This window comes from Dermacentor variabilis, chromosome 5, assembly GCF_050947875.1.
Source record: "Dermacentor variabilis isolate Ectoservices chromosome 5, ASM5094787v1, whole genome shotgun sequence".
In the NCBI taxonomy this organism is placed as follows: Eukaryota; Metazoa; Arthropoda; class Arachnida; order Ixodida; family Ixodidae; genus Dermacentor; species Dermacentor variabilis.
The window spans coordinates 64,505,987-64,765,578 of NC_134572.1; the positions used below are offsets into that span (position 1 = coordinate 64,505,987).

At 45.5% G+C, this 259,592-nt stretch overlaps 5 protein-coding genes across 12 annotated transcripts; 1 reads left to right on the forward strand and 4 right to left on the reverse strand.

Moving 5' to 3' along the window:
* Window positions 1–15,839: 15,839 nt before the first annotated feature.
* Rab11 (RAS oncogene family member Rab11) lies at window positions 15,840–48,996 on the reverse strand. The gene is made up of 5 exons (XM_075692651.1): window positions 48,726–48,996; window positions 44,095–44,290; window positions 39,679–39,872; window positions 34,464–34,544; window positions 15,840–17,279 (listed from the first exon to the last, which is right to left on the reverse strand). Exons 1-5 carry the CDS (start codon window positions 48,763–48,765, stop codon window positions 17,137–17,139), a joined length of 654 nt encoding a protein of 217 aa, XP_075548766.1. The 5' UTR covers window positions 48,766–48,996; the 3' UTR covers window positions 15,840–17,136.
* Window positions 48,997–49,220: 224 nt separating this feature from the next.
* Window positions 49,221–91,918, reverse strand: LOC142582700 (centrosomal protein of 152 kDa-like). Of its 3 annotated transcripts, none has more exons than XM_075692653.1 (21): window positions 91,699–91,918; window positions 90,286–90,392; window positions 88,599–88,678; window positions 85,876–85,942; window positions 83,644–83,905; window positions 83,171–83,308; window positions 79,788–79,927; window positions 77,783–77,983; window positions 74,517–74,664; window positions 72,683–72,774; window positions 72,545–72,621; window positions 71,059–71,239; window positions 68,319–68,420; window positions 61,271–61,401; window positions 59,049–59,177; window positions 55,635–55,813; window positions 54,172–54,332; window positions 53,627–53,701; window positions 52,632–52,889; window positions 52,219–52,285; window positions 49,221–51,661 (listed from the first exon to the last, which is right to left on the reverse strand). In XM_075692653.1, coding segments are annotated over exons 1-21 (2,979 nt in total). In that variant the 5' UTR covers window positions 91,700–91,918; the 3' UTR covers window positions 49,221–51,278. The 3 variants fall into 3 exon arrangements, with proteins under 3 accessions (XP_075548768.1, XP_075548767.1, XP_075548769.1); XM_075692652.1 differs by having other exon boundaries at window positions 53,621–53,701; XM_075692654.1 differs by lacking the exon at window positions 53,627–53,701.
* A 6,783-nt stretch (window positions 91,919–98,701) lies between these two features.
* On the reverse strand, window positions 98,702–138,227 carry Grp170 (hypoxia up-regulated Grp170 co-chaperone protein). Of its 3 annotated transcripts, none has more exons than XM_075692655.1 (22): window positions 138,070–138,227; window positions 137,710–137,806; window positions 137,120–137,184; window positions 136,501–136,532; window positions 136,306–136,384; window positions 134,335–134,566; window positions 132,862–132,990; window positions 131,646–131,823; window positions 130,349–130,535; window positions 129,639–129,773; window positions 129,003–129,221; window positions 125,263–125,447; window positions 123,676–123,817; window positions 117,567–117,650; window positions 115,540–115,662; window positions 114,647–114,733; window positions 110,754–110,905; window positions 109,634–109,844; window positions 108,761–108,973; window positions 107,443–107,623; window positions 103,809–103,892; window positions 98,702–100,139 (listed from the first exon to the last, which is right to left on the reverse strand). In XM_075692655.1, the coding sequence occupies exons 2-22, from the start codon at window positions 137,783–137,785 to the stop codon at window positions 100,060–100,062; spliced, it is 2,874 nt and encodes a 957-aa protein (XP_075548770.1). In that variant the 5' UTR covers window positions 137,786–137,806; window positions 138,070–138,227; the 3' UTR covers window positions 98,702–100,059. The 3 variants fall into 3 exon arrangements, with proteins under 3 accessions (XP_075548770.1, XP_075548771.1, XP_075548772.1); XM_075692656.1 differs by lacking the exon at window positions 138,070–138,227 and adding an exon at window positions 137,939–138,050; XM_075692657.1 differs by lacking the exon at window positions 117,567–117,650.
* A 17,833-nt stretch (window positions 138,228–156,060) lies between these two features.
* On the forward strand, window positions 156,061–173,482 carry LOC142582703 (uncharacterized). Its single transcript, XM_075692663.1, has 4 exons — window positions 156,061–156,234; window positions 162,271–162,527; window positions 164,409–164,517; window positions 170,029–173,482. The coding sequence occupies exons 2-3, from the start codon at window positions 162,287–162,289 to the stop codon at window positions 164,495–164,497; spliced, it is 330 nt and encodes a 109-aa protein (XP_075548778.1). The 5' UTR covers window positions 156,061–156,234; window positions 162,271–162,286; the 3' UTR covers window positions 164,498–164,517; window positions 170,029–173,482.
* Window positions 170,792–196,911, reverse strand: Lfg (Glutamate NMDA receptor-associated protein 1 lifeguard). 4 transcript variants are annotated; one of them, XM_075692659.1, is made up of 12 exons: window positions 196,766–196,907; window positions 194,896–194,981; window positions 194,050–194,135; window positions 191,180–191,258; window positions 189,884–189,937; window positions 189,707–189,797; window positions 189,087–189,124; window positions 188,520–188,565; window positions 188,163–188,204; window positions 187,978–188,067; window positions 187,852–187,899; window positions 170,792–173,815 (listed from the first exon to the last, which is right to left on the reverse strand). In XM_075692659.1, exons 3-12 carry the CDS (start codon window positions 194,132–194,134, stop codon window positions 173,636–173,638), a joined length of 753 nt encoding a protein of 250 aa, XP_075548774.1. In that variant the 5' UTR covers window position 194,135; window positions 194,896–194,981; window positions 196,766–196,907; the 3' UTR covers window positions 170,792–173,635. The 4 variants fall into 4 exon arrangements, with proteins under 4 accessions (XP_075548774.1, XP_075548773.1, XP_075548776.1 ...); XM_075692662.1 differs by lacking the exon at window positions 194,896–194,981 and adding an exon at window positions 186,896–187,058 and having other exon boundaries at window positions 173,676–173,815; window positions 196,766–196,911; XM_075692658.1 differs by lacking the exon at window positions 194,896–194,981 and having other exon boundaries at window positions 196,766–196,911.
* Window positions 196,912–259,592: the final 62,681 nt, after the last annotated feature.

The following is a 259,592-nucleotide window of genomic DNA, read 5'->3' on the forward strand; positions in this document are numbered from 1 at the left end:
ATGGTTTTCTTAGAATAAGGCAGTGGGAGGCACGTGAAGACCGCCTGTGCAAATAAATTATGCTTCCAGGGGGACACAGAGCCAGATGATAATTACTGCTGTCTGCAGCCCAATTGACAAAAATTGAATAATTTAACTTTTTATTGACTGCAGTAAGTGGGTATGTTTGTATTCAAAAGTTAGAGGCAGTCGCGTTTCCGCACAGTTTCACTTGGAAGAATTCTTCTAGCATGTCTGTGCTCCGAGATATCCGACCCAAAACTTTAATCACCGTTCGCATGATTACCCATGCAAGAGGGTGAGGATCGGCGCAAAGCTACTCCCTGGTGTGACGCGGCTGTTGCGTGTGGCGCTTAGTCTGACAACAGGGCGGAGGCATAGGCAAAGATGATAACTGTTTCCCTTCCCCTCTCGGCTGGCGAAATCAAGATATGACGGTGCCATGTGACGTGCACTTGTTGCTCTTGATTTCAATAAAACTTACAGTACTTGGAAATCAGCAGCCACTTTGTTTGCGTAGCCCACGCAAGGACCACGCCCGCTCGTCTAGTCACCATTACGCATGCGCACTGCCTTCCGGCTTCTCCGCTCGCGCCATTATCTCAGCATGGCAGCTACCGCCATCGTTACAGGCTGCGCTGTCGCATGTTACGACAGCGGTTCCGGGTTCTTCGACTTTTTATTTCGCCAGCCCACAGGGGAAGGGGAACAGTTATCATCTTTGCCTATGCCTCCACCCTGTTGTCAAACTAAACGCCGCACGCAACAGCCGCGTCACATCAGGGACGAGCTATGCGCCGGTCCTCTCTTGCACGCATCATCATGCGAACGACAATTAAAATTTGGAGTCGGATATCTCGGAGCACAGACACGCTAGAAGAATTATCCCAACTGATAGTGCGTATGAACACGACTGCCTCTAACTTTTCGATACAAACATACCCACTTATTGCAGTCAATAAAAAGTTAATTATTCAATTTTAGTTAATTGGGCTGCTGACAGCGATGATTATCATCTCACTTTGTGTCCCCCTGGCCACATAACTTATTTGCACAGGTGGTCTTCGCGTGCCTCCCACTGCCTAGTTTTAAGAAGACCGTAAAGCTTAGTTTTGAACATTCTGTATATATAAAGCTGAGAACTTTCGGCCAGTAACAACGTGGACAATGATCCCCTGTATAGCGAGGGCAGTTTCGATTTTAGAGTATGATAAAAGTATACGAAAAGTGAGTGGTATGTCTAGCCCAGCTTGCTAATAACGGTTCCAATTAAAAACGAGATATCGCTTAGCATCCCTGCGTTGACGTGCGTCCTGCAGGACGTTTAATAAAGTTTATCCAATCCAATCGCTTAGAACAAAAACTTTTCTGTCATTTATAAGCGATAAAAAAGAAGTCGTTGTTGACCTGAAAAACAAGAGATCGGTTGGTAGAGCTTGTTTTTGGCCTTCTAGTTCTCACAAAGGTATAATGAAAAGGGAGAGGAAGATTACAGATGATAACCCAAAAATACGATGCAGCGTGTATCGTGTACGGCATGGTCCACTTTTAAAAAAAGAAAGCTAGATAGTAATAAAACGATAGAACTTGAAGACTTCTGCTTTGATGAGAGAGAAAAAGAGAGGCTGTCAAGAGGCACCAGACTGAAATCTATGCATTAGACATTAGCCTGCATGATTCAGCTGTAATTGGTAGCCGAACAGTAAACACAGACGAACTCGTACCCCAATCCTTGGCGTACGAGCCGTATGGACCCGGACTACAACGGACCATTCAATTGTGCACAGTGTAGTGGACATGTGAACTTGGGACACATGCCGTGGGGGTGCGCGACGCAGGCCTCCTATCTGGAGGACAAGAACAAGTGAGACGACGCTCTTAGAAGCAGCGAGATGTGCAAGACCAACTCTGGGCTGTCCAGAAGGTCCGCAAAGCGGCGAAGAACCTAGGGCTCCCCGTCCCGACATGAGAGGTGCCCTCCTACACCTTCACGATCAGCAAGGTGTCCTTCAGGACCCTTTTCGGAAATAAGGTTTCACCACCACCGCCACAGTAAATGAGCGTCCCCCTTAACAGTGAACCGCACTGCATGCATGCACAAAGTCCAATGTACGATGTGAAGCTTCATGTAAACGTGTGGGTGCACTACGTGCAAGAAGTATACAGCCACTCGCAAAAGTTTACGGGGCACGGTTTTCACGACAAATGCGAATTTCTGATCTGTTAAGGCTTTGAGCATCTAATTTACGGGATCACAGTGTAGTTCGCAAAAGCTACTACGGAACGAAGCTTTTTAATTCGAGGCTACGAGCACAGGCTTCGCGGAAATTCAGGCTGTTTCGCAAATCCCGTGACTCGTAAACTTTCGTGACCAACTGTACATCTGCTCGTAAAGCCCTTGTGCAACCGCATTTCGCACAGCCCCGCGCACACACGAACGTGCAGACGCTGTGCCCGCAACGCGAAGCCGCATTTACATCACAAAAAAACATGTTGGTCGCGTCAGTCAGGTTAATCAGTCAGAGTACGAACTGAACCAACTGCGGCCATGGGGCCTTCCGGCTACACCGATGAGCAAACCGAGATGTACAGGAGACTCTGCTCTAGCATCCACAATATTGGAGTCTATTTCAACTTACGAGGTTACCTACAAAGAAACTTTTTTTTTTTGCCCAGATAAACTTGGTTGCTACAAATAAAGTGCAAGGAACGTTCCTTGCGGAGTTGCAAAGTTCTGCAAGCTCAGTGACTAACTTTACTGCTCTCAACTTGCAGTCAGTTCAATACTCACTGACTCAAACACGTTCTAAAGTGTTCATCTAGTATTAATGTCATGGAAAAGAGAAAATAAAAATAGAGAGCTTTAGAATAGGGGTCTGCAAGCGTATACGTTGTGGCCCCAAGCGCAAGCGGACCCCAATGCTTGCGTCGTTTCATGCGATAAATGAAATGCGATAGAACACCCGCGTTGGGGAAGCTATTGCAGGCTTGAGGCCAATTAGAAAATAACAAATTAGTTATAAAACGCGCTATACGCTCCTATGATGGCGCAAAGCAGTTACGGCAAAATATACAGACGTCCCGAGACCGAGTATACATAGTGGGCATTTCATAGACATTTCGTAGCGCATTTCAGACAGCGCGTCAGGTGACGCACAACTGAATGCAATGCATGATCACCGCATTGTTTTTATTCACGAAGAAATACGGAGTCGGCCTTTCGTGTGGGCGAAACGACGTGCTGCATCGCTTCTGATTCCGCCTCTCATCGACCGGTTTGCAAAAGGCACTGTTCCAGAACACGGCCGACGAAGACCCTCCCATGTTTACAGCGGTCGCTGTAAAATAGAAGGTTACTGTGCACTAAGTACCCACGTAACAGCGGGTATAAGATGTAACGAACTTCAAGTTCACTATAAACCACCTTGCAGCCTTAAGGAGATTTGGAGCACCAAAAACACCCTTTTGACAAACAAATTTGCAAAAATGGTGGTGTTAGTGTGTTTTGATCACTAAAAATTGCTTTTTCGTTTCCGTACAGATGTGTTGTTCACCTAAAAGACCCTTTTGATGCTAAGGGGTGTTATAAGCTGTTAAAGCGACCTGTTCTTTGTACATGTCGCCACCGTGCTCATAATTTGAAGGCACTAGTCGAAAGGCATTCAATAGAGTGCGATTTTATACAACAGGTATTTGTAAATTTTAGGTGCCCATTAGCTGACTATATTAAAACAATCAGTCCATGGATATTCACTGTTTAATTACGAAGAATAAAGTTGCTCCCACTGGCACCACACTGCTCGTCGAAACACCATGTTTACATAAGCCCGTTAGAAGGTTCATTGGTGTAGGCAGCGCGAGCAGTGTTAGTATGCGGACATTCGCTGCGTATGCTTGTTCGGGCTGCTCTGATGTGTAAAGAGTGGGCTTCAATGTGTTGCAACTGTCGCCATATCATAATGTAGATCTGAGGACGAGATAAAAGAACTCCGCCATTTTTCTTTCATGCAGGTTTTAGTGGCTTCTATTGCTCCATGCAATAAGTATACTACGTTTTAGCGGTTCTCAGTGGTGCTGCCTAATGATTATTCAGTGGAATAGCAAGGCGCGACAATGAATATCGATTGCAAGCATGGCTCCTAAGAAATGAATGCAATGGCATGCTTTGCACCCTTTACAGAAAAGGGTGTGATGGGAACTCAAGGCCCCGATTGAGTGGGTTTTTTGGTTTGCGGAAATGTCTTCTTTTTTTTTTTTACTAGGGTGTAAGGTTGCTTTAGTTATAGACACAATAAAACACTTTAAAGGGGGTAAACTGGTTTAGAGTCCGCAATCAAGATAGCCTGTTAACGAGAGACATCACCTGCAGTTTATATTTCCGCTAATCATACCCGGGTATACTATGCTGGACATCCTCAATTTCCGCCATGTTGTCGAATTTGGTAATGGCGGCATTTCGGGCCAATCGGAGAGGCCCACAGCAACCTCCGACTGGCTCACAGCAGTCCAGGAACAGGCTCACAGCAGTCCCCGGTCACCTTCGTCTGCTGAAGTCGTGGAAAGGGAAATGCCTCTGTCTCGTCACCCACACGAGCCCCCCTAGCGCCGGTGACAGGTGAACTGAGCGGTACAGCAATAGTGCTGCGTCGCCGGGTTGGTGGCGCCACCTGGTGCCGTCGGTTTGGGAGGCAGCGTGAACCTCGACGGGCGTGGCGGCAGCGAGGGCGTGCTGTGCTCCGCGCGTCCCTGGCGCGTCGAGAAGATGGGCACGTTGTACTCATCGCCCGAGTGCACGTCCAGCATGCAGATGCCGTTCATGCCATTGGTGCGCGTGAACCGGATGCAAGTCAGCGTCGGACAGCACGGCTGCGTCAGGAAGTGGCACTGCACGTGCGCAGAGGCGGCGAAGGCAGGCAGGGCTCGTGTTACACAACCGCCGCCATCTTGCGCCGTTGCTATACAAAAACGTCGCTACCGCACCGCACTGTAGGAATCGTGTTACAACAAAATGATGTTATTTAGGATGTCCTAGGCTCCCTACAGATGAAAGAAAAGGGGGGGAAAGGAGAGTAGGTCGCCAATATGCGCGCCAAATGGGCATTTTGGGGGCGGGGGGGGGGGGGGTTATGCGCGCACTTGCACTTGCACTAACCTCCATTCACGCTCATTGCACTGATTTCAATACTCACTCGCATTCACACTCCCGTACTCTGAGTCAGTGGCGCTCACTCACTCAAAGCCGACATGGGCTTTAAGTATAATACAAGCTGACAACGTAGAAAAGACAAATTTTGCGCCGACTAAATTATGCCTAAATGTACACAAACGCGTTGTCGAATACGTTCACGAACGTGTTTGTGTACTCTCACAGAACAACACAGTTGTATGTACATGTATCAAATGTGCGTGAGAGTCAGTATCTTATGCATAAGCAGCGGAGAAATACGAGAAGAAGTATACCAGGAATAGATGGCACACGGTCCAAACTTGCGGCGAAATGCATGGTCATTCAACGTGCAGTTTTCTCAGTTCCTTCCGCAAACGGCCTTGTGGAACAGAATTACATGCAGTGTCAATGTAATCCGTGGCAGCCTTTCAGGGCAAACATGTGGAAATTGGTGCCACATTCCAAACGTTTCTGCCATATAGAAATGCTTTTGAGAAATCTCAGTGGCTTACATTTCGCAACTGCAACCAATAATCTCATTACAAATAGTTAATTAACTAATCAGGACGCTAAGAAAGTTATCTCGCAATTTCAGGTGACTCCCACAGAACACTGCGTCGCCGAAAAGAAAAATAAAGACACTCTGCCTTCACTGCACTGTGGTTAAGATTACACCCACGATCCCGCTCCAGTTCAAGTCATTGTTCAAACAGTCTCTCTACATCGTCGCAGCTATGCTGCATGCAGGAACAGCGTCGGCGGCGGTTTGACAGGAAATCCCACCGATGCGGCGTCTTCACCCACGGCATCGCAATACCGAAATGCTGAAGCTTCCTCATAGATCTCGTGTGTCATTTCCTTATGTCAGCGAAGCCGGCGTAGTCCACCGCAGACATACTGAAGACACCATGCACGCGCAAGTGTACACGCTTGTGTACATGCATGCGTGCGTGTTTTCGAGGTTACGGGAACTCTCAACCACACAGGTGTCGCGCGTAAAGTGGTGACATATAGCAAGTATAACCCTGTGAAACACTTATAATATATTTCAATTTAATATGAAGTTGGCCTCGAAATGCCAGACCTCGTGTCGACGTTATCGTAGCGCCATGAAACAGAAAGAACTTGTGGACGTTGTGTAGCAACAGAGCTAGTTACGATCGTGTTTCTAATAAAAAATATAATTATAATAAGCAAGATGGCTGCGCGCGTGTCTTCTGCTTGCACTCGCGTTAGGCAACCCCCGCAACCATCGCGGGAACGGAGCGAAGGAGTGTTTGATGGCGTAACTGGTTGGCAGAAGCAAGTTTTGTAGGAAATTATATTTGGCACTCCAGCTGATGCTTGCTTGTACTTCATCTAGGGTGTAGAAGTACTAGACACTCATATAATGCAAAAAAGTGACAAGTCGAAAATTTTGATTTTGATTTTGCAAGCGATTTCTTTTTAAAAAAACACACTATACGGGGTGATGTCTAAGTTACGTGCAAGTTATGTCCCCCTCTCTGAATAATCCAGCTCAAGGACTCGAAATATATTATCCGAAACAGCCGATTTTTAAAAGTTCCCTAATACTTAAAAATTATCACCCCGTATATAAACGCACACACGAACGTAACATTAATTAATTCAATTCTTCACTACTACAGTGCACCTACGATCTCGCCTTATAAGATATAGTCCACCTGGAGCTTTTGCACAAGCTACCAAAGCCCAGCCGACCGATTCTTTAGCAGCGCGAGCGTGGACTGGCCGGTAACTTGCCAAGTCAGCGACAAGATCAGCAAGAGCAAGATCGCGTTGCTTTGCGCCGTTAGGAGGCCCCTGCTTAAACACACACGCACACATGAGCAATTCATAAATGCATGGGAGTAATCTCCCCTGCTTCTCCTCCTGAGAGAGGCTTAAACACCTTGAGTGAGGGCATGGCAGTACAAGCGTATACCTCGTGTTTAAAGTGTGCTTTGCAAGCTTCTATTTCTTCAATCTTAAAACACTGCTTCCTTACTATGCTTCCTTCCGGCGTGCATTTGTCTTCCGTCCTGGCATGGCCGACCGCTGAGAGGATGACGACTGCCAGGCGCAGCTGCGTGTTCGAAAACGTAGGAGCGCGGTCGGTATCGTTACAGCGGTAATGAAAATGAAATAATAGTGAAGGTCGCCGTTAAATGGGAGAAGGTTAATGTTCCATTGGTCGAAAGCAGCAGGTAAACAATAAATAATAAGAACGAGGTACATTACGATATTCCCTAACGCTAAATTTGATCGCAGCTGTAAATGCATGTTTTCATTTCGCGATATATTGGTTGGCGCGGACAACCTGTTTCGCGCGGCATGTTGCATGCAGAGCGATGTCTGGCGCGACTTCCTCGCTAATTGGGAGATCGCGAGAGGCGGCGCATAGATGACGGGTGGGCGCGGTTCACAGCTCATGCAGCGCTTTGCTTCCATACAGACGACGGCGCGCTACTCTGGCGCCATCTCGTAGCGGTCATCGCCGCAAATCCTGTCTCGCGCGGCACTACGCTTTTCTTCTCACGCTTTCGCCCTACCCTCTTCCTCCGCTTTCCTCCTCGCGCTCTCTTCGCTATTGCGGTCTTTCATCTCCCGCTGCGCACCGCGTTCGCTCTCATCCTTCGCTCGGTTACGAAGGACGACGGCCACGCTCGCCGCGGGAACGGCCGCATAAGAGCTGCGCTTTAAAACGAAGTTCCATGATAGCAACAGGTACACAACGTGATAGTGATCAGCGATCGAATGTTCCGTTCTCTTAAGCTATATTCAAGAAGATCATTTTAGTATGTTACTGTAAGACGATTATGCACCGTGTCCCATAAAGAAGTTGTTAATATCTGCTTAAAGTCTGTAACATTCTCGTGAAAACATTCCCGAGTGCGACGGCGCATGCGCGACTTGCTGCTTGTCGGAAGTTAAAGTCACGTTTGTATACAACTGACAGACAGACAGACAACGGACTTTATTTGATCCTGAGGAGCTACTGTCAGGACCCCTTAACGAGAGGCCGTTGTAACCGCTGGCCGCGCCTAGGTAGAGCACAGAAATCATTTTCACTTGAAAGGCAGAGTAACCCTGTGAAGGGCTGCCTGCACCCGCAAGTTACTGAAGCGCGACCATCCGCAAAATCTTAATTAGCATATTTTAATTTTAATTTGCAGCGGCTTCCTTGGCCGTTATTTGACGCGCTGGATATTCCAGAATTATAAGGCCGCTTGTAGAAGAAAAGCGTGCAAGAATACGATTTTCCTGATACTGTAAATGAAGTTACATGCAACGTCTTACGTGTATATTATCGCACACAACTTTGAGAACCACAGATTCTCCGGTGAGTAATTACACAATTAGACCCTTATTTAACGAATTAGATGCACTTTAGGAAGAGGTATACTTACAAGAATACTCACTAAACAAGAACAGGGTCTCTTTATTTTTTTCGACGACACGATCACACCACCGTGAACGCATTACAGTGTCACAATTATCCCTGCCTTATTATCGCTCCATTAAAAGGATTAACAGCGCTACTTGCGCGCAGCTCACATCACATGACAACAAAGATCGAAAAAGCGAAAGTCGAAGCATAAGCGCATTTTACTTAACGAGAAATTATTTTGTAAAATAATGAGCACCGGCAGGACTCATCAATGATGCTATCAAAACGCGCCTACAACCTAACACGCTTGTAAGCCATAATATGTGAAAATAAAGCTTTATGTACGATCGAGTAATTTAATGGTGTATTACGGGTGTTTTTCCAATGGTTACACCCTGTGGTGAATAACTTAATGTAGACTGCTTAAACGCAAGCACTTTGGAGGACGATACGGTGCGCCTCCCTTCAGAACCTTTATTATAAGATACAGTAACCCAAACATAAAAGAAATCGGTACAGACATAACAGTCAAGCATTTTGGCTATCCCTCCTTGATATTTATCTGCATTAAAACATTTATCTACATATATTGCACAATTACCTATGCCTGTGACATATGTGGATTTATCAATTTATTCCTTGCTTTTTTTTACCGATATTCTTAACGTTTCTTGCTTATCTCGACTGCTGCCCATAATGCTCCCATCCGCTTTGAAACCCAGCGAATTCTGGAAGGCGGACGTTTCGTGCGGGTCTCGCCGAGTGAATATATCTTGAGATTCTATTACGATGTATCGAGTAGTTTCCGGACTTTTACTGTAGCACACACATGCCTCATCCTTTGGCGGATATTTGCTTGCATACGGTTTTGTCTGCAGGCCACCACGGGCCTCAATTAGCAAGCTACTGCCCTTCTAGTTATCATACAGACTTTCCCTCCCGATTCCTTTCTTGCCAGTCTTGTAACCCAGCGTTGTCGTTCATTATTTTTTTTTATTTTTCAGTCTTTTGCATCTAATTTACCGTCTGTTTCGCTCACTTTCATTTCGATGACTCCTGGTTGTTTGCTTAAGACTTTCAATTACCCTGTACTTTGTTTCAAACTTTCTTGACCTCCTCATCTACTCCGTGTCCATGCTTTTGAGGTACACATATGTTAGTGACATTTAGCCAGCCATTTCTTTTTATCCATCTTCCTGAATCTTTCTTCAAAAATTCAAGCATTCATACACACAGACGCTCGAGCGTTGGACATGCGTGCGTGTATGAGGACTCCCTACAGGCCAAAGACAGAGCGAGCGTCACCATAGGGACGTTTCGCACTGAAGTGGGGGCAACGGACGCCACGTTATTGTATGACGTTATTTGTTAGCGTACGTAAAGATTACGTACATAAATTAAAGCACTAAAACCACACAGTCCCAACTGCGTACGGATCATGTGCGATGTTCTTTCTGTACGCAATTTTGCTTGCGAACGCTATTCTAAACCTAATCAATGTCGAATGCGGTCTGCGCGATTTTACCATTGAGGGCGTAAAATCTTTACCGCAGTTGGTTGCGAAAATCGATGACCCAAGGACAGTGGAACTTACACAGAGGAAGCGAACTCGCCCGATAAGACCCCCGGCATTTCCGCTCCATAGCGTTCAATTTCCGACGAACAACACCTATACCGGAGAAGTCATTTCCGGTAATGTTGTGCAGAAAGCCTGGATAGAACCTCACAGACACACTTACCATCTCAACCGCAGCCTCGACGACAGTCGATCCAGAATGGCATAGCAGCACGGGTAACGGTTTAAATAGTAACTGAGCGGCCGTGAAACCAAAGCCTCGTGAAAGGCGATCGAGCGCAGCAATTTATCATTCACATCGGCGGCGCGTTTGATAGGCCGCTTCATCTCTATAGCGCCTGGCAAGTTAAAAAGCCGGCGCAAGAAGGAACTCGTAAACGGCGACCATAACAGTACCAGCACCAATATGCGCACGCAATAATTTTTCAGCCGCGGAACAGCCCGAAAGTTTTCTCTGGTGCGTGACACGGTTAAAAAAAAATGGGGGGGGGGGGGGGGGGGGTTGACGAAAACTATAGTTTTCGTCAGAAGGGCCTCTCCCCTCACGTGACCAGTAAGCAAAAGTGAAGCGGCAAATACTTTTCAACCTAGCCGAGAAAGAGAGAGAGAGAGTGGATATAAAGAAGGCGAGCACGCCATCGAAGTACATATCTGCAAATCGAAAATAACTGATCTTAAAGGTCGCTTCTATATCACGGTATAGTTACACGCACCGCAAAATGCGGGATGCGCGTTTATGACAGCGATTACAAATAGGGACAGTTTCTTTTCTCAAGTCCCGGGCGATTAGGTGCTTTACGTTGAGCAGGCAACTTTCTAGTGTAATGCGAATTCTGATCTTGGTAGGCACGGTGTACGATACGTTTTACAGGGCCGTGAAGATGCGGGATTCAGTAGTACTATTACATCTATAATTGCAATTTGATCTTGTATGGCTTACAGATGACGTAGCGCTAGCATCAGCACAGCTCCTTTCTTTTTTTTTTTTTTCTCATTCCGGGTATACGAAAAATCTTGCAAGTTATAACACAAGCAAGAAGCTAATGTTCACAGTCTAAAAACAATGATCTGACGACTAATCCAATTTGATCTTGGGATGTCAGCTTGACAAATGAAAATTAAAAATATATGTTTAGCCTAAAACTGCGACTAAAATGCCCTGCAAATTCAGGCCTCTCCTGCGCACGGTCCCGTTGAAATTATGTGCTCCTGCACGTCAATCACCGCTTCAAGCAACCGCGTTGATGAACTTGCAGTAGCGTACATTGGGGCACGTATGTTCAGAACCCCAGGCGGTCAAAGTTAATGAAACCGTGCAAAGAGAAGCACTAAATCATTTTACGCAGATAAAGTAATCTTTCAGAGCACAATTTTAATTACTTAATTTCGCGGTAATATGTTTACTGATAGAGATAATGAAGGTCGCCGTTCCATTTCTTGAATCTCGCACCAGAACCACAGGGCCAGTGCGTCACCAAACGCAGCCGATTTCATGTTTTTTCTTTCCCCCGTATTCTGGACCATTGTGGTTCAGTAAATGCCTCCGCAGCTAGCCAAGGTCAGTCCCTGGCTGCTTGCGAGCACAATGACGGCCATCCTTACCAATAAAGCATTTACCTATTACAGATCCTATTCAGACGGCATCAAAATCAATGGCGTCACTGACAGTTGGAGCGGGAACACCAAAGAGGCGTCGCCACGCATGTTTTCTTCTGGCGGCTGTTCTGGCGATACCTCGACTCACGGCAAGAGTTTAAAAAATGTTCAAAATTGAATTCCGGGGTTTTACGAGCCAGAAACACGATTTGATAATGAAGCATAATGAAGTTTTGACCGATTCTGTGTAACGCGCACCCACTGCATTGGTACACAAGCATGCTTGCATTCCTCCCCCTTCGAAATGCGGCCGCCGCGGCAGGGATCGAACCAGCGACCTCGAGCTTAGCAGCGCCACATCGTATATATATGTAGCTACTGGGCAGGCGTCGCCATTTTTTGTGTTTTAAGAAGGCGATCGATTTAGTAACAGAGCTCAAGTTTTTTTCTTTAGGTGCCTTTCAACAGAGCCAGACTACGCCCTTCGAGGCTGCGATGCGGTATTGTGGCACCATTTAGAGTACGAATCTTCGCCTCTTTATTTCTTTCTTTTTTTTTTTGCGTAGGCTTATGACGCACATGGGCCTTCAGACAGTAAGTATCAGGAATCAGTACGTTGAGCAAAATGAGATTGAGGGGGGTGAGGCGAAGGATCTTGAGATGCTACTAATCTGTTACCCACCTTCACTCTAAGTCTGCACCCTTTGGGGTTTATCTTGTCCAACAACGATAACTGCCTTCTATCTTGCGCGCCTTTCCTTTCTTTAAAGGGGCCTTGAACCACTTTTTATCGATGTGGAGAAAGGCATTTGAAGTGGAAATAGGCTATTTCAGAAATACTTTGTCACAAAAAGTACTTCAATGCGTTCAGTAGAAGCGGAGTTAATGGCAATCAAACTTGGCGTCTGCTGTGTTCCCGTTCCTACTTCAATGCCTTGAACTGCGAAGGCTACGGCGCAGTGGGGCGTGCCCTCATTTAGAAGGCGGGGCGCCTTCTAAATGTCACCAAGGCGCGCAGTTCAAATTTCCGCCTTTGGTGCCTACCACGCGCTAAACATAAGCCAAACGCGGATGTCCGCGGCCGCGGTATCTGCGCCATGTAGGAGACTGCAGCTTGATGTCAGCTATCGGCCAACAGCAGCCGTCTTAGGGAATGACAAAATGAAGCGTCCGATGACGAAATAAATTGTACTGAAGAGAGTGAGGACAGAGCCTTCTGTTGAAAAGAGCGTTTGAGAGAAAGGTGAAAGACACAGCCGCCATTGCTGCGGCTGCGTCTGCTGTGGCGGGAAAACATGGGTATGCGCGCCGCGGTAAGAACCGGATTGTGCATTGCAGAGGTATATCGTTGCAACACCAACAAATGTGGGAAAAGTGGCAGGACCATGCATCGCGCGCACGGCTGAATAAGCCGAGTACGAGGGGAGGCGTCGACAGCAGAGACGCGACTACAACCAACTACAAGGTGCCCGCGCGAAAGCGTAGAATGCGGCCAGTGACTTTGCCTCCGAAGAACGCCAGTGAGAGCAGATGCGAGTCAAATCGTCGGCGTCGAGCGCAAGCTACCGATAAAGATCGTGCAATGGAGGCCGCTCGTAAGCGTCAAGCTAAGTCGTTTGAGTACGCGTCCAAGCGGCAAAAGCGTGAGTTACCACCGCCAAGCTTCACCGGGGCGAATTCTAAATTCAATACCGTTTCTGGACGCGGAGTTTGTCCATAGTTGCTCGATCTGCGATCAAAAGCTTCGCCGGCTAATCCGCCACCATATGAAAGTTCGCCCGGAAAAAAAAATTTTTTTTTTTTTTAACGCTGGTCATATACGAGCGCGAGCACTCGCTGCCGCCAGAAAATAGAGGTTGTCCCCGTTGTCCCGTTGCCTAAGCAACTCGCACGCGTCGGGTTGGAAGGTACTGAATACAGACAGCAACCCACGGAAGAAACCTCAGTACGATCCTGACTCGGCCCACCGTGGAGCTAATGCAGCCGCTGGTCCACGCGATGCCACTTTAGATGGTGCGGTGAAACTGCGCTTGAGGGCGTAGTTCCGTTTTTGAAAGTTATTTGAAATCGCGAGCAACCCTTTGGCGCATAGTGGCGCAGATTTCGCATTTTGCTGAAATTCAGCAGGGTGTACCAGAGTTCGCCTCTAGGTGCAGTTGGCGCAGCGGCAGAGTCACTGCAAGCAAAATTAAGTCGTTCATAAGCCTTACCACTTCAACGTACTGCTGTTGACAAGCATGCGATAACTGCATGCATGAAACATGCGAATTTCCAGAATACATACGAAGTGTCTTCGTATGTATTCCCGGACGGACCAGTCCGGGTTCCAGCTTTGATGTCCCTGTTGCCGCTTCGGTGTCGTGGAGGCGCCGCCAATAATGCGAAATAATGACACGTTGTTCCAATTAGTAGAAAAGACGATTGAATAAATATGATTACGTCCAGCCGCCAACTTGCGACGCGAAGTTCGGCCCTACCGCGCTCCGCGACTTGTGCCGGCACGCCTAGGGGAAAACGCATGCACCACGGGCTAAGAAACGAAGTCCTCCGTAGTGCCTCGGCAGAATCGTATATTCAAGGAGCAAAGTCCCCACAATTCCTCTCTCGCACCCGCACTTACTCGCGCATGCGCGCAAACGTCCGTCGTCTGCGGAAGTGGCACGCCCCGCTGTACCTAGTAGCAATTGTAAATACCCCGCCCGCGCCATCACAATAGAGAGTTTTAGAATAGGGGCCCCAAACGTTTTGGGGTCCCAAAGAAATAGCGTCGAAGCCACTGCGCATGCGCGAGACGCGAACTGCGTTTGGGTTTTGCGTTGGGAACGCTATTTCACCGATTTAGCGGGAGCTCAAATAGCGTTCCCAAAAGCTTTGCGTCAACAAACATGGCGGCACCCATCGAAGCGACGGCTCTAACCTAGCACCAAACTGGGTTCGATTCGCGGTAACGCGTGAAGTTCGCAAGCTAGGAGAAGTGACTGCGGTTATCACTTTCTCTCAACTAGCGTGTTATGAAGATTGATTCATTAGACGCCGCTGATTCCGAATTCGAGTGTGGATTTTACGGCTCGTAGGCCTAACACGGCTAAGCTTGGCTGGTGAAGGCACGTAAAGTTGGTTTTGTTGCTCAAAACTAAGCACAACTAATTGTTTGCTGCTTGAAGAATAACCTCTATATTGTAATTAAACGCGAGTACACGCAAGTCAAAATTACTATTCACATCATAAAATGGTATATTTTATTTATTTTTAATCGTTTTTCTTAGACGCCGTAGTGGCGCTGTCAGCGCAAGACGCTATCCGCAAACGCAAAGCCCTATTCTAAAACTCTTCACTCCTGCGTGCCCCAACGCTAACACCTGCAAAGCTCTTTGGGGCCCCAAAATATTGGGGCCCCTATTCTAAAACTCTCTAATAATGCAATCGCAGCAGTGGATGCTGGCAGTGCAATGAGCTATTTCCCATTGAAGAATGCATACAGGCTTGTGCAGAGAAAAGCAAAACGCAAAAGGGGGGAGCAGGAAAGCAGATGCATGCTATAGATAGCGAAGCTGTGCAGAGGAAGCAACTTGGAAAGATTGTACAATACGGAGGTCAGCTTGGCTGCCAACTCACCCCAAATGCATTTGAGACTGGGAGGTGCCAAACCACGACAAATCAACTCAGCTGATAAGAAATTATCTGCAAATGCTCTTCAGCATTACAAACGCAGGCTGCTACAGTAGTACTCAGCTACTTAAGATTTTGCACTGCTATGCACAAGCTTTAATAAGCGAAATTACTATCAGGCCGCACAAGACAAATGATTGTGGCTGCATACATTTACACAATCATTAAACTCAGTCAAAAGAACAATGCCCACTTCAGTGAGAGATAAGATCAATATCCTTGCAGGAACAGGATTGTCCTATCTGAACCCTGTCCTATCCTAAGTGCTACCAATGTGCAAAAAGCAATCAAATCAACTACAGAACCCACAGAGCTACGAACACATCCCTACAAGCCATACAAGCAACAAAAATGCACAGCTGCATGGCCTGAGGCTGTCATGAGGCCCCCAGATGACACAGCATTCATTACAATGCCACAGAAGAAAAAAGCAGCAGCACTATAAGCGAAGACATTGGGGACTTTATTGGTAATTATATATATATACACGGGATGACAGGGCCTCCACGTACACCAGCGCTCACTGCCACAGCCCTTGCTTATGGGGCGACATGCGCAAAACAGAGGCTGTTGGCTGGGGCAGTTAGCGCTGGTGCAACGCAGATGCATAGCAGATTCCTCTCTCTCGCACACGCTCGTATGGCATCCAAGAAATCGTCCACGCAACCAACGTCGTCATCCATTGTACAGTCATTGAAATACAAATTGATCATTTCCACAAAACGTTTTCTCGCTCACTCAATCCGTCACAGCAACTGCTGAATACAGAACACCTATGACAACCGAGTAAAAAAATGGAAAAAAAAAGGACTACCCAAGCGAGGAGCCTCCAGCAAATTACTGCTGCAAGTACACACCCAATGGAAAGATTGCTTGGGCTAAGGCGCAGTTAGGGACCAATGACATCAGCACGCCTTCACAACAAAACACCTGGCACTTTGAATCATTTCGAGGCTAAATTAGGGGGAGAACAGCTTGACGTGCAGCTCTGAATCCAGAAACAATGCACTAGGGTTAAATTTGGAGCACATCACTGATGTCCCTCCTCAAAAGCCACTGAAAAGGTGAACTTCAGCCACTGAATTCTAGCCAATACACATGTAGTGTATCAGGACAACATTATCGCGACAGAAGTGCAGCTGTGTTAAACAAGTGTCCTCTTTATTCTCACAGCATACAGCAACATCAGGAATGGCAGAAAAAAAATCCCGACTGGTCTTCAAAAAAGAAAAAAAAAAGAGATATTAGCTTGCACCTTTCACTAGATGACCTGACATCTCCCTTCAGACAACTGAAGGGTCACACTGAGCAGGTGACTTGAATGCACCAGTACGCTCGGCCCGCTGTAGCACAGTTCACGAGCAATGCTGTTTCAGTTCAACACTGAGGATCTCTAAACGAGAGCAACGCTGGTGCTAAACATAGCAATGCTACAAAAATGAGCCATTCCTTGGTAAAAAAAAATATGGGTAAGGGGAGGGGCAGTAGCTGGGGGTCATCTGAACGAGAGAGAAAAAACTGAATCGAGAAATAGGGCACTGTTAAAAAAAAAAAGCAAGAGGGCAGAGGGCAACGTAGGGGCAGTTTTTTTTTTCGTTTGGAAAGAACAAAAGTGGAAAAAGAAAAAGGCCACAGTGCAGGAGTGCTCTTGTGCCCTCCTCGTTTCTTTTTTTCTCTTGTCCCTCCTACTTTACAGGGGCCCTGCGCAGCCGAGTGGTGTATCCAGCAGCCAACATGCTACTGCTGGCAGGCACACGACTTCTTGCGGTTGTCCGTCGGGTCCGTGGGAGCAATCGTGATGGGGATGTTGTCTCGAGACGGAGACGGATCATTGTCCCCTTCACTCCTTATCTGCTTTTGTGACACGATGTGGTAGATGTCTGCACAACAAAAGAAGCAACAGTGAGTGCTTTGAGAACTTCCATGCTTCAAACCAAAAGACCTGCACACGTCAAAAGTCTAAAGGCACATGGAAAGACAAAGAGACCTTCCATGCACTATGCATGTTGCGACATTTGAAAACCACGCGTAGCAAGTAAATCCTGGCCTCGTCAACTGCTGACATCACCCCACGAGTTTCAGGTTCACAAGTGCAGTGTGCTCAAAACCAACAAGCGACTAGAATCGATGACAGTGCACTTTGTGTGAACACTGGGTTCGGGAACAAAGATGGGCAATTGTCAATCTCGTCGTCACTGCCACTGCTGCCATTGCCTCCGTCGCACAACCCCGCTGTCTTTGGCGTAAGAGTTGCCTCGTCAGATATCTCTTCACAGAATGAGGCAGCACTATCAGAAACTCCTCCATCGAAGCACCACCTGCTTCAGTGTCAGTAGTGATGTGCTCCCAGAGCTCGGTAATGCCAGCTGCTCCCATCATGTTGGTTTCACTACAATGGTAGGTTTAGGCCCTGTGCACAAAGCTAGCCTTTTAAGAACAGTTGTTTATGATGGAAAAGGGTCCCCAACCCTTTTTCTGTTTATCAGCATGGCCACTGGTCCAGCTATCATGATAATGGTAATCCTGGTTTGCAGAATAATTGATATTGTCGACTGCGTGAGCACATACAGAATTGTAGTCTTGGTCTTGAAAACAAAATTCACAGCTTCATTTTAACTGAAACAGCTTTGCACTTAGTTGGCACTATCTTCTACAAACCGAGTTGCCCTTAGCTACAGGGCTGCTTCCATAGCACATATGCGCACTTGAGAGAGAGAGAGAGATTGTAGGAAGGGAGGGCATCACCATGCCACTTCATTTCAAACATTGCTTTTATCTTTCTTTTTTCTCTGTAGACTTATGGAGCATGATCATGGGTGTGGACAAAAAGCAGCTGGTGCCATCTTGTGGCCCACAATGCTCTGTGGCTTTAGCAATCAGCATGCAGCAATGGTAGCAAATATGAACTTGCATAGATTAACTTTTTGCCCCATCTTGGCATCGTTTGGTGCAAGGGGAGCTTAGCAACCCAAGTGTCATCTCAGTCTGCATAGAAAATGCCATCCAGAAGGCAAAATTTTGATTGTATCCAACATGCGGTCATAACATTGTTGTACAGTCGAAACCCATGATAACGAAATTCCAAAGCAATCAAATTCTCGCCACAACAAACTATTTTCAGGAACCTGGCGAACACTTGTAGGAGTCAATGCATTTCGTATAGCACAACAACAAAACTTTTTTTAAAAGTAAAATTTTGTTAATGAGGGATTGGTGTAAAGGTCAGTTTGCAAATAATCTACTCACATAACACTAACCGTGCCTAACTATTCAAATGCATTCGCTGCGCGCTTAAATTGCGTGAACTACTTCCACAGCGCACTTGCGTGCGCCCGCAATGATTATTTAGAAAAAAAAGAAGAAGGCTGTAGTGGAGCTACTAGCGGAGCAGTTGCACCTCACAACAGGTGACAGCGATGATGGTGGTGAAGGTTTACCATCGCAACGGGTGACTGCGCAGAGTCCAGACCAAAATGCAATATTAGTATTTAAATTACAAAGAAAGAGAAGGAGAACCGGAGGCCACCTCACAATCGGCACATTTTATTATAATCCTGTGTGCCATGCGCTAAGGCGGAACAGAACACCTGTGTGGTATGCTGACTCATGACTGCTGACTAGCCAAATCGACATCCACACATGAAGGCTCTGATAACCCCGATGACACTATGGTTGTGTGTGCGCAGTGTGGTCGCTGTGTTTGGTTGGTGCTATGGTACGTCGACTGTGTGGTACGGCGACTGTGTGGCCATCGGACTGTCTGCTTTGCCAGCCTGCTAAGATGCCACCTCTAGCCAAAAAGCAGAAATTTACGAGGCTGCAGGATAAAGGCTGTTTCACATGGCGCAAGTTACACTCAGCGACATAGTGAATTCTGTCGCTCAGCGATCGCCACGAGGTCGTCGGCACAACGCGACTGGATTCCAACAAGTTAGTTGCGCTGTCGCTGAGTTGCAGCGACTGGCGCTATGTGGGAGGAGCAACGTGTGACGGAAGAAAGCGGCATCAAAATAGGCACTTTCTTGTTTTACCATGCGTTGGTAGCTCTGTGGAGCAATGTCGCGGGCCAGTTTTAGTTACGTTTTAATTGGGCATAGCCACCAGCACCTGCAGCTGAGGAGCTTCATAAACCTTTTTCTTTTCTTCCGCTCACACAATTCGTGTTTAAAAGGAGAAGCTGCACGCTATCCACGTCTGGAGCAGACGCCGCCTTAAACAAGGCACGTACCCACTCGATCACCACCGTCATCAATCTCTTCATGGCTAGGAATTGTTCCAGCTGCTTGTACATGCACACTCAATAGTAGCTTGTTCTTCTGCAAAAGCAAACACTCCAGGAAAAAAGTTGTGGCTCCCAGAGTAACAGCGAAACTAGAGCGTACTAAACTGAACAACCCCACCGATGCCGCACAAGCCGCGCACTCATACTTGCGGCGTGTGCAATGTCTCGCTCACCACATCTACAAGCCATCGTAAAGGCTCAACACTTTTAAACATTGAAAAATTGTGTACTTATTCTACTATAGAATTATAATAGGAAAATCCTAATATCCGACTAGTTTCCATGCTGTTTCTATTTAAGGGGGGACATGGGTCTCTAGACCCAAAAAGTAAAAAAAAAAAACGATTTTTGGAAAATAGCATTTCTAGAATCTACATCCATTATTCTCCCTATCTGCCAAGTTTCCAATTTCGTAAGGTCATATTTCAGCAATACTATCAATTTAAAACAGATAGGGCACCTGACTTTTCGCGTGTGTTGACGCTAAAACGACACAGATTCAATGATGCCTAGCTCGCGTACAAGTGCCTTGAGGGCAGCCATCTTGGTCTCATTTGAAAGAACAGGGTTTTGGCTTCAAATATCATGCACTGCTGCTTCGTTAGGCTTGCTGGTTCAATACAAAAACTGGCGGCAAAAATAGATGAAACGCGCATTCTCATTCGCTGTTGCTGCACGTGACGAGGTAACGCCACGTGATTGGCTGGGCCCACTCCCGAGCTGTCTGCTAGCCACAGCGGAGGCGCAGGCGAGACGCCATGTTCGATACGATCATTGTGCGAGTACGCGCGACGATGCCTCCTCCGCTTCGAAAATTTGGCTCTAAGCACAAGTATGGAAAGAAAAGGAAGATGTCCATGCTCAATAACTTCAAAAAACGCCCCACCATGTCGCAAGTCATTGAAGACGAGCCACCAACGGCATCAAGCGACGGAACTGATGGAGCCGACCAAGTGTTAGGCCTAGGTGGTGCGATGAGTAGGTGCAACGAAAACGCCAGCTGCGTCTGTCGTGACACCGTTATGTTGACGCCTTCACATTTGGAGCAAATCGATAGGAGATCCGACGAGAAACTACAAGAGCTCGCATCAACCACAGCAGTGAGCCGCAAGTCAGAGATCTTGTCCGCTGGCAATGTCGCGGCCGCCCCGCTTGGCGATACTGTTTTCACCGTGGTGTGCCTGGAATCTGAACGCACTGCTGGAGCACATGAATTGCAATACATGCGGCGGTAGCGCGAAAATCAGCTGGAAGGAGCGCGAATATGGCCTTGCAGTAAGCCTGGTGCTCGCCGCGTGTGAATGGGACTCGGGTGAACCCGTTTGCCGTTAATATTCTGGCTGCGCATGTGATGCAAAGCACCGGCAATCGACAAACTGCGTTCAATGATATTTTTGCAGCAGTGAATATATCGCACCGCAAGCTGCATACGAAAACATCGCAGGGGTACCTTTTTCCAGAAACAAAGTTGACGCCTGCCACAACCCGGGTAGCTGAGACGCTTACAAGTGAATGTGCAAAGTCTGTCCGGCAGCTTTACAGCCAATTAAACTTCGGCAACCTGGGAAACGTTGCTGCATCGTACGACAGGTCTTGGATGACTCGCGGGCACAGTTCGCACATCAGTGTCGGTGCCGTCATTGAACTTTTTACGGGACTTGTCTTGGACTACGTTGTGCTGAGCAACTTTTGTGCCGGTTGTCAGCGTGGACTAAAAGGTGGTGACCCTTCATACGAAGAATAGAAAGCCAGTCATGAGTGTCAGAAAAATATGGATAAGAAGGCTGGTGAAATGGCGGTAAAGGCTGGCTTCATTTTATTCGAAAGATCGCTGGAGATGTACAGCTTAAGATACACAACTGTGCTGTCAGACGGTGACAGCCATACTTTCTTGTCCCTACAGCAGGCAAAAGTATATGGCTTCATAGAAGTTGACAAAGAGGATTGTGTCAACCATGTCCATAAGAGGATGGGGACAGCACTACGTAATGCCCTGTCAAAGCACAGAGGGCCTGGCTCAGAGCCACTTGGTGGAAGAGGAAGGTTGACTGGAGATTTGGTCAACAAATTGAGCTCATATTATGGATGGGCTCTGAAGTCCCACACTGGTGACATAGAAGCCATGGAGAAGGCCGTGATGGCAAGCTACTATCACGTAACATCAAATGATTTCATCTTAAATCGTAGCCTTTTTCAGAAGGTCCCGATTCCTGGTGCCGGCAAAATGCCGCAAAGGCCGAAGGCCAACCTGTGCCGAAGCACCACTACAATTTACCTACTCATGTAAGCAAGGCGTTACTGCCAATTTACCAACGGCTCTCTGACAAGATGCTGCTTGAACGTTGCCAGCAAGGCGAAACACAGAATAACAACGAAAGCCTGCACTCGCTAATAGGGGCGCTCACACCGAAGGAGCGGCACGCATCACTCTTCAGCGTTGAGGCTGCAGTGGCGGAAGCAGTGATGAAATTCAATGCTTGCTGCAGGAGGACCTCAGCAAGCATTTTGCAAGAACTCTCGATGAACTCTGGCTAAAAGTGTATGCAGCGCATGGAGGAAAAAGACCGGTGCCGATCATCAGCTGCATCTGAACCCAATCGTGCATCGGCAGAAAATGTGCAGTGCTTGTTCAAAAAGAGCCACAGAGGTGCTAATTCCCAAACTGACTACGCCCCAGGAGCCTACTAATGTTTTGGGAATGCGTATGTGTACACATTTGTGACTCTTCACAATTAAATGCGACTTTTGTTTTTTTGTTTTTTTTTCGCAAAATACTAATTTTGCACACCCAGCAAGACATTTACTGCGATATATCAGTAGCTGTCATGAATATCATTTTTTTTTATTGCAGCATGAAGCTAGATAATTGGAGCACCCTACATAGGAAGCAGTTTTTCAAGTTTCTTTGTTTAAAGTTGTTAAAATTTGTCTTTTGCGTGACTAATGCATGGCCATGTTCAAAACAATGGAGTTCAGTGCCCTATAAAGTAAGAAATATTGATCCAATAATAAAGGTGCTTCCTATGTTGGGAAGCTTGTGCTTTCTGCTATTGGTCCATATGTCATTTGTCTATTTTTGTGCAGCGGTTATTTGTCTATTGTAAGAACAAACAACATTGTTTTCTTAATTATGTAACGAAATGATGAACCTACAGAAGAAAACTGCAGTTTTAGAATCAGGAGAAGAAACTAAATAAGCAATGATAACTTTTGATCACCACGTCCCCCCTTAATGATGCAGGCATGGATAGTTCATGAGCAAGGGATACCCTTGTGCACGGCTGTCACGGAAATTTTGCCGCCGTAGAAGCATGTGAAAGCTGTCAGCGAAAATCGCTCTGCGACGTGCACGGCAGAATGATTTTTTTCGTCCCAATAGCGCCATGTGAAACAACCTTAAGGCTGCAGTTATTGCCCAGGTTGAAAAGGCCAGAAATAAAATGGAGATGGCTGACAAATTTTGAACTGCTTGTAGCTCGATGTCTACAATTTTGAAAAACAAGGCCTCCATTCTCAGCACATTCTGAACGGTATTGGTGCAAAGAACAACACGGTGACGGCTGCGGCGTTTCCAGTCATCGACAAGGGGGTGTTTACATGGTTTTGTGAACAGCATGCCAACAACGAGCCATTATCTGGCAGAGTGCTTCAGTAGAAGGAGCTGGACTTCGCGTGCATGCTCAGGCACAATAATGTTAAGGCAAACCCTGGCTGGTTGAGCCGTTTCACAGCCCGCCATGACACAGTGGCCAAATTCATTTCTGGGGAAGCAGCAGCTGTCGGTCTCTGTGGCAACGTCATCATGGCTACTGACCAACAAAGAAGTACAGGACCAGTACAAGCCCTCAGACATTTACAACATGGATGAGGCAGCCTTATTCTAAGAGATGCTTCCATCAAAGACCCTGGGCTTAAAAAGCCAGAAATACCACGGGGAAAAACGCAGCCAGCGGCGTGTAACAATTTTGTTATCCGCCAACATGGACCATACAAACAAATTACCACAGCTAGTAATCGGCAAAAGCAATAAGCCCTACTGCTTCTAGGAAAAGCGTAGGCTGCCCGTATAATACACCATGAACCTGAAGTCATGGATGACCCGGGCCATATTTGGCGGCTGGCTTGAGACCTTTGATGCCAACATGCAGAAGGCAGGCAGGTCCGTCTGCCTTTTTTTTTTTATAATGGCACTGTCCGTCGCGTTGATGACATGGAGCTCAGAAACATCCGCTTCTCCCCCCCCCCCCCCCCAACAACCTGCACTTCCATGATGCAGCCGTTCGATCAAGGTGTCATTTGCAGTGTCATGTGTGTTTACAGAGCAAGGCTGATTAAGCGTCTGCTGCTGAACCTCCAGCTTTATCCAGTCACGCACAAGATTCTCGTTCATCCAACCTTTCTCATGGCATCTCACTACCACATTTTTGGCAGCTCATCACCTTTAGGCACTGTCTTGCGCTTGTAGACGACATAAGGTGGGAGCTTGCGTCCGTCTGCCGTGCACGACAACATGACAGTAACTCGCATTTTCTTGTTGCCAGTGGACCGGACATAAAAGTTGTTTAGAGCCCTTTTCGTGCATGATGAGAGGAAATGGCATGTGCAGATAAACCGGCGTTTGGCCAGCATTGCCGACTTGCCCTAGCTGGAAGTTCTTGGACTTGTGTGGCGAAATAACATGGTGCTGGAAAGCCACAAGCATCTCTTCGAACGATTCGGGCAGCTTTTGCGAAATCGAAGTTCAGCACCGCACATGTAGCGATAAATCTAGTGCTTTCTCGCTTTGACGGCAGAGCTTGGTAGCCCTTTTTCTCTTGCAAGCTCCTTAGCGTTTGCCTGCATAAGCTCCACGCTCACAGCTAGATGCGTGGCTCACTGTTGGCGTACGAACTCCGTCAGGGAGAGTTCGATTTCCAAGAATGTCCCACTCTTTGGGCCGCAAAAGCTTCTTCGCATTCCACTGCATGCGAAATGTGCTTCCTTCTGTCGACGCCACCCGCGAATGCTTCCCTCGTTGATGCAAAACTGCCTCCATGCCGCGCTGTTGCCGATGTCCTGTGCAGCTAAAATAACCTTTCTCTTGAAAGCAGCCGAGTACTGTTTTCGTGGTCTGGACATCTTGGTCCTTCAATGCGGAATAAAAAAGATGCACTTCGCAAAGCGTGGTTTGCACATGTGCTGCCCAAGGTGCGCACTCAACAGTAAAGAAACGATGCTGTAGTCACGCAACAATAACAAAACCAAAGCTTCTAGCCCAAATTTCTGACCGAATTTTTTTTCAGCTCCACATATAGTACGAGGTGAAAATTTTGGACACTAATATTAGGAAGAAAACCTCGTATTACAGGCGGGTTTTTACAGTAGTTTGTTGTTCAGCGAGCACGACAACAACATGGCAATAGACCACTTTTTCCAGTGCAAATTCAGAACTGTCAAATTGCTGCAGGGCAAGGCTCGACAAAGTAAGCTACGGACTTTTGGCAATGTCTTTTGCAAGCCAATTCCCAGAATTTGTCGCAGAATTTGTTTCTGTTGCATTCTCGCGCTAACAAAATTCCTGCAAGAGCGAAATTGTTTGCTTTCAGTGGCAATTTCGTTATTGTGGGTTTCGACTGCATACAGCTTTTTTCTCATAGCCCTAATGCATAAGTTCATACTCTTAAGTCAATACATTGTTATATGTAGTATCGTGGTATATGTGATACTGTGCTTAACACAATAGTGCAAGGCGAATCGGCATCTACAGGCATTGGTCTTGGCAAGCAAGATATCACAAAAATGAGTTCTTTCGAAAGTGTTCTTTGAAGAACATGGCCCAAGTATGTCAACGCGTGTTTCTGCATGCATATACGCTTGCCCTTGGCCTAGACATTCTGTGACAGTGTATTTCTAGTGATGCCTTTTATGCTACTCTTTTTCACAGTTTTCGAGCTTTGTCGACAGCATCGTGAAATGGAGTACTCACATCATGCTTAACCTTGCATAAAAAGGACGCTGGGTGCTCAGCAGAGAAGAAAATTAGACATCGTTCATGCTATCAAACGTGACACGAAGTCGGCGCTGGCAGCAACAGGGATCTGCTGTTGACTACGGTGCATGGCATTTGGAATGCGAAGAAGTTGCTCGGCAGTGCTGTTGCAAATGCGAAGAGCTATTGGCTATGAGGATCGACTTAACGCCATCGTTGCCTCTGTTGTTGCCGAAGTGTCGACAAGCAACAGTGATGAGGACGACACGGGAAGCGACAGCACGGGCAATTCAGGCCCGACAGTGGCAGAAGCTGCACGTTACGTCAGCCTCATGAATGCAATCGTTGCAAGGAGAATAGCACCCCGCAATGAAAAAGGTGCCCCGCAACTTCTGCAGCGCTACCGCGTATGTGCACGGAGAATACGTAATGCCAGGCGCGTGTTTTCCGAGAAGAGGGGGCTGGCTAAAAAGCTGGCTCGCAGCTTCAGTAAGTTTTAGGCCGCTGTCGTCGCTGCTAGGCCGCTGCGGCATCAAACAAAAATAACACTTGTCGCGTGGAGTGAATAAATAACTGCAAGTTTTTCCCCTTCAATCGCACTCTCTCCAAGTTCCGTTTTTGACAGGTAAGTGGGCGATCTCAGGCTATTTCGGTTAAGCAGCACTACCATTTAGTAGTACATACTTTTTCCGAGCTTCGGCCGACTATTGTGTCCCCCCTTAACTCTTTCGGGACCGCCCAAAAGAAGGCAATTCTGATACTTGCTAGAAAATATTTTTTTATTCAATGAAATTTTTGCACTATCTTGTTGACATATGCATCAAAATGAAGCTAAGTGATTGGACTTTTATTGTAGAAAAATTGAAATAACTAAATAGTATACATAACAGAAAAAAAAATCTCAAAATGCAAATTTTTTCTTCACGTAAACAAAAGAAGTTGGAAATTGTTGCATATGAAAGTAAAAAGCAGCACTAAAAAAATTCCAGGATATACAAAATGTGCTAAAATACCTCTATGACAACTTTGAGGCAAAAAAACTTTGCAGGCTTATGTACATTCTTTTTGTGTGTGATTTCTCACACCACTGTTCACCCCTCACTTCTGTGCACCCTCTCTGTGCCACTCAAGGAAGCAGTTCCGCGAAGCATTGAAGCACAAATGTGCGTTGCAGTCACTGCAGAAAACAGTAGTCTTGACCTCATTCTTGGTTTGTCGATAGCAAAGTTTACAATTTTTGCGTCTCTCCACTTTTTGGGGCTTGTGAAGTGGAGGCTTTGCAGGTGGTGGTGGAGGAGCACGAGTTTGCTTGGCTCCTTCAAGATGAAGAAGCTGTTGCACCAGTTCCTCCCTGAAAGCTAAATGGTCAAAGGAAGCATTTCTGGCCAGCTCAGGGACGTCTGGATGTAATTTCCTATATTCTTGGAATAGTATGAAACTATTCACGCATGCTATGTCGATGCAGTGGAAGAAGAGAGTCTTCCACCAGCGGACACTGCGCATCAGTACATTGTAGTAGCCAATCATTTGATCTGATTTGTCTACTCCAATCATTCCAGAATTGTATTCGTGAATTAGCAAAGGCTTTGGGATAGAAATTTGGGTCCAGGTACTTCCACTTCTTTGTCTTCTTTTTGCAGTGACTGTCTCGTTGGCTGTGTGCATCGTGCTCATCATGTTCACTATGCGTCGGTCTTTCCATTGAAGATAGAGAATTTCTTGGTCACGCAACCATCTAATTTCACCTCGTTGAGCTTTCTTTTCCCAGTGCGTGTCTTTCAATTCAACAGGGAATCCGCGGCGGTCTTTTCGCGTAGTGCCGCAAGCCAATGTTTTCCGATCGAGGAGGTGACTGAACAGGTGTGTCGAGGTGTAAAAATTATCCATAAAAATTTTGTAGCCCTGATCAAAGTGTTCTGCACACAGCTGGCAAACTACATCGAAAGCCAACCCGTGGGGCCCTGGCTGCTCGCGCTTGCCTGTGTATACAGCAAACTGTACTGTATACCCGGTGACCGGGTCTGCAAGAACCCAAAGCTTATAGCCCCACTTGGTCACTTTATCCTTGATGTACTGCCGTATCCCTGATCTCCCTTTCGACTTCACCATACGCTCATCCACAGAGAGGTCTCGATGAGGCTGAAATAGCTTTGCCGACACTTTATTCATGTGCTGCAGAAGCCACCACATGAAGCGAAGCTTTCCTTTTGACATCTGAGTTACATCGTCCAAGTCGGCGACATGTAGCATCGCAAGCAGTGCTATGAAGCGACGCCGCGGCATAATTCGTGGTGGCAGCAGACCACTATAGATGCTTCCCACATTCCAGTAAAGCTTGATTCGCGGTGCTTTCAAGATGCCCATGTAGATTATGAGGCCAATGAACTTTCTCATTTCACTTGTAGTGACCTCTTCCCAAGACCCATCGGGACGGGCATGAGTGGGCTTCTCCAAGATCTTCGTGTAGGCATATTTATTGGTGTTCTCGCAAACAGTCTGGATAACATCGGCCGAGAAAAAAAGGAAAAAGAAGTCCAGGGCGGTGAGGAATCTCTTTGTGGTGCTTCGGAGTGCCACACCCACATCTTCGGTCAGATGCACACCAGGTTCCCGCTTGGGAGAAAACTGAATACGCTTCTGCCGCAGGGACAGGACGTCGTTCCCGTAGGTTGTGGAAACCCTACCAAACACAGAAAAAAATTGAGAACATATAGTGATCCCGCGTAAATACTCAAGATCGGGCGGAAAGCGAAACTAAATACTCACCTTCGGACACTAGTTGACGGTCCAGGTGATTGCAACGCTGAATCACTCTCTGAACTGAAATCGGAGCTCGAGAATTCATCTTCGGACTCTTCGCTACTCGTTGTATCAGAAAAATCCGCAGTTGAAGCAGCTGAATCGCGCGACAGACGCTTCTTTCTTCGCGCGGCCTGACGCGATGTCGACGCCATGCTTCTCAATCTCCGCCGCCGCCGCGCCCAAGATTAAAATCTCTCCTACGTCGCCGCCTGCCGCGAGAGAGGCGAATTGCACAAAAACAACAACTAGAGATGTGGAACAACCCCACTAGATGGCGACACGGGTTCCACCGCGAAAATTTCGCGTTTGAGAGCGCGCGCAATTCGATCGTGCATTTTTGCACGATATCCGGACCGCGGTCCCGAAAGAGTTAATGAGGTTTCACTGTACCTGTTATGCAGTCGCATCTGAATTGTACACACCTGTCCTACATGTCTTACGAAGGGGGATGTGCTGGTGGAGCGGATGTCTGGCCACATCATATAGGAGCTTATGTGCCAGAAATGCCGCATGTACTTGTTACATGCTCAGACGTCAGCACCGGAGAGGGCGCGTAAGGTCAGCACCCTCTAGAGAACTTAAGGCCTTCGGCTGTACTTACTCCCCTTGAGCTACGTCACGCAAAAGAGGCCCACATACAAGTTTTGTGCAGTCTGCTACAAAGCTACGAGCGGTGCACCTGTGTTGAAAATGAGACGCGGAAGACCAAGTGGGCGACGATGGCGATAATTCTATTAGTTCCGGGAACCCTACTGCTCCTTGGATAGCCTCTGGGTTAGAAAATTCCTGGTATGCTGCGACATGCTTCCGAGCACACTTCTCTGGACGTGAACCGTGCATGTAGCCTCTGCGCTTGTGCTGCGATTGCAGTTGTATGTCCGGCAAGCCTTCATTGCCGCGGAATATGAATTACATTCATGCCAGGAAATGCCTAATAAGTGCTGTGTGCCCAATCGCTGGAGCAATTACAAATCAGGGCCGAAAAATCATGCGTTCATGTTTCCACAATATCAATGACAGAATATTGGGTGCCAATGCTAAGGCAAAGAAGACAAAAGCTGGAATTCTGCGTAATAAGGCAGCTGTTTCTTTGTAAACAGTTGCACGGATGTTTTGTACAGTGAAAGCTCGTTAATTCGAACTTCAGTAATTTGAATGTATGGATAATTCGAACTGTAAGATTTGGTCCAGCCAAGCTCCATAGAAGTTTATGTATAAAAAAGCCCATTAATTCGAACGCGAGAAGGTCCCGCCACGGATAATTCGAACTACGTGCCACCGTGCCGGCAGCTTGGCGCCTGGCACACGGCCAGAGAAACACGTCCACTGCCTATACACAAGGCTGCGTCGCCTCCGGAACGGAGAGAACGGCGAGAGAAGGCAAAATCGGGAAAAATCTAACCGGCATGGGGTCGGCCAGAAGGCAGCGGCGGCTGCCTCCTCTCCATTCTAAGTGACCTCCGTGACTTCTTGCCCGTCGTGAATCTCTGAAGCTTTGCAACTCTTGTGTAGCTGCTAATGGTGTGGCAGGTGGCGTGGCAAGCACCAAAACACTGCAAATCAAGTGCATCGCAACTGCACTTGCAATCAACAACCGACGAATCGGGGCCTTCGCCACCTTCACATGTTCAGCGTCTTTGTCTTGGCAGTCTTCATCGGTTGTGCACGTCTGTTTTCAGCTGAGGAGATACCGGCCGTCGCGATTGTTTGTGATGGTGTTAAGCCTCGGCTAATGTTCGTTTCGGTGGACATCGGTGGTGTGGCACAGTCGGACCCAGCGCTGTGACTTGAAGATGGCATGTGGTCGCGGTACACGCCATCACTTTCTGACACGCCAAATTTCTGACATGCCCTACTGCTTCCAAATCGCAGTGTACTGTTATTGTCCTTCACTTTCGTTAATTCGAACTGAAGCGGTTTCCCCTTGCGGTTCGAATTAACGAGCTTTTACTGTATCTCCATTGCTAAACTCATTTGAGGTGGTGCAATTATGTGGAATGCAGTACTGTAAGTAATAATCCCTCGAAAGTGAAATTTAGACTGGAATAAATACATGTGTCCCGAATGTGAAGAAGGGCACACCAGTGAAGCTGTCATGAGATGTGTTATGGTGCAGTGCTAACATTTTGCTAACTTTTATGGTCGCATGAACGGCAAACTTTTTGATGCCGACAATAAATCAAGACAACAAAGAAGCAACTCTGAAGAAGGCAGCACTTAGACTTTTCAATATAAGCCATGCTCCCTGTCATTTACCGGAAATTCATTCTCAATCCTAAGGCTGAACCATTTCTTTTTTATGAACAGGCTTTTTAATAATGCAGTGCATAAATATTGTTGCATAAATAAAATATCTTGGAACACCTCTGTTCGCTGCGGGCCATCTGCTCAACTATGCCTAAAAAAAATAAAATAAATGCACTCTGGTTAATGTTGCCCATAAGGGCGCGATCCCTTCATTCAACCTGTATCTCCGAGCACGCCGCCAGCCTCTTCTCCACAACGTCACTCGCCGAGCACTCAGGCCTTCTCTTGTCTAGGTTTTGTTTATAAGGTGCACTTCCTTCTCGCCCTCTTATTGTGCCAGGGGAAATATGTTTGCTCGCTTAACCAAAGGAACAACAACGCCGAGGTGCGAGTGCCACTAAGAGACACTGAAGTCAAAGATTAGGGTTGCCTACCATTTCGTGTGGATACAAAAAAAAAATTTTTTTTCACTCCACAGTCTCTTTGTTTTAATTCCATGGCTTCCTCTCGCCGGCATGTTTATGACACCTTGCGCATCCACACACATGCGGCAGTTAATTTGGCTTCATCTCACAGGCTGTTTCTGTTTGTCGCACTCGTGAACCAATATCTGGTTTTTAATATCTCAAGAGTCCTTGCTAGATGGTCGCTCTTATTGCTTACACGAGTGTGATTGCATCTGTTCACAGGCGGGTGCTGGTACAGTTACACCTCGATATAACAAACTTCGTCACATAGTGAATTTCGTTCTTTGAAGTATTTAACTTTTCACAACCTCTTGTCCACAGAACACCATGTACTTAGAACCTCAACTTAACGAAGTGTGCGTGCGATTTATAACATGACAAAATTTCGCTTCCGCTGCAAAGGAATGCCGAGAATATAAATGGAAACTTCCGTGGATGAAGGTGGTCAAACAGTTGTATTAAAGTGGCTACTTGCAAACGCATCTCTCGAATTGCATGCGGTGCATTTAGAGTGACTAAGTGGAGCTGCATCACATTCTGCATAAAGTCCAAGGGCAATAAGACCTATCGCGCCCTGCGAACTTTGTGCTTTAGGTGCGAGTGAAAGTGTGCGAGGGTGACACAAGAAAGATGGTGGCCTCTCTTTCTCGAATGCTGCCTTCCCACGCGAGCAAAGGGAAAGAGGGGGAGGGGAACAAGCTCGTGATGAGATCAAGCGGCACGGGGGTGAAGGGTAAGTTGGCACGCATTGAGATTCCTGGCGCACATCTCGGCTGTGGTTGCACATGGCTTTAAGCGTGGCTGAGAGCATACGCATTTGCGCACCGTTTTAGAGGTAACCTGCCTTATGTGCAAAGAGTGGGTGTACAGAGACAACGTGGCATCATGCAAGCTGTTTACCGCAGGTATAGATATTAGAGATTGCGTGATCTCAAGTTTCGGCGACCCGTTGGAGCGCGAGGCAGACGAAGCATTTGCTCCCTGTTGCCTGCGCTTTTCATGATAACGTCTCAGTGCAGGCGACGCTATCAGCCACAGGGTTGGAGTGCACACGAAAGCGTGGCTGGCTTTGCTTAATTCGTACTGCCGATGTGAAGATATAGTTGTGGCACGAAACCGTATCATTCGCTGCCGGCTCCCAAATTCATCAAAATGAATTTTTTTCCGATTCAAATTTGCTGTATTCGATTGCCCGATAATTTGGAAAATTCTGCAGCCCGTTCCCATGTAAGAAAATCAATTGCCGACTGCATAAAGATAAAATTTCAATACAACATAATTTCTATATAACGAATCAAATTGCCGATTTAACCTACTTTTTACCTACTTCGCTATATCGAGGTTTAAGTGTATATACAAATAATGCTGCCATATATGAACGAGGCTGGCATGTATGCCTGCATTTCTATTCTTGAGACTCGCGAAAACGAATTGCTCCTCGTTGGCGATGGAACGAAAGATTAGTGCAAGCTTCCAACTCATGTCCAATGGGCGCAGAATTACAGAGCCTTCTTGCGTGCACTCACATGCACAGTTTGAGACGCTATGGATGCGAGGGCTGGTTGCTCTTCTGCAAGCGATTCAAGCCATGATTACTTCTCAAGTGCTGAATCGGAATAGTATATCTACAGTCTCCGACTGATTTTCCGGACTCCAAAAATTCGGCCATGCTCGATTATTCGGTCTGCTTCGTGGCACCACCATTCTCCCCATAGACCATCATGTATAGCAACTGCCGAAAGTTCGGACACCTTGCAACCTCTCGTCCGATTTTTCGGATACTCCTTGAGCCAACCAATTTTTTTCAGCCAACTCGATCGAGAGCACCATGCACCGACTGACCGGTGCATGGCTCTGCTTGCTGAACGCCATTTTTCTTTTGAACGGAGCTTCCTTGCAGCCCCATTAAGTGGCGCGACTGCAAATCCCCGCTCATCATCATTTCTGCCTGGTTCGATAGAGTGTTTCTACAGCAGTTCTGGTTTCAGCTTAGTAAGCCATGTCAAGACAATCCAGCAGTTGATTTGTTTCTTCGCGCACGACGCTGCGAGTAGGCCACGTTTTTGTTTGTGCGAGTGGTGTCGGCATGGTTGTGTTTGTTTTGTGTGCTGTGTCGAGGTTCTGGTGATCCAACGCAGCATACGGAAACATTGCGTCAAGTGCCTAAGGGCGCCGACAGTGCCCGCGCAGACTGCGCTGGGGAATGCCGGCAAGCGGGTGCCGGGAGGCCTAGGATTTGTCACCTTCCGATGTGCTCCCTACTGATGCGGAAAATGTTCTGCCGAGACCTGTGCAGTGGTTGCATTGCGATTCCGGACACAGCCTCCTTTGACAGTTTCACAGGTGCTGACACTGCTGTACTGACATGCGCAGAACTCGACGACGGCGAGATCATTCGTCAGGTTTCTGCTGCACCGCCGGACGATGACTGAGTCGGAAGATGACACCATGTGCTACGCTGCAGTCGCATGCGGAGCGTGTACAAGCAGTGACTGTACTTTCAGCTGACCGTACGACCCTCTCCGAGATTCAGGCTTACCTGATTGCGCATAAACAGAACAGCGTGCAACGGTGCATTCCCGATTTCTTCAAGCCTACTGCCGAGTCCAAACAAGTGCATGGAAATAAAGAAGTTTCTTTTTTTTTTCTTAATCTGCTTTTTCGGACACCTGTTTATTCGAATATTTCCGCAGTCCCTGTGAGGTCCGAATAAATGGTCGGCGACTGTATTCCAGTGTATCTATATTTTTCTTCTTATAACTACTAATGCAAGCCTATTTGTATTCATGAACAAACAATGCATGTCTACCTACAGAAAATATTTTGTAACTTTATGGTCACTAAGAAAATCACAGTAAATTTTTTTCAAAGTAGGTCACTCCAAAGATTTTAATCTGCAATAAGTTAACCCTAGGGGGGGGGGTTGCATTTGACAAAAAAGTTGACCCTCAAATGATTATTAATGAATTAAATAGGAAAATTAGAATACTGAAATTCACAATAAACATTCCTTAAACCCAAACACTACCACTTCCGCAGAAGGTGATCAAGCAATATACTGTGCTACATGCAATGAAGCATGCACTGCGTGCGTATCGTATGGCTGGTCAGCTTTCCCTTTGTCAGTGTATGGAGATGAAGTCGCGTAACTCGGCACTTAAGCACATTTCCTGTGGTTGGGCCTTCAGGGTTTGACTAACTTAGATCTTACTGCACAAATTATCAGACAGCACAAACATTTCGACGAAACAAAATGAAAGCCACCATGAACAGCATTAAAATAAAGCTGTTGCCTCACCTGTTAATATTTGATGGAACGCTGCTTCTACATTCGTGGAGTCTAACGCAGATGTTTCAATAAACGAGAGCTTGTTTTTCTCTGCACAAAAAAAGAACAAAACATCATATGTCAACAACAACAACAAGAAAAAAGATTCGGAGAAAGCTTTTCCTATTCAAATACATCTAAAACACAAGAATTCTTTTACAAGGCAACCACTGGACCAAGAATCCCACATCAACGAAATTTGCCAGAATGTAACCCCGCATATTACCCACTCGCACCAGGCTAGCTGGCTACAAAAAGAGCTCAAATGCAATTGCTCTGCACCAAGATTGTGTAAAATACCAGTGATCGTCCAGTACACATCCCTTGCTTCAAGGATGCTGGTTTTGGTGCCACCCCACAGGCATTGCGTGCGGATTTGGTGCCGGACGTAGATATGCACGAAAGGGCCGTAATCTTGATCAATTGCGTTTGGACATACCACGATATGACCACTTTCGCGTTCAGCGCCGGAAATGCCAGCGCCTACGGGCAACTGCATGTGGTGGACAAATGCTGCTACATGCGAGGAGTGCTGTTGCTCTGTTCAGAGTTACCAATATCTTGCAAGAGAGATCTTATCTCCGAAAGCAATCGACCGAGAGTACTGGTGTGCTGAATACTAGTGCTGCCACTGCTGATCAACGCATGCGACGTGCTTTGTATCATCGGCAATTCGGTTCTATATCCTCGAGCAAAGCTTACCAAAGCAGGCCAACGGAATTTTGACAGAAGAGTTTCGTTCTGCTACACATTACGTATCTGTGCCGCCTCATTTCGCAACTCCGACGAAAGCAAATTTTTTCGCATTCCCCACCAATTTCGTTATTGCGAGGTTCAGCAATTTACAGCTTACATGAAATTGTTAAAAGATTTAAGAGGGCGTTGCAGAAGTCCTACTCCCAAATTAACAATATATTTCAGAGGGGTGCAAAATATTACATCAATTTTGTCCACTTTAGAAGTACAATCAAATGAAACAACAGATATAACAAACTAAGTGAAATTCCCCTTGATAATCCTCAGGCGTTCATATTGCAGTATATGTAGTACAGTAAAACCTCGTTAATTCGAATTTCACAGAACCCAAAAAGCTGTCCAAACTAAGCAAATGTCGAATTATCGAGAGTATCAAGAAAAAGATGCCTGCTACGTCAACACGCTTTTATTTACTGAAAGAATCAGGAAATAGTGTTTCTATTTTGCACAAATGCGATGCGGAAGCTGCAATTCTCATCTCGTGACTGATTAGCGCTCGCAGTGGCGAAGGCCTCACGACTTACTTCGCGGCGCAGTGCATGTCTTCCCGATACACTTTTCACTACCACGCACACATCAAGATTATTTTTTAGCCAGTGAGCTGGCTGCTAACAGATCATCCATCAATCACGATGTAGCCGGTGCTCTTCAACCTCGATGGCTTTACACCGAGTTAGAACGAAACTACTGCTTGCCACAACCGCTGTGGACAAAACTGCGGGCGCTATCGACGCAATCATGGATTGCAACTATGTAGTTTTGAAGGCACGCGGCCGATGCGGTGTTATGTGTGGCAGTAAATGCAAGAATAAAGGCTGTACAGGCACAAATGGGGACGAAGCATTCCAGCATTGCCATCATTCACGTACGATTTCCGCTGGTGACTGTGGCGATGTGGACTCCGCCACTTCATTTCGGTTGGACGCTAGTGCAGTCTTTGCTCCTTCGCGTCACCCAAGTTGCAAGAGTAATCCGAAGTAACCAATGTGCGACCAAACACATCTGAATTAACGAGATTTATAGCACTAATGAATATACCTGCCGGGACCAGAGGACGAGCTCAAATTATCCGAATTAGCAAGGGACGATTTAACGAGGTTTTATTGTAATGGATATAAAGGATTCCAATTCCCCCTTCAACTATTATAACACGGTTTTACTGTATTAGGTGCAGTTTACAGAATTCTGATATTTTTTCATTGTCAATCTATAGAGTTGCAAACATGATGGACGAGTTTTTCAAAATTTTGCAATATACAAGATTTCTAAAAATTTTAAACCACAAGTAAAACTTTTCTTCCTATGGTCACTAGATTGCAATTTTTCTTTTTTTTTAATGCAGCAACCCTCATCAAAATTGGCACAGCGTCTTTTAAGGCGCACACACAGTCCGGAGTTTCCAGCATGCCTGGCTTTGGCCAGCAATGTCCGATATGTCACGCCGGTGACCCCAGTATAGGCAAAAATTGGTGCCCTGTGTTGTTCAGCGCATTGAACTTGGCCAGCAGCAGCGTGGTGATCAGCTACGGCCACAGCATGCCTTACGTCACCAGGCATGCTGGCTGCGCAGCGACTCTAGACTCAAGAGCATCAACTTTGTGCATAGTGAAATGCACCGTGCATGATACATGCCCGCATTATGCCAGACTACAACTGCACCTTTATGGCAGTGGTAGTGAAGTGTCAAAAACTGGTGATAAGGCAATAAGCCATAAGTCGATGTACATAGGTTGAAGTGAAATACTAGACCTGCAAAGTCCAAAAGCAAATATGCCACCAGTGACTTTATGACAAAACTGAAGATCAGCTGAAGATGGCAATAATTAGAATAATAGCCCTTATAACAGACTAAAAGGCTTAACACCAATAGAAAAGAATGGCCTGCATTTTTTCCAAGGATGTTCTAAGAAAATCCGAGAGAGCTTCTTGACAGTGTCCAAGCCAGTAATTCTTTGAAACAGCTCACTTCACATATCCTAAACAATGCACAACATTCAGCTGTAATTTGTCCTCTGAGGATGACTGCCCTTTGTCCTCTTTCACAACACAATGTTTCCTTCTTTCACATGCAAATTGTAGAACAGAAGGCAATAAAGATAAATGTATCCCACCGTACATGCTGTGTATTTATGTACGATTTGTTTTTATGTGTGGTTGAAGTTTACTTGCTTTTGAAGTCCATATTGTCATTTAAAACAATTTTTGCTATGCTGGCTACAAAATGCGGTGGTAGATATACAGAACATGATCACATTGACATTATCCCTCCCACTCTTGCAGCTTGTCTTCATTGACCTTGTCTTCACAATCACTGTTACAGCAAACTATGTTACAGGTAAGCTGAAACACAATGAAAGGGCTTAAGATATCTCAAGGACACCTTAAATAAAGATCATGTACAAACATGTTACAAACTGCAAGAAATAGGAAGGAAAGGAGGCTGTGGAGTTAAAGGCAATGCTCAACCAAGTAGAATGAGCAATGTAATAATCATTGTGTAACCCACTATTTGAAACAATCAGTTCTGACCTCTAAGATAGGCTAGAAAATGACAAGAGAATCTTACTTTCTGTTGAAGTCACAAAGCAATGTATTCTTCCCCTTTCAATTTGCAACAAATTATATTATCACTATCCTTGAAGTTAAGCATCCCTTTTTCTGAAGACCTACTTCCAGTTTGATTCCAAAAGGTGCAGTGTGTACTTTATACAGTACAGCATCCTGTTAAACTAAAGCAGAATTCATTGAAATTCACCGGTGCTGTTGCAGGGAAGGAACACCACGTACCAAAAACAAAAAATGCAGTGGCTAGATTTTCTTGGGCCTTAGTGATTAAAGAAAGAAAGCACACAAAAGACTATTCTACCCGAAAGAGTAAAACTTTAGTCAGCGTAGACTGCTGCCCAAGCACCACTCCTTCCTACCATTTAGTTTAGGGCATCATCCACAAGTTGGCAACACAGCGAGGAGGTAAATTATTATATGTCTGCTTACAAATTAAAACTACTTTTCGAGCACTGAAACCCTTCAAGGCCACTTCATGACAGAGGCGCAGCCAACACCGGCAGGCAAATTATAGTCTTCCACAAAACCCAAGCTTCAGCAATTATTACCCTAACATAATTGGGTTTCTGCAAGGGTTTCTTCAGCAAAATGGCTGACAAGCAAGCTAGCTGCAAAGCGGCTTCCTAGGAAAAACAACCTGCAGATGAGACCTTGAAGCAAGATGCACTAAGGTCTGGTTCAAGTGCAATATTGATGTGAGAGAACAATAACCAGGTCCTACAGAGTAATCCTCAATGTTCACATTGTATATTTAGTGTGAAAATTACAATCTCAGACTTTTCTAACAAGACCAATGTGCCACATGCTGTAGTGGCTGCTTGCCCCAAATGAACTTTGTAGATTTCAACAAAGCTTTTACAAACTCCAAGTAAAATCTTGTAAACGTTCATATAATCTGACATGCAAACTTCAGAACTTTTTTAAAGCCTCTTCAAAGGAAGTGTAGACCCACTACGTGCCATTTTCTTGGGCAGTCTTCAGCATAATGGTATGCACAATGTGAAGACACTATAATGTTCAACTACCGCTGGGACATAGGCAAGTTGTTGGATCACCTCCCGCAGTCGTTGCTCAGGTTTTTGTGTGTGTGTGTGTACGTGTCGAACATGTTTTAATGTGGGCACAGCAGGAAGCATGAACATGACACAGGCCAATCACTGTTTGCACAATCAGTGAATTCCAAGAACACCCTGCCTTTCTCTGCCAGTTCACGAAAAGTGGGTTTGTAGGCATGGCATGTTTTAGACAAGCACCAATGCTTACCATTCCCGTTAGACTAGTGCGTGCTGGGCAACTTTGAAAAGTGGGCATTTTGCAATGAATTCATCAAAGCTTGCTTGCATTAATCATAATGACATCGACAATTTTACGATTTCTTATTTGCATCTAGTTTAGGGTACGACCGATTTAAAAGAATACAAATAGTTGAGTACCAATTGCTCAGGCATTTTTTTCAGACATGCTCGATTTTCTATCCTACTTGATGCACCCGCTATTCCAGTGAAAAGAAAATCAATCATAACTGCAACCAAAATTTAGCCACAACATTTTCTTATGCATTTTGGCCAGAAGTAATGGTTTTCCTGCCTATTTTGAGTATTGCTATTGTAAATTTGTGTTTTATGAAGGCTGCTGTCAGCTACAGCTAATTTGATCCATTCCAATGACTAGATCGAATTCATGGTTCAGGCAGCGTAGATCATCTGTCTTGCTTTCACTTGCCCATTTCTTTGAACTTTGCCTCATGCAAACGTAGCCTGATGTGGATTATAGGCAATCCTACTGAGGCACAAACAATGAGCAAAACAGTTTTAAAGGCCTCAGTATTCTCATTTCAGTGGGTTGTAGAGCAAATCACACTAACCAGCAAAGGCCTTTGCTTCGTCGGTAGGTACAGCCCGAAGGTGTCTGAGGTCGTTCTTGTTGCCCACAAGCATGATGACTATGTTCTGGTCAGCGTGGTCCTTCAGCTCCTTCAGCCAACGCTCCACATTCTCGTAGGTCAGATGCTTCGCTATGTCGTACACCAACAGTGCACCCACAGCTCCCCTGTAGTACCTGCACATAGGCACAGCCCACATCCAACCATGATGCAATGCAGAAGCATTCTTATGCACAGGAATGATCAGTGGAACGAAGAGGCTGAACTTTATTTGAGTCGTTACACCTCCAGGCAAATTTCTGTGGCAAGCAAGGGAAAGCTACAAGGGTGGAGCGTTAGCACATGTATTACCATACGAAGTAGTCCAGCAGCATTTGACAGCACTTTTGGCCTCTTGGAACAGACGCAGCTTCCACGTGTAACGGTTTTGTGTTTGCCCAAACACGGAAGAGAAAAGCATAAAAATAGGTCAAATTTAGCACTCAGCGGTGTGTTCGGCCTTATAATGTTGAAAATAAGGTGTTTATGGTTTCTCTTTCCCAGCTTAAACTAATGTGGATGAAAATGTGACTTTTTCTGAAGCACTCTCACTTGTGCATGCTTTGCCTTCGTAGCTTTCTCTTCATTGCCACAAAAAGTTGTCTGCGAGTGTACAAAAAATACCTAGGATTATAAGAGTACTTTGATGCAAAGGTGAGGCAAGTGTAGGGAAATATATTTATAAGTTTTATGCGTAGCATTGCTGTGAAATCTTAAGATCAGTGTTACTCTTACGCAAGCACCCAAACAGCCGATGCCAAGACACCTAATGAGTGCACGACACAAGCAGGCATGTGCCTCATATTTTCATTGTGAAGCAACCAAGGACCCTCACACATTCTCATACTTTTATGAGCTATGTGCCTTGTGCCATCCTGAAATTTCAAAACTAATGTCAGTGATTGCTATAGTAATAATCTGTGCACCGTCTTAGAAGGTTCAGGATTTGCTTCATGGCAGAGTATACCTCATAATGCGTAGTAAGGTTCAATTCCCACTAGGGGTCAAAATATTTTAGTGTGTTGATATCATGCACATAGCCACACACGTAGCATGTTCCCATGTTTTAGAACGTTACCAGTGGGGTTAGTAGTCATTTACTGTAAAACAGCATACTGCCCCTTGAAGACAAACCTGAAACTTCTGCACAATACATGTGATGCTGTGATGAAATAAATATATATACTTGTGTAATGGCTGTACCCTTGATTTTTTAGAAGTTTGGTAGTGTTATCTGTTGTGGTGTGAGAGTTCCGAAACTGTTCTTTTTTAATTGGTGACAAAACAAGGCAGCCGTGCTGAGTTTCCAGCGCCTCCAGGTAGCAAAAGCACAGCCTCCAAAATTAAGCAGCTGCTGTAGCTGTAACTGTAGCTTTTACTCCACTGCACAGTTTGGCTCTGAAACAAATTTGGTTACACAGGCGGACAAACAATAAATCCATCTAGATTAAACTGTTCTTATACAAATTTCGTGACATTCTTTGTATGCCAAGTTTCTGAGAAAATTGCAAGCAGAGGCTCCACATTTTATTGCATTCAAATTGCCCATGATGAAGGAGGGCAATGTGATGATGCACGTCATTCCCCACTTTAACTAACCGCAATAAGTTAGCTCTCTATGGTGCCACAGTGATGGCACTACAGTGCTCATAGCAAAGGACGATGCCGCACTTTGGAGGATCAAACCAACAATGCATCGGTTGGCCCAGTAACTGAGCAGCAAGACTGCTAACTGTGCATGCACATCATGAAAAAGCTATTAAAAAGGCTTGTCACAATGTCCCTCAATGTTCCTGTGCCAAAAATCTTGAAGGTCGCGCCTTTCCAGGTGCTATTACATGCTTCGATTCACAGTGCACTGTTGTATTTGGCAGTTCCCATAGGAAATACACGAACGTGCATGCTGACGAACATCATCCCCTTTAATCTTCTGATGTCTTCACTCACTTGTGGGCTACTGTTCTGCCACATCTCTACTTCTATATATGACAGGCACACACAGAAAGGATGTTGCACACCATAAAAGCACCAACAGAGTAGCTTGAACGCTTAGCATAGTCAAATAATGTTTGGATAAAAAAAGTTTTTTCACCCTGAAGTGAAACAAACCTGCTTTTCATGTGACCAAAAATAAATGGGCATTAGTTGTAGTGGCAGGGCTGGTACAGTATTTTCACAGCGGTTACAAATCCTGTACTATGCTTAGACGAGTTTCTCACTTAGGAAATGTCCATTTCCAGTGAATCAGACACCTAAAACATTTTTAAGCACCGTCACTAATATTAGTTTAACATTACCCTTCAGAATTCCCTGAAAGTTGTACTTTAAGGTAGCCTTCCAGGAAAGACATGCGTTGCCGGCACCTAAGGGGCTTTACTGGTGCTGCTTTGAAAAATGCTAGCACAGTGCATATTCTTGCATTCTCAAGTTACTCCTGCTTGCTCAGCTGTAATACCCTGAGAGCAGGCAAAGCGAGCAACGAGATATCAGAAAAACAACACTGCTTCCCACTTTATGCTAACACTGCCTTCCCCTCGACTGCTGCACTGCGAGAAACTCCCTCCAGCCGCTGCTGCAATGAACATTATGGAAACCTATGTGGAATCCTTGAGCTCAGCACTACCACCACCTATGTTCTGGACACGTGAACTATTGAAATAATGAATGTTTGGAACAAAAGCGTCACGAGGGACAAACATCACCAACGAGGAAAAAAATTAGCTTGAACAGCGGTAAAGCAAGGAGGGATAATGTTGATAGCCGCTTACAGGCTAGGAAGCACGTGGTTTACATTCTTTAGCAGCCAGTGGTGATGCTTACTATCAGGATGAACAAAACTGGTATAAATACCAGTCTTGGTAAGGTCATTAAACACGTGAACGCTGGAATTATTAAAGACAGCAGAAAAAATTGTTGCAGGTGTGATTTTAACTTCATTTAGCCCATGCAATCGAATGCCAGCAGTACTTTGTGTGAAGACTTCGTTTTCTATGAACTTTGTGAATTCGCAACACCTGACACTACGTCCAAAAAATGTTGCACACATATTGCAAGAAAAAGAAATGAGTGAGGCCAGTTCCTGGCTTACTTGCACAAAACTTAACTTTGTGCTAAAATGACCGACATGACCTCTTCTGGTGACCTATGGCTCCTGAAAATACTGAAAATAGTTGGCACTTTTGTTCAGGCAGAGGTTCTCATTGAATTTTGCGCACGCAACGAACTGTATATGTCTTGTATGGTCAGCGTGTGCTATTGATGGCCAGCCAGTGTTCGGTGCTAACGCAGGCTGTAAGCTGCAGGTGTAGCCGGGGGGAGGAAGGTCACACCACACTAAATAAAGATTACACCCTTTGGGTTGTATTTTTCCCCCAAACAATAATAATGATCTGTCTTGCCAGCAGTTTTTTAACGCTGCGAGCCCTGTACTTCCTAGTCCCGAATGGCTTGCATGTTATCGGCTTGACACAGCATTCTCGACAGGAAAGCAGCGAGCGCCGAGTTTTCGAGAGAGGAAAAGCAAGCAAGACAGATGACGATTAATGTTTGAGGACAAGATAAGCCCAAGGGTGTTAACATTTTTTTTTACAGTAGACATTTACCCTCACGACCCAAATTTATTTCTGTGTAGCAGAAATACCTGGCACAAAATGTGCAAGAACACCGCTCTGCCCTGCACCACTGCCTCAGTCAAAATGTGCTCCTTGCAACAACAAAATGCTGCCCACTAGCTACCAGCCACCAACTTCGCAAAACTTCTCTCTCTTAAAACAGCTGTCACCACTTATATCATGCGGCAGAAGGCATATGTGAAGCCCCTTCTTACGATAAAAAAAATCCTAAATTGCATTCCCTCCTGAAAAACAAGGCCTTTCCTTGATGTCAGGGCAACTTATTGCTAAAGCCACTGAATGCCATAAATGCCGAATGTCACGAATACGCGACAAACTGTGGCCAGAGTAGCAACGCAAAAAAATTACCAATTTCAAGCTCACTACACAGCCGTCGTAATCTCTGATGTAAACAATACAGAAAAAATTCTTGAAGCATAAACTGATGTTCTTTATATTCTGTAAAAATTTAGATAATAGCTGATGTTTCACATGTGAGCTCCTCGTCGACCGCAAGCCCAAACAATGGTTGCCAGCCTCTCACTGTTGCTCCTAGATGGCACCACACGTCATCACTAGAAGACATTGTCACGAATGTGTGACAGCGGGCACTTGAGTCAGCATACATACTCCCAGGGCATAGGCTACACTTGTTTGGTAGGTCATGAATTCTCGACAACTGGCATTATAGGGTTAAGCTACTGCATATTATACATTTAACGAACATTTACTTGCAAGCAAGACTCACGCGCTAGTGATGGCACGGTAGCGTTCCTGGCCTGCTGTGTCCCAGATCTGAGCTTTGACTGTCTTGTTGTCCACCTGGATCGAGCGTGTGGCAAACTCCACCCCAATGGTGCTCTTGCTCTCCAAGTTGAACTCATTCCGTGTGAACCTCGAAAGAAGGTTGCTCTTGCCAACGCCAGAATCCCCTATCAGGACCACTGTAACGGAAGATTTGAAGAAGTCAAGGTCAAGTGCACAAACAAGTCAGCCAATAGTTTCATGAGTAAGTTTCTCTGAAACACATCTGCATAAGGGATTGATTTTGGGGAGGCCAGCTACAGCAAGCTGCTCTTGGAGTGGTTGAGGGGGCAATAATTGGCTGCTATTGCATTAGAAGCTAGCTGCAGTTAGGGAAAGCAGGAGTCTTACTCTGAATTGATCACTTTTGATACTACTTCGACTGCACAATGCAATGTTCTGTATTGTGCAGGACTAACAATGGGCATTCAAACATGTCAAAGCAATTCAGCCATCCACTCTGTAAACGTGCTCGGCAATTTTAAGACACAAAGTGACAGAAAGGGCACTAGAGTGCAAGTTTCTTTTGCATGTCTGCACTGGCTCCCTTAACTCAAGTGTTATGTCTCCAAAAGTGATAAACTCTGATCAGCTATGAATGCATTTGAACTGGGTGCACACATATAGTCAACATATTACCATGAAAAGATGCAGCCGGAAACAGCAGTGATTGTGGCAACATCTTGCGACGCGGTCCATCCAGAATCCATTAAAAACATTCTTGCATTGCACATTTTCTTGACAGAAAAGGGTTAAAACAGTCTCATTAAGATGTGAAACTGTTACGAAGCAGCCAATAAAGATATGTTTCATGTTGCGATAACAGTTCCACACACTTTGTTTCACCATAGCCACATCTGCGAGCAGATTCCTGGCTGCATCTTGGTACCAGAGCTATATGATAACGGCGATAAGAGAGCACATTAGGCTAGGTAAATTAGCCCAGGTTTCACAGAATGAGTGATAGCCACATTAATGCAGTTCACAGAATGCACGCATATTTTACACAGGCAGCAGAAAGCTGCCAGTCATTGCAGTCTTGCTTCCGAGCGAGAAGCAACCTTAGGTCAAGTGCAGAAGCTTGCAAGCTGCTGGCATACTTTGCTAATATTGCTCATGAATGTTTCTGGCCCCCATAGAATGGTACTTACGAAGACACTGAATATGATTACAATGCATGCCTTAGTGGGGGACTCCAGATTAATTTTAACCACCTGCTATTCTATAGGATGCACATAAATCAAAGTACATGAGCGTTATTGCATTTTGCCCCCATCAATATGGGTCTCTCGTGGCCAGGATTGATTGTGCAACTTCAAGCTTAGCAGTGCAACACAGTACACTGGCACCACAGCAAAATAATTCTGGCAATTGTCACTGCCTCACCCCATGCATTAATGTGCAACAACAGTGTGTGCAGTAATACAATTTGTGATGCTTCTTTCATTAGTGTTTTACCAGACATGCAAACTTGTTCTTTTCGTTCTCGCATAAAATTCATTACATGAGTATGCGAGAAATGGCGACAAGTCCGTTGCTAAACATGCCAGCCATACATTTGATATTTGCCGAAGTTGGCACAGTGTCCAGCTAAAACAATAACTGCTAGCAACCACATAGGTGGCTTTATGGCACTTTTTGCAAAATCATTATTGTAAGATGCTGAACCTAAGGTGCCCACTTGTCATGTAGACGAATCAAAAGCTCAAGTTCTAAAGTGTAAATTTTGACGGAAACGAAACTCAGTTCACCCTAGCCCTTACAGAACCGCTGTTCTGATGCTCTCATATTCTCGGGACACTTACTATTTCAGAATAAATACAAGGGGGGTCCAAAAATAAGCGAACTTTTTTGAAGTGAACAATTTGATTTTCTTTTAAGGAAAAAAAGAAAGTTGCCTTCAAAGTAGTCTCGCCGAGCTGCAATGCACTTAAATTTTTGCACTGTTCGATGAATCCTAGGAACTCTTCATTTGTGATCCTGTCAAGGGCCATCTGCAGAGCTGCTTTTACAGCCGATACACGATCCAAATGCTGCCCCTTCAAATTTTTGTTCGCCTCATCTGCAATAGCTGAGTCAAACTTTGTTGGCATGCACACTAATGCCTGTATTCTCTGATAACTCGTCGATTGTCATTCGGTGATCTTGGTTGATAGTTTCACAAATCATTTTCGTCTGTTTCACTGGTTGAAGGGAGACCCAAACAAGGCTCATCTTCCAATGCTCATTCTGCCAACATTGAATCAACAATAGCAGTCGTAGACTTTAGTAAGGCTCAAGGCTTGTTTCTCGAACGCTTCTTGAAGCATTCCATGAATTTCTGTGCATGTTTTCTTTTTTCAAAAAAGAAAAAACTTTATGCAGAGACAGCTCCGTATGATCACACATGATGGTTTCGCAGACGTGTCATGGTTAACACCCTTAAAAACAAGGCAATGCACAGAATGACTTGCTTCTATGATGGCTTTTGTCAAGGCACTGGTAGAAGAGGGCTACATACACTTAGTGGCATGGCACGGAAAACAAAATTTGCTTCTTTTGGGTCCCCCCTTGTATACAACCACCCACAGAACCACATCCCTGCTCTACATCCAACCATGCTGTAGCAAGCCCTGGGTACAAACATCCAAGTGACTAGAGTATTTGAAATTAGACACAAACAGTTCAATGCCACAAAATCGTGACTAAATTTCTTTTGGCGACATAAGCAATGACATCAACGATTAGTGCACTCATACAAAAACCCCAACATTTCAAGTGCACTCATTTTTGCAGTTAAACAAGCACACAAGTCTCCTTCTTATTTTAATATACCCCTCACCTGTACATGATCTCTTCTTGAGAACAGTACTAAGTTACATCTTTTCCAGAATTTTAATATTAAGACATTGTTAGCCTTCGTGTTGAAAAAGAAATGCCTCAATGTGCAAGGAGCAACAAACCGATCTATACAGCGCAAGCAACTGAACCATATTGGGCACAGCTCAAGGCTCTGACTGACCATTTGCAGTGTTGCAAAAGTGTTAAGTGCAGTGTTACAGTGTACAAGAGCTCCCTTTTGCTGGTGTTCATTTTCAGAGCCTTCATTCACATCACATTTCAGGGCCAGCATTACTTTGTGTGACTGCAGTATCAAAGCACAGGAGATAGCACGCTCTGGCTAGAAAAGCCTTCATGCATGCAGCAGACTGCATAGCATATACACATAGAGAGAGAAGCAGCTATGTTACCCTTGTAGAGAACCATTTTGTGCAAAATTTGTAATATTGCCTACGAATTGCTACTGTAATCTGAAAGGTTGGCGAGAACTTAATACTAAGCTTAGTAACAAAAAAAGCACGAATTCTTAAGACCATCGTGCATCAGCCAAGGAAGTGCAAGGCGAAATCAATGGAGTGTATTAATTATACCCCACCCAGTTACGTGTCTACTGAATCATATCTCCATATTTAACAGCAGGCTTTCGGGTCAGCCGGTTATCGGTCTATCCCGTGTCACGAACACCGGCTGATAAACACGTAATATGACAAAAGCTACGCTGGCGTTGAATTGCTGACATAGGACCTGTTATCAAGAGCGATACAGCTGGAATTCCGGCGCTGCTTTGTGGGTGTAAACCTCAAATCTTAAACCTCATCGGAAGCTCGGCAGAGTAGGGATTACACGAATAAAAATCTAGCGGCCAAAACGACAAGTCTCGTCATCTTGGTTTCACCTAGTACGCAGACACTGCATATGGCTCTCGCATAACGTGGTGGGCGGCAACGCCAAAAGATCTTCCTTCCGATATGAACCTTGCCATCGCGACGTACTACCGTCTAGACACCGAGCGAAACCGACAATCGTCCTCAATGTTTTCCTTGACGTCGCGTCCTTGAATGGGCACAGGGTACGGTGCGGTTTCCCGGTCAGCAGCACTGGAGCAATATTTCACGAGCGCGGTAGACAGAAGTCCAGAGAAAGGCTGCCCACGGCCGCGCACACGCACATAGCATAGTCATCTTCCGCTCAGGATGACATCAACTCGCAGAATCGCGACACGCACGCACACAGACAACGTCAAAGAGAGCCGACTGAACTAGGCTTATGGAAAAGTAGGCGTTGCGCATCGCAGTTAGACGACCAAGAAGCGCATTTGGAGAGCTCTTTGTTGAAAGGAACTCGAAACGAATGTTGCAACTGTGCTTCAGATGAAGAGGCAGGTGCTGCTGTAGCCGAAAGAAGCCGTGACACGGTCAAACAGACTGCCGACTACAAACGTCACTGCCTACTGTCCGCCCCCACTCAAACACCGGGAAACGGCTTAGTGAAATTAAATCTCCGGAGAAAAATCAGGCGGTGAAGTCGCGGATGCCTGGTCAATAAATCCGCTTACAAAAGCTCCTCGGAAGTTGAGGAAATAAAACTTGGGCAGCGAAATTAAGCCTATGGAAGCCTCACCCAGTTGAAACGGACTAGGCAACTCCGGCAAACAGGGACAGGTACGAAAGTAGGTGTTTGAGAGCGCCGAAGAAAGACACAAATTACGCGCCGCAGCTAACTAGCACCGGTAACCAGAGCATAAAATTGCCTTACCTTTGAAAAGATAATCGTATTCATCATCTTTATTGGCCATCCTAAGCCGCTGACTCCTGTGCCCCACTGGCGACGAGTGAACAACGAGGCTGAAATCAGCTGCAATAAATATCTCGCGACGAGGAGGGGCCTCTTAAATCATAAAATACACTCCGGACGAACGCACAGGGCTTCGGTGCCGGCCGATTATCACAGATATAATACCCTTCAACTACACCCAAAACACCAAGATGGCTGCGCGTTCGACGCCCCCAGATTCTGCGCACTCTCCGAACGGAACGGATGTACACGACCGGAAGTTGATTTCAAAATGCCCGTATGTAAATAGTCGCACGTGAGTTTCCGTCACCCAGCTGACGCCGACCTCGAGACTGCCATCAGCAGAACGCAACCGTCTATATTCCGTTCCAGTCAGCGAAAAAAAAAAAAAACGTGGACAATTTTCTCTCTGCGTTTCAGGCTGACAATGTGGCGCGGAAAAGAAGCGACGCTTGGTCAGGTTCGTAACAACAGTTTATTTAAATACGCCACGATGACCCGCCAACACACGCGAGAGAATTGGAAATGGCACCACAGAGTCAAATGTTTTTTTTTTTTTCCTTAGCGGTAAACTATAATGCAAACCAGAGACCATGACATCAAATGAGCAATCAAGAAATAACAAGATCCCCACAGAACGCCGTAATGACCGACCTTTTATTTAAAATAATAATAATAATAAAGAAGCGTTGCACTCGCGGCTTAACTTTATGAAATTTGGCACACAGGGCGATCCAAGCAGAATGTATGATGAGAAAAATAGCTGTCTTAATGCTGTAAATCTCCAGTTCTTTATATTAACAACTGAATGTATGCATTCTAGCTAATTGTTGTTGCTACCTCAAACCATGGATCGTACAAGCTAGTCTCATGAAGCCCACAATATTTAGGTTCTCCATATATTAGATAATGTAGCCTGAAACAATATTTCAAGTCTTAACTGTTTAACCTGTTATATGTCTTTATGTTCAATTTCTTTATTTCTTTTCTGTCTTTTACACAAATATAACCGAGTATGAGAAGGAAAAACAGAAAAGAGTGTATATTGAAAAGTAAAGGTTAAAGCTCAGACAGTAGACAAAACAAAGGCTTTTTCATGCTGGAACCCTCTAAAGTACTGATAGTGGAAGATGGTATGTGCAAAGACAGGTTCACATCTAAAGGTTCTGGATCAACAGAATTTCACTTGGAATCAAATCAGTAAATGCATTCAATGTTTTGCGTAAAATACGCGTGATAAATAAAAATTGAATAAAATACGCTTGATAAAAAAAAGGGTGAGCAAATATGCCTTGCACATAAAGCACACAGTATAACAAGGTCAGTCCGTCACCGAGATACATAAAACCAGAAAAAAGATCAATATATGTACACTGCAAAAATTAAGCCAAACACAGCCTTGTCAACATCCCCAAATGTGCTTGCTATGAAACCCCATGAGTATGTTTTATAAAATATGCACAAGCATATGAAGCAGGAGCGACTGAGTGAACATTCTTGGTGAGGATTACACGTACACAATACGAGTAAATGGCACAACAGTTGGTTTGCATAAAACTTGTAATACAGTGTCATAAGATGGTAAGACCATCTGGAAACAGAACTTCTGTTCTATGCCAAACAGTAAATGATGCCAGGTGTTTGAACATAAACATATTTACAACCACACGTGCAAGACAACTGGAACTTCACTACGCATAGTGGAGTGCTCAACTGGAAATAGGAACTGCTTCTATGAGAAACACACCAGGCTTATTCCTTTCATAAATAGTCATGAAAATACAGCCTACCTGTAGGCACAATGCTACGCTTGGCAACCAACACATAAATTATTGCGCAGAGGCTGTACAAACTTTTTACACACACTAGCCACATACAGCAACCAGGGCCACAATTTTGCAGCCATGTCTTCTGCTTGATTCTATGCCACTCTTATCATTCATTGTCCACAGCCAGCTGATCCCATTGATAATGCAGGGGACAGGGTGTTATTCAAGCTGCACTTGCAGTTTTTCTTCCCTGCCTCCCCCAACCTCTTGGAAATAGACAAATTCAGAGCACCACTCTGTCCACCAACGAAATTCAACAAGGAATGCCATCGAAAAAGGCATCACCGCAACATAGTGGCCCTGCACTCAAGGCACATTTGTACTTTTTATAGACATGACTTGCCAGATTGTGTGGCACTTTTCTTTGCTGGGTGTGATCACCTTCTACTCACACCATAATAAGCAATTGACATTCCAACTGAAATGGCTCTACATATGTTGTCAGAATTTCATATTTTCAGCTTTCGTTATATGCAAATCACATACAACTCCACGTTTGTAACCTTCTGTATAAATGTATTGATGAAAGACATGCAAAATTATGTGGATCTTTCAGTGCAGATATGCCTTTAAAAACATGCACAGAAAGGTGACAAAGTGAACTCAGCACTCCATGTTTCTTGCATACACACACACACACACTTGATGCATCTGCCGAAAGTTGTGCTCTTTCTCCGTAGCTGAACTACGATGTTTTCATGGGCGATGGTGGTGGCAGAAACACACTGCTGTCTGACACTCCGGAAAGGTTTAGGTCCAATGGCTTTGAGTGTGACTTCACCGTCGCCTCCTTGGCAGTCCTGGAGGCGAGACGAGACGGAAACATCTCGCGTGCATGCTCGGACTTCCTGGTGAAAAGTCTCTCCGGAGGCGTGGTCCTGGGTTGCGGTTGCAGGCGCTGCAACGGCGGTGTGGCTGCCACTCTCGGTGGAATGTTTTCATTGCTGTGCAATTGTCCTTGCTGAAATGGCGCTTGCGTGAGAAGGTACTCGTGGTAGCCGCGGAGAAGCTGGCGCATCTCGCAGCTTTTGGCTTTTTCCGCTTGCTCTGTGTAGCTGCAGATGTCCTCTGTAAGCAAAGAAAACAAGGTGTCGGATATTGCACGTCTTTTTTTCTTCACGAGCTGGAAATTACCAATTAAATTATTTGATTCATTGACTGATTGGGTTTAACATCGCAAGCAGCAGAGGCGCTATGAGAAATGCAATGGGAGAGCTCCAGATTAAATTTAACCACCTGCATTTCTGTAAAATGCCCTCAATCACTGGTACACAAGGAGTTTCTTTTCTTCTGGCATTATGTCCTCGTCAGAATACGGTCACAGTGGGCAGTCACAGTCGAACCTGCGACCTTTTGCTCAGCAGCACAATGCTTGGAAGATTACGTATGTGAGTTTTGGAAAAAAGCAATTCTTTTTTTACATCTGTCGCAACCTTGATGACTAAATCATGAGAGATGTTACAAATGAAAAACAACTTTACTTTTGGCAAACTCACTACTACTTGAAATGGTGCTTGTTGCCGAGAGCCAAAAAGAAAGAGAGAAAGAAGAAAAAAATGAGATGGGAAGTGCAGGGGAGAAAAAAGAAAGTGTGATGTTTTTCACAAAAAAATTTTCGAACTTACTGTACACCTTGTCCAGGCAGTCTATAAACCACCCACTCCATTTATCCATCAATTCCACCATGCTTTTCTGCAACACAGAAAGATAATGTTATCAATACTGTGCAGTAATTTCAATTACACTTAATCCATTTACATGTGAACAATGATTGATGACAACACATGGCACACCAACTAAGACACAAGAAAAAAAAAATAACTTGCTGAAACAATTTTTTCCCCGTGGAAATGGAAATTACGTGAAGGAACAACAATACAGGAAAGAGCCCTCTTTCCTGCCCTGTTGTTTTCGCATCTTTTCACAGTTCTTTGACACCATAATCGACAGAAACTGATCGACTCAATATTAGGCCCCTGTCCACTATTTCTGGTACCGTCAACCGGTCACCGTCGCTAGAAAGACTGTACAGGCGGACCTGAGTGCCGCTGGTGAGGCCATCGTGTGGCTGGATGTGCAGCTGTTGCAGCTGTGTGTTCAGCGTTGCCAGTTTGTCAGCATGCTGCCTCTCCTGAGCGAGCAGCTGCTCCTTGCCCTCGCGTTCCACCTGCTGCAGCTTCTTCTGGAACTTCAGCAGCTTTTGCTTCAGTCGCGACTCCTTCTCCACTGATGCAGACAGCGCTTGCTGCAGCTCGGCGTCCTTCTCTTCGATCTGCGTCTGCAGCTTGGACACCACCTGTTTTAAGCAGCAAGTTGAAAAAAGTAAACTACTGCTCTTTGTATGTGTGACAGTACCTATTGGAAAAAAAAAAATCACGAGCTCTCTCTACCTCAGGAACTGGAAGAACCATAAATAAACCGTATCCTTTAGAGGTTATGGGCAAGCTGTCTCGAAAACAAATGCATTTGGGTCTCATAGTAGAGAGAAAATAGACAGTGTGGAACCCATGTTCACAAGACTTCTCATGTGTAAGAGTGTTGTCCTACTGGCTGATGCTTGGCACCCACTACCGATAATAGCAATTGGCATGATAAAAATATGATCGCCACACCAAAGGCCTGCTACAGACGGCACTCATGAGAAAGAAGCTATGTGAATAACTGGCTTAATTTACTATTGTGATTTCTTTTGAGCAAGTTGTGCGTTGTTTCGTTTGAAGCCTGCCATCTGTCTCATCAATTTTTCTTGAGCGTACTACTTCAAGGTGGCCAATCATGAATGGCTCATCTAACGGGCACTCGCACAATAAACAGCAAAATGTGGAGTATGAATTCTCCAACAAAACTGTCTGCTGAGTCGGCCAATTGTCAGCATCAGCAATCTCTCACTTTCATCTGGAAGTGCATGTACGAGTTTTATGGATGCACTAGTATGTACATACTGAACGAGTTGTAGCTATCATAACGCTTCGCATTTACTGTGAGACTTTATTGTGATTGAAGGAAAGTGTAGTTGACAACACACACATGTACCTCTTCCCAGTGGTCAATCTGCTGGTCTGTCTTATGAATGAAGGCTTTCTTTTGCTTCTCTGCATCATTTTCAGCCTGGAAATGTGAACACCATTAAACAAGGATGTTGTGCAAACTGCATACTTCTTTAATGCGATCAGCTACAATCAACGTATGCTGCTGTTTTTAACATAGAAAAGTCGCTAGAACTAGAGTGCAGACGGAAGCAAAACGACATGACTCGACGTGACATGAAACGACATGACATGACAAAACGACATATGGTAAATGTCGTAAATGGCCTGCTTTGCGAGAACTTCCCAAACACATCTACCTTGCAAAGCTTTCGCCAAGTCAGATAAATGTCTCTCTGCACTGCTTTAGGACCTGTCAGCTGCAGAATGCTTTATTCTATCCTCAACAAATGTAAAAAGCACAAGATGGCCACACCAGCCACATTATGACCCTTCTATAGTACAGAAACATTTATTAACTGTCTAAAAAAAACTTGTTTGCAATTGAGGTGTGTACAAAGTGGAAAAAGAAAGAAGTCTAAGAGAGTGCACCTTTTGGGAGTGCCGTTGCTCGTACTCCCTGGCTAGCCGCTCGGTTAGTTCCGCCAACTCCGCCTGCTTTTCAGCGTCGAACTCTTTCCGCCACCTCTGTCTCTCCTGCTCAAGCTGCTGCTTGAAGTCCTTCATCATTTCTTCCTCCCACACGGGCCGGGCTAGGAGTGCGTGGCAAACACACAGCTGAATGCATGTTGCTTGGATCATCACAACAGTTCTGGATGCACGATTAACAAAAACTAGCTCATGAAGGACTCGCGAAGAAGCAGAGCCATGACATCATAGACATGCGTCTTTTGTATTGCATATAGTTAAACCTTACTATAATGAAGTCACATTCGACACAGAAGTACCTTGGTTATTTCGGATATCCACTTTGTACACCGAATATCAGAAGTGTGATCAGTTTTATGCAAAGGAAACACAAGCATAGTGCCTACAGCAGACTAGCAAAGGGTCTCCTATCCACTTTCATGGCCTGTTCGTGGCTCGTCATGCCGATGCATGGCACCTGAGAATGCTAAATAACAAAGCTACCTCGCACTGTCATTAATATGCAACAATTCAATTGGTATAATCACACGGTACTGACTTGCATGCTTGCCAGCTACAGACCAGCTAAGTTATGCCAACAACCAAAGTGCACACGCATGTCCAAAATGTGCCGTTTCTAACTGCTCTTGTCGAGTATTTGAAATTCTTGCTAAGGGAATTCATATGTCGAGCTGCTGAGCAAACAAATATTCATTGAAATGTGTCTGATACTCTCTCAGATCTTGCATTTTCGGTTTCATTGCAGCAGCAGGATACTCATTGAAGGAAATAGGCAAAACAAATTTTACATTTTCTTCGCCATATCCGATAACTCATTACATCAAGGTTTGACTGTATTTTAGAACACCTTGCAAACTGCTACTCATGAAAGCTTCCATAGCTTGTAATACCTGTGAAAAAGACTGCAGTCACAAAATCGTCACCCGTGATTCCACAAAAAAAAAATATATATATATACTGCTAATTGTCATATTACAGAAAAAGAAAACTGCAACAAAGACAGGTCGATAATGAGAAGAAAGGACCTCTGCTTTTAAGTAAAAGTGCCTAGTTAAATATTTCGTCATGCCTTTGCAGAATGGCAGAATACAGTTGAACCTTGTTATAGTGAATTCACCCATCCGACACAAAAATAACTTTCTTATATCCCATATTTCTTATAAGTACGTATTCGCCACATGCTGATAATTTGCTTTTGTTATTTTCAATAACTTGTTATATCAATGTTCACTATAATGAGGTTGAACAGTATAGTGAACTCTTGCTAGTTCAGCACAGATACTTCTATTGATGTGAACATATAATTTTAATTACAGATGGGCTGTGCACACTTCACTTCAAGAAGTGTCAACCAACTTCTGGTTCAGGTCAAGTTTGTCAGGCAAGGCCTGAGATTACATAATCACCTTTCTGCAGGACTTCTTTGAACTCCTTGTGAAGCCTCTGTTCAGTGTCCTGCTTTACATTTCTTTCTCTGTTAGTCAGCTCCTGGATCTGGGCTTCAAGCGAACGCTTTTCTTCACAAGACCGTATGTAGAGCTCTTTCACATCATTGATGGTCTGCTGCAAGGTACTGTAGTTTGAGCTGGAAGCGGGGAAAAAAAAGAAAGTTGTATATTAGGTTACCCATACGGTAATGTACAGTTGCAAGCATGTGCATGGCGACCAATGGTGGAAATTTTTTGCTTTTCAACTTGAGCATGCCGGCTGAAACGAAGTGGTACAGTCTATGTGCGCGTGTTCGACCAATGTAATGTATTGAAGCAATTCTGCATTGCCGAGCAGTGCTAGAAGAAATTTGAATTTTAATGGGATAGTGTTAAGGGCCCTGTGTCGCAGAAAATTTAATGTTGGCATCTGGTGGCGGCGCACACCATGAGCGAAAATTCCCGTATATATTTTGGTATACATATATGCCAGACCTTGCTATACGACATGCGGCATGTATGAGTTATATTGCCAAACCATTCTATCACTAAAGTTGTTCATACCTTGTCTTACATTCTTGACAAAGTTATTCCTCGAAATTTTGAGGAGGACAGCCCACAAGCAAACTTCTTGAAACAAAACACTGACAGCGCATGCATGCCTTTTATGTTAAATCTCCTCAGACTTACATATTAAAAGAGCGAACTTTCATTATTTCAATCCTAATATTGGTCTTCACTGCATAATTCGAACTTAACCAGTAAGCGTGCATGTGCCTGACCTCTTTAGTGGCAACGTCTGTCTTGGCAATGCATTAAACACACATCAACAAAGAAAGATTTCCCTTTGAAAGCGCCTATATTCTGCCTACCCTCGGGATATTATTATGGGGCAATAACAGTAGCTCACAATGTCCAATTACAGTATTTACCAAATTCCATCACACATCTTTTTTTTTTTTCATTAAGAAAATTAAACTAGAGACCATGTATTCCTCTAATGCCTGAATGGCCTTAAAAGTAAAATAAATTAATGAAACCGCGTTCAAGTCGTTCGTACGGTTTGCCGTATAATGCGGCTGTATTGCGGAAAAGCTGACTATATGAAAGCGGCCACCAGTGGGCAACACATATTAGATTTTTAACCATTTTTCTTGCTAAAAGATTGCGTGTTAGATTTCTACTTTGTTTAGGAGTTTTGGACATACACTTTGGACACACAGAAAGTGGGCATCCATTTGATCCCGGGGTCTTTCAGAATCGGGCAGATACTGCCAAATGAATCGGTGGCAGGTTTTGACGTTTTCACTGCATCTTGTTTAATTCAACCCACCAGATAATTCAGTAGATTTCGTCGGTCATATCACGGTTGAATTAACAGAAGTCGAATGTATATTGTTTTGAAAATTGCTTGCTTATAACGCTAAATCATTTATAATGACACCCACAACATAAATTCTATGGTCTCTCCTCCCCTTACATATAAAATCATCGTGACCATTGTTATATCATTCACTGCAAGGTTGTTACGACCAGACAGCAACACTGTCAGCTCCACAGGACAAATGACACCGAAACCGATACAAACTGCATGGGTCAATACTATTTTTTTCTTTGTTGCACTGAACAGCTAAAGTGGTATGGCTACCACAAAAACAGATTTATTTATTTATTTATTCATTTATTTATTTATTTATTTATTTATTTGTTTATTTGAGTACCCTAAGAGTCATTAGGGCATTACATAGGGCGGACAAAAAAGTTCAAGCGTAAGTGGAATGCGTACAATGCAAATATATAAATGCATTAGGAACCATAAAAAAAGATCATGATCTAGACATCTAGCAGCAACAAACAAAATAAGAAAGAAAGGAAGAAAGAAAAGAGAAACAGAGTTTATACAATATTTGGTAGAGTGCAAAAACGCATAAGAATCTAAAATGTGATGTAGACAATCAGTACCCATCAGAACACGAGTCTAAGGATACAATTGAATGATGATTTAGGTAAACAACCTACACAGATACATATCAGATGAAACAGAATGAATTTTATACAATGCCAAGCACATGAAAACAGTGTTTAAGTAAATATTCAAGCAAATGTGGATTCAGACAGGTTGATACACTCTAAAAAGATCAAAGTAGCAAAGAAAGAAAGCAGCCATAAAATTGTGAATATGTAGCATCTTTTAAGAATACCACTGAAAACCAACATTAAATCAGTTTAGACTGGTCATACTCTTTCAGAATTTTGCATTTGCTTGCCTGAAAAATGGTTGATTAACTGTTTCACCAGACCCAAGCCCATGCTGACAATGTCCAAGACATGATATGGGAATGGCAGACATGGGATTTGGTATGGGAACATCAACGTGGTATCACAAACTGTCTCGTTAGTGTACCATTTCTGACTTACCAAATCTCTGCATGTGGTTTGGATGACCTTCTTGTTATTCCAAAAGTATAGTTTAACAAAAAGAGAGATCGTGCTATTGTACACAATAGCTTAAGGCTGGCACTTTTTTTTTTTTTCACAATCTTGACGAGGTGCGGTCTTTACACGGGGGCAAGTAATTTCCATACAATTTTTCTGGTCATGTGTTATTCCCGCGATTCCTTTGTACAAAAAGAAGTCGTCTTTGCTTTCATAATGCACTTATTCGTTCATGCATGCTGTGAGTCTAGTGCTCACCACTTTCATTATCACAGTCGACAAGTCTCGGTTATAATCGACAAGTCTCGGTTATATACAATCGACATCTGTGCCATCCATGGTGTCATATGTGCCTGTGGCTCTCACAACAACGTCCAAATGCACTAAATGCCACGTACAGTGAATCCAAGAGTGCATACAAACATTATTTTTTCCCTGAGCGTGGAACTTAACTAATTAATTATGGGGTTTTATGCGCCAAAACCACGATTTGATTATGAGGCACACCGTAGTAGGGGGACTCTGGAAATTTGCACCACCTGGGGTTCTTTAACGGGCACCTAAATCTAAGTACATGGGTGTTTCTACATTTCGCCCCCATCGAAATGCGGCCGCCACAGCCGGGATTTGATCCCGCGACCTTGTGCTTAGCAGCTCAACACCATAGCCTCCGAGCATGGAGCTTCTCGGTTGAGCTTGCAGCTCTTGCTCAACTGTATACCGTAGTCGGTATTCCACAAGCAAACTTATTTAGCGCATAAAAGCCCCAGATCCCTTTCTCGTAGCATTTGTATTTGTCGTATCCCTTTTCTGTCTGTTGTCTTCATGTGCTACAAGAGTTTGGTTATTCCAGAAGCATAATTTACTGATCAAGCTTTACTTAATATTTTCCTTTAACATTGCCCTTAAGGATACTTGAAGTTAGGCGTCCATAAGTGCAGCCAAGACAAAACTTACTTCAGCTCCTGTATTTTTGCCTCATATTCATGAGCGACCTGCTCCTTTTCTCGTTCTGACAAGGACAGGAGCTCTTCTCTGAGCCTCTTCATGGCACTATGGTGCATTTCCAGGATCGAGTTCTTGCACCTGAAGAACATCAAAACATGTACAGCAGTACAGGAGCCACTCGACAGCTCTGTTTATTACAAGCAAGCCTAACTGGTAAACTTATTCATGAGAAAGTGCTAGGTTTCTTTTTTTTTTTTTTTTGCCTCATTCTCATCCTCGCAGTTTTGCTTTGCGGGAATGGAATGGAAAGCTCATGTATTTCTTTTAGCAATGTAGGTGTGCTGGATAGTGCAGACAGCTAAATTGCTAGTGCAGGCAAATGCAGGGCACACTTAATGATGTTGCAAATAGGTTACTTTTTTTTTCTTTCATATTTAGTAACCATTTTATTCTAACACTTCGTGATGATCTGTGCTCGCTATTTCACTAAAATGTCATTACTCTTACTTGAAATTAAACTTTGTGTAGCTATACAAAATTAAATAAAAAGTCATAATGCTTATGGAACCAGCTTTCTTTATCTTAACAGACAATTATTAAAAAAACAAGGCTGTTTCACCCTAAACGCAAAGTGACAATAGTTTTCATGACTCTGAAGATCCACTATCTTGAATCTCCTCTTCCTTGGTTTCAACAGTATTGAGAATAGCAGCAGGGTGATAAAGAATTTACTGCGTAACATATAACCCTCAAGAGCATAGAGTCTAATGACTAAACTGACTATGAAGGTTGTGTGATGTGGACTAATGATTCAAGTGGGAGTCAAAGCCTCTGTCTACAGTTGGAGCCTACTATGCATATCATGCATCCTAAGTCAAGTTTGTTGTCATTACACAAGTAGCACACAACCTTCAAGCACATGCTCTATGAGTCTAGGGTGAATGACTGCTTTTGAAACTTAAAGAACACAAAAGGATACATAGCTCACCAACAGTGGTGATAGTCCAGCAAGTAACGTACACCATTTTTTTATGTCTATGCAGAATATTTAAAAATTGCCTGTGGAAGGCAATGCAATTTTACTGCATGAGGTAGAGTGCTCAAAGAGGCAGACATTAATTCAGCAAATAATTAGCTAATGACCAAGTCCTTATTACACTTTACCTCTGACTTTGGACACAAGTTGGAATTGAAGCCAATAAGTTTGCAAGGCGCACCCCCTTGAAACTAAGTACGAAGCTAGTACCAGTTTTCGAGATAAGTGCTGTACAACTTGCAACAAAAAGGCACTCTTGTTCCACTTACAGTTTTCAACAAAACATTTTACAAAACATTACATTACATTAAATCTTACAAAGCAAGTTTATTCATGTTACTCCTATAGGCCCTCACGGGGAGGGTATTACATAAGGGGGGGGGGATACAATCATAAATAACGCTGCACATATTAGAAAAAGCAACAACAATACATTGAGCAATAATAAAAAGAAACAGCTATGTAAACATAAAGGCATAATACGAAAGGAAAGGATGAACAAAAGAACAATAATTAACAATATATTCTTACACATTCCCATCACAGCAAAGTAAATCTTGGAATTTTTATGTGTCAGTTTTTGTGGTGAGCTTAAATGCAATAGCAATGCATTTTGCTACACATTTTAATAAATGGGTATCTCTGAACTGCTCAGGCACAGGCAGGTCCTTCTAGTATGTAAATGCCATACAAACTCACCTGCTCAGTTGGGATATGGAATATGTGCCCTAAAATAATTAGCCAGAAAGTTAACAAACTTTCTTAATTACAGTCACACCTCGTTATAATGAATTTGTATCAGATGCAAAAATTGCTTCGTTACACCCAATATTCGTAATAAGCATATTTTTGTTGCAGCCTGATATCAGCTAGAATGCTTTAGACTTCGTTATATCCACATTAGTTATATCGAGGTTTGACTGTAGTCAATTATCCGTGTTGATTTCTCATGCCGAGTAATGTCCACATCTTTGAGAAACCCAGGTCATGCAGAAACATTGTGCTGTCTGTCCTGGCAATAAGTAAAAATTATGTTTACACACATACACAAAAAAAGTTTGTTACACTGGTGCTGACCTACATGTATTGAGCGTAATAAGATAGATGCCGCAGCCAACTACAAACACAGCCAAGCAAACCAGGAGCTCACAATAATAGCTGTAGCTGTAAAAAGGGTTAACGCTGGCTCACTCACATGTCAATCGCCTGAGCCTTGTCTTCTGCACAGGATCTTAGGAGAGCCTCTCTTTCAAAGAGCAGCTGACGTTCCTGCAGTCTCAGCTGCTCGCAGGCAGCCTCGGCCTGACAGAGCTTGGCTTCCAGGGTCTGCAAGGAAGAAACACAGTCCATCAACATGCTCCAGGCAATGGGATCAGCAACAAATTTCTTTAAAAAGCTCTACAATGGGCAGTCTCGAATGAGCGCACAGGGTCCATATGGCATTCATGACGTTTCAAGGGTTCATTAAGCCAACACTCTAGGTAAATCATCCTTCTGAAGCATCGGTGACAACGCTACATTCAGCCTTTTATTGTGTACGAGTCATGCTTTTACCAGTTTTTTCGAAATATCACTGCAATATGGCAAGAACTTTTTGACATGACACACACGTGTGCAATGATAATTTCAAAGAAACAAAATCATTCAGACTATCTTATAGTGTCCTTTTGCACACATTAGAAGAACAAATCTCTTTCATGGTGAGGTTTAAAGAACCCCTCACCAGGTCTCGTCATGTTGAGCTGACAAGCGCAGAGCATACAATGCGCGCTAACAATTGTGTTTGCAAAGTATTACATCGCTACGCCCCGCGGAAAGGTCTGAAATTTCAATCTGAATGCCGTTTTCTCTTTTCTTCGCGTTGACCGCGCTTCAAGCCGGATGGTGACATACACGTGTTCCTGCGCCTACGTACTCCTGTTCACAGTGTGACCTCAATCACCGAGACACGTGACTTCCAGAATTATTCAAGGCAACATCTGTTATTTGTGTCATCTGTTGCTTGAATTGACGAATTCAAGTTTAGGGAAATAATAAAACACACAAACAGAATGTCTGTGTGTTTTTTGTTTTACTTTGCACCAAAGCAAAAGATATGTACTTCCGCTTCCTCTGCTCATTCCCATGGTCATGCAGTCACGTGCGCAGGTACCGGAACTATGCCATTTTCTACCGTGTACCAGCACGCGATCATGCTCAGCGATCCACTTGTGTCTGCTTCAGTATTCGTGTAGCACTGAATTGTACCACTAGTCATGCGTCCTTGTGCACAGTGCACAAAATCGTGCACTGCGCGAATCACAACAGCTCGTACACGATGCAGCGCTGCAAAAAAAAAAAAATAGCAAGGAGAAAGAAAATTAGGGCGGGGCCCATGACGTATGCATGACGCGCTTCTCGAGGTCCAATATGGGAGAACGCAAGGAAGGAATTTCGCTTGCGGAGGCTAGACGAGCCGAGTGGAGAGAGTGTCTCGCTTGGAAGTGGAGCTCGCCTGCTGAAATCATGGGTTTGCAGCACTGATATATTTGTATCTCGACTATGAATGAGCCGATTTAAAAAATTTTTGCAGCAGAATGCTCCCTAGAGGTCACGTAACAACTTCCAGCATATAACTAAAATTTTCTATGGGGCCTGGTGAGAAGTCCTTTAATTAACATGTATATCTTCATGTGAGGGCAGCACAATTTTTTTCTTCTTTAATTTGGGTCTTAACTTTTTGGGTGCGACCCACACACAAGTAAAATGTTAAAAAAAATGCATTTCTGCTTTCCACAATATGTGATGACCCTGGGAAGCCTTTATATTATCTTTGTTTGCTTTCTCATACATTGTCACTGGCACGTGCACAACTGGAGCAGCTCAAACGTGGCTCACTGGACGTACACTGTGTTAAAAGGTGCAACCATCATCAAACACAGGCTCGGACATCGTGTCGCATGCAAGATAGCGCGATGAAAGAAGTAAGTACCTGGGTTTCCACGTGAAATGCGAAGGGAACGTTACTGTCAATAGCACCCACGTAGCGAAAGTTTCGGGCAGCACGTGAACTATGAAAGCTCACCGCGCAAATGTTCCGTACAAGTAAAGTGCAGTTTCTGTGAACACTGCACGTGCGCTTATTACAGCACAAAGCAGCAGGCCCTGCCTATGGAAAGTGGCAAAACAATTTATACGGATCGACACCACATACTGGAACCTATGTGAAGCAAAGATTTCATGATGCAGTTCATTAAACACCATAAAACTGTTCCATCTTCTGCACCACATCTTGCAACATAGCCATTGTGTGCCTGCCCAGCAAGAATGCAGAGACCCCCCACAGCATGACCCACGCAACCACAGATTACACTATCTCCAGGATCAGCCCAGTTTACTACTAATATAGCACTATCCTCAGGATTGGACCACTTTACTCGGTGAGAAACCGACTGAGCAGACGCACCAAACTCAGACAAGAAGGCATAGAAAGTGTTGTGTTCATAAAGGAATTATATGCTCTTGAAGACATTTGTTGCAGTCATGATACAGTCGCCAACCGATAAATCGGTCACCGATAATCCAGACATGCTCAGCAATTCGGACAGCTTTTCGGCACCACCAATGGCCCCATTGACTTAATGTGTAAAGACGACCGATGGAGAGCTGCCAGATTTACATTAGATTATCCGGACTCCATCCGGGGCTGTAGCGTGCGCCAACTATGCCACCATTATCTCCTCTGGCAACCTCGACGAGGATGATGTGCCGTGTGGGTCAGAGCCTTCCACTACGGATCTGACTCAAGCCTTTGCAGTCCTTGCAGCGGCGTACAACAAAACTCAAAACTGCCAGAAATACAGGCGGACTTGGTTGCACGTAAGCGGAAGTGCGTGCAGCAACGCATGGACCTCATGTTCCTTGGACAGGGGCCTTCCAATAAAATTATATTTTTTGGATACATTAGTTTCTTCCAGATATTTGATAGCCCAGACTTATTTCATTGCCCATAAAGTCTGAAGTATTGATCATCGACTGTATTTAGGTACCGTTTGTTGTTTCACTGCGCAATTCTGTAGAGTATAGAGAACAGAACTGGCCACCAGCACATCTGTGCAGGTTGCACAGTTGGTTGTACAGGCGCTGTCCAGTGTGTGAGCTATTCCATAAGACAGCAGCAGCAGCAACAGCTACAGAGCTACAGTTGGCAAAGTCCAGGAGGGCTTGCAAAGAAATCTTCACTTTAAAAACATGACGGTACAAGCCATGGCACACCAGGATACAAATGTCGTGACAACGCAATGATTAGTCAATGGGCTTCCCTCTAACAGACTACAAAACTATGTAAACAACATAACAGACCAATGTACCACTCTACCATCTATGCGGCCAACTGATACAGCATGGAGATAAGCACAGCATGTGCTGCATGGCCGAGGATACAGATTATATACCTAGGAAAGAGGGGTATGGCCCCGCGCACAGATAATTTCCAAATTCTTATTTCTTTTCTTCAGTATGTAATACCAAATTTAGCCGTGTAGCTTTTATAGGATGCAGCAGCCCTTACAGAAGAATACATCATATACTGTCCAGCTGCTTAACAACTGCTCTATTCACCACAACCCCAAAGCTAGATTTCTTGTCTGTCTATATTTATGTAGCGTGTTTGGCACTGTTGTGCCTGGCAGCCTTCTCGACAAAGAATGCTTCACCAGTAAACCTGCAGCTATGCAACACTGCTGTACATGTCGAGCCTTCTGGACAAAGGAAGCACACCGGCGAGTGTGCAGCTATAAAAGGCCATTCACAATGCATAGTCTTTTCGACACCAAAGAGCTGGCGACAAAACTTGCGTCACGTCAAGATGATTGACAAGTGATTACCGTATTTACTCCCATAATGATCGCACCCCTGAATTTTGCCGTCAAAATTAGCTTTCTTCTATTTCCCGTCTAATGATCGCACCCTGAACTTGCCGCAGCGATATGTTGTGTGCCAAGTCTAGCTAATAATGATCACGCTTACCATCTGTCGAATGCTATGCGAAAGACTCTTTAGGACAAACCAAGCGGTCTACACGCACCAAACATTCTTAAAGGGCCCCTGAAACGGTTCGGTCAAATTTTGTAGACGCGTAGGGTACAGCTTAAGTAGAACATTCGCACCACAATTTAAGTGAAGCGTTACGTATTAATGGAGCTACAAGCGATTAGAAGTTACCCTCCTCCCCAGCCACGCTTTTCCTCCTCAACTCGTTCGCCGAGCGAGCGGGGCTAAGCTCCGCCTTCACTGGTCCTGCGTCACGATGCGACGTCACATCGTCCACTTCCGGTTGTTTTGGAGCCCGCCCCCGCCTGCGCCAAACTTCTCCGCTAGCCGCTTGGCTGTCGACCCCAAGCGAGAGCTATCGAAGCAGCGTGCGTTGCGAGCATTCTCTCGTAGCGCCGAACGTGTCTGGTATTCCGTTAACCACAGACAAGCTGGTCATTTCGGCAAATGACTGGAGGCATAAACTCAAGCTGATGAAGGAACTTTGGCGTAGACGTACGTGAGCGGCCTGATCGGTCTGCACGGTCCAGACACTTGTTGGCGCAGCGCTTAACCAGCCAAACAAAGCGCTAATATTGCTCTAACCAAGTGTAAAACATTTTAAACATTTATAAAAACAACGTGTTGATGATTACACTCCTGCGAAATATACGCACCAGCAGCAAAGAAGAATACGCTTCGTTGCTGCTACTGTGTATGGTTGAGCTCTATGCCACCAGGTGGCTGCACCGTGCAGACCATTCACATTTGCCCTTCTGCTCATCTCGGCTCATCCCGTTACGGCACAGTCAAGCGGCCAGACCCTGTCCCCTTGTGCTTATGTTTGCCCTAATACGGGACTCGCGAAACGCTATTGCGTTAGTAATCTTCCGGTGTAAAGTGACGGCCACAAACGCGCAAATCCTGGCGCCGATCGTATAGCGGCAGTCCGATGCGCAGCAGCCAGTTCGCTCGTACGCTGCCTTGCAGAGGGACACGATTCGCAGCTTGACATATTGCCAGTCGCTACGTTTGCAGTCCACAAGTCAGCAAAGTCGAATCATAGTGCTCGCGAAAAGACTGAGACCAACTCTGACCGCGGAGCTCTCGTCAAAATGGAGTACGTTGTAACACAAGCAGACGGCACTTGCTGTGTGCCGGAAGTGCATAAGTGTACTGAAAAATTGTTCTTGTGCATTCTCCTTATGCTACTTTCTTTTTATAAAAACAAATTAACTAACATTCCAACTATTACGAAGATCATTTGTTTACCATAAAGTTGGAAAAATTATCGATCACGCGCCCTGGTCAGCCAATCGGATAGCTCGCCCCACTGACGTCATATGGGTGATTTTGGTCATATGGGTAGGGGCGGCTTAAAATTCCGCCGAGCAGTGCGCTGCGATCGGCAGCGATGTGCATTTTCAAAACCTGGTAACAAATTACACGCTTTACGCAGAGCACTTAGATGTGTCAATTAATGTTCAGAAGGACCTACTCTAACGACTCAGTACGTTTGTAGAAAATCGTCAAAAGCGTTTCAGGGTCCCTTTAAGCAGATGCCCCATTTTGTTCCTTTCATCACTTTCCGCACTTCCATGACAAAAAAAAAGCTACACCCAAACTTGCCTTTATTATGTGTAGGCTTTATAATGGTTGTGGTCAATAACAACAACAAAAAAGGCGCCTTTCGATTCTTCTCGTCTGCACTCATGGGCATGCAACAAAACGCGAGCGGCAACGATAGCAGCCACGTTTACACTGATACGTTAGAAGAGTACCCTGTTCATACGCCGACGCTTGTAACACAGCTAAGATATTCACCCACACTTAGCGGAAACGTGCCATATTGGGATAGTAGTGAAGACAAATGCTGTAGTTTCCGCAGCATGCCCGTCATGTGTTCCTACGTCACTGGCAGCTAAGCGCACCCATCTGTTTCTGTCCCCTCAAAGTGGGAATGGCTATGTTATTTCCGCAAACTTACCGATATTAATGATATTATTCATTACTGATACGGAAGAAACTGTTTCAATGCGTGTAATGTAGTCACAAGAAGCGAAAAAATCGCGTTCAGCACATTCGGCTTGCTCCGCCGGCCGCCATTTTTGTTTTGGTGTCTGCACTACATACAGCAGCAGCCGCCTATTTGTTCACCTGTTGTCATTCTGCAGCAAATGCAGGATGAAAAAAAATTGTTTTTCTTTTTGCGGGAAATTTAACCCGCGCAATGATCGCACCCCTGAATTTGTGTCAATTTTTTTGGACAAAGAAGTGCGATCATTATGCGAGTAAATGCGGTATGTGTTGCGTGTTCGTCTGGTCAAGGACCTGGAGCTGATGGACGAGACGAGTCTGAGACCCCAAACTGTGAAGGGGTCCTCGACCTTGTGCAACATGCTAATTGCTGCAAAAAGCCTACGCTGACAACTTCAACTTCGTGGGAACAGCGTCAGCCTAGGCTTCCCATAAAATTGCATCTGCTTTGCTTCAAGCATGGGTCAGAGCTTGGACACCAGAGGCGGAGCAAGATCCACCATGGGTGAAATTTTGCAGACTGTGAGACTGTTCCGATTGGCCAATATGATGGACATTGAATACCCTCTACGAGAGAAAGGGGAAATCAAAGTGCTTAAAAAGCAGAGCTTGAGTGCTGAAAAGTGTGCTTGTACTCGTGCTCATACATCTAAACCATCATCAGGTAAATTTATAAATAAACCAATTTTCCCATCATTTAAACGGTGCCCCTGACCTCTCAATCGCCCAGAACCTGGCACACCACCAGCCACGGAACCTTAATGGCCGATCCAACCCCGACATTGCAACACTACGCAAGAGCTCATCAAGGGATCTATGGCTGGGAACCGTTGTTATACAATAATAATCAGCCTTAATCAATCTACCTGTTGTTTCATTGCACTGAAAATCAGCTTGTACATATGTTGTTGTTGTCAAACAGTTCTATTACTCTATTGTTGTTACATAGGGAATTACCTCTTGTAGTACAGCACCCCTTTTCTGGTTTAAATTCTTTGTTGTGACTCATGAACAGCCTGTCCAGCCTTTCACTGCTTATTATTATTAGCCATTAAATAATCATTTTTGTATTGTAGTAGTATTAATTATATCTGTGCATACAGGGTTAACAGGGCTTCCACTATGAGCCTAAGCACTCTCTGTGCATTTCTTTTGCTGCACGATTTGTACACTCAGAATTGAACCGACGTCCTTACCTGGACCTGCCTTGTCAGTTCATCCTTCATGTCTTGAAACTGGGACTCTGTTTCCGAACCATCTCTGCCCTGAAGCTTATCCTGCAGCCTGGCCAATTCATTCTGAATAAGGAAAAACATTCTTTGGTGAGTTAAGCAGTAAATGCAAGAGAAAAATGCATTAGCATTACGTTGCATCTCTTTGAGTCCCGAATCCATGATTTGAACCGCATTCACCACATTGCAAAGCGTTATTCAGCAGCTCACTCGACGCAAGTCCTGTGTCTTTGAGGAGCGAAGTACGAGTGACGGTAGTCCGAGGCCAACCGTTGTCAGTTGCAATATATATATATATATATATATATATATATATATATATATATATATATATATATATATATATATATATATATATATAGTGGCTTCTCACACTTCACACAAATACTCTTTTTCCCACTTTGATGCTTCTAATAACGAAAAAGAAAGAATGGGAGTGAGCAGATACAAGTTAAAGAAATGAAGCACCTTGGCTTGTTTCTCCAGTAACTTATTTAACCTTTCCTCGGAGCTGGGGAATGTGTATCTCACAAATTTGCGCCTCAATAAATTTCCAGTTTCAATACTTCATGTCAACATGCATGCAAAAGTAACAGACCCCTCACAATTTATCAAACCACGTTTAGGCATCGCTTGAAGAAACAGTAACCTAAGTCATACACTTGAAAAACATCTCAAGTAGAAACACCGACGACAGCTCTGCTAGCTGATGCAAAAATGGAGGTCAAAACCAAAGGAGAAGGGTCGATTAATTTTGCACATGAGGGTGCATTTAGAGCTAAACTTGCCAATACAGTCGCCGCACGTTACGACGAACCGCAATAATTCGAACCATATCGGTGAATCTATAGCATAAAGTTTTAACATTTTTATTATTTATTTATTTATTTATTTATTTATTTATTTATTTATTTATTTATTCAAACAACGCTAGCTAAAATTGTTTAAGGCAAAATTAGAAGCAATACTTTTAAGTGCGCACATATGCCGAGCAGCGCCCAATGTGCCCCTGGCAACCTTTTTCTTAAACACTGGTTGCTTTGACCATACGAAATGAGATGACTCCCTTACAGTCGAGCTGCTTTAGGAAGTCTCATGCTCCATTATCTTCAGAAAGTTCAGAGGTGTCCATGTGAAGGAAGTCTTAAACTTGTTCATCTTCATTTCATTTATTGTTCTCTAAGAGCCTGCAGTGCATCACATAAAAGGGTATACAGTCGTGTAGTACAGTCGCCGATCGATAATTCGGACATCCTTGATCATTCGGACAGCTCCATGGCACCGCCAGTAGGCCCATATACTTAATATTTAAGGACGATCAAAATGTTGAACATCTTAAAGATGCCGTGCAATAATTTAAACTCCAACAGCATGATGGTGTGCTAATTTGGCCACCGAGTCAAGCAGAAAGAGCGATATTGTCATCTTGATGCGTCACTGGCATGGTCGTCAGCACCTCGCCGAAACCGATACTACCGAAGCTTATTCAATCCAGTAATCACTGATGAGAATTCGGTGCATGCATTGACTGTAATTTATCTATCTACAGCGACAATTAGTTTGCATATAACTTGTAATACAGGTCCATAAGGCGGCAAAACAATCTGGAAACAGAACTTCTGTTCCATGCCAAGCAGTAAATGATGCAGATGTCGGAACGTAAACATATTTGCAACCACACGTGCAAGACAATTGAACTTCACTACACGCAGTGCAGAAATATGAAACGCTCCTGTGAGAAACACACCAGGCTTATTCCTTTTAGAGACATGAAAATACACCCTGCCTGTACACACAATGGTATGCTTGGCAACCAACAGATAAATTATTGTGCTTGGGTTAAGTCACACAGTGCCTGTACTACAAACGTTTTACACACACTAGCCACACACAACAACCAGAGCGCCGATTTCGTAGCATTGTGTTCTGCTCGATTCTATGCCGCCCTTATCATCCACTATTCGTGGCCAGGTGGTCATGTTGGTAAATGTGTGTGGAGCGTCGCTCTGACCATTGACGAAGTGTCAAAAGCGCGAAAAGGAACAGCATAAGAGGCACCGCTACGTAATTGTGACCACGCAAAGGCAAGCGCATGTGTGCGCAGAAATATGTTGACAAACTAGGGTCATACTCTTGGATGATCACTTTTGAAGATACTTTCATTCTAGCACCAGATGCATCACCAGCAACATTCCTGCATTGTAATAAGTTAACATGCTTAGCACTTAACTGCTTAAGACTGAAAAAATGCCCTCGCTTATAGACGCCGATGCATCTTGCACTGATCGCATGAACATAGCCCGCTTGGTACTATGCCAGGAATGCTGTCACTTGTAACACTAATGCGTGTTGCATTAGAGACATGAAAGATAACGCGTTTGGCAAGAATGCCATCACTCATAGACACCTATGCGTTTTGCGTTAGTCACACGAAATTGAAGCTATATTTGAAAGTGGCGATCTCATAATTGGCACACCCTTTTTAGCCACTTGTGGAATAAAATCACTTATTTTTGGGCCAATCCTGTATTTCTAATTTTTGATTATTCGTACCTTTTGCCAGTCCTCGTCGAGTTCGAATTATCGGTCAGCGACTATGTACCAGCATTTCAGAAAGAAAAACAAACAACAAGAGCTGTTTACTTGATGGCCTGTGTTCATCTGTTCACCTGTTTTAACAGCAAAGACACGCAAAAAAACACACCTCTGCCATCTCAAGCTTTCTTCTGAGCTCATCAAGTTCTTGGTCGGCAAGGGAGAGCCCATCCCTTGCCCTAAGGACCTCGGAGCGAAGATGCCCAACCTCACGACAGCATAGGCGCACCTTCAACATCGCATCCTCGGAAGTTGGCCTGTTGAACGACCGTGCCGCTAGGCTGTCATCACTGCAAAAGGAGGTACAAAGGAATAATATGAGTGACTGATCCAACTGAAATGTCCTGAAGAAACAACTGGCCAGTGGACCACAGTGCTGTGCAACGCGCTTGGTCAACATCAGCTACTACACTATAATCGTTTCACTCCATTTGGCCACCTGCTATGATTTCAGAGCAGGCTGACCAGTCGTAAACTACTGAACCAGGGTGAAATCCTTCAGTGGCAAAAAAAGCACACACTGATGTCATGTTCACAGCTGTCCGACAACAAAATATCATGGTGTTGACATCTTTTGAAGGGAGTTGAACCGACTACTTTAAGGAAGCTGCACAGCTGTATTCACCTAGGAAGACTCTCACAGTGTCCACCAGTAAACTTGCAATTTAAGGTGTTAGCTCTGCTTCTCATATATTTCCCAGGAAGTTTTCCTCAAGTTTTTACACGAGTATGCATGTGTAGTCTGGGATCCATATACCAAAGTTAACATCAAAAAGCTTGAAAGAATACAGAGGAAAGCAGTTCGATTTATTTTTAAATAAATTTTTGCAGTATGATTCTCCCACAGAACTTATGGTAACAAATGGTATACAGTTACTAGCTTTACGAAGAAAAAAATTGCCCCTGGACTTTCTTTTGGCACTTATTAGTAATAAATTCATTATTGAACCATTAATTTATACTAAACCCCTAAGAACTAGACACACCCAGCACCACCAACCCGGCACTTTAACTCCATATTTTGCATGTACTGAAGTATTTTAGTATTCCTTTTTTCTACAAACTATTAATGGCTGGAACTCGATGCCATCCCCAATTTTACCTCCTACTGATTGATCTGTGCAACATTTTTTCTTGTGTCTATTCAAATGCTATTGAATACAGTCTGCTTGGAGCTGTACAAGGTCCGCAGTATTGAATAAATAAATAAATAAATAAATAAATAAAACACCAGCCCACTTCATAGCAGGTCTTGCAGGCAATAGATTGAAACATGTCTTTGCCTCCAGACCTCCAGTAAATGGACATACCTTAAGCACCGACTGAATTCAGTTCCACAACTGCAATGTGGCCTAAATTAAATAAATCAAAATGTGCATTATTAATTTTCAGTTAATCAAGGACTTAATAGTGATTACTACACAATTTCTGAGGTCCACTGGTGCAACTATAATGTCACAAATAAAACCAAAAAATAGACAATGACTTCTGCATCTCCACAGCACTATTTTGAAGAGTTACAGTGCTCGCTGGAATTCCCAGTATAGTACAATAAATACTTGTTAGTCAGATGAAAAGCCTGTTTTTTTCCTCACCTCTTCGATAGTTCTGGATTGCAGAGAGCCATGTTCGCCTTGGGAACAAGAAGCTGATAGAGGTCGTCAACTCCCTCCTGAAACATTCATGTGGCAGTTTCAGTGTCCAACTCCAGCTATACATGTTGGCAGACATACCTCTAGTCGTTTTAATCTCTGCCTCTCCTTGCCCCTTTCCTCTTGAAGGACCTGGAACTGTTCCAGGAGCTTTCTCGAGTCGTGGGGTGTGCCTTAAAGCAAAACAACTGATGATCACACACAAAGCAAAGCACATGAATAGAAAATATGCACTTACTGTTGGAGAAGAGGAAGCCAGGAAAGTAGAGATTTTTACTGCAGCCACCCCAGTTACCACATTTAGTCAATTCTAATGCGCACCCCGGTTTTCATACTTTAAGAAATTACGAACACAATGTCGCCAACTGTTCACTCACCAATTTTCCATAGTAAGAGAAAGAGAGAGAGAGAGAGAGTAATTGCAATTTGTTCTGACTTCGAAAAACAAAACTTACTCTATCCTTGCTACAGTATACCCAGTGATGCTCTTTAACACTGTTGGCGGCTTCCATATAACTATCAATCGCCCAATGCATCCAATCTTCAATGGCGTAGAAACGCCTATCATACCATGCCAGTCTATAGCATCTAGAATATACTAGATTGTAACAAATGTACAAATGAGCACGAAGCTACCACAGCTCCTACAGCTGCAGCTACGAGTGGACTTGAGTTGATTACGCAAACTATAAATGCCAATGACTACGGCTCGTCACTATTGCAGTTTTTGTTTTAAACCTGAAGATAGCATGCACACATGTCATTTTTTAGTAAATTGTTCCGGAAAAAGTGAAGGTGTGAACCAAGTAAATATGGTAATGCAGTCTTAGGTTCACAGTGTTTTAACTCTTAGTCATCGTGCTTGTGATACTTGTGGCCACTAAAGAGGAAGATTATTTAAGGCAATTCAGTTAGATTACATTTCTCAAATTGTAAAGGTGCAACACTGAGGAAACATCAAGGAGGATTGGTGATATGTGGCCGAGTAGTGTTCTCATGCCACCTGCTGGTAGTAATCTGAGCAATATTGTCGAATGATGTTGGTTGGTTGATTGGTTGTTCCTTGGTGAAATGGCGCGACCCACTCTGGGGGATTGGCCATGAATTGAGCGGTACAAGGGTACAAAAGAACAAATATATTGAGGAAAATAAACCAAAAAAATTTGTAACACAATACTGTGAAATTTAAATTTAACTGACACAGATATGAAGTGTTTAGTAAGTTGGTAAGTAAATATTTCAGTAAATAAATATGTGAATAAAAGAAGGCAAAAGGAAGATTTTAGCATGCAATTCCTTTTGTCTCGTACAGAAAATTAATTGCAGAGGACATCACAAACATTCCCGTGACCATCATATTATCTTTTCTTCTTCATTCACTCACTCACCCCACCCTTCTCTTCCTCCCATAGTTTCATGATAAAACTACACTCAATCAACTACACCAACAGCATGATTCATGACACTCTTGCAATAGCATGCAGCATCTGAAGGCTAAGGTTAATTTCGTGAAAAAATATTGAGTGCATTTCTGGCAAAACTACCACAACAGAAGCTGTTCTAGCTGACATGCTTTCCATTTCAGCGATACAAATGTGAAGCCTGCCAATCAACTAAAAAAAAGCTTCTAAAGCAAGTTGGCATGATACTGTTGAGTGTAACTGCTAAATGAAGTAGACAAATGCAAGAATGTATGCACCTATTAAAGCAATTCAGTACTTGTGTACCTTCTTGTCTTTGTCTACATTGTTTAGCACTCAAGTTTCTGTGTACCTTCTCACATTGATCTTTTTATGCTCAGGAAGATCTCAACAAACCTGCAATGCTGCCTGTTACATGGATCCACCTGGAATAGGAACTAGTCTAGCCAGACTGGCCCCATAGCACCACCCCCAACCCCAACTGTCATACTCACTGTTTTCCAAGAACTGCTGGCACTGCTTCTGGCTGCTGCTTAGAGATTGTGTGAGCTGGTTGATAGTGTCAGCTTTTTCCAAAAGCCTCGCTTCAAATTGCCTCTCACGCTCCTCAAAGCGAGCCTTGCATATCCGCAGCTCGTCACCCTGCACCCATGAGCAATGCCGGGACTCATTATAAAAAAAACAGAGTATCATACAACGTTCCCCAAATCATGCCACTTGGTTGACAGAGATATACAGGCACGGGCAAAATAATATGGGATATGCGATCTGCAAACTGCACTCTTGCGCCCTTTAATGGAGCAAGCACCTTCTTTCAAGAGATGGCAATGCGCACGCGTGCCCTTTAATGCTTGTGTGCCTGCCGCTACACCCATTTCTTGCCACTGTGCTGTCAGAATCACAACGAATGCAGAAGATTAGGCTAGGAGAGCGGTGGCTGTTTCGGCTGTTGTGACTTGTGACAATGCACTGCACACCCCCACAGCCGAAAAGGACACTGCTCTCCTAGTGCAATCTTCTGCAATCATCGCAATACCGACAGCATGCTGGTGTAAGCTTATGCCTCAGGAACGAAGAAAAAGACAGCTGACCCGAATCGACACCAGAATATAACTGCGAGCTTTGGCTTCATGTGACATGACCAGGCACCACCTTTATTTTCTTCTCATGCGGGTGCGCGCTATCCGGGTTCTAGGTGCCACCATGAGAGAACGCTACAGGGCCCCCCACCTGGACTGAAAGTCAAAACCGGACTGAAGGCCGGCTATGGCACTGCAGCACGAGGTCAGGCGGTGATGCGAGGCTTTCCATAGCGGACTCCACGTAAGCTGGCTCAAGGCGGTTTAAGCTCACTGTCTCTTCCCGGCCGTTCTGTAGGAAGGTGGCGGTTTTCAGGGTGCGGTGAAGGATGCGAAACGGTCCATAGTTGGGTGGGGTTAGTGGTGGTCAGACAGCGTCACGGCGCATGAAAACGCATGTTGAAGTGGCTAGGTTGGGGTGCACGAAGATTGTATTGTGGCGGGAACAACGGGGTGGATTGGGCCGGAGGTCTTTAACACAGTCCTGGAGGCATTGTAGGAATTATTGTGGCTTGGCTGGTGGATGCGGTGGTGTAAATAAGTCTCTGGGGAGACGCAGAGAACTACCATACACTAGCTCTGCTGCTGAGCACTGTAGGTTTGCGCAGAGAGGGCCTGTAAACCCAGGAGCACAAGGGACAAGGTGTCAACCCAGGTGGCGCAATTGAGGCGGGCAGACAGGGTGGCCTTCAGTTGTCAGTGAAGGCGTTCCACCATGCCGTTGGCACACGGATGATACGCAGTGGTAAGGCAGTATCTGGCGCCGAGAATGCAATTAAGGCAAGCAAACAGGACAAGCAAAGCAAGATACCCACGAAGAAATAAAAGCGCGGGAAACAGTCTCAGCGGTGATGTCATGAATGAGAACAGCCTCTGGCCAGCGTGTAAAACGGTTGACCATAGTGAGTATATAACGATAACTTTGAGACACTGGTAGAGGGCCCACAATGTCAAGATGAACATGGTCGAAACGATGGCCAGGTGGTAAGAAGGCTTGGGGAGGTGTCTTGGTATGATGGGAGACCTTTGTTGTTTGGCAGGGCAGACAAGAGTGCGTACAAGCGTGCACATTAATTCCAGGCCAGGCATAGCAGTGGGTGAGAAAGCGCTGAGAAGCCTGAATACTTGGGTGACATATGTTGTGCAGAAAGTGAAAAACAGTGCAACGTAGTGAAGCTGGAACAAAAGCACGGGGAATGTCTGTTGAGACATTGCACCACAAGGGCTCAGGTGAGCATGGATGGGGCACAAGCCGTAGTCGGAGAGAACGAGGGTTCAACACACGTGCTATGGCCAGGCGCCATTTTTATTTTCTTCTCATGCAGGCGCACGCTACCCGGGTTCTAGGCACCGCCCAAGGGAGGGCACTACACTGGCAAGAAATAGGCATAGTGGCAAGCACAGAAGCATTAAAGGGCACGTATGTACAATGCCTTGTCTGAAAAGAAGGCGCACGCTACGTTAAAGGGCACAAGAATGCAGTTTGGTGCACACTCGTAGATCTCATATTATTTTGTCCCTGCCTGTACATAAGCAACATAAGTACGCACATTTACAAGTGGATGTGAGGTGCAACTTTAGAAGACGAGGCATCTAGGCAACAATGTCAAGAATATGGCTCAAGTGGCGTTGGAGGTGTCCTTATCAAGAACACTTCATGGGCGAGGCATCCACTAGTTTGCGCGCTGCCGAGTGTGGTTTCATGAGCGCTGCCTTTTGACTTGTGCCATTTTTGTTACGCCCTGGTTGCTTTGTGCAGTGACACGGTGGTACATAATACAGCTGGGTGCATGTGCCCCATGTGCCGCATGTATCATTGGGCAGCCTCCTGTCATTCAACAATTGTGAGTAGCACTCATGCTTATCTGTTTTGTATTTGTGCCAGTTGCAGTTTGTTGCACTATTGTACCAATAGCTAGAATGTATGCACGAGACTTTCCAGTAGTGTAAGTACTACTATGTACATACAGCCTTTGTTGAAAGAAATAAAGCCATTAGGACCATGAATGCTGCTCAGTCCTGGCTGTGTCATGTCATGCCCGTGAAATTTCCAGGGTTAGAAAGCTCTAAAGGCCGAAAATGAAAGTTCATTTCCTTCTCCAGAACACTGAAATACTAAATACTGCAGATGCAATATAAGGCTGACTAGACATCCTGCAATCGGCTGTGGTCATGCATATGATGGCTTCAATTCTTTCGAAAAAAATTGTACAGTCAGTAATGAAGGAGGCACAGAACTAACACAGTATAGTAGTAGTGAGGTAGATGGTGCCTCAATGTCATGACACATACTCGTACCAACACAGAAAAGATAAGGGCAAGCACTGAGCTTTAGGTGAATCGTTTAAAACTAAACAGAAAGCTAGCAGAGCATCACACACATATACAGTAACTGTGCAACTTTCTGCATAACATGCAGACAAAGACGCCTCACTCCACGCACGCCACACACACATGCAAGCGACCTGACACATAATCTGTTGCAGGCAACTGTGCTGTTCACATGATAATGCCAGTAGATTGGATGGAGTGATGGCATCATGAAATTTGTAGGCATAGGGAGGGCTCAGATGACACAAGACAAGCATAATCAGAAATATCGAGGAAAGGCCCAAGTCTTGAAGCAAGTGAGCCAAAAGACCCACGTAAAGGACCCATGAAAAAGTGCTAAAAAATCTCACCTTTGCGGCCAAGTTTCGGTTCAGTTCGTCAATCTTTTGGTGCATGCTGTATAGTTCGTCCTGGTGCTTCTGTTTCTGTGTTTGTAGCAAGTTTTCATAGTCTCGCTTCAGCAGCACAAGGCCGTCTGAGCTGCTCAACTCCGAAACCTGCTCCTGCAGCATTTTGATCGTGGCTTCTGCCACTTTCATCTTCTCCATGAGCTTCAAATGAACACATGAGCAAATACAGTAAAAAAACTGGCAAACAAAGAAAAATATTGTAAAAGTGTAAACGCACTTTGCCTTATCACTGCAAGAAATCTTGATAGTTTGGCACAGCCGTCAGTACTGCTCGTTATTTTGACGTCCCAACATTAGTTAAAAATGGAATGGCTTGCTACAGCACATCTCAATTTGTTTCCTTCATTATTAGACTTGCACTAATCTGATTTAGTGATTGATTGATTCGCGGAGCTCAACTTCCAAAAGCAACACCAGGACTACAAAAGTCACTGTAGAGGAGTGCTCTGGATGAATTCGGACCCCTTGGGGTTCTTTGATGCACACCTAGATCTAAGCATGCGGGTGTTTCTGCAGTTTGCCCCGATCGAAATGTGGTCGTCACAGTAAGAAATCAAACCTACAACCTCTTTCTCAGCAGCACAACACCATGGCCACTGTGAAGGGGCTCAAATTATCTATACACAAAGTAGATTGCACTGTAAGATTACGCAAAATGCACACTTACAGGGCAATGTGGGCAAAAAGATCACTACGCTCAAACTTCACTGTCGCGCCCTTTTAATACACTCCTGCAGAACTAGAAGCACAAAAGCTCCAGGCAAGAGAACTAATTCCAAATGAGAATGCATATGCCAAGCATTATGGTACACTGCTGGCTCAAATCAGACACGTGTTCAGTGCTCAGCAATTGTTTTGAGTAGGGGTGTGCAAATATTCAAAAAAAATTCAAATAGACCTTGCTCTTCCATTCATATTCGATTTGGGATTATGTATTCAAAATTGTTGAATACTCATATATGTTTGGATATAAGGGATATAAGACCTACAGGACTCTCTTGAGAGAGATAAATGGAAATGGGTACTGTCCCATATAATTCTACAACAGGGAGAGCAGCAGTTGTTGCCCAGAGGCACCAGCTCCTGAGTGAACACACAGGGCAGATAAAAAATTGTTGTCTCAATTTACATGTAGCAATTTAATATTTACCCAACAACCATGCTTACGGAGAGACGCAACACTACTGACCACAGCACCTAAACCTCTGGATGCCGCAGAGCATCACTAAGCACAGCCTACCAACTGTAGCCTGTGTTTTTTCCCATTGACATGGTAGAATTGCAACCCAGTGAATATGGTTTCAAATGAATGACAGCACAGCTGCACGGGCTTCTTTTTCAGGCACGAATTTCTAGCTTCATTGCCAGCCAACAGACAGCTGACTAGCTAGCGAAGTGCTGGCTAGCGGTCGAATGAAACCCCACCGAGCCTATCAGACTAGACAAGACATCAACACGCCAAATTCCTGGAAGGTAAGCAAAGAAATATTTGCTTTAACAAACGAGATGGACTGAATGCATGATTCTGCAACTCATCTGAGACCCATCATTTGCAACCCATCATGCAAGCAGTGGAGAAACAAACCATCTGCATGTTCGTAGAAGCAAATGTGAAATTTACATGTTACTCTCTAACTATTGCAGCAACACTTGAATTTATGAGATAGGCTATATGCTCTCTCACTGTCCAATAGTTGCCATCAAATACTGCCAAATACTTTTCGAGAAATGCTGTAAAATAGTCATCACAGTACCATCACGTCTGGACTAAAGCTAGTCTTCTGTTGTGCCAACATCGTAAATAACTGCATTTTATTTTTTGTTCCAGAAAGGCACACTTGAAGATGACTTTCCACACAGCAAACAATTAGCTTTACCCTAACAAGTCCACTAGTATAATCAGAATCTACAGGTCAGGTGTTCAAACTTCACAAATGAAACCAACCTCATCTTTGGACTTGGCTTCAATTTCCAGCTGGTTCTGAACGGTGGAGAGCTTAACAGACAGTTCAGCATTCTCAGTGGTCTTGTTTGCTAGGGCTTGGTTAGCTTGATTCCAGTTTTCCATGTACATCTTGGCATTGGCTGCAGAAGCAATAGAAAAATGTGGCACATGACAAAATATTTTCTGATAACACTACTGTAAATATAGCTGTCAACTTTAGATATGCCTATAGAAGCATCAAAGAAAACAGAGAGAAAGCAGCAGACATAAAAAATCAACAAGTAGGCAAGCTGAGGCTGGATGTTAAACTAAAGGTAAAAATATGGCACCTATGCCGACAAACGTAATGCCTCTTCAAATTATGTCCTCTAGTAAATAAAATAAATATGGTTTCAATTTCCCATATCAGAAAAATGCGGACAAAATTAGAGGACTATTTTGGGCAGTGCCGGCACAGGTATGCTTTGCGTACCTGTACCATAGCTTTGCGTTCACAGCCTGAAGAGTCTTCAACAGAGGTAACCAGGAGACTATCAAATGGCAGTGTGAGGGCAAATTATTTAACAGCTCCAGCCCAGCAAGACCACTTAACCAGATAAAACCAGTAAGAGATTCACAAAAAAGGAAAGTTGCTATACACTTGAATTCACCATCACCTAGTGTTTTCATAAAATTCATTTTGTTAATCAGTTATGGAACACACAGTTAAGGCACATAGGTGCTGCTACAGTTTTAACCCTTTGAGGGTCGATTTTTTTTTCGCCATACACGACTGGCCAGGGTCGACTTTTTTTATTGCAGATTCCAATTTTTCTTAGGGACTTATTTCGAAAAAAATGTACCGTAATTTTTCTAGGGTGACCGTAAAGTGAGAAAAAATCATTTTGCGTTGGTATATATGCACTCTTCATTCATGAATAACAACAATAAAAAAGGAAATAAACTTATAAGAATTGAAAATTTGATGCATTGTTATAAACATAGTTTAAGGCTTTGAAAATTCAGACACAAGAACATTTTGCAAGGCTCAAACGTTCCTGCTCACACACTAATATCTACATCCACAGAGTAATCGAATTGCATAGGTGCACTCACTCAAGAAAACTGTGTGGTTGTGTGCCCGTCAAAAAAGCAAAACGTGTGACAAACTTCCGCTAATCTTCATCTTATCACCAACCAGAGGCAATTAATTTTCGCGAGTGTCCAAAAAAAAAAGCAACAGAAATGCATGCACGATGGCATTCTTCCCACGCACACCCTTGTGAGCACTAAACAGACAAGAAACAAGCGGTCGCCCTTTGAGCGATTAGTAACGAGATAGCCATCAATTTTGCAAGCGAAAGAAGCCAAAACCGCCCGCGAAACAAAACCCGAACCGCTACCGGCCAGCCAGCCCGCCCGCGCGGGAGCGCGGGCGGGCTGGCAAACTAGCTCTAAAACCATGCAACGAAAACTGAGAGAGGGAGGTGCGAGAAAAAATTCCCTGTATTCCCACATAGTGGCAGCACATGATAGAAAAGAAAAAGTTAGGAAATTGGCGCGCTTTTTAAATGCACAGACGGCGCCGTAAATACACGGCATCGACTATTTTTGGCCTTGTTCGCGGCGCCGTATATTTACATCATTGACCCTCAAAAGGTTAAGGCAATTGGCATTCTTTGCCTACTTCAGGCATCTTAAGCCTGCCTATCTGTCTGTCTGTCTGTCTGTCTGTCTGTCCATCCGTCCTCGTATGTCTGTCTGTCTACCCTGCCCTGGCTTGTCCTGCCCTGTCCTTCCTAATAATAAAGCAGACCAAGCAGTCTTTCCGCTAGGGCGACTGGGTACGTGATCATGGTGGCGATGCCGTTGCAGTCATTCCATCGTCTCCATTCCAGCTTCACCATGGGACTGTCGTCATGCTGTCATCGTCATGCCTCCTACGCGAACTAAGTGGCCTAGGTTGTCTAATAGCTTGGGCCACTAGGTCTATGCTTGCATTCATTACATCATCATCAATTCAGCTATGTCATCTGACTCTCGACCAATTCTACTCCGTGCTGCCACGCGTGCCTGCCCGGGCCGCTGTATCTTGAAAGCCATCTGCGACGGGGACAGAGTCCGGCTGTGCTGTGTGTTTTCACAGCATAGTTCGCGCCGTTGTGAGACACAGCACGAAACTCAGTTCGATCGCTGCTGCTGCTGTGCGTCCTCACGTCAGCGTTTTGATAGCAAGTTTCCGCGGTCATCGAGTGACATGTGTTCATGTTTGCTTGTGCGCACCATGCTTGTTAATTTAGTTAGCATACCTATGTTTACAAGTTTATACAGCCGATTAAACTACTATCCTTACTTTGTATAGCCAGCTGCTCACTAATTTGCTTTTGCAATCGATGCTTCATCTTTCTGCCGTAACTGCGACTTTTTTTTTTTTTTCATCGATGCCAAAGTCCCGCCTGGCTTGAATGTTTGACAATACCTCTGCGGCTAGAACAACTTTTCATTTGAAAGCAGCGCTATAGTGGCATCGCCTGTTTGATGACACTACAATGTTGCCACACCGCACGCTGATACCAACACAGGTCAAAATGGCGACGTCGCTCATGTAACTCAGTTGGCTACTGGCACAACTAGTAGCGGTTGCGATACTGACTTTTCTAGATGGCACTAGCTATGCACTATATTTATCAATTACAATTAAAAACTGGCACATTTTGTTAAGTCCTCGTATCTAAGCCGAGCCTGGAGTTTCGTATATGATTATTTTTAAAAAACTCTTGGCCTAGATTCAATAAGTACAGTAGTTGTTGCATTGTCGTCATTCTACATTAGTCATCTGGCGCTTGTCATGCCGTCATCATCACTCCAAATTCATCATGTGACTCTCATCATGCCGTCATTGTGGTGCCATGGTCATCACCAGTCGTCATCATGCATTCGTTTTCATACGTTCGTCGTGATACTGTCTTCGTAATCTATTGTCGTCATGGCGTTGTTGTAAGGCCGTAGTTTAAACACCCTACTTCATTCAGAAACGTCAGCCTATTGTCATTATGCCATCGTCATTATACTGCCTCCGCAGTACCATTGATGTAATTCAGTATTCGTCATTCTATCAAAATCATGTGTTTGTCATTTAATCGTGATTATGCCACAATTTTCATGCTGTCGTAGTCATTGCGTTGTTGTTGTACCATTATCGTCACGCTGCGCCATTGTACCAATTGTGCTTGGCAAAACATGAATGCTCGAACACACTGATGCAAGCAGGATACAAAGACAGGTCATGAAAATGCTTGTATGCATGTCACCTTTGCATCCTGCCTGCACTGTTATTGACTGCCATGTTCATTCATCGTCATACAATTTATTGAATGTAAGGGAATAAATAAGCTTCTACAAACCTTGCAAGGTAGTCACCTGGTCCTGCAATGAGGTAATCTCCGCCCTAGATGACTCTCGCAGATTTTCCAGCTCAAACTTTAGCCGTTCTACTTCCCTCGTTCGCGCTTTGTACATCACCTCGAGCTGAACATAGTCATCTGGAAAAGATGATCCCTTGCATTTTTCTACAATTCTCAATGCCTGATGGGCCTGTGGTAATACTGAGAAAACCACCAACTGTGTAACATAAAGGGACCACAAAGGCAAACATTAGTAAGGATAACAAGTTGGAATAATTGTTTCTCATTAGTATGCGTAATGCTAGGGTAAAACAAGTGGAAATCAAATGCTTTCAACTACTTATTTGCAAGTAGATAATAGCGCACAAACCCTCCAGCAGTGGTCGTGATCAATGGTTTGCATACCTTTGACAAGAGCTATACTTGTGCCCATAGATGTTGAGAAACATGCACATGACCTACACTATGCTCACCTGCTTCATTCGTCAAGGCAGTCCCGTGGGGATGAGTGGGATGTTGGCCATTCAGAGGCGCAGATGAATTTTGGTGGATTCCGTTGCTTCCACCATCCAAGCCATCGCCCATGCCATGGCCGTGCAGCATCGGACTCCCAAGATCCAGGCCATTGGCGTAGTTGTCAGAGTACATGTTGAGCTTGGGAACGTGAGCTCCAGGCGCATTCTGGTGGATGCCCATGGCATAGTGTGGTGTGGCAAAAGGCTGCTTCACAAAGTTCTGCGAAAAAGTTTATTGCAAGCAGCTGCATTGGCTATGATAACCAGCATAAAGGCATGCAATGAAGAAAGTAGCACATTGTGACAAGTGTGAGTATCATGCATTGCTGAGTAACAGAAATTCAGGCATGTTCAGGAACCCATTTGACCACGAAAGCTTTTGTTGGTGTCAGTATTGCTTGGCAGCAGTTTATAGCTGCTGAATTTGAGGGTTTTTGCTAATTGCGCTTTCACACATCTTAATGATGCCTTGCAAATTTGCATATAGTATTTCAATATGTTGCTGAGCTGATTGTTGTAAGGCGAATTTTGCTGCTTGTCAGACAGCTTTCATTTTGCCTTTTTTAATGGTCATGTTCCGTTTGTAAAGGTCATGTTGGACCTTATTAGTCTATTCATAACATACAGCAATCTCTCATTCGGCCTCCGAAAATTCGATGCCTCAAGAAATTGTCTGAAACCATCTCAGACTGACTGCCAACGTTAGTGTGATTAGCATTGAAGCAACATAGTGACACATCATATTTCCACCACCGAAATGCGTCATGCATGAGGCATGTACTGCAGCCGGACTCCAATCTCATGCTTCCCTCTGGATGTACCCAGTAATCCAAATTGGCGCCAAAGATGTTCAATGAATAGCAGGACATATTTAATGTCACATACTCAGTGACTCAAGTAGCCACGAAAGAGGTCAATTGAAGAGGTTATTATTACATCACTTTTTTATGCGTTCCTAATTATACATCCTTTCAGGGATACGCATGCACTATATTAATGGTGATTTACCTTTAGACGCAACATACAAGCAGCAGCAAGCTTGGAACAATGAAGACTGACAAACAATGCACTGTTTTTAGATAACAGCGACGTTTTTTTGCAACTCTGCCACTCCCAACAGTTTTGCCTGGTTCAGGAGCTTGTCTGTGCTAACTTGCTCGAAGCAAGTGCCTTCCTTGCCTTCTTACAGCATCAGAAAACTTCCAACAGAAGGTTCGGAGACTGACAAGCCTAACTGTCTCATGAACAGGATTTATTTTTCATAATACTTGGTGCAAAATTGGTGCAAAACAAGCCCAAGTTCATAAACTTTATGGAAACTGCGGGAGATTTGGCATGTATGCATAATGAAGACATCTTCAAACAAACAAAAAACTGAATTACAAAACAGATCACAACTTTGCCTTCAAGCTCCTTTATCTTTACGCATACCACTTCGCCAGCTATCAGTAGCATCTACCAAACAAAGCAATTTAAAGACTAATAACATCACTCAATAACAATTTAATATGCATTTTAATGTATAACAACTTTATTTTACATGCTGGTTTTTACACGATGGTAATTTAGAATGTTACTGTACTTACATAATTAAAATAAATTATGTGACATCCCTATAATTTTTTCTTTTCCTCGTTACCGCATAGTTCCTTTCCAATAAACATCTGTGTCTCATTCCTAGCCACTAAAGATGATGCCATCTGACCAAGTCAACACTCAATTTTAAACAGCTGCACTCAAAACTACACTCAGATTCTTTTGTAGTTGAACTGCTCTGCGCAATACACTTGGGAAACATTACTTGTCTTCCTACTTCAGCAAGCAGCGCAAGAACGGGACACAGAAAAGGAGCACACGACAAAGGCACCGACTTCCAACCTCGTGTGCTCCATTCTTGCGCTGTTTGCTGAAATAGTGCTCATACCAACAAGCCCAGCTAGCCACCATTTTGTCTTTTTGGATAGCTTACTAGCCTTATTAAGTATAAGCATTCCAAGCATGATTTTGTTATTCCTGTCCATTTTCTTGGGCACTTTTCATTAATGCTGGTACAATAAAGCTGCAACAGTACAATGTATGCCATCAGAAGCCGAAGAAGCAATTACCTGTCCTTTCATACTCTTTCCTATCCCACATCATTAGTTTGTGAAGGAGGCAGTACCTTTAAATATGCTGAGATTAAGAACTTACCTGCCCTTCTTGATTTGGAGTAGAAGTCGTCCCTCCATAGCCAATAACCCCTGGGGGCTTGAAGTACCTGAGAATACAGGTCTCTGGTAAGCAAACAGACGCGACTTTCAAATTGCAGCAATCAGATGTATATGTGGACAAAAAAAAATTATGAGTAACTTTGCAGTGAGGTCCTTGAAGAAGCCTTAGCTGCACAGTGATGGAGCCCACTACACATAACATAGCAGAAAACACTGAGCAGATGTGCAGCCACCCACTATACATAATCTGTCCACTCCAGTTCACAGTCTCGAGTTCTTTATTCTTTCAAATGTCATCGCCGGAAGCACTGTGGTGAAATCATTTCGTTAAACCGTGGCTTCTGTTTCTCCTGCTTTCCTGTCCCTTGTTTCACTTCTTACAACCACCATCACTGAATTTTTTCGCTTCCACTTCTTACAGCTACTATCACTTATTTTTCTTACCTCAGTACTGATTCATGACTGTCTCATGCACAGTAGCATAAGTTGCTTTAAGAACTTTTGTTTATTTGCATGTTGAATTTCTTCATCACATGTCACATTAAAAAATCTCAACAGAATGATGCGACTTGAAATTGTTGACCCAACTCAAAATAGTGCAATTTATCTCATAGTTACACCTTCAGCAGAAGAAAAGACGGTGTGTAATGAAGTCTATATTCAATACCAGTGTGCGAGGAAGAATGAGTAGATGGGCAAGGCCTGCAGCCTGTCCATTGTCTCTCTTAGACCCCTGCCCTCCTATTTATTTATTTATTTATTTATTTCCAATACCCTCAGGGTATAAATACATTACAGAGGGGAGGGGCATACAAAGTAATAGTGAGCAAGAAAAGTAACAATAACAGAAGAAGCGAAGTATTATACAGAATAATTATACAAAGCATTATACAGCATATACGAAGCATTATACAGAATAATTACATACTGCCATAGAGTAGACTACATGAGAAAGTCATGTATGGTACTACAATAAGTTTGATAAGGCATTTTTAAAAGCAACTGAAATCAGCTATATCTGGTTATGAAGTGATTCTATTCCCTTGTGGTTCTGGGGACAAATGATTGCAAGCCTGCAGTAGTTGTAAAATATGGTCTGTTAACCTTATGGGGATGATCAAGCCGGTGTGAGCGAAATGGTGCTGGTAGGATGAACAAGGATTGAAGAGTGGGGTTGTGGTAGTATGTGAAAAAGACAAATGCGTGACTGCTTTCTACGGTTGGCTAGGGAAGGAAGACCAAGAGTAGCTTTCACTTCTGTGATGCTGGCATTTCGATCATAGTTAGCTGAAGTAAAGCAAGCGGAGCGATTGTGCACTGCCTCAATGCACTGTATCAATGTAGAGTAACGAAGCGTATACACAGACAAAGCGTATTCTAGCTGGAGCCGAAAGTAGGCTGTACAAAGTAACAGGTTGAGTGACAGCGGGCCAAGGTAAAAGTTTCTTTTCAAGTAACCTAAAGTTTGGTTCGCTTTAGCTATTAAATAATCAATGTGATGTTTCCATGATAGGTCTCTGCATATTTAAACACCAAGATAGCGATAGGAAGCTGTGGTTTGCAGGGTGTTGTTGTTAAGAAGATAGGACAGAGAGATAACATCACGCCTAGTTGTGCGCATGCTTTTGCATTTAGCAACGTTCGTTCAATTCCGTGTGCCACGTGCGGCACCACTCTGTCACAGTGTTTAGATTATGCTGAAGTGATGTTATATCTGAATTGTTGGTTATTTTCCGGCAAATGATACAGTCGTCTGCGAATAAACAAGCTTGGGAAGAAACGTTAGCAGTTAAATCGTTGATATAAATGAGAAATAAAAGGGGGTCAAGGACTGACCCTTGAGGTATGCCGGAACCGACTGGAGCCAATGGAGAATCGCAGCTGTTAGCTGTAACATACTGGACACGACAGGAAAGAAATTCGCGAATCCAATCATGTACTTGCAGGTGAATATTTAACGCACTTAGTTTATGTAACTGTAAAGAGTGATTAACTTTATCAAAAGCCTTGGCGAAATCTAAAACATACAATATACAATAAAGCATTCAGTTGTTTGTGAAAGTAAGTTGGGTTTCACACAAGAAAAACTTTTGGAAGCCATGTTGCAAAGTAGGAAAAAAACTATTAGCCGCTAGGTAGTTGACAAGATGTGTAAAAATGCAAGACACACAGGTGATCATGTGCAATTACTGCCACTCATGCCTTCACATAAAGAACAAGTGCTATGCTCAGCTGGAAACACATCAATATGGCAGAAAACAGCAAAGTTTGTACAAGTTCTATTAATGATGGCTGCATCTGCCAGTTCACGCACAGTGGTGAATTCGTGGCTCTGATGGTCTGCTGCCGTGCTTTTGATGCCGCAATGTAATCGGAGTGAAATGTTACGTTCTTGTTAACTGTTTGTCGGGTGCACGTCAAAGAACCGTAGGCAGTCAAAATCAATCCAGAGCCCTCCACTACATCTCTCATAGCCCATGCGTAGCTTTGAGATGTTAAAACCCATCAATAAACCTACGCCTTATAGTTGGTCTACAAAAAAGAATGAAAGATAAAAATGCAACCACAATCAAAATAATGGCAATGTTGCCATCAACATTATCTAGTTCTTGTGTCTCTCCTGTGTATCAAACAAATGTGATTATGACCTTATTTCTTTACTTTTGGTAATGTTGGTCAAGAAGGAAAGCCAAAGAAACTCACTGGTCAGTAGAAAGGTCCTCATCATCATCATCCGACAGTCCCTCCAGGTCATCAAACCCATTTGCAACTGCTTGTTGCAGCTATAACAAGAATTAAATTCAGTTATCACTGTAGCACTGGTAGTGAACTACTGCACAACAATTTTAAATATTGTAGCAACACCTAATTTGCAGCTTTATCTTTTCTCTTCTTTAGCTGCAATTAACAGAAATATCTTATGCTAGACTTATAAAGTTGATACAGAGAATGACTGAATGTTTACTAAACATCAATTTCTTTGTGATATTCTTTTATCAAATAATATCTAGTTGCCTTTCTAGATGCCAGGTAGCTGATATAACATCACACTAAACTAAACAGAGCATGTGCAAATGTTGAAACAGCTATGGTGTTGAAGGGATGTGAAAGAGCATCACTAAACCAGTTTTTCAATGATAAAGAAATCTTTCAAAACAAAACAGTTGCTCTTTTGCTATTGCAGCCCAGTTTATTCACACTACTCAAGTTTTTGTTCTTCCTCGGTGACCTTTTAATAGGGCTCATGTTAAGTTCTGCAAGTAAGCCAACCTGCATACTTCCTTTTTATTAATCAAGTTGCTTAACCCTGCACTTCAAATGAAAGCAAAGCATGACCATGTGAGCTGGTGCCACTATCCACAGCTCACCACTCACTCAACACACATCCCTCTACATTAGCAGCACAAATAATCAACTTTCAAGTATGAGGAGGCTTGCGCATGCCCCCGAACCTGAGACCCACTCCTTCGAGAGCCTAAAGAATGCACCAAAAAAGGAACCAGGCGGTTGCTACAATAAGCGAAATCAAATGTGCCCTGTGTTGTGGGTGCTTACCAGTTTCACATTTGCAAAAAATTGGCTTTCTTGCATAGCATGGGCATCCCTAGGCTGATATTCATGCTGGCAAATTTGTATAAAATATTTCTTCTGCTGTCTAAGCAGAAATTTGGAGCTAGGAGGGAGGCACATACTTTGTATATTTCAGCTGTCTTTTTTTGCTCTCAGTACTTATTGTAAAAATTCATGCTGGCAAATTTGTATAAAATATTTCTTCTGCTGTCTAAGCAGAAATTTGGAGCTAGGAGGAAGGCACATACTTTGTATATTTCAGCTGTCTTTTTTTGCTCTCAGTACTTATTGTAAAAATTGCAAATTAATACTTTCATTCATGTTTCTTGGGGTGCTTCTTTGTCCTTGAAGTTTCACAAAATAATTCTCAAAACTCTCTGAGCAGTTATTTCTGCTTTACTTCCATTCAAAACATCAAAGATCAGGATTCTATTTCATGTACCATGGTATGCGTTGTGACTAACAAGTCTTGAAATAAAATGTTAAAACATAAAGACACCAAAAATGAATAAATTTCCAGTGGTAACTTGAAAGAAAAGAGTTAATGGTGAACAGTAACTACATAAACATTTAAAGAAATGAAATGGAGTCAATATATTGACGCCTCTACTCCTAAACTTACATTTGAACAAATTTGCAGGATGATGGCCTTGTAAGATGACTCCTATCCCACACAGCACTACAAGTTTTTGTGATTTGTGGTTAATACTCTTTACTAATGGGGTGTCAACTAAGCTCTGGATACTTATGACACAGCAGTTACCCCATTAACATTCTGTGCCTTACACTACACCAATAAGTAGGTGGTAAACAGACAGACCTCTTCAGCCTTTTTTCTAACTTCAGCTGAAGCCTCGTCCTCTTCATCATGGTTAATGTCGAACTTCAGTTCATCAGCAGCACCAAGCAAGCTCATGCCCGGCTCCACTAAAGGTGAAGAGCAAACAACAGGTCGTGCATAATAAATTCATTCTGACAAATGGCAAGGTTTAGAACATTAACAAAAACATTAGCAAAAGGGACTGTTTCTCGTCTAAATCACAGGCTCATTTATGCTCATTCTAGTGGAGTGCCACTTGGCAGCAGCTTGTTCCAATAACAAGACTGATGACAGTGGAGGCCTAGTACATACAAAAAGTAGATCATACTGTGCTGTTCTACTGCAATCCAATGCCAGTGCTTTATCAAAGCGACTGTCTTTGAAGCCACGAGGAACAATTACCAGAAAATATAAGGAAAGTGGCGTTTATTTGCAGGACGTCCATGATTTATTTTGCAATAATAAAGTGCTGAGATTTGTGTTTTGACTGCGCCACGCACTGGGGAATACACTCAATTTATTATGAACAATGCAGGAAAGCATATCACAAGAACAGCATACAGCACGAAACACACAGTTGAAGGCTACTTCCATGCGAAATTTCCCACCAAGCAAGAGAGTTGTTGGTTTACGTATATTGATTAATTATTTATTTTTTTATTCTGATAAACTTGTCCTGAGATTGTAGGAACCGATGGTGGAGCATCGATTACTTCCGTAGGTGCCTAGAGTTTCAAAGCGAGTTTCTGATGAGAAAAGACACATATCTACCCATGTATTTGTTCAACGCAGCGTTATGAAATGTAAACTAGGAACCGTTACTTGCATATGCAGGCGAAATATGAATGTCACGACATGAGGGTTTGTCCGTGAACATAAGGTGAGCTGCCGCTGCTGCTTACGATCAGTCCGCATCGTTCTAAGCTTCACCAATGTGCAGCCGATCATGTTTCGCATAGGCACTGCTGAAGAGTGCAGTCAGCTGCCAATGCCAGGGGCTTAAAAGCATCATCCGCTATATTTAAGTACGATTGCTCTATGCCCGCCAGTAACTGCAGCTGTCTTCTCTGCACAACAGCTGATTCGGATAACTTTCCCATATGTTTACAATGGTCGTTTAGTCAATTGACCCTTCACTCAGCAGAAAAACAGACCACAAAGATCGCAATAAACGAAAATCTTCTACAATGTAAAAAGAGCCAGGTATGAAGAGTTATTCACGCCTACGATGACACCAACGCTAGGTACACGCTAGCGTGTTTGGGATGAATTCGCGCAGATCAGTGCGTCTAGCAGCTTCGACATCGGTGTATAACGTAAGACATCTCATCGATCGTAAATAGCGCTAACTAAATACCTCCAAAGCACGGATACAGCTGCAAAACAATCGGTTACAACGCAATGCGTGCTCACTTGAGGCAGCCGGTCAGGGCAGAAAACGTTCGGAGCCCAGAGAGCAGGTTAGCGGTCTCGAGAAACTCGTGCCATCTGTGGCGAGCACAAACGAGGACAGCCGGGCAAGATAAAAAATGTAATAGCGTCGGCGAACTGGCTGCGCGGTAGCCGCATCTACTCAGTAAACAAAAATCTGAACCCGACAGCTCGCGCTCACACAAAACAAAACTGACGCCGCGATTAAGGTGAAGCCGCGGAGCCATCAGCACTTCTGCGAGCGTTGCGTAAACATATTTGTATCTTAAATTGCATTTTAAATTTCGGTCCTTGGGCTCACTAATATTATTGCTTAACAAAGTCTTAGTATATTAATATAAGATACATTTACTACTCAAATAAAAAAATACATCGTGTGCATGACAATCTCGGAGGCCCATGCATGACAGCGTAGATTTTCACACAATAATTACGCACGCATAGTGCCGGAAAAAATAGCAGACGAATGCACCGACACTCATTTTGTTCGCTAGAGTAACTTTTGAAAACTTGCCCTAAAACTTTAACCTTGTTGTTTGAGAAAATTAATGATATGACACGCGTTTGTATCACCCAAGTATCACCCGTGTAGTAGCGCCGTGCGCAGAAAAGCGAGGAATACGCAAATTTAAACAGCATGACAGAAAATTGTGGCATCCAATCACGCAACAGCATATTAGTCATGCGTAACCATAGATGACAGTAAAGTGGGACACTGTGTAGATCATGTACGGCACGTAAAATATAGACTCGTAGACCTTCCTCAGTTTCACCATGTGTGAAGGGAACACCAGCCTCTCACTAAAATAAGCATATGGCGCTTGATTATAAATAACTCTCCTTGATTCTTCTTGCAAGAAAAAGTTACTTCTGTAACACATATCCCCTCAACAGTAACTCTTTAGCTGATGAGGTGGATAGTTCCTAGATGTCAAGTTTTGGCAACGTCAAATGATTTCATGGCACCATAATTATTAATCATGCAAACATAAATTACCACCACTGATACGCACACAAAAAACGTAAGAGGTTTGTCACTTGAATCCTGAAAGGGGCAATATATATGTTCGTCCGCTTGAAGTGGCGATCGATTTGGCGGTAAATGAGGGAGAAAACCGTTAGCATATTACATCACCCTTCTTTGAGGTCCTAGATCCACAACTTATAAACCGCATTCACCACATTGCAAAGTGGCTCTGCTCAGCTGCTCACTCAACAAACTTCCTGCATAGGGTTGGCAATAGCGACGAACGATTAATCTATTAAAAGTATCCCGCAAAACGATTAATCTTCATCGATGCTTTCATTTAATCGTTTAGACATATTCGATTAATCGCCGAGTGGTTGCTTGCTGGGCTAGTGGGGCTACTTGGTTCACTGAAAAATTCTTATGCAACAGCGCAGACAGACAAAGAAACTTATTTACAAGGTCCTGGGAATCTTTGCCCCAGGGCACAGCTGCGGGCCACTCCCACGCGGGGATATGCAACGGCACGAAATATATATATATATATATATATATATATATATATATATATATAAGGGACGACGACAGCGCTCTTTTCACTCTGTCTCTCTATCATCGTCCCTTCCTTATATTTTATTTTATAGGGACACTCCAGGCGCATTTCTGTCGTCGGCGTCGCCGTGAGGTTACGTATGAGTGAAAGCGTGTGAGAGCCGGTGAACGCGGTTCAATCTCACCAGCGCGAGCGAGGAACACGGCCCGCATGCCGGATGCGTGCCCTCTCCTGTCGCGCGCGAGGCAGGGAGGTCAGTTGACAATAAGGCAAGGGAAGAGAATTGTTCTTCTCCGGCGGCTTGCTAGGGTGCCTCGATGTCCTCCTCGCCCGCCGCTCCGTACAGAGTGTAAGCCCCTTGATAATTTGAGTTTCTCCACTCTCCACTCCTCCTCGCCCCTTGCGCCCCCCTCTCCCCGCGGGAAGTGGTCTTGCGCCCGTTTTTCTGCGCGAAGATTGGCCACCCTACAGTTGCCCGTGGAAGCGCGCGGATCTTGCGTATTGCTTGTTTTTCTTTTTCGTCCGCGCCATTTTTCTCCTCAGCTCGGCTGGCCGGGCGCTTTAGCTCGGGGAAGTGAACGTTGTACGCTGCGCTTCCTCCTCTCCGAGCTAGCGCTACGCCGTGCTGCTGCGCATATAACTGCAGCCAGAAGCCTGAAGACGGGTATGCAGTTTTTATGATACCATGCGCAAGCAAAGCGTGAAGACTTGTGCAGGTAGAAGTGGCTGCATATAACATTGGCTGAAATAACTTTGTTCCAACAAAGAACAGTGTTGTTTGCAAGGTGAGACGTCTTTCTTATCGTTTGTAGCAATTGCACCCCCCTAACGCTGCGTTTTTAAACAAATTCTTCCGGCCTGATAACAGTGTTTTTGCTGCGGCAATTTGTGCCTTGGATAAAAATGAGGTTGTACTCAGTATGCTTAATATTCTGCTGGGACTCCATGACCTCGCACGTCACCTACTGTTGTTATTCACTCGGAAATGCAGCACTATAGATTCTGCTTTCCGCTGTGAACATTTATGTGCGAAGATACAGCCTCTCGATCACACTTTTTGCGATTGCTAGAATTCGTGGCCTGTTTTAGTGAAAACTGAAATAGCAGCTTGTAAAGGAGCTATTATATTCAGTGTACGTCATACTGCCTGCATTCAGTCATACAATGAATGCAGGCCCTGAAAAAATTAGTGGCAAGTATACCCGTGGTATTGCAGGTGATGAGTGCTAGCTACACTATATTGCGTTTAAGTCAATTCGTCTCAGTACAATCACTAACCAAGCGTTAACATTGCTAATCAGTAATCATCTCTAAATGCGCGGCTGGACATGCTTTGGTTCGATTCCGGCATTCCTAGAGTCATGTGATATTTTCTATACCTCACAATGCGACCTTAACACATAGATCTAAGGCTTTCGCTTAATAAGCCACACACGCAGGGATGTGCTATAAGCAATACTAGATCAGACGCACAAAGTAAAGCATCTCATCATGTGGGAGAAACATTGTCTGGAATATAGAACTTGCTTCAAAGCTCCTTTTACATCAGTACACCCCATTCATACGGCTTTAAGAAAAAAAACCAACCTCCTCATAAACGTTGCCTTCAGCATTATCGATGCTGTTATCTGCATTTCTCAAAATTTTCAGCACCACTTGGGCACGCAACTGGCCCAAAATAACGCACCTCCATAGAATGCTGCAGCCCGTCCGAAGCAGCACAGGAGAAAAAGCGTGCCATGCCCAGCGCTCGCAGCCAGCAGGCGAGGAGAATAGAGGAGGAAAGCACCGCAGGGAGGAGAGTGTCACTACTTTCAAATCATCAAGGGCTTTTAACAGAGTGGAGACAACCACGGTGCCTACTACGGTGTTGGCCATGTGAATCGTGAGGGCCGTAGTAGATGCCTTTAGCGGACACCGTAGGGATGCGTTGCCAGCGCTCGCGTGTTTTGAAAGCAATCTTCGACGTAGCCAAAGTACGCGCCCATGAGGGCATTTCAAAGCCATCTGCGATGTTTGCAGAGTGCACGTAGTGCCAGTAGCTTCGTATGTGCTGTGCTTTTGACGTTTCGTTCACATTGAAGCGAGAGATCCATGAAAGTTAATTCGCTTGCTGCTGCCTTCATTCCTCACTCCATAATTTCTACAGCAAGTTTCTGCGCTCATCGAGCAAGATGTGTTCATGTTTACCTGTGCATGCATGGCACCATGCTGGTTAATTCAGTTAAAACACATTGATGGTTTAGCTGGTTTAAATCCATGACAGAATGTGTAAGCATGACATAACAAGGACGTAGAAAGAAGCAGACACACAAAGACCTTTGTGTGTCTCTTTGTGTCTGTTTCTTTCTATGTCCTCATTCAGTCACGCTTCCACATTCTATCATTGTTAACACAGTTCGTAAGTGAATGTTTACAAGTTTATACGGCTGATAAAACTACTATCCTTACTTCATACAGCTATCTACTAATTTGCTATCGAAATTCTTTTGGGTGGAACTGCGATTTATTTTTCGCTGTTGCACAAGTTTTGATCAGTCATTTTCGATAGTTTGACAGGAGCGGCGCGAAAATTTTGAAACCGTTCTAGAATGGCTGTGCATGAGCAGTGACTGTGGCTGCGGTAAAGTGACTGTCGACTATTTTTCTGAATCCCGAGGTACAGACCTGAGGGATGCCAAGCGGAGCACTTCTCCTGTCTTCCCCCACACCGCACACGCCAGCACACTGACCGAAGCCGGAGGCTTCAAATGCCCTCGCAATTAAAGACACACTATGGCCACCCAGTCGTTGATTGTCGTGTCACTCTCAGCCAAGACGTGGCACAGCATTCGCGACGGTCTCGAGCATGTATTTGACATAGTAGTGTATATCGTGTCGATTCCAGCAAATCTATAGCTTCTATTCTACGAGAGGAAGTGAAAAAGTAAAGGGCTTTAGCAATTTCTTGCACTAGGGTTTGGTAACACAGCTAGTATCCAGCGCTGAATTAGTGTCGTCTGCAACACTTCTATGGAACGTGTCACTCTTATTCAAGCATTAGTTGTTAGAGTGTAGCAGACCGTTAAACATGGCAGCTCCATTGTCAATCTGCACCAAGGAGGAAATCAGCGCAGTGATTCGCTTTTTGTTTGCAGGAGATGTTAAACCTGAGGAACTTATTTGTCGAATGCAAGCGCAGTATGGTGACAGTTGTTTATTGTGAAGCAAGATCTACGAATGGATAGAGCGTTCAAACAGAGAAGGACTTCTTTATGTGATGAGGAAAGATCGGGCAGGCCATTGATGTCAAGGACCGAGGACAATCTGAAAGACGTTGAGGGTATGGTGATGGAAAACAGACGAATCACAGCAGACGAAATTGCCAATAGGTACTTTACATATCAGTCATGATTCAGGGTACTATTCCATCTTACATGACCGGCTAAATTTTCAGAAAGTGTGTGCAAGGTAGGTCCCAAAAGAATTGTCAGCGCAGCATAAGGCACAAAGGTTGGACATCTCTTGTAAACATTTGGCTTGTTATTGTCACGAGAAAGATTAATTTTTACAGCAAATTGTTGCCGTAGATCAAACTTGGGTACACCATCACGAACCAGAAAGTAAGGCTGTGAGCATGGTTTGGAAACACTCATCATCACCAGAAGTTGATAAATTTAAACGTCAACCATCAGCTGGTAAGATTATGGTAACACTACTCTGGGACATGGAAGGTGTGGTAGCCGTTCATTTCACCCCAAGAGGCGAAACTGTGAACAGTGAAAAATATTGTGATGTGTTGCGAGCTAAACTGAAACCTGCAATCAGATCCAAACGTCGTGGAAAACTGCGAAAAGGTGTCAACCTGCAGCAAAATAACGCTCAGCCACATTCTGCCAAACGGCCAGACGAAACAATAAAGGAGTCGGGATTAAAATTTCTGGAACACCTGCCATACAGTCCAGACATGGCTCCAAGCAATTTTCATGTTTGGACCATTGAAGGATGCGCTCAGGGTCAGAAGATTTGCAACTGATGCAGAAGTCATTGATGCGATGCAAAATTGGTTACAGGCGCAACACAAAAGCTTTCTTTCCGAAGGTATCAAAAAACGTGAAACGTTGGGCAAAGCGCCCAACGTTGTAGTGCAGAAAGGCTATGTAGGAAAATAATGTATGTTTTAGTTTTCTATCAATAGAATAAATGTACCTTTTCTAAAAGGTCCCTTTACTTTTTGACTTCCCCTCGTATAATCCATTCTCGCCGCATGCTGCAGTTGTGTGGCCATTCAGAGAAGCCATTGGTTTCACCCAAACATGCCAGCCAATTGACATTGCTTTGCTCTGTAGAAAAGGGCATGTGGTTCGAAATCCTAAACCAGTAACTTTCTTTTCATGTGCATATTGCAATTTCTTGCATATTTTAGTTTGGCTTCACCTTTCACTTTTGCCATCTTATTTCTTGTTTAACTGTACCATATAGGAATTCACTAGTGCCAGGTATCTTAATTCTGCTCAAAGTGCCATTTTATAACATACATATATTGTTTATCTTCTCAAAGGGCACTATTTCCAACTTTATTTAGTCTAATAGATTAAATATATTCTTTATCAAACCTTATACGCTTGTATTTCTAACTTTGTTGCACCTCTTAAACATTATAATAGGGTCCTACAAAAATGGATAACTTTGTTTCCACTTTTTAAAAGCGCCCGGCAAAAATTTCAATCAATCAAAAAATGTTGCGTCAAAAGTGATTAATCAATTAAAAGTAAAAATGATGAATGATTAATTGTTAATAAAATTACCCTATTCCTGCACACACACACACACACATACATAGGCGCTCTTCTAAGCTCTCATCTGCTCTCTACGTCATGACCAGCTTCCCACACTGCACACACACACACTTTATTCCAGTTTGACAATCCTAATGCTAATGCATTAAAAAATGGATGTCACATGACACATTCCATATAACAGATAATCCAGACAGAGTGAAGGAATGTTTAACTTAAGCATCATCACCCACCTATTTGATGTCCACTGCAGGACAAGTCTTTCTGCATGCAGAGTTTCTCCGTCACGTCACCCATCATCATCCCAAGCCTGCATTTTTCCTCATTACATCAACCAATACTCTACACTCTTTGCCTGCACTTTCCTTTGACACAAATCCGGTTTCTCAGCTCACTAGTCATATGCTCTATGCATTATAACATCAGCCCAATTCAACTGCTTCCCACTAACCTCAACAAGATTGCCATCTACCCTCATTTGCTTTTTTATCTATGTCGACTTCCAGTCTTGAATTATTACATAACGTTCATAAACGTTCCATCACTTGGTGTGCAGTCATCGGCTTTTCAAATGTATTTGTCTCCTACGTGTTTCAGAAGAAACATTGCGCCATTCAGAGGTTTAAAAAGGTGGCCAAATCACATTACGCCTGACACAAACAAAAGGAACACATCAAGATGCGAGCATACGACAAGACCACAACTTTTATTTGCAAACAGGACATTTATCTGTCAATATGTACAAGGTGTAGAGAACCATCACGCAAAAAATACATGGCATTCTGCATTTGGTCAGGGATCATTCACTCGGTCTTGCCCACTCTCCTTCTCACTTCACTCACTTGTGTGGCCACTGCAGTGTCGTACACAAATAAAATTTTCCAGTACTCACACATGTGGAAAGGAACACACTTCTAGGCCTGCTACACTGTGCCAATATCTCATACAAGAGGCACTGTGCAACCAAATATGCAAGTACATAAAAAAAAAGAAAGAGAAAAGGTAGACTGACATATCACTATTCGAGGCTGCCTGATCAAATACTTGCCTGTAAACAAGTTTTTTAAAGTTTGAGCAGCAGCTACCAACATGAGCACATAGCACAAAGAAAAAGAAGTGCGTACAAAACAATACAGACAGTTTCGTCTGTGCCCCTATACAAGGTTTGGTAAAGTAAGCCCAACGTAACAAGTGGTCCAATACACCTTAGATTAAATGAGCACGAGAAATGTGAATGTTCCTGCGAGAATTTCTAAAGCACCAATGAGTACTATTTCACCGACTTTTGCAAAATATGACACGAGGTCAACTTTGAGAGCTTGCTTCTGGCAGCCAATTATTGAGTATACTAGCTCACTAACATCTGCCAATCTAAGATTATCAGCAAACAACTGCACCAGGTTCTGCCAATTACACTTTCATCAAACAGTGCTAGTTCACCGGCTTCAATCAAGTCACAATCACCTATTCAAATGGAAGCCTAGAAACGTCAAAAACATGTTCTGCAGTTCTGTCTGCCAATTCGACTGTAACACCAAGCTGCAATGCTGCTCAATAACTTTGTGTAGCGTAACTCCTCATTTACAAGCTAGATGTAAGGTGATATGGGTGACCTCCAGCAAATCCATTTCTGCACAATGAAAAAATGAAGAAGTCATAAATATCCATTTGCTGGTGGCTTCTACAGCTAACACCATGAACGAAGAAAAGAAAATGAACTTCTCACTTTCATAGGGCACCCGTTCTTCTCTCACTTCCATGTGACGTTTCCAAGCACATTGAACAAATGGCATCAAAGATGCTTCTAAAGAAACTAGTGCCAAGACTGTTTCATGGAAACATTCTCCTGCTGCTGCACTCCCCAATGAGCACACTGCAGCCTTACTTTCCAGTCTCGTTAAATAATAACTCTGGCAATATATGTACAAAACCACAAATTAAACAATAATTAAGGAACCCTTCCCAACAGTTTCCTCCTGGCTGCCGATGTGCCGTAGACAGTGAGTGACGAGTCCATAAATTAGAGTGCAGTGTTTTGTGATCCTTCAAAGCTCGGTGTGTTGGCCATCCTCGGGTTGCTCAGGTGTTGGCTCCACAGGTTCCAAGGGAACAGCACCTTCCCCTTCTGTAAAAGTAGAGAGCAAGAGGCAATATCAGTGCACATTCCACGAAACAGTACGATTTGCTCTGTATCTGAGATGTTTCTTTACTCAACGACAATTTTCTATGCAATGGAAGGGAAAGTTACAGGACAAAGGTTGTGCACATGTAAATGTGCAACATATAGTAGAATCTCATTCATACATTTTAGAAATAACGCACAAAAAATGTACTAATTGGGAAAATGTAAGACCCAAAGGAACTACAAAAATTGACAAGTTCAGCTGTAGTTGTAACGTGTAACGTTACAACTACATCTATGTAACGTGAATCTACATCTATGAATCTATGTAATGTGAATCATTACTCTGTGCCACTGCGCATGGTGTGTAGTTGTGTAATCTTAAGTTTCCGAGATGTAGTGCAAAGCGTTCACTCGTGTTTCGACAGAGTGTTCGTGGTCATTGAGCGAGATCTGTTCATGTTTGCCTGAGCGCATGTGACACCAATAAATCTATGAATTTTATGTCGTGTAGTTGTCTCTTTCCTATCACCATCTATGCTATGCTTTTCTAGCAAAACTGGAACATTTTTTTTTCTGAGGACAAATATTCATATTTTTACACTTTTGCTTTTAAGGGGGGACATGGCGATTAGAGATATCATACTTATTTCTAGACCAAATTCAGTTAAAATATATAGACCTGTTCAGTTTGTCAAGCTGATTTCAAAAGTGCAATTATTTTTTTTTATAGGTCAAGTAATTATGGAGGTAAGTAAAAGTACACTACTATTATTTGTGGAGACAATAGGTAAAAAAAATCTGGACAGAAAGCTATAATTAATGCATGAGTGGACAGCTGAATGTTTAAGGAGTGAAATGGTGCAAGCAGTTTTCAAATCCAACAATAATTAGCAATTTAGCGGTTCATCAAAGTCCATTGTTTACACCATGGCTACTAGGTCACAAAAACAAAAGGGAAAAAAATGATAGGAAAACGAAAAACAAGAATCTGCTTGCAGCACTTCAAGCTTTATGCATTTAGCTTTATATACCAAAAAAATTACAGCTCTAGCTGTCCTATATCTTGAGATATTGTTGCCACAAACAAGCAGGGTGATTGAAAAGCTTGTTTTGAGAAAATTGCAAAGAACACACACAACATTTATTCAGGAATATCATGAAATACCAGCCATAACAGGCTAGTATGCCCCTGGCAGATAGTCAGCTTGGTAGCTGTTCCCTGTGTGGCACTTTTTCAAGGTTCGATTCATGTTTTCGACATATCCACGCTTTCGAGCTGAGGCCTTCATTCGCCGCTCGATCGGCTGCAGGTGCCAGCTTTCCCTTGACGTAGCTTTGCCATGCCTTCGTGTGGAGTCCGCAATGGCTTATGTTCATTATTGAGAACACATCATTCAGGGCTGTTTGGCGATTTCCAGTTGCCTGCATAGCGCGAGCGGCGAGAATGTTCACAGCAAACGGGTTCACTTTTTATGCACCGCGCACGTGCGGCGAGCTCCACTTCGATGACACCACACCGCAGTTCACGCACGTAAGAAGCACCTTGACAGCAAGTCCGTATTCATGCTCCTCTCTGACTATATTTAAGCCCCCACTACATATGTTGCGATTGGCCACCGCAAGCATAGTGTTCACGGCAATCTAAACTGACAACGGCAAACACAGACCCGTCAACAGGGCGCGCCGCGGTATCGGTGCTATCACCTAGTAAATCTCCCTTCCTCTCCATCGCGGGAGTTGAAAAAAAAAACTGCAGTGCCTCTCATCGTTTTCTTTTTGCCCTCTTCCAATTCTGCGGGTTGCAGAAATTTAGTGTCATGACGCATGCTACCTTCTGTACCTTAGGCCGGCCAAGAGGGCGAAGCGTTTGTTAGACCTAAGCCTACATCGAAGTTATTGGTTATCGGATCGGCGATAGCACTGGCGGGCGCCACGATTTCGATGCTTTGCTGGGTTGCGGAGCGCTTCTTGCAGTTCTCAATCAATGTACGTCGCACCTTTCTTCCACCAAACTTGTTCCTCGTGTGGAATTTTCTTCCCAAACGGGCCATCGCGCAGCAGACACTGATGCTAAGGCAATACGGCGGATGGCGCACGGCCGACTGAAGCGGGGAGCAGACGACAAGAAAGAATTCTGCCAATCAAATGGTACCCTCAAGTCATGTGCGCTAAACAACGAATAAGAGAACGCGCTGCGTCCCTTCTTTGGCGCGGTAAGTGAAGGAATCCGATGGCTGCATAGAGCCTGTGTTGGCGGGAAACTGAAGAAAAAAGACCGCTCTTTGAAATGAGACCAAGATGTCTGCGCTACGATGCGTGAAATGGCAGCTGCGTTTCGCAGCAGAAGTGCCGTTTTAGTATTAATTTCGGCTCAAATTTTGCTGGTATCAATGAAATAAAGCAGTGCTACGGCTAAAATACTGATAGTATAGTTTAGAAATTCGGTCTGGTTGAGTAAAAAGGGCTGTAGATTTCAAAAACACCATTTTCAAAAAGTCAGTTTTTTTCGCTATTTTTTTCGTCCCAAAGACCCGTGTCCCCCCTTAATTTGGGGGCGCCATCTATGAAAGCTGCAGGCACTAAGCCACAGCTTCCAGCGTGCAGGCACGCTGCCACAGCGTCCTAGATTTACAGCGCAACGTGACGCAACACACGAAAATCTCAGAAGCCGCGAGCCACGCCGATGCATTGCTCTTGGCACAATCTGCACCACATGCTCCGATGCTCGTTCAGAAGAGTATAGGCTTGGGCTGGTTGGTAAACCATAGTTACACTGGAAGTATAGCACGGAAAGGACGGTCCACCAAGACTAGATACGACAAGCGCTAAATGAAAAAAAATTCGCTTGTCCTGTCTAGTCTTTGTGGATCGTCCTCTGCGCACTATGCTTCCAGTGTCCGATGCCCATAACTGCACTATTATGACCCGACCTTCTTGCAATTTGTTTACAAGTGCTTACTGACAAGATACTAGTATCCACCGTGAGTGTCCTGGGAATTTGCGAAATTATTTTTACTACTGCTGAAATTAATGTAACACCTCGAATTAACAAAACATGTGATTTAACAATGTTTTCTTGCTGCAAGTACAACTCTGTTATATTGAGCTTCGGCTGTATATTATACAAGTACAAGATGTTGATATTTTCTTTTCCCCAGCTTAAATGTGAATGAGATTGTGGAACTATTTTCAGGAGCACTGTAGTGCACGTGCTTTGCCTCCATAGCATTCTCTTCATTGCCACAAGATTGTTCGCAAGTGTAAGCATCACTTGTTCTCAGTTCCTTCTTGCAATCACTTTTTCCATTGCCAGCCTATGACAGTGAAAACTGCAATTTAGACCCATGAAAATGTCACAACTAAGCCCTCATTGTGCTCACGCAGATCTCCTCAAGACATGGCTCAGACACACAAGGAAGACAGTACCAGCACATTAGCGTGGGCTCAATAAGTGACAAATTCAGAAAGGATGCACTTACACTTTGCTCACTCGCGAGTTTCTTTGTCAGGGTGAAGAGAGCTACTAGAAACTCGCAGTAGTCTTCTTTTTTCTTTTTGGCTCTACAACAGCTGTGTTGCACCTTCTTTTGCACTGTGTTTATTCCACTGTTTCTAAGTGCCTCAAGAAGTGTCAACTGGGCCAATCTTCCAGCCTTTAGCGGTTCTTACCTGTTGCCGGCTGTTCCACTGGCACTGGACCCTCGGGCATCTCAACGTCGGCCACAACCTCTTCCTCAGCCTCTTTTGCGGGTTCTAGAAGAGGCAAAATAGGCGAAACTTCTGAACAACATGCAAGATAAGCAGTAGTTATACTACAGCAACACCAAGTACAAGACCTCCCAAGTGTATGCAGCTTCTAGTGAAACTAGTAAAACTTGTATATCAAGGCTGATGCTGACCTCACACGGAGAACAGATCTTCCAGAAGGTGGTGCACTCATTCAATAGAATTCAACGTGTTCAGTAAGTCATGGTAAGTCTAGTTTTTTTTTCAGAAGTTCAGCTGCTCAAGCTGTTAATTATCTTTAATTTTAAAGATGATGACACTACATGGAAACTTCAAGAGCAAAATAAGGATGCTTTTTCACAAAGCTAACATTGCGATGAAACCCAATGTTGTTGTTTTCCACCAGTACAGCTGGGACATCTGAAAAGCTTCTGAAAAAGGTTTACTGAAATATCGGTAGTAAGCAATATTGTATTTTGCGTACAATATACAGTAGAACCTTGTTCATATGTTTTGGAAAAACACGAAATATAATGTACTAAGTGGGAAAACATGCGATCCAAAGTCACTAAATGATTTGGCAAACTCTACTACAGATGACATCTTCATAATGTGAAACGTTGCAAGGATCGTTAAAAGTGTGAGACGCTGATGCGCACCAAGCTGGCAAGGTTTGAGCAGCTCCAATGCAAGCTGTCATTTTTGCAGCTTTCACAAGTTTATGCATGCGCTCTTCGGATTCGGTCATGGGTCAGCAGCTTTTTCAGGCAGTACATTTTAGCAGGAAGTTTTGACATGCCCACTTGGCGAGAATCATTGTAGCAGAAGGTGCTGACATGCGTCAAGCTGGTGGGGTTTGAGCAACCCGAGATCCGCTGCGTTTCTTTCCTATCGATTAGTGTTTTGAGATGGTGATGGGAAAGAGAGATGAAATCGGGATCGTAGGCGATGCCGGAATACGATGCCGCCAAAGCAAAACATGACGCTCCCTTCACACCGCCTGCAGCAGGGAACAGCGATGCATCTTGGTTATCGTCTTTTAGATGCGTGCAGTACACTTTCTAGCACAATCCCACATGTGCTGTGAAAGAGATGATTATCACAGTAGGACTGGCAGCGACAGCTGTGAATACAAAATTTGACAACAGAGATTTGCTGGTATTCAAAAAGGAAACCGAGTGCATGGTGGCATTTTCATGTGATATGGGCCGAGGGGTACTGCGGGGAAGCTGTCATGGCGGGCCCCTAGTCGCACCTTTTAACATGGGCCCGTGCCGCAGAAAATCTGGCGTCGGCGTCCCGCCTCGAGCGTCGACCATCCTTTCAGCAAACATAATTTCAAACCATGCATACCCAACCAAGCAGGCCCTACATGTAGTGCAAGGTAGTTACTGAACGAATTTAATTTCTCAAGTTAAAATACATTAGATAAATCGTAAAGCACGACTTACACACAACCTACAGACATGATAGCAGCGGATTGTAATTAGAAAATATGAGAAAACGTAATTCTGTTACGCAAAAACTCAGAACATAAACACCTTTTTCAGCGTTTTTGCCATCCATAGAGTGGCCATGCCGTCCGAGATTTGAGCGCAACAGCACATGCAAATCTCAAACGCCATAAAGCGGTGTGGCTGGTTCCTCGCAACACCTCCAGATGGTGCTCGTCTCCGCCACAACGTAATCAGGAAAGAAACAATTTATGATAACACAAAGGGAAGCTCATTACTTTTCGAAGCAAGATCAGGATGCGAACACGCACCTATAAAGCGAGATACAAGAAGAAGCATGTGCTTGCTGCGGTAAAGCTAGAGAAATGATGGAGCATGTTTTATTAGAATGTGAAGATATCTGCCCAGCAGACGATTTAGGCACCACTGGCCTCTTTGATGCCCTTGGGTTCAGCGAGAGCAGGGAGAAAGTAAACATGTCCGCAATAGAGATTAATAAGAGGAGAGTGGAAGATTGGTGGAAGAAAAGCAGGGAAACGACAAAATACGGATACCTACAACGTTCACAATAGGGGGTCAGAAAATTTGATTATGGGAATTCACCATGTTTTTTTTTTCTTTTTCTTATTTTTTCTTTTTCAACCTAGGTATGACACTAGGCAGTATAATAGCAAGAGCTTGGTGGTGCAACCCACTGCCCTGTTCCAAAGGGAACACTCATGACATCCATCCGTCCATCGATCCATCCTGGCCCACGCAAGAAGCCGCGTTTCTACCAGAAAGCTCACATTTGAGCATAGTGTCCGCTGCCAGCGTTTCCCAGTAAACATTACGGTTACACAAGTTGCAGCTGCCGGGAGGCGTGAGAAGCAGTCAGGGATCTTTTTTTTTCTTTCTTATCACGTTCTAATCTTGAAGGCAAAGCTTAAACATCCTCCCATTTTTTTTTTTTTTACGTGGGAAATTGCAGCTACAAAACGTATTGTACAATTGCTGTTTGGCAATGTACTGAATTTTGGTGGCCGCGTTTTTCGGAACGTACTAACCAGCAAAAGAGAAGCTAACTGCATTGGGCAATTTCCCGTATTTTTGATTGCAAAAGCTGGCACTGAGAAATCGTACGAGCAGGAACGTATCATCGAGGTTCTACTGTAGTCGTCATGGTCAACTGTACAGCCCATCGATATAGAAAATAAGCGGCTATAATGGTACAAAATTTGATGGAAGTGCCGCAATTCCATTTGCGGCTGCCCCCTCAAAACGGCGGTGCTTGCGCAGAGTATCGATAGTTCATGGAAGAGCAGACACCGCTCAGGTGTTCGACTTGACTCAGTCAATTTGACTGCCGGCTACGTGCTACTTCCATGCTTCCTCAGTCGTCATGAGTGCTTTAGGCCCACTAAACATTTGGTGCTCGTTCACAGCAGCGTTCAAGAGGGCTGCCATCCTTTACGCCGAAGAAACAAATCGCTGCGAAGCTGGCCGCAAAGTTCGATGTTTCTGAACGGGTGGTGCGAGAGTGGCGACTGCAGCAAAGCAAAATTTTCCCCTGTGACAGCAAGCGAAGAATTTCCCACGGCTGAAGTCAGGACGCTTTCCGGAGCTATAGGCCAAGCTTGCGGGGTACATCGCTGAAATGCGCGATCGGTCCCTGCCAGTGAAGTGCGACATGGTCATGAAACAAGCCCGGATCTCCGCCTTTTAAGGATCTGCTCTGCTGCGAGTACAATGAGCGGCTGGCGGCAGAAGGCCGTGAACTTACACCAACCGGACCTGTCAAAAGAGCCTCCTTGACAGGTGCATATGGTTGGGTCCATTCAGCGTGGGTTGCTGTTCCACAAGATGTCATGGAGTGGCTGTTTGCCAAATGTGGAATTTCGCTGGAGAATGACACGCTGTGGGACCGTAGCAGCGATGACGATGGCATAAGTGAACACGAGTAGTCCAGCGACTATGCCAACTACTAATAAATTTTCGTTATGGAATGTGCCCTCGGGTATGCTCCTTTTTTCTTTTTTCACGCGATCTTTGTCACACGCGATCTGAGGGGGTCAACTTACATTCGAGTCGACTTACAATCATGTAAATACGGTATGTGAGCTGTCAATATGGTCAAGACTCACCTGGTGTTTCGGGCTTCTTGGTAGTTTGCTTTGGCGGTGGTGCACGCTGGGCCTTGTTCAGCAGGTATTTGGTCTCGCGGTCCAAAAGCTGGATCTTTTCGAAGATCATTCGCAGGGTCACCTTGGGTGCCTTGTGTAGTGGAGTCTGTTCCTGTATCCTCACTTGCTCCACTTGCCAGTCCTGTTGGAGGAAGACAAAAAGCTCAAGCCAAAATACTGTTGCATACTAGCAGTTAGGACTACTCCATAATAACTGCGATTGTTGTTTGCGAGTTTAAGAGTGTCATAATAATGTGAATGCCTAGGCTAAATTGCTGCATCACTTATGACAATTCTGGTAGAGCCTCAACTAGACTAATCGGCAGCTAGAGGATTGGGATGCCACATCAGTGGCAGAATGAGTGCTGCGAAAAGGTGACCAGCAACGTCTACACTATTTTCCCACTTCTTAGCAAATGGGTCTTGGAAGCCATCTTGCATGGCTCACCAGATGCCACCAGTCAAAGAGACCAATAAAAATGGCCAAGAGATTGTTCCACAAACAGAAAAATCTGCATTTTCCATGCAACATCACTGCAGAATGTGCGTGCTTTGATTTATGCTGAACAGCAAAGTACTGCATACAAACGTGGTGCTGAACAAAATACACTGTGAAATGGCACGTTTGTTCAAAATTGTAGTGTGAATGAGAAAGCAGCGCAGCTGGAAGAGCCATTTATAGGAACTCATCAATTTCTAGATGCAGACAACACATACATTAAACTGAAACACAATGGCCGGGCTGTTCACATCATAGGTAATTTTTTACCTGTGTTACTATGTGTGCAGCAACAGCATGACCCACAGCAACCTATACCACTTAGCGAAGAATTGAGCGTTGATTGTGCAAGAAAATTTCTGCAAGAACTGCCAAAGATAAATTTTATTGGCACATCCTGCTATGAACTTTGAATGCCAGTAACAAAAGCAGGCGTGTCAGTTTTGTTTCTGTGTTGTAGCTAAGCGTTTTCTTTTGCTACCAGAAAAAAGCCCTGAACGTGATGGTAATACCCATGCAATACCAATGTACCTATGACACCTGATGCCTATGTCATTTTCTGAACATGCAATCAGCTTGCTGTTAGGACATAGAATAAATAAAAAAAAACATTAGAAGTTATTTTTCCTAGAATTCTGCCCTAAACTGTTAAAAGGATCTGTTCAAAACAAAAGTTTTTGTTATCAACAGGTATGTAGGTAGATGCCTTACTTACACAAAGTGACAACATGACAAAAATGCTATGACAATAAATAAACTGTCAATACAAAACCTATTTACCTTGGTTTCATTGATGATCCTGGACAGCGTTTCAATCTCAACAGGAGTGAAGACCTGGTCCTGGAGGCCAGTGATGGCTGACAGATAAACCTCGCTAGCATTCAACATGTTGTTCAGGGCGACGAAGGCTCCCGGTCGCTCTCGGTGTTCTTGCACACGGTCGAACAGGTCCTTAACAAGCCGCGTCAAACCAGACAGCTTTTCCTTGAAGGTCTACGTGAAAAAAATAAGTGCTTATATTCAGCTAAGTACACACAATACATGCGTTCAAATAATTCTTGATGCCACATATTAAAACGGGCACTTTGCGACGATAACGTTGCATGCAAAATGCACAAAATACCTTAATTTTCCTTGTCAGCAAAGTATCCAAGCACATCTCCATAATACAAGCTGAAGGCTTGTCGATAAAGAAGGCGTTGACAAAAAGATTATTTTTCACTTCAATATTATTTGCTGCTTTGCAAGTTATCTTTGACATGAAGCTTATGAAAACTTGCTCAACAACTTCCGTCACTCTCTAATAAAATATGTGCCAGTGCAGTTTCTCACAATCACATTATTATACCAATTCTAATTCATGCCCATCATTCAGCAGGAATGACACACTTCGAAACAGGAAGCAGTGCCACTCTGGCTCGGCTCATTTTACAAGTTCTCTACATGCACTACAATTACACATTACAGCGTGGATACTATCCACATGGTGCATAGCAATCCCTCATTAAATGTTTGCACTGTTAAGATGAAAAACTCGCCATCCTACCGCACCACAAGCATCACCCTTTTTGCTGTGCTCGTAACATGATAGGTACTGCAACACATGTAGCATTGCTTCAATAACTGAAATCAACATAGCAAGTGCCTGCTTGCCTTGGTCTCAGCATTATCCGATTCATATTCGAGCCAGTCAGAGCCTTCTGTCAGTTTGGCAATGATGTTCTGGCGCTCCTCCTCAGTTGAGGCCTTCTCGTACTCATCACTGTACATCTTGTCCTTCGTCTCGTGCAGGAATGACTCCAAAGCATTCCTTGCATGGTCCCTGGCAAGCTTTGCCCTGTCCTTGCTGTCCAGATCAGAGAGCCTGCAAATCAATAGTTATCGAATACAGCTTCAGAAAATTGTCTTTCTTTTTGAAACAAGCATACATTTGGGCATTTGTTGTTTGGTACTTTCGTTTCAATAACCACAGAATGGAAAAACTTCGAGACAGTCTGTTATATGCCATACCAAAATGACGGGTCTGATGGCACTGACAGCGAGCAACTGTGAGCTAATGGTGGCTGCGTGTAATACACAAGGAAAAAGAAAAAAGAAAGGGCAGCAGAGCCAACAAGTTGGAATCTACATACAGCGAAGCTTTGTATGAGTACGAAAAGAGTGATTCTCATATGTCATATTCTCAGTATGTCTTGCATATTTAGATAGCTATAACAATTTTTAAGGGTATGTGCATGTAATTATATGTGAGTTAATATTCTTCAAAGTTTGCTACTGATTGTGTGCTGCATCTAAAGATACTAAATGATCGTAATAAAATGTGTAGAACGTATTCCACAAACGGTGTGCGCTCATGGCAAATTAAAAAAAAAAAAGTTAGCCCAGGGCAGGCCTTGCATTGGACAAGAATCATGACCACTTTGACCTCAACACGCCCCCATGCGTTTTTGTTCACTGAAATATTGTTGCGTGTTATGTAGCGTTCATTGTTCCATTCATCACAAGCGGTCACACAGGCTTGCGCATCTCAATAAGCTCAACAGCACTTGTGTGCTTTGCATATTGCAGATGCACAAAACCATGATTGCAAAACCTGTTCTGGCTTGTCACCTAAGTGCCCTAAAGCGGTTCGAAGGTGTTTTGTGGCTAGCAAGGTTAGTAAAGTATATGGCCACGATGCGCAATAACTGAACACAACGAACTCGAATCATAGCTGTGTACATGCAGCTTGAAAGCGGGATACAAAACAGTGCAATTTGTTCTGTCCACTTACTTCTTCACGGATTCAGCAAGCTGCTCAGCAGTGAATTCTGTCCGGTCCACGAGAGTCAAACGAATGGTCACCGGTTCTTTCACTGTGACCAGCTTCGTAGTCTTGGTAGTTTCATTGCTGGCAGCCTCTCCTCCCAAGCTCCTCTGTTCAGCCTGCAGACACATTTACAAAAGGTGCACAGCAATGATTAAAGGGACACTAAAGACAATATTAAGTTAAGCTAAAGTGACAGATAAGAGGTCGAGAATCTCTAAGGCGTCAATATTATTGTGAACAAAGCCTTAATAATCGAGAAATTAAGATAAATGCAGGACATGATCAGAGACTCCCCCGGGACATTGAAGTACTTGCCCGATGACAGTCAAATTCTGTCACTAGTACTCAACCACTCGTTGCAAAAAAACATTCTTGTATTGCATTATAAGACAAAATAAAATGCTACTTGTCCAGTTCTATTTCATATTTAGAAAACATAACACATTGAAATTACCCTTGACAAACAACGTGGACAGACGAAAGGTTTCATTTTTACTCGACTCTGTGCCAACCACGCTTTTGCATTTCAGTAATTTTGTTATCGCGTAGTGCTGTGCTAGTTTTGCCGGCTCGCAATACTCACACAAACAGCAACTAACAAAGAATTCAACTTCCATGTGATGTCATAAGATGCCAGAATGGCCTATGCCACTTGAGCGAAAAGCAGCTGCAGCGGTGAATCCACCACTCTGACTTGACCTGGTACCGCAGTCGATCGGGTGCCGTTTTATCACAGACAGCAGTAAAAGGCGGCGATTGTGTATGCAATGTCACCACTCTCCCGTATGGGTGGAGGGAGATTTTAATTTCAAAAAAGATATTTGGACTCTTCTGATGCAATTTTCTCGTAAACAAAGTCTTTATGTGGCACGAAACAAGCGGTACGAGGTTTATGGAATGGTATTTGAACAGTCCACGTCGACTTAGTTATATTGCCTTTAATGTCCCTTTAAACTGAACTTAATTCTGGGGTTTTACGTGCCAAAAAAATCTATTTGATTATTAGGCATGCTGTAGTGGGAGACTCCAGATTAATTTTGACCACTATGGAAATCTCTAACATGCTCTCAATGCATGGGATACGAATGCTTTTGCATTTCGCCCCCACTGAAATTCAGCCGCGGCGGCTGGGATTCGATCCCGCGACCTCGTGCTTAGCAGTGCAGCATCACAGTCACTAAGCCACTGCGGCGGGCAGCTAACGTTCAATGAGCAGGTGTGCAAGCTTCAAAACAATCAAAAGACAGCACAATGTCACAAATGGAAAAGGAAATTACTGAACACATGCAAGCAAAAATATTGCCACACTTTAGTGATGGTGAAGAACTAATAACTGTCATAAGCGGGCGTCAATAATCCAATTCATTAGGTAGGCGAACTTGAGCCCAGAAAGACAAGAAACACTAGAATCACAATAGTAGCAAGCACAGTTGTCGGTTAGCAAATCTAATTTAATGGGTTGAGTTCATGAACATTTTATACATGTCTCACCATACAGTTATTATTAATCACTGGTGCTTGCATACATTCGTGAATGTAACACGCCACTAACATATGCACAATTCGATTACACAAGTATCTCACTATAGAATTGACAACAACGTTCAAGAAATTCCATATACAGTAGGCATGTATTGCACCAAACCATAACTTGATGACAGTGATAATCCAGTGAAAAGTAGTCACCAGTAGAAAGTAAAATAATGTATGTGCGGCAATATGTGAAACACTAGATTAAAGGGGTCCTGAACCACTCCTTGGGCTTGTTGAAAAAGTCTGCAGATAGCATACACTGCTGTGAACATCTAAGCACAGTTTTGCTGACGTACACGGCGGGCGGCACTCGCAAGTGGAGCGCGAAGTCCCTTTTCTTTCAAACGTTCCCTTTTCAAGAAAAGACTGCTCCCCATTCTCTTCTGGACATTTTATTTTGTAATAAAGCAGATTCCCATATACGGCTGGTATTGGCCAATAGCTGACGTCAATCAAGAAGGTTGTTTGGATCAGTGCGCTTCTTCCTACTGTTACTGCGTATATTTATTGACGAAATTCAATAAACAGGCTGAAGTAAGTGAAAATATGCTTTTGAATTTTGATAATAATTATGTACTTCCAAAAGAAGCCGACTATCATCTGCTCAAGCACGCTTGGCTGCGGCCACCCATTTAGAACTTTGGCTACCCTGGTTATCGGTGTCATAGCCGGCGAGTCTCACTAATTTCAACTAGTTTTGAATGCTTAACTAGCCTCGAACCATGCGAAATTTGAAGGGCCCCTCACCAGGCCACATAGAACATTTCGGTTATATGCTGTAAGTTGTTACGTGCCTTCTGGAGAGCATTCTAAAGAAAAAAATTTTTCCAAATTGGTTCATTAATAAATACAATAAACATTTCAGTGCCACGAACCCATGATTTCAAGAGGCAGGCTTCACCACCAACATAGACATTTTTTCCAATTGCCCCGTCTAGCCTCCACAAGCGAAATTCCTTCCCCGTGTTTTCCCATATCGGAGCTCGAGGACTGCGTGATGCATATGTTACAAGCCCAGCCTTCTTTTTCTTTCCCTCACATTAACTCAAAATTTTAAAATATGGATTAAGTATGTTTTATGTGCCCTTTAAAACTACTTAACTGAAATAAGTCAAACAAAGGTTTCACTTATGTAGAAATAGAACTATCTTGGCTTTCTGGGACCAAGAAACACCCCTCCCAAAAAGTGGGGGCTTTTGAACGGACGTGAATATGGCATGAAAAGCCAAGACATGTACACTTTATATTCATGCTGTTGTGTGCCTTGATGGTGCCAATAATTATCTTTGTGACCATGTTTGATTCAACTCTGGATATTTCAAACTTCTGGCAAACGAAAAAAAATTTAAAAAGAGATAAATAAAATCTTGTTTCTAGAAGTTAAGGCAAGGCGACTGTACGGTATCTCAGAATCCAAGAGTATTTTTCACTGTGGAATTTAAAGGGAACAGCTCCTTAACCGTGAGTCTATGATGCAGCGAAAGATTAATCTGACAAAAGGCCTCTCCAATTCCCTTCCGTGGGAATTGGAGAGGCCTGATGGCTGAATTCGAGTGCATCTCGAATTTCAGCCATCAGTGAAATGACATCCTGATCTTAAAATTTTTCTGTGTTGCTACTGAATGAACCAGTCTTCAAAAAAAGCTATGAATAAAATAAAAACGAAAATTCACCGACGATTACGATACTTGCCGATGCGAAATTCGAGCACAGCTGCATAGGCATTTCCATTTCGCGATATATTGACGGGTGCAGACGATCAGTCTCGTGCGGCACACTGCAAACGGATCGAAGTGTGGCGCAGCTGCCTTGCTAATCATGACGCATGGGCGCAATTCACAGCAGCCACTGCAGACAGACCTCTGCTCGTGCAGCGCTTTGTTTCCACACAGACAATGCACGCTATTCTGGCACCATCTCGTAGCTATCGTCGCCGCAAGGCTCGCCATGCACGGCACTAAGCTTTTCTTACACTTTCGCCATACCCTCCTCCTCCACTTTTTGCCGCATGGTTCTGCTGCACCTTCCACCTTCACTTTCCTCTTTGTGCTCTCTTTGCTATCCCCGTCTTTCATCTTCCACTGCGCTCTGCGTTCGCACCCATCTTTCACTGTGCTTGTTCGCTCGGTTACGAAGTAGGACCCCGACGGTCACTGCAGGAACGGGAGCCTCAGAGCTGTGCTTTAAAATAAGGAACTAAATTAACTGCTACTGTAAGATGTGCCTCACAGCCAAGGAAATCCAGCACCAATCTAGGTGGCACTGCTCACACGACAGGGCACAAGAATAAGTTCCAGATGAATGCGACACACCAAGTACCTTACCTGGGTTCTGTTTTCATTGTCATGGCTGGCAGTGGTATTGTCCTGGGCCTGCACAGTATTATTGTCAGCTTCCTGACCACTCTCCTCCTGCACAGAATGAAGTTGTGACGTGCTTAAAACACAGAAGTCAATACAAGACAACACGTGCAGCATCTGCTTATGACACAGTGTTCTGAAACAATATAGTACCTTTAGCATATTTAAATATCCGCATTAGCTGTCTCTAGAGTTTGGCCATCATTAATCTTGTACAGTACTACTATAACCCTAATCTTTTAAATACGAAACAGCAACTATTAAAAGTTGAAGTTGCAGCAGTGACTTGCACTGTTTACATCGGCTAGATTCTAGTGATATGGGTGCCAAGAGAAAATGTCCATGAAAAGAGTCCAAGACTGGGTACGACTGATTTCCTAATGCCTCTTGACAGCCTAATAGGCCAAGTTGCAAAAGCTTTGCTATCCTCCCAAAAAAGGCAAGCTATAAAAGACAATGACTCGAGTTTTGTGTCACGACATCCAGACCTTTTAAAAGCCTAAATCAAGTGTTTTGCAAGTACAAAAAGCATTTAAGTAGTTTGTGTTAATCTCTATATTCAGTGCTCACAAGGACTTGCACTGCTTCCCCACTGTGGCCACTGGTGGCATCTCACTTGACCAATTTTGCAATGAAAATTCACACAAACTGTTCTGTTGCATGCAGTAAGCATGTTCTGTATGGGTAATATTCCTCAATTTGTTTCATTCGTACATAGCACACAATGCGAACGGTAGTTACTGAAACAAACATATTCAGTTAAGAATGCGTGAAATGAGGAAACAGTTATGTTGAGACAGGCAAGTACAGTTTGCACCACAACTATCCTTCAAGATAGCTAGTCCTCAATTACTCACCTTTGTGGGTTCATCTGAACTTCCAGAAAACAGTTTCCCCAAGGTGCTTCCTAGCCGTGACAATGTCGACTCCTCAGCTGGAGGAACCACTTCCTCCACGGTCTTCTCAAAGGTTGCCTCGGCCTGTCATCCCCAAAGCAGACCAAACCATTAAGTGTTGGTTTCACCAACAGACAAGTCCATTCACAAAGTTATTTTTGAAATAAAATGATGAAACAATGAAATGAAGCCACTCAGGGTACAGTGATTACCAGTAAAAAGGTTATTTAATGCGACAAGTAACTCATTCAACTTAAACTGGCCAAAGAGGAGGGTCACCTGACAAAGTCATATTTAGGAGTCCTTCCAAAGGAATTGGAGAAACTCCACAATGTTGGGTTAAACTTAATAAGACTGCAGCTTCATGAAGTCGCCCCCGATGATGAAAGAGACTCCACCATCTAGTTAGGTAAACTTAATTATCCGATACAATTGGTGTCTCTTTAATTAGTGCAATTTCAAATGTTTCTTAACTAGACTGGTTTCAAACAAATGTGTACATTCAAATATATTAGTACTATGTAGCAGCGTATATCATCTCGCACGAATGTGTATGCTTGACTCTCAAACCTTCTCAGTCTTAAAACAGGCATGCCAATAGGTTGTCAAAGACACATGATGACACAATAAAAGACGTCAAAAAAATTGTGCATTGCTAAGACGTAAATGAACACACCTCAAAAAGAAGTGAAAGAAGTGACACAACGACACAACTATACTGATGTCTGTCCCTTAATTCTTTGTGTTCTTTGTGCCTGTTTCTTTATGGTGCAAGAATTATTTCTGGCCTACAGTACTATCAAACAGTCAAGTGTTAAGTTCTGCTTGTTCTTCTCTAGGCTCTCAAGGTAGCTGACAATTAGGCCCACGGGGACATAAACACTCCATGACTGCACATCAACAATCAAGTGCAACACATTACCCAAGCGTCATCACACTTGCGCTCACATTAGTTGCAGAAAATATGCAATAATTCCAGGCAAATGGCAAGCGTAAAAAATTTATACTGAAATATATAACACATGCTATGTGCAGAGAAATATGCAGTGCAGCAGAATCTTTCCTCGGATCAATAGCATGAAGCACTGACCTTCAGATAGCAGGTGCATCTTACTTTCTAACACCATTTTCTAAAATACAAACCTTATTGGCAACATTAGTTCAAGTATGCGCTGTGAAAGCTTGATTGCTGTAGAACAAGCAGAATTTAAGTCCAGCCAGGTCAAACAATGATGCATACGATTAAGCAGTGTAGTACACAAGGAGCCCAAAGTAAACATAGATACAACGGCGAAATGCTAGCAAACTACCGCTGTTTTCCCATAAGTTAACCCTTTAACCCTGAGCAACAGAACAACAGCCTGTCGGGCACTCACTACACCAAGCGAGCACCAAGCGAGCACTTGCAAGCATGCTGGCATTACATGAAGTACGGAATTTAATTTACAATTCCGCACTAAACCAGATTTCATTTATGAAGCTCTAAAGATGCTCTGAAGCAACAGCTTCCAATTACACCCAATAAAAGCATCAGAGATGGTAGTGTAAAGGAGGCTGGCTTAGATGGCTAGCTCCAAAAAGTAACCTGTGAAAGAGAGTAACAGTTACATCATTGCTGAAAACAACAATGAAGCCTTCGACTTCCTTTTTTTTTTCTTTTTTTGCAAGTTGGGAAATGGGTGGTGCAGTTACACTTCAAACGAATATTCCTTTTGTGTAAATCTGTGTGAAACAAAATTTTGTGAGCGCAAATTTACAGCAATGGTGCCCAAAAGTTAAATTCATTACAGGTATGAGGACATCTCCCACGTTCTGCACCAAAAAAATGGAACTGCAACTTCTAGCATAATGACACCTGTAACCTTGTCCACAACCAAAAGATGAAAGAAGGCTTATTAACTGCATCACTAGCTACTGACGGCATGACCAACGCGTAAAAACGCTCCTGCAGGCCATGCTACCTCGTCACACACACTCAAACAATTTACCGGCTTGGGAGCAGGCGGGTCTTTCTTAACAACCTTTTGCTTCGCTCCAGGAATCGGAACCTTTTTGTCGAAAAGGTAACTGACCTGTGCATGAAGAAATAGTGAAAGCGTGAGCAGGGAAGCTACTCCACATTCGCGAGCACCAAATGTGGCAAAACTTGTCCGCTTTATTTGCATACCTTCGATGCATCCTGTCACTACTCTCTTCACGGCTTATAATTTCCAGACCCTTTATCCCATTTTCATCTTTCATGGTAACCAGCCCCCAGCTCTTCTTTTCAACTTGCATGCAAAAATGTTTGAGGAAGCATAGAAGGCAAGCAACGCAAACCAAATGAAACAGAAATAAGCATGCAATATGCACAATAACCTGTGTGTTTATCCAAACTTTAAAATATTGCATTTACTGCCCCTTTGATGGCATTAAAATTTCATGATACTGCTACATTTTAATATACAAAAAAGCATTTACTCGAAGTATTTGACAGGTTCATCCAGTTAAAATGAGAAGCTGTTATTATATGCTTACTCAGTCTGCTGGACAAACCAAGCAAGTATCAACACCAGATTTCTGTAGCTTTTACAAGGTAAACTAGAAAATATGGCCTTTGCAAAAACTTTCAAGGTCAGCAAAGCAGTGGTATAAACTTAACCTTGTTTAGCTTAACACACAGGTCACTGTACATTGATCGCAGGTCAACTACTCAACGGGGAGCCCATGACATTAGAGAAAGTTTCAGAAGGAAGGCAAGTTGCAAGGAAACGAAATCTGAAGCATTAATGCACTCTTGTTTCGTGCAATGCGGGGGTGCAGGCTAACTGTGACAGCAAGCAAAAATGCAACACAGAAAGAGCACATGACCAAAGCAAACAGAAAATAAAGCAAGTGCAAGAAAGCTAGCAATACGAGTCCCCCCCCCCCCCCCCTCGCCAATCTAGATATGCCATTCTTGCAGAAGCCACGTGTGAAAGCAAAGGGCAGGTGCTGAAGCAACATGAGAAGCAAGCACTCTTGAGCAGAAGTATTAGGGGTTCCTCCAGGCCATAGTGCAAGTACATAGATGATAGCATATCTTCGTAAGCAGAGATGCTCAAATAGTGAAATATTCTCATTAAACATTAATATTAGAAAAATATGGGCTTCATATGTCGCCTACAATATTTTTCCATTCTAAAAGTAGGAAATAAACAAGGAAGTGTGGTGAAATAAAAAAGTAACTTTCTTTTATTTCTGTAACTCTATCTGGAACTCAACCTCCTCAACATTCAACATTTTACTTTACAAGCTTCTCAGTTGAAGACCACCGCAATTCCCAGTTGGCTTGCAACACAGACTTGGCGCAGCCGCTAGACCATGTGCATGGATGCTTTCTCATGGCAGGCTACAATCTATTTGCACTGAACCTGCATATCCGAACATGTAATCTAATAGTCAAAATCAAATACGCAGCAGGCACTAAAATTAAATACGGTAGAACTTCATTGACATGTTCCCGTTGCATACGTTTTTCCGACGCCAACGTTCGCAATCGAGAACACACAAAATGACCCAATAGGGTTACACTCATATTTTACCGATTCATTTGTTCCTGGAACACACGATTTTTCGGCCCCAACATTCAGTACGTTGCCAAACTGGATCACATGATACATTTTCTGGCTGCTAGATCCCACGTAAACAAGAAAATGCGCTAGGTGGGCACGATTGAGGGCAGTATGTAGCTGCCCGCCACAGCAGCTTCACCGCAATACCTTTCACCCATCTCGTGTGAAAACGCCGGCGCGCACTCAGTTTCTCATTTTGGTTACCAGCAAATCTTCTCCGTGGTCATTGCACACGGCATTCGCAGCTATCACAGCCAATCCTATTGTGATAAGCATCTTCGCCTATCTGTTTCACAGTGCATGGTGCAGCCGGAAGCATAGCGCATACTTTTAATAGGCAATAAACGAAACATGACGCCGTTCCCTGCTGCAGGCTGCGATCTTATACGTTTTCCGGCCGCTATAACCCATGCGAGCAAGAAAAGGCGTGAGGCGCTTGCAATCGAGAACAATGTATAGCCGCCCGTCTCACGTGAAAACGCCGGCGCACACACTTTCTTATTCCGGTACCACCAAATGTGCAGCCGGGTCATCGCAAGCCACATTCAGTTATCGCCGCCAAACCTATTACGATAAGCATTTTCACTTATTTGATTTACAGTGCATGATGCGCAGTGCCATTGGTAGCGTACTGCATGCATTAATCCAAATGCGCCACAGTTCCCTGCTGCAGGCGGCGCGATGTGGGCGTCACGTTTCGCTTCGGCGGCATCCCGCGACGCCCACCAGCTTGACTTAGTTTCCATTCCCCGTCACCCTCTTAAAACACCACGCAATAGGAAAACAACAAAACACATCTCCAGTCGCCGGAGCACCACCAGCTCGACATTCATCGGCATCTCGTGCCGCAACGATACGCACGACGCTTCGCATTACATGGATGTCAATCATAGTTTAGTCTGACAAATTTTTTAGTAACTTCGTATACGTTTTGCCGGTTAGTATGTTGTTTCTCGTGATTTATTCAATACGTATGAACGAGGTTCTACTGTACTTTGACTCAACATAGTACTTGATTCATACTCAAAATGTCAAGCATTTGTACACCCCCCTTCATAAGTACTAACACCCAATGGTTTGAACAGCATAATGAATACATGTGATGAGAGAGCACACCTGAACAGTGCATGATCCTCGACATAATGAGCATGGATATAACAAATTACAACATATAACTAAGCAAATCTAAAATATGGCAGGCCATGCTTTATTTCAACACGTCTGCTGCTGCAACGACATCAAGAATGCAAGATCTGAGGCCACCTCTGTTACAGTGACACTAACGTTTCCTTGCTTACAGCTGTTTATACGTATCGTGGTAGCAATAAATATCAAAGGGACTGATAACCGATGTTTAAGGGCCTAGTTCTTTATGGTGCAACACAAAGCTCACTCTCTGTAGTGTTTACACCTGCAGTGGTTACTTCCTTCGAAAGCGCGTGGATATCTTGTAAGCAGAATTTTTCGACCAGAGCAGCCTCTAAATAAATATGAGTCCCTCCAGCAGCAACACTGAGTTTCAGTTTCAGTTTATTATTCTTTAAATACAATGAATTGGTAAGAGACAATGTACAGACGAACGAGAGCAATAGCGAGCAATACCGAGTAGCGAGAGCAATACCGATAACTCATATCACAAATTGTGAAAGCTGCCCTTCGTTTTGCTTTCAAAGGGGTGAGTGCATATGTGGTTAACCACCTACATTTTGACCTTTTTAACAACATTTGAAAATAAAAGGCTAGTACAATAAGTTTGCATTGTTATACCAGGGTGTCTACCGAGTTGACATTTCCAAATTCCCCGAGTTTTCCAGGTTTTCCCCGAGTGCCTTAGAAATATTCCCTTAGTGATACAGAACTATGTTTTATGTCAAGACAGGTGGAAACCATATCGCCCTATGCTGTCACTCTCTAGTAAGCATAATAAAAAAATTATAAAAAACAACTTAAACACTACTCCTTAGTATTCAAATTGGATTATGTTATTCAAGAAGAGAATAAGAGGGAGGGGTTAGTAAAATGCACAGCAAACAGATGTCGTTGAAAAAAATTGCAGATTGAGTTGGACATTCTCAAATATGAATAAAAAGGAGATGCATACAGAAACAAATATTCTCGAATCTGAGCTATTTCTATCAACTGAAAGAAAGCTGAGTGGTATGAGGCCTGAGCTTTGTCACAATTGAGATTCTCTCTCAACAGCTCGCAACTCAACCTCAACTGTCCTGACATACTCTTAGCCCAAGCACGACGCCTCAGTGCTATGTTTCACTGCTTTAAAGAGTTTATTTTGGTTTGGATGAGGGACACCTGCATCTCGGCATCAGCCAACACTGTTTTTTGAACTCAAGCTCATTCAAAATGGCGGCAGCACGCTTCCTTTCCCGTTCATTCCTCAATGCGTAGGTTCTTTCTGTTATTGTCTTTCTTCTGCCTCTCGTTCGCCCCACAGACCATTTGAAGCATCTTCTTGGTCAGTTGCACAGTCCACGTCCGATTTTTCGAACTACTTAGGAGCCGCGAAAACGTCCGAAAAATCAGCCAGTTGGAAAAAATAAATTCATGTCATTTACTGCCCTTAAGGGCTCGAACCGCCACAGGTACATTCGAAAACGCTCCGAAAGCCTGTCGGTACACGTATTAGGCATATCAGTGCTCGTACTGTGACAGGAAATACCGGGTGCACGCATGTGTAATTAAGGAATACATACTGTCTCCCGTGGCAATAGCCCCTTCCCACGCTTGTTATGCTCCACTGCAATACTTTTGCGTGTGCTTCACCAAGTAACATTTCTGTACGAAGGCGAAGCTCACTTTCTGGAACCGGCATTATGCAACGCACTGTGCTTTCGAAGCTTCCAAGACAATCGCGAGAACCCCAAAGGCGAAGTCCATGCCACTGCTGACCAGCAGCGAATTCTTTCAATAAAAAACACGGCAGCCAATGGGAAGAAGCTTTATAACGAACATAGAAGCAGCTATAGGTTTAGCATTGCCGCAGTGGTGACTATGGCTGCCAGCGGATCTGCATGCGAGAGCGCCGGTTCGAGGCGGCAAGGTAATAAAATGGCTGCGGTGGTGGCTTTGATTATTGCCGCTTCGGACCTGCAGTAATGGCAATATGTCCAGAAAATAGGATGGCGAAGAGCTCTTACGTCAGAAAGTTCATATGTTCTGATACAATGACTCTATGGGGCACGCGGTGGTGCCGCGAAGCCGTCCAAATTATCAGGAATCCGGAAAGTCAATAGTTGACTGTGCACTGGAAACTCCTCCAGCCGACGACAGGATGTCACCGAGGATTCATTACGATTCCTGTCTGTTACTCAAGCCAGCATTACCATGGCTTTCGACCTTTTCAATAAAATTATAGCTCATTTTCCCTGATAGAGGCACAAATTCCCTGAGTTTTCCTTAAGTTTTTCCAGACTACTCAAAATCCCTGAGAATTACTGGTTTTTCCGGTTGGTAGGCACCCTGTACACAGACCTTTCCTATATTTGTACTGCATTTTTCCCCCAAGTACACACCTACGTCATGGCTGGCTAGTCCCCGTCGTCGTTATTCTGTCGAGAGACAAGCCAAGTCAACTCATCAAAAAAGAAAGTAAAGGCAGCACCACTTTTCTGCTCACTGCAAATGAATGCGTATCTGCAGCCTGTAAGCTATGAAGAGTTATAACCATAAAAAATGTACTACATTTCAATATTAATAGAAAGACCAGGAACCATGTAGACTAATAGAAGGTCAAGTGACAGACCTCTTATGCATCTTCTTGTTCTTGCCGCATGGGGCACCTAAGGTCATTTGTTGCGACTTTTGGTGAAGAATTAAAAATATAAATCCACATTTGATAAAAAAAACATGGCTCATTTTAACCAGTATGCTAGGCAATCTTCCCCTCAGCAGGGTTATCTTGATTCATGTTCTGAGAGGTTGTCTGTCCCTTTAAACACCCAGCATGAGCAACTTAAAGTGGTACATTCTGGACATGCACATGCATTTTGGCTAACAGCTTGGCTTCACTAGCCCACAGCCAGCAAGCCAACATGCTGATCCTGTGCGATGGTACCAACCACACACTTGCATATTAATGACAATGCAATAGGATTTGAAACTTAATGTTGATGTGACACATTTTGACAAGGAAGGCAGCCAACGAGCCAACAAAATCAACAGGAGAGTGGAGGCCCTTTTGCGGCTCTTCAGAGGCATCAGGCTTATATTTCTTTTGCTTAGACCCGACCACATTTTTTTTTTAATGATATCAGCGTCTGTGCTTATAATGAATACTGCAAATAACAAAGCAAAGTATTTTTGTGTGGGATGCAATTTTGTTATAACGAGGTTTGACTCAGTAAAGATTTTTTTGTTATTTAGATGAGTATAAACAAAAGCAAGAAATTATAAGCTGTAACCGCTACAGGTGCATAAAAGAGGGTGCTTATGTTACACGCTACAGGAAAGCACAGCTCAGTTCTGTGTGAAAGCAGAAGGCACTCACAGAGTCTAGGTGAAGCAGGCCACTCTCATCTAGCCTGAAGTGAGCCTTGATGCCCTTGGGTTCAGCATCATCAGCATGCTTTTGAATCGCTTCCGCCACTCCAGTCAGCGACACTTTGCTGATGTTCAGTGATCCAAAGTTGCTGCGCAGGAAAGGTGGGGAATATGGTCTTGATGTTTTAGAGCAGTCCTACATGGAACTCTCACAGAACACAGCACAGAAGTACAAAACAAGAGCAAAACTAGGAATAAATGCCATGCAACACAGTTAATTCTTTATTGGCTTTCTTTTTTAATCTCAGGCAAATCACACAAATATGTTCCACACCAAAAAAAATACATTGCAATTATGGCTAAATGTACCTGCTACCTTATCACTGACACCTTAGCACTCAGGCAGCAATATGGAAAAAGGCAAGTTTCACAGCCATGATGATAGGAGGGGTTAGACCGAAGCTTATTAAACAAATTTAGCTTTTTTAAGCCTCTCTCTGTGCCCAGAAATCAATAACGTCACCACAATAATCACTCCTACTGGCTTCACAGAAACATTCTGGCCTTGGCCAATGGTATAGCTGATGCCCACCTGTGGAAATTCCTTTACTTTGTTTCAAACACATTTCCATTCAGTCCCAACCGCAGTGCTCACAACCACATGATTTAGTTACTGTACTTATTCGAATATCAGGCCAGGTTGTTTCCCAGCATCCTTAGTCTCTAAGGATGCTGGGCTTGTATGCAAGTTTTGAATACAATATAGGTGTTGCTTCATGGCAACGCATATTTCACCTTATAGAGTGGCCTCACGGCATCGCGGCAAGCACTGTCATGAAGCCACATTAAAAAAAAAAAAATGAAAAAATTCTTGCGCTGCCATGAAGCCACCCCTAAATCCATTGTCTACTCTACATCACCTTATATTAGTGTGCGTACTTAACTTTTTTTCTTGGATCCCCCAACTGCACCCTCACCTAATAATCATGACAGCCTCATAATTGAATAAATATGGTGATGAAAACCACCTTCAAACGCAAGTTCCTCATGCTGGAGATACTAGTCTGTATGCTTGTTTGTATGTACTGCAAATCTCTTTTGGACCTTAACAAACGCAAGGCAGCCTCTATAGAATATCACCAAAAGCTGAATGCAAGAGGTTTCAAGCACTAACACAACTCAGTAACCAAGCATACTACTAAAAAAATATTGCAACAAGTGCAGCCCAAATATAGTCAATGAACTTCCAAAACAAGCTTCCCTTGTTACAAAGTATGTTACTTTATGTTACCTCTTAATGCTACATGGTAATATGTTATAAATATGTGATGATTACAAATGTTCCTTTTCTTCAACACCCTCTAGCCCGATTGTTTTCTCAACCGCTACCAGCACTACATCATGCAGTGCTGACTTTCTGGCCAGGTCAGTCAACAAAAGCAGTCGAAAGTATTCATATCAAGAGTAAAGCGGGTCACGAAAAAGGAAGAAAAAACAGAATCCCATATAGTACACACGCTGGTTGCAAACAAAAGCGATTGGCTAAAACGGCAAATTCATACAAAACCAGCAAGAGTACGGAGAAGCACCTCACCCAAGCTCATTGTTGGACAGGAAGCTAAGGTCCCCGTAGTTGACGTCAAAGTCAAAGTCTGACGTGTAGCGCGAGAAGGTCATCACCTTCTTCTGTGGGTAAAGGTTGTTTCTGTTGAACAGCACTCGCCGGACCACCTTTGTGCTCTTGACGCCATCCGTGTCAACATCTCGGCTGAAGTCCACCTGCAACACCCAGCGCGTAAAAGAAAACAAATTAGCGGTGTTAAAACATCGAGGTTTCTAAATCAAATTGAATACAGATATTGAAAAAAAAAAAAGGACCTTTGACTATTGAATCAAATATATGAAATATTTTCTCAGTTTTAAACAATGTGAAATATAAACCCTTCAGGCACTATATGCACAAATGTGCATGCAAGGATAGTGCACCAAAATCAAAAGCACTGATTAAAATTATATTTAAAATATGTAAACATCTCAAAGGACTTCTGATTGGATCTGTGTCACAAATTTTAGTAAAAAACTGGCTTTCCCGTAGTCGAGAGTAGATGTAAGCATGAAATGGCAACCGGCAAAGCAGATTGGTTGGAGATGATACTAGCCACAATCTTAAAATGGGCATAGCGCAAGTTGCCAACGGCATACCCCATTACACCACACCGCACCATGCCATACTGTACACTAGAATCGAATACAACTCAAGTCTGCAGTGAAGCACGGCCCACACCCTCATAACCGCCAGCCACTGCTCCTCTGCGAGGCTGCAAACAGTTCGGACTTCAAACTTCCCCGTTACCTAAATAAGGCAGTAACCACAAAAATAAAATTATAAGCGTGTAATTTTGTACGTTTTCACTTGTCTATTATAGTGGAACGGTGAAACCCTAATTCTTTATTGAACTGAAATAAAACACATGCTTCACTGCAACTATTTACTGTTAAGTTTCACTTCAGTTGGCAGTTAAGTTTCATGAGTAAAACGGGGTCAGCAGTGAAATGAATTGTGCCGCCGACTTTTGAAGAGTGAAAAGCTCAGACTTCATACACTTCGTCCGTCTCTTTTGCACACCTAATCACTCCCGCCGATGAAAAGACTCTTCAAGAACAGCAGACGCACCGGAGGTATCAAGTACAATGCCATTTTGAAATGGTCGCATGGCGACAATTTCGTTTGCTTCTGTAATTGGCTGGCGGAGTAACAATCCTGCGTGGTCGGTGTGCCTCGGTTGCAAACTGATGTTTTTTAAAGCTGTATCCTACTATAGTCCATATGGGTACTGCCCAGCTAGAAGAAAACCAGCTTAAGGAGGCACGACAGGCAGCAAAAGATGCCAGGGAGACCGAGCGCACTACCCACCCAGAAGAAGAAGAGTGCCCGAAGGAGGCACGACCAAACGTCTCAGCAAATCTTTATTCTTTCTCTGTGATCTAGACGCAAGAGGCCAGTTGTTGGGCCGCCACTGAGCTAAAGGCTGGCTTCACAGGGCGTTCGCTTTACAAGGCTGGCTGTGTGACATAATGCTTTCTTCCTCACTTTTTTTCTTCCTCCATAAAGGCAAAGCAGCGCATCAAACGCTTCAGGCACCACGCCACGCCGCAGCTTGGCGAGCTTCGCATATCAAGGGCAAAACAGCACTTCCAGACGTGTCCAGTGCCACACCACACAGCAGCTCGGCGAGCGCAGTAGATATGCGAATTCCATTTCCCAGAGGTGAAGTGTATGGCGCCTTGTATCTGCCTTTTGAATGTCCGCTATTAGAAATTACAAATAGAACTTCAGCGAACTAGAAGTTACAGCTTGAGTGATATTGTGAACAAACATTAGAAAGAATTTGGAAGCAATATTTTTTTGTTACTTGTTTGGGAGTAACTAACATACGTAATGCACTTGGTTCTTGCAACTTGTCTGGATTTCTCGTCTGAGTGCCCAGATGTTCTCATTTGAGTGCCCAGATAGCGGCTCTGGCTTTTGGCTCAAGGTCACTTGAAGGCCACCGACAACAGGAGCTAAAAGCATTTCATGCTTAAAAGTGTAATGTGCTTTAGTAAATTAAGTTGGAAGGTAGAGGGATGGATGTTTGCCCTTGCAGTGCAATTTTGTCTTCATGTAGCAGGTTCACTTCTTCACAACATTTTACATCAGGCACATATTTAAACTGTCTGGATAGGTGCTTTCCAAGTATACCAGACATAAAATATTTGTTATTCTTATATCTCACGATCCTATAAGGAGTTCTCGCATGAAAGCTTGACAAAACTCACTGAAAAGATTGAAAATTCCTACTAATTTATTCTGAAGCTGTGCAGTTTTATAAGTACAAGAAATGCAATTGGTTTCAGTGATCTAGTACTCCTTGACAGTGACAGTAATGAGACAAGAAAACAGCACATCACCAGTTGCACCAGTGCAGTGTGCATCGAAGGACAGAAGTGCTATACCACAGCACCGCACACAGAGATGGAAACATGGTGAAATCGAGAGAACTCACATACACAGGCTACATAGAAGCCAGGAATTCTCATGGAATGCAAGGAAATTACTGAGCATGGTGCAGCAGTATTATTTAGAACAGTCTTCGATTGCATCCATCTCTCAAGGTACTCCAATGCTCATTATTTATTATATTCCAAGAGAAATGAATATTTGGCAATTTCAAATTATTCAGAGCTTCCACTATTAACAAACACCTAAAGCAATGCTACATAAAGCCAGCACCATTGTTTTCACCTCCAAAAGACTCAATGAAGAGACAAGCTTGAAGTACAAGCATTTTAAGCACGGGAAGCTTTCAGAGGTAACTTACTAAGCTTCGAGGTACTCACAAGAACTTAAAAAGGGATAGCAAGGATGTGAGGAAGCACAAAGCTGGTCTATTTGATTTGCATTCAAGATGGCAAACAGTTTGACGTAGAAGTTCTGCAGAAACCCGCAAGGTGGAGAGAAGTAATGAATAAAGATAAAATCAGACATCCACCCGTTCGTAGCAATTGCTACAAAGGGTGGATGTCTGATTTTCTCTTTATTCATGGCAAAGAGTGTAAACAACAAGACAAATGGCACATATGCACTAACTATCAATGAATGATTTCATTCTGAAGCGGTGAAATATATATAACATTTAAAGAACACACAATGTTTTAAGGACGGTGCAAGAATAATGAGAGAATATGCAAGCAAGCACTCTACGCATTTTTATCAGTCTATAGTCTTGAATAACTCCTCAAAAATGAGTTATTCTAGCATCCCTCATGCAGCAAAAGCAAAAGTCAGTGGTTTCGATGTGCTTGAGGGACTCAGGCCCTTTAGATTGAAATGATAAAACTGAACAGTTTGTTGCATTCACTTGCACAGCTTGTTCTCGTTCCCACTGCTGGTGACGTCGTATAGAAAAAAGCAGCGCATGTGCCCTTTACATCAATCAATGTAGCTAGCTACATCTGGCATTATCATTGCAAGTCAACAACCCAGAACATCTGGGTATGCACTTCTAGCAGAAGGTCAAAAAGCTACTCTTCTAAGTCCCGGGATTGTACCTTCTGCCATATTTCGCTTGCCAATATTACCCGTGACGGAAGTGGTTTAATGTGCGCTTGTGCTCTGGACACATGATGATGCAAGGCGTCACCACAATTATGCGAGAGGTAGCACATCAAATTAAGGCGAGACACTGGCACCCTGCACCAACCTTGTAATTGAAAATCTGTGCAAGACTAGTACTACGTTTATGCAAATGTCGTTCAAGACGGTCACTCCATCGCCAAGCAGGCCACACACACCTGAATGGGGAACAGACTGGCCTCCTTGACCTGGAAGAGCTTGACCTTGAACCCTTTGCTGAGGTAGGCGGCCTGATAGGCTGCACCGAGCGCCGCCGCCTCGTCTGCGTTGACGCTCTTGCCCAGCTCTCGGCTGCTTCCCAGGGCAGCATGCAGCTCCTGCTGCACGCGCGGAATGCGGGTGCTGCCACCCACCACTATCACTTGGTCGATTTCACCCTGGGAAATGCAGGAACAAAGACAACAAAGTTAAATGGACACTAGACTGCTTTAGTGTTTCTCTTTGCACTGATAGTATTCTTTATGCATCTGATTTTTTTTTAATAATGAGGTAATAATTTGAACCAGGTTAGAAGATAAAGTAAAGGTCAAAGTTCTATTTGAATTTCACACCGAAATTCCAGTACTGGTACATCAGTGTGACGTCGCAGATTTCGAAGTACTTTTTCGTATTCCGGTTATTGTGACTCCGTAAATGTTCTCAAAACTTTCAGAATACAATGTCACCTTAAGAATTAAAATTAACTAGACCCTAGCAGACGGCATTAAAATCCATGTCACAACGAAAGGGTGACATTTTTGCACTATACCAGCCATGGAAACAATAATGCACTAGAATTAAAGCATACTGCTCACCAAGGTCATGCCAGCAGATGAAAGGGCCATGTGGATTGGTGCGGCCACACGCTTGAACAGGTCATCGCTGATTTCCTCAAACTCTACCCTGGTGATAGGGAACTTGAAGTCCACGTCTTCCATTACATTTTCAACCTGCAGTGAAAGAAAGCCCAATTCTCTCTCAGAGGAATGTCCACAGATTTATAACAGATCATATGCATAAAGAAATCAGTGTGTATGAGCAGTCAACAGTGTTTCAGTAATTCACGGGAAAGGCTTTACAGCTCCACGTCTCCCCAAAAGTAGCATGGAGCTCAGAAATGCCAGCAAGTTTGTTTCTACGAAAAACCTGCAGCTCTGCTCACACAAACCACAAATGTTCCAGGATGTCAGCTGTCCCTTTGTATTTTTTTGCACAACAGCACGTTCCTGTGGGCAACAAGTGATAGCATTAAACTTCATCTTTCACCCAAATTATCTGGTGTAGCATGCGAGGCCTTTCACAACGCTAACATCTCCAGCTATCATTAAAAAGTTTCTCTCTATATAAGTACATAACACTTTGAGGATGCAATGGCACTTTTCCAGTATCAATCACAAAGTGTGTTTTCCATTTGTTAACCTAGGTTTTAATCCCGTTTTCCCTATTTATAGTCTAAGGTTCCCTTCAGTTCCATAACCGAGAGATTGTTCAAGCCCACAAAGAAGAAAAGGCTCGATGATCGCACCTGGGCAACATGTTCAGTGTTGGCACTTAGAACTTTCTTCACACGGTCAGCCTCCTTGAAGAGCTTGGCTAGTCCACGCTTGTTGTCAAACACGTCCTGCTTTGTCTTCTTCAGTGCACTGAATTCCCGGGCAAATCGCTCGCCCAGTCGCAGCTTGAACTCCAAGCCACCCAGGAAACGATCATACCTGTTTCAAAAAGAATAGCCAACTCTTTCCAAGAACTGGAGAGTACAAATAATGCACAGGTGTGTCTAATTGTTCAAGTTATGTAACCATGACTACCATCATACAGTAGAACAGAGTCTTCAGTGCTAACAAACCACTGGTGTCGTGTGTAAATTGTGCTCACCACAAGTCTCATAGTTTCATATTAACTGATACAATGTGACAAGTCTGAAAGGGAACTGAGCGCAGTGCAACAAGTGAACAGATAAAGTTATAGGTGCCCTGCTAAAAAAGACAAAAAAGAAATTCGCTAACTATATGAAGTAATAACTGAGAAACCAGAGAACCAGCTGGCTGCAATTGGTGCACACATCATAAATTACAGCCATCAGCCTAGTTCATTTATAAACTAAAACACATTATACAATGACCTGCATTGTACAAGAACCCAGCACACCTCACGGCATTGAAACACTATGCACTGTTAACCTCATCTACCATTAAGGGGACAAGTGTTGTGTAGGTAGCAAGTCAAGCAACAGATATTCAGCAGGCATGCATGCAGCTTGAACTTAAAATGGATCAGGAACCTTTACTATTTACTTTGTCAGGGTAGTTCTAATAACTAAGGTATCCAATAAAACAACAAATGGTAGAGCTGGCACAGTTTAAGAGATTTAACAATACAGTCTACTTGTACAGCTGCTCAGAAATGACTACATGATCCACGAAAAAGAAAAAAAAGGACAGCACACAAAACTAGTGATCCTATTAACATCTATAGGTAATTAGGTGTTCCCAAGCTCACCTTAAAGAAGGTTGCCCCATAAAGTTATGCCTAGCATGAATGTAAAGAAGCAAAGCTGAAGAATGGGAGTGGTTCAAAGAAAAGAGAAAAAATGCAACTGTGCGATTTATAATCTGTTATTGGTCGTTCAGGTCACCTACACATATGCTGTATTCTATGCCTTAGATTTAGCCACTGAAGCAGATATTTTGTTCACGAACCTACTAGACTGCCCGAACTGACACAGATTCCTATATGTTGAATATGCAAGATGTCCCATTTAGGCACCACTCATTAGTAGCAGCTGTCAAAGTTGACCAAAGTAACCTGCAAAGGAACCTCACCCCACGCCCTTGATGGAAAGCTGAGGCACATGCTCAGCGAGAATCTTGTCCTTGGTCTTGACTGTCTGGTAGGCCACAATGGTGGCCGTGGTGCTGCCAGTGCCCATGTCATAGAACAGGATGTGCACTGGCGTGTCATTGAACTCCTTGCGCCGGAAAACACCATAGTTGAGTGCCGCTGCAAAAGGATTAAAAGGAGGACACAGAATGCCTGTTACCTAGCACACACCACTGCAATCATAATTTTTCTTTAATTTTTGTTTTAACAGACATGACCAAGATGATGCTGAACTTCAGATAAACTTTAAGAGCCCGAATTCCAGGAATGTACTCAGACCTGCCCAGGAATAATGCAATTGCTACCTGATCAAGCAGCATACGATGCTAAATATGAAAAGTGAATACATTAGAACAATGAGAACATGGTCGACTCAAGGTCGTAAAGAAGCCTTGCACCATATAGCATAGCAAAAGCTTTAAGAAGAACCTTTCGCTACGGGCCAACTCTGATTTACCTATTCATATAGACGTGAAATACTAAAATGCTATTATGAGACAACTGCTGGACCGACTTGAATGAAATTTGTCACAGTTAATAGAGAAGGTTAAATTCTAGCAACTGTAGGAAGCAGATTTTTATTTATAACCTGGAATTTTTCACAAATATTCCTGCAAATTGGTAAGCTTCACAAAAAATAAAAGCACCAAGTTTACAAATTTGCAACTCTGGACAAACAAACAAACAAAGGATATCGCCATTTTGTAAACTGCATCTGTTAGAGTATCTCATGTGTACAATGTGATATGTAAGTTTACAGCTTAGATGAAATCGTTACAATTTTTACAAGAATGTTGCAAATGTTTTCACAAGTTAGCGCTATATTTCAGAGCAGCGTATAAATCAAAAAATTTCATCAGCTTTAAATGTGTTATTAGATGGAATTAAGAAAACTGTGGAATTGTATTTTATGGCTGAGTTACAAAGTTGTAAAACAGCTAGGGCAAGACAGGGGAATTGGAGATCGCTTGGAGAGGCCTTCGTCCTGCAGTGGACATAAAAATAGGCTGATGATGATGACAATATTTGTCGTACGCACGAGTTCATATATACAAACTGATAAAAAAAAGAAGAAAATGAAACATGAGTGCCAGTTTAAAGGCATGACATGCGAGCATTAAACAGAATCTGGGAAATAAACAAAAACAAGAGTCTCACCGGCAGTGTTGGCTCCGATAAGCTGAAGAAGCTTTAGGCCCCCAAGGCTAGCAGCCTGAGCGAGTGCTCTCCTTTCTGCCTGGTTGAAGAACGCAGGAACTGTGATCACCGCATCCTTGATTGTCTGTCCTGCAAAGCAGAGAGAGAGAGTGAACTTTAATGAGCCCCAGCAGTTTAGTCGGCTGGGCTTAGGCCTCCCACAATGGGACGTCGAGGTCTTGCCTCTTTGCCGCTTCGTAGGCCTGCTGGGTCGCCCAGAGTTGGTCGTCGAGATGGGAGCTGCACAGGGCAGCGTGCCACCTCGACGCGAGAGTCATGGGATTAAGGTCTGGGTATTGATGTTTGCACTCCCATAGCATGTGGGGGAGTGTTGCTGACCGAGTTTTAGAGACCTTGCACGTCTGGCTCGGGTAGATGTTGGGGTATATGGTGTGATAGCGTGTGAGGGAGGGGTATGTATTGGTCTGTAACAGGCGAAGGGTGGTGGAAAGCAAAAAAAAAAAAGAAAGGACTTGGAGCCATTCTGGAGTGCCATTGTGCCGTGAAGATTGTCAAATCCTAGCCCGATGGCTACAAGTACCAGCACTAATTTGAGGAAACCATGTAAAAACAATAAACAAGAAAAATATTTCTGGAACCATTTGGATTAATTATTCAAGCTTAACACTACTGTTCCCATATAGCATTACAGAAAGGGCTGTATTGTGGATTTCGGTATTTTTGTCATGCTGACACAGTGAAAGCATTACAACCAAGCTTTGCAAGCTAGTCTGTTCAGATGGGAAAAAGGAGTGTCCTAGTCACAGTAGGCCTCATCCTTTTGTCTTCAAATGCCCTTGAGACATTGCAAATTGACCATGTTTAAGAACATATTGCGTTATAATGGACATAGCTGCATAAACAGAGCTGTGCACATCAGAAAAAAAAAAGAAAGCTCAGATGGCCATTCACTCTCTGGCTCGACTACATCTGGCCACCTTGGCACTTAAACACTTCCAACAAGGACCCTACATGGTCTAATGTGCTCATAAAATACAGGGGAAGAACAAAGAATGGGGTGGCATGGAATATTGTAGCACTGCGGTACATCTGTGTCCACCACCACACTAAGTCCTTAGTAAATTTCTCAAAAGTGCCTTTTTTTTTTTTAGTGTTCAAACTTTCATGCCTCAATTGTTTAGTCACTATACACACTTCCACACAGTTGGAGATGAATGCCTTTTGGTCTGTTGTCATCACATGCAAGAGCCTTATACACCTGTTCCCTTCATGTTTCAGTACAACCAGCACGACACTGCCCCTGTCCAGCCACCAACATGGTAACCCCCATCAAGCCATTAAAGAAAAGGTCCATAGGTTTCTGGAAGTTCACCCATTTTTTTTTTTTTTTTACATGGTTTACCATGGCCAGACAACAAATCCCTGCAAGTCACTACTCACTCAGAAAGTAGAGAGAACTCTGTTAAATCTCACCAGCAGCATTTGAAGCAAACTCCCTTGCGTAAGCCAGAATCATGCCAAGCAGTTCCTCAGGGCTGAAGACCATGCCCTCTGGGTGCCTGAACAGGACACCACCCGTCCTTGGGTCAGCCTCCAACTGGTAGTATGGGAAGCGACGTTCAAATTCCTTCACTACAGGGCTGTTCCTGTCCTTGCCCAACAGGTCAAGGAAGTGCGAGTAGCTCTTGTCTGGAAATCTGACCCCCTGCACGGCAAGATCAAAGGCCAGGTGAACCGGTCAACCCAAGCATTGTCCAATACGATAGTTGATGATAGCAAAGACAGAGTTATTGTTCCTTTCCCGAGGCGATGCATTTTACACAATGTGCACAGTGCGGTCCAAAGTTAAGGGGAACACATGAATTTGGAAGTGAGCAGCTCTGCACAGACTTGTGGTTTGTGGCACTGGCCCATTTTTACACTTTGGGGCAGTGCACTGACTGCAGTAGGGTTGCCAACAGCTCCAAATTTAGCAGGACTGCCCTGACTTGACCCAGTTGGGATGGCCAAGTGTCCTGACAATTGCATTTTCTTTGTCCTACTGGATAACAATAAATACAGCAGATTTTTTTTAGTTTATATTATACAGTCCTTCATTTTTTGTGCTCCAGTTACATTTTCATAAACATGGTGGCCGTTTCATTTTTGTTGTGGTTCTAGTTCTGTTGTAGGTCCTGACCATTCACAGTACCTCAATCTGTTTTGGCCGCTGTGTTAGTCATGCAACTATACTGCGCCTTTTTTGTTGTAAATCACGACATGGTAAAACTAAAATGTTTAAACACTGTTACACGAACAGAGTGGCGGTTCCTGGAACTAAGAATTGATTGTTGTCAGCCGTTGTCCTCACTCTCGCCCTCCCCCCCCCCATCGGCCCCCTCCACTTTGCCCACTCGAGAGCCATTGACTCTGGACTGCAGCACTTTAGCCAGCACTTGAGCTACAGTGTCACAGTAGACTGTACTGTACACAAAATCCAAACATGCTGCCAGGCAGCATACACCGCAAAATGTTACCTTTGTGTAAAATTTAAGCATGAACAAGCCAGCCACTGAGTACCTGAATAAGCAAATTGCCTTACATTAAAACTGCCTTCTACGTTTCGTGGACAATAAGGAATGTGACTGGGCTTTGTTCTAACTATAACTAGCACAGGTTTAATGTTACTGCAGGTGTAATCGTGACCAGAAAATAGAAAAGCTGACAAAAATTAAAAAAAAACCCAAAAAGAGCGTATGGAAGAGTTGTGGGATGCTAAACTATCTTCTGTTTGTCTGGTCTGCATTGAAAAAAGAAATCACTGTATGCTCCTGGAAGGAACTAAACTGATAGTCGGAGGTTTATTAATTTATGGTACTGTGCATTACACTGATCACTTTAAGAGTGACTCAGCTACAAAAATTGTGGCCCATATACTGCTGGGATGCATTTTTCTTTGTTCTGCTAGCTTCTAAAAGGAACCTCAAGCACTGCAATACCACCACAGCACTACCAATCTGGTAGTAGTCCTGGATTTCATAAAGCAACACGTTTTGCCCAACAGAATTTTTGTGCCCGTAATTAAACTAGGTATTGCTGCCCTTAGAGCTATGTAAAAACATAATGCACCATTTTCAAAGCATCAAATGACATCTCTCATAATTGCATTGCCTGGCACAGGGTAGTAGTATAGTTATTTGAAGTGATCATTTATCAATAGCTTGTCTATTCTCTGGGATACCTTCAACATTTGTGGCTTACAGTGGCTGCTCCTTGGCTACCTTTGGAAAAATATTGTGGCTTCAACTTTGAGTTCTGCTCTAACCAAAACTTTAATCAAAACTCTATGCACCTTTAACAATGACTGTATGATTGCAACATTAAGCAAGAATAAAAAATAACAGAATTAAAAGGAGCTACCAAATGTGATCTAGACATAGATGCTTCCAAGCAAGGCACACTTACCGTTGAGACAGCTTGTTCACCAAAATGCCGTTCCCCATCTCGAAATGCAATAGCAACTGGCGTTTTTCGTTGCGAATCTCTAAAAAAAAAGGCAAAGAAATCATGTAAGCAGCACATTTAATTCAGATTCTCACAATACACAATAAATACTTAAGAGCAGTTATTGCCAAGAAACCCTGAAGAGGAATAACTTACTTGTTTAATGCGATTTCCATAGGGACTCCGGGCTGGAAAAAAAAGATGATTATTATATACAAAATTTGGTAAACAATCATTGTGGAATCACTTAGGTATGTTATGTTACTCCAATATAAGTGCACTTGCATCTTAGAACTGTCATCACAATGGTTAGCTAATTTATCTGCCCAAGTTACAAACCTCGCAGCCAATCGTAGCAGCAAATACCGTACCACACAGATGCCTTGCAATGTTTTACATCAAGCAAGTTCTCGAGCCTACACCTCACAGCCTACAACAATTACATTTAAACACAACACATTTGGAGACTTCTTTTTGTTCAGGCTAGTTTAGTTTAACTTAAGCCATGGTGTCTGAACACATTCAGTCATAATCATTCTGAAGGAGGCGCACTTATTGTGACACGGATGAACATTAAGACACAGATACAAGCGCTCAGGTGCGTGTAATTTAGTGTTTGTCCATGTCTCAACAACTGTGCCGCCTTTAGAATCCTTTCGAACACTTAGTCATGCCTTCCTTGCACCTTGCATTATTCTATGAAGAGTTACCAAAGGAGCATAACTATGCTGCGTGATATGACAAAACATAGTAATTAAGTGTATGATAAACTCACTGAAACAATGGCAACTTTCATCCACTCAACGCCAAGGTCCACAGACATGACTGCAATACATTCAACTGAAAAAAAAAAAGTAAGAAGAAGAACAAGTCGGAACATTTGTACAACATGCGTATATTCGCAAGTATGTCAAGATGCGGCCGTCGTGAAGCTCTTCTGCGCAAATTATGGCAGGTCCAGAGGCACGACATAAATAAAATAGGGTTTACTTGTTTTCTGTATGCAGAAAGAAACGATCGTTCAGTACAAACAAGTCCGAATGTGCACGAGGGAACTCGATGACGAAACATTGCCGAACATATGCCCCACGCGAAGCGTGATACAACGTGGCGTCAGGTGTCCACAAACAGGCAGACTATGACAATATATTTAAGACAATTGTGCGCGTAAATTTACATATAGACGCAATGAGGTCTAGGGTAACGTCGACCAAGGTTTCGGTCAACGTACGAGCAAGTACAGACTTGTGTAAACATAGGAGACGGTACTTCAGTACGTGCACCTGCCTGCCGTGGAAAACACAAACGTAATTACAACAAGCGAAGGCACAAACATTTTGCAAGGGAGGATATTCTTTTACTCACCTTTGTAGAAGCCAATTATTGACAATGCGACGACACACCATGAGAGGCGCAGCCGCGAGATTGACGAAAATGCCATTGCTACTGATTAGAGTGGGACCTGAAACGAGTTCATGGAGGAAAACGTGTCCATAAATTCGGGCTCACACCTTAAGCGTCAAGAGACGTTGCAACACCACGAATATTAAAGTAAGCCTCAGAAGCTCCGGCCGCTGATCGGCTCTAAGCTTACCGATCAGCTGCGGGCAGCATGCACCTTTCATTCATTGGTAAGACACCGGCATTGGAAACTTCACTCCCATCGCCGAAGATGCGCGCTATGTGCACGCAGAATACAGATAAATTGTACAGGGGAGTACTCACCTAACTACTATATGTCCAAGGCTGAAATTAAAGAATACTATTCATCACTATACACATGTCCCGAAACGCCGGCGAACGAATTTGGGAGTTTTTAATGATGGCCGGGGAATGTGGCGATGGGTGATTGGACTCTCGCAGCCGGATATCCGGTAGAATGACACGTGGACCCGATGTTTGAATCTGTGTGGTTTGAATGCTGCCCCACGGCACGGCTCCCACGGTGCACCTACAACCAACCAACAGATATATTCTTTACTTTCACAACTGATAAAATTACCGGGGTACTACGTCTTGGCGCTTGTTCTTTTTGGTCCCAAGCTTGCAAGGAATTAAAACGTAAGCAAAAGCAAAGCGATGTAAAACGTTGGGATGCCTAGGACGTCGACGGCAACAATCGACAGTCGGTACTTAATTTGGGCCTTGGACCTTTAAAATTGAGAGCAACAGAATACCAGTGTCATACAGAAGAGTGCAATATGATGTAACTATTATATATAACGCAAGTTAATTAAACTGAGCTTTTCGCACCGCCCGTTGCTATGCGCGCCGTGCCTGGGGCAGGGTTCTGCGCGGGAATTTTGAATTTACACGTAGCAAAGGACTCTGCACGTAGTGTCACTTTAGCGTTTCCAGTTCAAGCCGAAAAAGGTACGCCATATTCTGTGGAAATTATCAGTGAAATCTAAATTAGCAGATAGCTAATACGAGTGTCGCACGGTACACTTTCGATCACGATCGAGCCCAATCGTGATCGAATTTCTTGATCGCGAGTGGCTCCTTTGCGCAAACTGCGGAAGGAGCCAATCGTGGTCAAGAAATTCGATCGCACTCAATTCCTATCAAAAGCGCGCCGTGTGACGCCAGCAGTGGTAAGACAGCGATCGCCACGCAGCTGCTAGCTACAGCGTCAGGTGCCTGCGGCAGACGACACCCCCAACCCATATTACTGTCGTGGACCCCTTCCAGTGCCCCTTCCCAATGAGGTTATACTAAATGTTTAGTATAACCTCGTTGGAGAGAGAGACGGCAAAAAGAGGAAAGGCAAGGAGGTCAACTAAACGAGCGTCCGGTTTGCTTGCCTACATTGGGGTAAAGGAAAATGGGAATAGAAAGAAGAAAAGAGGAAAGAAAAAGTGGTCACTGTGTGTGCAGTGAAGCGCCGTGACACCGAAGTTCCATAGCTGGTGATCTGCGTTGATGACATCTGGGGTGACCAAAGAGCCAGTGGTCGTTGCGCAAATAGCAGGCTGCGGGTGAGCCACGGGGCTTGCACGAGGCAAGCACTGGATTAAGAGCATCCAGCACTTGCACTGAACTTCGCGCTGATGGATTATGCAACTTGCTGAAAAGTACACGAACGGTATTTATGCGGGACCTCCAAGGTGAGGTCAACGTCACGCTTCAGCCTATAAACCTAGCAATCTTTAGAGCTTTTATTTTTTGTTCCATGTTTGCTCTAATTTTGCCTGTTGCTGCGCCGAAAACGAGCAGCACTGAGCGAAGTGGCGTAGCCAGAGTACAGTGTATTCTAGTACACTGTATCCAGAAATTAAAACACCAGCCACGCCCCCACCCTCCTCCATTTTTATATTCGAATGTGGCCTGTCCACCCCCTACCCCAGTCACCTTCCGCATCCCTGGTCAAGTGGGTGCACCTCCTCCTCCCTCCCTCCCCTAAAAAACATTTTTGGCTACTCCACTGATGAGGGGGAGAGGGGTGAAATGCGCAGTGAATGCGCAGAGGAGTGAAAGGAGCTCTGACGCGGCTCTTTGAATTATTCACACTACGGTCACTATGGCGGATAAACTGTATGCGTTCAGTGATGGCAATGCCGGGTCGAGCGCCATATTTCTTGTATTAATCGTACTGGCATAATGTTACAAATCAAGACTCATTCTATTCGTGTTCGAATATCAAATTCGCGATCTTTCATAGCCACATCGCCGTATGGCATTGTGCCCAAACTTGCGGTAGACTCCTTCGCGGAATTTGTTATTCTGTGTTAATCGGACGCAACCACAGTGGTATGCGCAGACGTATACACCGCGTCCAAAAATTCACCTTTAAAAAGATACTGTAAGCTCCCTGCAAGAATTTCTCACACACAAAAAAAGTTGGCGATAGGTCGTAAAGAACTTAACTGGGGGGGGAACTGAAAACCGGAAAACAGTACGACGAATATTATGAAAAACCGAAAACGCTGAAAAACATTCCGCTAAAAGAAATATAATTTGCAGATCAACGTGCATCTTGGTACGAAGCGAACCTACCGTGTAGCGGATAATTAAATTATGTACAACTAAATGCCAGTCGTTCAATTGCCTTCATTTTCATTTTATGCAGCGTGTAATCTCATTCATTGCTTGTGCACTGCACAGATTCCAGCATTAATGTCACAAGACGTTTATGTTCGTGTACTGAACCGTTAACAAATATGCCAAAATGCCAAGCTTGACCTAAATAAAGAAAAGAAGAAAGTTGCAGCTTTTGCTCGAAGGGCGAATCAGTGACAGTCATAGCTTACTTGACAGCCACAGCAAAAATTTCACTCGGCTGCACGAGGTTTGACTGACCCTGAGCTGGGTAACGCGTCCTCTCCTGGGCGACCCGAGCCTCTCTGCTCGTACAACGAAATTTGCAAACATAATTATCTGTCAAGAAGACTCCTGCCTTTGCCGCACTCCTCGCTGTGCAGGGCCCAGGCAGTCACTCTCAGACTTCTGCCAACAAGCACTTACCCGAGCCCCGCGGCGCTGCACACAATGTACCCCGAACGGTTCCCAAGCCCGGACTGCCCTCTGTGTGGTGATTATGCGGACTTCGAACATGTCCTGTGGGGCTGCGCCTCTGCCGGTCCCCCTTTCACCCAAGAGGAAATGATGAAGCTAATTAGGGCCCACGATCAGACCTCTCAAATCCTGGCAGTCCAGAGGGCTCGCGAGAGGGCCGTCAGGTTCCACCTGATGGTCCCCGAGTGGGCCTAGCCAGGTGACGTTGAGTTTGCTTACGTCTACAGTCGACCAAATAAAGTTGTTTCACTCACTCACTCACTCACTCACTCACTCACTCACTCACTCACTCACTCACTCACTCACTCACTCACTCACTCACTCACTCACTCACTCACTCACTCACTCACTCACTCACTCACTCACGAAAGGCTCGTGACTGCATGCGAAGTTTAAATTTGATCGTACATTCGCTTACTGACTAAATATGCGTGAATTGTGTCAAGCGCCCGAAGACACGTGCATGAACAGAGTTCACTCGACAACCGCGAGCACACACACACACACACACACACACACACACACACACACACACACACACACACACACACACACACACACACATATATATATATATATATATATATATATATATATATATATATATATATATATATATATATATATATATATATACTGCATATGACATACGGCGACTGTATACGCTGGCGATGAGGAGCGCTGGCAGTGGGGAGTGAAAACGTCTTATTATCTCGAAGGGAACTTTCCGTCTCCCAAAGACAGTTTTAAATTACGGTACCAAAGCGCTGGGAGGAGGGAACGCAATTGAGCAGCTGGGCGTACCAAATAAGGCAATTAAGGCGAGCACAAGTGAGCGCAAAGGGTCTACAATGCAGTTAGCGTCGCCCAACGCTTTTCAAAAACTCTCTATTATAAGACTTGCCGTGGTACCTTGCAGACGTTCTGTTTTGATACATGATCACGTATTGGGCCACTTTTTTTTCCTTCTGGCTTCAATTTTATCCCTGTATTGAGCGTCACGGGGTAAAACTGAAGCCAGAAAAAGTCGGCCCAGCACATGAGCATGCTCCGCGCTATAGCCGAGCTCAGCGCACGCTCTCCCGAAAAGACAACAGGTGCGAAAGCAGCATGCGGCTGCCACACTCGCACGTTGTGCGAGGAAGACGATTAATGCGTACGTTGCGATGAACGGTCGAATTAAGTTGCACAAGCATATCGATGGAAAACGTGCACGGAGTGGTTATTAAAGCACGCGAACAAGTGCCTGCATAGATGAAAACCCACTGTTGCGTTTCGTCTGCGACACGCGGTTTTGCCGGCGCGACTGCGGCGGGGCGGCAGACATTTTGGCCCGATCGTCGTCGCCGCAACGCTCCCCGCCAGGTGTTTCCAGGCGCGACTGCGGCGATGCGACCGCAAAGGATCACCCTCTCCTTCCAGTCATTGTGCCTGAACCAGGCGATGCGACAGCAGGGGCACCCTCTCCTTCCAGTCATTGTGCCCGAACCAGGCGATGCGAAAGCAGGGATCACCCTCTCATCCCAGTCTTTGTGCCCGACCGGCGGCGCTACGACAGTGTGCGTCACCATTAGCCCATTGTACATTCACGTGCTCGTCAATTGAGGGGTTCCTTCTTGCCCTCAACTGCGAGAGTATAAAAACAGCTGCCCCCGGACGCCAAAAGGAGGGCTCCGATTTCTTCTGTTGAGTAAAGTGCTCTCCCGTCTCTCTACTTCGGTCAACCTGACCGCCAACTCTTTGCGATGTTAAAATAAACAAGTTGTTTTGTTGTTACCAGTCGACTCCTGCTTTGCCGGGACCTTCGGATGCTTCCAGTTGCACCCCAGGCCGCCAGGCCAACGCTACCCTTGGGGCTTGCGACCCAGGTACAACCACGGGCGTCAGCGCCGAGTTCCCAACAAACCGATGCCATCGGAGGGATCGAAATATCTGGTTGGCAGCGGTGAGATCGCCTCCGACTTCAAACAACTGTCTGCCAGCAGTGAGATCGCGACAACGGAGGCCAGCAGCGAAGATATGCAGTTGACTGTATGCTGAGCAGCTCAACGACGATCCGGGAGCAGTGCAACGAGCCCTGTGTGACGACTGGTTGCCTGCAGCGGAACGACTGCGCGGAATTCCTGCCTGCGAAGTTTGGTGAGTGCGGGACTTTCTTCTTCTGAGCTTTGCCAGGCTTTTGTTAGTGTCAGAAACAGAGCTGGTAATTGTGGTTGTCGTTGCTGCCGGGTTAGTTTGCGGCAAGACAATAGTAAGCAGTAGAGAAAGCAGCATTCAGAGCAGCCATGGATTTGAAGTCGTTGCGCAAACCGAAATTGTTGGAGCTTGCAAGAGAGTTGGGTCTGGATGTCTCAGACAAACTAAGAAAACCTGAACTGCTAAAGGCTATTCTTGAGTTAGAGGCTGAGGATGACGAGCTGTCGGAATGCCTTGAGACTATTGAGGAGAGGTCAAAAAGACAGGAGCGCGAACTTAAAGAGCAAAAAGAGAAATATGAGCGCGAACTTAAAGAGCAAAAAGAGAAACAGGAGCGCGAACTTAAAGAGCAGAAAGAAAAAGAAGAGCGCGAACACGCTTTGGAAATGAAGCGTCTCGAGGTAGAGATGGAACGCGCTCGTAATGGAAGTCAGGCACACGGTGCAGGAGAACGAGTATTGTTCAAAATGACTGACCTGATGCGGCCGTTTAAGCTTGGAGAGGACATTGGTTTGTTCCTGGTTAACTTTGAGCGAACGTGCGAGAAGCAGGGGTTCTCTCGGGAAACGTGGCCACAGCGCTTGCTCACTTTGTTACCCGGCGAGGCGGCCGACGTAGTCGCTCGCTTGGATAGAGAGGAGGCAGAGGATTTCGACAAAGTAAAATCGAGTCTGCTAAAAAAGTACCGGCTGTCTGCGGAGGCGTTCCGTCGGAAGTTTCGGGAAAATGAGAAAGGCAAAAGTGAGTCATATACAGAGTTTGCGTATAGGCTTATGTCGAACATGCAGGAGTGGCTCAAAGAAGAGAAAGCGTTTGGTGACCACGATAAAGTTCTGCAGTGCTTCGGGCTAGAACAGTTTTATAGTCGGTTACCGGAGAACGTGCGATACTGGGTCTTGGATAGGCCAGACGTTTGTACGGTGGCTAAAGCCGCTGAGCTAGCCGAGGAGTTTGTGACGCGTCGGGCTCGCGGAGCTAAGGACGGTCAAAAGGGTGAATTTGGCTCGAAGTTTGAGAGGCCGAAGTTCACAGCCATGAGATTAAAGGGGGACACGCGTAGTGAGGATGCGAGTGAAAGCAGTCCGACCAAACGTAAAGAGACGGCGGCAGCCAAACGCAGAAAGCGGTTCGAGATGAGGCGAGCGCGCGTTTGTTATACGTGCCAGAAGCCGGGTCACTTTTCGGCGCAGTGTCCGGAAACAACACCAAAAGTTGTGTTTTTTTCAATAGGCAGCACTGACGAGAACATGAAGCTTCTCGAGCCTTACATGCGAGACCTCCTCGTGAACGGGAAAGAGTGCCGAGTGCTTCGCGATTCCGCAGCTACGATGGATGTAGTTCACCCGTCTTACGTAGAACCCCATATGTTCACGGGCGAGTGCGCATGGATCAAGCAAGCCGTGGAAGCTCATAGCGTGTGTCTGCCAGTAGCAAAGGTGCTTATTGAAGGACCTTTCGGAACGCTTGAGACGGAGGCGGCAGTGTCATCTATGCTGCCCCCCCAGTACCCGTACCTATTTTCAAACAGGTCCGATCACCTCCTGCGCGAGAAGGGGCTTTTGTTTGGTGAAGCTAGTGTTCAGGCCTTAACCAGATCGAAGGTTCGGGAGCTCGCTGCAAAGGCGGTAGTTGCGGGGCCGACGTTATCAAACAACGAAAAAGGGTCAGAGGCGCAGCAAGCTGATATTCAGAGCACGCCCGAACTGAATAAACTTGAGTCTGTAACGTTAAAGGCGCCAGATACTGGAGAGGAAACGCCCGACACGGGAAAGTTAGAAGAGCTATCTACAGATTTGCTCATCGCGCCTACGTCAGACGGACTTGATAGGTTGCTAAAAGTCAGCCGGTCGGCTTTGATAGCCGAGCAAAAGAAGGATGGCAGCCTAGAAAACATTCGCTGCAATGTCAAGGAAGGTATCGCCAGGAAAAATGCGCGTTTTGTGGAAAGAGGTGGAGTCCTGTACCGGAAGTATCTAGACCGCAGAGGAGTGGAGTTCGATCAGCTGATCGTGCCTCAATGCTATCGTCAGGATCTGTTGCGCTTGTCACACGGGGGTTCGTGGTCCGGACACCTAGGAGTTAAGAAAACTAAGGACCGTCTCTTGCAAGAGTACTATTGGCCAGGGTGTTTTCGGGACGCAGACCACTTCGTGAGGTCATGTGACACCTGTCAGCGGGTGGGCAAACCAGGGGACAAATCAAGGGCGCCGTTGAAATTGGTACCTATCATAACGGAGCCTTTTAGACGGCTCGTTATTGATACAGTGGGACCTCTGCCGGTAACAGCCACGGGGTACAGACACATTTTGACTGTGATCTGCCCAGCGACAAAGTTCCCTGAAGCAGTGCCGCTTAAAGAACTCAGCTCAGTTGAGATAGTTAATGCACTACTGTCCATATTTGCGCGAGTTGGTTTCCCTGCGGAAATCCAATCAGATCAGGGCACAGTGTTTACTAGCGCTTTGACGACAACTTTTCTCGAAAGGTGTGGGGTAAAGCTGTTACACAGCTCAGTGTACCACCCACAGTCGAATTCCGTTGAGAAGCTCCACTCCGTCATGAAGCGCGTGTTGAGAGCATTATGTTTTGAACATCAAACTGACTGGGAGCTGTGTCTGCCTGGGGTGATGTTTGCATTAAGAACCGCGCCGCATGCGGCTACGGGGTTTTCGCCAGCTGAGCTGGTGTACGGTCGCTCGCTTCGGTCTCCGCTTCGCATGCTTCGAGAATCATGGGAAGGCAGGGGCGACGACCCAGTCGTGGTGGAGTACGTACTTAAGCTCCTCGAACGCTTAAGAAGGGCACAGGAGTTGTCAGGTGAAGCAATGACAAAGGCCCAGCAGAGGGCCAAGGTTTATTATGATCGGACAGCCAGGGCCCGTCGTTTTGAGGTGGGCGATGAGGTCATGATATTGCGCACATCGCTAAACAACAAACTAGACGTGCAGTGGGAGGGCCCAGCGCGAATTGTTCAGAAACTGTCGGACGTTAACTACGTGGTAAGTCTGCCAGGAAAGCGGAAAGCACAGCAAGTTTACCACTGTAATCTGCTCAAACCTTATAGACAAAGGGAAGCAGTGGTGTGCATGATGGTAAACGTTCCTGAAGAGCTTCCGGTCGAGCTTCCGGGACTAGGCTCAGTGACGAACAGGGAAGACACCGGTCAAGTCATTAGTGACCTTATCAGTAAAGCACCGCTGTCGCCCGAGCAGAAAACCGAACTACACCAGCTATTACAAGAGTTTCAAGGTCTGTTCTCTGAGAGGCCTGGTAGGACTTCTGTACTTACTCATGATATAGAACTTACCTCCCCAGAGCCAGTACGATCCAAGGCGTATCGGGTGTCACCCCGCCAGAGTGATATTATGGAGGCTGAGGTAAAGAAAATGCTACAGCTCGGTGTTATTGAGGCAGGTGAGAGTGATTATACCTCCCCTTTGATTTTAGTTGAGGTACCGGGCAAGGAACCTCGTCCTTGCGTCGACTACCGCAGGCTTAATTCCATCACTAAGGATCAAATTTATCCGATCCCTAACATCGAGGAGCGCCTTGAGAAAGTTAGTAGCGCTCAGTTTATTTCCACCCTAGATCTTGTCAGGGGTTATTGGCAGGTTCCACTTACAGAAGAGGCTAGTAGGTATGCGGCGTTCATTTCACCAATGGGAACATTCCGTCCTAAAGTGTTGAGTTTTGGTTTGAAGAACGCGCCATACTGTTTTTCAAGCCTCATGGATAAAGTGTTGCGGGGACAGCAAGAATTCGCTTTACCGTATCTAGACGACGTAGCGATATTCTCCGCATCCTGGTCTGAGCATATGGCACACTTGCGGGCAGTGCTAACCCGCCTGCGCGAAGCGGGCTTGACAGTAAAGGCTCCTAAGTGCCAGTTAGCACAGGCCGAGGTTGTCTACCTCGGTCACGTGATTGGTCAGGGTCGTCGCCGCCCCTCTGAAATAAAGGTGGCCGCTGTGCGAGACTTTCCGCAACCGCGCACGAAGACCGATATTCGGTCGTTCTTAGGTGTCGCCGGCTACTATCAGAGGTACATCCCCAGGTACTCTGATATCGCGGCTCCCCTGACGGATGCTCTAAGAAAGACAGAGCCTCAAACAGTCGTCTGGGACGAGACAAAGGAAAGAGCTTTTAGCGCCCTAAAGAGTGCCCTAACAAACCAGCCTGTGCTACGATCGCCAGACTATACAAAAGGGTTCGTTGTTCAGTGCGATGCTAGTGAGCGAGGCATGGGCGTTGTACTGTGCCAACGGGAAAATGGAGAAGTAGAACACCCCGTCCTGTATGCTAGTCGTAAGCTGACCAGTCGGGAGCAGGCGCATAGCGCCACCGAGAAAGAGTGTGCATGTCTCGTGTGGGCCGTTCAGAAATTGTCATGCTATCTAGCCGGCTCGAGGTTTATCATTGAGACGGATCACTGCCCTCTCCAATGGCTGCAGACCATCTCTCCCAAAAATGGCCGCCTCCTGCGCTGGAGCCTCGCTTTACAACAATATTCCTTTGAGGTGCGTTACAAAAAGGGGAGTCTCAACGGTAACGCCGATGGCTTAAGTCGAAGCCCCTAACGTAGGAATCAGCCTAAAAATTGTTTGTTACTGATGTTTTTCTTCCTGAGGCAGGATTTTTTTTAACATATTGCTTTTGTTTAGTGTTTCAAAGTGATGATATGCTTTCTAGTGCAATTTTCCAATTTGTGGACGCGTTCTGAGTGATGCTAGACTACTGTAAGGAACTATGCAGTGGTATAAAAAGGGGAAAGAGCCTGGCAGGGCTTAGTGAGGGTTGTGCCGTGCTTGCTGACTGAGCGGTTGAGTTTCAGCGTAGTTCTAACGCTTGCCGGGAACGAGAACAAAAATGTGAACTCTCCCGAAGTCACTTTGCAGTGTCCCGTGCGAACCTGAACGAGAGAACGAGGCCTTCTCTGTGCGCTGCGCTCAAGAAACGTCGAGGGACGCCCGACTTCGGTTATGAGCATCATCGAGCGACATCCCTCCGGACAGCGGATGCAGTCCCCTGTCCATCGGGATCTCCTTCCCCCGGCGGGGCGGTCTGTTGCGTTTCGTCTGCGACACGCGGTTTTGCCGGCGCGACTGCGGCGGGGCGGCAGACATTTTGGCCCGATCGTCGTCGCCGCAACGCTCCCCGCCAGGTGTTTCCAGGCGCGACTGCGGCGATGCGACCGCAAAGGATCACCCTCTCCTTCCAGTCATTGTGCCTGAACCAGGCGATGCGACAGCAGGGGCACCCTCTCCTTCCAGTCATTGTGCCCGAACCAGGCGATGCGAAAGCAGGGATCACCCTCTCATCCCAGTCTTTGTGCCCGACCGGCGGCGCTACGACAGTGTGCGTCACCATTAGCCCATTGTACAATCACGTGCTCGTCAATTGAGGGGTTCCTTCTTGCCCTCAACTGCGAGAGTATAAAAACAGCTGCCCCCGGACGCCAAAAGGAGGGATCCGATTTCTTCTGTTGAGTAAAGTGCTCTCCCGTCTCTCTGCTTCGGTCAACCTGACCGCCAACTCTTTGCGATGTTAAAATAAACAAGTTGTTTTGTTGTTACCAGTCGACTCCTGCTTTGCCGGGACCTTCGGATGCTTCCAGTTGCACCCCAGGCCGCCAGGCCAACGCTACCCTTGGGGCTTGCGACCCAGGTACAACCACGGGCGTCAGCGCCGAGTTCCCAACAGATCGTACCAGCGGTGCGATCAAAACACCACCAAGAACCACCAAGCGCAAGTGGGCTGAATACGCCGAGCACAGGGTCACATGTTGGGCCGACTCCCTGAGAGAGAAAATTCATGCAGAAACCATCGAAGATTTTCTAAGTAAGCGAATTGCCTGGCCTGCTGTCGACGGGCTCAGTGAAACAATTATAGAGATATAACAGTTTCGCCATATAGGGCGAAGCAACGAATGCGATATATGCCAACGTGTTAGAATATTACAGGATGTGTAGGACTCGTAGCTGTCTGTAGGGGCAGTATGAATTGAAGTAAACGTAAGCTGACTAATTAAAAACAAGCTTTTGGGCTAGGGGCCATCTATTTGAATCCTGCCATCGAACAATTTCATTTATGTTTATTAATTAAAGCCAACGTCTTTCTTGGCGACTTTACTTTTCCGTATCGGGTATGTTTCAAGCATTCTTCTAGGGCCGATTCCAGAGGTATAGTGCAAAGCCGCGCCAATACAATTACACCATTTTAAGGTTCTAGCTCTGTTATTGTTTCGCACTCCTAATTATTAAGTCTGAGAAGATTTAAAATGAAAGTCGTGCGCTGTCGGTGTTTTGTTTCGTGGCATTTGTCTGTGCATGGGCTGCCATTCTCCTGATTTTCTCAGGAATGTAAGACCTAGCATGAGCAACTTTAGTGATAGGACGGTGTGGCAATATAACCCACATATACTGCGTTTAATATAGCATGGCGTAGCATATAGCGTACATACATATACCTGAATATATATGGAACTTCACGGCGACGCCGACGGCAAGAAGTCGCTTGGAGTGTCCATATAATTGCTGCAGCAATAAGATTAAGTAAATTCTGATGTTTTACGTGCGAAAACGACTATATGACTATGAGACACGCCGTATAGTGGGGGATTCCGGATTAATTCTGACCAACTGGGGTTCCTTAACGTGCGCCCAATGCATGGTACACGGGTGTGTTTGCGGTTCGCCCCCGTCGAAATGCTATCGCGATTTGGTCCCACGCCCTTGGGCTTAGCAGCGCATCGCGATAGCCACGCCACAGCGGTTTAGTGAAACAACAACATGTACTTAATATCTATATGCGCCAGAATTATACGCCTTCGAGCGAACATATGTAATTGCTCTATCAGGGTGCAGCTGTATATATTCCTTCTTTGCCGGGATATATGGCGCGTCTGCTTGGCCGGCTTCTTGTCAAGTAAGGTGGGCGGTACCCAAGGCTGCACTGTAAGATAACTTACACCCTTGAAAGTGAAAAAGGGTGTAAATGTCCCTATAACTCACACCATGAGGGTGTGATTTACATAACTCACACCCTAAGGACGTGAGTTATGGACACATTTACACCCTTTTTCACTTTTAAGGGTGTGAGTTATTTTACAGCGTGCGCAATGAAAGGTGGGCCGATCCGGACGACAGTGTAATCCGCGGACGCGTGGGTCACGCGCGTCACGCGCCTGGTGGGAGGGGGGTGCCAGCGTCCCGCCATCTTGCTGGGCAGCCTGCGGGCATGCACGTAATCGCCGTGCTGCAAAACGCGTTGCGGAAGATGAACAATTTTATAGCCTTTAATTAACCGCTTCGAATAGATTACAATACGTGAGTTGGATCTGCCTTGCTTTTCTCATTGCGCTTTGTCGACTTGGAAGTGTTGAACAGTGGCACAGAAAACGGAACATGTGTCGCTGGAGCCAAAGTTCCGACAATATTTGTCTTCGAGAGCAGCAACCGCTGCCTTGACGCCGTGCGGCAAATGCAAGTCTGATTACCATATAAAGCCGCGATATCGAGTGGCTACAGCATTGTGCTCGAGGTCGCGGGTTCGATCCCGACCAATGGAGGGGCCGTATTTCGATGGGGGCAGAATGAAAAAACGCTCGTGCACTTATAGATTTAGTGTGCGTTAAAGAACTGCAAGTGGTAAAACTTAATCTGGAGTCCCCCACTACGCACGCGCGCCGCATAATCAGACCGTGGCTTTGGCACGTAAAGCACCATAACTTAATTTCATTTTAATGTTGGCTCTGCAGTGACATATTCCTTGTTCTACCACTATTCACCATTTCGAGCCTGCACATTCACGTGAACTTCTGTTTTGTTTACCGACCGGACAACTAAAATTGCCAATTAAAGAATAACCTTTCATTCCATTTTACTGCAGGGCCGCTGGTTCCCTGTCACACCGAGTGTTATCCAATAACTGAAGAAAACACAAAAACAGATCGCACGAAAAACCTCGCGTGTCCTTTTGGAACACGGAGAAACGTCTGAGCCTTACGATATGACACCTGGCCGCTTGGCCGTAAGGCATATATATCGTTATCGCAGAAGGTTCTGTCGTGCATGTAGGCGTCGACGAACTGATAACTATAATGGAGAGGGGTTGCCAAAAGGAAAGTAGATACAGTGGTCAAACAGAGATAATACAGAGATAGTGTGGAGTGATTTGGTCACTATAGGTCGAGAAAGGACCGGTACAGAGTGGGCCTTTGTTCAGGATACAATACCGAGCTATTCGTTCGCGCTCGAGCTAATATGTCGCCAACATTGAAAGATGTGCACTCGTACATAAATTATATATGCTGCGGCTACATGACCTGCACTCAGTTGTCGTGCAAATGTTGAGCAAAAGCAATGAACACAAGTATCCTTACACACTATTTTCCTGCTCATATACACTGCGAAAGAGGTGTCGCAGGGAATATGCACCGTGTACCTCTTGTATAGCATTCTTAATTTCACTAACGTATAGCGATAGCATGGTTCAGCATAAGGCTTGGTGTGAGTTTTTGCGTGCATGTGAACTATGCGCGCTTCTTATGTTCTCTTGCCTCTTCTCTCTTTTAACCCAGCAGTCATGTTTCCCGCGCACCAAGTGCCCTTCGAGAAAACACTTTCCTGCGTGAAAGCAACGGCTACTTGGTTGTTCATAATAAGACGGGAACATATGCAGCGCTACGGACACGGACACGCGCACAGAAGAAAAAAAAAAAAGAAGGGCCGTTGCGCCCCCCCCCCCCCCCAACGTGTCGTTTATTCCTTCTATATATGTTCCCTCGATTTGCGAGTCTCCTAAGCGCTGTTCCCACCTGAAATCTACCATTTTGTCGTGGTGCAACTGCGTATCCCATATTTTGCTTCACTTCCGAGAGCCCTCGCACCCATCTCCTCCTCTCACTGCCGGACCCAAAGGGGAGGGCCACCCTGGGCATGCGGACACTTCTCAAACATGGCTTGCAGAAAGTTCGTGGCTTCTGCGTGCGCCGTCAAATTTGAGTGGGCAGCAAGGTTAGAAGAATCCTGAGCATCTGGTCGACGAAGGTGGGTTGGCCAAAGTTACGCTTGTGCAAAGACGTGCACGAAGCCACCATCTATGTTTACACCGCCAACCATACAGATTCGGCAATCCACCATATGGACACAGATGACACAGATACAAAAATGGATCGACGCGATATCCCACAAGACGTTGGTCGATTTGGGCGCCTCCTATATCATCATCATCATCATCATCATCATCATCATCATCATCATCATCATCATCACCACCACCACCACCACCACCATCATCATCATCAGTAGCAGCAGCAGCAGTTGCAGCAGCCTGTTCTATGTCCACTACAGGACGAAGGCTTCTCCTTGCGACCTCCAATTACCCCTGTCCTGCGCCATCCGATTCCAACTAGCGCCTGCGAATTTCTTAATTTCATCAGTGCACCTAGTCTTCTGCCGTCCTCGACTCCGCTTCCCTTCTCCTGGCACCCATTCTATATAATCGTCCACCGGTTGCCTGACCTGCGCATTATACATCACCTGCCCAGCTCCATTTTTTTCTCTTAATGTCAATTAGAATATCGATTATACCCCCATTTGCTCTCAGATCCAAACCACTCTCTTTCTGTCTCTTAACGTTATGCCTAGCATTCCTCGTTCCATCGCACTTTGCGCGGTCCTTAACTTGTCCTTTGTCAGTCTCCAAGTTCCTGCCCCATATGTGCACATGTAAAATGCACTGATTGTATACCTTCTTTTTCAATGATAATAAGCTTCCAGTCAGGAGCTGACAATGTCTGCCGTATCCACTCCAACCCATTTTTATTCTTCTGTGAATTTTCTTCTCATGGTCAGGATTTCCTGTGATTAATTGGCCTAGGTGAACGTACCCCTTCACAGTCTCTAGAGGCTGACTGGCGATCCTGAACTCTTGTTCCCTTGCCGCGCTATTCATGATTATCTTTGTCTTCTGCATATTAATCTTCAACTCCACTCTTAATATCTCTCATGTTAAGGTCCGCAACCATTTGTTGCAACTCCTATCCAGTGTTGCTGAACAGAACAATGTCATCTACAAACCGAAGGTTGCTATAATATTCGCCGTCGATCCTTACTCCTAAGCCTTTCCAGTTTGATATATAGCTTGAATACTTCTTCCAAGCACGCAGTGAATAACACTGGAGAGGTTGTCTCCTTGTCTGACCCCTTTCTTTATAGGTATCTTCTTGCTTTTCTTGTGTAGAATTAAAGTAGCTGTGGAATCTCTGTAGATATTTTCCAAGATATTTACGTGCCTCTACTCCTTAACTACGTAATGTCTCTATGAGTGCTGGTATGTCTACTGAATCGAATGCCTCTTCGTGATATATGAAATCCACATAGAGAGGCTTATTGTACTGTGCGGATTTCTCGATTACCTGATTAATGACATGGATGTGATCCATTGTAGAGTATCCCTTCCTGAAGCCACCCTGTTCTCTTGGTTGAGTAAAGTCCAGTGTCGCCCTTATTTTATTGCATATTATCTTGGTGAATATCTTATATAACACTGGGAGTAAGCTAATGGGCCTATAATTTTTCAATTCATTAACGTCTTCCTTTTTGTGGATTTTAATCCACAAAAAGGGATTAGTATCCTCCTATACAGCCGACCTCCAACAAGTAGCCGCTGAAATGCGGTGCGAGACACAAAAAGTTACTGATTACCGTGGTTAAGATAAACCACACAAGAAACTTGTCTGTTCGAGTGAGGTATAGGCGACACTGTTAAGTAACTTACACCCTAATGATGCACAAGGGAGTAAGTCGGTCTATATAACTCACACCCAAGGGTGTATTAGGGGCTTATTAGAGGTGTATTACGACCACGTGCGCCCTTGCAGCCCTTCTGACGATATATGGAACACACGTAATTTTATACAAAGGCGAAGAAGGTTGGCGAGCGGAACGAAGTGCTTAAACACCTTCCAAAAAAAAAAAGGCGATCTTGTCACGCGCCTTCAATATGAGGCGGTCGAGTGCCGTAGATGACCGCTGGGCAAGCGTAGCACGAGCGCGCTGCGAAGCTATAGATCAGTCGGCTTCACCACTGCGCCAATGACCGCGGCGCCCGCATTGCAGCAAGGAAGTCTTGACGAGTCCGAATCACGCTGTCGTGCGTCATTGGCTCCTTTTCGCTAAGAACGACACCGCCTGATGAAGCGTCAGAGGCGTCGTGGAACGCGCACCCTGCTGTTGCTCTGCTTCCCACCCGATGCCTCCTCTAAAACAAACCCTTTGTGATTGCTGCGAACGCTGCATTGATGAATAGCGCGGTTTATGTACTGCATTGTATCATTCTTTAGGCTATACAGAATTTTCGAAAAATCGACTGATAGATAGCACAATTCTAGTCCTTGAGCTGGATCACTCGGTGGTAATTACACGAGAAATCGAAATGCATATTCGAATAATTAACGAAATTCCAGAAATGAGGCTTCTAGCTGTTTACGGCGCATATTGGAATTTACGAGTTGTAGCCGGCGAGTTCAGAATTGGCGTATCCACATCACTTGGAGCTAATCCTGAAAGCAGCACTCACGGCAAAGGTAAATATATACACCGGTGACAGCCGGTGTAGAGGCAATTCCGGCCCGCAGTCTCCTAAGCACAACTTCCTCCGCCCTAGTTAGGTGACGGGGGTGGTAACATACAATTGTATTGCACACGACTTTGCGAACAATCTCAAAAACGTTACTCTGAAGTCGAGCTCTGAATGCACTCGGCCCGCTTGATGAGAAGATATGCATATATATACTATATAAGCCCAAGGCCTGCGACGAGATCAAAGCTCTTGAGTCACTTGACTTCGTAATCCGACCATGTTTTCGTGTTTAGAAGGCAACCGCATCGCCACAAGGTCGGCAGTAGACTTACTTCTGCATCACCGTGACCTGTCGACCTGGATATGCGTCCCGACAGTCCCCTTCGCATTCTTTTCCGACGCAGTACCAAACGTGCCGAGAGGAGGTAACCGCCAAAAAAAAAAAAAACAACCGGATAAGGATGTTTAGAACAATAAAAGAAAGAAAGAACAAACAAACAAAGGAAGAAAGAAAAGGGGTAAACAGTGGCGTAGCAACAGGGGGGGCCGGGGGGCCGTGGGCCCCGGGTGCAAGGGGCCATTGAGGGGGGGGGGGGGGGTGTCATATACGTCTGAAGACACCCCTCTTTCCACCGTCTACAGCCGGAGAGGGGGTGACAGAAGACCCATGGGCCCCGGGTGCCAGACGACCTAGCTACGCCACTGGGGGCAAATGAGAGTCGGGCGGATAGCTTATCCCGCGATCCGGGCCCTCAGTATACAGCTCCGCTTACGTTAGCCCGAGTCAGTTCACACATTTTATTGGCATTACATCCACGACCTCATGGAGATACAGCCGAAAAGCAGCCGCTGTCAGAATAAAATGTTTGTCGAATGCTATATGTCTTACTGTAACACTTAATCGAATGATTAATCCAATGCCACCGCGAGCACTCATTGGTTTCCACATTTTTCTCCCTCTTCCTTGGCAACACAATTAAGGATGTAACCTAGTCCTTGCACGGGCGAAAACACAGCTCAGGGAAACAATGGGACCTCATTTCGAAATCAAAATACGCGCTCATATGAACAGACCGCGCGATCGTTCCATTTGGTGAGAGCGCTCCTTTATACGTGTTCTCATGGATGCCAGGAACTCGTCACGGCTACGTCGTTGGCACATTCATCGCTGGCTACTGCTCTTTTAACACGCGTTTACAGCCGTAGTCGTGTGTGCCTTTTTCGAGGAAAGTAAACAGTGGATGTCAAACACGGCGGAAGCCTTGTCTCGGAGGAAACGCGCGTGCGAGAGAGAGAGAGAGAGAGAGAGAGAGAGAGATAGAGAGCGCACACATGATGACGCACTCATCGGCGCGGTCGCTATTCGCGCAGTGTTGAAGCGAACCCGAGACTTTGTCCTTGGGGCTACGCTCTCGCCTGGGAGGGGAGACACAAGGCATCGACAGCTAGGTCCAATGAAGCGTGGGGACTCATCTTCTGCAAGCGAGCGTACACGTATAAAAGGGACGCGCATCCGACATGCGTTCCAGATTCGATCTGAGCGTGTGCTATTGTTGTCGCGATAGGCAAGCAAGCAGAGACCACTCCCCACACCAGGTGAGTTGCCGTGCTCTTCCTACGTAGTGGATGATCGCCGTACATTTACGAGCCACATTAGGCCGTTCCCTGGGTGCTTGCCCAGGCGTCGAAAAAAGAGCCCTCTTTTACGTTTTTCTCGTTTACGTGTCGTCGCCGAAATGCGAACAATATTGAACTGGGAACTCGCGGGAGAAATTTTAAGGTGACGCGCTAAATGTCGAACAGAGTACTACTTTCTGCTATAGACTGGTAGATTAAAAAAGAAGAGCCAATGTCTTATGTGAGCAGATGCATGCAAGGTATGCCTGAAAGGGTATAAAAAAAAAAAGCAAACATCACTTACAGCGCGTATACATATACAGGGGGACCAAAGAGAACGACGAAGACAAGCGCTGCGACAGGCGGCGACGTTTCGTCGATATTTCTGCACCAAATCGTGACGCAATACATTACAGTAACGTGCGTGTTAGTCTGGACTAGTTAATTGATTATACGGGGTGATCATTCTTAAATTTCCCGGAATATTCAAAAATCGCCTGTCGCAGTTGGCATTATCTTTGTTTTTGAACTGGAACTTGTCGGCTACAATTTGCAAATTGCAATACGTACCGTAATGTAATCAAATTAGAAGTTAATTAGCGATTTTTAACTACTTGAATATGTATTTCGATTTCTCGTGTAAGTAATGTCCACTTCTCTGAATAATCCGGCTATAGGACTAAAATTACGTTATCTAACGACAGGCGAAATCTGAACATTCCAGAATACATAAAAATGGTCACCTCGTATATTGTTAAAGAATAGACAATTGTATCGCGTTCGAAAATAAATGAAAACTTAGTCTGGCAACTTTCATGGGTCATTACTATTAGTGAACAAAAACGGAACAAACAAGCGGCAATTCCTTGCAAATCCATGCTGTCCCGATGTACTCATATATAGGGGGATTCATTTATATATATTTCGGTAATAAACGCCCTTGTTTCATTCGGAAAAATTCAGCAGGAGTATTCAATGAGGAACCAACCACTTCAGACTAATTCACTGTTAAGTTTCTTCAAGATATACGCACTCTGCGTGGAAAATACTGGGCACTCGCGGCCTTCTTGGTAAATACCAACGCCACTAAGTTCTGCGAACTCTAATCATGATTGGTCCAGCACCTTGCGTTAAATAATCGAATATCGTGAAAAGTTTTTATAAGATTGCGCGGGCATATATGCATGCTACCATTCATACAGGCATATGTACCGACCATTAGCGGCATTAGCGAGAAGGGCCACAGAACGACACACTTCGCCATGGGAGATATGCATATCTTGAGGCGTGATTTCACTTAATTTAGTGCGAGAACGGGTAAATAAACGGAGACATCCAGATAGGACAAGGATTAGTAGGAAAGAATGCCTGCGAAGAACCACGAAGGCTGAGAACTGCAATCATGTTCCATGAACTCTTGAGAAAAGAACGAGTTCAGCAAAAATTCGCAGTTCCGCCCGAAAGGCGAAGCACCGATTGCGATAGCAAATTAGTAGATAGCTGTACAAAGTAAGAACAGTAGTTTTATCGGCTGCATAAACTTTTAAACATTCGCTTGCTAACTAAATTAACAATGATGGAATGTGTAAGCGTGACTCAACGAGGACGTAGGAAGAAACAGAAACACAGAGACAGCGTTGTCATTATGTGTCTCTTTTCTACGTCCTTGTTCAGTCACGCTTACACATTCTATCATGGATTCAAACCAACTAGCCCGCCAACGTGTTTTAACTAAATTAACCAGCACGGTGTCAAGTACGCACAGGTAAACATGAACACATCTCGCTCGATGAGCGCGGAAACTCGCTATCAGAATTCTGGAGTGAGGATTCGCGGTAGCTGCTTGGCGAATTGACCTTCATGCATCTCTCGCTTCAACGTGAACGAAACGTCGAAAGCACAGCGCATACGAATATACCGGCACTACGCGCACTCTGCAAACATCGCAGATCGCTTTGAAGATGAGGCCCGCGCGGGCGCGCACTTTGGCCATAGAGAAACATACTGCTTTGGCCACGTCGCAGATCACTTTCAAGGCACACAAGCGCCGGCAACGCGTCCGCGATTCGCGTGGCCAACGCTGTAGTAGACGCCGCGGTTGTCTCCACTCTGTACGGAGCAGCGGGCGAGGAGGATATCGAGGCACCCTAGCCAAAGCCACCCAGGTGGCTTTGCCCTAGCAGCCGCCGGAGAAGAACGCTCCTGCCTGACCCCCCGCCTCGCGCGCTACCGGAGAGGGCACGCACCCGCGCCGCGTTCCTCGCTCGCGCACGCGAGGTTGAACCGCGTTCGCCAGCTCACCCTCACACGCTTTCACTCATACGGAACCTCACGGCGACGCCGACGGCAGAAATGCGCCTGGACTGTCCGTATAGTTGCTATCGCAATAAAACATGACATTATACCATTGACTGACTGCACAAATAAACAGAAACCACACCAGTAAACATGGGCACGACTTGTGCAAGAAAAGCGCAGAAAAAGCTATGCTATCGGCGTTGCAAGTGAATTGACTCCGGGTTGCCATTGTTCTCGCTTTTGTCCGATATTTGTGTTAGGTACAGATTTATTGATGGACGTATCGATGAAATAAGAAGTGGAGTTGCGCGTTATTGAAAAGCTAACGCTTATATATACATACATATATATATATATATATATATATATATATATATATACAAACGCACACAAACTAAGGCCGGACCACGGCTGAAACGTTGAAAGTAAATAAACGTTTCGCACGTTCGTCCGTTCATTTCGAATGCTTATAAGCCACTCGATCCGCAGAAATATGCTATATATCAATTTTTCTGTCACCGTCGCCTCTGCTTCGAAGAAGCACTGCAAGCGTTACGAATGTACTGCATCTAGATGCGCAATACTGAAAATAGAGTCAAACATAAAACAAGCACCTATTCTTCGAAAGGAGTTTTCAGCACTCCCTTTGTTTCCAGACTACAACAAAAAGTTTGCAACTTTTGGGGTTTATTTTGTCACCGAAACAATAGTCCTCATCTCTTTTGCGTGTCTTATCTTTAACGCTGCGTGCCAGTATAGCTCCAGGTCATGAACGGTATGCCCGTTACCAGTGTGACATAGCATTCTTGACAGGAAAGTAACAATTGCTGTTTTCAAGAAAGTAAACACAAGCAAGACAGGTGACGATTGTCGTTTGGGGACAAGGTGCATCTCCGAAGGGCAACCTTTTTAGGCTGTAGAAGCACAACGCACTGAAAATGTATTGGAACATGGAACAGACAGCTATTCACAAAGCGGACTTTCCTGCATTTCCCTTGTTTTCAGAATGCACGTGCAGGCATAAGGATTTGGACGTCCGGATTTCTGATGCGCTTTCCGTTTTTTTTTTTTTTTTTACACGCAAGACACAAAAATACGCTCTTTTAGTCGGCAGAGACAACGTCAGTAAGGAAAATAATTCAATTCTGATGTTTTACGCTCCAAAACCACTAAGACAAAGCGGACGTGTGCATTAAATACGTTGGCATAGAGGACGGAGAAGCAAGGCATTATTACAGACCGAGCACAGCATCGAGCAAAGCTTGCCTCTGAAGCTAAGCATTCGCTCGATACCGAGACCGCACGACGGCTCCGGCGCAACTCGAGCGTCCATATAAGTGCTATCGCAGTAAAACCTCTAGGTGGTCAAAATTACTCCGGAACCCCCTCCCTCGATCACACCGATACACGTGCCTCTCATATGCCTAATACTTAGTATATCCCGCTGAAGTGGAACTTGGAACGTATACACAGTTAACGTCATCAGGTGAGGGAGCGCGAGCGTGAAAATGGACGCGCGCAGATTGTCCCTCTATGTCAGGACATCGCCTGCTCTGGTTTGGCTTACGGCGCCCAATAACAACACCACGCAGCAGCCCTCCTGGAGATTTCTGTAAGAACTCTCAAAACGAGGGCACTTTTTATTGTCAAAATAATAATCTTGGGCAAACTGAAAGCACAGAATCGTTTACTGACGCTATCGCTTTACCGAATATGTACAGTGAGCGCCACTGCGCGCGGACGCCGCGATGGAGTCTCCCGAACCGGCGTCTTGCGTGAAACAGAATGAAGCCTCAATGCAGCGATCGCACGGGTTCGCAGCGACCGACTGCGCGTCTGCATGCATGTCCGCGCACAGTGTTTTGCTTTCGCTGCGAGCGCGTTTTCGCACCGTGCCGCGAGTTTTAGGCCGCATAATATGAGCGTTTGACAGTATACACAAGCAACCATTGTTGCGTGGACGTTATCAGAGCTCTTCAAAAATAATTTCGTGCCGTCGCGACGATTCAATCTTTTTTTTTTATTTTCTTCTAAATTCTTATATGTTTTCAATATCGTTATTTCTCATGTTGCGCCACATTGTATGTTTATCGGTCTTATCAGCGTGCGATTTCCCAATGCTTCTTTTTCGTAATCCAGTACATTAATTCGCAACACAAACATGACCGTGTGCCATGCCTTTACTTAATGTGCTTCTTACCGCTCCCTTTCCATTCCAGTGAACTTGCCAGAGTCTAGCATCAACAAGCTCATAGATCAAATAAAGCCGCATCACACTAGCCGGGCAGCGGGCGCGGGTGAGCGTCTCAGTGCGCGTTTTCTGCCACTCACCGAACATCGCAGTCCTGGCACCGTATACCAGAAATCTTCCTCGCGTCTGTGCTTGCTGCATACCCGAATTGTAGCCGATGGCTGTCTGCCGGTTATTAGTTTCGCGAGCCAAGCTTCACGCGGCTCCTCGTGCTGCGGCTACGTGTGAATAAGGCTGACACCGGGCTCCGTTGCGTGCGTCCGGCACTGCGGCACCGAGCAGTAGCGTGCCATGCTTCACGCCTCCAAAGGCAGCCACTACCTATTACAGTACTTTCAAATGTTGTCAAGCAGACACCCAAGGTGGTAAAGCTCCACCACTTAATCAGAACCGCAGCGCAGCTGGTATTTAAACTTTAGTTTTCAGCTCGCTTCGGCGCTTCCGAAGCAGTCGACGCAGCCACTGTGTCCACGTGATCCCTCATGCCTCGTCACGCCGACGGTGGCGCCAGCTTTTCCAGTGGTGGAGCTCGCCCCCAATAGCCTACACCGCCACATTATGGTGAATTGGGGTATACTTTTTCTCAGTTTGCTACCTTGTAAAGCCAGAACAAACACACACTCTAAGAAAATATGCGCCTTTTGGGCCTTGTATATTGTCTAAGAAATTATCGTAATATCTTTCGCATGCCTTTCCTTTCTTTAACGCTTCGCGCCTGGTGCTTTCAGATCTCGAACGGCATGTGCGTACACGCGTGACACAGCATTCTTGACAGTAAAGGAGCGAGCGCGAAGGTTTAAAGAAAGGAAGCACAAGCAAGCCAGATTATTATTGTTTGGGGAGAAATAATACACGCGTACAAAATTGTTTTTTTTTAAGGTATGCGTTACCTGATACAATTAACGTAAAAGACAGGAAGACCAATCCTGGGCGTCTCCATGTCTCAGGACCAATGGCGTAAGCAAGGGGGGGGGGGGGGGGGGTCTACCGGGTTCAGGCCCTCCAACCTCGAAATTTTTCTGGCCGGCGCCCTGCTCCCTTTTATACTTGGCACGCCGCCTATGAATAAAGGCGCGTATCCTTTCAACACCCGTCTTAGACACGATGTACAGGATGGTACACGTCTTCACGCAGACCAAGGGCTTGCTCAAGGTAATACTGAACAAGGGTCTGGATCCGAGCTAGTTGGATACGGCAGGCCAAGCGCACAATGACATGGACGGCGAAAAGAAGAAAAACAAGGCGCTTTTAGGCAATAGTTTTATTATGCACCAAGCATGGGAAACTTAACGGCTAATCATCAAACCTCAGTCCCCCACCCCAACCCCGAAATGCAGCTTAGCCCCCCCCCCCCGCCCCCTCCCTAAAACAAAAAAAAATAATATCCTGGCTACGCGCTTGCTCAGGACGTACCGGATCCACTGAGTGTACGACACTGTGTGCACGTCACTCTCTCGCGTGCGCAGGCTTGGGGCATCCAGCATGGTCTCTCACGGGCACGGAAGGTCCTGCGCGCTCGTTTTGCTGCTGACGCTGCTCTCCGCAGTGCTCGTCACTGAAGTTCGCGCCAGGAGCGCGCTTCAGCGCCAAGACCAGCCAGGCGGCGGCTTGATCGACACTCGCTTCTGGCAGGGAGTCCTCAACAAAACGCTGGAGGGCAATGTGGAGCAGGCCTTCAACTTGGTCTTCGGCCGAATGTCCGACGACATCTCTGGCGCCATGAGTAAGCATTCGGGACAGGCCTCTCGCGTAAAAGAAAAGTGTCCCTTGTGCATATGATATATGCAATAGATTTCATGTGAATTTCACTGCGCATATTCTGCCAAGACATGCAAGAGCGAATCGGTGAGTGGGCGATTTCGGCCCGAATGGAATTCACAATGTTTACTTTTGTCCAGCTCGGCATGGGGGACAAAAACTGACTACATGCATGCGGCGTGCACACCAGGGAAAAATGTGTGTCCCGTGGCTGGCATACAACGGTCAAAAATGCGCGTTGTTTCGAACAGCCTTGTTAACCGCGCGCGTTATCTATGTAAGACGTAGCAGCCGCGATGGTCTTGTTCGGAAAAACCTGTTATTGCGTTATATTTTGCTATATACCGAACAGGAAAAAAAAAATAAGAAGGAGGAAGGAAGTCGAAACTTTCATGCCATATGCACTTCTTCAACACGAGCTGCAATTCAACTAAAATAGACAGACATACGCGCAGCCACTCGTACGTGTACATGCATTTCAACCAGACCATGAATCTTATTATCAGCCTGTTCTATGTCCACGGCAGCACGAAAGCCTCTTCCTGCGACTTCCAGTTACCCCTTTCGATCCTGCGCCAACCGATTCCAACTAGCACCTGCGAATTTCCCAATTTCGTCGCACCACCTAGTCTTCAGCCATTCTGTATACTGCGCTTCCCTTCTCTTGGTACCCATTCCGTAACCCTAATGGTCCAATGGTTATCTAACCTGCGCATTACATGAGCTGCCCTGCGACATTTTTTTTTCTCTTAATGTCAATTAGAATATCAGCTGTACCCGTTTGATTTCTGATCCAGACCACTCTCTTTCTGTCTTTCAAGGTTATGCCTAGCATTCTTCGTTCCATCGCTCTTTGTGGGGTCCTTAACTTGTTCTCAAGGTTCTTTGTCAGTCTCCAAGTCTCTGCCCCATATTTCAGCACCGGTAAAATTCACTGATTATACACTTTCCTTTTCAATGATAATGGTAAGCTTCCAGTCAGGAGCTGACAATGTCTGCCGTATGCGATCCAACCCATTTTTATTCTTCTATAAATTTCCTTCTCATGATCAGCGTTCGCTGTGACTAATTGACCTAGGTAAACGTACTCATTCACTGACTCTAGAGGCTGACTGGCGATCCTGAACACCTGTTCCCTTGCCCGGTCATTCGTCATTATCTTTGTCTTCTGCATATTAATATTCAACCCCACTCTCACACTCTCTCTGTTAAGGACATCAATAATTTGTTGTAACTCGTCCCCAGTGTTGCTGAATAGAACAATGTTATCGGCAAACCGAAGGTTGCTGAGGTATTCGCCGTCGATCCTTACTCCTAAGCCTTCCCTGTTTAATTGAATATTTCTTCCAAGCACGCAGTGAATAGCATTGGAGAGATTGTGTCTCCTTGTCTGACCCGTTTATTTATAGGTAACTTCCTACTTTTCTTGCAATTGCGCCTAAATAAGCAGAATTTTTTTTTCGGAGATGGAATGGGCACAGCGAGCAGGCTTTACGCCATATATTGTAGAACAAAATTAATGGGAATTCCGCGGCGTGCACGCATCGTGTTTGTAGTTTTGGATACGAGGCTGAAAGTGAATTGTCATGACGTTATTCGGGCAAACTGCTTCATTTAAAAGCAATGGTCACTAAACGCGGGCCGAAAGCACGAGATAAGCTTAAAGGGGTTCTGAAATATGCAGCGAAATAATAATAAAATGACTTCGCTAATAAATGACGTCTTCCAGGAATCACTTGCTGCAAAACTACGCGCAACCATCTTGCTTGTTCGTTTGTGGGGGGCCAAAAGTACTTAGCTGTACGTAGGCTTATGTTGGCACGTAACCGTGGCGCTATTTCCACAGATCGGTTCACCAGTTTCCTCGACGGCGTCAGGCGAAACGTCACGTCGGTGATACAGGATGGCGTGAGGACAAGGCCCACAGCTACCTGAGCGATCGTGCCACCGATGAGGTACGTAGGAAAACGCACCCTGCTGATGTTAAAATGTCCACAAGCTCAAATAAAAAAAAAAGCCATAATCGGCAAATGGGTTCATCATCAGCAGTAGCTCTCTGTTTTGATTACAGTGCAAGACAACGGCCCGCCTCCAAGACATTTATTTACCATTACGCTTACCCTGAGTCAACACTACCTTACACAATCGCCAACACAACACCCCATAAGCCTGAAAGCATCCATATATCACCACGTCATCATTAAGAATCCACACTGCTCAGCTTCGACACCGCAGCTCCGACTCAGACGAGCAGGTCTAGGCCACCAGAGCCGCTGGGACTCCGGCCGACTAACCGCCGTTGCGTACACCCGCAACTGAAGAAACCGCCAGCCAGTGGTTTCAAATAAAAGTTTGGTCCATCCATTCACTACGAATCAGGGCGTTCTTTTTTTTTTCTTTTTGAATACTAGAGTCACTACATTGGACACAGTATGTTGTATTCAAACAAGCGACTTAAGCGTGATCAGTAGTGAATGACTGTGGCGTGATCTAACCATACTGCAAGAACCAGCGTCTTGAAGAGTTTCCCAGCGTGAAGCCAGTGCGTTTTCCAACATTGAATTGCACAGTAGGCACGAAGTTCGCCGGGTTTCAATGAGGCAGCGGTAAACCCGCTAGGGGCACGCTGGGTCGTCCTGGAACAAGCACTAGATTTATGGATGGATGGATGGATGGATAAAACTTTATTGAATCTATTTGAATGTGGTTGGGCTCCTAGACGTCCGGGAGCCCCCTGGCCGACATCTCTAGGCAAGCGCGGTCCACCAGCCAGAGCTGGTCATCCGAGCAAGTGGCCCGAAGAGCGGCCTCCCACGAGGAAAAGGAAGGGTTGGGAATAGGCTCTACCGCCATGGGCGTGGGGCAGCTCCACAGACAGTGGAAAAGATCTGCCCGGGGCGCTCGGCAGGTGGTACATTGTGGATTATGGAGACCAGGGTGAAATAAATGTGCCAGATAGGGAGAAATAAATGCTTTGGTCTGGATCTGGCGCCAGATTGAACTCTGATGAGCGGTAAGGGAATGGTGAGGGGGAGGTAAATCTCGTCTGCCATCCCTGTAATACGTGGTAATCTGGTGGTAGGTGCAGATCCCCTCTCCTGGCTTTTCCATGGGGTTGGGTGAGTGGTCGTCCAGGGTCCGGAGGGAAAGACCTTGGACATGCGCATTAACGCGCTCGTTCCCGGGGACACGCTCATGCCCAGGTACCCACGTGATAGTCACCTGGTGGGGAAGCGAAGGAATGTTTTGCAAAATGTGTGTGACTGTCTTAGGTGCTACGCCTTGAAGGAAGTAACGGTATGCACTTTGGGAATCGGTGCAGATTTCTGTAATGGCAGAATCCCCAGCCGCATGCGCCATTGCTAGGGCTAATGCGACCCCCTCAGCCACATCGGTGCGCGCTGTTTTAATCGAGGCAGAGATGTTAATGCGTCCGTCCTCCGTCATGGCAGCGGCCGTGGCCGTTCCTCTGAGCGGACCGACCGCGGCGTCGACATAAAGGACGTCTTCGCGATCTTGGTAACGTCGGGTGTAGTAATCAGCCCGCGCCTTTTGTCTACCCGGATAGCGGTGCGAATTCATGTTTCGTGGCAACGGTTTGAGTTGCATGTTAGCTGTGAGTCTTACAGGAATGGGGAACCACGGCTCTTCCATCGGGATCGTGCCGCTTGGCTCACACCCCAGAGTTCGGAGTAGGTTTCGCCCAGTGGGTGTTCGGGTGAGGCGTAGAAGCTGATTACTCCTCTGTGCCTCTATGATTTCCTGGACGGTATTATAGAGACCAGTCTGTAGGAGGCGGGTAGTGCTAGCGCGCATCGGCAGCCTCAGTGCGGTCTTAACCGCCCGTCTGATTAGACGATTAGCCTGATCCATTTGTTTCTGAGTGAGGTGATGATACGGGAGGTGGTAGGCAAGGCGGCTGACCACTAAAGCTTCAATCATTTGCATGGTGTCCTTTTCAGACAGGCCGTGATTGCGTGACGCAATCCGGCGAACCAGTCCTGAGATTTGTTTTATTTGTTTATCGAGGAGGTTCAGTGTAAAACCCGCATCTAGGTTAGATTGGATGTGAAGACCAAGGATCCTGATTCTATGTACCTTAGGCACTTGTTGACCGTGTATGAACAGATGTATGCCTGGGTCGCCTTTGTGGGGTTTAATAGTGAGCAATTCGGACTTTTCTGGCGAGCAGAAGAGCCCCATTATGCGAACATGCCGTTCGATAACGTTGATAGCTGTTTGTAGGACATCTTGGGCCTCCCCAATAGAGCCTTGTGACACCCATAGAGTCATATCATCAGCATACAAAGCGTGGTGCAATTTAGTGATACCTGCGAGCTCTCTGGCGAGTGGGGCCATGGCTACGTTAAATAATAGTGGTGATAGGACTGCTCCCTGGGGTGTGCCCCTGTTTGGAAGGGCAAAGGCGGCCGATGTGAGTGGACCTAATCTAATCTCAGCAGTACGATTTTCCAAAAAAGCTTTGACATAGTGCCAGATCCTACGGCCGCAACCTGTGGTGGCAAGGGTCCTGAGGATATGGTCGTGTCCTACATTGTCAAAGGCCTTTTGTATGTCTAATGCTAGGATGGCTCTGGTGCGGGCTGTCCGTCGTTTGGGATTTAATAAGGTCTCTTTAATATGCAAGAGGACATCCTGCGCCGATAGGTTGGGGCGGAAGCCAAACTGAGTGTTGGGGAAGAAATGCTTAGCTTCTAAGTGCGGTTGTAGTCGCCGGACAATCACATGCTCAAAAAGTTTGCCTACACAACTCGTGAGAGAGATAGGTCGTAAATTCTGAAGCAGTAACGATTTATTCTGTTTCGGAATAAGATTAATCTGGGCGTGTTTCCAATCGCCAGGCAGTGTGCCCTTTCGCCAGTGTTCGTTAAAGAGATCCGTGAGCTCCTGCAAAGATATGTCATCTAAATTTCGGAGGACTTTGTACGTTTATGGTTTTACTGCCGGGACGCTGCGTGGGGTGCTGCATAGCAATAAGTTTCAGACCAAGTTTGGTCTAAATACACTCTTAAAAGAGTTTGCACGTTTTGAGGATTAACTTGGCCTACAACGATAATCCGTCATATCTGCCTTGTTTGCGTTTCCTTTCTTGAAAAATGTTCGCTCGCTACTTTCTTGCCGAGAATGCTATGTCACGCCGATAACGCGCGTGCCGTTCGTGACCTGAAAGTACTGGGCTCGCAGCCTTAAACAAGGGAAATGCGGGCGAGATAACGATTATTGTTGTGGGACAACATAAACCCCAAAGGGCAAAAAACGTTTTTAAGAGTGTAGTGTGTTTATAAACACCTGCATAAAAGCACCACTCGCCATGTCACTGGAAAGCATATAACATACCTTACGTTTATACTTATCTGGGTAAAAATAGGGCGCATTTTTATCACACAAGGTTCTGTTCACACCTACCACGACTCAGGAAACTACCACAGGTCAAGCATAGCCGCTGATATCTCGGGGGCCACTGGTTTTAGCTCGGGCCCAACTCGGACGCGGCCTATTCAATTACATGTAAAACGCAAAAACGCTTTTCTGAGATAACCCCTGTACCGATTTCAATTAAATGTGTTGCATTTTAGAGAGACAGTTAAATTCTAGTGACTGTTGGGAGCGGAATTTCGATTTAGTGCTTGAATTTTGTCAAAAACATTTTCGAAAAAAATAGAAGCAGGAAGTTTACAAATTAATAGCTCTGCATCAAGAACAGATATATCGGTTCTGTCAACGGCATCCATTAAATCATTCAAAGCGGACAAATTCAATATGTCAATTTATATCTTACATAAATTCATCACGTTGTGTACGAGGATTCTGCAAAAGCTGTATTTAAATATTAATCAATTTTCTTAGATTCATGTGCAACATATAACAATTTTGTCCGCTTTAGATATTGTTACGGAAAGATGAATGAAGAGAGGGAGGAAGAAGAAGATCGCGAGACGGCTGGCTGCTGCGTGTTGTTACTAGTCAGCCATTTTTAACCCCATTAACTATGTTGTATATACATTGTAAACACAGTCTTATACTCCCAACATACCCGTAACAATATACTATTAGATGCAATTCACCGAATTGTGGTATCATTTTTCATTGCTGAGTTACAGAGCTGTATACTTGATAGTTTCGTTTCCTGAAAATTTTCGATTTTCGCCAATTTAAAAAAAAAATTTGACGACCTAAATCGAAAATTCGAAACCAACAGTCACTAGATTTTATATTTTTCTTTTAAATGCAACAAATCTCGCCAATTTCGGTGCACTGGTTGCCGAAAAAGAATTCTTTTACATGTATTTAGACAGGAGCACGCAAGCTAAAGCTTCCTCTTAGAAACTACACGTACGCTTGCCGGCGCGCGACCGCTCGGGCCAACGCCCCAACGCGCGCCCAGATGGTGCGGGGCAGATCACACGCGTCGAAGCGCGGCGCGAGCACAGATATCTCCTCCAGACAACGGTGCTCTGCTGGCTGCCTCACAGAAATACGAAACGATGTCTACTAAGGCGAAAATCGCGAGCCAAGTGGGCGCAATGTGGGCGCGCGTCTTGTACGTTGAAGTCGCCATTCCTCGCGAGGTGCGGTAAAAGCAAGGTGCGCGCGGGATCGAGCTTTCGCGCTCCAGCAAGCGCATGCGCAGTTTTCAAGACCCGCTTGGGTGTAAAAGCGCACGTGTTGAAATCTGTGTGGAGTGGTTACTTAAATGGACTATAACAGTAAATGCGATGCGTAGAGTCGCAACGGCTCCGTACCAGTCACAATTGTATAATGTGACACAACGTTTATGCGCTGCAACGTTCGCCATCTAAGCGGAAATGCAAACTGCAGTTCATGAGAACGCACACTGCGAGATGTCGACGCAGTGATATGTCACGAGGACGAAGGTGATGTTCGTCGGGGGAAGAATGGCGAGGACAGTGTGTGCCGAGATGAGTACGGGTTCAAAAGACAAAGGGATAAAGTTGACTATGTTATTTTTTGTGTAGTTTATATTATTTTTTTGTCTATATGATTTTTTGTATTCGGCAAAGAAGCAGCAGCATGCATCAGGAGCTATAGTCAGGAAACTCCAGGAGGATTCGCTAAGAAAAAATGCGCCCTGCGATCCGAGTGGAGGTCGCTGCGCATGCTCACTAGAAAGGCCGATAACTTCGCTGGAGTCACACAGTCTCCGGCTATGCTCCGATAAAACGCTCGGCGTCATAGCCATGCTGCCTCTCCACGTAAAAGTTGGCGAAGAGAGAGAGAGAGAGAGAGAAACAGCCCCTTATAACTTTGCAAAAAGCGAATCCCCCATATGTGCGCTAGAAGTTTAAGCTCGCCTGTTTAAGCTAGCCGCCAATAAAAAATGTGCCGGTAAACTGTGTCCCTTGTCTTGCATAGGAAAGGGTCATTTGCTTCTAATTTTTCCACATCTTTGGCCAATGTGCATTGCTTTTTTCATTTTTCTATAGGGGAAAACCACACCTTCTCCCGAAAGGCTCAGGTGAAGAACTGTCACCGTCAGATTGCTACCATCAACTCTACCTGAAGTGCAAAAAGGACATTCTCCCTTAGTTCAGCATATTCGTTAATTTGTATGGATTGTGGAGAATATTTTATTGTGCATAAACAACTTGATTTAGATGTGTTTGTCTGGCTACACAACCTTGCAGCACTCTTCCAGTTCTACGGAATGATAAAGTGGCTTCTGACAGCACATTTCCAAGCATGTTTGAAGGGAGCAAATATAAACAGCTGCATGGTACAGTGCGAAAGGCTGAGTCAAGGAAGGTAAATCAGTTCTTGGCAATGTGGTATGGATTTGTATGCACAGTATCATTTGTTAAAAGCAATTAGCAGTGTGCTTGCAGTTGCCTGGATGAAAGGAGTCTTTCTAACCTCACTAGTAGATCCAGAGCAGCCCATCCCCACTCCACTCATTCCTGGATCCACCAGGGAACAGAACGAAAGTGAAATACTACGGCTTTGTTCTTGCCTACATACACAAAGCTAATGGAGAATCTTCACATCTAGGTGGTTTATTGAAAGATAGCCAATAAACTAAACTTGACTAATGCTGCATTCATAGTCGGCACATGGCCGGCACCCAATCCACTTCACATGTGAAACTGTGTGTAGAGGTGAATCTCGGCAACAAAAATAGGAATGTAAATGGCAACAATCAATTTAGCCATGCTCAGTCTTGACATGAATGACATTAGGCACAATGCCATCAACAGTTAAAGTAGAATCTTTATTTGCCAGCAACACGATACACCGACTGAGCTACAGCTGTGTACAACGTAGCTGCGATCACAAACGGTTAGCTGCAAGTGGACTGTATTGATCTACCAGCTGCCAGCGCGAAGAGGTGCATATACACTATATCCAGGAAAAAATGTATGTACATGGGACACACATGGGACCACGAAATAATGTGAATGCGATCTGGGCTAGATTGACATACGTGTAAGCAACCTGGCTATATCACACCGCTGTCTGTTCAACGCTTGTCACGAGAGAACAACAAGCACCAAGTAAGTAGTAGGTATGCACACGATCTGATGTGCAACGCAACTTTCCTGTTGCTTGGGCATGGTGCATTAATGTGCAAACGTTGCAACAAACAGGTAGGAGCTCATTTTAAATGGCAATACAAAAGAAATGCATTACTCACACGGATCTGGTAAATAGTCATCTTGTGGCATCTCCGATATTACTATAAAAGGTCACCAGGCATGCATACAAAAATGGGTGACTAGAAAATTAGCCTCAGTAACTTGTGAACTAGCCTTACCTTGAATAAACAAAAGTGTAAGCTAAAGAAAGAAAATCTTTGTGTAGGCCACTTCCTTTTGCAGGCAGGCAGAGAAACAAGAACAGAGACTGAATATGCTAAACTTATGCTAAAGACTGTGCATAGGTATGAAAAAAAAAAGCACAGACACTCAAAGAAATGTATGAGACCCATTTAACAAACGCCTTACTTCTACATAAAGCTCAGCGGTTAACCATATAAATAGAGAATTTAATCGCTGCAAACATTAAAATCAAGCTTTAGAAAATTACAGCATTGAAATATCAAACATAAATAATGAAAAGTTGCAACATTATGCTTATTGCTGACCTGGTGCTACAGAAAGCACCTTGTATAAAAATCTACCAACTTCAAACCGATTTTTGATGGATTGTTACACCCTTTCACTGATTGACGGTAGTGTTCAATAAGAAACCAAGCAATATACAATAAAACATTTCTCTCTCTATACAAAAAAAGCTGACTAACAGCCAGTAGCTTTTCTAACATACTTTACAAAGCCATTATGTTTGATCGATATACATAGCAGGTTTCACACAATAACCCAATGGGCCAGATAGGCCAACGCCAAAGGTGACACCATGGGCCACGCTGCTGCATCCTCGGGTGTCGATCCAAGAAACATTCTATGTTGACAAATTCACTTGCCAAGCATGTGATATGAGACTTACTTTAAACAAACATTAAACAGAATTGGTAAAATAGTTTAGATGGATGTATTGCTCATTCAACACTCTAGTAGCATTTCTTGGGCAGAAAAAAAATTTATCATAAACAAGGAAAACGAAGGAGAAATGGCCAAACTTTCCTTCCTAAAGACCTTGCATCCAAGTCATTATTGTGATGAAATCATTGCAGTATCATGGAAATAGCAATCTTTTTTTTTTTGCACATTCAAGCCCTTTTGATGCAGATGTCCAGTTTCAGCATGTTCCCAAAAGCAACTTAATTCTTTCTTTTTAGCAACAATGAGGCACAAGGAGATGCTCTCAAAGCTTATGATGTGACATAGAGCTGATGTCAGACTTTTAATGTGGTGCTGTCATTCCTATTTCCTTTTTGACTCTTTTTTCATGTGCACTGAGCCTTCACTTCAGGCAAGAATGGATCATATACAGTTCACAAAATGTACTTTACAGATATGGCTCAATTCTCCTTAGTGTCCCTTTATTACTATTACAGCAGTGGCATTTTGTTAAACTTTGACATCTATCTTTGCACTGTAGTTCAGCTAGCAGTGCAGTATAATTAAAGCCAAATGGCAAACATGATATGCAGAAACAGAATGGCTATATTTTGCCAACTCCTGATGCAGTTGAATACTACAAGCCTTTCTGCATGAGAGCTAGAATGGTTCATATTATTACATACTTGCTTTATTCACATGAAGTTTCAGCTGTCACACTGAACACATCTGAGATAGTCAAGAACTATAACTCCAGCAGAAATTTTAAGCAAACTTGCTGTTTACAAGCCACATTAGCATAGTGAAAAAGTGAGAAGACTAAGTTTAACACGGACATTATAAATATTAAGCCATGCATCAGGAAAGCTATGCACATGGTTGCAATGAAACAACATAACGGAGCAGCAATGAGCAAGCCAAATCGCTTGGATCCTAAAAACTTGTGAAATGGTGACAAGACCAACAACACTGGACATCTTAGCAAACATTAGCACTTTACCACATGACTGCCTTAAATAAAACAGCCGTGAAAAAAGGTTCACATTTTCTTTCTGCTGTGCAACAACATGGGTAGGCCTACCAGAACAAGCGCAACAAAACATGACGTAAAAACGCCTAAAGACTTATTCAACACAGCTTGCTGGTTCTGGAGTTGTTGCATATTCATGTCAGCAGTAGGATCATAATTATTCTTGAGTTAACATTCGCCCTGCTTCTACACCATCAATAGGCTAAACTTTTAAAAGACAGGCTTTAATTGTCCAAGAAAAGGCAAGGTCTGCGTTCCACTCACAGGCCCAAACTGTGCCACTGTACTCTTACATACCAAATCTCTGCTCTGTACATCATGCCACCTGTACACGTTTATGTGGGTAGAAGGTCAAAGATGAGAGATGGTTAACAGCTAAAAAGACAAAGAAGACGAAAGAAAGAAAAAGGTGGTACTTTCCCGCAAATGTAAAAGAAAAACAGGCATTGTTGTGCGCAGTTTTGCACCATCAGATGTCACAGCCACTCGCTCGGCACAGGAATGTAACGAAGAAAGCCGACAAGGCAGGAGACAACAAAAATGATGTCAGACATAGCTGGATGAACTGCGCCTGTCGCCACTGGCACGGCTCACTATTTCCAGGATGTAGAGGAAGAGTGTGATGACATCCATGTAGAGTGTCAGGGCTGCAAATATGTACTCCTCGGGCGTGATGGAGTACTTGTGCCGCCCCCCAACCATAAGCTGCGTGTCAAAGATGAGGTACTGCAGGAAGAAAGTGCAACAAAAAGCAATATAAATTAAAACACTGACTGAGTGAGCACACAAATCGGTCTTCCTTTTCAACAGTTTCATTCTGGAGGGATGGTTTGCTGTTTTGAGGTTACAGTCTTCAATCAGTGGCATATAAACAACATCTGGCCATAAGCAAATTTAATGGCAATGTGGCTATGTCAAAACAAGGTGTCGAAGATGCATTCTTTTAATGTGTGCATATGTACACTTACAATAAATAATTACACATATGCAAGGACAGCTGGCATCGCTGTTCAAGATAATTTCTTTTGAAATATGTAACATTTCAAATAATGACAATGCTTGCCTGGACATATTATATTTATGGATGTGTTTAAGGATGCATAGAAGCGAAATGTGGTAACTACTAGGCGAGCCAGACAGAAACATTGTATGGGTAGAATATAAACCTGCAAGAACGTGCCATCAAAATCCGCAAATTGTAGGCTGAGTAAGAGAGCCACAAGGTAATGTAAAATTATAATCATTGCGATGTGCCTCAGTGATTGTCAGTCAAGAATGCTGATAAGATCTCAAAGTCCCAAACTGATTATGGTGGTGTCACAATAGTGACAAACAGCTGCAAAATGCCTTTTTGAGTAGCAAAATGGCTCTAAAATTGTCCATGTAGGAGAATGTGCAGATATTTCACTGTGAAACTTAGCACACACATTGCAAAAGTTAAGTTTCAAGGGTGCTGTGCCAGAATAAGCACAACCCAGGATAAGCACTAGACCCTGGCCAGTGTTAGTGCTGCCTCATGTGGTCAGCAGAGCTGTAGCAACAATTTTGCCACAGTGCAGACAGTGACTCCACTGTTTGGAAAGTACTTGAGTGGGCGTTGATGGCGATAGTCATGCAACCTAGTGACTGAGCCAGCATTCATAGATGTACCTGAGCGACACTGTTCTCTATACTACTATGGCATACCATGAGGACTGCACCCCAAGTGGCAGAAGAGTGATGCAAAGAGCTTTCCTGGGTATTTGGTTGTGATTTTGCAAGGCAGCAAAAGACTGCAGATCTTCTATTTTACTTTACACTATCGCACTTTCCTTTGCTCACCACTGCAGAAAAAATAAAGCTTATGCAGAAGCCATACACCATGGCAATCAATGTTATGCGAAGCATTATGCAAGTAGCTAGCTATCTTTCATAGTTTGGATTTCTGGAGAGTGTCACAGGATGGATCAACTTGTTTGCGTAAGGTCAGAATAGTGTGTGATGCAAGTGTGTGCAATGAGAGCAGCAACTTGGTGGGTGGCATTTCCTTTCTGTGTCTGTAGCCTAATGGAAACCGGCACACACAAACATGGTCTTGCTTTTCTAAGGAAGTTGTTGCTAGGCGACAACGGACGCACCAATCGTCTGAAAGAGCTAGTTAGCAGTGGCTTGAGAAAAGTATTTGTGCAAGTGTGGTCTAACTATTTTCAAATCGGGCTGTTGTGCTGAGATATCCCTGTTTTATCTGAGTATCATACAGATATCTTTTACAGAGAAGCTGCATACAGCTACCCTCTGGAGGTGGTTGATGTCCGTCTGTATATGCATTATGTTGACTAAAGAAAAAATTTTGTCTCCAGTTTCTTGCAAATGCTCGGTAGCTCTCAATGTAATGAAGGTATGTTGGAAAAAATTATACTGAAATTGGCCGCTAAGACGACTCTATCGTTAAGCAGAGTTTCATTTACTTGTCATAATTATTTCGCAGTGAAGCTGTAAACATTACAGAATTCCTGTCTGCTGTCAATAAATCACCGTGTACAGAGGGAGTATGGTTACTGAGAACAGCTGTAACTCGTTGTTCACAGTGAAGTTGTAAATATTGTGGAATTCCCATCTGCCATGCGGCAGTACTTGCACACGTCGCTGCTCCATAAAAGAACAATAATAAATCACTCCACACTAAAAAGATGTATTCGTTTTCTGTGTCCTTCAACAATAACAACAACAACAATAATAATGTTTACATAGATGCGTCGATTGAGGTAAAGCACACCACGGCTTCACTGCTCGTCCTTCTTCACAGAGTGGAAGGGCTGACGAATTTTTTTTATTGAAAATGCCTGAAATGAAGTAAGAAAGGAACCTACCTACTGCAAAGTTCCTGCTATGAAGCAAAGAATGGTTCATATAAAATGAAATCACAAATTCCACAACAGGGATGTTCTAAAACAGCTGGCAGAGCTTGAGCGCAAAGAAGGTAGTGTGCAAATAGCAGAGGAGCTGTGGAAAGCAGTTGTGAAACATCATTACTCTTGAGCAATGCTGGGAATCTGGGTACCAGACTTTTCACCGGTGGCATAGCCAGAAATTTATTTATTTATATGGGGGTGGGTTCTCTGCCGGCAACTCCTTCTCCTCCTTCCTTCTGCACCATGCTCTCTCTTTCCACACAAACACACACACAAACAAGATGTAACATAGACTGAAGACGAGGTCTTACAAAATAGACGATTCTCTTTTATGGCGGGCCAGAAGAAGAATGTGCAGTCCACACGCTTCATCCGTCTTTCATGGCGCTGACCTTTGCGCGTGCCGTCCCGTGGTGCAGGAGCCCCATAACATTGTGGCAATTGCGCCCCATGCGAAAAGCGACCATCTTGGTCGCGTGAAAAAGTTCTTTCAGCGACATGAAATGGAGCTTTTCAGGTGCATCTCGGCGTTGATGTAAGCGCATAGTAAGGTTTCATGCGCACTACATGAACAACTTTAGCGTGAGGATGACTACGGAGCGAACCGGGGTCAGAACTGCAGGGGACGAGTTCATAGGTCACGTCACTGAGGCGACGTGTAACCTTGTAGGGACCAAAATACTGGAAGAGCAACTTTTCCAAGAGTCCATGGCGACGGATGGGCGTCCAGACCCACACGAAGCCACCGGTATTGTAATGGACGTCGCGTCGACCCTGGTTGTATCGAAGGGTGTCGGTATGCTGTTGGCTCCGGATACAATGCAGAGCGAGCTGGCGTGTTTCTTCGGCTCTTTGTACGAACTTTTCCGCGTGTTCGCTGGTCGGGCTATTATCAACCAGAGGTAGCATGGCGTCAAGTGTTGACGTGACGTGGTGCCTGTATACAAGTTCGAACGGTGTAAACTGTGTAGTCTCCTGTACAGCAGTGTTATACGCGAAGGTCACATAGGGTAAAATCTCATCCCATGTTTTGTGCTCTACATCGATATACATGGAGAGCATATCAGCCAGCGTTCTGTTCAGACGTTCAGTTAATCCATTGGTTTGAGGGTGATACACAGTGCTCTTGTGGTGAGAGCAATGCGTCAGCTGGATAACGTCCCGCATAAGTTCGGCTGTAAATGCTGCACCGCAGTCGGTGATGAGAACAGACGGTGCACCATGTCGTAGGACGATGTCGCGTACAAAGACCTTGGCTACTTCTTACGAGTTTGCTTGCATAATAGCTTCGGTTTCGGCATACCGGGTTAAGTAGTCAGTAGCGACGACTATCCATTTGTTGTGCAAAGAGGTCACTGGGAATGGCCCAAGTAGATATATTCCTACTAGTTGGAACAGTGCTTGAGGAGGGTCCACAGGGTGGAAAAAGCGAGCCAGTTTAACTGGTGGTTTCTTGCGGCACTGAGAATCATGGCAGGTCTTCATGGTTTTTCATGTACCACTGCACAGAAGAAAAAAGCTGGGGCCAGTAATACTTCTGGCGTATCCTTGCTAATGTCATAGCGAATCCCAGGTGTCCCGCGCATGGCTCATCATGGCAGGCTTGCAAAATGCCTTGGCGCAGTGCCAACGGCAAGAGAAGGAGGTAAGTATTTGGACCGCTTCTGCAGTTTTTCCTGTAAAGGAGGTTGTTGTGCAAAGAGTACATTGATAAGCCGTGCACAAGCGAGCGGGGTAAGACACCTTCAACTCCTTGAATGTGCTCGATCAGCAGCAGCAGCTCAGGGTCAGCGCACCGGTGCTCAGCCATCTTTAGGGCGTCGATTACGCCGACAAATGGCAAGTCATGATCAGGGTCCAAGGACGTCGTAGGGAGTGGTGCGCATGACAAACAGTCAGCGTCACTGTGCTTCCTTCCAGATCGGTAGAGAACTGTAATGTTGTACTCTTGTAAGCGCAGGCTCCGACGGGCTAGTCTGCCTGAAGGATCCTTGAGGTTGGCAAGCCAGCACAGGGCGTGGTGATCGCTGACAGCCTTAAAGGGTCTACCATACAAGTAGGGTCAGAATTCACCAATTTCCCACACAACCGCTAAGCATTCTTTTTCAGTAATTGAGTAGTTTTTCTCAGCCTTGGTGAGACTGCGGCTCGCACAAGTAATGGGGTGTTCCGAACCAGCTTGCCACTGCACAAGAACTGCGCTGAGACCCGTATTGCTGGCGTCAGTATGAATTTTAGTGCCAGCGTCTTCGTCGAAATGAGCAAGTATTAGGGCCGCTTGCAAATGCTTGCGCAATTTATTGAACGACTGCTGCTGCTCGTCTGCCCAAATGAAAGGCACATAGTCGCGTGTGAGCCGTGTCAGAGGCTCAGCAATTCTCGAGAATCCCTCAACGAAGCGCCCATAATATGCGCATAAACCAAGGAAGCGTTGGACAGCCTTCTTGTCTGTGGGTGGCGAAAACTCGGTACGGTAGCTAACTTGTCGGGGTCTGGTTGGACGCCTTTAGAACCAACGACATGGCCAAAAATTTGAGCTCTTGGAACCCAAGTAGCATTTTTCAGGCTTGATGGTGAGGCCGGCAGTACGGATCGCCGCGAGGGCACTATCGAGTCGTGCGAGATGTTCGTCAAACGTGCTCGAGAACACGCCGACGTCGTCTAAGTATACAAGGCAGGTTTGCCATTTGAGTTTTCAGCAAGCACGGTATCCATCATTCGCTGAAAGGTGGCAGGTGCAGAACAGAGACCGAAGGGGAGAACTTTGAACTCATAAAGTCCGTCTGGTGTCACAAACGCTGTTTTTTCATGATCCTGTTCATCAACTTCGATTTGCCAATACCCTGATTTAAGATCCAACAAAGCAAAAAACTTGGCATGTTGCAGACGATACAATGCGTCGTCGATGCGTGGCAATGGATAAACCTTGCGCTTGGTGACACGGTTCAACTTTCTATAATCCACACAGAAGCATAGTGTGTTGTCTTTCTTTCAGGCTAACACAAGAGGGAAGTCCCACGGGCTTGTGGACGGCTGGATCACGTCATCTTGGAGCATCTCTTTCAACTGATGCTTGATCGCTTCCCTTTCCACTGGAGACACACTGTAAGAATGCTGACAAACAGGATGTGCGGACCTCGTCCATAATAATGCGGTGCTTTGTGATGGACGTGCACCATACTTTGGACGATGTTCAAAAACAATCCGCAAATTCATTCACAAGACTCGGTAGACGGTCTTTCTGATGGTCTGGCAGAGCAGCGTTAACATGAATCCATTCTTTTAGGCTGGGTAACTCAGATTGCCGAGACGATGCGATTTCCAATGTGGCGATGTCAGTAACATCAATGATTTTGCAAAGAAATGTGATTGTAGTTTCTCGCGGTACATGCCGATATTCGTTGCTGAAGTTTGTTAGCAAGATGACTGAACATTTGTTTTGCACCTGAAGAAGCCCTCTGGCTAAGCAAATGTGGCGTTCAAGAAGGAGGGGGATGTTTGCCTCAGCAATTCCTTCGGCATCATCCTCCATGTCGCATCAGACAAGGGTAAGCATGCTGCTCTTGGATGGCAACGTGACATGATCGTCAGATATGCGAAATGCGATGTCACGGTCATTGTCATTGCTCTTCGCTATGGCTTGGGTAGTAGCGAAGCTGACTCTAGACTCTTGCAGGTCGATGATGGCACCGTTCGCCTGAAGGAAATCCATGCCGAGTATAAGGTCCTTTGAACATTCAGGAAGAATGATGAAGTCGCCGATGTAGGTGAAGTCGCCGATGTAGGTAAAGCCCCGAATGTAGACTTCTGCCGCAAGAGATGGCGGCAGGATTCAGCGCGCGCAGCTAGAGCAGCAGTTATGATGTGCCCTCCTCCAGTACGAATCTGAATCCCGGTCCATTGCTTCGAAACTTTGTTCAGTATACGCACAAGATTCTGGCTCATAACAGACGTGTCCGCACCCATGTCGATTAACGCCGTGACTTCGTGGTCATCTATGGTAACTGGTACGTCGCAAGGTACTGACACCTAACTACACTGCTTTCTCTGCATCTCAATTATGTCATATCGCGGTCGTCTTAGTGGAGGATCTTCAGCATTCGCAACGTCAGCGACTTCACCTCCGCAGGTCACTGGACTGTTTTCCTGGGAGGCAGGGCTGGGTGAGCGACGCCTTGTTGCGCTCGGCGTGAAGACGGGGCTGGAAGACCTGTTTCGGGCGGGTAATGGTGACCGGGGGACACGAAATCGTGGGGCTAATGTGGTCCTGGCGTCCGCGAGATAGGCTTCAATCTCCAGGGGATGTTCACCATTGCGTGGGCAAGGCGCATTCAGTGAGAATCCACGGAGCCCAGCTCGGCGGTAAGGAGGTGATCCTGATTACCCTGTAGAGGTGATCAGCTTCACCGCAAAGAAAACAAAAGGGCCGGCGGTCTGCAGTGCGCCATATATTGCTCATATAAGTGGTTGTGTTTCAGCCATGAATGGCGTGCGGCGAGTCCCGACGTTGCCAGTTACTTGTTCAACGGCGCGCACACCATAAAAGTCCAGGACATCACGCACATCATAAAAAGTCGGGGACAACGAACTTCGCGCAGCTTCTGCATACGACATGCGAGGCTGTGGCTGCCTTACCCCGTGCTGTGGTGTCTTGCTTCGCTCCGGGACTCGTACTGCCTGCCTGATTTCCTCCCGGATGACCTCAGCCAGATCGAGTCGTGGTACCGATACCGGAGCCACCTGAAGCTTTTGAAGCTCTTCTCGGACAACAAGCCTAATGAGCTCCCGCAAGGCGTTGGTATTGTCCAAGGGTATAGAGAGAGGGTCATGCGATAGGGTCGACACGTCGTGGTTGTACTGCACTGTTCGCTGCTGCAGTGCCTTTTCCATTGATATGGCTTCCGCGAGAAACTCTGCAACGGTCTTTGGTGGGTTGCGTATTAGGTCACTGAATAACTCTTGCTTGACACCGCGCATCAAGTACCTGAGCTTCTTTTCTTCCGGCATGGATGGATCCACGCATCGGAAAAGTTGGCACATATCTTCGATAAACATTGCCACGCTTTTGTTCGGGCGGTGTACGGGCTAGCCTGCCTGAAGGATCCTTGAGGTTGGCAAACCAGCACAGGGCGTGGTGATTCTGCCTGAATTGCAGATTTAGCTCGCTCCTTGCGATCGAGGCTGGCATACGTGTTGATTAGCTGCCGTCGGGATTCGTCCCATGTCGATAGGGCCGCCTCACGGTTCTCAAACCATGTCCACGCATAATCCTCGAGGGCAAAGTAAGCGCTGCGTAGCTTGCGCTCTGGAGTCCAGCCGTTGAATCCTGCAACACGCTCAAAGTGATCGAGCCAATCTTCAACATCCTCGAAGGTGTCCCCATGGAAGGATGTGGGGATTCGCAGCTGGTTAAAGACGACCTCGGTCGATGCCGTTGAGGAAGAAGACGGAACTGATCTCACTTCCAAACGTATCCCCCTGCGACTATAAAAATTTAATATGCTACCGTTGCAACAAAATAGCAACAAACTGACTTTGGACACGGCTTTTTTGCCTTGCCGGCCACGCATTCTGTCGATTGTTTTGCCAGCTCGGCTAGGGATGAACGGAGCTAACAACTTTCTTCTCCGTAGTACCTAGGCAAAGAGAAATCTGAAGAACCGAAAGTCTCCACATTTCTCTCGCGCGACCACTGCTCCTCATGCATGCGCAGAAAGAACGCAGAAATCCAATTATGATGTGCTCGTACTGCGCTGCCTCGGGTTGTTCGGGCGAGCCGTCGACACTCCCCCTGTCGCGCATAGTGGAGTCTATTAGGCCCCAGGAGAGGCCGACGTCACTCTGTGTGAAGCAAAAGTGAAGCCGGAAGTTGACGTTGCTCATGGCGTTGCTCCGCCTATCGGGCCAGCTCATCTCTCTTGTTTACATTTCTCGCAAAACCACGCCGCGCTGCGCGCAACCGTGCTGCTCGGACCCGCGCACTCCGCAGCAATACTAAACAATCGTTAGCACGTTAGCATGATTCCGCCAAAGAGGGCAAAATTTCCCGCGGATATTCCTTCGTCCGTTGCCATTGCCGTGGCGCGGTACATTGTGTACAGCATTGCATGCGCGTTCATTTCCCAAACTTTAGTTCCTCCTGTCTCACCTGGCCACAGCAACATCCGGTAGAGCATGGTCCAGATAATGCAGCGCAACAAAACACGGAGACCAACGGCGCCCGCACGGCGCCTTTGCCGCGTTACGAAACCTACGGAGCAACACGTGTGAGTGCACAGAACAATAACAAAGCCGCCATTGTGGCCCGAAAGGCGGGGCCACTACAGCAAAGAAATAAAAAAACAGCAAAACAAAGGAGAACCTACTATGTCATTTCCTCTCCTCAGTTTCCTTCCTCCATGATTAGGTCACATCCTCCCTCTTTATCATCTTTCACTTCCCACACCCTCTCCCCTGATGACGCTTTGCCATGCTCCCTCACGGGTCGCAGAATCAAGCGTCCTTCCTTTCTTTAGATCACTTTCTATCGACACTCCCTAGCATAAAATAATCCTGGACCGCCTACAGCGCTTGCTAAGACAGCCAATCAGAGGCCCTTGTACCCTCTTCGTGCAAAATGGCGAAAGTGCAAGTTGTCTGGCTGCTTTTCTGGTTTATCGTGTTTGCGCCTTGTGGGCCTTCTCCTGCAGTGTTGCCGTGATGAAGCGGCAGAATTCGCCTTTTGTCGTGAAGCTAGAAATCATAAATCGCATCAAACACGATATGAGAAGTTGGATGTCCCCGCAGCATGCAAGATTCCGAGGAGCACTCTCGGCATGATTAGGGCTAAAGTGGCCAGACTCGCAACCCGGTGCCCATGGCGTCCGACGCGTATGCACGGCCGTGTACGAGGGGTTCTTCATACGTGCCGGTTTTCGCGTGCTCGGTGACGACTGTAAATTCTGATGAATGTGATGAAGCCATTGCCGGTGTTGCCGAAGTTTTGAGTGAGCTGTCAAAATTTCCGGGACGTTCAAATCAACGGTGGATGAGTTTGTGAGTGCAGATGATGGTGTCGCGACCATGGTAGAGTCCGGAAACGAAGACTACATCGCCGACATCATACCGAGCACAAATGAAAGTAGGCACATTGAGGAAAGCAACTACGGTCCTTTGCCCACATCTTTCGAAGTGATTGGTGCACTCGCATTAGTCCGGTGCTTCTGCGCGAATGCGGAAGGTTGCGGCCTCAGCTGCTCCGACTCCTTAGACAACGTGGGGAAGTGCGTGCGTCACAGGCAGCGAAATTGTCCATGCAGAAGAAAATGCAGGACTAATTTATGCAAAACTAAGCTAGTTTCTTCAATAAAGTGGTTTTATAAATAGTATGTGCTTTTATGAGATCCAATTATTTACCAGGCTTATATCGAATTATGCTCTATGTCGAACTGATGGGCGTTTTTTTGTGAGTTCGATATAGCCGGGTTTGACTGTACTGACAGAATTTAACTGAGGAGTGTGTTCATCATCGGGCAAGTACTTGAATGTCCCGGGAAAGTCTCTAATGATGTCCTGCATTTACTTCCATTCCTCGATTTAATTATTGAAGCTTTGTTCGCTATAATAGTGATGCCTTAGAGATTCTCAAGAACTAATCTATCACTTTACCTTAATATTTGCATTTAGTATCCCTTCAAAATTTTTCCATTAGTCACTGTCATACTCTAACATTCACTGGCTTGTAGAATGGTGCGGCGGCCCCTAATGTTCCTTATTTCTGTTTCTGCATGGATTTCGAAGCCATTCACCTACCTGCCCTCCCACCTACTTGTTGTGGCAGTTTCTTAGCTTCCCTGGTATAGCACTCCCGTCCTTCATATATTTTGCCATGTGCTTATAGACTTTCTGTAGGTCTTTCTTATACCATTTTTTGCCCTGTTTTTATTCTTAACAGTGTGTATAAAGTAGCCTAACAGAAAGCTTTTCTCAAGTTTATTGAGATCATGAAAGTGGCTACGCCAGTGCCTGGCTATGCCAATGCTTTTCACTGCACTCTCACATCTGGTTTGTTCGCTTGCATAGTAAAGCTGTAGCCATTTGTAAAGCCGTAGTTTGCTGACAGCTTTTCGATCTAATGCACAGTGTTAATGACATGTATCATAAGTTAAGACGGTGTCAAAGCAAATACACAAGACTCAACTACAAGTCCTGTGCCCCTATGGAAGTTGTCTGCAAAATAAGCACGGCACTGCAGCTTCTAAGGAAGCATTTGCTGCTGACTGAATGACAACATATGCTTCCAGCACAAGGCATAGCTTGCCTGTCTCCAAGCGCTATCTTTTTTTCATTGAAAGGTTGGCACAAAGGAGAATGAAACTTCTGCAATGCCAACAATAACTAAACACCGTTGCACTCCAGGTTGGTTAGTAGAATCTGTGCTCACAATAAGGTGCCAAGTTAAATGCTGAGATAGAATTCTATGTACAAGTAACAATCTTCGCAAATTTAACAAGACCCAAAAGTACCAGTTTCAACCTGTTGCTTATGCATAGATGTGAACAAAAGATGAATACACAGAGCATTTGCCTGCATGGTACACAATACTGACATCAAGACCACACATTTAAATATGACAGCCATAAGAACACAGACGGGTTGAGCTTGTCCTCAGCCATGCAGTATGAAGATAGTCATGAAGACCATGTTTTGAAGAAGAAAAAAGGAGAGAGAGAGAGAGAGAGAGAGAGAGAGAGAGAGAGAGAGAGAGAGAGAGAGAGAGAGAGAGAGAGAGAGAGAGAGAGAGAGAGAGAGAACACTCTCTTGCAAAACCCTGTATCAGATGTCCAGTGCCATGCCTGATTATGGGCCCAGTATTGCACGCTGGATGCTGGGGCACTGGGAAGACGCTGCATACTGGAAGGCGCTGGGTACTGGTGCGAAAAGCAGCTCCATAGTGCGAAATATGAGGTGCTTGGCCATCACATATATTTGTTTGAATACAGAAAGCAACAGAGCTAGTTTTAGTGCAATAAAAAGTATAAATAAGAAAGAAAGTAAAAATAAAAATGTTATGAGGATTCGGTTGTTTGACCTGTAGGTCCCAAGCCCAGCACTTTACCACTATGCCACGCCAGCACATGGACCGTAGTGAATAATTCACCATATCAAAACCTAGCGGCAGTTTGTTTCGCACAGACATGGTAGATGCATTATCGCTCCGCAACTAAAGCTTACGCCTATATCAGAAAGAAAAAGTTATCCGTATTCAATAGCATGCTTGGAAGTGCCATAATGATGATTTTGTTTTGAGATTGGTATTTTAACTTCGAAAAAAGTCCAGAATGAACCACTGACCCGGGCCGCTGTATGGGCTGTTACTGCAGATTTTGATAGCTGTTTCTTGTTCTTTGTGCATGGGACATGCCACATTTTCTGAATTTAACAATGTATTTAAATCGACAGGTCTGTCTAGTCACATATCTTCGTCAGAGAAGCATAGGCGAGTGTGCTGGCGGCCTTTGGCAACAGCACATATACCGATGTTTATAAAGCGTCACATCGGTGCTGAATGCTTATTGCACCGACATTGTAGACACGAAAAAACGGTTTATTTAGGAACACCAATGCGAAAGCTTAAATATAGAGTGATTTATCCTGGTTAGACTTGTTGATTCCTGAGCCTAGACAGGCTGATAGCGTGTAGACAGACTATGCGGATAAGCTAGGTTTAAGCTTTGGTGGAAGGGAACGACCTTCGTGCGGGTACCGGGCGATTGCTAAAACGTGTATATTTGAGCCTCAGAGCCTTTTATCTATTATAGTTTAGTACACTAGGGAAAGTGGAAATGCACGAATCACCTCAGCTTTGTTATCGGTGCGATAATATCAATCAACGGCAGGCTTTCTGGTTGTCCGTTTAAACATGTCTAAATGACTTCTAGGTTTCGTGTCGACACCACAGCAATGCAACAACAGCTATAACTCACAGGCATTGGTTACATAAAAACTACTAAAAATGAGGCGTCATCTGCGTTTGCATGGTTTCGTTCAAGAGCATAGCTATCCACCCAGTCAAAAGGGAAATGCAAAAAATGAAAGTGACCTTCAGAGTCAAACATGCATACATAAGCAGGGCAGCTCATGCACCTTTATGCCAAGCTGCAACACGAAAGAGACTTTTATGACCTGACCCCACGATATAGCGCTATTTAGGATAAGAGACTAGTATCTAGCGATGAAATTGTACATAGTATTTAATATTCAACAGCGTCTATACTCTTTGCGTACTGAAACCAGTACAGAGCAAACTCAACCAGTGCGAACCAGTGAATTGCAGCGAGAACCAGTGCGTTTACAGCACAAACCAGTGCACCCCAGCATCATAGCAGTGAAACCAGCATCCCATCCAGTGTGATCCAGTTCTTATCCAGCATTCTCACTGGTGTCCCATTGACTCCCAATGAGCGTCAGCATCCCCAGTGCGATCCAGTGTCAAAAAACTCGCTGGTTTCACACTAGAAGGCACTGGAAGATGCTGGTTTTTGCAATAGGGGAGATGACTACATGTGTCACAGGAGGAAAGCCAATATGAGATGTTACGTAGCAATTAATAACAAATAAATAGAACATTCAAACTGAATTTACAGAAAGAAATAGGTGGTAAGAAAGAAGATTTGAAAATATGGAAGGCAGAAAAATGGGCACTAGACAAGAAGGTTCCACAGAAAATCAAATGCAAGCATTCTGAGCAAGCGAAAAGAAAGGCATATGTGCCTCTTAGCAGGAGTGCCAACCCATGCATGAAGAAAAATAAGTGGACAAACGAAACAAAAGCATATAAAGCATGGGCAACGTGGAGGCAACTTGAGCAGCCGAATGAGCATGCGGCACCAGCCAGGAAGGGAACCAAGAAGAGACACTGATGAAGAGAACTAACCAGATGTTCAGTCTCTGTTGGCATAACCAACGATTTGCAGGATCATGAGGAAGAGGTTGATGACATCCACGTAGAGACTCAGTGCTGCAAAGATGTACTCCTCCGGCGACACGGAATACTTGTGGTTGCCACCAAGCATCAGCTGAGTGTCGAAAACTAGGTACTAAGGAAGTGGTCGTGATAAATGGGCACAGGGGAAAGAGGTGGGATAGTGCACAAGAGCAGAAAAAAAGAAAAAAAAAAGTCAGACGCTAGGTAACAGAGTCAAATACTACTATGGTACTAGGTATCCAACATTAGGTATGAAGTGCTCTTTCAATAAGTATAATCACTATAGTAGCCGGCCTCTTTGGCATCTCATTAAAAAAGTATTATTGCTCCATCTTTAATGCTGGATGTAATTGCCAGAAATGAAACCCCTGACCACAAAAACACCTAGAGCACAGGGTCTGTATTAAATCGCACTGGAACCACTGTATTCTCCCTAGAATTAATATGTGAACTGTATACTGCCCCATGTGCCAGCACATTGTACCCCTAAAACCTAGGCCGAGTGGAGAATCTTAAAGGTAGTTTAACTTTTTCATGACTTCCGTGCCACAATATCGCTTGCAGTGAGATGTACCAAAGCAACATACCAGTGAAAAAAAAAGAAGAAAAAGAATTTCATCAGCATTTCTTGCTGACCACGAAAATAATTTGCAATTGACACAATTCTGGGCTGATGCTATGTGCAGCAGCAATACCGAAGTTTGACAAATGTATGCAAAATGATAGTTACACTACAAATTCGAGGTGGGCACAGCTGCTGACTCGCTCATCTCCTTTGGTCCAAGTAATACACTGGTAAAATTTATAGAACAATGGCAAGCTAGAAGTGTCAATATCCAATCGGATTAAAGCGAGGACTTCAAACACAGAATGCCTTTTTTTTTTTTTTTCTTACGTGAACTTACCACAGAAAAGAGGAGGGCTCCAATGCACGCGTAGACCAGACGCACAATCTGAGGAAAAGAAAACAGCTGCATCAGTGAAGAGCTCGGGAGACACAAAGTTCTGCAAAAAGGTGACTTAGGCCTCACATCTCCTTTGATGAAAATCAGGGCAAAGCCGAAGCACATGAAGACCAAGGCGCACACGAACAGGATGCCAGACATTGCAGTGAAGTCCCACTAGAAAAAAAAAAAAGGAAGATTGCAGCATGGAGGGTTGAGCACCAACTTGGTTGTATTGTAAGCAAGGAAGTCTGTTCCTGTGAGACACATACCTTTGTTTGGAAAGCAAACAGGGTCAGCCCGAGGCATACAACCTATCCAAGAGGGAAAAAAAAAATGTTTCATTAACAAACAGCCTTTATGTGCATGTTGCTGATGCAATGTGAAACATATTTTATGATCAAGACCATTCAGGTCATAAATGTAGAAAAATGAAAAATCTTTATGAGGTCAGCTTGGTTCGACTGTCACTACATGGCAGGCAAGGAAACAGCTTTTATAGTACACCTGGCACAAGATGTGAATGAAAAAGAAAAGCACAAATAAAAAGCCAAGTGTGATAGCAAGTTATTAAAGTGAGAAGGCTAGACAACATCTTGCAATATGGAAGAACACTGTGGCCTACTTACAGTGCAGATTCCCACAGCAATCATCACTTCTTTCACTTCGTAGAAACTGAAGGAATAAGAGCAATGAAAATCGCATGTCAATTTCTTTATTAGGTTTATCAATGAGAATAAACTGAGAGGCCAGGGCTCACAAGGCGACAGTTTACACTTAAAATTGTGAGGAACAACTGTTCTTGATTAAGATGAAAATGCATCAACTGATTTTCCTTCACTCCATTAATAAATTAAGATTATCTTGCTGAAACATTTAAACAATTGCTGGCGCACCTCTTCAGCACTAGTATAACCACAGCAAGTTTGCTAACCTCTGCAGGTTAGCAAATTGCAAGTTCTGGCTATGCAGGAGCTTCTGACTTTGCATATCTTTATGGCAGGGATTCACTCTTCGTGTGTACCACACTATACAGCGAAGACAATTTTTTAACAAAGAAACTCATCAAGAATTGCTTTGTCACCTCATAACTGATCAACAGCGGTGCAATAAGTAACATAAGCACAGACTCAATATCATGATGCTTACAGGTTTGTGTGCCAGCAAATTCTGGCTAATAAATGCAAAGAACTTACCTTGAGACTGTGCCAAGCAGAACACCTTCACAAACAGTCTACAAAAGGGGAGTGAAAAAGAAAACGTTTACAAGTAGGCACAACTGCACAATAACTTTGGCGACAAACGTTTTTCGCAAGACTATCAGCAAATATCAAATGCAACTTCTGTAGTAAATGCCGCATACTGACTCTGTTTACAGCATGGCTCATCCAGAATGGCCATTATGTCAACAAATATTGAAGTACAAAACCACACGTCCATGTACTAGAGGGCTACTTTTGGAAATGTGGGCAGTGCATAGTATTACTGCTTAATATTACCTGTATCACCCCATCCATGTGACAGCTTAGTGGGTGCAAGCTAATTTGTGCCATGCATGCACCCATTACAGATAAGCTAGCGCAGGCAGAGCTTCCTTCTTTCACTTCTTCATTTATATATGGCAAGATATATGCGCAACTACATGTGAAGTTAGCTTTTGCCTTCAGTATGGTAAATATACTTCTCATTAAGCCTTCACTTTTTAGGAATTTGTCGTGTTTTACATCTGTAAGACATGACAAAAAGAAGTAGTACAAGATAAGAGGAAGAAATGAAGACTCGTAAAGTGTAGTTGAGAGAGCTGTGCAATACTCACAAATAACAAGAGCAGAACCAAGTTGACAGGGAACGCACGACGAACACTGTCACAGCAGGCAAGCACGATCATGAGCACAAACGTTATGACCCTGCAATAGAGTGGCTGCATGAGTAACTCAGGCTTGGTGGAAAAAAGTCCCGACCAACCCCAAATAACAGTTGATCTTGTACTCACATGGCAGATATGTAGAGTCCTGGGTGCTGTCGTGAATATAGTTGCACGTTTGGCCTAGGAGCAGCAAAAGAGGAAAGCGTTACAATGTGGCTCAGTTTACAACGCAACAAAAAAAGGAGTTGTGCTGCGAAAATGCATTAATGAAATGTTTGTCTAAGTCAGACTGGTAGATGACACTTTTGAAAGTGTCTTGCCATGAATGATGAAGTGATGGTGTCTTTCTATGAAAGATGAAAAAATGAAAGCCATGTGGCTGCCACCACCTCGAAGTTCCTGCTACAGCCCTGCACGAGATCACACAGATTTCAGCAGTGTCTGCTCACTGTTATCAGTTTTTTATTAAAGGAATTGTTCAACAGGAGGCCATGACTCAACCTAGCAACTTTTGTGACCAATTTCTGCACAAGAGCAGATAAAGTATGTGAATATACAACGAGGTTTCTGGCATCCCACTCATGCCACTAGAAGAAGGCTGGAATAAATAACAGCAGCAAAATTATTTTTGCACCATCGTGCCTAAGATCATTTTCCTACGTACTGTAGAAATATGTTTACTTTGTGTTTCTAGTTACTGAACCTTTGAACTTTGTTCTGATTGCAATAGCTTTAGTGCTATTTGGTGATGTCCTGAATGTATACCAATATGTTAGTACATACTCTGTCTGTTGTAATTCGCTTGTCTTTATTTACCATGTTTATGGCATGTGTAATGTATCGACATGTGCAACCTTAATTGCTGCTGCCATTTAATGGTCGACTTGGCAATATAAAGCCACTTCTGTGGCTTTTAGCTTAGCTGACATTCCAGCACATTGTTTGGAAAATAAAGTTTCTGAAATTCTGAAAATTGTGTTTGGGGTACAAAATTCAAGAAGAGAAGTTAAGCTTTTATTTTCCATACTAATAAATATTTTCTCTCAATAGAAAGGCAAGCACAGTGTAAATAAATCTTAACAAAATCTAAACTTACTCAAGTGTTTCTCTTAAAGCCTGTATAACTGCATCACTGTGAAGTTCCATTCTACTGTTCAAATGTTACCAGCTTCAATTGTGTGCAGAAACATGAACTGTTGCTATGGAAAGAAGAATTAACGTTAGCAAAAGTATGATGGCATGTCTTCAAAGATTTTAGTAGCTATGTGAACACATGTTGTAATGACAAATAACAAAATACCTTCAGACTGGTCTGGACACTCTGCAAAGTGCTTTTGGCAGCATACTAATGGTTACACAGAGAATTAAAAGAACCAAAATACAGTTCAATATGAATGCGCCGTGAACCTATGCAATACATACTCAAATATGAAGAGTGCAATGAATGCTCCTGTGATGGCCAGCTGCACCATGAGGATTCCGTACACCTTGCGAATGAACCCTGCAGCAAAGCAGCAGTGGTGAGAGACGGGCAAGGATTTAGACAGAAATACCCACAGATTCTGTCCAAGACTGACATGTTACATAGCCTACTAGAAAACACAAATACTCAAGAAAGTGGACGGGGAAAGGGTGCCGCGGTAGCTCAATTGGTAGAGCATCGCACGCGAAATGTGAAGGTTGTGGGTTCGGTTCCCCACCTGCAGCAAGTTGTTTCCTCATCCACTTTCATTTCCACGAATTTATCATTTCTTTATTTCATTTATTAAGCACAAGTAATTTCCCCTAGGTTGTCCTTGGGGTCAGTGTTTGTTGGCTTCTTATGATAGTCTTGTTCGTCACATATGCATAGCACTATCAACATTTATGGAAACAAACAAACAAATAAATGAATTAATCAATAAATGATATAATGCAAGCCTTGTATGCAAAAAAATTAAAAGCTAAGGTCACTGTGAGAAAATTATGTAAAACAAGGTTTCTCCTTCTTCAAAAAGTAATAAGGTTTACTTTATTTGATTGATTGACTTATTGACTTAGTGATGGTGCATAACTTGCCAAACCAATGCACAGACTACGAAAAATGCCTAAGTGGAGGGCTACAAAATAATTTTGACCATATTGGGTTCTTTAACATGCACCAAATGTGTGGTACATGAGTGTTTTTTGCATTACACTGTAACTGAAATGTAGCTGCTGTGGCCAGAAATTGAACCCACTACTTCGTGCTCTTCAGCAAAATGTCATAGCCATGGAGCCAATGCAGCGGCTAAAGTAGAATTTATCAAGAGGCATTATGATCTGCTTTTCTACAAGAATGTAATATAATTATAACATAGTTAATGGGAGGCAGGCATATGCAAGAAGAACCTTGCTGTTGCATGCAGAGGGAATCACTCTAAGCACTGTGAAAACCTGCAAAACCATGGCGAGTTCTATTTGTCACAGACGTGTGTAAAACCTTGCCTCTCGTGCTATAGGTCCCAGGTGTCACTTCATTGCCATGCGAAAAGCTTTAAGTATAGCAAACTTTGAACGAGAGGTGGCACACAGAAACTGTCAAAAAGAAAAAAAAAAGGAGGTAAGGCTAGTACGTAACAACACAACAACAACAGGAAAAAATTATCACTTTACCGCAACCTACAAGTTTACTTTTTCTGTCTCAATGTCAATCATGAATTTTTTTACATCGCAAATTAAATATTTTTCTTTTGTGTGTGTGTTTATGTACATGGCACATAGTTTTATTTGAAATATGCATGGCTGTGACACTTGTTAAACTCACGACCTTCAACGCCCGGTGTTTTTAGAAGCAATACTAGGACGAAATACTAGAGTAGAACTAACTGGAAGAAAACCTAAGAAGCATAGACACCCTTGAATTTTCTGCAAGCTGCCAGACCTCCCCTTGCACTTTGCAAAAAAGTAGCAGTAACAAAAGACAGAACAACAAGGGAAAGTCAAGACATCAGAAACATATTTTAAGCATTACAATATCTTCAAGTGTCAGTGAAATTTGCCGAAGTAGGCACCTGTCATGGGGTTACAGGGCTGCAGCAATTTTAGTGGCCAATTGTTTTTGACAGCATCCATGCTATGACTGTGTTGGAGGAGAGAAGAGAGTGCACTGTTCTATGATGATACTTATTCCTGCATTATCAAACCCACAACTCAGCTTTGCAGCTATGGTGATGCAAAGCAATAGGCTTTGTTAACCTCCCTGACAGTGTCTTACAACTGTTAATGGTATTGAAAAGTTTATACACAACCTTTAATACCTTTACAAAACAACCACGAAAGTTGTGTAACCCCTTCAGTCCCGCTATGTAAAGTTGCGTGCACTGTTTGTATTAGATAGTTCCATGCAATGACGTGAAGGGAAATAAAATGGACCTTGAGCTGCATGCAAATTGAATGCTCTGTTTACTTAGGCTGGCTTAATTTCATTTCAGAGCATAGAATGCTGCTATGCATGATGTCATTACTGAAGGCACTATGATGTGTGAGAGAAGTTTGACTTGCTAGGGCTCATCAGCAGTGGTGAAGAAAAAATTTATTGCCCCATAACGCCTACAAGCCAATAAATGACTTACAAATGTACTTTGAGTGAGTGATTGTTATTTCCATGAAATAAAATGGCATGACTGACATTATATAAAAACAAAATTAAATTCAAATTAGAGTAATTCACTAGAAATTGCAGAAATGATCTTCTATCACACCTTTAATTTTTTTTCTGACAGTTTACACCACTATATGTGGCATAAAAGTATGTACCCAGTAGATTTGCCAGCAGTCCATCATAATTCCTGGGTGGATAAAATAAGGCATTTGGCTGTGCAGTGGTGGCACATTGCACTCTGATGTACTTAATCCTCGCATTAGAGGTGTCTGAATGTTCTCTTTCTTTGTTCTTTTTTTTTCCTGCTGCACTTCATGTGATGTACGCTTTTTGAAAAGTTTACAAACCACCGCCTAAGCAACATCTGTCACCAGGCCTTGTGACATGCCACTCACGGTATGCGCCTGGCACCAACGCTAAGGAGATGGAGCAAGAACCACCCTGATCAATGTCCAAATGTCCAAGGCTTTAGTGCAGAGAATGTTCCTAGTGATTGTAAGTAGGTAGTCTGATGACAAGTCCTGTTACGCACATAGTGGCTTCTAGACATTTCAGAAAGGTGTACAAGGCATAAAATGGGTAACATGCGAAACTTAGAAATACAACAACAAGAAAAACTTAAGAGACAGGATGTTGGTTAGACTCAAGTCAGACTTCATTGCTTACTTACCATGGCGGATCGCTTTTTCCGAGAAGGCGGATGCTCCATTATAAGAGCTGCCAAGCCCTCCCATTTCTGCATCATAGTAGGACATCCTAAGGGCAACAAAAAAGAAAAAAAAAAAAAACACAATGAGTCTCAAGACACAACTTCCATTTTCTATCTGATGCGAGTTTTTACTTTGTCCAGAACCATAACTATTTCGCTGAATCTTCTTCCTTAGGACTAGAAAAAAAATTCAACCCCCCCCCCTTTTATTATTTACAACATGTAAACTGGGGAGGTTCAGCTCTTTAATTACAAGAAAATTGATCAATTTGGCTATAAGCATACTAATGAACATCAATAAGCTGCCAATCATTGGCGTCTGAATTCTCTTACAAGACATATCCACTGGATGAATTGATGAATGCATTTATATTGTCAGGTCTTGGTTTAATATAACTGCAAAGCAACACGTGGGCAATGAAAGACGTGGCAGAAGACTCAGGATTAGCTCTGAGAGACCTGGGCATCTTTCACGTGCACAGAAAGCTTGGTACGCAAGCATTTCTGGCCAGGGATGTGGTTGCAGCAGCTGGGTGACAAATCTGCAGCCTTGGGCCTGGCAGTGCAATGACATAGCCAATCAGCCATCACATCATGTAGAAGTACTAGCTGTATGCGTGCTGGTGTTCCTGAGACACTGCCAAGTGATAATTTTGCATGCTTCAAGAAGTAACTAACAATGCCAACCTACAATTAACCACCCATACACTCACCAGATTGAAAACGTGCCCCTATAGTATTTAGTGGAACATATAAAATTGTTTGCTGATATTTATACGCACAATGAGGTTTCAGGTAACAACTCACCACAGAAAGATTATTACTGCCCTGCAAAGGAGGTTGAACACAGGCAGCAGGCACAGAAGATGGGGAACACAAAGGGCAAGCTTCAACTAAAGAAATAATGAAATCAGCAGCAGCAGAATGTCAACTGCAGTTGACAGGCATCGAGGCAAATGAAACAGCTTTCGGACAACTCCTTATTTTCGAGATACGCCCCTCTTCGATGTGCCCACAATGACGGAATACCTCAATTCCATTGAAGCAAACATTTGAATGTGCCATGCTCATTTAGCATGCCAAAGGATGCTAAAACTAGCAAACGTAAATGACAAAAGCACACTTGCTGGCAAGTTCACAATGGCTGGCATTCTTAAGTTAAAATTAGAGGAATTTACATGAATTTTAATGATGTAATGGACAATTGATGAAAATTCCACCATTACTGACTGAAAGAAATCAGTAAAAAAGATATTTGCTGCAAGATTGTTTGCATCATCCTTAGTGACGGCATGCTATGAAAAAGTAAGCGTGCATAAAAAAAAATATTGTGTTCTGCCACCTCCACAAAACTTAGTGGACCACATTTTTATATCTGTTCCAACAGGTGGAGATGAACGCTAAATAACCTCACAAAATGCAAACTTTATTGCTGAGTGTGAAACACCTCGAATGCTTTCTTTGCACTGTGGCTCCTTCGCAACTTTTCATCTCCGCAAAGCTTCCTCATATACACAGTACTGATTAAACGGACGCATTATACATTTCAATGGACTTGCACAAGGCGCCGCGATGCCTGTTACTCAAAAGAGCAGAATCATTCCCATGCAAATATGTCATAGCTTGCCTTTTTCTATACTCATTTGTAATGTTTACCTGCTACGCAAAACGGTAGACAGATGTGCACAGGGGAGTTACCAACGCCGACGCAAGTCCGATAAAAGCATTGCATTCATCTGTACTGAGTGGTATGAGGCAATCCATCACGAACATTCACAGTTCATCAGGTTTTCAGCGCAAAGTTCACAGGAAAGTTAATCGAAATAAAGCAAACAACCAGTGCAACGCGTGCAGTCTTACGGAGAACGCGCCGAAATCCAGTCAGCACAAACGACGCTTTTGTCACATTTGCTATAGTGCTGTTACCGCTACACCGACGAGACAATGCGAATAACCGCATTCGGCGCATACGCAAACTTGCAGCTGGCGAAACAACCAGCAATGACACGCCAAGGAAGTTGCAGTTTACTGCTGTATGCCACAGGATCCGATAGACGGATGACTCACAGAGCGTCGCGCTACACGAGACTGAGACTAGTAGCGGACTATCTTTAGTATTTTTTTGCTTTAACAGAAGAGAAAGAATGACCGCAGTTACCTGCAGTGAGATAAGGCAGCCTTAATTCAGTGCAGAAACCGCTGATGAAAGTTCTCCGTGAACGTGGAAAGATCGAGAAAGTTCGGTCTCCTTCAAGCGGAAACTAGGGGCACTTATTCGAGCCGGCCACGCAGGGGCAGTACCACTGCCACGAGGACGTTTCGCTTCTGCCTTTATAGCAACAACGTTAAACTAAAAGAACAAAACAATGCAGATAATCACGCTGTTGTCAGATAAGTCATGGTCCTTCAATATGGCGAACAACGCTGCGATCCATTCAAGAAACTCGGCACGGTGTCGGCGAACTACATCAACGTTTCTTGAAACGTTAAACGAAGAAAATGCTTCGATAACGGACACAGAGTTGCGCTTCGAAAACGACCGTTCGTATGAAAGTAAATCGATGAAGCAGCAGCGTTGTTGTGCAAAAGGATCCGCGGTCTCGAGTCACCTTACGACTTGTGCTTGACCGAGTGCTAAATGTTGTTTGTGAGGCACGTATATAGAGAGACAGCATACCTTCTGATGATCACGGAGAATTCAGAGTGGTGTAATCCTTCGTAACAGCAGGACAACAGATGTTTCTTGCTAGTTGACGAAGAACTCTGCTGCGCTGAGCTCCGAAAGCAACCGAGAGCAACAAAGATGACGTCAGCCGCACATAGTTGGTGTTTCGTTTTTAAGATCCGCCGTATTTGGCAGGGCGGCATTATTTAAAAAAAAATACTTTGTTCGCGATATGTTTGTGAGATGGCGCTTTTTTAAAAAGCGAAAGCAGACTTTCCGCACGACCTTGCAATCTTCCGCTGCTGCAAAATCTGGATGTTCACTACAAGAGGATTATCTTTAAGTGGCTAATGAACGCGCTTTTCATACACTCTTAAGCAAAATTACACCTTTTTGCCACAACGACAATCGTCATCTGCCTTGGCCGCATTTCCTATCTTTAACTGGGCGAGCCCGGTATTTTCCAGTAACGAACGGCGTGCGCGTTATCACCGTGACATAGCATTCCCGACAGGAAAGTAGCGGGCGCGGCGTTTGCAAGAAAGGAAACGCAAGCAAGGCAGATGACGATTATCGTTGTGCACTCTTAAAATGATTGCACCCTTTGGGGTGTATATTTGGCCCACAACGATAATCGTCATCTGCCTTGCTTGCGTTTCCTTTCCTGAAAACTCGGCGCTCGCTACTTTCCTGTTGAGAATGCTGCGTCACACTAATAGCGCGCATGCTGTTCGTAACTGGGAAGTACCGGGCTCAGAGCGTTAAAGAAAGAAAACGCGGGTAAGACAGTTAACGATTATTGTTGTGGGACAAGATAAGCCCCAAAGGGTGTAATTTTTCTAACACTCTTAAAACGGTTGCACCCTCTGGGGTGTGTATTTGTCCCACAACGATAATCGTCATCAGCCTTGCTGGCGTTTCCTTTCTTGAAAACTCGGCTCTGGCCACTTTCCTGTCGAGAATGCTACGTGGTCGCTCGTCGCCACAGTTTGGTGACCCGGAGAAACCCCAAACTGTGGCGACGAGCGACCACGTAGACCGTTAAAGTCTCGGGCTCTCGCAGGAGAGGAAGAACCGACAGTCCGTCTCTTAGCGTAGCATTCTTTTTTTTCATCTCTTTCGGAACGCTAGCCCGTGCCGGAGCGCCAGCCGCTCGAGCCTCGTGTAGACGCGAGCGTCTACCTCATCCCTCGTGCGACGCCGATGCTGCTGCCGCTACAAGATTAAGAAGTTTGCAGGGACAACATGGCCACAACCGGGGTAGTTGGAGAAGTATGGGAGAGGCCTTTGCCCTGCAGTGGGCGTAACCAGGCTGCTGATGATGATGATGACGACGACCACGCGCCTCGCATCTCGCCTCGTACCAAAAGAGGAACGTTTTCAGATTATAGTTTTCGTGACAACCTCGACGCTTAAGAGTAGCATATATTACCATATAGAATATGGTCAGTATGATCAGCAGCGGGTTCGCCTGCGTGACTGTTTGAACATCTTTGACAGACTTCCTCCAACTGTGAGCAGTGCTTGGACCGTGGTCATGCCCTATAATAAGAAAAGGCTTGTCAATAGCACCCCACTCATCTGCGGTGGGCCACGGACCCACGCATTGGACCGCGCTTCCCGTGCCGGTGCCTACACCGGTGCCCGCCTAGCGGCGCTACTAATGTGCTTGTGACTGACTGCCCGTGTGTGGCGCTTGTTGGTAATTTATTAATGCGAAAGCATTATATGCTCCATTACACGAAAATCCGTCGTATATAGTCGGCGCGACCGAAAGGTGGTACCAAAAATGACCGACGGCGTAAAGAGCAAAATTTAAACACGTCAAAAACATAAAATGCCCGGATTGACGACGAATTTCCCAGTGAGCTAGGTTCCTGTAAACAAGGCAAATTAACGGCTTTGAAAAAAAAGTTCGGTACATTTCGGCCTGGGTGGCAATCGAACCGGGGCATCGGGGGTACAAGGCGAGCACGCTTCTCCGAGGCCACGGCGGCACAACTGTCCCGGATGACTAAATGTGTGCCTAGTGCTCGCGTCATTGCACACGTCAGGTCGCCGTCATCTGGCTCACTAAACGTGTAGCCTATAGTGCGTGCGTTATTGGGCAAGTGAGGGCCCAGCCAATGGGGAGGAGATGGCGCCATGAGTGTACAAAATGAGCGCGTTCGTAACGTTTAGAGGTCTACAAACGGTATAATGCTTTCACAGTCCCACACGTAAGCAGTCTGAAATGTCACTGCCGATTTTTTTTCTTGCTTTCTTTCTATTTATTCTTGCGTGACAGAGTAGCGTACTTGGGATTTCCGGGTCACCAGACCTAATGAGTATTGCCTTCCCATTTTTCAACATAAAGGAACGACTACGACTCTTCCTTACTTTTATTTACCTTTAATGTAGGAGAATGGAAAAGTTGGCTTCTTAGGAGCCAGCCAGCGCAAAGTACAAAATACGCTAGGCAAGAATAAATAAGGGAAAGTAAAAAGACCAGCAAGAAGCAAGAGAGAGAGAGAGAGAAAGTGATAAAAGAAAGGTAGGGAGGAGCAAGAAGCAAATATCGACAAATACTATGCCACAAACAAGGGAAAATAAGGGAAACTAAAAAGACCAGCAAGAAGCAAGAGAGAGAGAGAGAGAGAGAGAAAAAATTATAAAAGAAAGGTAGGGAGGAGCAAGAAGCAAATATCGACAAATACTATGCAACAAACAAGGGAAAATAAGGGAAAGTAAAAAGACCAGCAAGAAGCAAGAGAGAGAGAGAGAGAGAGAAAATGATAAAAGAAAGGTAGGGAGGAGCAAGAAGCAAATATCGACAAATACTATGCAACAAACAAACAAACAAACAAACAAACAAACAAACAAACAAACAAACAAACAAATCAAAAAGAAGTCTGCGGTGATTTAGCTGTAAATGCGAGAGAAATACGTTCATTACGAGCATTACGTCGGAACAACTTGAGGTCCCGGATCCGTGATATAAACCGCGCTCATAAAAAATTGGAGGACGCTTAAGCTTCGCCTTCAAGCGTGGAACGCGACATCATTCCCGTCGACCCGCCGAGAGGTGTAAGACAATGGACTACGGCGCAGCGATCACTTACGAAGCGCCCCGCATCGGACGCGGTGAGCGTCGAGCAACGCAGCGTTCGGTGCGGCAACGAAACGTGCGCCTGAGCAAACGGAACGAACGAAAGAACTCGGTGTCTCGGAGGGGGAAACGATGCACGCCAGCCACACGTCGTGATCGGCACGGGCAGAGAGGTAGACAGATAGTGATCTAAAGAATGGAGAGAGAGAGAGAAGGAGATTCTTGATGATGGGAAGGAAAGGTTGGGGTAAAGTGCAACGCAGTAACTGTCTCTCAGCAGAGGACACCTCAACCGCGCTGCACAGGGGGTAGGGAATGAAAGTAGAGGGAGAGAAAGTGCATCAGAAACAGCAGCACGCCGCGGAAATGTGATGGAGCTAAAGGCGGCCGGCGAGGCCGACAGCCTCGGCGAATGTCAGGAGCGCACGTAGTAGTGTCCTGTGTCGTGAAGGGCAGCCCGAGGGGTGCAGGAGTTCAATCTAAAGAATGGAAGGACGTCTTGATTCTGCAACCCGTGAGAGGGAGATTCTTGTTGATGGGAAGGAAAGGGGAGCAAGGAGAAACGTCGTCAGGGGAGAGGGAGTCCGAGCCGCGACGCGCCTCGCGCCTGTCCCCGCACAACCCCAATGCGCGCGTGGCGCGCCCCCTGTCGGGGCAGCGCCGTACATTGAGAGGAGGGGTCTTCTGTGTTTACCGCAAGATGGCTCTGCGTGTGCGGAAAGCGCAGAAGAAACGTAGCGGAAACGCACTTCGCTACTCGTGTAACTGCGACTTCTGTAAGTTACATGGTCATAATTACCGATATACACCGCAGTATAACTTTCTACGGCTCGTTTCTAAGGCAACACCTTATTCACTAGAGGCGCTTTTGTACCGCTTTGAAGCATCGAACTCGTGGCTGAGTACAATAAATAAAGAAAAACTCGTGGCTGAGTGGTAGCGTCTCCGTCTCACACTCCGGAGACCCTGGTTCGATTCCCACCCAGCCCATCTTGCAAGTTGTTTTTTAACGCGATAGCGTTAAGGAGCTCGTGTCGCAGAAAAGCCGGTGTCGTCGGCGTCGGTGTCGGCGTCGGCGTCCGCGGCGTTGGCCGTGAGCGATAAATCACGGCAGGTACTTCATAAATAAAAAGCAACTTCCAAGATGTTATTCATGAAGTGCCTGCCGGGATTTATCGCTCACGGCCAACGCCGCGGACGCCGACACCGGCTTTTGTGCGATACGAGCTCCTTAACGCTGTCGCGTTAAAACTGCAGCGTTGTTCAGGAGCTCACGCGACACGTCCTGGCTCGCCGAAGAGCGAGAGTGCAACTGACGGTGGTCTCTTCCGGACCCCACCGTCAGTTGCATATAAATAAACACATACACACACAGAGATATATATATATATATATATATATATATATATATATATATATATATATATATATATATATGCATGCACGTATTCAAGACACAAAAAACAAAAGAAATTCGATGACACCTGTGCACTTATGAGTTGTTAACACCGATGAGCGGTCCTTATGAACTCCTTGTGGGCAAGCGAGCTCGCTTCGTAGCCAATGGGAACTCCGTCGAGGCGCGCTCGTGGCGTGGCGTCGCAGCCAATGGTCCTGTAGGTGCCGCTTCGCTGCTACGCACGACAGCAGACGGCTTTATTTGCTGAATGGGCCATTTGACGCTTGCGCTTCGCCACGGCCGAAACTTAAGCAAGTAAACATGGATTTTTCGTACGTGTGCTCTTTTTTCCTGAACTATATGTAGATACACGTGTTCTACGCTCTCCCATCCCCTCTCTACCTATACCACGTGACCGGCTTCCAACCCTTCGCACAAATTCGCTTTTCCCCCGCTTCCACATCCTAATGCTAATGCATTAAGACTCCGTTCGTGCTAACCCACAAGGAAGCCGCTGTTGCCACCTACGAACAGAGGCAAGACTGAAAAAAGGTTTATTGCACGATATCTACCAGACAGAAGTGCAAGCGCAGTGACGGCCACGCAAGACACACATACACGCTCTCGAGTGCAGACGGACAACGCCTGCAATGGGAGCCCGTGTCCACAACGTGATGAATTTCCCTAGTCCGCGCGCTGCGCTTCGTATGCCCCCGGGTCCCCACGAAGCCTTCCATTAGGCGGCTGAAGAATGCGAATCGCTGTAAGTGGGCAATCCAGGCGCTGTCCCACCTCACGACGGGACCTCTGCGGTCCGGAAGACAGATGCGCTGTTATTCTTCCCTCGCTGGAGGGAGAGACCGCAAAATGGATTCTTTCGAGGACCGCCGAATCGAAAGGAGCGCCGTCTTTCTCGCGTATACAGCGAGGGAATGTTGACAGAGGGCGTGCGTTGCTCGAGTTCAGCATACGTATATACACGGGCCTCCAGATTCAGTACATAATCGTATCTGTGCCTCAGTGCACGGTGAGTGCCTTTTTTTTTTTTGAAATGGTGAGCAGCGCGTTTCATTCATAGGACGATATCGAGTTGGAAATGTGTATCCAGATGTTGCGACGGCGCAGAGCGTATATATAGCGTGAGTACATGTGTGTCTCAACGCTGCGTGCTTGGTCCCCGTTGCCGAATCCGGGTTTTCTAAGCATAGGCTGCAGCGTTGTTCGTGCAAAGGAAAAAACAAACAAACAAACAGAACATAACCATCATACACCGTGTATTTCGCACGCGCACAGCAGTCCGTTGAACTTGTCACTTTAAACGAAATGATTTTTATTTTAATATATACTGCACATTTACAAGGAGATCGAGAGATGATGACGACGTCTTTCGAGGGACACTAAAGGAAAACATTAAGTCGAGCTAGATTGAAATATTAGGCTTAGGAATCATGAATTCGCAATTTGTTGCGAGCACAGAGCGTTTCTCCGCGAGAAAAATGGGGAAAATGAGAAATCGAACAGGCGCCATCTGTTGTGGACTACGGTATCTAAAATGTGACGTCACTACTGATTTATTCACGGAGAATGGCGCAGAAGGAGGTCGCGTGGAGATTACGTCAACTCGCCCGTTTTGGCACGGGCGGTTAAAATTGAGGAGCAGCATCCGCTCAACTTTTTTCTACGCAATAAAGTGGCACACAGAAAACGACGATACGCTTCAAGGCGAATAATCTATCAATTTAGCTCGACTTATCATTTTCTTTTGTTGTCTCTATAGCTTTGATGAATATGGTGGACATGTTTTGTTAGCTTTGCTGGCGGCCTGGCGTGTTACTCAAGGCGTTGGGTGAAAAATGTGATATACAAAATGATCACAAACATACACAAACATTCAAATGCCATGAGGGCTCAGCAGACAGGACCAAGCGTGCTTTCACCGCATCATGGCTCAACGTGGCCTACGCGAACGATGCCTTAAGTGCAAGCTTCAGTTGTCAGATTCGCTAATGGTTTCTGTGTGCAATGATCTTGAGGACTTGCAACATGCCTTGCGTGACTACAGTTGTTGCTCGTCAGACAGACAATCTTTGAAAGTCAAGCTGCACTTACACACTTACACCGCAACTCTAGCTTCTTGTTACATGACTTTGTCGGCCCGTCAGGAACCCGTATTTTGCGCGCAACGGAAGAGCGCTTCCAGTATCCTTGAAGTTCAATGAGAGTTTTGAGAAATACCTTAGTGTTTCTGTGTGAGGCGGAGGAAGTTGTTAGCTGCAGGCGGACCCGGTAATCGACCGGCTCTGTCTGTCTGTTCGTCTGACCCAAGCACAGCGTCCAAGCTTAGCGCCATTATAATAATCTACTCTAGCCCAAACGTTCTGTCGAAAGAGCGCTCGCGATCCCCTGGCTCTAAAAGTACTCGAACGCGGTATACCGATGCGATTCGACTGACGTTTCTTCAAAAGTAATCCCTGTGAAAAGACCGATGAGCGAGCGCCAGCAGTCCCACTTGGCTGAGCGAATTGCCAGGACATGAAAAAGTTACAGATAAAGCAATAAAAGAAGAGAAAATGAAAACAAAGGAAAAGGCGACGCATTCTCCGCGCATAGTGATAAATCGCACCTGTCCTTCCCTTTCGCGAAATCTCAACAAGCAAGCGCTCGAGAGGATCTACCTGCGGAACACTTCGAAATAGGGCTCTTTAAGCGGGTGTTGCGCTCTGACAGCGAATAGACGTTGAAACACGAACACGCGGCTTTCGTGAAAATATGGAAAGGTAGTAAATAAAAAAAAAAGAAAGGAAAGAAAACGGAGTGGTTTGAAAGAGATACCCAAAGATGGGGAGGGGGGGGCATGGGGGGGTGACTGCGGTGAAGGAACGAAGAAATAAGGAGCATGCCCGAGATTGAGTGGGCAGCAAGAAGGAGCGGCGAGAAGTTTCTCAAATCCCCGCGCGTTTCCGCATTCGAGGAAGAACGGCGCGTTGTTAGCGCGAACAAAGCGATGAGCAATGGTGGCCTATCGCGAGCGGCCGTCTTGTGACACCGGCGTAAACTCGCCGGCGGCTACATCAATAACGGGGCTGTCAGCGCTGCTCTGTGGCAAAAAGGAATCAAGTGCGGGGTACCACAAGAGAAAGCAGAAGGTGTGTGTGCGCGTGGATGGGGAGTGGGGGTGGGGGGAGTTGAGTATATAGGGGAGCTCTTTACGCTACGAAACGATGTGTGGCACCCCCCGCGGCGTGGGGGGCTTTATAATACGCTTATAACGGGGTCGTAACGCAGGCACCCCGGGCGCACATACACACCCTATTTGTATAACCGGGGCCACAGGAAAAGCGCCGCGTGTTGTTTTGTGCGCTGTGCTATAGTGGAGGTGCGCGCCGCAGTGGAGTAGCGGGGAACGCCGTTCGTCGACCGAGCTCGGACTCTGAAGTGAATCTCGATCGGTTTTATCTTGTAGGACGCTGCCTTTGTATATCTACTCTTGGTATGGCAGAACATCGGGCAAGCCGGTTATGCACTACGGGTCAATGCAGCGCCTAAACCAATTATGTGCAGTGAAAACGCACAGACAAGCGGTTGTGGCGGTGCACCCATGACGTGGTCAGCGAGAAACCGTAAGCCAGAAAATCAGAAACTGTAAATCAAAAAATTAATTGACGGACGCGTTATGGAAAACAGCTGACCAGCAGACATCTCTTCAGAATGTGTTTTGGGAAGACCAATCTCGTGTTCAAGTTTACTCATTGGTATTGACATTTTCCGCCTTCCCTCGCTGCTATATAGCGTCACCACGAATATGGTCACACCTCGGTTACATTTTACTGCAAATAAAGTTAATTTTGACGTTTGCAACGTAGTTTTCGCGCGGCCTCCATGTATCATACCACACATATAAGCTTGCATAGAAATGAGGTTTTATACGTCTTTCTGCCTGCCTTTTAGGAACTCCGGCGTTTTTCTATAACTCATCAAGCGATAAGGAGCTGATGGGTGACGAGGCAGGACGGAGGCGATGAAGAATGCCGGATGGTAAAGCTTCGACCAACAAGAAAGGGTGCGGATGCACGTTGCCCCCAGCACCGAACAATAACCGCCTGGTGCACGCATTCACGCAGACTTGCTGCATGAGCATTAGGAGTGTCAAAGCGGAAAAAAGTGTATGTATGTGAAGCCGGTCACGTGGTACAGAAGGATGGCGTAGCTTAGAAGAGCGTTTACACACACACACACACACACACACACACACACACACACACACACACACACACACACACACACACACACACACACACACACAAACATATATATATATATATATATATATATATATATATATATATATATATATTGTGATATATTAATATAATATATAACATAATATGTGTGTGTGTGTGTAAACGCTCTTCTATATATATATATATATATTGTACTGAAGGCACTGGGCAGCGGGCATGGTGCTAGTGGATGAGAAGAAGACGACAAGGTGTGCTTGCTTCCCCGTTTCGAGATAGCACCGACCTGTTTTAAGCCTACCGCTGCAACCTAGAGCTAGTGCTGCTAGGCGAACACCCCCCGTTGCATTTGGTGGAGCTGCTGGGTTTCTCTTCAACATCCTGGAACTCCGCAGTCGGACGCTACTACCAGCTGTTACAATGGATGAACCGGGACCGTCCCAGGCTGCTGCTCCCGTGCCCCCGGCCATCGTCTGCTCTGGTGTTATCCGCCAGCGCGATCCGGCTATATTTAGCGGCACAGACGACCACGACGTGGAAGACTGGCTCGCCGAATATGACCGTGTAAGCGCCTATAATAAGTGGGACGACCGCGCCAAGCTCACAAATGTCATATTTTACTTGACTGACGTGGCCAACCTATGGTTCCGCAATCACGAAGCCGATTTTACCACCTGGTCGGCTTTCACGGCGACTTTGGCTGAGGTCTTCGGCCGTCCCGCAGTTCGCCGGCTTCGCGCTGAGCAGCGCTTGCGTGGTCGAGCTCAACGCCAGGACGAGACCTTCACCAGTTACATTGAAGACGTGCTCTCGCTCTGCAAGCGCGTCAACTCATCCATGGATGAAGCAGACAAGATCAAGCACGTCATGAAAGGCATCGATGAGCATGCCTTTCAAATGCTCGTCGCGAAGAGTCCCCGGACGATTGCCGAGCTCATACAGCTTTGCCAGCAGTACGACGAGCTGCGCAAGCAACGTGCATCAACACGCGCTGCTCAGCAGGACACTGCGGATCTCTCCCCGTTGGACTTCGGTCGCGACGCTGCCGACATCTCTGCTTTAATGCCGGAGATAAAGCAGTTCATCCGCCAGGAAGTCGCACGCCAACTCTCTCTGGCGAATAGCGCACCCGAGCCGTCGACAACCCTGGCTCCTTCGCTTCGTCACGTCATTCAGACGCAAGTTGCCGCGGCGCTGCCATCTGCCCCTCCTCCGCAGCCTGCAGCTGGACCGCTAACGTACGCTGACGTTGTCGCGCGGCCTTACACTCCTCCGGCTCCTGATTCCTACCGGGCCACCGGCACCTTCCATGTACCGCCGCCACCTTCGCGTCCGATAGTCGTTCCTTACTCGGCTGCTGGAGCCCCTGTCGTCAACCCGTGGCGAACACCTGATAACCGGCCAATATGTTATTCATGCCATTTTCCGGGCCACGTAGCACGATTCTGCCGCCGTCGCAGCCCCCGTTTACCTGACAGTGGGGGTGCCTCAAGCTACAGGCCTGCTCGACTTCCGCGTCAGGACCCATCTAACCTTCCTCCGGACACCTCTTACACTCGCCTCCCCTTCGATTCACGCCGGTCGCCTTCCCCACGTCGCCGATCCATTTCCCCGATGGTTCGCCGACCCAGCCCAGCCCGAGAGGAAAACTAGCAGTCGCAGTTCCAGAGGCAAGAACTGCGTTTCCGTAGAACATTTCAAGGCCTCATTCTGCGCCGGCGAACGAAATTGAACTGTCCGTAGACGGCGTCACCGTACACGCACTTATCGACACCGGAGCCACCGTTTCTATTATTAGTGAGAAGCTCTGCCGCAATTTGAACAAAGTGACCATTCCCCTTACCTCTCTTTCTCTGCGTACGGCAACCTCGCATCGCGTTCAGCCTTCAGCGTCGTGCACAGCCCGGGTTGTCATTCAAAGCGTTATGCATGTTATCGAATTTGTCGTCCTGCCTCGTTCCTCGCACGACGTTATTCTTGGTTGGAATTTCCTATCTGTAAATCAAGCTCTTATCGACTGCGCTCGTTGCGAACTTACGTTATCAGTGCCGTGTTTTGACCCTGACGACCATTATTCTCCTAAAGTTGTTGCCGCCTCTGACATCGATATTGCACCTTTCTCCGCCGCTCTGGTTCCTGTGTTATGTAGCTCTGCTGCGAACTCATCTGTCCTTTTTACGCCGTCGACCACTTGTGCGCGCCGCCGGAACTTTCTTCTTCCGTTTGCTGTCGTCACTTTTTGCGAAGGTTCTGCTGCCCTTTACGTGTGCAATCCGTCCGCCTGCCCATCATCCCTACTCCGTGACGAGTGCCTGGGTACCGCTGAAGCTTTCGATAGCATTCTTCCGGCCACCATGTTTGGTGATACGGCATCACTTCCGATTTGTGCCGTAACTCCTCCCGCCGCGACCGATGCCCCTGTAGACGTCTTCGCTCGTGCCGTCGACGCAGAACTCACACCTGCGCAGCACACCGAAATCATCAAGCTCCTCCAGCGTTTTCGTGCCTCATTTGACATTGGCCAACCGTCCTTGGGCCGGGCGTCCGCAGTCGTTCACCGTATCGACACCGGCCAACAAACACCATTGCGCCAGCGTCCGTATCGTGTGTCGGCCGCTGAACGCCGTGTCATCGACCAGCACGTTGACGACATGCTGGAGCGTGGCATCATCCAGCCCTCTAACAGTCCCTGGGCATCTCCGGTTGTCCTTGTCAAAAAAAAAGACGGCTCCATTCGGTTCTGCGTCGACTATCGCCGCCTTAATCGAATAACGCGCAAAGATGTCTATCCTCTGCCACGCATCGACGATGCCTTGGACAGTCTGCAGGGAGCGGAATTCTTTTCCTCGCTGGATCTACGCTCCGGGTATTGGCAAGTGCCAATGGCAGAGGCCGATCGCCAAAAGACAGCCTTTGTAACTCCTGATGGGCTATATGAATTCACCGTCATGCCGTTCGGCCTCTGCAACGCGCCTGCCACTTTCGAGCGAATGATGGATAGCATTCTTCGAGGACTGAAGTGGAAAACGTGCCTCTGTTATTTGGATGACATTGTGGTTTTTTCCACCGACTTTGCGACGCACCTCAGCCGCCTCGAGCAAGTCCTTGCGTGCCTCTCCACTGCAGGACTGCAACTCAATCTGAAGAAATGCCACTTCGGCGCTCGCACACTTACTATTCTCGGTCATGTAGTTTCCAAAGACGGTATCCTCCCGGACCCCACGAAACTTAGCGCCGTAACCGAGTTCCCCAAACCAACCACCATGAAAGAGCTTCGCAGTTTCATCGGCTTGTGCTCATATTTCCGGCGCTTCATCCGTAACTTCGCCTCCATCATCGCCCCCTTGACGCAGCTTCTCACCGGCAGTTCTGACCTATCAGCCTGGTCCCCAGCATGCGACGACGCATTCCAAGAACTGCGACGCGTTCTCACCTCTCCTCCAGTACTGCGACACTTCGATCCATCTGCACCAACTGAGATCCATACGGACGCTAGCGGTGTCGGGCTCGGCGCTGTTCTTGCACAACGCAAGGATGGCTTCGAAGAGTACGTCGTCGCGTATGCCAGCCGCACCCTTACCAAAGCCGAGGCGAACTACTCGGTTACTGAAAAGGAATGTCTGGCCATCATTTGGGCAATCGGAAAATTTCGTCCTTATGTGTACGGGCGTCCATTTGACATCGTGACCGACCATCATGCCCTATGCTGGTTATCTTCATTAAAAGATCCAACTGGTCGGCTCGCCCGTTGGGCATTGCGCCTGCAAGAGTACGACATCCGCGTTGTTTATCGCTCCGGCCGAAAACATTCAGACGCAGACGCTCTATCCCGGTCACCCCTGCCCTCCGGTCCCGTCCACTCGTCTATTTCCACACATGGAGCCTTCGCCCTCAACATTACCGACATGCCATCAGAGCAGCGCAAGGACCCATGGATCTCTTCGCTTATTGACTTCCTGTCTAGCCAGTCGCCAGCGCCAATTTCTCGGACGCTCCGTCGTCAAGCCGCGCACTTCATCATTCGGGATAGCCTGCTGTACCGCCGCAACTACAATTCGAGCGGTCGCAAGTGGTTGCTTGTTATACCCCGACACCTGCGCCCTGACATCTGCGCCACGTTCCACGACGATCCCCAATGCGGCCACGCTGGTGTCTTAAAGACATACTCTCGCATCCAGCTTCGGTACTACTGGCGCGGTATGTACCGCTTCGTTCGCCAGTACGTCCGGTCCTGCCTCATATGCCAACGACGCAAGACGCCACCTCAACATGCCACCGGTCCCTTGCAACCTTTACCATGCCCCGCGCGCGCGTTCGACCGCGTCGGCATTGACCTATACGGTCCGCTTCCCAACACTCCAAGTGGCAACCGCTGGGTTATTGTCGCTATCGACCACCTCACGCGGTACGCCGAAACTTCAGCCCTAGCATCTACCACAGCAAAAGACGTCGCCAGTTTTATCCTTCGAAACCTGATTTTACGCCATGGAGCACCTAGAGAATTACTGAGCGACCGCGGTCGCGTTTTTCTCTCCGACGTCATTGCAGCATTGCTAAAGGAGTGTCGCATCATTCACCGTACCACCACGGCATATCATCCTCAAACTAATGGGATGACAGAGCGTTTCAACCGCACCCTTGGTGACATGTTGGCCATGTATGCTTCATCTGACCACTCGAATTGGGATCGCATTCTGCCTTTCGTCACCTACGCTTACAATACCGCCACGCAAAGCACCACTGGGTTCTCCCCTTTCTTTCTCCTTTACGGACACGAACCTTCATGCACTATGGACACGATTCTGCCTTACCGACCAGATGCTTCGGAGTGCACGACTGTTTCAAGAGCGGCTGCTTACGCCGAAGAATGTCGCCAGCTCGCTCGTTCGTTGACATCCCAGGACCAGTGGCGCCAAAAGCATCGCCATGATTCATCTACTGCGGCTACGTGCTTTGCTCCTGGCTCGCTGGTCTGGTTGTGGGTGCCCTCTACTCCTCCAGGCCTTTCCTCTAAGCTCCTCTCCAAGTACCACGGTCCTTATCGGGTACTGAAGAAAACATCCGCGGTCAACTACCTCATCGAGCCAACGGAAGCGCCTTCCGACCAGCGTCGTCGCGGCCAGGAAATTGTGCACGTCTCCCGGCTCAAGCAGTGCCATGACCCTTCTGTGTTTTCGTGCCCTTAGGTCGCCAGGTTGGCTACTCTTTCGGTGCGGAGTGATTGTACTGAAGGCACTGGGCAGCGGGCATGGTGCTAGTGGATGAGAAGAAGACGACAAGGTGTGCTTGCTTCCCCGTTTCGAGATAGCACCGACCTGTTTTAAGCCTACCGCTGCAACCTAGAGCTAGTGCTGCTAGGCGAACACCCCCCGTTGCAATATATATATATATATATATATATATATATATATATATATATATATATATATATATATATATATAGTGAAATTTACTGTCTTCTGCTGAGGACCACCGTCAGTTGCGTATCGCTCGAAGAGGCAGGACACGCGCCGAGTCATCTCCAGAATAACGTTGGCTTAGAAGAACTTCCTGGAGGCCTAGTTGGCGCCATGCCTGACATATTTTTAAAGCGCAAGAAAGGACACGGCATCTTTGTTTGACCTTCCTTTTGTGTCGTTTTTCGCGCTTGACAAATTTGTCCTGAACAACACTTTGCAATGTGGTGAAAGTGGTTTAAAACATGGATTCGGCACCTCAAAGAGGTGCGAATTAATGCTTGCGCTTTTCTATCGCATTTGTGGCTATATCTCCGTTGAATGTCTAACTTGGTAGCATGACAACACATAATAACACTTCCGAATTCCTCAATACTATACCGCACTTCAACTACATTCGATAGCGCAAGAGCAAAAAACACGGGAACACCACCATGGAGCCGTCATAGCTTATCCTTTACATTTGTTTTTTGCTGCGCCATCAACCTTGAACTGGTAACTGAAACCTCGTTCAGAAAAATAAAGTAACGAAACGGGTGTCTGGAATGCATGCAAGAAGATGTCGTATGCACGTAAAAGTCGAAATGCTGAGCCTTAACCACAGGCGACTATTTCGACTGGGCATCAAGGGAGGCAACGGTTGAAGGACCATCCGTCTCCAACAAAAAGGAAGAGCGTGGTTGTGCGGCCAGTATGCTTCGCATAAAAGAGACGTCGTTCGAGTCCCAACGAATGTACGTACGTGTAGCTTTAAGCTAGCGTCCCGTTCTCTCTCTCTCTCCCCTCCCCCCTTAAGCTCAGTCGACGCACACAGCGTTGAGGTAGCGCCAGCCGGTGCGGTTCGCAGGTGGTGCGTTCGCCTGGCGTCAGAGGTCGCTAATAGCTTCCGCGCACCCAGGGTGCGAAATAAAGAGTGCGCGCGCGGATGGGGATGGATGGGCCTAATGACCGCCTGCGGAGCCGACGAGCTACAGCCCCCCTCCCCCCCCCCCCCCGACCATCGCCTTCGCCGAAGCGCTGACCGCGTTCGCTGCAGATTGATTTAGCGTGGGAGGTCTTTTCCGCGAAGCAGGAGAGATCAATGAGGCGCGGGCTCTCCCGGTGTAGGACGAAGGAGAAGCAGCGCCACTCCGTTCAACCGGAGTTTGCGTCCAGTGTAGCCGGGGCCGAGTCCACCACGAGTGGGCTTGTTTAATGATGTCGGTGATTACGTGGCACGGAGTGATACCTAAATGGAAAGGCCACGATGCGGGGAGCAATAGCGACGGGCAGCGAGAAAGACTTGTTCCGGATGGTATTCAGTTCGGACGGCGCGGTTTGGCGCTGTCGGCTACAACGGCGTATCAAAAAAGGATCAAGAAAGTGGGGCTCTCGTAACGGTACACTTCACGATCAACGGTGTAAGTAGAGCACCGAGACATGTGGCAGTAAAGTTCGAAGCCCCCTCAATCATGTCCTAAAGAAATGCTTCCGGCCCAAGTTAGTTTCGCAATGGGTAAAGTATCTGACGTGACTGATTCGCATTAGTTCATTGCGGTCTGCCTTGGTTTGCTCGCGTCATGCGTCGAAAAGCCCAATTAAGCCGCTTGCACTGCTTCTGCCGCAGAGTTTCACAGTCTGACTACCTCCTTCACATAGCTTATCTTGCGGACTTATAAAAGCACAAGCACGCATGCGTAAAGGAAATTTCGTCCCAAAAGCATCAGACGAGTAATATCACGTGTATAAGTGTGGACACACATGTGAGAAGTGGACAAAGCAGAAATTTTATTAACATTGCCTGCGTCAGATTTATGGGTGGTGTAGCAAACGTTCCTTAGTTGATGCGTTTGTCAGCGCTTCCTGCCACGATTCCGCCTCAGCGTAGAGAGAACAAGCGATATTCTTTGCACCAACGTGTGGTGAGTCCAACAAACAACAGCTAAGCTTTCGTAGCCATCGTAAGCCGTTTAACAGTCTTTCGATCTTTCTAAGCGTTGATTGACCCTTCCGCACGCCTTCGATACCTTTCTAATGCTTTCGGCACGTCACTATACTTGCTTTCGAAAACATACGCTGTTATTTGGACATCCTTGTGAACGTTCACTTGATATCCTCGACAAGCGATAATCTTTAGTTGGAAGTTGCCTCCGTACGCTCTCAACCAGCTACGATAGTCATCGCTTGCTTGACGGTCGCGCTCTTCTCCTGATTTGACACCAATGTCGTTGTCCTAATCTGTTCCCGTATAGCCCCCTTGTATAGACCGTTGCAAGCAGAGCTTTCGAAACGCCGTCCTTATCCCCACCAGACTGCTGATAGTGCATGTGGTTAGCTTGCGCGACCGCCTGCACACCAGAACAGCGGCATTGAGTGAGCTTTGAATTCGCGCGCAACAGTCCAGAGCGCATGTTTTTTGAGGCGCTGTGCAAGGGCGCACGAAAGAGAACACGCGATTGATACGAAACAACAATTAGTGACAGGGCGGAACATCATTTCCGGATGCGTGCTATTAATGCTCCCGTTCAAGAAAACGTTACACAGTGCTTTTGTTTGCAAATGTCGGACGATTTGGGCAGTAACACTCGCTGCGCGGTTCAGGATGGGGTCTCTATACGGCCCTAGCGGGATCACGAGGCACGGATGCCTACTTAATACTTCAGGCTGTCGGACGACAAGCGACCAAGATGCTCCGTAAGCAGGGCGTTGCAATCCGGAACAAAACACCACGTTACCTCCACAAAAGTTCTACAGTAGGCTTCGCCGCACACTAGTAATGCTCGCAAAAAAGTACGCTTTAAAGGCGGCTAAGTGCAAAGGCGGATGGAATGATGAGAACGATTGCGTGCGCCGGCGAAAACGACGTAAACGGTGATTTCATCACATTAGCCTTCATCAGCCAATCCTTCACAGCATTCATACGCCCTTTTTAGATAGAAAGCAAACCGAAACCGATTTAATGTAAAACAGGAGGCTTTCTTTGGCAGCTAATCAGTAATTCCACACCTCATAACTCCCACGCGTATCATTTTTCATTTCATCGTTCGTTGCGCTATTTTTAGCTAGCGATAACATAAAAAAAGAAGGTGCGTCGTCGTGTCGGGAGTACCTCGCCCGCGTGAAGCAAGACAGGCTCACTCCGACACACGCTTGTCGCGATCGCTGCCTCCTAAAACGGTCTCTCCAAAGTGACCAGAGGAAGGAGGAAAAGGAGCGGGACAGAAAACGGTTAGATGAGGGGAAGTAGGGAGGGCGCGCTCCCGGCCGAAGCGTCAACGCGGGGCGGAGCAATTTGGGGACGAACGTTTATTGGCTGCTCGCGGAACGGCGCGTGCGGCGAGCAGGGAGCTCGGGAGACAAAGGAAGGCGCCGCTGAATTAGGGGACGAGAAGGGGAGGATGAGGAAGAAAGGCGATAAAACGACGTAGGCAGGGGCGCGGAGCGCGAAAAACCAACGAAGAAAGAAACGGGCGTTGCGATGAAATAGGGTGTTTTAGCGGACGACCTTCACATCTGTATTTTTGCTTCGTTTCTGCAAAGGCAAAACATGATAGTAGTGCTCTAGACAGCGTATTGCATGCTATATTGTGAAAAACGGCCGCCGCTTCTCTTTTGTTTGAGTATACAAGGCGCGTACCTTTTGAATGCCGATCTAATAACGGCCTCCGGTGGGTAAACAAAAAGGAGGACTCAGAAATACTTTAGAGCTATTCCGATTGTTTCTAATCGCCCTCTAGAAAGCTTTAAAGAGCAGCAGCTCTTGCGAGTTTTTCTGCGCTGCACGAATCAGTTGCCAGCAGCAGTGTTTCTTTCTCTTTACTTTTCGAGGTTGTTGATGGACTGGAGGCGTATTTAGGACATATTCGGGCGGAATCTTGCCAATTTCTGCCCGATCCGCGTATGTTCGTGCACGTTATGTTTTAAGAACTTATGTTTATAGCCGCGTTATCACTTGCTACGACAGCTGAGGCCCTCTTCTTTTATCGCGGAGTATTAAGTTGCGATACGAATAGACCTCCAGATGCAGCTTGGAGACTTGGTGATCTTTTCTTTTTAAAGGGTAGAGTTAGCATTTCAGCAGCTAGCGCTCTCAAAAGGCTTGTTTCATTTCGTCATACCCCGTTTTTTTAGATTTAAGTACAATTATCTTAAGAAAAGCGACGCTATTTCTGAAGCGCTACCCCAAGTGCCTTAAGTCGGAGCCCGTTCCTGTATTTACCTGCTGATTGTGAGAAGCAAAATGTACAACGCGTATGAATTTAATAATAAATATGCCTGTAATAAAAACAGAATGTGTGCGGACCAACGCCCCGAAAAAGAAACTGGGCCATTTTTTTTTAGCACGCGACCAATAACATGCAAAATTAATTATTTTGTCTGATCTCTTTCACACCCCTTTTAATCAATATAGCTTGCTTCGGTTAGGTGCTGGAGTTTAGCAGCGCGCGTCAGTAATTTTCCCTAAGAAACTAACCGACAGCTAACCTCCCGCTGAATTTTTATTGCCCCAGAACTGCTCGCCCAGCGCCGAAACTTCGGTTTGAATTGCCATGCTCCTCCGAGAAGAAAGAACCATATTACTAGGCGGCACTCAAGTCGTTGTAAAAAAAACCATCTTCCACCGTATTGCGTTCGCATGGCCGGCCGTCGTGATGCTCATAATCATTTTAATGAACCGAAGGCCACCCGAGCGCGTCCACTCCCGTTTAAATGGAAAGTCGTTACAACGCGCCGCGCTTTACCGAGAATGAGCGAAAAACACCGAGAGTAAAACGAACAGTGTAGGCACCGCGCTGAACTCTAGACACACAAGCGCACACACATAACGGAAGACACGGCACTGCAGCGCAATTCGGGGGCCATTACCTTTTGTTTCAACAATCACAGAGCCGAGCTTTATTGTTCCATAAGGCGCGTCCCGATGGCGGAGAGAAACAAACGATCCAGGGCTTCAAGTCCGCAAATTGCTCGCGGTCGGCCGCAGCGCTCTTTCGTTTTTCTGCTTGCATTTTTATTTCGCGTATGGCAGCCGCGGAAGAGAGAGAGAAAAAAAAGTAGGATGAGAAGGAAACCGTGGGGAGGGTGGGACACTTTACATTCTCGCCAAACCGCCGATGGGAAATCCGCTAGTTGGCGCTGCGGGGAGGGCGAGAGTACAGAGCTAGAGGGAGCTTCCGCGGAGCCACCGTCACCGGGCCACCACAATGGGCCTCAAATGGCCCTTTCACCAGGTAATCAAACCGTACCCGAAACAGCGCTGTGTTCCTCTCTTTTTTCTTTGCTCCCCAATGCCACCCTCCTCAACACCCTTTCTTCTTCTCTGCAAAAGTGGAGTTACCGCTTGTCGGAATGGCCCTGTTTTCCTCCCCCTTTCCCCACCCTTTCTTCCCAGCCCGTGTCGTTTATACTGGCGCACCATTTTGTACACTCGCTCGTTTTATCGTTCCGTTTCAGGCCACTCTTGCCATGTCGTTGCGCCGGCCGCTCCTGATCGCCGGTGAGTTTTCTTGCAGGAAAGAAGGAGCGCGGAGGAGAGAGTGGAGCTCCCCCTTGGCGTGGATAACAGAAAGACCTCGCTCATTCTGTGAACAAAAGAGAGTACCGTCAACTCCATTTGAGGGAGTAACTGGTTGTCACATATACGTGTAACACGATTTTGGTAGAGTTACCAGACATGAATTTCAAGGCATGCGCAATGGACAAGTTTCTCCTTAAGATTACGCTCATTGGGGGCTCCGTGGAAGGCTCCTATCAATTATGATGCCTAAAAATTGATGAATCCTTTCATAATTGACAGTCTGTCCGTTAATGTAGAAAGCATGGGGAACAGCTACGCTCCATGTTGCAGTTATGCAAAGCTTTATTTCTAAAAAAATTATGGCGTTTTACGTGCCAAAACCACATTTCTGATTATGAGGCACGCCGTAGTGGAGGACTCCGGAAATTTCGACCACCTGGGGTTTTTTAACGTGCACCTAAATCTAAGTACACAGGTGTTTTCACATTTCGCCCCCATCGAAATGCGGCCGCCGTGGCCGGGATTCGATCCCGCGACCTCGTGCTTAGCTTTATTTCTAAGATTATTGTGTTACAGCCTGCCAGCTAGTGCTGTCCAATGTGTGCAAGTCCAATGTTCGCTCATTCGAGCTTCCACAGGGACTTAGATTTAGGTGCACGTTAAAGAACCCCAGGTGGTCGAAATTTCCGGAGTCCTCCACTACGGCGTGCCTCATAATCAAGAAGTGGTTTTGGCACGTAAAACACCATAATTTAATTTTTTTTCCACAGGGAGAGACACTATGCACCAGTCTAGGACTACCTCGAAATAATTCAACTTCTGCAACAATCGTGCTTGCCAGAGATAATTTAATTGCAACATAACGGGTGTTTCAGTGAACACTTCCATTTTTTTTTATATTGCCTATGGCAGATAGCACAATTCTTGCCCGTGGGCTGGTCTACTCGAAGAGGCGGACGTTAGTTTAAAAAAAAATAAACCATAAGCGTGTAATTAAGGAAAATTGCTAATTAAGTTTCTAAATAATTACCTTATGGCGCGTATTGCAATTTACAAATTATAGCTAAGCAGTTCGTAAGGCGGATCCACTTGGAACTAATTCTCAGGATGATGCCAGTTTCAAGATATTAGTTCCCGAACTTTCCGGAGAAATGCATTGGCGTTCCAGTTACTTTTGTGTTCCATTGCCTAAAACCACGTTTGTTAAGAAATTAAGTGGAACGACAGTACATTTTTACTGCAAGTTTGAAGGCGCATATCTTTTAAATGGTGTCATCGACACAGTTATTTTCAAGTGGACATGCCTTCCACTCTCACCAGCTAGTATTTGTAAATTGCAATATCTACCATAAGGTAATTAGTTAAAAACTTAATTAGTGTATTTTTAATGAGCGAATATGCATTTATTTTCTTACGTAATGTCCGCCTCTTCGAGGAGACGAGCTCATGGACTGAAACTGAGCTATGTGCCACAGGCAATCTTAAAAATATTTTGAAAGTGCTCACTGAAACACCCTGTATATCACTGCTGATGGTCTCAGGGAACACATTCGACATATTTCCCGCATTTTCGGTCACCACTTGGCCATCTTGCCCTCACAAAGACCTCGAGCGACATTTTACAAAGTTGTCACCACTCATCAAGAGAGAGAGAGAGAGAGCCCTTTAATGAAAGGCGGAGATTTTAGCCGGCGTACAGACATCGTTGACATGCTACTCTGCGTGGGGAAGGGAATTGGGGAGAGAAATAGAGAAGGAGAGAGGCGAAAAAAAAGGAATAAGTTAAAAAAGAAGTGGACACTGAGTTTTCTGATTCATGGGCAACGGCGTGCTTCAATCCTTCAGTGTATTCACTGTCCTACAACTAGGTGACATAATTCGCTGCATGAAAGGTACGTGAGGGTGACAGAGGACAACTACAGTTTGTCGAGGTGACCAATGTTTTCTAAGTATGTGAATAAAAAGTTTATCGTACGCCTCTGTTGTGTGAGGCAGGCTAAAAGGCCTAAGACACAGTCAAATGACAAAGGTCTTTGTGTAAGCGAATGCATGCAATGTTCATAGAACGCACGCTCGGCGGCGTACGCTCGACACTCAAACAGGATATGCTCCACGTGTTTTCAATTGAGTCACTGTCGTTGCAGTGTGGACTTGTAACTTGACCGAAGCGGTACCGTAAGCCGTTTCCATAGGCGGAGTTCAGGCGAAGACGATGATATAGAGATTCTAAATGGCGAAGAATGCTGGATGGGAGTCTGGATCTGAGATTTGGGTCAATTGAGTAAAGGAAAGGGTAATCTCGGGTCGGCAAGTTCCACAGCCGGTCCTTTTCTTCAGAAGCAAATATTTTAGCTAGTTGGGAAGCACCACATCTAGTGAAATAAATCCGCTTATAGTTTTGGTGTTGAAGACCTTTGCATGCTGCTTCATCTGCTTTTTCGTTGGACAGAATACCACAATGAAGAATCCACTGAAATTTGATACAGTGGCATGATGCAACGGCCAAGTGATGCAAGTACGCAATGTCGAAAGAAACAGGCTGATGATTGTTTTTTTTTTTTTTTTTGAACGGACCGCACAATGTTTGTAGTGCTCCTTTAGAGTCAGTGATAATCGCCCATTGATCAGGCGCTCGGCGCAATATATAGAGGCCAGCTTCTTTGATACGGTGAAGCTCTGCTGTAGTTGAGGATGTCCTCGGCTGCAGCAGATAAGAAAGCATTTGTCTTGTGGAGGGTACACAAAGACCACAGGAGGAAGTCTCCCGAGTGGTTGAGGCATCAGTGTAGATGTGGGTGTGCTGAGTATATTTCTCGGCTAAGTAGAGGAGAGTGGTCTGTTGCAGCGTGGCTTGTGGCATGCGACTCTTTGTGCCATTTACACCGGGTACAGACTGGTTTGGATCTTGAGGCGAAAGTGTCCAGGGAGGAAAAGTCGGAGGCAGTGATTTCTGTGACTGAATAATCGGAGGAAGGTGCAAGATCTGCAAAGTTTCACCAAAGCCAGACTTACTGTCGGTTACTCGGACACGCTACATAAACTGCTTCTTCCCTTGGACCACATGCCGAAGATGGGTGGAGGAGGAGGAAACAACTTTATTAAATAGTAGGGGAAGGGGGAGCCAGGTCACGGGGGGAGGCTAGGTCGGGGCCCAGGGGACGCAGCTGTCGCCATCCATTCCGACAGCCTGGACTGCGATTCTTGGTCGACAATTCTCAACGCTTTCTCCCATTCCTCAGGTGAGGGTACTAGCCGCAGGAGCTCTTCGGGGGAGCGGGGGGCGGTTGCATCCCCATAGAATGTGGTACTGTCCAGCCTGTGCTAAGCTTCAAAACGTACATGGCGAGACGCTGTCATCCTTCAGGATGGCCGCTAATCTCCTGGGGCTGAGCACACTGCGCGTTTGAACTCTGCGCAGGGCCACGGTCTGTTGCCTGTTTAGGCCGCCGCATGGAGGCGGGTAAATCTGTCGTTCCTCTCCTTGCCGACGGAGGCGATCTCCGTAACTTCGTGACAGTGTTTCAGAGTTTTCCGGAGGAGGCTGCCCCTCGGCCCGGTTAGTAGTTGCGCGGGATGTGAGGGGGGCAGCTTCGTTGCCGGTGTTTCCCTCGGGGCTAGGGACCCAGAGAAGCCTGATGCTTATCTCCGGCCTCTGTAGTTTTTCGGCCGTGGTTTGGCTTACTCGGCCCGATCTGAAGCTTTTGATCGTTGACATTGAGAGCGATACTATGGAGAGCGTCCCTACGACTGCGGTTGCACTAGCAATTGCGGCCTCTTCCGCTTCCAGGATAGACCTCGCTGCGATTTCGTCGGTTTGGAGCATCCACCCTGTTCCGTCCACAGCCGCTATCACGTACGTGCCGTTCCCCACAGGCGAGGCGTACACATACGCGGCCGGTTTGTCTGCTAGAGTCTTCTTAAGGGATTCCACGCGTGCACGTCGGCGTCCTTTGTCGTGTTCTCCCATATTATTCGGAAGTGGTGGAGTGACCGGTTTGTTCCTGATGTCTCTCGGAATTTCCACTCTCTTGGTGGTTCCTGTGTGGGGAGGGGGGAGGGAGATTCAGGAGTTGTAGGATCTCATGCCCTTGCTGTGTGCATGACAGCCTCCACCACTGCGCCGCTCTCTGAGCTTCCACGATTTCGGTGATGGTGTTATCGAGTCCTAATTGCATCAGTATTTGGTTGCTTGCCCATGTAGGAAGTCCGGCGGCTACTCTGTAAACTGAACGCAGTAAAGTGTCGATCTTTGCGATGTCGATCTTTCGTAGTTGAAGGAAAGGGCGTGTGTATGCTATCCTGCAGACGAAGTAAGCCTGGATTAGCCTGCATCCCTCTTTCTCTTGGAGTCCAAACTTGCGGCCAGTAACACGTCGCAGCAGCCCGATTATCTGGCGAGAGGTGCTCGCCAGTCTCTTCATAGTTTCTTTGCACGAGTTCTTTTCCTCTAGGAAGAGCCCCAGTACTCTGATGGTGACGACCTGTGGTACTAATTCTCTATTGACTACGATTTGCAGTGCAGTTTTGATTGCCTGCGTTGTTTTGCCGGCAATAAACAGTTATGACTTGGTAGAAGAGCATTTGAGGTCGTTGCCAGCCACGAAGGCTTGTACCATGTCGGCTGCTGTTTGCAATGCCTGTTTGACGGCTCCGACATTACCTTGCCTCGTCCAAATGGTAACATCGTCCGCATAGATGGCATGGCGGATGAGCGGGATCTTGTTAAGTTCTTTTGGTAGGTTCCTCATTGCACAGTTGAAAAGAAAAGGAGATATTACTGCACCCTAGGATGTACCCCGAGATTCATTTGAGGGCTGTCGATATCTCCAATGTTAAAGGTGGCTTTCCGGTACTCATTGTTTATTGGGAAACGATGACATCTAACGGTAGGCATCCTGCTTCCGTTACTGTTCCCGAGACTGAAGAGCCCTTCGGAACGCCCAGGCAAATCCGCAGGCAGTTGTTCCGCGAGGCTTCAGAGTCCTCTTGTTGGCTGGTGATAGTCTCTGAAGCACCGGTAGGCAATGGCGCACCTTCAATGTAGGTTTTTTCAAGTAGTACCATTGAGCGTGAGTTGCATCCTTATCGTGTTCCCGCCATGAATTTGAAAACTTGCGATGCTACAGCAACCCTCGCACGTAGTATTTCTTTACCTGAGGTGACCAAGAGAGATTTCTGTCTACCACGATTCCAAGGAATCGCTGACACGGTACGTACGGCAGCGGCAGTCCACCGAGTAAGAGCGGATATTTGGTCATTTTCTTTCTTGTGAAAGTCATGGCTGTGCTCTTTTCTGGCGAGAGGTGAAGACCTCGGGGAGCCAAATACACGGATAGCTTCAGCAATGCTTTTTGAAGTCGTTGTTGGGTGATATAACGCGAACTTGGTGCGCCCCAGATGCAGATATCATCGCCATAGATTGTAATGTGTACTCCTCGCGGCAGGTTTCTTGTTATGTGTATCAGGGTGAGATTCAATAGGAGCGGGCTGAGCACAGCACCATGGGGTACGCCCTTCTTCACTGCGTAAGACTGTGTAGGTCCGTTCGGAGTACGCATAAATATTTTCCGCTCTGTTAAATAGTTTTCTATCCACTTGTATAGCTTTCCTCCGAGGAAAGCTATACAAGCTATAAGCGCCTTATTTTGAATGTCATTACCGAGACGTACTTAGGCGTGTCCGTCGAATGATCATTCCTCCAGGAATCTAAACCTTTTTCTTTAGGTTACATTCGGCAACCCTTCCTGTCAGAACCTGACTGGAAAAAGGGTCTGTTCTGTGCCGTGGTCGACTAACTGCCGCTTCTGTCCACATTCTGAAACTATTAATGACTGTTTTGTAAAATTGTAAGGATGCCGTGTTCTTCTGGGACATTCTCCAAAAAACACTTAAAAAGTATTTAGATCTCACACCATACACAATTCAATTCCTATCTTTTAAAGATTCCTGTGATCCACCGTATGACATGTTCATGGTACTTGGCCTATACATAGCCTTTGGCGCAGTAGAATGTGTGACAGGCACGCCAAGCCACAGCGAAACACTCGGTCGTTTTTTCAGGGATCTGTTGCTAACGTTCGTAGTGTGTGTGCTGCACAAGAAACAGCGCCGGACTGGATGCCTTTATTGGACGCCTGCACTTGTTTGCCTGACTTTTGAATGCATTTTCAGTCACCTTAAATATCTGTAGAACTTCGTTTTTCTTATTTTGTTGAATAGTCTGCTCCAATGCAATAAATAAAAAATAAACTGGTTATCTAAGATGGTAGAGCTACCGCCCTGGAAAGGCGCTGGCCTCGTGTTTAAATTCCGTACGCCAAGTTTTCTTTTTTTTTTAACTGCGCGGTTTTCTTTCTGAGAAACTTGTATGGGTTTCCTTTGTAGCTACGTGCTGCAATTGGGGTGGGTGTCAAGTTTGCTCTTTCACCCATTCTGTCGCTCTTTGAGTGCAGTAATAAGCTGTGTTGCCTTTAATTACTCAATGTTCGATAGAGTGAACGTCTTCAGCTGGAGTGTAATGTGACCATCGCGACGAGAGGCTACTGCGGCCTGAAGGAGTTGACCTTACACTATCGCTCCATGAGTGTCGTATGCGCCGCACTTCCTTTAGTCTCTCTACGTTAAATTTACTTTTTGTTTCTTGTTTTGCTGTCCATGAGTGCCGCGTTTTCTAAGTTACAGCTCGCCAACGAATTACCGTAACGTCGAGGCTGTCAATCGATCCACGACTGGCTCTTCTTAATTACCCTTAATGAACTACAGAAGCACCGTTGCGCACATCAGTGTCCCGCCAGAGCATCTGCTCTTCTCTTTAACGAGCGAGAAAGGATCACTTCGCCGATGCAATGCATGACAGAAGACAGAGTTGGAAGGTATTACGTTTCTATCTAGCCTTGAAAATTGCTCGAAATATGCCTGTTTTTTTTTTAAATCTTCCTGTCACCACGTGAAGAATTAACCAGATGGGCAGAAAGCTTTGTAAATACAAAAAAAAAACCGAAAAAAAAACGCAGGTCATTCCGCCTTGCGAAGGTGGATGTCCAGCGGAGCTGTAGACATTGTAGTAAAAAAAACTTGTACTAAAAACTTTATTGCATCGCTCATTGTCGCATAGTAACGATGGTCACTGTGATTTGTGCTCCCTGTGATACACACTGATCAGCATATCGCCGTCAGAAGTGAAGAAGAAAGAAAGAATGGAAGGAATAAAGGAATGATGGAGGGACGAGAGAATAGAAGGAAAAAGGAAGGAGGGAAGAAAGAGCATGAAAGGAAGGAATGAAGAACAGAGAGAAGGAAGGAAGGGAGAAAGAAATAGAGAGGAAGGAAGCATGGGGTAAGAGTGCATGGAATGATGGAAGAAATGAAGCATGTAGGGAAGAAAGAATCGAAAGAATGAAGAAAGCATGGAAGTAAGGATGGAAAAAAAGGAGGAAGAAAGAAAAATGGAAGGAAGGGAGGAAGAAAAGACACAGCAAGCCCAGCTTCAAGTTTCTGACTGCTGTCGTAGTAAAAGAAAACTGCAGTCGGCTTACACAACAAGATCACCTAAACGAATTCATGTTCCTGCAAAAGCTTAAGCTTTTTGGGAACAAGCGCCGACGAAGGGAAGGACACTTGATGCACAATTAAGCGTCCTTTCCCTTTCGTCAAACGAAAAGCTTCCATGATCTTTCTTGTGGTGTGGTCATTGCATCAGCGCCAAGTCGCGTCTATCCTTTACTCTGTGCTTCGCCTTAGTCGCGCTTTTCGTTCTGAATGAACGTGCAATAATTCGTCCGGTGTTCCCTGCTTCTGCAGCACTGTTCTGGTACCGCAGACCGTTCCGCCGGTAATTGGAAAACAGTGAATTGCCGTTTGACAACTGAGCGTTTCCCACATATCCCAGCAGTGGGGTAGCGTTTCGTCCCCCCCACCGCTGAAGTCGGCATGCAGGGGCGATAAGTCCTCGTGCGCGTAGCACAGGAGCGGACTGTGTGAATCAACTTGATCTAGGTCATGGCCTCGCGTTTCGAAGCGGCCATTTTGCTCACTGCTTTACGACGTCAACGACGAGGCGTCAAAGAGTCCCTGCTTCGGCTTATTAACACGAATTGTGTGTCATTGCGAACGCTACACAACCCACCGCTGCGATTAGCATCAAATATATTTCTCGATACACGCAGATACAGATGAATCGTTTGCTATGGTCCTTGGACGAAAATTACGAGGCCAATCGAACCGCAAGTACATCTACGGCTTTACTTATACGCCAGTTAGGACTTATGTCGTTTTTGACATTTGTACATCTGAACTTGATGAGTCCGTTTCAATTGGAGCGAACAATTAACAGCTCCATCTGTTCGGTAACGCCGGAAAGACCAACTGAACCGAAATTTTGAGCGGCGTAAGAAGCCTGCTTTCAGATAGTATAGTGTAGTCCCTGCAAAATATTCCGTTTGAAATACAAGTGGATGCGTCATGGAAAGATCTCAAAAGCGCACGTCTTTGATACGGAAACTAAAAAAAAGAAAGAAAAAGAGAAGAAAAACGCCCGCATTAACACTCGGCAGAAGTGACGCAGGACTAAGAATACGCGGCTCCTCGACATGACGTCGGAGATTAGGCGCTGCCTGCGGCCCGCTGAAAGATGTGAGAGGCAACGTGCTGGGGGATTACGCGATATCCGCTAACCTCCCCGTGGTCTCCTTAAACGCAGCCTAAAGGCTGCTAATGAAAATATTGGACAACTACTAGCCCTGCAGCTCTGCCAAGCGAGAGAGAGAGAGAGAGAGAGAGAGAGAGAGAGAGAGAGAGAGAGAGAGAGAGAGAGATAAATGAGATGCGAAAGGTAAGGATCTTAGCCGGAAGATAGATATCCAGCTTGCTACCCTGCACTGGGGAAGGGGCAAGGGGAGGAAGAAGAATGAAGAAGAAAAGAGGCATACACAGAGAAAGAGGGATATGAAAATAAAGAAAAAGAAACGCCAACGCACACAAAGGAACGTGGGAGTGTCACAATCGTTCAAGCAGGTCGCTTGAGCGGAGGATCCTCAGTAGAGCCTTCGTCGCCTTCTAGTGTGAAGACCGCATCAGCCGGCACGCCAAGATCGTCCGCTCAGAAAGCGGCCGGTCGTCGAGGCGTGCCGACTCCGTGACGAGCGGCTGTCTCTAAGATCTGTGGGGCAGGGACAATGACAGAGGGTATGTTCGACTGTTTCCTCGCTACCGCGACTATCACAGGCAGCACTGTCAGCCATTCCGATGCGGCAAGCAAATGCATTCGTACAAGATACTCCAAGCCACAGTCGGCAGAGAGCAGTTGTCTCGGTTCTGGATAGTCCAGATGGAATGCGTAGTCGGAGGAATGGGTCCAGGTGGTGCAGACGAATATGCAGGAAACCTGGCGTATGGTGACTATATAATAGCACACCTGGCGTCTTCCACATGGATCGTGCGGCATCGCGCGCGAGTATGCGAAGCTTTGTTGCTGAATCGGTTTTTGACAGCGGGATGAGTTTCTTCACGGCATCTTCGCGAGCCCTCCTAGCAGCTTCATCGGCATGTTCGTTGCCTATGATGCCGCAGCAGAGTGGGAGACACTGAAAAGTGATGTCATGTCCTTTCTCTGCTAGTTGGTGATTTAAGCGCCTTATTTCCAGCACAAGTTGGTCCTGAGGTACACGACGTAGAGCGTATAGCAGACATTGCAGGGATGCCTTGGAAAATGCTCCATCTTCGTGGTAGATATTCATGAACCATACAAAGCGCGCTGCGAAGTGCAGCAGGCTCCCGCAGCAGTCGACGTTGTCCGGTGAGAGGTCTTAAGCTGAATGGTCATGGCTTTTAGGGGGAAGATCACAGCTCCTGAAGATTACTCCACAGTTGTCGAACCATCAGTGTAAATTTGAAGATGGTCCTTCTAGGTCTCGTGCAGCATGAGTAGAGATAGCTGGAAGTTCCGCCAAGATCGATTCAATAGTTAACGGGGTGCTCATTTCTAAGTTTTACGAAATTTTTTTAGAAATCGCGTGTTGCAGACAACATAATTCTAGTTCTCAAGCTGGATCATTCAGAGAGGCAGACTTTATTTGCACGAGAAATCGAAACACATATTCATCTAGTTCACGAAAATTCACTAAATAGCTTCCTCGCTAATCACTTTACAGCACACTTGCAATTTACGAATTGTAGCCGGTGAAATTGCAAGGCGCATCCAATGAGAAATAATTTCCAGAATGACACCAGTTCGGAGACATGCGCCATCAGACCCGTCGTTAAAATTCACTGCTGTTCCACTTACATTTTTTAACAAAACGCTCTTTTATGCATTGAAGCACAAGAATAACCGTAACGCGCACGTACTTCTTCCCACACATTGGGAAAAAATATCCTCCAAATGGTGTCATCCTGGAAATTAATTTTAACTGGATGCGTCCTTCAAACTCCCAGGCTACAATTCGCATATTGCAATATTTGCCGTAAAGCAATTAATTAAGAAGGGATTAGTGGATTTTCATAAATCAGTTGAAGATGTGTTTCGATTTATCGTGTCAGTAATGCCCGCCTCTTCGAGTAATCCTGCTCAAGCGCAAGAGTTATGCTATCTGCCACAGACGAGTTTTAAAGAATTCTGTAAAATTTACGTAAGATCACCCCGTATATACGGCTTTAAAAAATTAAATTATGGGGTTTAACGTGCCAAAACCACTTTCTGATTATGAGGCACGCCGCAGTGGAGGACTCCGGAAATTTCGACCCCCTGGGGTTCTTTAACGCGCACCTAAATCTAAGTACACGGGTGTTTTCGCATTTCGCCCCCATCGAAATGCCGCCGCCGCGGTCGGGATTCGATCTCGCGGCCTCGTGCTCAGCAGCCCAACACCATAGTCACTGAGCAACCACGGTGGGTTTGTATATAAACTGCTTGTGCATAACTAAGTTAGTCAAAGTAAAATTTTGTTGCAGTTGGCTTTAAACCTGAAATAACAATAAAGATAGCTTTTCTTCCACATTTATCAGACTCGCAACAACAGCAACCTAGTTCTACGAGAAGAAGAAGAGAGAGAGAGAGAGAGAGAGAGAGAGACAGAGAGACAGAGAGATAGATAGATATATATATATATATATATATATATATATATATATATATATATATATATATATATATATATAGAGAGAGAGAGAGAGAGAGAGAGAGAGAGAGAGACGTATACCGTCCCATCGATACACAATATCAAAACACCGAAATGCACATCTTACTTCAACCAAACTGCGCCGTAAGTATTCCTGCTATCGCTGATCTATATACGCTCTCCTAAAAATCATTTTCTCTGGCAATCATAACAGCGAGCCGTTGAATGTGAAAGCGACTCGGTACCAGGCTCGCTTTCAAGACAGCCCGCCGGCTCTACACCTGCATAAGCCTTGAGCGAGCCTCAATTATATGCTTCCAGTTCTGTTCTTTTTACACCCCTGTTGAACATGGAGCTACAGCGACACACTCGAACAATCGTTACCCATTTCGCCGCCGCAATTTGCCTTTCGGTGCGGGACATAAACTCCGATCGAAGCATATATATGCACGAGCCCCTCCGAGAACCGGAGTGCGTTTCCCGTTCAGATTCGCCGCTTTGCCGTGACGGCCGTTCGTGCCACTATACGCAGCCGTAGCCAAGAAGAGATTCAGCGCACATGTATAATGTCGCGTAAATACCGGCACAATTTTGTTTTAGACTTGAGGTTTTGAGAGCACGGCTCGTTCCTTGCTACCAGAATACGCCTTTATAACCCAGTAATGGCACCGAATGGCCGATTCATATTTATACATGCATGATAGCTTCTAGCGGTGCACTCAGTCCAATCCATGCGGCACGAAAAACAGAGAAACCGAATGGTCCAACAAGAGTAGCAATGCGGAATCTCTCTCTCTCTCTCTCTCTCTCTCTCTCTTGTTTTGTTTCTCGTTTGATATTCGTGACGTATGATGCGCGCACTTTCTCGGTGTCATGCAAGGTGTTACGGGTAAGCTTAGCTCTCCTGACGTCGCACATTCTTTGCGTTCGGAACCACAAAAAGCAACGTGTCGAATGTCTCGGCCAGACCCGTAAGTTTAGAACGCGTAACCTCGCGTTATTGATTGTTATTTTTTTACTTATTAATTGAGATTTAGCGCCGCGGAGCAACACCTAAGCTATGGGAGTGTATTGGAAACGCCTGAGTAACGAAAACTCATCCAAGTTGGCACCCCTGCATCTTGAAAGACACGGCACGAAAAAAAAAAAGACGCACAAGACGAAAAAGAATGAGAGGACAGCGCATGTCCGGTCTTACGCTTCCCTCTTGTGCGCCGCATGTTGGCGCTGCTGTTTTTAATAGCGCGACGCGCAGTGACCTTTAGAGCGAAGCTCTTAGGCGCCCGTTCCTGCGTTCAGGGTCAGCGGGCCTCCGCCTCCCTCGGCGTAACCGAGCGAACGAGCATAGCGAACGATGACGATAGCGAACGCGGTGCGCAGCGGAGGGCGAAAGACGGCGAGAGCAAAAGAGAGCGCGAGGAGGAAAACGGAGGCGGAGGGTGCAGCGGTAGCACGAGAAGGAAAGCGGAGAAAGCCACCTTGAAGCACCACCAGGTGGCCCTCACGTTCGCGCTTCCGCGGCATCGGCCGCACCGGTCGCGCGAGGGAAAGAAAAAAAAAGAACCAGAAAGCTCGCCTTAGCGCATAGCATTCGTCGCAAGCGTATTCCGGTAAAGAATACGGTTGCATAAGCTGCAGTTGCCGGGAAACCGTAACTGTGTGGCCGGTCTATACACACAGGATGCCCCACGTAACTTGAGCCAAACATTAAAAGTATCCAAATGCCACGTAGCTGGACCGAACGAAAGTAACGTTGTTTGCCATCTCTTGTAGGTACTCAGACTATTTCTTTGCATACCGCCTAATTAGATAATTAGTTTTAATTAGTTAATCGACTTCTCAAATGTTATGGTTAGATGAAAATTGTCTATGAGAATATTGTAGAGCAACATGAAAAACTCCCGATACAGCCTTCTGTTGCTCGATACGTGCTACATAAAGGTGTTGTTCCGACCGTGAAAGGAGCGGGCGAATACATGCAAAATGCCTCGAGCGGCCAGTCGCGCGGCAATTTTGCGTGTATTCGCGGGCGTCCTTCACGCACGAAAAAAAAGAAGAAAACACCGATGTAGCACGTACTGAGCAACAGAAAGCTTTATCGAGAGTTTTTCATGCTGCTGTACAATTTTATCATTTACACTTCTAATATAACTATAATATTTGAGAAATTAATTAAGACTAATTATCTAATTAGGTGGCATGGAAAAAAAATGTAATCTCAGTATCTCAAAGCGACGGCAAACAGCATTACCTTGGTCCTTTGTCCAGCCATGTGGAACTTGCACCTTTTCAGGTCTTGGTGCATGATGCTTGGAGAACCCAGCATACACGCTAGGAACCAGCCCTCGACGCCACGTGCAAGGCGGCGGCGGCAGCAGCAGTGCAAAAGTCGAAGGAATGAGGCAAAGAAAGCTTAATTTGCTTTAAAATATCGCCCTAGGGATGTTTCACTGTTTACGACATGTAGCATTAAGTACGTGTTTATGTAGCATTACTACGTAAACGAAATCAAAGTACAAACAATTAATTAAATATGTCATCTAGGAAATGCACTTAGGTGGATTCGAACCCAGGTGCTTCACGTGGAAGCCGGACACTTTTTTCTGTTGCGCCACACAGAAGCCACGCTTCAGTTATTAAAATACTGGCATCTATACGCATAAATTGTCCAGAAACTCAAACTGCTTCATTTCATGAGAAACCTAGCACAAGGTCACATCTTACATCGCAGAAGATGCGTCCGTTACGCTTGAAACCTAATATTATTGGAATTTAAAACCAACTTGCCTAAACATCTACTTTAGTAGCGAATACTCTTGTACCTGCAAGGACAGTTTTCAACGGTAGCGAACGAACTACAAGGTGTACGAACACCTTTAGTATAGGGTGTTAAACTTTTATCGTGTTTTGATTTATTTTTCGCGTACACCCTAACTGCAGCGTATCTTTAGCAAAATGGGTGCTAAATTGGTGTTATTGAAGGTGTAAATAAAGAAACACGATTTTAACACTCTTAAGGGTGTTAAGCGTTAATTTGTAATCTTTCCCCGTTTTCTCGTGCTATCCACAACTATTGACGTAGATACGGACCAACAAGCGCTGTTTACAGACCTTTTGCAAAGTGCGAAGTTTGTATGTCAGTAAAGTATATACAGATATCAATTCTGACTTGCCCAAGCATATTGTGTTCTTGGCTGGTCAGCCAAAGATGGAGAGTCTTTTCAAAGAATTTTCTTGTCTAAATAAACACGACATCATCGATAAATCTCACGGCACGAAATAACACATACAAAACAAGTAAATTTATGCACAAGTAAGGCAATAAATTTACGCACCAATCTCTTAAATCAATCACCTTTCTCTTGTTACTGGCAAGACATAAATCACCACGAATTTCGTTAAGTATAGCTGGTACATAGTAATTGCGCATCTTTAACTATAGTTAGTACAGACCATGCAGTGGTCTAACAAAACGTTCTATTTTCCTCAATGTGACATATTTTTTTACAGAACGAGAAGAAAGGCGGTTAACAGTGCAGCCCGATTTTTATCAATCATATAATTTCATATCATATCATATTAATTATATCAATTTCTCGACTTCTTATAATATGATCTTTTTCTGACAGTAGTTTTATATTTATTTTGATTAATAATACCGCATTGACACAACAAAATAAAACAGTTCACGAACCCGAAGGATGCCTAACTCATCCCATTTCTCTTCCATGTCAACCGAGTGTAGTTTGGTGCCGTAAGACATAGCGTTCACGATTCTTTTTTAATATAACATCTTATGCTTGCTTCTTATAGTCTCAGTAGTTGTCATACACACTAATACGGTATTTTAAGACAGTTTCCACTAATGCTGTACAAATTACTCGCATAAGGTGAAAAGGAGATTTCCCCCGAAGGTGATGCATCATGGCCGCAATGGCCCTAATCTTTCTAGCACGATGGAAGAATAGCCTATCTTCCACCGTGCTTTCTAGAGACTTAAACAATCAGGTCGTTCCAAGTGAGCTGTTAGTCAAAGTAGATACCCAGATATAGAACTGTTCGTTCTATTTGCATGGCTTTGCAATCGCATGTGTAAAAACGGGATCAGTTTAGATGCAGTCGTTGGGCCAAAGGAATGATTTTAAGGTTTTTTTTTTAACATATCAGTTTTGTTTTGTGGAGGTTTAAAAGAAAATTTGCGAGAATCACTCAAGTACATTATTTATATCTGTCTGGAGCATTTGAACGCCTTTAATATATTCAGTGGCTTCAAGTGCGAGCGCTGTAGCGTCAGCGCATTGAAAGATTTTTGACTTCATCGGTAATAAACCCAAATCAGACACATAAACATTACAAAGCAACGGGCCGAGTGTACTACCTTGAGGTACACCTAAAGTAACGTTCTTCGAACCTCCGTACGTATTATCAAGTATAACATGCTTCAACCTGATTGTGAATAATTTACAAAAAAAAAACGTTTTGAAATGACCGTGGAGACCAAGCGAGCTTAATTTTCCGAGTAGTAACGTATCGTCTAACGTGTCAAATGCCTTTGTTAAATCCAGAAGTAGGGCTAACACAACGTGGTTATTTTTTCTAATCCATTGTAAACATAATCAAGAAATTCTCAAATAAGTGTTGTCGTATTTCTATTATTTGTAAAACCAAATTGCGCAGCGTTGTTCAAAGAGTATTTTTCACAGAATGATTGCATAACGTATGCTAAATGCTTTTCCATAATATGCCCTACCGATGACAGTATTGCAATGGGCCTACAATTTGTTAAGCCACCTTCCTTGCTGTGTTTGTACACAGACCGGACAGCATATATTTTATGTTCTTCGGGTATATTACCACTTTCAAATATACCGTTCAGTATGTTCAGATGAACAGCTTTCAAAACGCCAAATTTCCCGTGCAACCTCTGAGACGAATGCCATCATATCCTGGTGGCTTGAACTGTTTGATTCTGCAAATAATGCTCCATAGAGCTGATATGCTGATATGAGGCGCAGATATGCTGTACGTGCACATGCTCGCTTTAGTATATGTTGTACAGCACTACTGACTGTTATAGTTCGCAAACTTTCTGTTGTATATAAGAACACATCATGAAAGTTATCCCAAAGCACGTTCATGTTTTCCTTTAAAAAAAAATCTTCTTTAGTGTGGCATCAGGAGAAGCCTTTTTCTGCCAATCCATTAGTTCATTCGCGAGCTGACACGTTTTCTTTCCGTCATATTTATTCAGTGAAAACTGTCGCATGAAAAAGGATCTTTTCACCTGTAGCATTTTAGCCGTTACTTGATTCGGCAATGCGCGATGTTCATCTCTTGGCGCTTTATCTTCAGGTTGTTTCCTACATTTTTGCCATGCCTTATATTTCGCGCAGCACAACCTTGCTATCGCATGAGTTATCTATTTCTTATCTGCGTTTCTTATTTTGATGTTAACAGATTTAGTTGTCTGCTCACAGACATTGCGAAGGATTTTAATAGTTTTCTCGTATAAGCTGATGTGATCCAAATGTAAAGGGAACTAGGATTAACATTATGAATTATTTGGTCTATTTTTATCTGGAACAAAACCTCTAATAATACCTCGATCAGTTCTATGATCGCCAGACATAATTGCAACCGTTACAAAGTAATGATCGGCTAGTTCTTCCTCGATAACTCCGGAAACATATCGCTGGTTTTGCAAACGAAATACTATGTGATCAATGCATGACTTTGTTATATTAGCGTCTAAGTATTCCTCGGTTGTAAAATCATTAATTGTGTTAACAAGTCCAAATTCAGTCAGCAATTTGAGGTAATCAGCAGTGATACTTTTTCGTTTCTTTCACAATGTTTATGTTAAGATACCCCGCAATAATGAAGTGCTTCCCGTTCATGTATGAAAAAAAGTATACAACTCATCTAGAAATGCACTGGCATTCATATTAGATGGCCTAAAGACTGCTCATAAAGTTTCATCTGTATTTTCTTTGGAAATAGACAGAGTGACCGTCTCTGCATAAATAAAACTAACATCAATTCTATTCGTCATCCACACATCATTTGTGAACATAACACCGCCTCCTTCACGATTTTCACGGCAGAGTGCGTATTGACAATATCCTGTCAAGACAAATGCGCATTTTCTCGACACATCTACATTAACTTCGGTTAAAATAATAACATCAAACGGAACCGCAGCAGTCTTAAGCATCAGTCCTAATTCATACCAGTATTTGTTCAAACTTCTGATATTAACATGTAGCAAACTAAGTTCATGGTTCAAATGTGCATCACTTTTAGCACTTTCTACATGAATATTTCACTCGCGAGATGTGTCAAAGGAAGGTATCAGTAGTTTCTCGAGGTATTTTTCTTAGCTGATACTAATTACCGATGCACCTTCATTCTTCCTGACAAGGATTTTGCTCACCCAGACATGTTTGAATCCTCGATCTCTTGTAAGCTTCTTGGATTCCGAAAGCAACATTTTATGGGCGCTTGTCAGATTTTCATTTATGCAGATTTTGCCTGTACACGCGCGCTTTTTGCCAGCCACATGTCCCTTGTGGTATGGTCTAGAAAGCGAACAATAATCGGCGCAATCTCCCCGCACCTTAAGCCTATGCAGTGCTTCTATCACCTGTCGCTCCAGTGTCTGCATGTTAAGCTTTACGCTGAGGTCAGTCAAACCTTGGTAAAGGTCCTGGTTAGGGGCTTCAGGTGCCCCATGTATTTATACATTTCTGCACCCTGCGTACTGTTCAGCAGTTTCAACAGAATATTTTAACCTGGCAAGCTCAGTGTATTTTTCAGCCAACAACAATTATACCGAAGCTGTATATGCCTAGCCGATTCTTCCGTCCGTCCGTCCGTCCGTCGGTCGCCTGCACGCCGAAAACTACACTGGCGCAACCCCATGCGCATGCGCGAGAAAAAGAAGCGCGCGATTGGCTGCGCCAGTAGTGACGTCGTTGCTCTCCGTCGCAACCGAGCGCGCGTGCAGCAGTTTCTCTCCGGGTGTGAAATGGATAGGCCACGCGTCATACGTACTTCTGAGGAGTAGGCAGCTTTCGATCAGCAACGCCGCGAACAGAACCGGGCACGAGCTCGTCTACGCCGTGCCGATGCTGCAGCCCGGGCACAAAAACAGGCTCGTGCAGCGGAGTGCAAGCAGCAACTGCGTACCGAGAATCCGACAGCCTACCGAGCCGTTGTTTAATGAGCCGTCGGGATTAACCCAGTGATAAACACCGGGGCCGCACGTTTCAGCTTCTCCGGTTAACCAGCTGTACAGAGTGCTTGGGCGGCGATTTTTTTCACCTCCGCAGAATATTATTGGCTTGGCTGATTGATTGCAAAACGCTGCCGACACTTCGATCCAGCTGAAGCTTGTTGCAATTCAGCACGCGTTCCAGTTCCAGCTTCATCCAGTTCAATATTCCCCTCGTCGTCTCACTCGGCCGGACACTTTTGTCCGCATTCACGGGTCCTCAACGGCAAGCCCTGGCGAGTGGTGATGGAACATAGCCCTCGTACAGCCGCCGACATTATGCCGGCTCGGTAGCTGCTGTAGCGATATCGCGCCAAACGCGCTAAAGGGGACGCGCGCAGGCTAGTCCCATTTGCCGAAGCGCTTAGTGTCGCGCGCCTAAAAGCCCCGGACCATTACCCAACCCGCGCTGGGCGCGCGCACGCATACGCTGTCTCGCATGGAAGCGGGCCAGCGCGCTGCGGCAGAGCGCGTTTTGCGATTTGCGTTCCTGATTGATGCTCACTGTGTTTGCGGTCGCGATGCAGCGTGATGGAGGGCCGAACTTGCGTTGTTTCTTTCTTTCCCTTTATTTTTTTTTCATTTTCGAGACGGGCCGCTGCAAGGTATACCTCGCTGTTTGTACTTTATTTATTTATTGTCATTTTTTTAGAGTACCGATAGCTTTTGTCCATCGGAATAGAGCAATGCGTTTATCGGACGACGGCATGGTTTTTGTTTGCTGTCATATCTCGTTTTTAAAAAGCCCATCAGGGAAGGTTGCGTCGAGCGTTTCAGGCACGCAAGCGAGTACGATGGAGGAACCCAGAGCCGCTGTTTGTATTCAATCGGGGCTTTCAGACTCTCGCAAAGACTTTTTAGTTCATTGACCACTCACTGGCACGTGGTCTCGCTAATATGTACATGACAACGGCCTGAACTGGTCTCTTCACCCCGGAGACTTAAATAAACGAAAAAAAAAAGAGAGTAGAACGCAAAGCGTTCAAGATCTTTTACGAGCTCGAATAAGCGTTAAGTTTTGAGTGCTGCTTAGAGGCCTGTCAAATTCGACAAAGCTAATGGCGTTCAGAAGTAGAACTTGTTTTTTTTTTATTTGCCAACAGAAGTGATTAGATAGATAGATAGATAGATAGATAGATAGATAGATAGATACTTTTGGACATAAAGTCAAGCCCACTGCAAGAACATTCAAAAGAGGCTTGTAGATTATGATAGACGGGTGTGTCATTAATGTCGCCACTGCTGAGTCGATCTTCGACAAGCGAACTTTTAGGTTCTGGTCTCCGACATAGCGCAGTGCTCCTGGCACTTACGACACATTGTGAAACTTAATCCTCAGGCCAACCTCTGAAAACTAAAGAAAAGAAAGACCCATTTTCGTTCAGGTCCCGCGGCAATCCAAGATCTCAGCTTCAGTGCTCTCCTGCGTGCTGATATGGTTGAGCAACCCTCGTGTCACAACATGGTGGCGAAATTCAGTGGTGACTCGCACGCCAGAACACACTCTTACCTAATAATAATAATAATATTTGGGGTTTTACGTGCCAAAACCACTTTCTGATTATGAGGCACGCCGTAGTGGAGGACTCCGGAAATTTTGACCACCTGGGGTTCTTTAACGTGCACCTAAATCTAAGCACACGGGTGTTTTCGCATTTCGCCCCCATCGAAATGCGGCCGCCGTGGCCGGGATTCGATCCCGCGACCTCGTGCTCAGCAGCCCAACACCATAGCCACTGAGCCACCACGGCGGGTCACACTCTTACCTTTCCTTCTTCATATTTATCAATAAAATGCAGATGGTGTTGCGTAAGATGCGAGTGCAGAAACCTTCGATCTCTGCTATTGGGCAACACCAAAATGTACACGCTTGGAAAAAAGAACCCGTGTATACAGATACAGCGGCGCTTTGGCAAACACTGGAATCACCCTCGATGCTTTGTGACAGTGAACTCCGCCGGCGAAGCACTGCGTCTGCTTTTTTCATCGGATTGGCGGCGTTGGAACCATGGCACTGGATAAGGACACATTTAAACCGTGGAACATCCTACAGCGAACATCAGCCAATATTTGAAGACATTCCCGAGCGATGGCTCTAATGTGATACATAATGCCACATTACTGCTTGCCAGTCAGGCGTTGGGTGCTAAATGGAGGCTGATGCCGGTTGATGGTGCTAAATGAACTAAAGCGACGCAGAGCCTACGAGAAACGTCGTTGGAAGGCGACCACGCGTAAAGCAGATCGCCATGTGACCAACTTAAATAGATTCAACAAGAACGACAATGGCTTCCATGTCCAAATAGTTATGAAAACAAATGACAAGTCACGCGACAAGGAAAGTCACATCAGAACCTTCCTGTCAGAGGGTCCAGCTTCGCCGCACTTTCCTTGAAAGCATGACAGCAACACCCGCGACGTAATATACACTCAATCTGCGCAAATAACATTATTATTTTCCATTCTCGCCATGTCTGCATCCCATTAAAACAATATGTAGTACTAGCATTGCATTAATGTGTTTCGAAGGACACAACAGTGTATGTACATCTGGTGACGTGGTGCTCACGTGTTCCACTATTGTAATGCGGTGGTGCACCGGATCACTGAAAGCAATTTGTCGATGACAAAGCTTCTCAATTGATCGGACGTCCAGTTGAGAATGGCATTACGTGTACACCTCAGAAATAATACAAATAAGTCGCATTCTTTTACCAAATGGGCTCGGCACAAACTTTAGATTTTACTTCGTTAAGAAGAAGATAGTCAGTATTCCATGAGATATTCCAAGTTAATTTCTCTCGAATATTCATTCTCGCTTCGCTTAGGAAATGTCACTATTCGGACACCCCTATTATAAGCACATGATGGTTATGTGGAAATGATGATCTACCAGAATGAACACAGCACCTGAGATGGCTACTTGGTGGCCAGAGTAGATTAATGCATTAGTATGGAAAATTGATTATTCTTGACCAACCGCAAGAAATGACGTTGGCACCGCCATTTTTCTGTGGGGTCAGCCGACCCGTCAAGCTGCTGAATGTATAGCAGCTTTTATGCAGCTGTTCCTTCCTTTTGATGAAGGAAAATAAACATGACTCGCCATGAATTTACTTGAAGTGAGTGACGTTTTTCAAGTCACTTTCTTTTTTTTCAGGAAAGCACGCCAACTGTAGCGCACATATCGTTCGGAGACGGGAGAAAGTTGGCTTGTAATGTGATTGTTGTCGTTACTTCATTTCCTACTATATAATCGTCAGAAACTTATGCTGGTTTACTGTGTGCGTTCCGTTGGAATTACAGGCTCTATTGTGGCAAGGGGAACTGTTTATGCAAAATTGCGCTACACCAACTGACTGGGCGGCGGACAAGCGCTGTGTGCTCAGCTATACATATATAGGTCGCAGCTAAGCCGCACGGAAGTGCCTGCAGTTTAGCCGTGTTTCACGACAACACGCCATTGATTCGTCGCCAGGAAGGGTTGCGTTAAAGGACAGTAAAGAGAAGAAAAAAATGATTTCTTCTGTCGTCAGCAAATTACTCTTCTACAATATAAGAAAACACCCCTCTTACCTGAGTAAGGCTCTCGGTAAGCCAGGAAAAGCGTAACAACCAAAGACGGGTGGCGACGCTTCCTTGAAGTTCTCGCACCAACATCCTTTGACGTCACGGATTCGGACAGTGTCTTCTAGGGCACAATCCATTCTTTAGGAGTAGAGATAGTCCGCATTGTGTTCTAAAAGAGCCAAAGATTGAATGAATGGCGAGTTTCGGGAGCTTTTGCTGAACCAACGCGGCCCAAATGCGAAAAAACAAAGGATACCTTGAAATCCATTTCGTCACAGTGACGTACAGGCGTTGGGGATTCGGCGGGACATTCGAGAACTTTGACCTTAACTTTATCTTCTAATAATCAGCCTAATATTTCAAAACGACAACAGATTTTTAAGACAACCCTTTATCGGTCTAAACTGATTTAGTGTTTTGCTTTAGTGGTCCCTTTAACGGCAAAGAGTTCAGCGGATCGAGTTAGGTAACACCTCCGAAGTAAGCTAAGGGGGAGGGCCTTCTAATGGAGATTCTTAATGGAAGTGGGGTTTGAAAATATTGGATTAAGTGCAGCGCCGTAACTGCCTCCCCGGAGAGGACACCTCAACCGCGCAGCACAAGGGGGAATGGGAGTGAAAAGTGGAGTGAGAGAGCGGAGAGAGGGAGCAGCATGCAGCAGCCGAAACGCCGCAGGCATGGGGAGGTGTGGTTAGTGCCGATCAGCAAGGGCCTTCTAAACGAGCAAGAAACGCTTTGACGGTGTTAGTCGCACAGACTGGAACTAACCGCCAACAGCGTGTCTGCGATTACTTTCAATGTTCCTACAGCGCTCGCATGGCCTCAGCTTTTTCGGTCATATAATGGTTTGGGTATAGTTCGGTAATCGAACAGTCTTTACTTTTTTTTATCTTGCGTTTCAAGCGCCAGTGCTCCAACACAGCACGTGATTTTCGACTGCGGAATTACTGCGTGTGTTGTAATTGCGGAACGCCACTTCCGCGTTATAAAACTGTAAGCGGCGAAAGAGCATTATGACGCCGACGTAGCGATTGAGGCAACAAAAATACAGAAATTACGCCGCGATCCAACGCGTACATTAAAATCTACGTGAAGCGGTTAATTAAGTTTAGTACAACTGTTCATCTCGTGGACCGTGTTTCGCACCACATAGCATTTCAGTGACTGCCGGGCAAATTAGCAAGACTGAGCAGGCGGGCTGCGTGCACCCCGGGAATGAAGGCATAGAAAGCTTCCCATATGATAAAGGAATGCGCATTAGAGCGCATATACTTCTTTCACTGTGAATATTTAAGTACCGCTTGTTCCGTCACTGCTTAATTTCGTAGAGATCAGAGCCGGCCACGGGCACACCTGTATAGGGGTGGTACATGTAAGGCTACACGTATACGCCTATTCGTTATGCTGAGTGCTGTATTGTGTGTGAGCTATTCGGCATGACCACAGCACGTAACCACGGTCAACAAAGTTCGGGAAGATTCGTAGCGGTGACGGTGAGTTGTTGCAACAAGCGGGCCCTGGCGATCGAGGCCGGCAACCGCTCCGTTCGCCTAGAAAGCGTCGCTTTAAAAAAAGCCCACGCATACGGCTCCCACACGAAACGACAAGGGGCGACGGCTGACGCGCGCAATAACGCGCTGGACTGTGAAAAGCTCGACGAAGCGTTACTAAAGTGACACGCCGCCAAATTGGGACCCTAAAAGCCACAAGAGCGACTTTGGCGTGCACGCAACAACTTTCGGGTGGGATTACGGGCTGGGGAAGTAGGAGTGGGAGGGGCTGTGTGTGCGGGCGCGGGGGGGAGGGGGGGTGCGTGACTGGCGGCCGCCTATTCGAGTCACGTGACCTTGCGGGCATGACACGTGACGCCACTTGGAGGCACGCACGTGAACGAACACGAAACTGATTTTGCAGTTTAAGGCTGCAACGTGAATGCCGAATTTGCTCCGAACCAGCGCTGAATATTTGCCAACTCATAATAACATGCTTCCACTGTGAAATATTGAACGACATTCTGTAGAAAGAAGGACTATATGCGTGTGAAAGGACACTCACACAGTGACAGAACGCACTTCGACAGTTTCGAAACACCTCCTGACGCTACATAATAGTACACTTTGGTCCAAATGCACGTCCTTCTGTCGCATTTCAGGCTTTGTTAATTTACCCGCAGAAGTAAAAGTATACGTTTGGCAGCGTGTGGAAATTTATCCAAGCAACGGACAACGTGCATATTGCATCGTTCTTAATTTCCTGAAAAAGCAGACACCTCCACCACCACTAGTTGCTCTCGGCGCTGCAAGGCACAGAGACCACCTAAACCATAAGAAAGTAATGTTAAATTAAAAAGAAATGAAGAACGACGTCGGAGTCTTTCAAGAAACCTGCAACGGCCTAATTGGACTACTTTTTTTTTCTATTGTGCTGGAGTAACATGGCACTATAGAACTTGCCGTAATAAGATGAGCGGACAAACGTCGTTGCAGGGGTGTGTAGCACAATAGCGCATGACCTGACGCGTTAGCTCAGCGGATATATGGTGTCCTGTTGCTGAGGTCATGCGTGCAGAATGCAAAGGGACCCGCGTGCCGTGCTTCGGGTATGCTATAAAGAACCACCGCAGGTCCCATACGTCGCCAGGATAAAACGAGTCGCCAACGTTTTTCGTAGTCACTACGGAGCCGCTCTCTCGAGTACGAATGAGTACATTTATGCCAACCTCGGAACTTCACTTTCAGAAAACATCGCGTAGTGGCTCTAACAGAGTAACAGAGTCCGACAGTAACAGAGTCCGCTATGGTGAACGAGAAGAACAAGGTGTATACTTTTTTTTTTCTTTTCAATCAAAAATGGGAAAAAGAGAAAAAAAAGAAAGGTATTAGAAAAGAGAGATGGAGGGTTTAAAGAAAATAACGCATCGGCATTTTGTGTATCATGTAAGTATATGTCACATGAAGAATAAATGACCTGCCAAACGGTATCCCAAAGCTTGATGTTTACGCACACATACAAAAGCGGCATTTCTCTTTGGCGAGCTTTCCGCTTAGTTGCACTTAGACACAAGCCTTCTCGATGGCACCAGCGTAAATAGACACACGCTGGCCAAGCGTGTATATGCGCTCTCAGTGCAAGAGCCAGACCTCGCACCCGACCACTCGCAGATCACGCGGCGTGGCGCAAACGCGTGAGAGAATACGAACAGCTATCGTTCTCTCCCCCCCCCCCCCCCCCTCCACACACACACACACACACGAGGCGTTTGCCGAAGACGCGCATCCGTTCGGGCGGTGATGCCCACTGCCACTGAGGCGAATCCACACGCACGTGGAAATCTCCGTGCCAGCGAACGCCCCATCGCGCCATTGCGCACGCAAACTGACCGCGGCGTGGACCTAGCTTCCGTTCTTTCATCTCTCCCTCTGTCTCTCCTTCTTTGTTCTTTGGACGCCGCTGCACCACACTTTTCCCTGCCTCTCCCCCATCGCACCCAACGCTTTCCGAGCCGCGGTCCACACGCATGCGGCCGCGCCGCGCCAACACGCGCCGTTCTCGCCGCTCCGTGAAACTTCGGCATCTGGAAGAATTCTCGTATCGGTTTCAAGGCGCAAAGGGTTTTTATCGGGCGCTTTCCGTCCGGCCACGGAGCCCCTCTCCGCCCACACAGACGCGTGCGTTATCACCGGCGGAGTATACGCGCGCGTCGGCAGAAGTTTATATACGTGGTACCAATGCGCGAGCGCGCGCGTAAAGGAACATGCGCTCGGCGCACCGCGCCCGGCGCGAGCGGTCACGCCAGCGCGGATTCTCGAGTCGTGTCCGATGCTCGTTCCCTGTCGGTTCCACTTTTTTTTTTTTGCTTTATTTGCATTTCCTCGGAATCCTCGCGGCATGCAGAGCGCGCGACGTGCCTGCTGCGGCTTCGGAAGGCGCCTGCTCGTTTCTAATCAGGGTAGGCGATAATTAATGACGGCAAAACGGGCAAATTGCGTGGAGCTCGTACTCCGCACGCACTGCATGACGGCGAACGTGTGCGCGTGCGTGCATGTGTTATGTACTCCGTGCGAAGTGGTTCGCGCCTTACTTCGGGGGCTCGGCAGCGGCTGCTGACCGCGCCGGCCGAACCGACAATGCGGGAGCTCTCCCTCTGTCTCTCTGTGCCTTAGGGGTGTGCTTTGCAGAACGCGTGCGTGCATGACATCATCAGTGGAAGTGCGCAGCGGATCTCGAGCACAGCGCAAGTGGACTAAGCCGCAGCACGATAAGCTAACTCCGGTGAATTCACGTGCCGCCGAGAGGATTGGTAAATATACTCGACCAAGCTTCAGTCAGGCACGAAACAAGGGGAATCGTGAACACGGCAAACGGTCATTTAAGGATTCCACACGGGACAAGTATGCGTCGTCTCGTGGCGATGACTATAGAACGAGACCACTACAACGCAACACACAAGAAGCTTGGAAAGTCCCTTAAGGCGGAGGCTACATTGAAAACTCTGAAAAAAAAAATGGCGGCGACGACACCAACAAGCACGGGCTATATAGAGCAGTATATAGGAGCAGCTTACATTGTATATGGCTGATGTTGGGCTGCTGAGCACGAGGTCGCGGGATCGAATCCCCGCCACGGCGGCCGCATTTCGATGGGGGCGAAATGCGAAAACACCCGTGTACTTAGATTTAGGTGCACGTTAAGGAACCCCAGGTGGTCGAAATTTCCGGAGTCCTCCACTACGGCATGCCTCATAATCAGAAAGTGGTTTTGGCACGTAAAACCCCATAATTACATTGTATATGGCTCTCTTTCATACTCGACACGAGTAGCTGCAGCGGTTCAGCCAAAGGATTTTGTGGCGTAGTGATGGCTGTGGTAGATGTGTGGCAACTGCAGGCGGGTTTAGCTTGACATAGGCCGGCAGCTACTTCGCCTGAGCGCCTCATACGTTGTCAACGACGCCTCTCACGAAACGCTGTAAAAAATCCAGGCAACATTAGGCAATTTCGCGCTCTCTCTCAGCGGTATAGGCATGAGACTGTGGCCTCCCTCTTGCCTATTACTCCTGCGGTTGCGTGGTTGGGCGTGAATACGGGTCACAGCGTTCATCACTCATCTTTGGCAGTATTAGAAGTTCGTGTCCATCCGCAAGTGCCAAAGACGACGCTACCGTCGGGTCTTGCGGAGCCCAGTTCGACAGACATGCGGGCCAATACTCGCGGCATATCGCAAGTTGTCCTGCTCTATATGTTGTACACGCGCTACCTTTAATCGCGCACGCTTGCTCAGGAGATCGCGAGAAAGGCATGGTATACGCGGTCGTTAACAAGAATCAAATCAGCGGAGGGACGCCGCTAAACAAGCAGTCGCGCCGGTTACTTATATCTTCACAGACGCGAAGCGAAAGCTCGCCTCAACGAGAAGAAAACGCAGCGAGCGGCGTCTGCGGCGGCGCGCTTTTCTATATACTGCATTTGATAAGCGCCACGCGTTCCCTCCGCCGATGAATTTCAATCAGACGGCGGCGCACGCCGCGCTATCAACTGCGCGGACAAACAACGAACAAGGGCCTGATGCATTGGCGAGGAGCCTCTGGTTTCCTTTGTGCTTAATAAACGTTCGAAACAACAACGACGGAGGTATTTCGAGAGCGCCGCGGGGAGAGAGCGACCCAATAAGATTCGTCTTGCTTCGCCTGGCGGGAGGGGCCCGTTCGCGGACTCCCCCTCCCCCCCTCTCCTTTTCTGGTTCCGCAGCGTCCTGCTCGCGCGCATTTTGTTCCCGGCAAGGTAATTGCAAGACCGCGCCGCGGCAGCCTTCCGCAAAACCAAACCCCAGTTCCATTTATGAACTCATTTATCGGTCGGGAATATTCTCCGCGCGCACTTAAACGCAGAGAACGCGGAGCGACGTGGCCTTCCGCGCGTGCATTGCTTCTGTATTATGCGCGCGTGCGTCGGTCGCGGGCGGGCGATTAAGAAAGTTAAACAAATTTGGTAAAGATTAATGGACTCGACAAAGGCGCGGAGCGGCGGCGCGCGTACGTGTGCTGTCTTCGTGGGCGAGGAGCCCTTTGCGAGTAGCACGATTCCTTCTCTCCCTGCATGCAGAGGGCGCGGGTGTTCAGAAGAAAAAAAAAATACAGAAAGGCTGGACCGACCGAAACGTTTTATTCAGGAAATATTCGATCTTCGACGAGTCCTCAGTCCTGCTCTTTGTTTTCTTCTGGCCTGTGGAACACAAGAACGTTCCCAATTTCCTTTTCAAGCGGAAGCATTCCCTGCCCTTATGGAATGATATCCTTACGGAACTAATGCAATTAGAACGGTCACGATACAACGAGAGTATTCGTTCGATTTTATAACTATGAACTCCTCTGCTTATCAAGGCGCACACTCCCGGTGCTAAACAGTGGCTCATGAGTTCTAGCGCTGTTCTCACTAGTATAACTGAAGGCGACGTGTACAAAACATATGTGCACTCGAGCGGAAATGTGGCTGTGCGTAGAATGAATACGAACGTATTCTCTTTCTTCCACGACTCCTTATACCGATGGCCAGACTCTTAATTGCGCACAATGGGCACCGGCCGGTAGTCGACGATAATTAACGGGGTCTAATTTTCTAAAGCTGTGCGCTTGCTCTGTGTGAGACGGTGTTGCGTAAGGTTCTGGGGGGTAATTTAAAACCACTGATGCAACGTGCGCCGAAAGCTAAATTCCTGAACATTCTTGCGTTTCGCTCTTATCAGATACGGTCGGGACTTAAACCCGCGACCTCGTCGTCAACAGCAGAGGACCATATTGGGGTTGAGCCGTATGTCTGCACGAGATGACAGGTAATCTGCTGACCCACTGTCGATGTGGCGGTGCCCCCTTGGGCTTTACTGGCTGCTCGCGGCTGTTTAGCCAGGTTCCAGTGCTGCCGACTACGCGCGACGTCGTCAACAGCAGAGGACCATATTGGGGTTGAGCCGTATGTCTGCACGAGATGACAGGTAATCTGCGGACCCACTGTCGATGTGGCGGTGCCCCCTTGGGCTTGAGTGGCTGCTCGCGGCTGTTTAGCCAGGTTCCAGTGCTGCCGACTACGCGCGACGTCGTCAACAGCAGAGGACCATATTGGGGTTGAGCCGTATGTCTGCACGAGATGACAGGTAATCTGCTGACCCACTGTCGATGTGGCGGTGCCCCCTTGGGCTTGAGTGGCTGCTCGCGGCTGTTTAGCCAGGTTCCAGTGCTGCCGACTACGCGCGACGTCGTCAACAGCAGAGGACCATATTGGGGTTGAGCCGTATGTCTGCACGAGATGACAGGTAATCTGCTGACCCACTGTCGATGTGGCGGTGCCCCCTTGGGCTTTACTGGCTGCTCGCGGCTGTTTAGCCAGGTTCCAGTGCTGCCGACTACGCGCGACGTCGTCAACAGCAGAGGACCATATTGGGGTTGAGCCGTATGTCTGCACGAGATGACAGGTAATCTGCTGACCCACTGTCGATGTGGCGGTGCCCCCTTGGGCTTTACTGGCTGCTCGCGGCTGTTTAGCCAGGTTCCAGTGCTGCCGACTACGCGCGACGTCGTCAACAGCAGAGGACCATATTGGGGTTGAGCCGTATGTCTGCACGAGATGACAGGTAATCTGCTGACCCACTGTCGATGTGGCGGTGCCCCCTTGGGCTTTACTGGCTGCTCGCGGCTGTTTAGCCAGGTTCCAGTGCTGCCGACTACGCGCGACGTCGTCAACAGCAGAGGACCATATTGGGGTTGAGCCGTATGTCTGCACGAGATGACAGGTAATCTGCGGACCCACTGTCGATGTGGCGGTGCCCCCTTGGGCTTGAGTGGCTGCTCGCGGCTGTTTAGCCAGGTTCCAGTGCTGCCGACTACGCGCGACGTCGTCAACAGCAGAGGACCATATTGGGGTTGAGCCGTATGTCTGCACGAGATGACAGGTAATCTGCTGACCCACTGTCGATGTGGCGGTGCCCCCTTGGGCTTGAGTGGCTGCTCGCGACTGTTCAGCCAGGTTCCAGTGCTGCCTATACGCGCGGCGCTCAGTACCCAAGATAAGCCAGAAAGATAAGCGACATGCTCAGATTCGCCATTAACGGGCCGATCAATGCCTACCTGTTGTTGCAGCAGCACAACCTAAACTCATTTTCTCAAATAGACGTTCACCTCGCGCTCGATCAAGGGCGACCAGCCGACAAACCCCTGCACACTCTGTTCGCGGACGTAGCATATGGATTCAAATTATCACGTGACTTGGAAACGTTGCAGATGATTCGCGCTCTTTGTGCCGACAAGCGGCGGAAGCCGTTGCCCGCTTTTTAACGGTGTGCCGAGTCAAACATTTCATAAAATTACCTATATAGATAACAGAAAATATTGATTCACGCATGAGTCTGCACCAATGCTTAAACTGTAATTCTAGACCGGTTGACAAAAAAGAAAGGAAAAGAAAAGTAGAGGCGCTCCTTTTAGGCCATTTCGCATGGCCATCATTGTGCATCCAATTTCAATACCAACATCACGCGAACCGAGCTACAGCAGACAAGCCGCAACTGTAGACGAAGCATTCCTATTGCGTGCACGAAAAATGAGAAATGTCCCTCTAGGTCAAATAAAAACGCGTCGAAACAAAATCCGGAAGGGCACGCAAGAAGAGGGAGAGAAGGGGAAATACAGAGAGGGGGAAAGAGCCCCGCGCGCACGTGTTCTGAGAATGTTTACAGTTACCCCACCAAATTAAGCATCGTTAGCGCTCAAAATTATTGCTTTACTACGTGCGCGCACGCGCGCAAGAGAAAAAAAAACTAAAAAAACTAAAATGGAGTATTTTTTAAAGCGGTCGTATACACGGCCTTTTAGCTGTAGGGTCGTACGAGAAAGGGAAACCCCACGGCAATCGTTTTCCACCGTCTGCGAAAAACAATAATCACCAGCGAGCTTATTCGCCGTTTTAAGGAAATGCGCGTTTTAAAAAAAGCAAACAATTTGCACTGCTTTCCTATTTGCGTTTTTTTTTTCCAAAGCCGTACCTCCTTTTTCTGGACATTACTGGGTCGTGCAACTACAACGCCTGCATGCTTCCCTACAAGAAAGAAAGAAAGAAAGAAAGAAAGAAAGAAAGAAAGAAAGAAAGAAAGGGGAGGGGGGGGTGAGGAAAGCACCACAGGAGCGGAGGGATAAAAAAAGGAGGGGTTGCTGATTCTTCCTTTCTTTTTTCACGTGTATACAATTTTTTTTTAATGTACCACCGCCTTTCACCCATGCTTAATTGAAAGCAAGAATTCTTGTTTCATCGCTAGCTACAAGCCTGCAGTCCACCAAAAGAGCAAGTAAGAGGAAACGAACGCGGAAATACGCGAAGCAAGGCCAGCAGAACAGTCCTGCATTTCGTAGGCTCCTCCGAACACGTCGCTCCGTTCGCCGGCCTAAAAGAAATACAAAGAAGGAAAACAAAGGACCAAAAAAGCGAACGCAGAAAGAAACAAGGAAATATTTGGGGTGGGCACGGGGGTGGGCGAAGAAAGAAAGATAGAGAGAGCGAAGGGAATGGAGAAAAGAATGTCGATGCATAGCGTGGAGGGAAGAAGGGGAGGCGCGAAGAGGATGGGGGGGGGGGGGGGGGGTCCTCGATTTGCGTGTGTCCCATGCCTGCGGAGGCTCGGCCATATCCATTATGCATGCGAACGGGACTCGCCGACGACGAGGCCCTCGTGTAATTGGATGTAAAACAACTCTCCGATATAAATTTTGCGTTCGGGCCCGTAGCGACTGCGAACACAGTGTCGCGAGGAGCGCGCTGCTCCGAAACGGGCCCAGGTTTTTCGTGTCTCTGCAGGTCTAAGTCGTCGCATTCACGGGTGCCGGAAGCTTTCATTTCTTGCGCTCGATGGGAGAGTCTCTCCTTGGCGCTCGCAGCGCATACATTGTGGTTACTGCCGAATCAGCTGCCGTGCAAAACGATAAAGTGCGCGTTTCTAAACGTCGACAACTGCAGAGTGCTGCTGAAATTGTCTTTCACGCAGCAGGGACCGCGGAACGGATTCTTTATTTACATAGCAAGGACGGGCGTAAGCTTGCGAGTTAGTCTGAGGAGTCCATGCCCGTCCTTGTCTCTCGATTCTTTATTCCCGTGCTGTTTAGCTAACTTATGAAGCACCGAACGTCAAAACTGCCTAGAACACTGGAGATATTTGTTTGAAGGAGAGCAGAAAGGTTGGCCTGAACTAGCGCGCTCTAGCCTACTACTCTGCAACGGGGGAGATTGAAAATAGAAGTAAAGATTTAATAAGGAAACGTGATGCCATAAAAGGATGCAACGGGCCAGTTCGGTGCTGCGCTGATCACGCAAAAAATTCTGGGACACCTGAACACTTCTTACGAGTTCTGAATGCGAAAGCAATCACAGTTTAGCGCCACTGAGCGGTCCTTCGAGTTTTGCGCTGCGAGTGATGTACCATAGTGGTACGCGCTGCCCGAGCCAGCAAGCAGCAGCAGGAGCAGCAGCCTGCGGTGCCGACACCGCATGCCACCTACGCCCTGCGCGACGAGAGACCGAGCTAGCAGCAGCGGCCAACAAGGCCGGCAGGCGCGCGCAGCAGCTAAGCCCAGTGAGGGTGAGAGAGAGAGAGATTGATGTGTATATATATATATATATATATATATATATATATATATATATATATATATATATATGTGTGTGTGTGTGTGTGTGTGTGTGTGTGTGTGTGTGTGTGTGTGTGTGTGTGTGTGTGGACCACGCGCCAACTTCCGAAAGCGAGAGCGAGGGTGACGTGGTGCCGCGGCTATGCCCCCTCCTCTGATGCAACACTAGAGTGCACTAGAATACTTTTCGCAAGCACTTCGCGCGCCAGCAGTTTGATTTCGCCTGCTCTGCTCCGTCGAGGCGACTTCGCGACGTGGCGTCGCAGGCAATGGAGAATTTAGGCGCCGTTTCTTCGATACAGACGCCGGCTTTTTTGCTCAATGGGCAAATTTGATGCTTCCGCGTCTAAAGTCCTGATTAGTCCTCGATAAGGACCACCTAACAATCAGGGTTCCAGATCTCGACTGAGACCATTGATTCAAATGAAAACTCATCAGGGGGCGGCAGGAAGTTGATGTCGTCAGGGCTACTTCGTGCGTGAGCAGCACAGGCGCCAAGAATATGCTTTTCAGTTCGTTAAGAACTGCGATAAGCGGCTTCCAGTGCGGCGAGCACCTGCACAACAGCTTAAGCGGCCGGATTTCAGCCGATGCTTCAGCATTTTCTCAAGCGTTGCCAGCATTTCCACCTTGTTGCTTGCCTATACGGTTTCGCCAGCTTTATCGGCCCGACCATCCGTATCTTGACGTGGAAGACCGCTACGGTACCGCAGTGTCACGCCCGTGAGCCTCGACGGCATCGAAGGCCACCCCATGTCCGTGTCATCCTAGTGTGACGAATACTCACCCTGCGCTTTTTGTTGTTTATTTAGAAAATACTGAAGAGACTGTCGTCACAATCAAGAAAAAAAGAAACTCCAGCCAAGTTCCACACCGACACGAGCTCGAAGCGACCATTAGTCGTCTCGCGTTCTGTCGTTCTTGCAGTCGCTGTAGGGGCGGTCGCAGTCATCGATACCCAAATTTGCAGTTGTGACGATGGCGCAGACACAGGATGAAGTATTTGTGGTGGCTACGTGCCGCCAAGATAAAGTTCCAGCGCAGCTCGCTGACCCTTCTTGTTCACTTTGACAAAACACCTTGAGCAGCCTTTATACGGGAACATTTGCGCCTTGCCATTTTTCGAGGGTTATGAGCTTCTTGCAGCATTTGTAGGCAATGCATCGACGTCGCTTCGTGAGAGCTGAGACAGTTGAAACATTTGAAAGGAGCTGCCCCACAATCGGCGAGGTCACGTTTTCCGCCGCTATATGCTATAGCACGTCGCATCGCTTCAACAAACAGCGCTTCCATGGCGCCCCCATATTAAGACAGTTTCGGTATTGCAGAGGCCTCGCTCGATACGTGTAGTCGGACACCTATTTGGGCGAACGCTCGTAAAAGAGAAGCTACCTTGATGCAGTGGGAGGGCACGAAGCAATGAATATCAAGCATACACGCACCCGCCCCGACGAAGAGAAAATCTTCTCGAGGTCGTCATCACACTACACTCTTAAAAAAAGGTTTACACCCTTTGGGGCTCCATCTTGTCCGGCAACAATAATCGTCACCTGTCTTATTCGCCTTCCCTTTCTTTAACGCTGCGCGTCTGGTACTTCCATGGTCATGATCGACATGCGCGTTATCAGCGTGACAGAGCATTCTCCACAGGAAAATAGCGAGCGCACATTTTTTTAGAAAGGAAACGCACGCAAGGCAGATGACGATTATTGTTGCGGGACTAGATGAGCAACAAAAGGGTGCTAACTTTTTGAAGAGTGTATTCGTTGACTCCTTCTCTACTGCTCAAGGAAACAGTAGCGGGGCAGCAGCTGCCAGCTTCAACGCACCGGAACACCACAATATATATATATATATATATATATATATATATATATATATATATATATATAATGAATGCATGTGGGTAAATAGCTGCAGTTGAAATTGAAATGTAGAAAATAATGGAAAAAATAAAAAATATGAAAGTGGCCGAAAAGATAACTTGTCGCCGGTGGAGATCGAGCCCACAGCGTGGGCTCGATCTCCAATGAACTTCTCGTCAACTTGGGTCGCTAGTATGTGCCACTGAGCGAGTGGCCAAGCGCAGGCTTCGCGGCGGCGGCTCTAGATGGCGCCAAGTGTTCTTAGGGAAGCTCGAAAGAGGAGTTCCGCTGCAGTACACGGCCCATACATGACTCGTTACGACGGTGGCAATATGTTGTATCGCTGTATTGATTCGATGCTTACGCATTGCTGTCAACAGTCATCGCGAGATGGGTTCTGCCACAGTTTTGTTTGTGGTTTGAATGACAAAACTGTAATAGCTGATCGCGCACAAACTTATTGAACATATGCCACTTCTTCCTTTTCCTGAAGAACAGCTTTTTATTCTGCGGAGGTGGTTCTGCACTCACCACGACGTTAAATACCGGTCGAAGGTGGAGACACCGCACGGCGGGTTTCCTTTGCAGGTCTCCAAGCCACTGTGAGCGTACTTCACGCCATGGTTGCGTCACAGCTGCTTCGGCTTCAGTCTTATGACGTAACGCTATTTCCTATTGCGCTAGTTTCTAGAATTCGAGCAACCGCAACTACCTCGCTAAAGAAACCGTACGATTATGGTGGACTATGCTGGAAGTTTTTTGCTGCTGCATGTAGAATAAGATATTGTAAACTCAATGCATTCACGAAGGAAACAATAAAAAAGTTTTGCGTACATAGCAGCTTTGATATTTGCCATTCGGTGGGCACCACATAGAAGGATAGAAACGGAAATCTAGAAAATTCAAAGCCAAATTCAGAGTAATGATCCTGGAATGCAGCGATTCCTTATAGTGCTCTGACTACGGCGTAGTGTCAGTATCGCTTCGTTGGGCTTGGGTCAGTACCAGCCTTAAATAAAGGACAGCGTTTGCTCGTACGTATTTGCCCGTCCTATGTGTTTCCTGTGACACATTCCTTGCTCTGCGTTAGCAGCACTTAAAGGGACACTTACTAATAAGTTAATATGCATTAGTAATTAACGCTTCTGCAAACGGTAAACGGGTACTCTTACTGTCAGAGGAGGTTGGGTGAGCCAGAAAAGATGGGATAAAAAAAAACAGGTGGTGCCGCCACCGTAAGGTTTTGAGACTACCACGATTCAAGACATGATGGTAGTAAAACTACCATGATGTCTTGAAGTTCAACAGCGTTTACTCAGGTCAAGTTAACCGTTTATAGGTAAATAAGTGCTAAATATTGCAAAACAAATGAATAAGATACTCTGTTTAGCAGATTTTTATGACTATTCCTGTGCCAAAAAAGAGAAATCCTCAAATATGAAAAAAAGTCGTTTATAATTTGTGACGTAACAACTACATACTGAGGGTGAAGTTTCGCGGCGTAATCCAAAAAGAGAAACAAGAAAGGAATAAATAAAGAAGTGAAACATTTGTATTCACTTTGTCTATATAATCAATTTGTGTCACTTGAATAATAGAATTCGAAAAAATACTTAGCCCGGCTAAAATGATTTAGTGTTGTCCGTTAGTGACCTTTTAAGGCTAAACCCCATGAGCGCGATTTTGTGCGCGACAGCAACGAGCGACGGCTTCGAGCGACGTATCAGGCCGTCGCGTGAACAGATCACTCGGTCTTGTCGCGCGATCGCTCGGTTCTGCAAATCTAGAATTCGTCGCTCGTCGCCCGGAAGTGCTATGAGCGACTAGCCAATAGCGCGAAGCGGGAACTGGATGTACATAACTCAAGTACTTCCGATCGTCGCACGGAACGAGCAAACGATTGAATTTTGATACGTGCAAGGATAAGAACTATATACTGCAAGACTTTCAGAAATATTTTATACTGCTTTTTACTGTAAAACACATCAACTTAAGTTAATAAACCACGCGTCACGCTAGTTTCGGCGCCTATATTGCTGCCCTCATACCGGCCACACTGGGGAGACGTCGCTTGAAGTCGTCGCTCGCATGGGGTACAACTTGTAGGCGACGAGCGAACGCGACAGCCATCTCCATCGCGTCGCTTGTCGCTGTCGCGTGCAAGATCCCTTGCATGGGGTTTATACTTTAAGGTTACAGAGGCTACACCCCCCCCCCCCCCCAACGCAGGTCAGTAATAAACACAAATACATTGCATGCAAAGCGAATAAGAATCGAGGTGCAGAAAAAATACTGTAGTGTGAAGACAACCTCCAAGTGGAAGCGATGGTCGATCATACAAAACTACCTCACTGACGCGCGCAGGACACTAAAAGCTCGTGTTCATGTTTATTAGCTTTGTGGGCTCCATCACTCGGTGCGCAGCAGAGTGCATCTCGCGGTGGTGGTGTCTGGCAGGCAGAGAGGTGGGCGAGTCACGCCCTTTCCATTTGCGGTCGGGTACTCGGCAAGCGGTCCTGCTAAGCTTGTGAACGAGGTGATACATGGCGAAAGGCCTCGTAGTGTAGATATGTCGCGCACGCTCGCACAGCCCAGTACCCGAGCTTGGACAAGGGATAACGAATGTCTGACTTAAAACATGGTTCGACCACTTTGATAGGAACCTCCCTACACATCGTGTGTTTACCTGGTCGGCAGTATATGAGTCAGAAGCGTGAATAAGCAATATCCTGCAAAACGACAACGTTTTCTTAAAGGACAAGATCGATGTCACTACAAATGATGACTGAAAGCAGATGGAATTCAGTGTTTGACAAAATTCCGTCTGGTCCGGAAGAGGCATGATGAAAAAGAAAGAAGAAAAAGAAAGGACGACGTCGGCCAAAAAAAAAGAAGAAAAATAATCATACTTGGTGAAAAATTAAAAGTCGACACGGGAGCCGAAACTTCGTTTAATTTTCACTAAGTATACTTTTTTTTTTTTGCTCGTAGTCCTTGTTTTTTTTTTTTTCATCATGAATGAATGATGCCGTTCTAAAAAAAAGTTTCTTACGTGGAAATGTACAGCAAAAGCTCATTCCTATACATGCCTATATGTAGCCTTAAATTTATCTCTGCCTCACCTACGTTTGCAAAGACGATCCTCGTTTACGCGCGAGTCGTCGCCAAAAAAGTTTCAGAGAAAAAAATACAGCAGTGCGAAAAATCGCCAAGTCGCAAAGATTGCTTGGTGACTTTGTCTGTACTCTGTCTAAAAGTGCGCATCCTGCATTTTTTCAAGCCGATCGGAGCATTCGTTTTCTTGTAATTCCCACTTGCGCATGTAGACGTTACGCACCGCGATTTATCTCGATCTGCATTACCTACGTTCCTGATAGGGTGCGTCAGCACTTAAAAACAAACTATAAAACTTAGCACTTCTAGTTCCCACAAAAGCCGAACGTAACGCTCAAGAAATGAGGAGTGCTTGGTCGAACAAGGAACGTCGCAGGAACCAACGGTTTGATGAGGGAACTTGCCTTTGTCGGGGCAGTAAGCGTGCGCGACTGGCGGCTCTCGGCGTTCAATAGAAACATGCAAGCCCCGCCATTTGCGCAGAATTCTTTCGAAGACCTACATCTGCTTAATTTGCACCCCGATGGAAACCGTTATACGAACATCTGGGGCCTGTGACGCCGTACGTGTATCAGGAAGCTGACCACACGTATACAATAAAGGCGTCGCGTGAGTTATGTTTATGTGACCACTGAAGTGACCACATCAGAGTAGCCTATGCAGGCAACTTGGTTTGGGCCTCTCACACAGGGGGTGTCGAGCGTTAGAAAGAAGCAAAGAGCGAATGGCTCCAAGGTTGCAGCACCGTAGCTGCCTGTACCGCCACTGGGGAGAACCCCGTCCCAGATGTCCCGTTCCCACGCCCGAGGGAGAGGGGAAGTCTAACGGAGCTGGGATGGAAGTAGAGGGGTTTCCAAGCCTCCTACTAGAAGCCACGTATAACACGGCGCGGGCAGCTAGCTCTCCGCGGTTGTGCTGTGGAACACGCTGTATAGGTTGCCGACGAGTGAGTAGGCGGTGATCGGTATAGCGTGAATCGAGGAGCGCGCCAGAAAGAAAGCCTCATCGACTGGCTTAATGCATTTGCACCCTGGATGAAAGGAATCGTCGCGACAAGCAGATAGGAATCTGGAGAAGTGTTTCTAAGCGCTATAGAAGCGCAACTTGTCTTTTGTCACGCTTGCTCTTTCCAAGTCGCGACCAGTTTCAACCTCCTCGGTCGCGATTCCAAGGAGAGTAGGTTTCTGTAGCGGTGATATGCAGATGACTTCGTCGTGTACTATCAGCGGAAATGAGATCACACCATCGATTGGATTGAATGCGAGGAAAGTGTTCCAGAGTCATCAAAATGTCATAAAGAAAAGTTAAGACTTGAAAACCCAGAAGTATTTTTTGATAACTGTGTTCGGTCTATAGCTGATTTAGAGTTTTCTGGGGCGCACCATGTCGCAGAGCTTTAATGCAGGTACGAAAGGTTTCGCATTATTTTCTCCGTTCCAAGCCTCATACTGTGGCTCGTTAAGCATGGTGGCAAAATCGCGACGCCTCGATACGCACGCCATCCAGGCATCATTAAGTGCTTATACAGGCTACTCTCAGAAACATGTAAATGCATGCAAGCAAGAGACGTGAAAAATGTTGAGCCAGGTTAAGCTCAGGCGCATAATGTCTCTTAGTTACGAGCATTCAAAGTCGAGAAATGGCTTTCACCGGGACGTTCAATAAGACGTCCCACGGAATCTCCGCGACTTTCATGGCCATCGAGTTACAGCCCTTGGCATAAACAGGTTCACTGGACAGGCTAGTAATGTCCTGAGACTTGTAGCTCGCGTCTCAAATCGAAGAGGCTGTCTCAAGGAGGACATCTGCTCAGAGCTTATCAGGAGCTCTTCCTAAGTCATATTATCTACATCGCACCGTACCTTAATTGGAGCAAGGCGGATGAGGTCAAACTCGACTCCCTAATCAGAACCGGCCTCAAGCGTGTGCTCGCCTTTCCGTAGTCCACGAGCACCGAGAAGCTGCTGGAGCCAGGCGAACTAGCTAATACAACCTCACACGGCGGCTCAAATAATAAGACTATCATCCATTAAGCCAGGGATCAAGATTTTAGAAGAAGCGTGTATTTAACCCATACATGAACCGGCGACCAAAGTTAGCTTGACCCGGGAAACCACAACTCGCATCATGGTTGATCCCGTCGAGCGAAACATCCACCCAGTGCATAACGAGGGTAGAAGGTTCGCGAGAGCCAAGGCTATCCTTAAATAGATCAATAAGCACAAATTAGGTGCCCTCTTTGTCGATGCTGCCAGTTATGACAGTGGGGATAAGTTCGCTGTCTTGGATAAGTTCGCTAACGTGGGGGGGGGGGCAACCTGTTTAATGCAGACGCTGTCTATACTAAGTTTCACTCCTCCCACTCCTCGGTCCCTTAACAGGATAGACCCTGACCACTCACAGTCGTGCCCCAATTGTGGACATGACTCATGCTCTTTTGATCACTTGCTCTGGCTGTACCCAGCCCTTAACGCCTCTTCACCCATCACGACAGAGCAATGGGAGGAATCCCTCAAGAGCAGGAAGCTTCACATTAAACTCCAGGCTGTCCAGAGGGCCCACGACATTGTGGCGGAACTTCGTCTCCCGGTCCCATCGTGGGCGGAGACACCGAATTGATCTGAGGGAGCCTTCAGCTCCCCTAGATCTTAGTTCCTCAGAACTCAAATAAAGTTCTCATCATGTCGTGTCATAAATTATGGGGTTTTACGTGCCAACACCACTTTCTGATTATGAGGCACGCCATAGTGGGGGACTCCTGAAATTTGAACCACCTGGGATTCTTTACCGTGTACCTAAATCTAAATACACGGGTGTTTTCGCATTTCACCCCCACCGAAATGCGGCCGCCGTGGCCAGGATTCGATCCCGCGACCTCGTGCTTAATGCCCAACACCATAGCCACTGAGCAACCACAGCGGGTCATGTCATGTCTCAGGGCCGTGATCATTAAAAAGACGCTTTCTTTGCTTCTTCACTCCCCTTTGCAAGTGCTGGCTGCTAGATGTGTTGAAAGATGGGGCACTAAAGGTCAGGGCTCTATAACTATATCCTCCAACTGTCCAGGGCTTGAATAGCACAGTGCCACATTTAGAGCGAACATTTCTTTGCCTTTTACGTTCACTTTATGGCTGCTCACTCCTTGCTACTGGCTGCTGTCCTGCACGATGAGCCGGTCCCGGAGATAGCGAAATACCGAGGCACGTCGGCGCCAACCAGGGTCTGCTCCAAACGCAGACATAAGCTTCAATACAAACAAAATGAGGTTGAACCATGTTATTGAACTACGCAGGAGACAGAGGTTCGGAAGCGAAACAGAGACGTCTTCAACGCGAGCGTATGTTGGCTTGTACACGCGAAGTGGAGCAGATTCAAGTGGCGGTTATGAGCACCGACGAGAGCGGCGAACAGTTCGGCCCACCGAAACGCGAAGCGGCACAGCATCGGTATACGCAGCGAAGAATGGCTTGGAACGCTAGTGTTCACTAGCTCGTAAACATGAATCCGGCGTCGACGATACGTAGTGATAAGAGAGCAGCGGATCCGGACTGCGCCGTTTACGCGTGCAAATAAGTACTTTGAGAAACGCTGCACAGCACGAGCTCGGATCAGTGTGTATCGCCTGTGTGACAGACTCGGGTGCCTGTTGGACGTGTCGGTGACGTTCAAGCGCCACACGTTGAGCGAGGCGTCTCCAGGTTAAAACGTGTCCGACTACTGTCTGTGGCAACAATAAAGAACAGCGTTCTTCGTAAATACCAAAGAAAGCTGCGATTCCAATAGGGTGTGGGACCCACATGCGAGTATTTTATCAGTTATTGTCGTGAACAACTCGTGTAGAAGGGGCAGCGCAGCTGCACCAAGCACTCTAGACGCATAAAGAGGTGTAACACACCGTCGTCGACACCTGATTTATATTCTGTCAGCCTCGATCGCGTGATGCAAAAGGGCACCGCGCCCTTTTGTTCTTTTTGACCATGTTGTTTGGCGGTTCTTCTGTGAATGGTTTCAGTGAATGGCAAGACCGGACGGGCGACTTCATTTACTTGTCTTCGTGCATCTACTGCCTGCATAATGTAGAGACGTGGATTAGAGTACGCATGAGCGGAGCAGCGGTTAAAAAGGGAGCTTGAGTCCACTTAACGAGGCAGCCATTTGGTTGAACAGTACTTCCAAATATGAGCATGTATTGGGCACAAGAGAGGTAAATGCCTAGAAACGACGCGCACTACACTAAGCGCCGATATCGAGCTTATTATTACTTAAACAAGACTGCACAGGTCGTGGGAAATGGGGAAAAAAATGACATAAAGCGAAGAAGGTGCGCTTCAGGTTGCGCTCTTGTAGGCGTGTCTCAAGCAGATAGTCGATCAGCGTTGTGATAGCGAATCACTGTTGAACAAACACACACAGCCCTGTGTGTGTCCACTTTTTCTTCAGTGTCCGTGTAATATATAGCTGCGCTACATTAAACGTCAAGCCCATAACTGAACATAATACTTAGCGGAGAATAAAGCAATTTATACTTGCACGTAGTGTTTTCTTTTTCAGTTTGAGTTTATTATTCTTTAAATATAATGAATTGGTAAGATGCAATATGCAGACGATTTGTCGCTCATATTTGCTCATAAGAACACTAATATTTAGAGGTGAGCTGAATCTTTTCCCGACATTACAGACATACATTACAGACATTACAGACATTACAGACATTGAAATGCGCGACCTCGTTGCATTATGCACGGTCACCAGCCTTATATTTGGCATAAGCGTTCCGGCCTACAGAAAGTCGTCTGCTCCCAATTCTACAGCCTCGTCGCCACGGTATTCCCAAGGACACTGTTCTGCAAGGACGGTTGACGCGAGGTCAGTGGAACACGATAGCATACGTCAGCCACGAGAGAAGGGAAGGGGGGAAAGCTGGGTTAGGAAGAAGACCGCCCAGGGAGAAGGAGACGTCGCGGGGCGAAATATACGCCGGTCGTCTGGTCAAGCTTTCCGCCCAAACGTCGTTTCGCCACGTGCTTAGCCCTGTGACCGCACGTGGTACGTTGGGTGTGGTGCGAGAGAAGAGCCAGGCAAACGATTCCACGCGTGAGCAAGTGAAGACAGAGGGCTGTTCTGCGACGCCCTCAGTAAAAGCGCTCACGACAAACGCAGTGTGCGTGCTTGTGTAGGTGGGTGCGTATGCGTGCGTGCGTGCGTGTGTGTGTGTGCAAGCGCGTGTGTGTATCTGTTAAACCTCTCTGCTATACTTGAAAACGTTTGGACCAAGTTGTCCGAGTACTGCATGCAACTGTAAAGCACGTTTCAAAACACACGGAATGTGCCAACTGCGAAAGAGGGGCAGCGAACAGAGCGGATCGCCCGCCTGTGGCGCCGCTGGCTGTGAACCCGCAAACGTCTCGGCTCTTAACCGGGAGTGTGAAAAGGCCAAGTGGGGAGAGCTGCTGGAAAGAATGCTGCCGACAGGCGAGACAGGCAGGCCTAGGCGGTGCCGTTTGTGGCTTAGTAGTAATAAAAAATAGAAGCAAAAAAAAAAAGGAAATGGCAAGCTGCGGA

Bases quoted from the DNA above. Each gene is read 5' to 3' on its own strand.
- LOC142582703 (XM_075692663.1), top strand. From the start codon at position 162,287: ATGGTCTCTCACGGGCACGGAAGGTCCTGCGCGCTCGTTTTGCTGCTG. The intron at 162,528-164,408 runs GTAAGCATTCGG...CTATTTCCACAG, and splicing joins CGACATCTCTGGCGCCATGA to ATCGGTTCACCAGTTTCCTC.
- Grp170 (XM_075692655.1), bottom strand. From the start codon at position 137,785: ATGGCATTTTCGTCAATCTCGCGGCTGCGCCTCTCATGGTGTGTCGTC. The intron at 123,818-125,262 runs GTGAGGTGCTTC...TTTCCTGCGCAG, and splicing joins CTGTCCAACAATGAGCTTGG to CAACTTTGGATCACTGAACA. The intron at 109,845-110,753 runs GTAAGTGGACAG...ATTGATTTGCAG, and splicing joins CTTGCTGAATCCGTGAAGAA to GCTCTCTGATCTGGACAGCA.
- Rab11 (XM_075692651.1), bottom strand. From the start codon at position 48,765: ATGGCCAATAAAGATGATGAATACGATTATCTTTTCAAAG. The intron at 39,873-44,094 runs GTGAGTCTTGCT...GCCTATGTGCAG, and splicing joins TACCGTGCCATCACTAGCGC to GTACTACAGGGGAGCTGTGG. The intron at 34,545-39,678 runs GTTAGTGTGATT...TTTTTTGTGCAG, and splicing joins CGAAGCAAAGGCCTTTGCTG to AGAAAAACAAGCTCTCGTTT.
- Lfg (XM_075692658.1), bottom strand. From the start codon at position 194,134: ATGTCCTACTATGATGCAGAAATGGGAGGGCTTGGCAGCTCTTATAAT. The intron at 189,798-189,883 runs GTGAGTACAAGA...ACTCTATTGCAG, and splicing joins GGACTCTACATATCTGCCAT to GGTCATAACGTTTGTGCTCA. The intron at 189,125-189,706 runs GTGAGTATTGCA...CCCCTTTTGTAG, and splicing joins TGGTTCTGCTCTTGTTATTT to ACTGTTTGTGAAGGTGTTCT.
- LOC142582700 (XM_075692652.1), bottom strand. The intron at 88,679-90,285 runs GTCTGTCTGTTT...TTCTTGTTATAG, and splicing joins TTAGAAAAAAGGCTGAAGAG to CTGCAACAAGCAGTTGCAAA. The intron at 72,622-72,682 runs GTATGTCTGCCA...TGAATGTTTCAG, and splicing joins AGAGATTAAAACGACTAGAG to GAGGGAGTTGACGACCTCTA.